At 50.4% G+C, this 276,366-nt stretch overlaps 7 protein-coding genes across 10 annotated transcripts; 6 read left to right on the top strand and 1 right to left on the bottom strand.

Annotated features, from left to right (window-relative positions):
• The first annotated feature begins 4,122 nt into the window (after positions 1-4,122).
• Positions 4,123-5,637, top strand: RABIF (RAB interacting factor). Its single transcript, XM_030233545.2, has 2 exons — positions 4,123-4,314; positions 4,389-5,637. The coding sequence occupies exons 1-2, from the start codon at positions 4,129-4,131 to the stop codon at positions 4,629-4,631; spliced, it is 429 nt and encodes a 142-aa protein (XP_030089405.1). The 5' UTR covers positions 4,123-4,128; the 3' UTR covers positions 4,632-5,637.
• Positions 5,638-20,250: 14,613 nt separating this feature from the next.
• LOC103822357 (tubulin alpha-8 chain) lies at positions 20,251-31,883 on the top strand. Its single transcript, XM_009097331.4, has 5 exons — positions 20,251-20,383; positions 25,104-25,326; positions 28,271-28,419; positions 29,737-30,417; positions 31,498-31,883. Exons 1-5 carry the CDS (start codon positions 20,381-20,383, stop codon positions 31,789-31,791), a joined length of 1,350 nt encoding a protein of 449 aa, XP_009095579.1. The 5' UTR covers positions 20,251-20,380; the 3' UTR covers positions 31,792-31,883.
• A 14,704-nt stretch (positions 31,884-46,587) lies between these two features.
• KDM5B (lysine demethylase 5B) lies at positions 46,588-103,513 on the top strand. Its single transcript, XM_009097334.4, has 27 exons — positions 46,588-46,815; positions 59,273-59,350; positions 60,646-60,768; positions 61,659-61,829; positions 67,753-67,887; positions 71,008-71,101; positions 72,208-72,311; positions 73,769-73,927; positions 74,474-74,593; positions 75,048-75,206; positions 75,642-75,823; positions 78,770-78,932; positions 79,911-80,030; positions 81,673-81,867; positions 82,410-82,591; positions 83,331-83,455; positions 83,781-83,931; positions 87,871-87,985; positions 90,242-90,597; positions 91,695-91,833; positions 93,624-93,803; positions 94,661-94,819; positions 97,164-97,649; positions 99,525-99,636; positions 100,978-101,132; positions 101,792-102,112; positions 102,644-103,513. The coding sequence occupies exons 1-27, from the start codon at positions 46,678-46,680 to the stop codon at positions 102,779-102,781; spliced, it is 4,560 nt and encodes a 1,519-aa protein (XP_009095582.2). The 5' UTR covers positions 46,588-46,677; the 3' UTR covers positions 102,782-103,513.
• Positions 103,514-111,052: 7,539 nt separating this feature from the next.
• Positions 111,053-150,556, top strand: IPO9 (importin 9). 2 transcript variants are annotated; one of them, XM_050985208.1, is made up of 25 exons: positions 111,053-111,234; positions 113,038-113,133; positions 121,430-121,491; positions 122,078-122,164; positions 123,099-123,300; positions 123,739-123,827; positions 124,111-124,197; positions 126,215-126,334; positions 130,426-130,526; positions 131,796-131,854; positions 132,338-132,489; positions 133,509-133,607; positions 133,744-133,850; positions 135,083-135,222; positions 136,853-137,012; positions 137,981-138,207; positions 138,390-138,538; positions 139,385-139,513; positions 141,192-141,467; positions 143,069-143,235; positions 145,235-145,368; positions 146,862-146,981; positions 147,811-147,912; positions 148,698-148,774; positions 149,446-150,556. In XM_050985208.1, the coding sequence occupies exons 1-25, from the start codon at positions 111,084-111,086 to the stop codon at positions 149,554-149,556; spliced, it is 3,204 nt and encodes a 1,067-aa protein (XP_050841165.1). In that variant the 5' UTR covers positions 111,053-111,083; the 3' UTR covers positions 149,557-150,556. The 2 variants fall into 2 exon arrangements, with proteins under 2 accessions (XP_050841165.1, XP_050841166.1); XM_050985209.1 differs by lacking the exon at positions 113,038-113,133.
• A 2,306-nt stretch (positions 150,557-152,862) lies between these two features.
• On the top strand, positions 152,863-187,954 carry LZTR1 (leucine zipper like transcription regulator 1). Of its 3 annotated transcripts, XM_050985215.1 has the most exons (22): positions 152,863-153,071; positions 153,144-153,206; positions 153,396-153,452; positions 154,065-154,144; positions 154,495-154,603; positions 156,261-156,344; positions 157,797-157,854; positions 158,396-158,535; positions 158,712-158,913; positions 163,236-163,248; positions 168,359-168,495; positions 173,110-173,220; positions 174,392-174,484; positions 175,392-175,487; positions 176,541-176,724; positions 178,543-178,712; positions 180,516-180,672; positions 181,959-182,085; positions 183,164-183,313; positions 183,520-183,625; positions 184,317-184,397; positions 187,150-187,954. In XM_050985215.1, the coding sequence occupies exons 1-22, from the start codon at positions 152,896-152,898 to the stop codon at positions 187,264-187,266; spliced, it is 2,511 nt and encodes an 836-aa protein (XP_050841172.1). In that variant the 5' UTR covers positions 152,863-152,895; the 3' UTR covers positions 187,267-187,954. The 3 variants fall into 3 exon arrangements, with proteins under 3 accessions (XP_050841172.1, XP_050841171.1, XP_009095660.1); XM_050985214.1 differs by lacking the exons at positions 163,236-163,248; positions 168,359-168,495 and adding an exon at positions 176,407-176,451; XM_009097412.4 differs by lacking the exons at positions 163,236-163,248; positions 168,359-168,495.
• A 1,846-nt stretch (positions 187,955-189,800) lies between these two features.
• On the bottom strand, positions 189,801-198,040 carry RNPEP (arginyl aminopeptidase). Its single transcript, XM_050985216.1, has 11 exons — positions 197,618-198,040; positions 197,059-197,199; positions 195,256-195,404; positions 194,595-194,711; positions 194,243-194,478; positions 193,365-193,478; positions 193,034-193,146; positions 192,596-192,704; positions 191,790-192,014; positions 191,044-191,186; positions 189,801-190,058 (listed from the first exon to the last, which is right to left on the bottom strand). The coding sequence occupies exons 1-11, from the start codon at positions 198,038-198,040 to the stop codon at positions 189,894-189,896; spliced, it is 1,935 nt and encodes a 644-aa protein (XP_050841173.1). The 3' UTR covers positions 189,801-189,893.
• Positions 198,041-199,581: 1,541 nt separating this feature from the next.
• NAV1 (neuron navigator 1) lies at positions 199,582-273,983 on the top strand. Its single transcript, XM_050985207.1, has 31 exons — positions 199,582-199,648; positions 212,909-213,511; positions 213,878-213,978; positions 215,859-216,575; positions 243,819-243,921; positions 247,593-247,958; positions 258,515-258,653; positions 258,863-259,160; positions 259,516-260,209; positions 260,312-260,767; positions 260,958-260,999; positions 261,154-261,302; positions 261,911-262,081; positions 262,588-262,640; positions 262,916-262,993; positions 263,187-263,270; positions 263,387-263,498; positions 264,068-264,189; positions 265,975-266,171; positions 266,258-266,420; positions 266,559-266,733; positions 266,943-267,040; positions 267,166-267,261; positions 267,413-267,572; positions 267,669-267,904; positions 267,997-268,151; positions 268,337-268,408; positions 268,662-268,858; positions 269,382-269,500; positions 269,715-269,912; positions 270,424-273,983. Exons 2-31 carry the CDS (start codon positions 212,934-212,936, stop codon positions 270,517-270,519), a joined length of 6,225 nt encoding a protein of 2,074 aa, XP_050841164.1. The 5' UTR covers positions 199,582-199,648; positions 212,909-212,933; the 3' UTR covers positions 270,520-273,983.
• Positions 273,984-276,366: the final 2,383 nt, after the last annotated feature.

Here is a 276,366-nt window from a genome sequence, read left to right as displayed (position 1 = left end):
AATTCCATAATTCTAATGTTACAGTAGAGCTGCAGCTGCAAAAAATTACAGCTCCTTTGCCCACCATGGGCATGTGGGATGAATGGAGCCCAGCATTAATTCATCTGTCCATGTGCAAAACACAGATTCTCTTGGTTTCAGGGCAAACTGCAGCATTCTGCCCCAGGAGCCTCTAATGGCTCCAAATCCTCCCCCTACTACCTGGTCCCCCCATAAACAGCTCAACTCCCATAAACAACTCACTCCAGATGTTCAGGAGCCTCTCCTGACACCTGTCCCCAAACTGCTCCATCATTCCTTAGCCAGCGAGGGGTGGGGAAGCAAAGAAGGGAACAGTCCCCGTTTGGGGAGTGCAACACTCACTGGTGCCATCCCTGGATCTGTCCCAGCTGTGCCCTCTGCCACCTGCAGGGTGCAGGCAGTGCAGGGGGAGTTGCCAGGCTCTGCTGCTGACCCTGGAGCTGTCAGTATCTGCTCTCCCTTCCCTCACAAGCCCTGCTCTCCTGCAGAGGGCTCAGGAGGATTCAGCTCCAAAAGTGCCGTGTCCAGTGTGTGGCTGGGCAGAAACTCAGCACTTGGGCAGGTTAAAGCAGCAGCAGCAGAACTGGGTCACAGCAGGATGTGAACAGCACACCCATCCCTGCCTTTCCACTACAGGATGTACTGAAGGGTTTGAAGAGGAACTTCAAGGTGTTTCCAGGGAGGTCATGCACAATATAAATCTTCAAAATGCTCCATGTTAGTACAGGAGATGAGAAAATGTCCAGGCTCCTGCTGAAAGCAAAACAAAGGGACAAAATGCTCTGCTTGGGAGAAGGCTGATATGGATTCTCCCAGGCCAGCAAGAGCGAAGCTTTGCTTCATGAATGATCCAGCAGAAAACGCTAAAAGGCAGAATTAAGAGTGTTTTCAACAGAGAAAGCTCCCATCCAAGACTTAAGAATTGGCTAAAGATCCTTTTAGTGGGTTTTTATTTACGTCCTGAACTGTCCACAAGGACTGTAACAATGAGAGACACCACTGGAGCCCCCCACCCTGACCAGCCCAGCAGCAGCCTGGGGCCACAAGCTGGAGACATCAGCACGGTGTGGAGCACTCGGGGTTTATGGGCTGGGCCCTCAGGAGTGCCCATCTCACATCAGTGTGACCAGGTGAGGACAGGCAGATGCAGCCCTGGCAGTGTGGGTTTGCATCCTGCACCAGCCTCCCCAGGGCAGGCAGAGGGCTCCCCTCCCACCTCTGGCTGGGATCTCACCCCTCACAGCCTGGGTCACCCCAAAATGAGGATGTGCACACCTGGTACAACCAGGCAGAACCCTACAAACATGTCACTGCCTGTTCTGCTCCAGACTGGGAGGGAAAGGCCTCCCCCACTGACCCCCCTGCAAGGCAGATGCATGGGCAGGAGCAGAGCTTTCCTGGCTGCTCTGGGGCAGGAGTGACCATGGGGAGGCTCTGAAGCTCTGGAGAGAGAGAAGTAACACTGGAGTGGACTGTCCCTGCTCAGGTGCCTCTGGGGCAGCCAGAGTCTGTTCCCAGGGCAGGGATGGATTTGAACTCCCAGGAATGTTCTGGGGTGTTTTTCTCAATCTGGTGTTGACGCCTACATGAGCAGGAAGGAACTCACAGAACCCAAGGACAATTGTACTTGGGAAGGGCAATCTGGGGGTCTGTAACCCTGATCCACTTTGGATCAGGCTCTGTTGAGTCCAGAGCATCTCCAGGCATGGGGGTTCTGTGACTTCCCTGAGCCCCAGGACAGGTGGCTCTGGCTGTGGGACAGGACTGGACCCTGTCCCCTTCCTGTGGCTGTGGGACAGTACTGGACCTTGTCCCCTTCCCTGGTTTGTGCCTGGCTCAGAGCAGCTCCAGGGCTGCTCAGTGGCACTGCTGAGCTCACCTCCCCCTGCTCTGCTCCCCACATACCCCCAGACAGGGCTCAGGAGCTCAAATGCCCCCAAACACTGCTCCAGCCTCAGAAACACCTGCCCAGGTGCCAGGAGCGTGGGGTGATGTCTCCCAGCCACACTCACACCCCAGCTCATTGCCCCGGGCTGGAGCCTGAGGTGAGCAGCTGGACTTGCTGCTGAAGTCCTACACCTTTATTTAGGGAACATCAGTGAGTATTTAGTGAATATTTACCTGGAATATCAGTTCCCATTCCTGGCTTCTCCTGAGGGCTCTTGCCAGCAGACAGTCAGGAGTGAGACAGTGGGAGGATGGGGCATATTTACACCAAACCAGGACTCTTCTGGGATCTGGCCTACCCTCTAAAGAAGCAGTGGCTCAATCAAAAGGCCGCTTTCAATCTTTTCAACACCAACAGAGGGGTGGCAGCAGCAGTCCAGAGCCGCACACAGCCAGAGGGGCTCAGAGGTGCTCAGTGAGGAGCAGCAGAGTACCCTGGGCCCCAGGACCTTGCCCCTCATTGCTGCCTGTGAGCCCTGGCACTGCCTCCTGCTCTGCCCAGGCTCTGGGGGGGCACACATTGCTGCCAATGTGCCCTTGCCTCTTTCAGAGCCTCTGCCCTCCCCATCGGGGGGGTTCTCCCTGTGCCAAGCAGCCACAGAGCTGCTGTTAGAGCAGCCTGGGTGCTCCCAAATCCTGATGCAATCATTGCTGCAGCTTCACAGGATCCCAGAATGGGTCAGAGAAGGGATCCCAGTGGCTCATCTGGTCCCACCTCCCTGCCCAGGCAGGGCCATCCCAGAGCCCACAGCCCAGGATTGCTTCCAGATGGTTCTGGAATATCTCCATTGATGGAGGCTTTTAAGGGAGACAATTTCACTTTGTCCAGCATCAACTGAGCTCCTTCTCGAACCACGAATTCAAGCATCTCCAGACTCCCATGCCTGGGAAGTGACTGTCTCTGATGGTCCCTGAGGGCAGGCCACAACAGACATGATTCTGTGTCCAGGATCCCTGAGGGACCAGAAAATCCCAGACTGGTTTGGGTGGGAAAGACCTTAGAACCCATCTCACCCCCCCTGCGATGGGCAGGGACACCTTCCACCATCCCAGGGGCTCCAAGCCCCTCCAGCCTGGCCTTGGGCACTGCCAGGGAGCCAGGGGCAGCCACAGCTGGGATCTCAGCCCACTCCCAGTGTAGGATCCCCAGGACAGGATCCCTGGGGAAGGATTCCCAGTACAGCATTCCCAGTGCAGGAATCCAGGGCAGGAATCCAGTGCAGCATTCCCAGTGCAGAACTCCCAGTACAGCATTCCCAGTGCAGCATTCCCAGTGTAGCATTCCCAGTGCAGTATTCCCATACAGAATTCCCAGTGCAGCATTCCCATACAGAATTCCCAGTGCAGCATACCCAGTACAGCATTCCCAGTGCAGCATTCCCAGTGCAGCATTCCCATACAGAATTCCCAGTGCAGCATTCCCATACAGAATTCCCAGTGCAGCATTCCCAGTGCAGCATTCCCAGTGCAGTATTCCCATACAGAATTCCCAGTGCAGCATTCCCAGTGCAGCATTCCCATACCCAGTGCAGCATTCCCATGCAGCATTCCCAGTGCAGCATTCCCAGTGCAGCATTCCCAGTGCAGCATTCCCATACAGAATTCCCAGTGCAGCATTCCCAGTGCAGCATTCCCAGTGCAGCATTCCCATACAGAATTCCCAGTGCAGCATTCCCAGTGCAGCATTCCCATACAGAATTCCCAGTGCAGCATTCCCAGTGCAGCATTCCCAGTGCAGCATTCCCATACAGAATTCCCAGTGCAGCATTCCCAGTGCAGCATTCCCAGTGCAGCATTCCCATACAGAATTCCCAGTGCAGCATTCCCAGTGCAGCATACCCAGTGCAGCATTCCCATACAGAATTCCCAGTGCAGCATTCCCAGTGCAGCATTCCCAGTGCAGCATTCCCATACAGAATTCCCAGTGCAGCATTCCCAGTGCAGCATTCCCAGTGCAGCATTCCCATACAGCATTCCCAGTGCAGCATTCCCATACAGAATTCCCAGTGCAGCATACCCAGTGCAGCATTCCCAGCCCGGAGCTCGCGGACACTCCCGGGGATGGGGAGCGGGGCGGGGCCACCACCGCGGGGCGGGGCCACAGCAATGGCGTCACCGTGGCGTCCCGCAGACGTCACTCTGCCGGCCCCGCCCCTCACCATGGCGGCCCCCTGCGCGGAGATGGAGCCGGTGGCGCCTCCAGCCTCTCCCCCCGCTGCTCCTGCGGCCGCGCCGGGCTCGGCCGGGCTCGTGTGCCCGCAGGGCCGCAACCTGCGGGCCGTGCTGTGCCAGCGCTGCGGCTCCCGGGTGCTGCTGCCCGGCGCCGCCACCTTCGCCCGCCGTGAGGTACCGGGGGGTTCGGGGGCGGGGGGGGGGGCGGGCGGTGCCGGCCGGGCGGTGACGGCCCCGTCTCTCCGCAGCTCCTCCTGCCCGCCATGAGGAAGAAGGCGGCGACAGCGGCGGCGGGAGGCAGCGGGGACGTGCTGCGGGAGCACTGGCTGGTGCGCGACATGTTCTCCTTCGAGAACGTGGGATTCACCCGCGACGTGGGCAACGTCAAGTTCCTGGTGTGCGCCGACTGCGAGGCGGGGCCCATCGGCTGGCACTGCCTCGACGACAAGGACAGCTTCTACGTGGCGCTGGAGCGCGTGGCCCACGAGTGACGCCGGCCCCGGGCTGGGAGCCGGGCCCGGCCGCCGGGAGCCCCGAGTGCTCCGCGGCCGGGCAGCCCTGCGGAATGACCGCGGTCGGGCACCCCGAGCCCGACCGAGCACGGCCCGCCTGCCCCGCGGCCTGGCTGGCCACAGCTTGCCTACTCCCCGGTGTGACTGAACCATGGCTCCACTGGTCACCCCGTTTCCCAGATCCACAGGCTGAGCAGCATCGGGAATTGCAGCCCTGGCACAGCCAGCTCCTCACCTGCACCCACACGGGAAGAGTGTTGGTGGTGGGAGGGTCCCTGTACCCTGCAGGGACAGCTCACCCTGACAGCTTTGCCTGGTAGCCCAATCTGCCCCAGTCTGGCTGCTCTACACTTCCCTGGTGGCTGCTGTTGCTCCAGGGGGCTGATTGGTGGTGGCCATGTGACACCATGTGAATGGGGGCACTGGGACTGGGCACTGCACTGACAGGACTGCTGCACTGAGTTGTTGTGGCAGCTGAAACTGTCTGACCTGCAGCCACAGCAGTTCCAGGGCTTAAGGCTGAATCTTCTGTTGATTTTCAGAAGGAATGTTTGCTGCCTCAAGCTCTAACATTTATGTTCTCCAAAATCTCATCCCACCTGGCAGCTGTGGCACCTGAAGTGAGTGTAAGGCATTCCAACTAACGTGTGCAGTCCTATTAACTGAGTACTTGGGAACAAAACACAGGTAGAATGTGCAGACAGCATAAGCTGATAGAGCAGCAAACAAAGAAAATGTGCCAGACCATAGAGCTTCCAGGCAACAAGAGTGAAGAGACTCCAGCCTGAAAAGCATCTGAATCATTGGACAGGTAGTGCTGAAGCATGTCAACATATGTGTGTGTGTTAAACAGCGATGTCAGGAAGGAATTTAACTTCTGTAAAAGCTGGTGGTAAGAGTAATCTGGGATATTGTGACCAGTTTAGGTTTCTGCCTTTTAAAAGATGGGCACAGAGCTGAATAAAGATGGAAGGAGGCTGCAGCAGCCGTGGTTCTCCCTGCATTTATCACTGCTGGTAATCGTGGCCCAGCTGATTCTCTATTGTGAGTGACAGAAGAGCTCTCCAGAGATGCTTTGGGCTCCCTGGTGCTGGGCTTCTCTGTGGGACACATCCCTGTCCTCTGCTCCTAAGCACTTGGGTACTAACCCAGCTGGGAAGGCATGGCTGTCACTGTGCTGGGTGATGGACTTGTTTGTGCCACCAAACTCAATGTGGCGGGTAGGGGGCTGCCCCAAGGCTGTGGGAAGAACCTTTCTCTTGCCCCTCTAAAGAATAAATTTTGCTGGCAGGGCTCTGTAGGGCAGGCAGAGCCTCAGATGAGTCTCCCAGAAGAGGCATCCTGACTGCAGGAGGGGCAGAAACAAGTCCCTTCTTCCTGCAGTGCTTGAGGACTTCTATGATTTGGAGACACTGCCTCAATGTGTGGCCTGTTCTGGGGCTGCCCTATCAGAAACCTCTGCTGTCTGTGGGCAGTCAGGATTTATCAGGACAGGGAGAGAGGCAGGACTAGGGTCTAGGGCCTGAGGGCCTCACTGGGGCAGGAGGCAAATCCTGTGCTGTGTCCTTGCTAAATGTGTCAGATGGACATTTGTCATGGAAACTGCTTCTTCCCTCCTGCCCTTCCTGTCTCTTAGCCCTAAGCCCAAGGACTGCACAGGTTCACCAAGGAGATGTGCCTCAAAGGACAGGAGAGCTTCACTTGGGTTCTGCACAAACATGGCAAAATGGTGGGATCACATCACTAATTTCACACTTCCATTTGGATTGTTGTCTCTTAGGATATATGTTCTGACCTGTAATACCCCAGTCACAGTTCATGTTACTTAAATATGCTGCACTGCTCACACTTCATTTTGAAGGAGATGCTGTGCAGAACAAACTGTGGAAATCAGCTTAACTAACACTGAGTAAATGACCTCCAAGAAATGGCACCTGTGGATTCCTGAGTAGTGGGTGGCACCGGGAAGAGCTGGGGTGGTGGCAGCCTTCCCAGTCAGTAGAACACCCCTAGAGGGATGGGAGAGCTCAGGTCAAAGCCTTCACGTTGGAATGGCAGCAGCTGAAATCCACCTCAGCACAGCCCTCAGAGTGCTGGGAGCTCCTGCTTCTCTTCATTGGGAGAGGGGAGCTGAGTCCTCCACAGATCCAGGTGTGCTTTCTTCTGGCTCTTAAATACTAAATAGGATCACGTAGGCTTGAAATGCTAAGAAGAAATTAACAGTGTGATGGGAATTCTTGGGAAGAAGCTTTTGTACCATGAGATCTTGGATGTCATTCAGCCTCAGGTAGGGTCCTGGGTTCCTGCAGCTTGGAGTGACCATGAGAAACACCCCTGCAGTGCTGGTGGCACAGGCAGAGACCTGGGGCAGGTGATGGGACAGCTATGCAGCCCAGCTCTCAGTCAGCACCTGGCTAATTCATGTTGCCAGAGGTGACAGAATTTCAGGGGGATGGGCAGGAGGTGGAGAAAAGGCAGCTCAAAAGTCACTGTGTGGAATTTGACCTCAGGCAGCTGCACTGTGCTGTTAGTGGAGCTTTGAGGAGGAGTGTCCCAGTCAGCAGACATGGCCTGGGGGACGAGCAGCTGCTGCTCCACTGGACACATCACCAGGTTTGGGATCTGCTGAAGCTGCACCGTTCCTGTGTCAATGAGAGCTAATAAAAATTCACATAGATTCACAAATATTTTCATTGCTTTTTATCCAGCATGTTGAAAAACTGTTTTCCAGTTGCCCGTGGTAACTCCTAGAAAATAAAGGTAGACAACTCTCAGGCATGGGAAGCACTTACTTACTTCCTACCTAGGAAGGTTCATCTTACAGCCCATCTTTCTCTGTCAACACCAAGACAGTGCAGAAACCTTTATTTCCACATTTAGATCACTTTAAATTAATTTGAAACTGGATTCTTCTATTTAATGTCTACATAGATTTGACTCCTGCGACCATCCTGTGTTGAGATGTAGCAGTGCCTCGAGAGGGAACAGTAACAAACCTGCCCCCTTTGCTCCAGCCAATCCCTCCAGCAAAGTTCAAGGGGGCAAATAATAACAATTTTGTCTAATTGCTTCCCGGCGTGGATTTGGCAGGATCTCTAGTGCCTGCCTGCCTGGTTTGTTATGGGTCAGGTGTTTATATGCCCTAAATGTGCTTAGGATGGTTAAAAGCAGACCTTGCTCCAGTCTGGCCCTGATATTGGGATGGGTTCACACCCAGAGCCGTGGTCTGGGTCTGGCTGACATTGCACCTTCTGTAGCTTCACCTCTCTGCTCCCATTCCCACCCAAACCTCCCAGTCAAGCAGCAGCTGAACCCTTTGTATATCCAATTTGATAACCTAGGCTAAAGTTTCCTTTCTTGATTGCTGGGTTGACACATGCAGCCTGTGAAATGCTCCAGGGGCAATGGCAGGATTGAGGCCATTCCTCCTTTTTGGCAGCTGCAGGCTGTGACATCAGCTGAGCTGTCCTGGGGAACTGCCACAACTCATGCCTTGCAGAGGTCCCAATCACACTCTTCCTTCCCCAAATGAGTTACATTTCACTCCATCAGGTAAGTGGTGCATGGAGCAGGGGCTGGGATTCAAGGCTCCCTCTCTCCCAAGCTCTGCAAGTCAGCAAAAGGCCTGCCAGGACCTGAGGCCTCTCCTCTCCGTGAGTCCTCACCTCTGAAGGAATCTTCAGCAGGGCAGTGGTGACAGTGTGGACTTTGAAGCAGTAGCTTGGAGAACCTTGCTGTTTGCTCCCTGCTGTGTCCTAGGGCTCTCTCACCCAACTGAGGCCTCACAGAGGAACCAGCAGGGATGAAAGTGGGATCACTGCAGCACCTGCACAGTGTGTCTGTGGGACCTGCTGTCTTCAGGTGTGGAGGGGAATGGCTCAGCAGAGTTCAGAGAAGAGCTGTGGCTGGTGAAAGCAGGGCCAGCTTGGCCAGGGAGGTGGTTGTGGTGTTCCCTGTCCTGCACAGCTCACCTTGCTGCATTCCCTAAACCTCTGTGTGAGCAGGGACTGTCCCATCAGCACAGGCAGTTCTGCAGGGAGCTGTTTGGGGGAACAGGGATTTCTGAAATGTGTTATGAATTTCCCTGAAGGTAATTTTATAGAGCTGACGTTACACTCCCTGGCAGGAACATAAGTAGGAGGAAAGGAAACAATTGAGATGAAATAGCTTCAGGGTCCTTGGACAACTGGTACAGGGAAAGCGTCCCTGCCTCCCACGGAGTCAGGTTAATACAGGCCAAACTCCAAAATCAAAGAAACACTAAACCACCAAGTATTTTGCCCAAAAACCCACCAAGTATTTTGAAGCTGTCTGGGGACACAAAAGGAAACCAGAGCAGATGAGTGGAACTGGCCATAAAAATGCAGAAAGCATGAGGGCTTTTATCAAAGCCAGCTTTGTTCTCTTTCTACCAATGCTTCTATGCATTTCAGCATAAATACTTGAGTGCTGAATTGTGAGGCAGCCAGGTCCCTCCAGTGCAGCTTTGGTATGAGCACAGCTGGGCCCCTCAGTGACAGAGGGAAGTGGCAGCTCAGCAATTCAGGTGAGCCTGTGGGGCTGGATGGGGGAGAGAAGGCAGTTTTCACAGGAGTGTGCTTTGGGGTGAGTGCCCCTGCACCTGAAAATGACCCAATCTTCACAGAGTGAAAATCGACTGCTTGACTCCCTTCATGCGACCCTTGAAGAAGAGTGAGCAGGTTCCAGGGTTGCTGAGATCCTTCCAGGGTTCTGGAGAACACTTCCATCCTCTGAGAGGGGGAAGCAGCTCTGGGAAAAGTCAAAAATTCTTTCTTGCATCTTTCCTAGGACTGAATGGAGCGTGGCACAGTCCATCCCAGTGGTTGCTGCAGTTTGGCTTTTGAAGCTGCACATCGAACTCCGGGAGAGCTGCAGGGGTGGGAGCACCTGGGGGGAGGATCTGTCCCTTGAGCATCCCAGGGCCATTTTCTGAGGGCTTAAGACATGAACAGAGACATGAACTAGTCAGATACAGCTTCTGCCTGGAGAAAACCCTGCCAGGGAGTGAAGGGCACCTGCCTCTCAGGCACCGTGTGGGCTGAGCTGGGCGGGACAGCCCGGGGCAGGTTTGAAGCCCAGGAATGCAGCCGGACAGAAATGCAGAGCCCAGGAATGCCGTGGGGCATGTGCTGCCACAGGAGGCCGAAGCAGAGAGCCAGAGCAGCGTGTTTCCAGCAGCCCCGGCTGTGTGTGAAAGGACAGGCAGAGCTGCCGGCGGGGTCTGTCCTTCCCAAGTCTTTCCGGGTAATTTGAGTGTTGGTGGGATCCGAGTGTCCCTGGGGCAGAGCTGCGCTGGGAGGATTCCCTCGTGGGTGTCCCCGCCTCTCCTCGCTGAGGGAGCAGCAGGGTGTGTGTATGCTCAGCTGGGCTTCTGCTCCCCCTTTCATGTTCTTTATCTTCCAGAGGCTCTCGGTTCCCTGCGGGAAGCTGACAGTTGCTGTAATCGCTGTGCGTGCCGAGGCAGAGCGCTCCATCTGCTTGCTGCCCGGAGTACCCTGTGCCATTGTTCCAACCCAGCTGGAAGAGATGCCCTGAGAGCAAGGGAAAATGAGCAAAGCCGTGTCAGCACAGGTATCCTTCCCCTCCCGAAGCAGCTGGCTCTGCACGCTGCCTGGAATGCTGTCCATGGCAAACATCCAGAGCACAGCTCCTTGCAGAATCGCTGGGTAATTTGGAATAACTGGCAGTGGAACATGAGGACACGGCTTCAGGAACTTGTTGCTTCGTTCTTTCCTGTTCTCTTGGAGGACTTGGTTCTCTCTGCCAGGCCATAGCAGGTCCAAGGGGCTGGCACCAAAAAAGGCCAGTACTTGGCACATAGAAGCCAACTGCTGAAGAGAAAGGGTGCTTGGAGAAAGGAGCAGCTTCAGACTCCAGAGGGAGGGATCTCCCTTGATGAGGAACACCGAAGTGTGAGGGCTGTAGCTGTGCCTCAGCAGCGATCTGGGGGCTCTGTGCCCTCATCAGCTCAATCCCTGCTGCAGCCACAGGTGTCCCAGCCTGGCTCTGGTGCCAGCGCTCCACGAGCCCTCATGATGCCAGTACTTCTCAGGGGGATGTGGTTCCATCCCTTTCCTCAAGGCTCCTGCTAGGATATGAGGATTTCTGTTGGAAGCCCAGTGTGCTGGCACCAAAAGGGGATATCTTGTGTGTAGCTGGATGGTAGCCAAGACACAGCTCCTGATTTTGGGAGAGGTGATGCCACAGTGCCCAGTGCTGCACGTACTCAGGGCAGCACAACAAAAAGTGCAGTTTACTGGGATCCTCTGGCTCATTCCTTGGCACCCCTCCCTGCTTTCACAGACATCTAGTTTGTGCTGCTGATCCAGCTAAACTGATGTGAAATTGGTCTTGGCACAGAGGTCAGTGAAAAGAGGCTGTTCCATGTGCAGGACTGGGTGCACTGGTTGCAGTGCAGTGCACCTGCAGAGCACCTGTGCCTTGTCCATGCACCGCTGGGCAGGACATTTGACCACCTGGACCTCTCCAGCCAGGTCAGTACCTACAGAGCTTCAGCTCCTCAGGGCTAATGGGAGCATGAATGCTCAGCTTTGTCCTGGTGTCCTGCTCTAATCCATCAGTGTCACTATGAATTCCCAGAGGGTCTCAAATCTGAGCCAGTGGATCGAGCAGTTTCTGTTCCTACCTGCTTTACTGCTCAGTAATCCAGAGGATTCTCAGTACAGCCACCCTGTGTGCACTTGGGTTGCAAGAACCAACTCAGGTCTGTGACATTTCCCTCTGCCTCTGCTGCCTGGCCATCACAGATGGAGGAGTCTGGACTGTGGATGTGTCATGGTTTAACCCCAGCTGGCAGCTAAGCACCAACACAGCCCCTCGTTTGTAATGGCAGGAGAAGCAGAAGGTGAAAGTGAGAAAACTGGTGGGTTGGCATGAAGACAGGTAAATAATGAAAAATATATTTTTTTAAATGTAAGGGGAGAAAACCAACAAAGAGAGGAAAATAGAAACCAATAAAAACAAGTGATACAAGAAAGCAATTGCTCATCACCAACTGCCCTAAGCCTGGCCACACCCCACCATCCCCCCACCCTCTGTTTCAAGGCTGAGCATGGCATCGCATGGTCTGGGATATCCCTGTGGTCTGTGAGGGGCAGCTGTCCTGGCTGTGTCCCCCCAGCTCCTTGTGCACCCCTGGCCCAACACTGGTGGGTCAGGGTGAGGGGTAGAACAGCTCCTGACTCAGCAGGAGCTAAATCATCCCTGTAGGATCAGTGCTGTTCTCAGCACAGATCCCAAACAGCACCACAAGGTGCTGTGGAGAGCTGTAACTCTGCCCCAGCCCAAAGCCCTACAGGATGTGACCTGCTTGCCACACTCACTCACTGCACCTCTGCCAGGTGCCATGGTCAGAAGGACCCTGTGACACAGTACAGATGGGAACATCCCAGCTCTGGGAACAGGAATGAGCTGGTCCCTGGTGCTGCTGCCTGAGCAGCAGGGAGGGGAACCTGCACAGCAAGAGAGAGCTGGCTCAATGGGTGATTTTGGTTACCCACACTAGAAGAATCACAAAATGGTTTGGGTTGGAAAGGACCTTAAAGCTGATCTTGTTTTCACCCCTGTCATGGGCAGGGATACTTTCCCCTATCCCAGGCTGCTCCAAGGCTCATCCAGCCTGGCCTTGGACACTTCCAGGCATGGGGCAGCTACAGCTTCTCTGGGCAACCTGTGCCAGGGCCCCCCCACCTTCACAGGAAGGAATTTCTCCCCAATATCTCACCCATCCCTGCCCTCTGGCAGTGGGAAGCCATTCCCCCTCATCATGGCACTCCAGCCTAAAGTCCCTCTCCAGCTCTCCTGGAGCCCCTTTAGGCACTGGAAGGAACTCTAAGGTCTCCCTGGAGCCTTCTCTTCTCCAGGTGAATACCTCTCAAAAAAAGCCAATCAATTGCCCTAAAAGAGAGACCAATTCCTCTAGCAGGGCAAGACAAGATACATTTTCAGTATCTAAACCAAAAGTTAGTGTGGAGAAGACAAAATGTGTAGGCTAGGGACAGTTTACTCCCAGGTAACAAACTGAACTGGGTACAGGTTCAGGTACCAAAGTCTGGGATCATTTGAGACAGGGGCACTATCCAGCACAGACACAGCACCCCAAAACAGAGAGGCCACGTCCCAGTCGGTGAGGTCCTCAGGAGGACTTTGAATTCTTAATTAAAAACAACAGTACTTGCTAGAGAAGGTGTTTCAGCTTTGACAAATGGCAGGTGGAGGTATGGTACCACAGAGCAGCAAGGAAAGGCAGGAAAGCAGCACTGAAAGAGTCTGGGCTGAAGCAATATTTAAAGTGAGCAGGGTTGGGAGCAGCCCCTGCAATGTGGGCTTGCAGAGAACAAAAAAGTAGGGCAGGTAGTGAAGTCCAGGCTTGCAGGAGCAGGATTAAAATGGCTGGATGAACAAATAATCTAAGATTTAAAAGCAGAGAATGTATTTAAGGTCATTAAACCAGGCACTTATTTAAGGATTACCTCCAAGAAGCCAGGCTAATAGCATGGTGAGGTTACAAAGCCAAGTGAACAAGGGAGAGAATGTTGATATTAATCTTTCTCATGAAATGTTAATCTGTGGGCAGACACTGCTGCACTGAAAGAACCTCACAAACAAAAACAGAGCCCAGCCCTTTGGGGTTCCACTCTGGCAACTCAGGCACATCCTGCCACTTAATTGGACATTCCTTGAGGGGGCAGGATCAGGTACAAACAGGGTTTAATCACATAATTAGAGATACACCTACTGCACACGGTCAGGGTTCTGGAGGCCTTCCCTACAAACCACTCTGGCTATGCCTTCTGCCTTGTAGTTCCTGTGTTTAAGGATTCCCAGCCCATCTGGATCAGGACTGTTTAGAACAGGAATTATTGCTGAGTGGGGCGTGTCTGGGCTTGTCCGGCCCTAGTGCTCAAAGGCAGCAGCTGTGGTTTTCACTTCAGAGACACCCTTGGCTGGTGGGGAGTTGCAGTCAGGCACTCAGAATGAGTCCAAGCAAAGTAGAAACTCAGTTTACCTCGAGTGGAAAAGTTCAGGCGATGGTGAAGAGAAAAGAGCGGATTCTGCCGAAGGGTTAAATCCAGAGCTTATTCCAAGGTGACAGACCTCTGAATACCAGTAACAGCTCCAACAGACCCGACTGCATGGTTCCAGTACCTTTTAAACCCACAGGGAGAGGGGAGGGAGAGGATAGGTGAGCCACCAACCAGGTGGGAGGGGGAGGGTCTCAGGGGACAGTGACACCTGGACAGGCCAATGACCCCAGGTCTGAGGAGCATCTTTTGAACTTCTGCCAATCACACAATGCCCTTACTGGAATGTGGAACTTGACAGACAGCAGTTAGAAGGAAGACAAGGGGGCAAGGGAGGGGAAGTAAGTTGGCACACCTGAGAGACAGGATCACACCGCAACAAGGAATGAATTCAGTGCTGTCTAGTTATGAAGAGTTTTCAGATTTAAATGAAAGATTTATCTTGGCACCCAGCAAACAATCCCAAAACTCTTATGGAGAATCAATATCCTCCCATCAAGGTTTGGCCTGAGGTCAGTGGATTAAGCATTCTCCCAGAATTTTTCTCTGTTTGTTGAAATGCAGCACTTGAGATAAAATGTGCAGGTCTGTATGATGACAAAGAAGGTTGTTGTGGTTTACAAATTATATTCCCCAATTCAGTGTCTCCACAAAGACTCCCCCAAACCAGGTGCCTCTCACTGCCCCCTTCCCCTCCACCTTCCTGCTTTGGGGAGGGGATGGGATTTAGAATTGGAGGCACAAAATGTGCAAATCATGAGTTGAGATAAGAAGAATTAACTGGAAACAGCTAGGAGATAAGAAAATGACCAGTAATAGCAACAATATTAATAACACAAGGTATAAGGCATTATTTATTTACATGGAGAGTCACAATACCCAACAGCTCTTCCCGACCACACCACACTTTCCCCCACCAAAAGGGAATGTCTTTCTCCCCCAGGAAGGGGGAATCCCTCACTGCCACCTTCCCACCCTGGCTGCGAAGTGCAGGGTATGGAATAACAACCCGGACCCACCCACACGGCTCCAGGCTCCGCCCCTCATGCCTGCTGGGAAAAAATTTCACCTGGTCCTGGCTGAAACCCGGGCGAATGTGCAGGTCTGTGTGGCGAGATGAACATCCTGCTCTGCAGCCAAAGCCCAGCAATGTGCACTGGGCTGTTGCTACTCTCTGGTGCATCCTAGGAGCACCTCCACCTGCACATCCCTGTCCTTCCCAGGGCCCTGCCCACACCACGCTGAGGCACATCAGAGGATCTGTCCCCACCCACCTGAGTTAAGCAGTTCTCCTTATGAGAAAGTGAAATCCATGTTAAGGAACTGGCTGCTGGATTGTGCTCCTTCCTGCTGCTGGAACAGGACACATCCCTTCACCTGATCCCGGCTGATGTCCAGGTTCTCACATCTAAAATTTAAAATAATTCATAAAATCAAATCTGTTAGAGACAGAAAGGGTCTTTCAGAGCCAGAGAATAAAACCTGTCACTAAGGAGCAGGGTCCCCACACTGCTGAGGTACCCCCTGATCCAGCCTGCAATGGTACGGTGTAAGGCTGGTGGCTGTGGGATACAGCTTAAACCAGAGCAGGAAATCCCACAAACTCACTGCCAGTCCCCCCTTCCCCATCTGCCATGCTCCTGTGTAGGAATTGTCCACACAGGCATCTGGGCTGGCTTTGGCCTCCACAAAGGAGGCACTTGGGAGGGAGTGTCTCTTCCTGCTGATCCAATCAGAGGGGCCTTGCACTTCTGGAAGCAGCCAGGTCTAAAAGAGTGAGTGCACAGGACTGAGGATGGATGTGTGAAACAGCATGGATTTGCACTTGGAGAGGAGGAGACAAACCTGAGCTCTGAAACAATGGAGCTGTGGTGAAGAACTGTCCCCTGACTGGTGCAGTTTGATGGCTTCACTCTCACCATACACGTGCCCTCAGCAATCCCCCACCTGGATGGGTGTGCTGTGAGCTGGGGATGAGGAGGAGCTGGTGCCTCAGTCAGTACCTGGCTGAAATGCAGGCAGCAGGCTGCCCTTGTCCATCTGAGTGCTGGGAAATGTGCAAGGAAATCCCCAGTTCATCCCAGGTACTCAGAGCAGGCAGGTACAGGGCTAAGGCTGTTGTGGTTTTGGGAATTCAGTGGTAGAAGTGAATATGCACACATTATTTATCCAATTCTTCTGAGAGAGAACAGAAAGCAAGAGCTGCAGAGCTGTACATTCAAAGAAGTTTCATGCAAACTGCTGGAGAAGCCCCAGGCCCACAGCGCAGCCACAGAGACTGTATCACAGATACACAGCTAGTCCAGAATTTTTGGAAGGTGTCATACTCACTGAATACATGGGTTTCAGCCAAAGTCGGTGCCTGGAGCCGTTATAGTATTGCCAGGGTCAGGAAAATCCTGACAAAACAAAAAAACTTCTGCTGCTCACAGAACTGGTCTCCAGCAGGAAAAAAAAATGTGTTCAAGAAACCCCCAGCAGCCCCTTGGACTTGACATGACTGCTTAGTCAAACTAAATCAAAAGCATTTCAGGTCCCAAGGAATGGGTTTTGGGTGTGCAGCAGCACCAGCTTCTGTAGGACTGGGGGACTTCTTGATATTGCAGCAGCTGTGGGAGGGCACACTGAGGGAAATTGAGGCACACTCAGCTGCAAGTGCCAAACGTGTGGAATCACTGCTGTGCTGTCCTTTTCACAGAATCACAGAATCATTGAGCTGGAAAAGACCTCAAAATCCATCAAGTCCAAGTTGTGACCAAGCCCCATCTTGTCAACCAGCCCAGAGCACTGAGTGTCCTTCCTTGGACACTTCCAGGGATGGGGACTCCAAACCTCCCTGGGAAGCCCCTTACAGTGTTTAACCACCCTTTCAGAGAGGAAAATCCTTCCTGATGTCCATCTGAACCTGCCCTTGATGCCACATGAGACGCCAAACACAGCCTGGGAAGTGGGGCTGAGGCAATGCCAGCACAGGTTGCAGGTGCCCAAGTCAGAGCAGGCACTGAATACAGGAATTAAACATGTCAAAACCCCAGCTGAAGCTGGACCAGGGCACCTTTAACACCACAGCCCAGCCCAAACTGATTTTGTCAGCTAAGCTGGTAAGAATGCTCACTGCACTCAGAGCAATACCATCTGAATTTTCTGCTTTGGCAGGGGTCTGACCCATCTCATGTTGTGGTGCTGCAATGTTCTTAACAGAGAATAAAATGGGATAAATAAAATTCCCTCTGAGTGGGTGACTGTACTACTGGCAGTCCAGGCCCTGCCCCACTGCTCAACTGCACTGGCAGAGCTGGAGGACAGTTGGAGCAGTGGGAGTGTTATTTCAGGTCAGAGCATTTGAAAAACATAAATCAAATCTTTAAAGTTTTACAACTAGTTTAAAAATTATGATGTTTTATTTAATTAGTGTGGGCACTTATTTTCCATACATTGTAGAGTTTAGATTAAACTTTGCTCATAAATTGAAAATTTCCTTAGTAATTTGGAACAACAGAACCAAATGTATTGCTTTGAATGAGCAGATGAAATTCTCACAGTGTACCTGGTGTCTAAAATGGGAGGCTTTGAGAAGGGAAAAAAAGAGAACACAGAAATATTTGTAATACAATAGCAATAAGTGGAAGAATTAAATCTGATTTGACCTATTTTCTCTTTTAACCTACAGAAAAAGTATTCCCAAATCTGGGCTTGCAAAGGTCCCACTGGACGTGTAGTGCTGGTATTTTTTTCCAACTGAGAAAAGCACAACAGATGATTTAAAAAATAATAATAATAAAAAAGAACATCTAACTGGGATTTTTTTCTTAAATATAAAAAAAAAAAAAAAAAAAAAAAACTAAAATATTGTAACTGTTTTTCTCTTTCATCTTCCAATAGCTCATGGCAACTGCAGGTAGGAGCCTGGGATCCCTCCTATCTGATCATGAGCATCTACAGCTTCAAAGGTTTTCAGGGGCAGAGAGTGACAGGACTAGGCAGGGGATGGCTTTAAACTAAAACAGGAGAGATTTATACTACATGTTGGGAAGAAATTCTGCCCTGTGAGGGTGGGCAGGCCCTGGCACAGGGTGCCCAGAGCAGCTATAGCTGACCCTGGATCCCTGGCAGTGTCCAAGGCCAGACAGGACAGGGCTTGGAGCAGCCTGGGACAGGGGGTGGAATGAGATTAGTTTTAAGGTCCCTTCCAACCCAAACCATTCCATCGTTCTGTCATTTCAGTTCTTCCTGTCTCAGACTACCAGGACTATCCTGGTCTTCTTTACCAAATAACTTCACTAAGGAGATGGTCACAGCTAAAAGCACTTTGCAGCCAAGGCCATGCCTCAGTGAGGTTAGGCCAAGCAATTAGGATAAAACAAATGAGAAAAAAGAACAGGAAGAGAAGTTCTTTCAGGTCTCTTGGAGCACAGGTTGGGAGTTATTAGAAGTTTAATATTGACTGGATTCTTCAAATATATACCAGCTTGAAAGCACTAAGCAAAGAATTTGGGCTTGCTGAGGATCAAACCATGAAAGAGAAGACTTATCTTTAAAAAACACATTGCACACCTTGGTGTATGTTTTCCTTTGGTGTCCATCACCCAGCTCACAAGTACTCATTTGTGTGATCACTCCCCACTCTGGTGTGGGGATGGCCATGATGCCTTGAGAGGCTACCTAGAACAGAGCTAGACAGTGTTAAAGGAATAAAGTAAAGGCCTTTTATTAAAAAGGCATTCAAAGGACACACCTTGGGCAGTACAAGAGTCTGGCCAAGGCTACACCCAAGATGGACCCTGAGTCATGAGTTCTCACACTTTTATAATTTTTGGTCCATTTCCACATTGGGGTTCATTGCCCAATTACAGCTCCAGGTTATGCAGTCCCATCCTCCCAGTTTGCTCTCCTCAACTCCCTGTTGTTTACACTTTTAGGGCCTGAAGCTGAAATGGTGTCCTTGGTTCTAGGGCTGGAAAAGGATTGTTTTGTCTAACTAAACTGTGAGGAGAACTTGCTAACACTCTATATAAGAGTGTTATATAAGTTTAGAGCTATATACTAATGCAGTACAGAATCTGGAAAATATGAAAGCTAAAACTTAAGTTATCAGCCAAATTCCCTAAACACAGTTTAGTGCTTTCTTATATCTCACCTGTTTTTCAGTCACACATTACACTTGGCATCATTCTTTGGAAAAACAATTATATCAATGTTATTTGTGGGTTTTTCCCCTTCTTTCACTTCTGACCCTCTCTCAGTCCTCTGGTCCTTGCTTTCCAGAGTGCTTTTGCCCTTCTTTATTTTCAGGGTACACCCACACAGGTTTCATTCCATGTCTTGGGCTCAGATGATCACAATGGGGTTGATAACAGCAGGAGCAGCATCCTCAGCAGGTGTCAGTTCCCTGCCCTGGCGATCAGTTTATCCCTTCCCTCCATGTACAGATTCAGCCGGGCACAACTCCACCACACTCCCTTCAAAAGCACCACCTTTATCCAGGCTGCTTGCAGGGCTGGAGATCTATACAGGAAGAGGAAAATCACCTACTTTGTTATTGTTCAAAATTGTTTCACATCCTTCTCCTGCTGCAAAAACTCAGCTCAGTGCAGGAAGAAGGAATTTCCTGAAACCGATGCTGGTGCTGAGGCCCTGAAGGATGGATGGAACTCCAGGTATCAAATATCAGACCTGCACACACAGCAGCTGCTTTTACCCAGGGAGTGAGTTTGGCAGGAATATTTCTGTTGATATAACCCTTAGGACATACCACAGGGTTTTTATGCTTCCCACTTAATACCCAACTTCAGCTGGGGCATTTAAACATCAGATCTACAAATTCCAGTAGAACCTATGTGGGTCTCCAGATCTAGCCCTTTAGCTTTGAGTCCTTTCCATTTTGTGACTCTTCGCCCCACTAGTGGCACTTGCACAAACGCTGCTGTCCCTGGTCACCGCAGTGGAGCTGCCCCCAGCCTCCTGGGACAAGGATTTGTCCACACCCCACTCTATCAGCCCAGCGACAGCACCCAGAGCGCCTGGAGGATCGAGGCCCACCGGGCAGAGGTGAGGCTCTCGGGCTGTTTCCCAGCAGATCCCAGGGTGCCATGCCTTGGTCCCAGCTTTGCCCGGGTGTTTCACACGTGGCTTTCCCCGGACTCAGTGAGCGGAGCCGGGACAGGGAGAGGTCTCACCCTGACACCCTGCGTGGGAGGCCACTGAGCAGCCCAGTCCCTCGGGACTCCTTCCCAGGGCAGCAGCCGCCGACTCTGGGCTCCCCAGGCTGAGCTCGGAAGCCCTTGGCCAACACCCGGGGATGGATAGTGGTGAGCCCCTGCCCTTCAGCCGCTGACTCCGGACAGAAAGATACCCGGCCCAGGGCGCAGCGATCCCAACCAGAAGCTAACCCCGAAGAGGAAGATGCCGGTCTTCGTTGGCGGGAAGATTAAACCCCGCCCCCTCTCCGCCCTTTGTTACGAATCAGCCAATAGTTCGCGCAGGATGGTGACAGACATTTCTGTTATCCAATAGCCCACAGGTGAGCGCAAGATACGCCAATGAGCACAGCACAGGGAGCCGAGCGCCCCGCCCCTCACTTTATATAATGTGAGCCCGGAAAAAGCCGCGGCTGTTGCGGTGCTGCCCAGACACGTTGCGCGTCTGTCCCAGCGCTCCCGAGCCATGGTGAGTGGAGTGAGGGCCCGGTGGGGCAGGGGTAGACCGGCGCCGCTCCGCGAGCTGCAGCGGTAAAGGGGGAGATGGGATGGGCGGCGGGACGGCCCCGCCGGGCCGTGGGGGGCAGTGGGTCTCGCTGCCCCGAGCCGTGTCTCGTCCCGCGCCCTGTCGCTCTTGCCATCTCATCCCAAAATGGTGGCGGGCTCGCTGAGAACATGGCGGCCCCCGGGACCCTCAGTCCCGGCCGGCTCAAGGACTGCAGCTCCGTCCCGGGCACCGTCAGCCCCCGGGGCCGTCTGTCCGTGCGGCCCGGGGGCGCCCTGCCTGCACAGCGCGGCAGAGCCGCCGGGTGCCTGCGGCGGGTAAGGCCTGGGCAGCTCCGCGCGGTGTGCGCGACCCGCGGGGCCGGAGGGAGGGAGGGAGGAGCCCGGCCCACCGCCCTGGGTGTTGCCCAGGTGCCGCTCCCCCGCTCCTACCCCGCGGCTGTCCGAGGTGAGAGCGCGGGGGCTGGGCTGATGGGGAGAGCTCCTGAAGGACTTTGTGAGGCTGGCTGGCGAGAGTGAGCTGGTAAATTGAGTCACCTTGAAGGGTAATCTGAAAGGTGTTACGGGGCTGGGATGTTCCACAGGACAGGGTTCAGGTGCTGAGCTGGGCAGCACAGCTGGAGGCTGGGATGGGCGTTCGGCTCTTCCCCGTGGAGGTGTTGACTTCCTACATCTTTGAAAAGAGATTGTCAGAAGGTTACATGGATTTACAAATGTAGTAAGACTGTAGGCTTGTGAATGTGTGGGAAATACTTGTTGAGCTGAAAATGAAAGTTAGAGTGTTGGTGGGATGTGTTGAGGTTCTTGCTCTTACCCTTCCCTTGGGGGCTGTTTATTGTCACAGTTTTCAAATAAAGTCAAATCAAGAGTATGAATGCAGCCCATGGTCTCTGCAAAGGATGTAGGTTCCTTGGAGTCCCATCCCAGGGAAGCAGTGTTCCTCCATATGGTGTGCTGAAAAGTTTGGTCTGAGCTGGCACAGCCATTCTCAAGAAGCTTGGCTTTCCATCAGCCTCACACAGGTGCAGCTGGACCTTGAGCACCGTGCTGGGGAGAGTAGAGGACCTAGAGCCTGATCCAGCAGTGCCATGGAGGAGCTGGGGTGCTGCAGTCCTGCAGTGAGTGCAGCAAGGGGCTGAGACTGCAACTGATGGAAGGACAGTGATAGAACAGGCCAGTGCCTTTCAGCTGGAGCACATCCTGCAGGGAAAGGCAACAGAGACTGGGCTGGAGAAATTCTGCCTGAAGCTTTGTGTGCTTGCAAATAATATATATAACTGTGGGGAAAGCATTAAGCATTTAGCGTCAGGTAAATAAGTGGATTCTGTAGTGGCTTGAATACAGCATTTACCACCACTGTCTGTATACATTTAATCCTTATTCTGAAGCTCATCAGTGATGTGTGAAGGCCTATGAGCTGTAATGTGTGTGGCAGATCTCTTGCCTGTCATTCCAGCTTGGAGCTGGTGCTTTTGGAATAAAAATCTGAGCCTTGTTCTTCAGTATTCTTGGTGCTGTGAAAAGGCCATGCAGCACAAAATGGGCAGAGAATCTGTTTGTGTCTGACAAAGGTTTGTGCTTCATTGAATAGCCGCATACGACTTGAAAGTCCTTAGCAGAGTTGTAGGGAAGCAGTTGAAAGAACTCTGAAAGCAGGACTCGCAGTAGCACTAGGCCAGGCTTTGTAACTGACCTTGTCTAGCCAAGTTTTGAAAAGCTCCAAGGATGGAGATCCCCTCCCACTTCTGTAGTGGCCATTTCCAGGGCCACACCATTCCACTGGGGAGGCTTCTCCTACCACCAGCCTGAGCCTTGCAGCAGCCTCTGAGAATCTGACCTGGAGCCACCTGCAGAGCAGAGGGAGCCTTCTTCTGTGCTGCCCACATGTCTCCTTTTGTTCCCTGACACCTGGCTTGTCCTGCTGAGGACAAGAGCACCCCATGGGACATTCAGGCTATTTTCTGTGGGAACCTCCAGGATCTTTGCAGCAGGGCTCCCTCTCAGTTAGTGCTGTTTGTACTGGTGCAGGGAGTCATTGCCCAATGTGTTGAACTTTGTATTTTGTCCAAGTAAACATGCCATGTTTAATGTGGCACCTGCAGCACCTGCTCTGTGGCTGTGTTGCCAAACTGTACATTCAGAGTTGGAAGGGACTCACGAGGGCCATTGAGTCCAGCTCCTGGCTCTGCACAGGACACCCCCAGGAATCCCACTCTTTGCCTGTGAGTGTTGAGTTCTGTCAGCCCCGGGCTTGTGACCACTGCCCTGGGGAGCCTGTTGCATTGTCTGGTCACCCTCTGGGGGAATGATGTTTCCTCATATCCAGGCAAACCTCCCTTGACACAGCTTCCCTTGGGTCCTGTCACTGGTCACCAAAGGGCCTCCTCTCCTGAGGAAGCTCTAGAGCATGACCAAATCTCCCCTCTTCTCCTGACTAAGCAAACCAACGGCTTAGCAGCTCCACATACCCTTCTTCTTTACACCCTTCATCTCTGGGGTGTGATGTAGTCCTTACCCTTTCAGTGACCTTTCCCAGCTGATTGGGGGTTTCTAGCCAGGCTTAGGTCACTGGTAGGAGGACCTCAGTCAGGTGAGGATCCAGGCTGACGTGGTGGTCTGTGTTGTTTTCCTGTCCCTGCAGAAAAGTTTCAGGCTGTCCTGCTCTCCCAAAGGGATGTTCCCTGAATTGTTGCCATGGTCTGGTCTCCGTGGCACTGCAGCTGGCTTTCCTGTCACCTCTTTCACGCTGTGCTGGTTGGCTGTGTGTTCTCTGCCATGGCAGCACTGGCCAAGCTCAGTGCCTCAGCCTGGAGTGTGATGGTGTAATGGCTTTGGAGAGGAGAAGGGTGGCAGCATCTCTGAGTGATGCTGCTTGCAAAGAGGATGTGTGCTGGACACCTGAAAATTCACCTTGGATGGATGGGAGCTTAAAAACAGCTCAGTGCTGTGCTTGAAAACAGGTGATTCTTTTTTATTTTTTGACAAATACAAATTTTAATTGCATGGGGTTCGCAATGAGTTTGAAAGGACTGTGCTCCTTCTTTTCTGCATTGACTATGGATGTGGACTAGGCAGTTCCAGGTCATAGAATCCCAGAATGGTTTGTGTTGGAAGGGACCTTGAAGACCATCCAGTTTCATCTCTTCCACCAGACCAGGTTGCTTCAAGCCTCCTCCAACTTGGTCTTGGACACTTCCAGGGTTGGGGCAGCCACAGTTTCTCTGGGCAGCCTGTGCCACCCTCACAGGGAAGGATTTCATCCTAATGTCTAATCTAACCCTATAATCCTGCATTTTAAGGCCATTTCCATTTGTCCAAAGTCCCTCTCCAGCTTTCCCGGAGCCCCTTTAAGCACTGGAAGGGGCTTTAAAGTCTCCCTGGAACCTTCTCCAGGTGAACACTCCCAGCTCTCCCAGAGAGGTTCCAGGCCTCAGAGCAGCTCTGTGGCTTCCTCTGGGCTCGCTCCAGCAGCTCCAGGTCCTTCCTGTGCTGGAAGCCCAGGGCTGGGGCAGCTCTGCAGGTGGCACAGGAGCAGAATCCCTCCCTGCCCTGCTGCCCCCCTGGGGGATCAGCCCAGCACAGGGGGGTTCTGGGCTGCCAGAGCAGGGAGCCAGGGCATGCTGAGTGTCTCATCCACCAACACCCCCATGTCCTTCTCCCCAGGGCTGCTCTCTCTGCCCATTCTCTGCCTGGCCTGTACTTGTGCCTGAAAGTACTCCTGCTTATCCTGAAATTCCAGGGAACCAAATTGTCCCATCCAGTCATAGGATCTGAACATAGTTTTGGGTAACAGTCACATTAAACTGAAGTCTATGTAGGCTCTTCTAGAATGTGCTTTACTGACATTCAAAACTAGAAGTTGAATATAAAATGCCACAGATGGACCAGGAGTTTGGAGATGTTTCTATTATGGTTTGGCTTTTACCACTTGAAGTCCTGTGCTGCAATATTAAAGAAACTTGGTTTATACTCTGGACATCAGAGGGAACTTGAGAATCCATAAATGGGTAGGAACAGATAATTTTGCTGCTATGAACTATTTTCTACATGGCTTTCACGAGGTAGTTTTATCTGGTGTTGAGGAGTTCAGTACCTTGTGTACAGCAGTGGGGTTTGAGGCCTGATGGGTCTGTATTTATGGAGGGTTATGAAGACGTTTGTAAGGCAAAGCCTTTCCTACTAAGTGACAAAGTTTCCTCAAGGGATCCAAAGAATATTTGTTTTTGTTTTGTGTACATTACATTAAATGAAATGCTTACAGATCCTGGGAGGATTTTGCTGCCTCTGTGGCTGGGGTCTGGGTGTTGCTGTTCTGTACACTTAGGCCAATGAGAGGTGTGATCATCAGCTTTTCTAAATATTTCGTTTGGTTTGAAGAGAGAAATTGGCTGAAGAACTTGAAAGAGTTGATCAGACTCTTCCTGTCTGATTGAAGAATAACAAAGAGGAATGAGTTTGTAAAAATGATAATGTCTGAAAGGCTTTTTCTGGGTGGAGCTGATGATGTCTCAAAGGGGCTTTTGTGTCCTGTTGTGTTTTGTGCCAAATGCCCCCAACACCGAGACAATAAGGCCAATGTTTTAATGGCTCTGCGGGCTGGCAGTCCCCCTGGGTGTGCCGAGCCTTTGCTGAACAAGGGCAGTTGTGTTTGTGCTGAGCGATGGTTCTGTCCTTCTGTCCCGCAGCGCGAGTGCATCTCCATCCACGTGGGGCAGGCTGGCCTGCAGATCGGCAATGCCTGCTGGGAGCTCTACTGCCTGGAGCACGGCATCCAGCCCGACGGCACCATGCCCAGCGACAAGAGCATCGGCGGCGGGGACGACTCCTTCAACACCTTCTTCAGCGAGACGGGGGCGGGGAAGCACGTCCCACGTGCTGTCTTTGTGGACCTGGAACCTGCAGTCATAGGTGACAGTAACAGTGCGGGGCACTGGAGAACATTGCCACATGTTATCGCCACAGAAATACTTTAGACTATTGGTTTTGGCTAAGGGATCCATTCCTCTAGTCCTGAAAAATGCTTTGGGGCTTTAAATTTTTAGTGCATAAAGCTTGCCTGCACCTTCCTAGTGATGGAAAATACTTTGCTTTATTTTCATTGAGACTGGCAAATGTGCTCTGTGGAGCTTTCAAGAATTTCAGCTTTACCTTCTGCCAGGCTGTGGAGGTAAATGGGTCTCATGAACATGCTTCATGCTTTTGCTATGCAAGGAGCAGTTACAGCCCTTTGGAACAGTATGGCATAATGTGTGCTGCAGTCAGTAGAACTCTTTAAGAAACACAATATATATCATTAGGAAGCTTCCTTATTGTACACGGGAATGATTGCTGTAGTTTCCCAGAGCAATCTGTGGAAGCTGAACAGTGCCTGCAGAAATGAGTCCCCATAGCTGGCCTAAATTCAGGGACTTCTGAACATGTACTTCAGCTTTCTGGTGCCTTATCTTTGAGAAACAGTCTACTCCTGAAAATGTGTTCCAGGCTCTGGCAACACTGGCTCCTGGTGTTCATGTGTTCATGATCCCATGCATCAGCTACTGACAGTCCTTCATCCTGGGGGAGTAGATGCACTGTAAGCTCAATGTGAGCTCCTGGTTTCACATGACCTTCATCCCTTTTGTCAGGAATCCTGGTTTTCCTCTCACCAGTGTGTGCCAAAAGTAATTCTTCTGGAGCTGGTTTTTGGCTATCTTGCCTCAAGTAGTGACTTAGGGCTGTTATAGCAGAGGTCTGTGTTGCCTGTGCTTATGCAGTTGTTGTGGTTTATCTTTCTGCAATACAGAGTTGGGGAAATGTGTGACTGTGGCCACTCCTCTGTGCCCAAACCATGTCTGTTCTGTAACTTCTGTTCAGTGTAACACATCAGACCCCTTCTTGTGGCTAACACAGCAAATGAACCTCTCAGGGAGAGCAGAAGGCTGTGTGGCTGTTTAAGGGTGTTGGGCTATAACTTTGAAATGAGCCCAGGCACCCTTGGCCTTACACTGATATTCCCAGGAGCTCTTGCAGGTCTGGCTTTGTGCTTTTTTGAGCCCTGTTGCTGTTGCCTCCTCTGCACTGGCCAGGTGGTGGCTCTGAGCTACCAGGAACGGCTCAAAAATGAGATGAGACAGGTGGCAAAACAGAGCAGAGGAGCTGGTGAGTCTTGGAACAAATGCCAAAAAGTAGTGAGTGTTCCAGTGCTTGTTAGTGATGCAGGTGTAGTGTGGGGAGATGGGCAAGATTGGAATAGTCAACGTTAGGGCTTTTTGTTAAAGGCTGCATCATGTGTCTTTCTGGGAAATAGCTGTTATTCCTCCCTGGCTAGTGTGAAAATTACTGCAGCAGTTTCCTGGGCAGGGCTCATGAGTCTCCCCATTTATGCAGCAAGACTCTGTGCACTGAATTTATGAAAAACCCATCTTTGTGCATGCAACAGCTGTGCAGCTGCCACTTGTGTGCACATGGGTTTCTGTCCTTCCAGATCAGTTGTGCAGAAAGCAGCAGGATGGTGGATATGCACCACCTCTGTGAATGTGGTAGGAAAATACCATCAAACTTTCCACCACAAAATAGGGCAGTGACATCTGAGAATCCAACACAACTGTCTTTAACAGTCTACCCCAGCTAGACTTGAAAACGTGAAGGATAGCATGTCTGGGGCCAGCTGGTTTAGCTGTCCCCTCACCCAAGCCCTTTGTTCCAGGCACACTTTTGTAGTCCAGGTACTGATCCTCTGAACAAGTTTTGTTACTTCCCAAGGACCATCCTGGCTCATGCTGCCTCTGTCTGCATAGGATAAAGAACCGTTTTATTTTGGTTCTGTATTTTATTACCTTTATTTGTCCCTTGTCATGTGGAGTGGTATTGTAGGAAGTTTTAGACACATGGGTATTTGAAATGGTAAACTTTTCCAAATTGTTTTTATTTTGATGCAGTCTTAGAAATACTTTCGACTGTTGGATTGCAGACTGGAGTGGGAGCTGCTCAGCCTAAACTGGTTTGAATGCTGACTATATTTTTCTGTCTTAAAAAGTTTTACTTTTCTTTGTCTTGCTTGTTCTATTTCAGATTAATGAATACATGCAAGCAGGCAACTTCAGCTGTAGTTAATAAAGCTCTCTGCTGTCCACCTGACTTAAATTAAAGAATGCAATATTGCAATAGCACACAAGAGTGGTGTGAGCTAAACCTGAGACAAAGCTCTGCTGCCTGTCTTTGTACCTTTCTGGTAGGACACAGCTTTAGCCTGCTGGGTGTAAGTGCATATTTCTGGGAAATAGTGGCTCTAATCAGTCTCCAAATGTGTAACTACTGGGGGATGTGTACAGCTCACAGCTCAGGGTTTAGATAATTGCTCTAAGAGCAATCCTGTTCCTTTTGAACTCTTCTCTACTTCTTTCTACTTTGGCAGAAAGTAGAGTGAAGAGAAAGGGAGATGTAAGCAGAGTTGGCTTGCTTGCCTACAGAAGCTGGGGTCAAGCAGAATCCTGGAGGTATTGGGAAGTGAAGGGGAAATATGGGATTTCAGCTACTGGGCTGCAAAATGGGCCTAAAGTTGTCTTAAACTGGAAAAATGGTTCTGCTATAGTCCAATTTTTAATTGCTCTGACAAGTAAAATTCTAAATAAAAAAAATAGAGCAGTAAAATAGTAAAATAGAGCAGTTTCCTAAGCAATAACTTAATTTTTCTTAGTTATTCAGCATTTAGGCTGTAGGAAGGCACCTACTGATTGATATTTGATTTTTATCTCTAAAGGTTTAAATACATTATTCTGGACACCCCTAGAAGTTTGAAAAAGCTGGTCTACATAGAAAATTTACTTAAAATATTTCTGTATTATATAATAATATGTAACTTGTCTCTCCCCAGATGAAGTTAGGAATGGGACATACCGTCAGCTCTTTCATCCTGAGCAGCTGATATCTGGTAAAGAAGATGCTGCAAACAACTATGCTCGAGGTCACTACACAGTGGGGAAGGAGATCATTGATCTTGTTCTAGAGCGCATCAGGAAGCTGGTAAGACTCCTCTTCCCTGGAGGCTCTGAAACATCTGTTTTACAGGATTTGGAAATGAGGTTATCAAATACATAAACTGTGCTTTAATTTGTTTGTGGTATGAGAATCTGTGGACTTAGTCTGCTTTTATTCTTAGTGCTTTTATTCTTAGCCAGCTGAGAATGGCTGGATTTCTCCTGTCAGATATGGCTTTCAAGTGGCCTAAAATGCTGATGAGGCACCTAAAACTTAATGTAAAGTTTCATGTTTAGAAAGTCAAAACCAAAAATTATGATTTGCATAGTTCCTGCTACAGAAGGATTGGTGTCTGGCTGTGGCAATTTCAAGGAATTTTAAATAAGAGTACTTGCTTCTGTGGTTTGGACTATTGTTTGCATTTCCTGCTATTATGATTTCTGGATTTATTTTATGGTAATAACAGTAGAAAAGGAATAAATCTCAGTAAGCTGGGATGTTTCAGCTTCTCCAGTTCTTCAGTCATGTGGCAAACTTATGAAGGGGGCAGTTTAGGAGGTTTAGATTCCCTATGTAGGGCTGCTAATCGTGTCCATTGCCCACAGTCACAAAGGTAGGAATTCTTATTGCACAAAACCCAGGTGCTTTGATATGGAATGCTAAGTGAGTCTTAGTGTAAAGTTCACCATTTGCAGATTACAACTGCAATTATTCTTAACTCTTGACTGCCACAGTCTCTAATTAAAGCAGTGATAAGTTTGCAGCAGGCTTTACTTTGACCTGAAAAACAGTCATGTTTCTTTGTACAAGCTGTTGGCAGTCCCTGTTAGTCCTGGGAGCTGAGCATCATGTGGCACCTCTTTGTGAGGACAGGGCTGTCTAGTTTTGTCTCCTGAGTGGAATGAATGGGACTGGCACTGTAATAGGCTGTGACAGCTCACTTCCCCAAGCGGAGATACACACTTGGCACTCCTGCAGTATTGCAACAGTAGCTCTGGGATGGGGGATTGCTCCATTTTTGTGCAGATAGAGAATACCAAGTAACTGTTAGGGATAGACAGTGTGTAGGTCTTTGACTATTCCTGTTTTTCTTGCTCATTGTTAATGGCCTCAGCTGAGAAGTGGGGATAGAAGGAGTTTTAAGCTAGTGATTTGAAGTGGTCGCCATGCAATATGTAGGGGTTTAAACCAGCCAAGAATACTGCTTTTCCTGGGACACCTCATTGACTCTTGGTGGATAAATTCTGTATTTCTGAGGCTTGAGCAGTTGGTATGTGTCAGAATTCAGAGCTGTCTTTCTTGAGCTTGATTGTGGATTTTTAATGCACACAATGTCTTGAACACCTGTATTTTCTCTTTCAGTCAGATCAGTGCACTGGCTTGCAGGGCTTCCTGATTTTCCACAGCTTTGGGGGAGGAACTGGATCTGGTTTCACCTCTCTGCTGATGGAGCGCCTCTCAGTTGACTATGGGAAAAAATCCAAGCTGGAATTTGCCATCTACCCTGCACCTCAGGTCTCAACAGCTGTTGTGGAGCCCTACAACTCCATCCTGACCACCCACACCACGCTGGAGCACTCTGACTGTGCCTTCATGGTTGACAATGAGGCCATTTATGACATTTGCCATAGGAACTTGGACATTGAACGCCCAACCTACACTAACCTGAATCGCCTCATCGGTCAGATAGTGTCTTCCATTACTGCTTCCCTTAGGTTCGATGGTGCCTTAAACGTGGATCTTACCGAGTTCCAGACTAACCTGGTGCCTTACCCTCGCATCCACTTCCCTCTGGTGACGTACTCCCCGATCATTTCTGCGGAGAAGGCATACCACGAGCAGCTCTCGGTGGCCGAGATCACCAACGCCTGCTTCGAGCCCTCCAACCAGATGGTGAAGTGCGACCCGCGGCACGGCAAGTACATGGCGTGCTGCATGCTGTACCGTGGGGACGTGGTGCCCAAGGACGTCAACGCTGCCATCGCTGCCATCAAGACCAAGCGCACCATCCAGTTTGTGGACTGGTGTCCTACTGGATTTAAGGCAAGTCTCAGTTCCACCATGATTTCTTAGGTTTCTCATTCACTGTTGTGGGTGGTGGCTTATTTCAGTGGTTTTCTGAGGTCCCAGGAGGAGGGAATTGACAAGACAGTTGACTCCATGCATCAGAAGGCTTGATTTATTATGATATGATATATAAGATATAAAAACTATACTAACAGAATAAAGAGAAGGATTTCACTACAAGGCTAAGCTAAGAATAGACAAGACTGTGTAAACTGAAGTCTTCTCAGCCCGAGACCGGCCAAACAGGTGAATTGTGATAGGCTCTTAATTGCAAACAGTCTGACGGGGCCAATCACAGATTTCTCCCCGTTGCATTCCACAGCAGCAGATAAGAATTGTTTACAGTCCATTTCTGAGGCTTCTCAGCTCTCAGGAGAGGAAAATTCTTAAGTAAAGGATTTTTCATAAACTATGTCGGTGACAGTGGGTGCCATTTGTTGCATTGTGGCAGGGTAGTAGAAATGCTGCAGCCTTCCTCACAACATCTCCTTTGAAAGCTGCTCAGAGTAAGGCCATGAGAACAGTCATTTCAAGTCCATGCACACAAACACTCCCACAGATAGCTCAGCAGAGGAAACACAGGAAGGGTCTTTGTATGATGTATTCCAGTGAAGGTTTATGGCATCCACCAGGCCAAAGGGATCAGGGACAAAGACAAGACCATGGGCTGTGCACAGGCTTAGCTGTGGGGTCAGTGGCCAATGACCCATGGGCACAGGGCAGGGCAAAGAGCAGCAGCCTGTAGGGGGGATGAGGGATGAACAGTTGGGGTGGGCCAATGGGGGAAGCAATCTAATACAGATTGGCAATAGTGCTGCACAGTCTTCTAGTTCAGCCTAGGTGGGGAAAGCTCTGGTATGTTCCCACAATGGAGTGTGTTTGCTCTGAGCTGTTCTGTAGGTACCTGGTTTGTATTCTGAGATGTGCATATTCAGGTTCTCATGCAGGGCTGTTTTGTGAGTGACACATTTTAATCAACTCCTGTTGTCTGACTTTGATTATTGTTATTGTCAAACACCACAAGGAAACTCATGGTCTCTTCCGCATCTCCTGTAGGTTGGCATCAATTACCAGCCCCCCACAGTGGTTCCTGGGGGTGACCTGGCCAAAGTCCAGCGGGCAGTCTGCATGCTGAGCAATACCACAGCCATTGCTGAGGCCTGGGCTCGCCTGGACCACAAGTTTGACCTGATGTATGCCAAACGTGCCTTTGTTCACTGGTATGTTGGAGAAGGGATGGAGGAGGGGGAGTTCTCAGAGGCTCGGGAAGATTTGGCTGCACTTGAGAAAGATTATGAAGAAGTGGGCACAGACTCGATGGATGGAGAAGATGAAGGAGAAGAATATTAAATCCAACAGTGAATTGCAAGTCTTTGCCATTTTACTGCCTCTTTAGTAGCAATGTAAATCAACTGATTGGAATAAACTTCTTTAATCAAGAACTTTGGTAGTGTCCAAACACTATGTATGCTCATTAACTCCATGCAGTCAGCAGTACAAGAGATCAAATTCCTTTTTGAAGGAGGTAGATGAATAAAGTAACCATGCTATGGTTCAGTCAGCTCTTGTCCTTTAGGCATTGCTATTTGAAGAGCTATTAGTGCCCAGAATATGAGACTAGAATGAGCTGGAGCTTTTTCTGGAAGGTGTTAGGTATATTTTTTCCAAGACTCTAGTGCTGGTGTCACAAGAGGTAAAAGGAACTGTGTTGCCCACAAAAGATGCAAGACCTTCAAAACTGAAGATGGTTTGGGTTAGTTGTCTCCCATTCTTAGACTTAGAGAGGGCCAGTAACTTAGAGAAGCATTATCTTCCCCTGGATGGGGAAGAGATGTCCAGGAAGGGTGTGCATAGCATGATGGACCTGCCACTGTAGCCAGAGCCTGAGCAGTTGTTGCCTTTGTGCTGCTGTGCTCTCCCACAGAAGGAACTGCAGTCCCTGTCTGCAGCTCTCTATAGTCAGACTTCTGAAGCTGTCTGGAGAAAATCTCTGGGTTAACTGGCCACAGTTAAACATCTTAGTTTTCCCTAAAACTAAGTATTTTGCAGAAGTAATTATTCCACGGGTTCAGATATGAATGCTGCCATCCTTCTGTGTAAGCTGATGAAACAGGAGAGGATTTGGCTAATCAGGTTTATCTTCAGATGTGAACAGCCTCTGTCTGAAACCTTCTGCATCAACTGAGTGGGGGCCTGGGCACACAGTGAACCACAAACCAGATAACTTCATTGTTGTAGAGTTGGATGACTGAGCAATCTCCCCCGCAGCAATGCCAAAGGTGGAATAGTTAAATCTTAAGATGATGATTGAATACTGAATGTGATTACAGGATACCAAAGCCTGACTCAAAGATGAGATTTGGGCTGGAGAATTTTCCCCATCCAATTTCAAACTCACTCATATTCCTTCTGATTTAATAGCAGAGCATGATTCAGGCCAAGCCTTGAAATCTGTTAGCTGCAGATGTGCACTTCTGCTTGGCAGGAGTCTCAGCTGGAGTATGCAAGATTCCTGAACTCCTTTCTGCATGGAAGCTTCAGTGCTCAGGTAATGCTGCAGTATCTGACATCCCCTCACAAAGTGGGGCCCTTTTCCTGGTCCCAGTTGGCTAGACTGGTTATAGGTGGAGGTGTCACCTGTAATTTAGAGTAACAGGCTGCTGTTGATGGAAGGTCCCAGAACAACCTGGTCTGTGAGAGCTGACCAGGAATTGCTTTGGCTCCTCTTGTCCTGGATCACTCTGTTTTTTAGCCGTTGTGTTGAATCAGTCTGATTTGGAGCTGGAAGTTACCAATTTTAGAAAGATGGGGAGAAGAGTCTTAGTGCTTTACCACCTCCATGGTTGTCTCAGTCAGTCAGCCCTGCTGCTGTGCAGGATATGTGGCAATCACACCTCCTGCCATTCAGCACAGCTAAGTGTGGCCAGTGTTTCAGTGAGTTTCTCATTTGTTTTTCCTTGTAGTTTTATGTTCCAGAGTAGACATAACTGTCATGAATTTAAAGTCCTGTTTGTTAACATATTTTCCTGCTTACTGGTTGATTAAGCAAATGTGCTTGGTGGGGCCTAGGGATGGACACATTCATTCCAGTCAGAAGGACTCCATGTTGGCAATCATTCAGGTTTTAATGGGATGGCAGTTCCCAGAGAGAAACATGCCGTTCGGTGCCATGCAAGTGTCAGGTTTTCACCCTGAACATCCTGTATTGCCAGCAGATCATGGAGAGTGCTCTGTGCCACAAGTGCAGCACCATGAGTTCCTTTGGAAGTTAATTGTGTTGGAGTTGTGGGTTTCTGAACTGGCCTTTAGTGGCATCTTTTTAGCAGTGATTTGGCTTTTCTGTGAGGAATTTGGTTTCACTGAAGCCTAGCCTAGCTCTCTCCTGCAAAGAGTGTCTGGTTTTTACTGCACTGGTGGATTTCTTGTGTAGAGGCCACTTCCTCTGCAGTGGGAATTGGCTCATGGTGTGTCTGTTTGATCCAGGTGTGTACAGCTGAGGCTGTGCAGTGCACTCAGCAGCCATGTAAGATCCTGGTGCATATGGAATGCTGAGCTCTGAAAGCCTGGGAATCTCATTCTGTGAGGGCATTAGATGAGAAGCATTATGCTTTTAATTTTTAAAAGTAACATGTAATGTTACTTAGAGAAGATGTAATCTGCAACATGATGGGTGGAAGGTTTCACAAGAGATACTCTGTCACCTGGTAGCCAGGGTCTGCTGCTGAAAACACATTATACATTTTCAGCCTACATCATACTTGAAACTTCATCATATTAGTATTAAGAAACCCTGTTGCTTTAGCTAGTGGGCAGCTGCTCTCTGTGTAGGCATGTGCATGCTGAGCTAAGATAAGATAGAGTTTTTCTCAGATATGAAGCCAATTACAGCAGGAAAATCCTGCTAAAACTGCTCTTGCTTCAGTGAGCTGCAGAAATCTTTAAACATGTTCTAATTACTGACTCTATGGTTGGATTAGCAAATGTGTGGATCATCTGCTTCCTGAAATGTAGAGGAGACCTTGCACGAAATTAAAATTTGAGTGTAAGAATGTGAAGTTCTGAAACTTGCAGAGGTTGATGTGAGCTGTTTCTTTAGGGAAATTGCTTGCTTGGCACTCTGAAAGCCTTTCTCTAATTCTGCACTTTAATTGTTTTGTTTGATAAGAAATGCCCATACTTGTGCTTTGCACAGTCATGTGCCTGTTTGCACTGGCAGAAGTGCAGGCATTATCTAGTGGTAACTAAATATATCTTTACCTGTGTGGTGACACAGCTTTCTCCAGTATTGAGATTGGCAATTATTAGCTCTCACCTGACAGAAAAATTTGTGTGAGTCATGAGGTGGAGGAGGAGGAGGAAATGAGTTGGAGCCATGGCGGTCACTGTGAACTTTGTGGTAAATTCTGGTGTTATCTGTAAGATCTGTTCTAGGATAGTTCTGGTGCTGTTCCAGGAGAATGCAATGCAGCAGAATTTGATTTCCACCCACTCTCCCCTCTGAAAAAGCAATCTGAATCCCCTTTAATGTGCTAATATCTATATTATATATATAATTATGTACATTTCTAATTTCTATAGTAAGTATGTCACAGTGTAATTGTATGATGAAAGAGTTAACATAAGCCCACAGCTACACATGCCTCTACCTCCTTACTACAGATAAAGTGATCTCAAGTAATATCACAAAGAAGTTTTGTGCCTCAGATACTTAGAATTCTGTCAAAAAGGCAAGGTTCACCCATTCATTCATTCCATTACTTTATGCCCATTTACAGGAGCAACTTTGCACAATTTTTTGTTGTTTTGTCCCAGGCCTTCAGCCTTGCTAGGCCTGCTGGCATTCCTGTTGGCATCCTGCTCCACTCTGGCAAATTCCCCAAGAGAAGCCAGGCTGGCATGGTTCTGTACTGCCTTTGCTTTGCAGTGCAGTCCCTCTGAGCTCTATAAGAGCAGAGAGCTTGAGAGCTGCAGCAGTGCTGCTGCTGTGCTGCCCTGTGCCCAGTGCCTCTGTTCTGCCAGATAAACCTGCCTGCCTTTGCAGCAGCCCATGGTTTCCTGTGTGTAGGAGATGCTGCACGGAAACAAAGCTGCCATGGTCACTATTTATAGAGCAGAGCTATTTCAGTGCAGGGGGTGGGCTTTTCACTGGCCCTGCTGAAGTTTTGTGGCAACAAAAAGGAAGGGACTTAAAGCTTATCTCATTCCTCCCTCTGCCATGGGCAGGGACACCTTTCACTATCCCAGGTTGCTCCAAGCCCCATCCAGCCTGGCCTTGGACACTTCAGGGATGGGGCAGCCACAGCTGCTCTGGGCACCCTGTGCCAGGGCCTCATAACCCTCACAGCAGTACCTTTGAAGTCCCATTTCTTTTATAACTCCAAAAAATTAAGGAAGAAAAATGAGTCTGGTACTAAATGTGGAGATGCCATATCCTGGATAGGAGCTGTGAGCTGCTATGGCTGGGAAAACACAGAGTCTTCTGTCAGGAAAAAGATCCTGAATTAGGTGGCTCCTGATCTTGCCTGTTTAGTCATGTTTATAAGGAATTACTTCAAATAAAAAAGTGTTTTCTTCTGAACTCCAAAAACAAGGACTGGGCTTATAAGTAAATTCAGCAGTAAAGAGCTGAAGAGCAATTTTCCATCTTATTGCAGGACTCCCTGGAAGGGCTGTAGGGGTTTCTCTGTGTGTTTGGGAGGTGGGAGGTGATAATGATTAATCCCTTGGCTCTATCTGGTTTTGAACTAGGAGGAGGACTAACAGTGTAACTTCAGGCTGTGCAGATTTCTCCTAAAAGTTGGGCAAGTAGATTAAAGATGTGGAGCCTCAATTGGCTGTTAATGGGGAGAGGAATGAGAGCATGATGAAATGGGAAAAATTACATTGCTCTGAAGGTTTTGTAAGTGTTGGCCGACAAGATGCTGAGAATACCAGGATACTAAAATTAAAAAAAAAGGGGGGGGGCAAGAGTCACATGAGGAGTGGTGCTGTCTGTGGAGCTTTTTAGTGAATTGAGTCAGTTAAACTTTGGTCTCCATCTTTCTATTGTCATGTCCCTGTTCCTTGGCTTTCTGCAGACCGTCCTTTGCATGGCCAGCTTCATGTGATATAAAGTATGTTGAGCTGTCTAAAGATATTCTTAGATCTTGAGATACTACTCTGTTTTCTCAACCTTCCAGCCAACTTTCAGGAGCAGGTTGCCCACTTTTTCTGCAGCATTATTTTGTTTTCCCTGGTCTGTGTCAGGAGCTTTGGGCACTTAATTTCTTCTTTTCAAATTTTTGCTGGAAAACAATAAGCTGTAAATACTAAGTTTGAAGATCCAGAAAAAATTCTGGAAACATTTAGGAATTACTTTTTTCTAATGCTGAACAGTTAATTCGAAATTCAGAGAGACTTGGGAAGTTTTAAGTGAATTACTCTTTATGAGAAAAAATGAAGGTGGATCTGAGTCCCTTTAAAATGAAGCATTGCAGCCCACTGGATGTGCTCATCTTGACTTTAAGAACTATTCCAGGCTTCTGTGTGACACAAGTAAGTGTGTGAATGGTCTCTCAATTTTGGCTCAATATGTGCAGCTGTGATTTTGATATGTCAGTGCAAAGCAGAGGGAGGAACAAGGGTTTAAAAAAAGTGGCAAGCACATCCTGATCACAGGCAGGAATATTGAAATTCATTTTATAGGATTGGGACTGGAGATCAGATGTTGAGAGAAGTTGAAAAGAATGTTCAAATGACTTAGGTTTGTATCCATGTGGGTCTGATCAGGGCTCCAGAAAGGCTGCCCCAGACATGTTGCCTTAGGCATTTCTGCCCCTTCAGCTCTGCTCCCCTCGGGAGGTGCTGGGTGATGTTGAGCTGCCATCACCCTGTGCTGAGGGCCTGTTTTGTGGCTTCCTCCTAAGCTGCAGTTCTTTCATCTCTAAATACTTTTGGATTGAAGTGGTGAGAGGCTATGCTGGGCTCTATCTGCAGACCTGTGTCTGCTCCTTACACACCAGGCAGCAAGTGCCTGTTGTTGTCAAGTCCAGAACTTGTGTTTGACTTCAGAAGGCTTAAACTGGGACAAATTCCTGTTTGAAATGGCTCAAACTTCCTGAGACTGAGCTCAGAAGCAGCTGAAGGAGCTGGGAAAAGGGCTCAGCGTGGAGAAAGGAGGCTCAGGGGTGACCTTCTGGCTCTGCACAACTCCCTGACAGGAGGGGACAGCCAGGGTGGGGTCAGGCTCTGCTCTCAGGAGACAAGGCACAGGACAAGAGGAAACAGCCTTGAGTGTCACTGGGGAGATTTGGATGAAATGTTAGGGAAAATGTCTTCCCAAAAGGGAGGTCAAGCACTGGCAGAGCCTGCCCAGGACAGTGGTGCAGCCATCATCCCTGGAAGTGATCGTGACCCCACCACATCATTTTTGAAAAGTTTTTTTCAAAAAGCTTGTGAATGTGTCACTTGGGACATGGCTTAGTGGTGAACATGACAGTGCTGGGGGAATAGTTGGACTCTGTTTTTGTCCAGTTTCAATGTTTCTGTGATTTTTACCCTGAAGTTTTTATCTGCCCTTTCTCCTAGACAAGAACCCCTGAGGTTGCTGGCTGTCAGTGTTCCTGTTTCAGAGGTGGCTGATCTGAAGGACTTGTTACAGAACTTCAAATTAGGGAGGAATTCCAAGCAATGTTCTTCAAGAAGGCTGCAAAGACCTTCAGTATCTTTGTGTTGCTTTTCCTTTTGTTAGAGCTCTGTGGCTGCAACTGTCAAATGCATTTCATGCTCTTACCTCACCACCACTTGCAAAAGCTGCACTTCACTTGTTCTGCTGAGAGTGTGGGGATCTTTGTGGCTTTTCATTTATTTCCAAACCCTGTTGAGGAACCTGCCTTGGGTGGCTGCTGCTGATGTTCAGTGTTCTTAAGAGATTATGTCCCACCCTGTGCCTGGTGCTGTCTTCCAGCAGTTCAGGACTTTATTCTGTGCAATTCTGCCCACGTTGCCACAGCAATGCCCTATGCTGAGTTACTTTTTTTAATATGTGTATATATTTTATACATATATATATATATACACACACACATATATATATATATTTATTTTTATCTTACCTGCTGGCTATCACTGTCCCTGTTGTCTCACACATGCAATCATGTTTTCACTCTTACACAGCCCTTGGCACTGAGCTTTGTGTTAAATTGGAAAAAAAGAATCCCTTCCTGCAAGAAGGGCCCAGTTTTCTTTTGCTCCCCCAAAATCAGTGTAAGACCATCTGGGTGTTGTAGCAGGGAGCTGGGGTACCAGGGCTTAGCTACAGCTGCTGTGGAACCACAGACTCCTCTGCTCCCTGCTGAGTGGGACAGAATGGTTTCTGCCTTTTTTCTTCACAACTCCTGTGATGTGTTTATGTGGAAGGCAGAGCCCATGCGTGCATGGAAGTGTCCCAGTCACGTCTCAGTATGCTATAGAACAGTTTCTGCCATTGTCCACAAATGCTTTTGAATCTGGTGTTAATGCCTTGCTGTGATCATATGAACATATGGCACCCAGAGATGGGGGTTCCTTTTCCTTACTTCCCTCATCATTCCAGCAAGTTACTGGCACTTCCATGCAGAGTACTCCTGTTTCTTGTTTTACTTGTTGCTGTGTTTAGTGTTTATCTTCCTCTCTGTGTTTTCAAATTCTGTGCCTGTTTCTTTGCTTGTTCACTGCTGTTGCAGATCCTGGCAGAGTGTTTTGGCTCCAGCTCTGCCTATTAGAGCATATGTGCACTGGCTTCCTTACTGTCACTGCCTGCAAGTACTTCATGTCTGCTAAGTGTCTGCACGTGTTGGATCTGCCTGATGAGGCTAAGGGGGGCAGCTTGATCCCATACTGGTTTAGGCTGTGTTTACTTTGGGCTAGTTGTATTAAACATTCATACATGATCAGTGCAGGCACTTCTCTGAAGCACCTGTGTGCTGATACACCTCTTTTTTTCTTGCTAATTGTAGTTGCTGGCAGATGAAGAGTAACCCTTACTGTTGTACTTGTGGTCACTAAAGGCTTTTCTTGTTTAGTCTTGTACTTCCTTGTGGAAGGTGCTCTGAGGTATGTTGGAGACCTTGAATTTTTTACATCTTTCTCAGATGTGTGTGGTTCCAGGTATGAAGACGTAAGCTAAGATTCCTTTGTGAAGCTCCCTCAGAACTCTGCATTTGGAGGCCTAATTTTTTTACTGTAAAGCTCTTAAATTCTTTCCATTGCCAGGTTGTTTAATGCCACTCTTTCCCCTTTGAATGCCTGCTGGCTCCCCAGCTGCTTTGAACCTGTGTGCAATCTCCCATACTCATTATCAGTCTTCCTTGGCATGATTCATGTGGGTTTTTGCCACCTTTTCTTCGCTGACATTGTCACCTTTGCCATCGGCACTGACTGAAATGTCTTCTCTGCTTTAATTCATGTAGCTCTTGCACATTTTCCATTGTGCTCAAGTGATCTGCATCTATTTCTGCACCTTTAAATCCCTTTTAGGAGCAGTTTTTCCATGGCTTTTTGAGTGGTCAATGAGTGGTTTTAACCCAGGTTTTAACTTGGGTTTTAACAGACAACTCCTTGTCTGTTCAACCTTGGACTGGACATTTTTAGTGCATTTTAAGTGATCCACAGTGCTTAGATGGCTTTGTGTGTACTTGCTGATTGAAACCTGGCTAGTAGCTTGGTGGGAGAGTTTGAGAGTGTAAATCCCTCTGAAATGCAGGTACCTGAGTACAAGGATCCCTGAATCCTGTGCCGTTGCCCAAGCTAATGAAGTATCCTCACTGCTTTGGTAATGCCACCCTGGTGTGTCTGAAAGCGAGTCCTGGAGCATGTCTGGGTAACCGAGGGGGATTTTAGCTGTAGCAGAGGCAGGAAGCCTGACTAGGAACAAGATTTGCTAATTAAACATTTTCTGCAGAACCAGCTTCTCTCCTTGCCTCGGCCTGGGGGTGTCACAGCACTGTGGGAGGGACAGGGGTTCATTTGAGGTGGCACACACAGTGACAGAGGGCTGTGTAGAGCTGGCACAGGGCACACTCTACTGAGCTGTGGGGGATTTCTGCTGTTTTTTCTTGCCCTGGCAGAAGCCACAGCTGAGTCCAGATCCTCCTAGGGGATCAGTGGTGATGGTACTTTGTTTCACTGCAGTCAAGGGGCTGGGGCAGAGGAGCTGCATTTTCATGTCTCAGTGTTTTTTCTAAGAAAAAAGATAGGCTTTTGTGGTTTTATACATTGTGGCAAATTGTGTTTCCCAAGTTGCTCTGTTGTTGCCAGGGCTTCACTTTCTCAAGCATTGAGGCCTGGGGCTGAGCAGTCACCCCAGGCTCCCTGAGCAGTCGGTGCAGAGCAGCAGGGGGGGTTGGGTGAGGTTACTTTGACCTATTTTAGGCACCTGCCTTAAGATAATGAACTTCAAAGCCTCACCCTCACTGCCAGTCAGTACTACACAGGTGCCAGGTCCCTTGCCAGCCTCCACACCATGAGAATCCCACCTGCTGCACGTCCTGCCTGGAAGCAGGCTGTGTCCCACTGCTGTCACTTGCATGCTGAAGCACAGGAAGGTACAGCCCAAATTCTTGAGTGTGAGTCAGTGACTGCCTGAGAGCAAGGTGAGGCGTGTGAAACAGCACCTCAGCTCTGCCTTTCCAGCACTTCCAACAGCTGTGGTTTGCTTATCCTTGTTCTTAGGGTAGTCTGAGCAAGGATTTGGAGTAAGGCTTTACTCAGCTTTAATAGCAGCTAATGATAGGGTAAGGGACTTAGAGAATTTTATTAATAAAAGTAGTGCTGAAGACAGTTGCACAACTAGGGGGGAGCTTCCATATTGGCTCCACATGTTCACCAGCTGTTCTTACCTGGCTGTTGACAGTCCCCACTGGACCTGTGTGCAGCTGGGGGACTTCTGTCCTCGGCCACTCTGTTCCAGCCCACAGCTGAGGCTCAGGTTTCCTGCCTGCCCCCTCTGCAGGCCCCTCAGCAGGGTTTCCTGTACTCACAGCTCCAGCCTGAGGAGTTCAGAGCTGCTGGGGCTCTTTGGCTCCCCCGGAGTGCAGAAGGGATCACAGGGAGCAGTGCAGAGAGGGACAGGGGCACGGAGGGGAAGCTTCTGTAGGAAAGGCAGGGACATACCAGGCCATCTCTAGATTAAAACCAATGGTTCTGTTGTAGCAAATGTTGCCAGCAAAGTCCCTAATTCCCCATCTGAGTGCTGCTGCTGAGCCTCACCCAGGGCACAGTGTGAGACGGATGATCTGGCCTGGCATCAGAGCAAGATCCAGTGCAGTGCCTGAGCTGGGAGCTATGCTGTAAATGCAAGAGCCCAGTGTATTCAGAATACTCCATAATTTTGACCAGGATCCCAAAATCACAGTACCTTGTCACTAACAGCCCTGTTTCTCAAGGTCTGATGTGCATCACCATCTCTGGGAGCAGCTGGAAAATGTAAACCCCTTCTCTAGCCTTGATGATGACACTTGGACTGTGTTGCAAGTTTGTGCAGGCTGTTGGTTTGCCCAGGAAAACTGGTTTGGTTTGATCTGTCAGAGATTCTGCTTACTAAATCTGTTTGTTCCCAGGAACCTATTTTCTTAAAGAGTGGAGAAGCTCAGCACATCTCTTCCTGCCCTGTACTCCTCTAAACATGTAGAGCTTTAATTAGGCCAGACTGTGCTGATGAAATGAGGGCTTTGGCTTCAGTGGAGTTTCAGCTCCCAAGTGGTGCTCATGGTCCCTGGACATGGCGGTGCACCTCCTGGGCAGGATCTCCAGCTCACTTCTGGGTTATTCTGCAGTGGAGCTTGTGGAATGTTACCATATTTCCCTGAGTATTGTTCATTGCAGAGCTGCTGGCAGCTGTTGCCTTGGCTCTTCCAGTGTCCCAAGAGCAGATATCTTCTGTCTGCTCAAAAGTCCAGGGTATAGTGTTTCCTAAAGCTGCTCTTCTCAGTGTTCCTGTTGTGCCAGGCCAATGGCACCAGGGTTGGAGCAGGTGGCTGCAGTGGCAGCTCTTGCTGTGACACAGAATTCAACCAAACAGACCCAGACTGGGATGGAGGGTGTTGTGTCAAGGGACTGGTAGGCAACCTTTGTCTGAAGAGGAGAACTGGTCTAGAATGGCAAGGGCAGGTACACAGAAGGGGGAAAGATTAACCTGATTATCCTTACTCTGCTCTCATGAGACACCAGCTGCAGAGTTGCATCTAGTTCTGGTCCCCTGCACAGGAAGGATGTGATGCTGCTGGAGTGAGTCCAGAGGAGCCCATGAAGCTGATCAGAGGGATGGAGCAGTTCTCCTGTGAGGAAAGGCTGAGAAAATTGGGATTGTTCAGCATGGGGAAGAGCATCTTTGAAGTGACCTAATTGGAGCCTTCCAGCACCTGAAGAGAGCCTACAGGAAGGATGAAGAAAGACCATTTACAAGGGAATGGCTTCACACTGCCAAAGGGCAGGGTTAGATGGAATATTGGGAAGGAATTCATTCCTGTGAGGGTGCTGAGGCCCTGACCCAGAGCAGCTGTGGCTGCCCCATTCCTGAAGTGTCCAAGGCCAGTTAGGACAGGGCTTGGAGCAACCTGAGAATAGTGGAAGGTGTCCCTGCCCATGGCAGAGTGTGGAAGAAGATAAGCTTTGAAGTGCCTCCCAGCCCAAACCAGTCTGGGATTCTGTGATCTTCCTTGCAGTGTCTGAGTCAGATACATAAATGCAAACAAATCAGCATAGGCTGTGTGGTGAACAGAGTGCTCCAGGCAGGTGACAGCTGGTGCAGGAGAATGAAGGGGAGGTTTGCCCTAGTAGGAAAGTTCAGGGTATGGTGTCCATCCAAGAAAACACAAAAGATTTGCTAAATGTTCCTCCAGACTGATGGGACTCCTGTAGTCAGATGGTGAGTGAGGAGAGCTGTGCTGCAGCAGCCTGGAAAGGGACACTCAGATGTGAATGTTCTGGACAGATACTCTGGAGCTCACAGCTGGGTGAGGATGATGGAGCTGCCAAGAACAAATCCCTGATGTGGTGAAGAACGCTTGGCTTCTGTTGGAAGCCTTGGCACTCCTCACCTTGGGCTAACCCCTTTGGATGGCCTTTGCACTGTGTGTTGGAGTCCTGCTTCCTTATTTCTCACTGTCCCTGCTTGGTCCCTGCCAGCCCTGCAGCTGCTCCTGGGTTAACACTGAGCTGCAGCAAATGGGGGAATTCTGCTCACAGGGCACAAATGGAACAGGCTGGGAGAAAGCCCATCTAATAAAAGGTTAATTAATGGCAGTCAACTGAACCATGAAGAAGGAATGTCTGTACTCATTCCAGCCGAGGGAAATGAGCTTTTCTTCTGCAGCTTGTGCTTCTTACACTTGGGGAATTGGGTTTCTAAGCCAGACAGTGCTGTGCCACACTAATCCCCTGAACAGAGCAAATACTGCAGATGTCACAGCAGAGGGAAGATGCAGAGAAAGCAACGTGCAAAAGTACACATTTGTGGTGATGAAGTGTTTTCATTAGCAGTAGCAAGGTTAGCAGGAAAGACAAGATGCTTGATGGGATGCACAGACCCTCCAGGGCTTCCTGCTTACCTTAAATCTCCATCTTATCTACCTCTGAGCCCCTTTACCTTCCCTTCAAGGCACCTGTTTTTTATCCCTAGGTCATCCCTTGATCTCCCTGCTCTGCCCATCTTCACATCTTTGAAGCGAGTGCTTTCTCTTCTCCATCAGAACTACCCAAGTAAAACTCCTCTGTCTGAGTGTTTTTTTCATCACGGCCCCATGGGAGGCCTTTAGATGTGACAGAAGTAGCAGAAACAGTCCTGCTGAATGTGGTCCTTCAGCTCTGATGAAAGGAGTCCTCAGGGAATCATTGCAGAAATGGATTTATTTGTGGAACACCATAATTCACTGTTGTCCAACCATCCCTGCCCCTCACGGACACTCAGACCTAAAGTTTCAAAGGTAGTGTTCTGCTCCCTGCCAGAGCCCCTCAAGTTTGGGATGTGCTACAGACCAGCTGTTGGAAGGTGATCAACCAGCTTAGTTTTCTCTCCAGATGGTGATATTTGGTGATTTGTACCGTGGGGTCTCTTGGTGTAAATGGAAGTACAAACAGATATGGTGCATTTCACATCTATGGTTAAAGCTCCCTGACTAAACCTGATCTTGCTTTAGTACAAGGAGAGGGGTATAGTGACTTCTATCAGATGTAGGTCAAACTCGGGGAAGGAAAGGACAGGAGCCTCCTCGAAATTGGAGATGCTCCTGCTGGCTGAAGGCCCTCTGGGGCTCCCCGAAGCTGAGTCTGCCTGGTCTCCTGGAGCTGCATCTGGGTGTGACTCCGGGCCCACCCCTTCCCTGCAGAGGTGGGACTATCCGAGCTCAGCCCGGCGCTGCTGCCGGTGCTGTGCTTCCTGGGGCTGGGTGCTGACTCAGAGCTCGGCTTAGCACCGGCGCTGGCCCAGCACAGCCCGTGAGCCCAGGGTGGGATGGAGAGCAGCCTGGGCTGCCAGGCTCGGAGGTGGTGCCTTGTCCTGCGGCAGGGACAGCCCCCGGGGTGTGGGTCCTGCTCCTCTGCATCCCCCCAGGGAGGCTCCAGCAGGCGCAGCTCAGAGGGGAGGATTTCTCCCTTTGACACCGCCTGCGAAAATGCTTTACAAAAGCTGTGTCCGCTTGCTTTTTTTCCTCCATTTTTAAGGGAGGAGAATAATTTGGTTTGTCTTAAACTGGCCCTGAGCACTTTGTACAAATTTTTGAGTCACTGTAACCGTGAGCAGCAGCATGGAGAGCTGACAGCTTCCTCCTCATCCCATCTGGGGAAGGTGTTCTGGGCGGTGGGAGCGTCTGTGTGACATGGGGCCGATTCCATGAGCATCCCTGCTGCGGCAGCGGGGTGAGCTGGGGGCCTCGCTGCCCGAACCCCTGCCAGCTCTGCAACTCGGTGTTACTTCTCCAGCCGCGGCAGGTAACAGGGTTTTACTGTTAACTTTTCTGAGTTTTAGTGGAAATTTGAAGCCGGTAAGTGAAGTTTTACAAGAAATTACACCCTGAGCATTGTATGCACGTCTCAAAAGTTGCAATTATTTGTTTCGTTGTCGGATGTGACAGCAGCGCGTTGGCTCCGCTCTGGACCGGTGATTTGAAGTACCGAGGGTGACTTGGTGCCTTCAGGAGCCGCGGAAGCCCCGGCTCCGGCGCTGCGGGGCTCCGTGCCGGGGGTCCCTCGGGCCCGGGGGCGGTGCCGGGGCGGGGGGCCGGTCCGGGGGCGGGAGCGTGGCCGCCCCCCCGCGCACGTGCGCTACGTGCGGCGCCTGCTGCGGCGGGGCCGCCCCTCCCCCGCCAGGCACCGCCCCCCAGCCCCACTACTGGGGCCGGGACCGCCCAGTGTGGGACCCCTGGCGGGGGGAGCCCCGGTAACCGCCAGGGCGCGAGGGGGCACATCGCTGCGCTCCCTCGGGAACAGGAGTGCTCCTTACCCCCGCGCTGCCCGGGGCCGGCGGGCAGGACAATGGCCCGGCTCCCCCCGAACAAAGGGGCCGGGCCGGGGCCGCGGGGGCTCCCCGGCCGGGGCAAACAATGCGGCCGCGCGGAGGCGGACGGCCCCGCCCCGCGCGTGACGTGACCCGTGCTCAGCCAATGGCGGCACGTGGAGAGGCTCTTTAAAAAAAGAAGCGCCGGCTGCGGTCCGCTGTCAGCTGTGCGGATCCCTCCGCGCATGTAAACACAGCGCCGGCGGCCCCGCGCGGGGGGGCGGGACGGACTGGCCGGGCCTTGGGGGACACGGTGGACGGGGAGCGCGGCCCGGGGGCCTCCCCGAACCAGCGGTGCTGGGGGGAGCGGCCGCAGCGCGCCCGGGCCGAGGGGCCGCGCACAAAGGCAGCGGGGGGGTGCGAGGCTGCGGTCCGGCGGGGCGGGGGGCACGGGGAGGGACCCTCAGCGGCCGCAGTGAGCGGCGCTCTCTGGGCCTCGCTCTACTGCCGGGGCCCGGGTAGCGGACGAAAGATCGGCGCCGCGCGGGCCAGGCCGCGCTCCAGAGGAGCCGCCGCTGCCTATTCCCCCCGCCCCCAACGGGCCCTCCCCGGTCCGGCCCCGGGCCCCCGCACAAAGGCGCGGGCGGGGCGGGGCAGCCGCGCCCCCTCCCCTGCCCGGGCCGGGCGGACTCTTTTCCCAGCCCCGGCCCCCCCGCGGACGCGCACGGAGCGCGGCGGCTCCGGAGATTGTTCGGAGCGCGGAGCGGAGCGGCCGCCTCGGCCGGGCCATGGCCGAGTTCCTGCCCCCGCCCGAGTGCCCCGTCTTCGAGCCTAGCTGGGAGGAGTTCGCCGACCCCTTCGCCTTCATCCACAAGATCCGGCCCATCGCCGAGCAGACCGGCATCTGCAAGGTGCGGCCGCCGCCGGTGAGTGCCCGCATGGCGCCGCCGGGAGCGGCCTTTGTGTGGGGCCCGGCCCGGCTCCCCCCGTCCCGCAGCCGCGCAGGTGACCCCGGGCAGGCGAGGCCGCCCCTCAGAAGTTTCACTGGGCTGGGGCTGAGGGGACCGAAGGAAGCGGCCGCTTCCCCCGCGAAGTGGCTCCTAAGTATCGGAGCTCCCCGTGGGGGAGTCGCCAGAGCGGCCGTGAAGGGAGCGGGGGCGGGGAGCAGCTGCCCCGGCCGGGCCCGGCCTCTCCCCGGCTCCCGGGGTTGGCCGGGCCTCGCGCCCGGAGCGGCCCCGCCGAGCCCCGGAGGAGGTCCCGGGGTGCTGCCCTCCATGTTGGCATTGTGGCGGTGTGGGGCCGGGGAGACCCGCTCTCCGCAGCCCCTGGCGCCGCTGCGGCCTCCCCGGCCTCGGCACACTTTTAGCGCAGGGAACTGTTTCTCAAGTTGGACAAGACCAAACTCCGCAGCCGTGAGTTTGGCTGGTGGCTGTTCGAGCTGAAGCCTAGACAGACATGGCCACCATTTTAGAATGCAATCCACAGTGGGAAGAAGTAGTAAGCCTTCATCTTCATCATCATCATCTCAACCGATGGTGTAGTAAGCTACAAATTAGGGTATGAATTCTGATTTCCCCTTGTTCGTCGACTCAATTTACTAAGAAATGCTGTGACGATCTTAGAACCACAGTTTTGGGGAGTCAGAATTGTTAGTTTGTTTAAAGGTAGGAACACCCACACTGGTGTGGAGAGGGGCTTCTGGAAGTAAAAATCTAATTAAACAACGTGTGAATCATCTTTATTTTGAGTGGATTGCTCTTCCCCTAAGTGGAACATGTCTTGGGGTGGTGCAGCCAGGAACGTGACGGCAACAACTAGAATGTTATACAGGCACTGAGCTTACATCTCCTCCAGCAAGGGGAGAAGCTGACTGAACAGTTTTTAGGCTGAAGTTTTGCGAGTGAAACTTTGACTTCAAAGAAATAATGTTCAGAAACACACACTCCTCACTTTTGTGTTTTGGTTGTTGCTGGGATTCCTGTTGTGTCCATTCTTTTCCTTCTGAATTAAAATTGTAGTAACTTGCTGAGTTAGTGTCTGAGGTGGCAAAAATGTTTGTAGGAGAGTGAATAATGTGAATCTTGCTGGAGAGGAAAGAAGGTGTTCCAGCTCTCTGGAGGAATAATCCTCGATTGCTGCTCTTGAATTTGTGTCCTGGTAGAATATGGCAGGGCTTCTTTTCATGCACAGCAGCCAGATGCTCAGAGTTAAGGGGGTAAGATGGTTTTCGTTACAGAGTCACCACTGAAGTTCTTTAGTACTTTTTAGTAGATGTTTTGGGGTTTTAAGTTTCCAAGTTGCCAACAATGTTTTAGCAACTGCGACCAGAACTGCTTTTTTTGTTTGGTTGGGTTTCTGGGGGGGTGGGTGTATTTTTTATTTGTTTGGGTGTTTTTGAGGGGAGTGTCTTTTTGTTTTAGAAACATCTCATCTAAAAAATCCCATGTTTCTTGGTTGCTTGTGTAAAAAGCCAAAACCTTGTCAGAAAGCTACTTGTAGGAGGTTATCCCTTGGAGATCATAAATCAACAGCCTTCAAAAGGACTGAATTACTCACTGCAACTGCGTTTTCAGCCGCTCTCCTCTATGGCTTTTTGAAGGGGCAGGTATTGCACTAGATATTATACCAGGTGTTGTGCCTGCCTGGCCATGTGACCAGCTCTTTGAGCGTATTTAGAAGCAGGATGAAAATAGTTGGAGCTGCTGAGGGCTGAGCACAGGTAGTTCTGTGGAACCTGGCTTTGGGAGAGCTGAGCTCCCATGGCTTTATCTTCCCTGCATAATGCCTGGGATGACTTGTGAAGTGCGTGGTTGGTTCAGAGGCCTGGAGCATAGAGGGAGCTCTTCCAAAGCAACCAGAAAACCCTTTAAGTTGACGTAGTTCCTGGCCTTCCCCCTGTGATCAGGAGCTGCAGTGAATATTCAGTTATTGTTCTTTGTGGTGTAATCGAGGGGTCTGTAGTTCTGTGAGCTAGAGACTGCACTGCCCTTTGCACAGCAGTGTGTGTGTTCCAGCTGGATGCCTTGTTTGGTGATGGCTGGGGTTTGGAATCTTCCTGCATCCGAGGGAATCTCTTGCCGGCGTGCGCAGTCTGGTTACGTGCCGGGAAGCAGGTAGGCAGCACCATGAACTGTTAGAATCTGTGCCGAGAGAGGAATTGAAAATTTCATGTTGGGCTGGCATTGTTTTAGCTTAAACTCTGCTGTATAGTTATCAGCAGATGCATTTGTGTTTCTGTATATGAGTAGCAGTATGGAGTAATGTTGTGTGAGGCTGGTGGTGCCCAGCTGTAGCTTCCCCACTTATTTACGACCAAGTCCTTGCTCCAGAGCTGGCTTTGATGCTCCAGCACCTGAGCATGCACAGGAGAGCTGCCTGGGCCTTGAAGGACCAGCAGCAGGGCTTTCTCTTGTCCCTTTCTGCTGGCATTAGCTGGGAACCAGGTGGGCCCAGAGAAAATCACACCTGCAGTGGCTTCTTGTGTAGCAGCTTTGGAGGACAGTGACCTGTTTAGATAGGGAGGTAGCTGACATGCAGAAGACATCTGGGTGGAAGACAGAGGATTCTGGGTGATCGCTGCATGTTCACAAGATGAATGTCCAGGAATGTAACAGGAGGTGCAATTTCTGCATGGCAGTTTCCAGCTGAGCACTCAAAAGGAGTTTTCTTCCCTTTATTCTAGTTCAGTTTGTTCCAGCCATCACTAATGACTGAGTTTTGCTCTCATTTGAGGATTTCAGGATGCTGCCGTGACTGGTGGAAGGTGCAGCAATAACCAGCTCACTGGCACTGTTCTCTGTGGCTTTTTGTCAGCAGTGTGGAGCATGAATAGAGAGTCCCACTGGCAGCAGAGTGCTCGAATGGGGGTTGTTCCTGGTAGTTAATAAGCTGCATAAAGTATAGATTTAAATTTTTGTCTTGTGGATCTGCAGGGGAAGGGGCAGCAGGAAAGTCAGTGGGGTACAACTTGCTTGCAGTCCATCATGTGCCATTTTGTAGTTAGAATTTTCTTCTATGAACCAAAACCGTCTTTTGTTAGCATTTCTTCATTTAAACAGTATCTGATAGTTTGGAATAAACTAAGTTTACTCCAAAACTTGGCATGTCAAGTGGTGGACTTACATTCTAGAAGCTTGTGATAGCTCTGCAGATCAGTGGGGGCATATAGGGGGTCAGATGAAGAACTGCTTGAGAATGGAGTTGTTCTTCAAGGTAGGTAGTTAATAGTAATTAATAGAAGCAAACAAAAATGTGAAGCTTAGCTTCAAGAGTTAACGGTGACATGTGGAGCAGGAGTGGTATCAAGTGCTCCAAGCCTTTTTTGAAGATGGACTCTTCCTTCACTTCATTGCATTGTTGCTTTGCTGCTGTGAAGAAATAATGAGTAATAATGACTTAAGCCTTACTTAACATATAAATGCTTTTCAAAATACACAGTATTGTACAGTGTACTAGAAACATCATAAGTTTCCCAAGGCCAAGCATGAAAATTTAGAACATCCAGGCTAAATGTCATTGCTTTAAATAATGTGAATATGGAGAAGTACTGTTAAGGCTTCCAAGTAACTTAAATCAAGCACTTAAAGACTAGAAAGTTTTTATTAGCAGAGCTGGAATTTTGAAGGAATTGACACTGGAGTTATCAAAATTTTTGACTGTCAGTTTTCAATAAATCCTGGAATACTAATGAACTTGAGAATGGGGAAAATTAATTTCCTTAGTAGTTTAAGTTCTTTGTGGGTGCAAGAGTTGACTCCCTCTAGCTCCAGAATGGAAGAATGTCTGGAATAGTCCTGGATAGGAACTTGGAAGGTGATAGTGTGGAATACAATTGTATGGACACTGATGTGGTCAAATTAGTTTATTCTTTTTTCATGATTCCATGTATTTGTGTGTTATTGTTGTCTGAGATCTAGCAATTCTGTTCAATATTCTAATTGCAGAAATTACTATTGTGCAAAATTAATACACCAAATCACAAATTATTTCAGCTACTAATGATTGTTTGTAATGAAGGATCCCTTTCTAATGGTGTCTCATAATGTCAAGCCAAGGGTATGTAATTTTCTTTACAAGTCTAGAAGAGCAAAAGCTGTGATTCTGAATGGAGTTATGGCAGTGGCTTGTTGCTTTAGAGGGATCCCAGTTGCCCAATAAACAATCCATATTATGAAACAGTAATCACATAAGTAGGACTCAATGAGGAGGTTCACCTTTGGAACAAAGGAGCATAGAGCATCTTAGAGGAGGCAGGAGTGCAGAAAAATAACTGTGGATCCCTGTGGAAAGCAGTGTAATGGTGGAATGGGAGCTCTGGATAAGCCAGTGCATGCAGCTCTGGAGTTTCTCAGTGAGGAATGGGAGGATTTTACCTCTGTGGCAGCACGAGAGTAGAAAATTTTGCATTCAGGATCTCACACTTGTTGGAGGATTTTTAAAAGATTTGGCAACTGGAGAGGACACAAGCATCAGAAAAGTTTTGCACATGAAATAATGAATTTTGAAATATTCAACCTTAGGAGAGCCTGAGTAGTGAAACCTAAAGGGTTAGGGCTTGGGAGAAATGGACCTGCTCCTCCAGGGACATATTTTGAGGAGCAACATTGATTTAAATGTTGTTTAGACCTCTTAAGGTCTGTTTAGACTTCTCATTCAGCTGGTTGCTTGATTTATTTTCAATTTTATGGAGAAAAAGAAAACACAGAACAAAAAAACTGTTCCGTTTAGGAGCAGCTTGACTGAGGGTTCTGGCAATCTAGTCCTGGAGCTGTGAAACAAAGTACCACTAAAACAGCAATTAATGCAGAGAATTGTGATACTTTGCCTGAAACAGGAAGTTGGTGGTGATGATCCTTCAGATTTGATGATACACAGAGGCTCAGTCAGTTGATTTTATCAAAAAGAAAACACAGAGGTAACTCAATTACAACATGTAAGTGAGCTTCAGTGGGAAAAACCAGAGGTGCTGCCATGTCAGTCAGTTCTGGCGAGCTGAGCCTGAGCCCCTGGTCCAGCTGAGCTCAGGTGAGCCAGGAAACAGGGCATTTCTGACTGAGAGAGGATCAGCTGTAAGGGGACAGTGGAGGGTGGAAAGTGGTGGATCTGCCGCTTTTGGGAATTTTGGGATCAAGAATGAATGAGGTTTTGGGCAGGCAAGAGATATTTTAGTGCTGAGGTTCCTGTTCCGTTTCTGTCAATTCATGTGAAGAAAAATAGATCCGCTACCAAAGGTCATTAGGAAATGTTGGCTTTAAATGAGGAACTTGTCGTATTCATCACAGAGGTTGTGCTGTGGAATCAGGTAAATTCAGAGTAAGTTATTTACTGATCTCTAATTAGCAAGAAAATATGCAAAAGAATAATTCTTTTTAGTTTATTATTTATTTTACTAGTGGCAGTGGCCATGCACCAGGATGCTGTGGTCACCATGAGTGGTTTCTGCTCTTCAGAAACGCTGAAACATTGGGGTAGGTTAAAAAACAATGAGGATTTCCTTTCCTTGCCTCAGTTTCTTTCTGTGAGGGATTTTCAACACACACTCTTCAGTTCATTGAAAATTTAAGATGAAACAATTTAGTCCTGAACTTTCCATATGGGGCTAGAATAACATAGATAGAATTCCTGTCATTGTTTAACTTAAGGTAGCTAATAGCTGAAAATGGATTTTAAAACTAAACATGGCTCCCTTGTCCAGCAATGAACCAGAAGCTGCCAGTGGATGGAAGCAAACTATGCCATGTATCCATTAGGATGTGCTTCCTCTCAAACTAAAGTGACTGGGTTGTGTCTGAGATGTGCTGGGCGAGAATGCTGTGTCCATGTCCAGGAGACCAGGTTGAATGTTTTTAGAAGTCAAGAAGAGCCTATGGGATCTTCCAGCCTGCTGCCCTTAGCAGTGCCTGAGTGAAAGATCTTCCTGGAATCAGGTGCTTTACCTGGGTGGTGAATCTGAGCAGCTGGAAAGGGAGGATGTTGTGGAGAGCCATGGCAGTGAATTCCACAGGGAATCCCTGGGTAGCCGACACTCTGCAGCTGCTCGTGTTTGAGGCTGGTGGAGTTGTCCATAGCTGTTCTGGGTGGCTGTGAAATTCAGGTCTTTTCCTAGTCTGAGTTACACTGGCAGTGAAATCGAGGTTTGAAAGCTGCCAGTTAGAGCTCTGAAGAGGGTATGGGCTCATTGCAAGGGCTGTGATGGGACAGCCCGAGGAGCAGAGTGTGCCGTCCGTGCTGGTTACACACTCTGGGAACGTACTGGGGATCAGAGCAAAGGTGTGCCCATGTGAGGGGAGATGGCAGCAGCTCTTGGGGTCTGGTGCCCTCACACACCCACAGCTGGGTCTGGCCCCAGCCTGACGGATCCTCTGTTTCAGGGTCTTGGTCAGTGCTCTGAAGTGAATAAGGGGTCTGGGATTTGCTGATAGACCCCGTTCATCCCCAGGTGTACCTGCAGTGCTGCTGGTACACTGGTGGTGTATCTGTTCCTTGCATGCAGGTGCCTCCATGGAGAGGAGCCTGGCATCTCCTGTGCATGAGTCTGGTTCCCTGTTGTGTTTAGAGGTTCAAACTCTGTATGTATTTTCTGTCCTTTTGGCCTTTGGGTCCCAAGGAGCTGCTGGCCCTGACACTTGAGAATTATTTCCAGCTTACCTGAGCCTTTATTTCTCTCCAGGTGTGGAGCTGGCACAGAAACACTGGGATCTAGAGGGGTGATTCCTACTGTACACTCATTTTCATTGGCTGTGGTTCTCAGATGAGAAGGATCTGTGGTTGGGTCTGTTCTCCCTTGCTAGTCTGCAATACATAGCAGAGCCCAGTTTTGTCTCAAATAAGAAATACTCTACCAGGCTCCTTTTTGGAGAGTTCTGCACATGAGGTGGGTTAGTGCACCCAGGGTCCCTTACTGGCAAGGAGGAATTCAGGGAGTTTGATGAAAAAATCTGCACCATTCAAAATGACCAAGGAAGGACTGTTCATCACAAATTGGGTTAGCTGATGATTGGAGTTTCCAACTGATGTTAGCCTTTAACAGGGTCACAGAGGGATTAGTTCCCGTTAGGCAGGAGCTTTGTGGCTGACCCACTACTGGGTGATAATGGGTTTGTGTGGATTCTGCCATCTGAGCTCCAAGTGTGTTTTTAATGTAGGCATAAAACCAGGAGGCTGAAAAGGACCTCCTGAGTCACCAAGTGTGCTCCTTTCCTCTCAGAGGCAGCAATCATGGAACACCTTTGCCAAGGCAAGATCATAGATGTGGGAACAAAGAATGTAGGTCAGGCTCACAGGGTGGGCATCCCAGGAAGGGGGGAATTGCTGCAGTTTATTGAATGAATGTGTTTCTCTATCAAGAATTGCTAAGATATTCCTTTGGATCTTACTATGAGCTGCTGTCTAGCAAAATAATGAAAGAGCTGTCTTTTTTGTGTGTGTGTCTGACATGGGAGAGACTGCAAGTAAAATGCTACTTGCAGTTTTCAAAAGATGTTGAAAAAATATAAGAGACTTATAAGAGAAAAAAGAGAAAATATAAGAGACTTAAGAGAAAAAAGCCCAAGGGAAAAAAACCCTTTTATTTGCAGGACTGAAAAGCTGGTTCTGTAAAGAGAAGGAAAAAAGTATTTGTTTATTGAAAAATGTCTTGAAACATTTCTTCCGGGAAGGATTCAGGAATAGCTGCTTTGGCAGCCAGCAGACAAGGGATTTGGTTATAAAGGACATGAGGATAAGGGAGGAGGAAAAGCTGAAGCCAACCAACTTGTAGAACAGCTTAGCAGGGAGGTTGGTAATTTCTTGTTCACTTGAATTCATAGGGGTGGGGGTGGTTAAATTTTAATTAGTGAGTTTGGGTGAGGTGCAGGTTTGCCAGCTGAAATGCAGTGCTCTGAAGCCTGACATCCCTGAACAGCTCAGTTGGGAGCTGGAATATGGAAATCACAGAAATAATTCTGCTGACCATTTGTAGTTCACATTACTGCTTGAAATATTAATGTGATCCTTAGAGCATGCCTTCTGCATGGCTGCACTTGACCCTTAAGTTTATAGAAGAGTTTGGAATTTTGAAGTCAGTCTCATTTTTGCATGGATTTGACGACAGGTTTATAACAGTTGCAGGCTAAGGTGGGCACAGGATTTTGTTTGTCCCTTGTAAGCTTATAACAGTCAGGGATGAACAAGAGCACACAATAGAGTAATTTCAAATGTAGAGTCCTGGTGGAGTAAGAACTGATTTTTTTTTTAGGAAATTGATTCCAAATTGTCTTCTTGCTCTCTGTATATACTTAATGCTCAGCATGGCTGTTGGAAGACATTTCAAACTGAACTTCTTACACTTTTAAAGTTCATTTTTTAAAACAGGAAAATCCAAACCAGTTCCTTTTAGGAGCTGGATAGAAAGGACAAGTCTTACTGATTCCCAGGCAGGAGCTTTAGGGAAGAGGGCCTGAAGAGTTGGGGGTGGGGGCTGGTCTCTTCCCCAGCAAAGCTGCTCATGTGGCTCAGCAGCTTGGCAAGTGAATCCTGCACAATAAAGCTCCCTCTCGTGGTGCTGCTGCCTTTCCAAGTGCATAAAGGCATTTCTGTCTCACAGAAATGTCTTTTCATGGGCCTGCAAGCAAGCATTGCATTTGGCTTGGTAACTTGTGCTTCAAAATGTGTCCAAGGTTTTTGTTGAGTAAATAATACACTTATTAAAGAAGAGTTGAAAGTATCTTGTTTAGGACTTAAGGAGCTTACCATACTGTGGAATAGAGAAAGATAAATATTAGCCTTATTTGTTATATCAACTTTGAGTAATTTGGATGCTCCAAAATAAACTTGTTGTGACTTTAAATGACTCAGTGACAGTCAGGATGGGCTGTCTGCTATACCTGCTGTCATTTCTCCAGATGGTGAATGGCTGTGGGTCTGCAGCAATGTCATCTGACACAGTTTGTGTTCAGTGGGATGTGCTGTAATGTGTCGGTAAAGCCAGGCGTGGATTTATAATAATCTAATGAGATATATTATGTATGCCATTCTTTCTCTCAGTTCTGCCTGCACTACTGTGGCCTCACCTCAAGTCCTTGGTGCAGTTTTGAGCAGCACAATGTAAAAAAGACATTAAGCCATTGGAGAGCATCCTAAGGAGGGCCATGAGAATGGTGAAGGGTCTGGAGGAGAAGCCTCATGAGGGGCAGCTGAGGTCACTTTCTTTGTTCAGCCTAGAGGAGACCAGGGAGACCTCACTGGGGTCTTCAACATCCTCCTGAGGGGCCGCAGAGGGACAGGTACTGATCTCTTCCCTCTCATGACAAGTGACAGGACTCACAGGAATGACTGGAGCTCAGCTGTGAGATGTTTAGGTTGGATGTCAGGAAAAGGTTCTTCCCCCAGAGGGTGCTGGGGCACTGAACAGACTCCCCAGGAAGTGGGCACAGCTCTGAGCCTGTCTGAGTTCCAGAAGTGTTTGGACAGTGCTCCCAGACACTGGGTAGGATTGTTGGGGTGTCTGTGCAGGGTCAGGAATTGGATGTGATGATGCTGATGGACTTGGTGGTCACTTGCAACTCAGCATATTCTATGGTACCTGCTTAAAAACCTCAGAAGCTGGAACTAATCCAGTGTTGCCTCTCATTAAGCCAAATTACCATCACCCAACAGAAGCTTTTGCAATGACTTTCTCCTTGCTGAAAATAAAACTCTTTTAAGGCTGTTAAATGTTTGATTCTGGCTGATGAACCCATCTGCCTGATAGGCTGAGAAGTCACCTTTTGAAAGTGCTGTTGTATAAATGGAGTTCCCAAAGCTTGTCTTTGAGAAACAGCTGGCGTGCCATCAGGGCGTCTTGGTGTGTGCGTTGGTCATTCAGTCATTGGTAAACTTCAGAACTGCAGAAGTAGGAAATGCCTGTTGTGACAGCTTGTGTTGTCTGGAGTCATGTTACTCTTCCAACGCAGTAGGTGACTGGTGCTTTGCCAGAGCCAGTGTCTTTGGCCAAACAGGAAAGACTGTCCCCAAACATGCATCAGTCAGTAATAAATAGACACATGGAGATCATGGAGATAATCAGCTAATTCTGGAGCAGGATGTTTCGGGTGCCAAGCTGTGAACGAGGTGTTTCTGTAAGATCATGCACGTAAACTTCCTCCTTTGCTTCCATAAGCAGAGGGGACTAGCCTGCTCTGTGCTGTCTGACATGGATTGGATCTGTGTCTGCCCTAGGCACCTTTGGAGCTGAATTTCTTTAGTCTGAGCATGAGCCAGAGCCTGTAGGAGCAGGTAATCCTGTTCCTCCTGTTGTGCCCAGTGGCATGCAGGCTTTCCTCTGGGCTCTGCCCAGAGCAGCAGCTGTGCCTGCAGACGTGGCCCGACCAGAAGTCTCCTGTGCTGTGCCCTCCCTTCCTTGGCTTCCCTGACGTGTTACCAGTTCAGTAACTTCAGGTGGTGGCCCTGAAGTGCAGCCAAGACTGGTGACAATTTCAGACGTGGTATTGCCTGCATGAACTGAATTCTTGCCCCTGTTCATCTTATTCCTGGTTCTTGTCCTCTGCAGATCCTTGTTAGAGGGTCTGGTTTGGGGTAATGCAGAGTCCACCTGGGAACAACCTTGACTTACTGCTTAGCAAAGCCAGAGGCAGCACAGCCCTCTTGGTTTCATTTACTCTCAGCTTAAGCGAAGCTCCCTACAGTTCTCCCCTGGGCAGTTCAATTCAGTTCTTAGTGTCTCAAGGGTCCTGTGTGTCATTGCCACCGTGTCCCCTCTGGTCTTGGTGCCTGTCTCCTGTTTCCCTGGTTTTGGTACAGAGCAGACTCTGGAGTTGTGACTCATGATGTAACCAGTTGGTTCAGCTTGAGAGTCAGATTTGTCCTGTTGAAGTACAATACTTCAAATCCTGCCCAGTTGTTCCCAGTTGTACTTCTCATCTTATAGCTTGAGGGCCCTAATGACTCGTCAGACAACAGGATATTAGAAAAGAATGTCAGTTCTCTTCCTCAGACTTGGTGGTGTCATTACATTTGGTTTTCTGGCATAGAGAATCGGCAGTCAAAGAAGGGTTAGTGTTATCGAGTTTCTCAGGAACACGTCTTAGGGCACCAGGCAGTCTTGTGGTTAAAAGCAGGAAAATAATCGAGAAATGTCCCACTGGTCAAGGATTGAGTATTCTTTGGATAATTTGTCATCCTGACCCCCTACCAACTGTCTAATTTCCAATTCAAATGTTAATTCCAATTGTCAAGTTGTGCTGTGCTGCAAGTGCCTTGCAGGATCAGAAAACTTCTATTAGCGATTTTGAGGTCTGGATTAATCAATGCAAGCTTGGTAAAATGTATGGATTGGTGGCCCTCTTGGCTCTTCAGCTTCTCCACACTCTTGGTGAATCTTGCTCCTTGTTCGTTTGTATGATAATTGCTTTGGAAATCATGTATGATTGGTTTTAACTCCAGTTTTCATGTTCTCTGTGAATCTAAAATAAAAAATACTGTGTTTATGATGCTGGTCTTACTTCAGTTGCCTCAGTCACCCAATGTTGAGGAAAGGTTTTCGTTTTCCTGTCTTATTTCATTGTGTGTAGCTCACTTCTGCATTATCTTCATTCTGTAATTAGTGATAATAAGATAACTTTATATGTAATAAATTTCTGCCAAGTTTAAATCAAATCTAATTTGGTTTTGTGAAGTTTTGTATTGCCAAACCAAGTGTGTGCAGTAGTTGTCAGAGATCTAAAAGATAAAACAGCTTTATAGTTGTGTTTATAAATAACACTTCAGTTGCAGGTACTTCATCAAAGTGATAATAATCTTTTCTTGAATTGGTCATATTCCAGCTCGTCCTGAATGGTTGCAGCCAAGGAAATTGTCAAGCTTTGGCACAGGTTGCCCAGGGCAGTGGTGGAGTCACCATCCCTGGAAATGTTCAAAAGATGTGTGGATGTGGCACTTGGGGACATGGGTTGGGGATGATTGTGGTGGTGGTGCTGGGTTAAAAGTTGGACTCAATGATCTTAAAGGGCTTTTCCAGCCTTAATGATTCCATGGTGCGGTGGAGGCTTACAATGCAGGACAGGTCTTCAGTTCCAAATGTAACTGATTTTGTGGTTCCATTATCTGTTTTTGAGGCACAGTGGAGTGTTCTAAGGGGTAGACAGTGGCACTCACTCCAGGTATCTCCCCATTGCTGCTGACTTGTTCCTGGTGAGGGGATTTGGGTGTCAGCACAGCCCTGGCTCCCTGACAGGTCAGGCTGGGACTGCTGAGCCCCCTCTGCACCAAGTTCCGTGTTCTGGTGGGGCTGAGGAGGCTCTGGAGGCCACTGGACACTCTTCATGCTTCAGGCTCTTCTCGCTTTTGACTGTTGCAGAAACTCCTTTCCTTTTCCTGCTCTTTTGATGGAACCCTTCTGTTTTCCAGGACTGGCAGCCTCCATTTGCGTGCGATGTTGACAAGCTTCACTTCACACCAAGGATCCAGAGGCTCAATGAACTGGAGGTAAACTGGAAAGCTGAGCAGTACTTCTGCTCCCAAATGTGTCTATGTGTTTTTGGGAGGTGATGTTTGCCAGAGTTGGCCATGAGCTGACAGCACTTTGGACCACAAACAGCAATTTTTAATTAGCACAGAAATTCATCTGTTTCAGAACCTGGTTAGAAACATTCCAGGCATAAAAGTAATATTAATGCTCATTAAAGGAACATAATACAGGCCTTTTCCACACAGGTGCTTCAAAGTAGTTAAACTGTCCAGGGCCATAGATCTGTGTCTGTATTTTGTACTCATACAGCATTTTTCAAAAGGAAAAGAGATGAAACACTTGGAGTGCTTTAAAAATAGCCAGCCTTTTGGAAGAAAAAAATTGCAAAATCTGGATTCAGTTTGTGGAAATTTGCTGTTCACAAGCACTTTCATTCACTGCTTCAATGAATTGACACTAAAGGGGAGTGTGAGGAGTCCTGGTTGGCTCCGTGCTGGTACCATTTGGGATGAGGGTGACTCTATGCCTGATTATTCTCCTGATTCTTGGTTTTTAAAGCCCTGACGTGGTCGTGTGAAGTGCTGGGGAAGGGCTCAGCTGCTGGCTTGGAATGCTAAGGGGGTGATTTGTGTGACTACAAGCTGTTCAGAGCTCCCTGGAGTTTGCAGACAAGCTAATCTGTACAGACATAGCCAGGTTTTACCTTAAGATTAGAGAATGTGCTGAAAATAAAATATGTCAAAATTTAAGTTACTGCTCTTACATAGCAGCAGTGCAGTGATCTAACTGTGGCAATTGCTGTGCAACCAGCCAGACATTCCCTGCCCTGACCCATTTGTGTCCTTGAAAGTGAAATAAATGCAGTTGAGAGTGAGAAGGGATAACAGAAAAAAAACTTCAAAAATAAAAAAAAAAAAAAAACCACACCTGGATTTATTTTTGGCTTATTGCAAATAAACCAAATACTAATAAACTATTGCAATAATTAATGTAGTAAATGCAATAAATCCTGACAATGCAGTTGGTTTATGGAGCTTTTAGCAGTAATAACTTACTGTTTGGCTGTTCTCCTAAAGTACTTTTCTCAATGCAGTAAAAGGTAACAAAAAGTGACTCGAGGAAAGATACAGATACCATCAATGGTATCTGCTTGGAATTTATTTTTCTTCAAATGATGAGAGGGAAAAATGCAAAATGACTCTTGCAGAGGGCAAAGCTGGGCAAGGAGCTCCAGCTGCAGTGCTGTAAACCTTATACAATAGCTACATCTGCTTTTAGCATGCAGTTCACTTGTTTGGTTGGTTGGTTTCAGGCCCAAACTCGTGTAAAGCTGAATTTTCTGGACCAGATTGCAAAGTTTTGGGAGCTTCAAGGATGCACACTGAAAATTCCACATGTGGAGAGGAAGATCTTGGATTTATTTCAACTTAACAGAGTAAGAGCATTATGGAAAAACTATCCTGAAGAGCTGCTGTGTTACTTCAATTCCTGGGATGAAATCACAGTGGGTCAGGGGACATTTTGGGGTATATCTAAACTGAAAAAAGTATTCTTTTGTTTAAAGCTAACATAGCTAATAGGACAATAAGATTAAAAATACATTATCAGGGAAAGACTGTAAGAAATACATTATCATGGAAGTTTGTCTGTGAGCTAGGAGATCACCTTAAATTTACAGCTCTTCTTTAAAACTGAGAATGGTATACTGGTCAAGTATACCATTCAACTTAGGCTTAATTGGATAAAGTTCCTGAACAATGACAAAAGTGAGAGAAAAAAAAATTCCATTAGAAATATGGAAGAAAAAAAATCAAAATACTTTTAGGATGGAACTTGTTAAACTTGTGGAGAAGTTCATGTATACTGATAGTAAGAGATGGGATTCTCCAATAGGATGCATTCTTTCTCTTTTTTTTTATGTTTAGGGCAGTTTTTATTGGGAATTTTTGATCTTATTTTATGGCACTTGTTGCAGTGAAAAGAACTGAGTGTCCTGTGCTAGAAAGTTGTGCTGGGATACAAAGTGACAAATTGTAGCCAAATAAGTTCTCAGAGTAGGTCGAGTGCTCATGGAACACAGGTGCTGACGACTTTGTAAATTCAACAGGTTTGTAATTCCTGAATTACAGGAATATGTTACAGGATTTACAGGTTATATGTTACATATTCCAGTTATTGCCTTAAAACAATTTAGATGTCGACTGTGGTTTTTTAAATCTCAGTTTTAGTGGTTTAAAATGTCAATTGGGATGTTGTCCTGCCTTTTTCCTTGAACACCGGTAGTTTTGCCATTAAATATGTGACTATTTTATTTTCACTTTTTAGCTAGTTGCAGAACAAGGAGGATTTGATGTCGTTTGCAAGGAGAGAAAATGGACCAAAATAGCCACGAGGATGGGCTTTGCTCCTGGCAAAGCCGTGGGCTCGCACATCCGCGCGCATTACGAGCGGATTCTCTACCCCTACAACTTGTTCCAGTCAGGGGCGAGTCTCTTGGTAAGCTGTGCTGAAACCAACTGCTCAGTTCATGTAGCAGCCACTCTGGGAGGGTTCTCTTGGTTTCTGGAATGTTTGTGAAGCTGCATTTTGTGCCTGGTGTCATGCAGGTGACCAGATGCCGTGCTCAGCAGTTCAGAAAGCCGTGGGCAAACTTTTCATTAGAAGTGAAGTTTTTAGCATTAGTCCTCCCAGGTAACCTCTGACTCCTGTTTCCAGCAGTATCTGTTGGCATTCTCTCTTTGCAGTTTACCAAAGCCTCATGAGAAGGGACGCTCCTGTAATGATTTCTGTAAGGCCAAGTACTGCTACATTCAGGGAACATTCCAGGTCCATCTTTGTGCCGCAAGTGCTGTGGCCCTGAGTGGGCACATGTCTAGAGTGACTGAGGGACTGTGCCAAGTCATGGCAGGGTTGTGCACGTTCACTAAGGGGGACAAGTTGCAGAAAGCTTCCTGGCTGCTGTAGTGATGTTAACAGCGTGACTTGGGATATTTTTCAAGCTTTAATCTTCATCCTTCTTAGTCATCAATCTTTGATTTGGCCATTAAACCGAAATTCAGGGTTGATTGAGAGTGGAGGCCACATAATCTCTAATGAGGAATAGGTCTGATCTTTTAGAGCAGCAGTCATTTATTTGGAAAACCAAAATTGGTTGCAGTTGCCAACATCCGTTTTTATTTCTTTGAAATGCTCTTTCCGTGATGATCTTTCAAAGACAGGAGTTCTGACCTTTTTTAAGCAATAAATGCCCTAATCCTGTTACAAGCAATATCTCTGTGTACAGAAATCAACGCAGGCCTTTACACAAAGCTACCAAAATGAGGAAGGGATTTGATGTAAGTCCAGAGAGGTTAGAATTAGGATTTTTCTGTAGGTAGTGACAATCACTTCTCAGTGAAGAACAGCTAAATTTTGCTGGCTCTTCAGAAAAAAGGGTCTTTTGCAAACAGGATAAGAACAAAATAGAGTTGAAGATAAAAATTTTCATGCTAATGAAACTGCTGGATCAAAAATAATTTGGCTTCCCTCAAACATTCATGTTAAGAAATGGAAAGCAACACCATTTTCTAAAGGCATTTAATTGAAAACTTGGCATTTGTATTAGGTCTGAAAACTGTGATTTCTTTGGGGGTTTTTATTGAGCTTACGTGTTTGTTACCTGTCTTTGCTGCCATATTTTTGAGGTGCCATTGCACAGGGAAAGATCTAATTTAAATTGTAAAACAATGAATATGGTACCATAGTATCCTGGGAATAGAAATTTCCTGAGAGTGTCTGTCACACAGTTAACACTCACTTCATGGTTTGCTCAGTATTTAACTCTTTTAGAAGAGGAAAACCACCTTAAATGAAGACGTGCTTCATTTTATATGACTTTTCAAGCTCTGCCTTGCAATGAGCACTTGACATCTGTCCAAACCCATGTGGAGGTAGTTCTAGACAAGTGATGCATGTAAGGTTAACTTATTTTTTTAGTTCCTCCCCTCCCCAGGCATTTAAAATATTCTCCTCCTATATGTGGCAGACACAGATTTTTTTAATGACCTGAGAGAATTCACAGAAATAAGTTGGGTTTAGCTCACTTTTCACTCTGATTTGTTGGGGTTTTTTTCCCTGACAGTGTTGTCTTTCAAGTGAGTTTGTTTTACAATACGTTTTTTGAGCATCATGTCAAATGAGATTCTTTTTCGCTTCCTTTCACATGTTCTTATTAAGTGGTGCTTACCCCGATGCTTCTTGTGTAGGTGTCTGTTACTGTGTGTCTGTTCAGTGTTTTCCTGGTAATCTAAGCACCTGAGCTGTGTTTTTGGAGAAGCTGTGGCTGTTCAGTGTGACAGCTGTCAGTTGGAGATGTGCTTCCTCCTTCAACAGCCTGTTGAGAGAAGCTCTTCACACAGCTCTGGTGCTCATACAGACAAGATTACTGCTTGTATTCACTGAGTCTTTTTTTTTTCTTTATTTGGTAATACTTGAAATAGTCATTGCCTTTTCCTGCAAAAGTCAAAAATATGAAATTATGTAGTTTCCACTAATGACTGTGCCATTACTTTAATCTCATCTAGATCTGTGTATAGCATTATCTGTTTGTATGGCTTCAATACATGTTAAACTGGCTTCAGGAGTTATTTTGACAGATATTCCAGCTGGAGATATTTCTATCTACATGCTGAAATAATGAAACTCTCTGGGAGCTGTTCAGAGGGGAATAGACCGGAATAGCATGTTTTCATTAAAGCTCATGTTCAGCCCAACAGCAAAAATTCCTTAAACCAGCCAGTTTGTAATACCCAAAGCAGCTCTCCACAGGGGGTATTTGTTTTCCTCTTATTTTGAAATTGGACTAGACAGGCCTTGGGTGTCTCCAGAGTAGTTGCAGTGAACCTGTGGGTACTGTCTCCTGCCACCTGTACCTCTCATTCCCAGCTGTAGTCACTGTGTGTCATCCCAGAGAGTCACACTGAATCCCTAGAGGGACAAGTGTCCCCTACTTGAACTGAGGTGTCCAGGATCTTCTGTCAGTGCATCTTCTGTGGTGCATTGCCCAGATGTTTCATGATTTAAAGTGCAGCTACATTCTGGGGGCCTCGAGGTGGTCTTACTTCTGTTTTTCAGTGAATCCAGCTGACTCAGTCATTGTGCATCTGGTCTCTTTTCCAAGCTAAGGCTTTAGTGACTTTAGTGAGATTCATATTTCCAAAGATTTATATGTGTGTGCCTCTGATAAAGATATTTCAGTGTAAGGCATTTTGTCACTATAGGACACGAAATAAAATGACTTGGACATGCAATTCTCTAAGGTAAAAAAGAGGGAAGTTTAATTTCTGACTCTGACATTTATAGATTTCTAAAAGTGACCATAGGTTAGAGGATGACTAACCTCTCCAATGTGCTGAACAAACTAAACAATTTATTTTATTTTAAAAATTTATTTTAATTTATTTTATAGTGCTACCTCTCCAATGACACTGAACAAACTTAACAGTTTATTAAATTTCTTCTCCTCCATAAAAATATACAAAACAATAAGTTATTTACATAAAGTGTGTGAGAAAGTTTGTTACAAGAATATAAACATTAAAAAGTTTAGAAAAACTTAAACAAAACAATAGACATTTCTCTGGCATCTTCATAGTTCCTGGAGAGCAATGAGCACCTCGGGAGTATGATGGGGTTTACCTTCCCTGGATGTGTAACAGGGGTAAACCAGTTGTGTCCTGCAATTACAGGGAGCCTGACTGACTGGCTTTTGTGTAGATTACTACCAGTGTAATTACTGCTGATAAATGTCTAAACCTGGAGGAGATTAATTGTATCCCTTTCCCCCCCCTCAGTCTTTTGACTTCCTGAAGGCCTTGTGACCATTCCTGCATTGTCCTTTGCTCTGCTAAAGGAGCTGCTCCCTTGTGGCTTCAGCTGAGGGGTTTTCACTTGTTTTCACTTGCTCTCTGTCACTGCTGAGGGTTCAAGGATCATGTGTGCAACCACCTTGTTGGAATATAAGGAGATCATGGTCAGAATGTGTGGGATGAGCTGCTGGGAAATGGTTGATAGAAGCACAACCTCACCAAAGCCTGATGGGGGGAGAGGGAAGGACTGGAGAGATGGCAGCTGTGTCCTTGATTGGAGCCAGTTGATCGTCAGTGTAGGAGTAAAGGAGCGACAGAGGAGTTCTCATCCTTATAACTGAATTGCAGGTGTTCTCTTGGTACAGCTGATGCTGTGAATTAACAGCCATTCCATACCACTGCCTTTGCCTCGGGTTAGAGAGGCACTGGGAAGTGTTTGTGCTTAAATAGGTGGTAAAAGATCATTATTTAGGAAATGTCTTGTGGTATTTTTCAAGGAACAGTGAATGCTCTTTTTTTTTGTGGGGTTTGGGTGTTTTTTTGGGGTTTTTGTTTGTTTGTTTGTTTGGGTTTCTTTATTTTTTCAGGGCTTTGTGGGTGGGTTTTTTGTTGGTTTTTTTGGGTTTTTTGGTTTTTTTTTTGTTGTTGTTGCTGGCGTTTGGGGTTTTTTTAGTTTGGATTTTTGGGGGTTGTTTTGGTTTTTTTGGGCAATTTTTTGTTTGTGTGTGGTTTTCTTTGGTTGGTTTTGGTTTTGGGGTTTTTTTTTTGGGTTTGTTTGGGCACTGCACTGAAGTGAGGCACAATCTGTTGGTTTTCAAGGTTTTCTTACACTTTTGTTTAGGAAAAGCTGTTTGCCTTCTAGATCTTTGTTTTCAGGGACCATATGTCCTCTATTATCAGAAGCAGTAGAAACTCTTTTTTTCTGATAATTTTGGTTTTCACATGAGGAAATAAATGATTCAAGGACCCAGATTTTATAGAAGTTCTTTTTTGTTCTCTCATTTTCAACCTTTTCCCACTCACTTGCTCTTTCTGCTTGTCCATTTTCTGTTCTGAGAAATTGTTATTTTTTGCTATCTTCCGCTGATAGTGATGTCACATCATCTTCTTTCATCTTTGGTAGATGCCTCATTCATGGAAGCATTTAAGGCCAGGTTGGATGGGTCTCAACCTTGTCTAGTGGAAGGTGTCCCTGCCATGGGACAAGGTGATATTTAGGGTTCCTTCCAACCCAAATTCTTCTGCAATCCTGTGGTTCTGGTTCCAGTGGGAGCTTTGAGGCTCTTGTCAAGAGGCAGCTGCAGTGCTCTGGGGCTCCAGACCCAACCTTTGAGCATCAGCCAGGACTCACTGGTCATGTGCATGAGCTGCGAAGTTGAGTGGTAATGTGCATTTAATGCTGAAATTAAGTCAGCCATTTGCTTTCAGAATATAAATCTTGAGTTTACAAAGTCTAAGACTGGAGGCAGTCTGAAACAAACAGCAGTTCTGGAGGTTTCTTTGACCAGTATCACAGGCTGTCTGTGGGTGATGGTTAATGACATCCTGCCACACTTGACTACTGATACTGCTTTTTTGTTAAATACATAGTTTTTTATCATAGACTTCTAAATTAACACTTTTTCCTCCTTTTCCCTGCCCTCTTCTGGCTGTCATTTGTTTCTGAAAGTCTGTTTTCTGTGCTGTGTATCAAGCATCATCATCCTCACACCACTGCAGTGGTTCTTTCTGTCCTTTACTTCTCTCTCTTGCTGAGAAAATGCTTGTGTTGGGAATAGACTAACAGAACTGGGGAAATGTGGATCCAGCAATTTCATGAATTACTTCCTGGCAACATGAGATTTTTTTTCTGTCTGTAGGATTTGTTGTTTACTCATTAAAAACTGTTACATTTTGTCTGCAGTTACTGAGTGATGCGTGGCTTGACAAATGGGGAATTGTCACTAATTATTCTGTTTCTTGCCAGAGGTATGCACAGTTTTCAGCAATTAAGTGTGTTCATTCAGCAGCTTGAAAGAACTAAAACTGTTCTTGCATATTTTCCCTTCTGCCCTTAATTTAAGCAGCAGTTGTCCTCTCCAAAACATGGAAAGAAGGGAGCTCCTACAATGTGTGTAGTACAGAGCTGTATTTCAGTTAGGACAGTGATGTTTGATAGGTTGTTATTTGCTTTTATAGTGCTCTGTATGTTGGCATGACAGCCACCCAACCTTAGGACACTTCAGCAGTTCCAGAGTACTGGTGACCCAGTCTGCAAAGCCCCATCTGCCAGAAGAGTTGGGCATGGTATTCCACACAGAGAAATGTTTGGTGCTCATTAACACTTAAAGGATTACTTCAGCTTTATTTCAGATCCATTATTATGGCTATTGCAGCCATTAAACTGATAAGAAAAAGTGATGTTGTGTCTTGCTCAGATCAGTAATGTTACCATTGTCATACATGCTGTTCATTAACCCAGCAAAGGAATTATTAAGGCCCTGTCTATGTTCTTTCCATGAGCCAGGAAATTGTTCTACACGGTTTGTATTGCAAGGAGAGGCAGAAACAAAGTAATCAAATTGTCTCTTTAGTGCTTGCAGAAGCCAGATCTGAGCAGTGACACAAAGGACAAGGAGTACAAGCCCCACGACATCCCACAGCGGCAGTCGGTGCTGCCGTCTGAGAGCTGCCCGCCCGCCCGGCGCGCCAAGCGCCTGACACCCGAGGTGAGCTGGGGGCAGAGGGCACTCTGTGTGTGTGTGTGTGTGTGTGTGTGTGTGTGTGTGTGTGTGTGCCTAGGAACAGCTGCTTCACTGTCTCAGGGCTACCTAGACCTTTAGAACTCGTACATAATGGGTGAGAATTGTCTGATACTTTACCCAGCGTGATACTGAGGTTTGACGTTCTGGGAGGCTCTGCTGCAGGGACTGTTGGTGAGGCTGTACAGTAGGGTTATGCTTTCAGCATGATGTAGATACTGTGGGGCTCTTAGATTAAAATACAGGTGACAGATCCTGGAAATGAAGCACATTTGAGCTGTTGTTCCTCCTCTTTGTTCTCTAATTGTACCAGGAGGTTTCTGTACATCTCTCATGAGTTGAAGCCAGCTATTTGAGTGGGGAAGATTTTGGTTTTAACATCAACATTGTTGTAATTCATTTTCCACTCTTGAGTTCTACCAGTTTGTGTTAATTTACCCTTGCAATATAAGGAAAAAATGTATGCCATCAAGTCAGCATGGTTTTATACAACCTTACACATCTCTAAGAAGCAATATTTATTTGGATAAGCATGAAATGTATTGGTTATATCTCTGTATCTTCTGTGAAGACATATTTTAGGAGATCATGTGTCTCCTTTGTTGCTGGAAAACAGCAATGCTTTGGCTCCAGCCTTTCCAGCCTGATGATCCTATCTCCAGAGAGTTCCTATTTCTTTTGTTTGAGCAGATGAAGAGTAGGGGAGGATATTCCCAGGAGAGGGTCTGATTAGTGGTGACATCATGAGTTAGGAAGGTCACAGTTTGTTTCAGACTCGTATTAACTCCCATTGTTCTGGTCTTGGTCTTTATTAGTACTAATAATACAGCTTAGCTGTTGCAAATTCTGCCTGTAATTATGCTTGGTTAATGAGATACAATTAAGGGTTTCTAAAGCTTTTCCACTCAAATACCTGGTTACAAGTGGATTTATAATTCTAAGCAAACTTCAGTAGTTCGGGCTGAAACTTTCCATTTGAAGTATCTGCCTGTGGTTGAAGGATTCTTGTTCTCATGGATCCCTTAAGAATTGACAGCAGGAAAAATATACACTAAAATTCCAGCTGTTTCGCTGGCAGTGGTCTCAGATGGCACTGACAGAGAGCATATTTTTGTCATTTTGTGGGAAACCAACTGCACATTCTAAGCCAAAAGGCAAGGCTGCCCTCTCAGCTCTTGCCCCAAGCACCACTGATGTTGTGTACCTCATTTTTGTGGAAAGAAAATCCATAATTAAGAACATAACTGGAACACACAGTGCTAAGGCTGAATTGAGCAACAGGGACTGGCTGGCTTAGCCAGGAGCTGTAGTGTTTTAAGACAGTAATTTCCTAAAGTTAAGATTTGTTAATGTGAATTTTGCTGTTCCATATCAATAGAGTCAGAGAAGGTGATTAAATCCATTTTATTCAACGTTGAAGCTCCAAGCAGTTTGCATTTGCAGTGATCTCTGAAAAGAGAAATGTTTGGTTCACATTTCAGTTTTTTGCTCAAGTGAGATACACAACGATTTGTCAATGCCTTAAATGATGAGTCTTAAATTCATTCTCATGTTTGCCAGTTTGATGTTTCCTGCTTTTCAAAGGATGACCATAAACATTTAGAAGAAGTGAGCCACAGGGAAGTACTGTAAGTTATTGTGGCCTGTAGGATAAGCATTAGTTTGCAGTTGTGAGACACACACAGTTTTTCCTTGCTCTTTCCTACCTGGTGAGTAAACAGTCAGGAGAAAATGTTCATAATGAGAAAGGAAAAGGGCAATGACTGTCTAGGCTGGTTTTGAAATGCAAAGGCTTTAGGTGCTTGATGTAGAGCAGTTCAGTGTGAAAGACCACAACAATGAAGGGGAGGTGAAAGTGAGATGACCTGATGTGATAAAAGGCTCAGGCCAAACCAAGAGCTGCTCTTGTGAAGATCAGTATCAGCTGAAGCACAAAGGCACAGCTCAGAGGAGCTGAAGATGCAGAAACTGGGTGTCTGTCCCTGCACTTGAGGTTCAGGGCATGCTGGCCCTGAGGCAGAACTGCTGCACACAATGAACAACTTCTCTTGGTGCATTTCTTAAGCAGCGGGACCTCTGAGTGGTCTGATGAAGACATTTGGGCAAAGAGACCATGAAAAGTGATCAGGAAATAATGTCAAAACCAGCTCTGTAAAAATCAAAATCAAACAACCAAAAACCCTAGACTGAACAACCCAGTTCCCACCCCGTGGAGTACATGGGGCTGTGTCAGTCCTGCCTTAGACCTGATCTACATCCCATCTTCTGGGCTTCAGAGAATGGCTGAGAGTGACTGACTTGTCGCATAACCTCATTTCCTTAGAGTGTTGCAGAAACCTCTTGTAACACTGAGGGATTTGAGAATTGTTCTCCCACCATCTCGAAATTTCAGGGAAGAAATGTAACAATTAAATGGAAGAGCTTTATTCTGTGTTGAAAGTTCCAAGATGTACCAACAAAGGTCCTGCTTTGAAGACTGGAGCATGTTCTGCTCCTCAGGAGTACAAGAAAATCTGTGAAAGCACCAAGTTCCGTGTTCTTTGCTTCTTAATGGGTCCCACTGAAAGCAAACCCGAATCCTGGTATCATTATTGGCATGGACATTTTGGAGGATTTGCTTTCCAATCTTCCTTGTTGTTCCCTGCATCATTTTTCTCTGAACTACTTGTAAATAATTGAAGACAAGTATTTCAGAACTCCAGGTGTCTGTTTAGATTTAGTGGTTTGTAAGTATCAAATGGTTCTGAGTTTAGTTGAAGTCCTCTGAGTGTCTCTGACTTTCCCCTGTCTGCCTTTTTCCTGGAATGAGGCAGGTTACAAGTCTTGAACCTTCGTGGTACCTCAGAGAGGTGTTTGTGTCTCACGCCAAGGAATCCTGAAATGGTTCGAATTGGAAGGGACTTTGAGATATGTTTCATTGGGACTCACAGAGCCAGCCTTTCCCACAGCCAGCTGGAGATTCTAAACTCATCTCTCTGTGCTTGGGCAAGCAGCCAGATCAGCTGGCAGTGAGCATCTTCCCAGACATCTTCCAGCTAAGGATGTTACTGAGGGGTTTTTCCTTGTTTTGTTTTTCCTTTTTTAAAGGCAACCAATGTTAAAAGTGAGACTGACCCTCCAGAAGCCAGAACTCACAATCTGAGACGCAGAATGGGCTGTGCCCCTCCAAAGAGTGAAGGTGGTGAGTGAAACACAGCAAAAATGCAGTTACTTTGCACAAGTGTGTTTTAAGATCAGAACTAAAATTAGCATTTGGAACTATTCAAAGTATTTTATAAAAAAACCCAACTTTCAGTTAATTTTAAAATTGGATTTTTTGGTAAAAAGTTCTTTTATGAGTTTTAAGTATTTTTGTGGGGGGGTCTTCGCACACTTCTTCGCACTTGGGTGTCTCTTCTGGAACAATCAGAAATAAGATTGGAGCAATGTTTTTATTTTATATTTTAAATAAAATCAGTCCATGAGCTTTAAATAGAAGGAACTCTTTTAAGAATGTATCAGATATCAGACACTTTTAGGAAGGAATTTGGACTTTAAAAGCTGGAAATTTGACTAATGAAAGCAAAAGACAGTCTGTTTTGAGCTTAATGATAAAGTTCCCATAATATGATTAAATTGTTGCTATCAGCAGTCCTGAGTCTCTTCTCTCCTTAAGAAGTAATTATTTGAGACTGAGAAACAATATTTAATGCCATCAAACAGAAGAATAAGCTTGTTGATAAATAATTTAGCCAAATAAATACAGGAACCATTTACAACTACTCAATAATTGAAATTTCCTGAGCAATCTGTCAGTCTCATTTGTTCCTTCAGAATATTTTTTTCAATAATTTGTTTAGATTATGGTGTTTTGTAATTTGATTTTTTTTTCATCGAGTCCCTTGAGCACTAGCCTCCCTCCCCCAAGAGCAGAAGGAAAAAGCTCTTGACAACGTTCTTTAACACCATGTGGAAAGAAAACCTTAGCTGATAAGCCTGCTCATAATTCAATTAAAATGAATTGAAATGGCATATAAAGTACTGGAAAACTGTGGGCTGTGATAGCCAGTTCTGGCTTGTGGGGCTGTGCTGGGGTTTTTGGCTAACACTGGCTTCTGGAGGCATTGCAGGAGCTCAAGTCTTGTCCTACACTGACTGAACCAAGCGTAGTGGGGATAACAATTCAGCAAATACCTTGATATCATGTAGTCTAACAAGCAATAAGTAAAACAAATCATAACAAAGAATGCTAAGCACTGAAACATTTTGCAATCCTCTCTTTTTTTTGTTTTTTTTTCCTTTGCCCAGACAAGGAAATGCGCAATGTGGTGAAACTCCCTGAGAAGAAAGAACTTTCTGGGGAGCCAGAAAAGGACAAATCCAAAGTCAGATCTAAAAAGCCCACCAATGCTGTAAGTACCCCCTGCCTTCCTGCAGCTGCATGTTTTGCAGGCATTTCTGGATTTCTCTAGGGTTTGTAGTAAAACCTGCTGTCACTTTGTCACATGGAGGAGTCCTGTCATCTTCCTGGAGCCCCAGGCTGAAGCACAGCAGTGTTTGTGCCTGCTGGAATATCAACACTGCCAAAGCTTCCTGCTTTACAGAGCTGGAAATAGCAGGATGGTTAAGTTTCATTATCTATAACTAAAGTAACTTGTTTTCTGTCTCCAAAGTACAGTCCCAAAATAAGCATTTGGAAAGCACAGTCCAGTGGAAGTGGATCTTGTGTGAGCTGATCCCTCCCCACTGCTCTGCAACCTCAGGGGAGCTCTGTGCAGGCTGTGGCTCATGGCACTTCACAGACCTGCCCCTAACTCCATAATTTCAGCACTAAATTGGAAGCTTTGTTGTTCAAATGTATCTTTAAAAATCCAACCCTGTTCCTGCTCCAGCTCTCCACATGCCACCAACTATCCCCCAGAACCCCCACCTGAAGGCAATGGTAGTTGTCTCACTTTTGAGAAGATAATGCTGAGATTCTTTCTGCCCATGCCACATGGGCATGGTCATGAAGTTTTTGGGTCTCTCCTAAAACCAAACGTGTTCCCTTTCAATCCACACCTGTAGCTGGTCCCTGAGAATGAAGGGTGCAAACACCAGGAGCCTGACACCCTCACCCCCCACATGAAAAAACCTTGTGGGGAGGAACAGGAGATGCTGCTTTTTAACAACATGAGGCAAGAGGTTCTGCCTGTCCTCTTGACTCTGTTCTGTGTTTGGCAAGAGCCTTCTAGGCTGCTGCTGGTGAGAGTTGGGTGTAGGACAGGCAGCAGAAAGCCCATCCCAGGCTGGAATGCCTGTGCCTCTTCCTGGGGCTTGGGAGCTGCTCTGTCAGAATTAAGAGCTGCCTCCCTACCCAAAGCTCCTTTGGGTGGTTGGAGCTTTCTCTGGGGAAAATAAGGCACACCCCCAGCAACAGGAACTCCTTTCTCCAGATTTCTGTTTTCCAAGGCAATTGGTCTCAGAGGGAGACTAAACACCTGAGGCTGTACATGGGAAAAGCCCATGCTGGGTTTGTGAGCCCCCAGCAGGTGTGGGGTTATTCCTGCCCAGCCCCAGGTGTTGGGCTGTACCTGCCAAGGCCACAGTGCTGCTGATGTGAGCTGCCCTGGCACTTGGTGAAGTCTTCTGGCATTTGGGGAAAAAAAAATGCATGGAAGGGCTTGCAGCTCTTGTGGTCTTTTCTTAAATTACAGAGGGAGGTATTTAAACTTCTAAAAGAATATTCAGGGTGTGTTAGTCTCATTTCCATTGCAGAGATAAAGTAAGAATGAGCTTTGGGAAGTGTCACAGATGGGAGTTACCAAACTGCTTTCACCCTGAGTTACCTTCAGCTCTCCCATTGTTCCTGTGGGATTTTGTGTTGCAGGTGGATCTGTATGTGTGTCTCCTGTGTGGCAGTGGGAATGATGAGGACCGACTCCTGCTGTGTGATGGCTGTGATGACAGTTACCACACCTTCTGTTTAATTCCACCCCTCCATGATGTTCCCAAGGGGGACTGGAGGTGTCCCCAGTGTCTAGCTCAGGTAATCTGACAAATCACTGCAGTAAGGCCAAAGGCTAAATTTGTATTTTTTAAACTGATCACAGGAATAGAAAATACAGTTTGTTGTTATTTAAGGTTGTGCAAATAAGGTGGTAAAGTTAAAATGAAGACTGGGAATGCTTCAGTATTGCAAAGCTGACAATTACTGTTTTGAGCCAAAAATTGGTGTGTGCTTGAAGAACATTTTGGATTTTAACTGACACCTTTTCTCTGTACTTAAAGTTGGAGTCTCACTGGGTGCTTCAGTGTGATCATTTATGAATCTTATCCTGCTTAGCTCTACTGGAGTAAGGAGGAATTAGGCATATTAATTCATTAATGTTTATGCAGATTTATAAATAAATTTTGTATTTTGGTGAATCAAGCAGAGTTTCTTCTTCTGACTCTGCCCTTTAGGAAAGTGTTTTCATTTCAGTGTTGTCCTTCCTTCTTACTGCTCAGAAGCTGTTACAGGAGCCCATTTGGGTAAATCTGAGCACAGTGCTGTGTTAATGGGTTATAGAAACAATTACCTTTTCATTTGCAGGAGTGTAACAAGCCTCAAGAGGCCTTTGGGTTTGAACAAGCAGCACGAGACTACACCCTGCGCACCTTCGGGGAAATGGCCGATGCCTTCAAGTCAGACTATTTTAACATGCCAGTACACGTATGTTCCTGCTTTATCCTCGTGTTGTGTACAGTTCATTTTGTGTGGTTAGCTAAAATAGGTAACTCTAGGGAGGGAGGAAGGAAGGGATTCTGGTTTTGAATGGAATGAAATCCCAAATCAGAGGTTTTAATTTACATCAGCAAATCCTGGTTCTTGCTGGTGTCGTGGTTTCTTGTTCCACTAGCTGCTTGTGTTTTTATTTGGTTTTTTCCCACTTTACAGGAAATGTCTGTTGGGTAGAGAACGGTGACTGTCAGGCCCCCTTGGGAGAACAGGGTAGCAGCATCTCCTGAAGCCACATTTCTGCTGCAGTTGTTTTTCTCTTGTTGAAACATTTCTAAAATGGGGAAAAGCTTCAAACTAATGGAGGTTCCTCCCCGAGACAGCTTTTATGAGCATGCTTCTCATCTACTGATTCCTCATACATACTCCCTTTTCTTCTCATATCTAGATGGTCCCCACTGAGCTGGTTGAAAAAGAATTTTGGAGACTTGTCAGTACCATAGAAGAGGATGTGACTGTGGAGTACGGAGCTGACATTGCTTCAAAGGAGTTTGGCAGTGGCTTCCCTGTTAGAGGTGGGAAGTTTAAAGTTAGACCAGAAGAAGAGGTAGGTCTGTGGATGTTTTTATTGCAGTTTTTCATGGAATAGCTCTCCTTGGTTTAAAGCACAATAATTGAATTGGGTTGCAAAGAGTTTGCTTTGTGTCTGGCAGAGTATTTGGAGAGCTACATTGGGATTTTGAATAAATAAAATTTGTTGTGATCAGACATTCAAAGCCATAGGTTTATTCTAGTATTTAATAAATAACTTCCAAACCAGATAAAACCAAATAAAAAAGGTGTCATTTTAACAAAGCAGGTCAGGTCAGGGTTGTGAAAGAGGCAAAGGCAATGGAGGCTTTAGTCTTTGAGTCATTGACCTGTTTCTTATATTCCTCAGTTGGAAATAGTGCTACTCTTCTATTTCTCTTGAGCAGTTTTATCTTCTTGGGTTTTTCCCTTCCTGTTGTATAAACCTGTGATTGTTCTGTTTCATTTTCAGGAATACCTTGATAGTGGCTGGAATTTAAACAACATGCCTGTGATGGAGCAGTCTGTGCTTGCTCACATCACTGCGGACATCTGTGGGATGAAATTGCCCTGGCTGTACGTAGGAATGTGCTTTTCCTCATTTTGTTGGCATATAGAAGACCATTGGAGCTATTCCATTAACTATCTGCATTGGTGAGTTTGAGGAATAAACCCAGTCTAGGAAACAATCTCCCTTTCCTTCCCTATTCTCCTTAATTAGTGGACTAAAAGCAGATTTACAGAGCTCAGCCAGTGTAACCTGCTGTCCCGTTGCAGCAGGGTCAAATCTGACAGTGGAATTCCTACATTGATTTACTTTTGGACAAGAGGTCGTGTTTTGGAAAGAGACATCCATTCCCAGTTTTAAGAAATCCATGAAAGATGCAGCAGATACTCCATCAAATGTTTTATTATACTCAATGTAAACTAAAAACCATGCGAGTTTTCTTTTAAAAATCATCCAATTTCAGCTAGCAACTCAGTTCCGGCATGTTTTGTCTGTTGGATGGATCATGCTGTCATAAATCCTCTCATCAAGCCAACACTTGTCAACTGTAATCAGGAGAGATCTTTGCCATCTCTTTGATATTCTAAATAGACTGAACTCCTTGAACTTCTCACCTTAGAACAGCTTTTCTAGAGTCTGGATTATGGTTGTCACTCTTCCTGAAACCTGTCAAGCTCTTTCTCTTTCCTAGTTCATAAGAGTATTCAAGCAGAATGGTAAAACCCAGCTGCTGTTCAGTGGGTCCTTTTTGGTTGGTTATTCTGTTGCTGCTCCTTGAAATAGCAGCTTCTGCAATGCAGCCCAAGAGCCAGTGACTTAATTCACTTGCTTTCATAGTGCTTACTGTTTAAAAAACAAATGTTTGAGTGAGAGTGAGCAAACGAGTGACAGTATTACACGGTAAAAACGATCTTTCTTGTCATGTGTTACTGCTTTTTCTTTCTCTTTGAGTCTTCAGTCAAACTGAAAACTGTGGGTGGCAGAGGAGATTGCAGCACAGATTTCATTTCTTCTAGGAGAGTTTCCCTCACTGTTCAAGAATGGCTTTCTGTCCTCCATAGTGTGCCCCCAATTGCGTTATTGTTTGCAGATGGCCAGAAAGGTGTGTCAGTGCATTTGTGTACTTGTGCATACATGAGATACATCCAGACATAAAAAGTTGCTTGACCTGCTTTCAATTTATATATCCTCCATCCAGAAAGTCCTTGATGTCCTTTCATTTGCAGATATTCTTCTTTATTTCCCTTCAATGCAGAGGTTTAAGTCTGCATTGGAGGGCAATGTGTGGTTGAGGGTAAAGCTGTTCTTGGCCAGAGCAGTTTGAACAACCTGCTTCTGTAGAGACAGTGCTCTAAACTCTGAATCAAAGACTCCAAAAAGCAGGGCTGGTTCCTGGGAGAGTCCTAGGGATGGCATGTCCATCTTCAGCATTCCCACGTGCCTTGGAGGAGCCTGTGTGCAGTGTTGTGAGCAGCTAATCCCAAGTGACCCAGGCTGCAGCAGCAGAGCTTTCCTAGGATTGAAGACAATAGTCCTCCTACAGAGCTCTGAATTCTGTGTTGGTTCTAGAGATGGTAAAAGGAGAAAAAAAACCCAAACCTTTGCTCTAAAGATGCTTGGAAATAAATAAGATGTCAGTCCTGGACAGAGGAAGAATTGCCATCAATGCTTCTAGTATTTGTACAGGCAGGGGTGTGGAGCAGTCAGGAAGCAGATCAAAAAGACCTGTGACCTCCACTGCTGCTCCCTCAGGGTGCTGGCACCTCAACACCTGCATTAGAACTGTCTGTTACTTGTTCCCCAGAGTCCACAGACCCCCAGTTCCAATATCCTGCTTCAAGTTTAGCACAGTTCATATCTGTTATGTTACCCATTCCTCAGTGCTGGCATCTATCAGGGAGCAGAACTCTTGACTAGCCCAGTCCAGACACAGAATGGTTTTTAGTTGCATCTATGGCTGGTCTTCCTGAATTCCTAGAGTTGTCCCAGAATGATGGCCAGGTCCAAGGCTGCAGAGTTGTCCCAGAAGGATGGCCAGGCCCAAGGCTGCAGAGTTGTCCCAGAAGGATGGCCAGGCCCAAGGCTGCAGAGTTGTCCCAGAAGGATGGCCAGGCCCAAGGCTGCAGAGTTGTCCCAGAAGGATGGCCAGGCCCAAGGCTGCAGAGTTGTCCCAGAATGATGGCCAGGCCCAAGGGTGCAAAGTCATTTAATACTCTGTAACAACTCCTTGTGTGTAACTGCCCCTCCACAGTCCATCCTGCTGGCTGTCCTCTTCCCCTGACACAGGGGCTGTGTAAGTACAGGAATGAGCTCCTAGGGATGAGAGATAGACTTCTGGATTCACACTTCACTTTTATCTTTTGGAATCCTCCCAATTGCTTCATGATTGATGGAAGAAAAGAACACTGTTGGGTCAGTTTTAGTCTGCCAACTCTTCAGAACTCTTGGAATAATACTTCTAAATACCTTTCTAAGTACCTTTTCTAAGTTCATTCTTTCTAAGGCCCTGGAGGCATTTTTGTCTCAGTGCTGCAATGAGCCAGTGTCAGTGTAAGCTTGTAACAGTATCTGCTGGAACACATCTGCATCCTCTTATTTCTCTCAGCTGGCTTGCATAGAATGCTGAAAGTTCTTTGTTCCTACTCTGGATATGGATTTTTTTTCCCTTGAAGTCTTGCATAATTTGGAAGTTTGATTTCTGCTTCCTATGTGTTGCTTTTATGGCAGTTATGCACAAGACAGGAAGAACTGGCTTTGGTTGTTGGACCCAAGAGGGAGTTTGTGTCCATGGGAAAAGGCAGGCGGATTATGTTTTGAAGTTGTGCTGGTATCAGCAGAACTTCACTGAGGACTTCTTCAGACTTTTCTCCCTCCCCCACAGTATTTGAAGTACCTGCCTAGAGGTGTAGGCAGTTAACAACAGGTCTGGAGAAGAGGGACCTGTGTAAAATGTAAAGATTCAGGAATGTACAGAACCTTTGCATTCCTTCCTGGTGATGCGCCCTTCCTTTGACATGGTGTATTTTAAAGCACAAGACTAAAAATGTAACTTAAAGTTTGCTTATATTTAACTTTTTTTAATAATCTTGCAGGGGGGAGCCTAAAACGTGGTATGGAGCCCCAGGGTACGCAGCTGAGCAGCTGGAGGATGTAATGAAGAAACTTGCTCCAGAGCTATTTGAGTCCCAGCCAGATCTCTTGCACCAACTTGTCACCATAATGAACCCGAACACTTTGATGGCCCACGGGGTGCCTGTATGTGTTGGACTCCTGTGCTACTCCCCCAACCAACCCTCTTTGATTGGAACGCTACTTAAAGCTGATAATTGAGGCCACTTTTATTACAGTGGTGGTGTGGTGGTTTCCATGTGTGTTGCATCTTCCTTATCCACTAAAATGTGCCAGTGTGAACAGATGGGCAATGGAATTGTTGCCTTTGGAATCAACTGGCAGACTCTTCTCTGGAGATCTATCTTGGATATTTCTATTTCTGTGTCTCAGGTGAAAGGTTTAGGCTTTACCTTTGGAACAATGGCAGGATCTCTTGTATGTCTGTTCAATCAGACACTGGTTTTTTGGCATAGAGTTTCTGTCAAGGCCCCAAACCTCATTCTTCCTTTATTTCATCATCCACATTCTCTTTTTTTTCCTGGATAAGTCCTTAGGTATTTAAAAAACATTTTTTCATCAGATTTCATCTTATTCCATACTAGGTTATTCATGGGAATTATGTCCCTTTACAACTTAATTGGCTTTTGATGAGCTGACCTTGGGACTTAAAGAAAAATCTGAAAATAGTAGCAAAATTGTTTGTCTCCTATGGTAGCCTCCAAAATGGAAGGATGCAGGAAGCCTTGCCTGTTTTCATGATGGCTGTATGGCCCCAACAGTCTTAGATGAACAATAATATGAATGTTAAGGTTCCCGATTTCTCTTCCCCTTCAGCTGCACATTGGAGAGAGCTGGATCTGTGTTGACCCTAACCCTGAGGTGTGAGGAGCACAAAGCCCAGGCAGCCAACTTGAAACTGTTCAGAGAGGGGTGGTGCTGAGTGGAACCCTTGGCTTTCCAGGGTTTTATGTGACACTTTATCAGCTGCCAGTTGTAATTCTTGGGCTTGTGGTTTAAAACTCTCTGAAGTCCTCACAGAGGTTTACTGTGAGTTGGAAATTCATGTTCTCTTCGCCAGCTGTGTTTGGGTGTGAGCTGACCCTGGCCTGTCTGTCCCCCCAGGTGTACAGAACCAACCAGTGTGCAGGGGAGTTTGTTATCACCTTTCCCAGAGCTTACCACAGCGGCTTCAACCAGGGCTTCAACTTTGCTGAAGCTGTGAACTTCTGCACCGTGGACTGGGTATGTCCAAACCAGTTTTTTCGCTAAGTGAGCAGTTCCAAAGCAGTTCCTAGCTGGTGTATAGCTCTGATTTATTGCTGGTGCACAGATCTAGGCCACAGATCAGGAGTCTGTTACTCTGTTTGCTGAAGGTTTGTCATGCACTGAACTGCACGCTGCCTCTGGTTCTGAAGATTTGATTTGGAATTATGTGTCAGGGCTGATGTAACTTTTGCAGTGGGAGGGAGGCACAGTTCCGTGCATGCCTGGAGTATGAGATGCACCAGTGTTGCTAATTTTTGTGTCCCCAAATTCCATCTCAAATCAAAAGCTGGAATGATAAAATTTCCTAGCTTATTGCACTGGGATTTCTCTAAGAAGTGCTTTCTGCAGCTGGAAACCAAATCCAACTTGAATCTCTTTTCTGCTTTAGCTTTTGTGATAAAGTTAGATAATACATGTAGCACATTACTAACACTTAGACATTGATAGTCCTCTTGTGGGGGGAAAAAAATAGGACTTGCATCTCATATGAGAGCATCCTCTTAGGTAGCAGAGGTGTTCTAGGTTTTTGGGAAAGAACACCTTAATTAGAAGAGAGCAGAAAGTTCTCAAGTTCAAAAGGAAGTTTTACAGAGCAGTGCATCATTCCCAGTAAACTTCACTCAGCTCACTGAACCAGCAGAGATGGGCACATTACAGTTATTAGGTTAGAGTTATTCAATAAGATATTTGTCTTTTTAAAAATAAACACAAATGGAGGACAGTTGCTCCCAAGTTACAAGTTATTTTACCTTCAGAGAATGATTCAGATACACAGTGCTGTCTGATTTCACAAAGGTTCTAAGCTTTTGATATTTCAAATTACTTCTCTTGTGATATTTTTTTTTTTCCCCCAACAAGGTCTTGGCTATTTGTAAGTGTAGCCCAACTAAACATTGCTGGATGTAAAAAACATTACTTGGAAGAGGGAGATGACTAATATTGCATGAATGCTTTCTGCCCTTGACTGTGCTCACATGTCAGTTGGTTTGGTTTGGTTTTTCCTCTTGTCCTTCCATGAGTTTCACACTGTACCCAGCACATAACCTAGTTGTACTCTGAGGATCCCTGTCTGCCTGCTCTTAAACCAGAGCTGACTGACCTGCCCAGCTCAGGATGAGCTGTGTGCAGCACTGCTCCCTGCCAGTTAGGGACATCAGTGCTCCCTGAGCCAGCAGTTTCTCGTGCTGCAGCACGGTTCATGTCAGCAGGGAAAAGGCCCAGGATGCCCTGCACCTGTGTGGGATGGGGCATCCCTCGAGTGGTGGGTACAGGCCAGCTTCTGTACTTGTCCTTTTGATGCTTCCATGGCCTCAGTGCATTTTTATCTTGGATCTTCCTGAGCCCACTGTGGTTTAGTGATTTAGTAGCCTTCAATTACAACCTCTGCAAGAGAAGGCACCTCCCTCAGCTCACACCCATAGAGTCCACTGGGAAAGAGTCATAAGCATTCCTGGTGTTCACGGCTTGGCATCTTGATTTCTCTAGTTTTACACTCTAAAGTATGAATATTGTTGCTGGAGGGATTTGTCTGGGGGCAGTTTCTGGGTAGGAGCAATCAGAGGGATTCCCTTGATGTGCTTTCCCAAGTGCACCCTGTGATGCCGTGTCTGCCCCGCAGCTGCCCCTGGGCCGGCAGTGCGTGGAGCATTACCGGCTGCTCAACCGCTACTGCGTCTTCTCCCACGACGAGATGATCTGTAAAATGGCTTCCAAAGCAGATGTCCTGGATGTTGTGGTGGCATCTACAGTCCAGAAAGACATGGCTATTATGATTGAAGAGGAGAAGAGGTTGCGTGAGAAGGTTGATAAACTGGTGAGTTGTAGGAAATGGTGGTTTGGGTGGGAAGGGACTTCACTGGTTATCACGTTCTATCCCCTGCCATGGGCAGGGACACTTTCCACTAGACCAGGTTGTTTCCAGCCCTATCCAACCTGAGCTTGAGCACTTGGAGGGATGGAATTCATTATAATTAATGCAGTAACAGTTGAAACAGGGATGTGAGAACATGCTAGTTCTTGTACTGGGGTGTAAGAGGCTTAGAGGTACTTAGTCCCTTCCTAAGTTGTGGATTTCAAAGGAGTACTTGGGTAAAGAATCATTGATCATGCACCTTATTTTAGTACCTTTAGTGTTGTTCAGAATGTTACTTTAAAGTTAATATTTGTACTTCCAGTCATTTGGTCAGAAAAGCTGATTTTTTCATTAACCAAGATTCCTGTCTACCTGGGTTGAATATCTTATGTCTAAAGTTCATTATTCTTTTGATAAATTCACTTTTTGATGTTTTAGCTTGGACTAGCCTCCTCTTTGGAACAGTCACTTCTTCATTAGGCTTTGATGTGACACTCTTGCAGGGAGTGAGTGACTCGGAGAGGGTGACGTTTGAGCTGTTCCCTGACGATGAACGACAGTGCCTGAAGTGTAAAACCACCTGCTTCATGTCAGCAGTTTATTGTCCCTGCAAACCTGGGTTGTTGGTGTGCTTGTACCACGTTGAGGACCTCTGCTCCTGTCCCACCTACAAATACAAACTGGGGTAAGCTTGAGGTAGTAACTAACACCATGATCTGGAGATAGTATTGTCTGTGTAGGTACTGTGATTTGGTAATCTCTGCTGCCAGTGGGGCTGCTCTCTCTCTTTTTGTTTCAGTCCTTTGCAAATCCAGTGCCCCCACAACAATGGGACTGTTTTGTGCTCACACACAAAGCCTCTTCAGCATTCAGCTCTTCTTGCTCTATAATGGCAAAAATTGCTGGCTCAGTTAGTTTGCATTTTTATTTATAGCACCCAGGTCATTGTCCCTTAGATCCAGTCCTTGCCAAGGAGTATTGTTTTGCTTTTCGGATCTTTCCTTCCTTTCTGTTAACTTTGCTGTGCTCTTTAGTACATCTTCTGTCCTACATGAATGTAGCTTGCTCTAAGACAGTGTCCAAATTCCTTAATTGTCCCATAGAAATTGCTTTTTGAAGCAATTACAACATTGAAATTATCTCAAAAGGAACTTGATGTGGTTGTAAGGTCTTAATTGTTTAACCTTGAGTGCACAGAAGCTTATTTCTCTGTACAAGCCAACACACCTTAGAATTACCAAATGGTTTGGTCTGGAAAGGACCTTAAAGCTCATCTCATTCCATCCATGCCATGGGCAGGGACACCTTCCAGCAGTCCAGGATGCTCTGAGCCCCATCCAGCCTGGGTCCTCATGCTGGTGCCCTCATTGCACCCTCCTGTAGCCGCAGTGTTGCTGGAGGTTTGAGTCATGTGCTGCCCGCAGGTACCGCTACACCCTGGAGGAGCTGTACCCAATGATGAACGCTCTCAAGATGCGCGCCGAGTCCTACAACGAGTGGGCTTCCAACGTCAACGAGGCCCTGGAGGCAAAGATCAACAACAAAAAAAGTGAGGATTTTACCTACTGCCTATAGCACATCATTTAAAAGGACTATTTTTTCTGTGTTTAGTTTTCAAACTGTAGTAACTTTTTTCTTATGTGATAATCAAAAGAAATGATTTATCACTTCATGTTTTTAAGTAAATATTTTAGCTGTTGCAGTCCCAGAAATGATGCTAAGCTGTCTCTGTGTGACAAGACCGTAAATCATTTTGACAGAAAAGTGTAACTGAAGTAGCAATAGAAATACATTTAATGTGTTGTGTTTCTAAGCCTTACCATGGAAAATCCATCATAAAGGGAGACTTTTTAACTTAATGTCTTTCCCAACAGGTCTCATCAGTTTCAAGGCTTTGATAGAAGAATCAGAAATGAAAAAGTTCCCAGACAATGACCTGCTGCGACACCTCCGGCTGGTGACGCAGGACGCTGACAAATGTGCCTCGGTGGCCCAGCAGCTGTTGAATGGCAAGAGACAGACCAGGTAAGTGCCACTCTATGTCTGCAGCAAAATTGGGCCGCCAGAGATGGATGTCTGTGGCCAGTGATGGGTGCTACTGCTCTGCAAGACCTAAAAATCAAAAGAATCTTTGTCTCCTCAGCAGAGCCATCTTTGACAGGGAGATTCAGCTTTACTATATGTTATAAGTTAAACATCCTGAGTTTTCAAATCTTTTCTTCCTCTGTGTTTGACATTTAGTCTGTAAATTCATTCCAGTGTTCCTTGAAAACAAAGAATGGTGTGGTATGTCTGACAAAGTAACACTCAGCAAGATACAGTCCTCTTGTCTTTATGCTGTGGGCACTGTAAATCTGTCCATAGTGCAGGTGTTGTTGTATTCATTACCCTCTGTGCTATGGAAAAACAAAGTACCTTAACTCCCTGAGCTGCTGCTGGTGTAAATGTTGTATGAGAGCTCAGAAAAAGTACCTGCTCTTTACATTGAATCTTTCAGACAGGTTATTTGCTCAAGGGATTTGAAGTAAGGCAGTGTTCTTTGTGAACTGCCTACCTGGTCCTGCTGGCACTCCATGTCTGAAATTAGCTGAAAAGAGCCAGAACAGAAGACTAAGGCCAGTTCTCTTCATTGCACAAATCTAGTTGTGCCTGTATTGATGTAAGAGCCTTTCTCTCAGGATTCACTAATTACCATCTCTTGTTGTGTCATTCTTCACCCATAGATCCCAGACTGCTGTGGGTTGGAAGGGACCTTAAAGCTCATCTCATTCCAGCCCCCCCTGCCATGGCCAGGGACATCTTCCACTATCCCAGGTTCCTCCAAACCCTGTCCAATCTGGTCTTGGCCACTTCCAGGGGTGGGGCAGCTGCAGTTTCTCTGGGCAACCTGGTGCCAGGGCTTCACCACCCTCACAGGAAACAATTCCTTCCCAATATCTCATCTATCCCTGCCCTCCTTCACCTTAAAGCCATTGATCAGGGCACTCAGACTCACCATAGGTACAGCTGAGCCTTGCAGAATGGTGACTTCTAAGAAAATGTTTGGTTTATGTATGTGGAGAACAGTATGGCTCATGTCCACCAATCTTAAATGGGATGTACTTCAGAAAAAATTGATTGTCATTTGTCCCATTTGGAGAATTTTCACCCATTTCTGCTGCTTTGAGCAACGTGGTGTTTATTGGAGCAGTTGCCTTTTGTGCTGGTGGAAGTGCACATGTGGTTCCTGCATGTCACCTGCCTCAGCAGGGGTCAGAGCTCCTCACTCCTGTGCTCTTGCACATGTTGAAGACTGGCTTGGAAGGACTTTGGGGGCAGAATGTTCTGTCACACTGTCTGTAGCTGAATATTGCTGTCACACTTACATATGATTCTTGTCTTCCTTCCTGGTGTTCCCTCTGTAAGCCTTTGTAGTAGCAACTTGATAAAACTTTTGCTGTCCTGCACACACAGGAGGATGAAGCCTCTGTCGCCGCAACATAAAAATACTACAACAGGGAATGAGAAATTCAGCACTTCCCACAGGCATGACTTCTGCCAGATAGGGGACTTACAACCTAGAGATTTTAGGCACCATCATCAAAGGACTTGTCCACATCTGATCTCCTTCATTTGGTGTTGAACCATCTGGCATCCCCAGTCTGTGTTCTCCCATCCCTGGTGCTTGTTCAGGTCTCCCAGTGCTGAACTGGGAGCAGCAGCCAGGCCCTTCCCACCTCCTTTCTGCCAGACGGGTCCTTCCTGCACTGAATGTGTCCCTGACTTTCTTTGGCCTGGGAAGAGCTGGGAGCAATTTTTATCTGCATCTCCTTGACTAGATCTGTTCTTTTTTCACTGTGAGAGGCTCTCAGCCTTCCTCACAGCTGGGCCTGGCAGCTCCTGCAGCATCCCAGACTGTGACAAGTAATTGACCCTGTGCTGCTGCTGTACACAGTGTTGAGGCAGCGCTTGTATTGAGATTCTTATTTGCTCTAGAAGAGGTTTTAGTCCTTCTTTCACAATTTCTTCTTGAATCTTTTTTGTCATGTTTCTGGGAAAAGTCCAGTTTCATGTCCTTATAATTTTTAGTTGTTTTAAAACCCATGTTACTTGATTATTTTTTTTCTTACAAGATTGAAGTGAGGAATGCTCGCAACTTTTGAAGGAAAATACAAAAAAGATAATTACCTGCTTAAAATCTTAATACATGTTACATCACATGCAGATTCATATGCCTGGAGCTCACATCTGCAGGATGCTTGACAACTTCCATCACACCCAGTGCCAGGTGTTGGTTAGGAAGGATTCTGGGATCTGCCTAAAAATTTGTGCTTTTGGCAAACTTTCTATTGTGGACTGAGCATTTTGGTCTGATCCTGAGTTTGGAAGAGTCATGCAGGAGACTTGTCTCCTGTAGGAAGGTTGTCCCTGTCAGTGACACTGGGGGATCTTCTCCAGTGCAGTAAACACAGCAGTTCATGGGGAGAAGACCAGGACAGAAGGTAATAAATCATAGTAAATCCTGTGAATCCTGCTCACCAGCTCCTCTGCAGTACCTGAAGAGATGCAAATGGGCTGTACATCCCTGTTTCCTGTGGTTCTCTTGTTGCTGGGGGATTAAACACTCACAGATGCAGGCTTGGAGATGTTCTGTGAGCATCTGAATGGGGCTGGAGCGCAGTGTGGCCCTTATTCTCCTGGCACTGGAAGGCAACAGTGTTCTTGCCCAGCTGCCATGTTTTTCCTGTCTATCCCCTTCCTTCTCTAGGTCTCCTGAAGCCTGTTCTGTTCCTTAGAGTCTCTGAGAATTTGTGCTTGGAGACCCTTGTAATTATTAACCCTGGATGGACATGGGTTTGGCTTCTGTTGATGGTTTTTCTTAGGCTCATGTAACTTCTGGTTTTCAAAATCATCTTGTGACAGCTTTGCCATTTAGATATGTGTATGTATATGTATATAAATATTTATGTATTTAAAAACTTGTATGACACTGGAGCTTACTCAAAAAACAGTAGAACAAAGCAGCCTGTAAAGAAACCTGTGTTGTACCTGAGGCTTTGAATTCATTTTATTGTTCAGCTGACTGTGATGTTTGAAACTCTCAATGTGATCCTGTGTATCTGTTAAAAATACCTATTTTTAACACAGAATGGTAAATTAAAATTTATTTTATAGTGTTCACATTCCAGTCATGCTGGCATGTCCTGCTGGGCTGTTCTCCTCTTTTGTATAAATAACCCACTGTTATTCAATTGGAGCCAGCATTGTAAGGGATCTCTTTCCTTTTCTGTTCAGGGTTCTCAGACCTCATTAATACTGGCTTGAGTTTAGAGAGGCTTTTAATATTGGGCAGTTTGTTAACACTTATAAGCCACTCATTTGCTACAAAGCTTTTAGATAAAAATAAAAATGCTGATTTCAGTGTAGAGAGGATTTTTCAGAAGTGCCTACACAAACTGTCAGTATAAAACCCATTCAGAATTGGGATTTGTTCTCTTTTGGTGTGGACACGGGCAGAACTGACTACAATAGCTACTGCAACATAACTGAATAGTTTATCCTCAGTTGCTTTGTGTTCTGGAAAAAAAAGCTTAATTTTATTCCATAATAACCAGTGCCCTTCCAAGGCTGAGTAGTTGTTCCAGAATCCTGTTTAATATGAGTGTTTCAACAATAGCTCGTTCTGCAGTGGCAGAGTGAGGTTTCCCACGTATGTGAGCCCTGGGCTGTTTGGATGCTTGTGAATATTCTGCTATTCCTGAGGATGGCCTGGCTGACATGAAATCATAAGCAGATGTCAGGGAATCAATAAATCACAGGATGGTTTGTGTGGGAAGGGACCTTAAGGCTCATCTTGTTCCACTCCCTGCAGGGACACCTTCCACTATCCCAGGTTGCTCCAAGCCCTGTCCAGCCTGGCCTCAGAGCTGAGTGTTGTGATTATTTTCTCTTCAGTGCTAACCAGAAGGGATTGTGTCTTTGCAGGTACCGCTCCGGGGGAGGGAAGTGTCAGAACCAGCTGACAGTGAACGAGCTGCGGCTCTTTGTGAGGCAGCTCTATGCCCTGCCCTGTGTCCTCAGCCAGACACCACTGCTGAAGGTAACTGGGGAAGCCTTGGGAAGGGAGCAGGAGCATTTACAGAGTGATGGCTTTGCACTGCCTTAATCTCCCATCTCGCTGTTTGCTCCAAGTGTTAATACCTGGGCACTGGCAGGCTGGGGTGACTTGTGCACATGGGATGCTGAAGAAAAGATCTCTGACCAGCTGCTGTTTGTGGTCACCAGAGTTTTATACTGCACAGGCAAATCAAACCTTTCATATTGTATGAAGGATTGTAGGAGAAGGAGCAGGATGACTGAGGTAACTACAAGTTAAAAGTTTGGGGTCAGTTAACTGGTCTGCTCTTATGAGTAAAGTCAGGTTGATCTGAGAACATTCAAACTCCCCAGTGCTCTGAGGGACAGCTCTCTTGTCCTTACCACTTTCCTTCTGTGTTAATCCAGAATCAGCTTTCTCAGTCTTGTAATTAGATCCCTCTTTGTGCTCTCTAACCACATTCCAGGAAACCCCACAGATAACTCCAGCCAAACCCAGCCCAGGCTGGCCAAATCCTATCTCTAGCAGAGAATCTGCTGCTGGCTGGAGTCAGATCACTTTGAATCTCACCATCACCAGCTGTGCTGGTTCTGTGCTCCCCGCATGGTGAGCCTTCAGGCAAACTGAAAGTAATTTAAGACCTTGTTTCAGAATTTGCCAAAATTTTCCATATCACACTGAGGAGTAATTAAAAAAAAATTCCGTGCAGCTGCAATTCCTGTCTTAAAGGAGAAGGGCTTTGCATATTCGTAACACTTGAAACCAGGAGATGCCATGTCCAGCTCTTGAACCGTCCCCCAAGTATCCACCCAACACTGAGACACCAGATGGTGCCATGGAATGAATGGGAATAAACCAGTTCTACTCAGCTTTGACTGCTTTGGAAGTTTTATCTGCCCGGCAGTGTGTGGATCAGATTTGATGCAGTCCTATTTACTGTTATTTGTTTATAGTACTGAAGCTGTGAAGTTTTCTTGCTGGTTGAAAAGCAGAAATTTGGAAATGCCAGACATGCAAACAGTTCCTCTCCATCTGGCATTCCTGAACCGGGGAATAACAAACACATATGGTCAGAGTGTTCCTTTGTGTCATCCTCAACAAGCCTCAATTATATGTCATTGTGCAAATTAGGCTGTTAATATAAATGACCAACATTACTGGAGATGGGTTCACAATTCAGACTATCTCTAAAAAATGTTTTATTCTATACTGGGGGAGGTTACCCACCATGGGAAACAGCCTCACTGGCAAAATGCCAAGGTGTCAGCTGTGAGGGAAGAGCTTCCTGCAGGAACAGCATTTCAGGCAGCACTGGTAGTACTGGGCAGGTTGCTTCATACAGAATAGTCCCAGCCTTCACTGTGGGAGTGCTGTGGATGACTGTCCTTTATCCTAGGGAAAGTGCAAACAGCCCCAGAAATACCTTTTGGGGTAGTGAGCTGCTGAGTGCATGGAAAGAGAGAAGGTGTTGCCCTGCATGAGGGAGTAAAATGTCTGTGGCTCACTGGGACTCTGGAGTGCAGCTCAAAAGCCTTAGCAGTGCAGCATAAATGAACTTCAGAATTTCTGTGCCCTTCCCAGTGTTTTGCAAAGTCTTCATATTTCTCACCTTGCTGTTCCTCACCTGCCTGAACCATTCCAAAACAAAGCCGGGCAGCAACACCCATGGAACGCTCAATTTCCCTTTCCATCCTTTTTGTTCTTCAGAGCCCTCTTTCTGACACCTGGCCCTGGGATTGCCTTGTTCGGGCATACCCAAGCTTGTGGCCATGCTACATATGAGGAGGTGCTGGCAGCACTGTGTGTTGAAGACACAATTGTAGTGTTTCAGCACTCAGGATAATTTGCCATGTGCCATTTACAAAAAGCTCCTGGTACTTTTTCTAGTGTTTCCACACCTCCTTTCTCTGGCACATATGGTTTAATACAAGTTATTCACCTTGTGCCAAAAAAAAAAAAAAAAAAAGCAGCAAAACTATAACATTAGACTATCACAATTAAAACTCTTAAATCCTTCATAATTAAGGGAAGTTCCAGGAGCAGAAAACTTATACAGCTTGGGAGGGGAAATAAAGGAAATAGGAGACATAGATCTGGATAATTTGCCATGTGCACTGTGTGCATTGCAGCAGGGGTTTGCCAGGAGCCTGTGCTCCTGTTGTTAACCCTGCGCTTCCATGGTTAACTTTGCTGCTCCCTTGGACAAGTGACTTGGCGGAGCACTTTCATCTGCTTAATTGTTGCATTTGTGTATTTCAGGATCTTCTTGACCGTGTGGAAGCTTTCCAACAGCAAAGCCAAAAGCTGCTTTCTGAAGAGATGCCCAGCGCTGCGGAGCTGCAGGAGCTGCTGGACGTCAGCTTTGACTTCGACGTGGACCTGCCGCAGCTGCCGGAGCTGCGGGCGCGGCTGGAGCAGGCGCGCTGGCTGGAGGACGTGCAGCTGGCCTGCTCCGAGCACGGCTCCCTCACCCTGGACGACATGAGGCGCCTCATCGACTCCGGCGTGGGGCTCGCGCCCTACCCGGCGGTCGAGAAGGCCATGGCCAAGCTGCAGGAGCTCCTCACTGTGTCTGAGCACTGGGATGACAAAGCCAGGAACCTGATAAAGGCCAGGTAGAGCTAAATCTCAGTGTTTCGTTTTGTAGTTCCATGAGTTATTTCAGATGGAAGTGCCCTGGCTCCTGGAGGGGCTCACCTTTGTTCATCCAGCACAAAGGCAAAGTTTGTGCCAGCTGGAAGGGACGGGGCTGGAGGAGGGGGGTGAGGGATGGAGCAGTTTCAGGTGTTGGGGTTGCCTTGCAGTGTTTGTGTTGCTCAACCATCTTGTGTAAATTCTCCTTGTGCCACAGGAAAGGGGTTTAGGATGCCTCTTCCTTCTTTTCCACCTTCTCCCCTCCCCAGTTTCAGGCTGGAGGACACGTGTTCAGATCAAGCTCAGATAGGTACCACCAGCAGGTAAAACTTCATAGTCCGTAGAGGTCCATGCAGGACTATTTCTCACTAACAAGGAGGAGATTTTTCCAGATTAATTGGTGCAGGGAAAAAGGAAATAAGCCAAATACATCCTTACTAAGAAAAATTTTCTTGTGGTTTTTACTTCCTGATTCATAAAGTAAAACGAGGAGAGCACAGTGTACTTAAAATTAGGAACATGGCACAAACTTATGTGCCAGGTTTCTCCCTCAAAATTCCTTTTTTTTTCTTTATTTTGTCATACTTGAAATATTGGAACATATCTTACCCACTACTAACCACAGTGTTTTAAGACAACTTCATATAGCATGTTACTGACTAAGCTTTGGGTTCAACATTTGATAGGGAGCTGTGTTGTGTTTTTACCTCTCTAAAACCTCAGAATCAAACTGGGAAATACAGAAAAGCACATTTCAGGGTTTTAACCTTCTAATGCAGAATCTCTCAGCTGGTGCTGGTCTGGGGTTTGGTGGGTGTTTGTCATCCAAAAGTTAATAAAAGGTATGTCTTCTTTAAGTCCAAACATGAGAATATTTCTAGTAGAAGGCTAGAGTAAGCAAACAGACATTTCTAAACCTCCCCTGCTCCTGACACCCCAGCTCTGCTGTGTGCAGCCAGTACTGAACATCATCAGTTACATCATCAATTGGTGTGGCCCTCTGATTTTAACAACCCAGGTGAGTGGAAGAGACCCCCTGTAAGCAGCATTTCCCATCTGGGCTGTTGTGCTCCCCCAGGCCCCGGCAGTCCCTGAGCAGCCTGGCAGCAGCAGTGAAGGAGCTGGAGGAGATCCCAGCCTACCTCGCGAATGGAGCAGCACTGAAGGATGCAGTGCAGAAGGCCAAGGACTGGCTGCAGGAGGTAGAGTCTCTGCAGGTACGTGAGCCTGGCTGCTGGGTAGGTATGGTGACCCTGCTCATGTCACCAGAGCCACCCCACACCCAGTGTGTGCTCCTGGGCTCTGGTGTGCCTCTGACTCTGAGCACCCAGTCCAGGACATTGGTTACCTCAGCCATGGAGCAGCTACACCCACTGCCCTGACTATTGCTTCTGTTTCTGGTCTGTATTCCTTCACCTTTGCAACTAACTGCCTGCAATAAAATCTATAAAGCAGCTATTAGCAAAAATCTAAAGTTAAAAAGTTACTGCATTATGGAACTTCACCTTAAGGTCACTTTTTCTGAGTAGCTCAGATTAACTCCCTGTTAATCACATTTTTGTGTAGTACACTGAGGTACAAAGTGAAGATACAGAAGTAGTTCCTGGTTCAGCCTCGCAAAGTGCTCAAGCCAGGGGTCAGACTGCCCAGATCAGACCAGGGTGGCACTGGGATAGCCCTGATTTCACATTTTGGTGTAAATTGCCAAATATTTTCATTTGTCCTCATTTTTTTTCCTATAAAGTGAGGTCTGATCTAACTTAGGGATATTTGCAGGCCTGTCTGGCCTAAATTCAGCTTTCAATAAAAATTTGAGTTCTTATTTTAAAAATAAATTTTCTTGGATTTAAATATTTTTAAAGAATAAAATTCATGTAATACTAACTGTCATTTGAGGGCTGTCTTGAAAGAATTTGAGTGATTTTTTTTTTTTTCTTGGCATTTGCTTATCTCTTGATCTGGACTCTGAAATTCTGCCTCCTGAATATGGAAAACTATTTCTGTCTGTGCCAAGAATTTCTGCTTTGTTTCTGTGAAGGTTTTGTTAACTGCCTGCAGTCACTGAGACTTTCAGGAAGTTCTTGGCATTAGGACTTTGAAGTTGCTAGAGTTGTTGGGGTTGTTTTGGTGAATAGTTCTCCATCCCACATCAACTGCCTGTTCTAAAGATTACGTCTGGAATTACTCTTGTGCTGCTTTACCTCTGGGTGTGTGCTGCCTGCATTGCCTGAGGTCTGGGGTGCCAAGGGAATGGCCAGAGCTTGCTCCCAAGTGGCACATGGGAGACTGGGGGTTGTTCTCCCTCTTGGCCTGGCTCAGCCTGGGTTAAACTTGCCTTCTGGTGCTGGAGCTCCCTGCAGTACCTGAAAGGAGGCTGGGGCCAGGGGAATCAAGAGTTTCCTCCCAGGGAACAAGGGACAGGATGAGAGGAAACTGCCTCACATTGCACCTGGGGAGGTTAAGGTTGGATGTTGGGGAAAATTTCTTCACTAAAAGGAGTAATCAGGCCCTGGCACAGCCTGCCCAGGGTAGAGTCACCATCCCTGGAGGGATTTAAAAGATATGTGGGTGTGACACTTGGGGACAAGTGGTGGCTTTGGCAATGCTGGGTTAACTGCTGAAATTGATCTTTGAGACTTTTTCTCAACGGCAATATAACTCTATAATTTTACAATTTCAGAATTATTTTGATTTTCTGCTGTGAATACAGTGTGAGACTGGAAGACTGCTTATATTGTTGGCAGTCTGATTTTGTTCTATTTTCTTTTTAAAGGGTCACTTGGCAAGTGTGTTCTTGCTTCCCAGCCCCCAGATGTGTTGTTAGTTTTGTCTGATAGTCAATGACTAAGTGCACAAGCAGCACAAATGTTGGACTGATAGTGCAGGTCACGGGGCTGTCTGAGGATTAAATTAATTTTTACAAGCTCTGCCCTGAATTCCTTGAGTGACTGCTGTGACTTGGGCAGTGCTGGGTGCATCCAGCATCTCCTCATTTCCCACCTGGCAGGCTGGGGGCCGTGTGCCTGTGCTGGACACTCTGGTGGAGCTCGTCACGAGGGGTCGGTCCCTCCCAGTGCACCTGGATTACCTGCCCAGGCTGGAGGCCCTGGTGGCTGAAGTGCAGGCGTGGAAGGAGTGTGCAGCAAACACGTTCCTGTGTGAGAACTCTCCATATTCCCTTCTGGAGGTGAGAGCCTGGGTGGGGATCAGCTCAGTCATTCATGATGCAGGGACTCAGTGTGTGCCCAGGAGGGAGCAGTAAATATTAAATATATTTGCAGAATTGCTTTAGGATTACACTAACTATTTTAATAAGAACTTTTGTTAGTGACCTATACCTCTAATAATAGTTTTAAACTTCTAAAATGCTTAAGATTTAGCTGTGTTTTCCCTATTCTTCTTAATCAGTGCTAACAAGAGCAAGCAGTGCCAGTGTATAACATTTTCTATATGAATATGGGAACACTGACAAATCTGTGGCACTGGATTAACTCCAGTGCATCAGGCTGGGCTGCAGGTGAGCACGTTCCTACCTGCTCCATCCTCCTCAGGTTCAGGTGTACCAGGGTGAGGCTGGGGCTGTTTGCTGCCCCTCTGGAGCTGTGGCTGTGTCACACCTGCAGTCCATGAGCAATGTACACTCTGCCCAGCACTGAGGCCCTCTGAGCCCCCTCCTAGTGGGACAGGCAGGAATGTAGAGTAGCCTCTGGAATCTCTGCTCTTCCCCAGGGTTTGCAGTTTCAGTCCCATGGAGGCTGTTCAGCATTTCGGCTCTCTCGCTCTCCCCCCCACTCTCTCCCAGCAGCCTGGGTGAAACACAAGGGTTGTTTGGGTCTGGACATTTTACAAAACTGAAGTTCCAACTTCCCAGCTCTCCCTGCCTTCCAGATAACCTCATCCTAATCCCTCAGATCTTTGATGGAATAACTGCAGGAACCGTAGTTCTCACCAGTTGCCTGTGGCTGCATCCAGACAGGAAGGTCTGTTAGGAACAGTGCAGGTGTAACACTGTTGCATGTGGGACACTGCTGTTCTGTCCCTCAGGTGTTGTGTCCCTGGTGTGACATCGGGATGCTCAGTCTGAAGAGGAAGCAGAAGAAGCTGAAGGAGCCAGTGCCAAGTGGCAAGAAGAAAAGCACTAAGCTGGAGACGCTGAGCGACCTGGAGCGGGCGCTCTCTGAAAGCAAAGACACTGCATCTGCGGTATGTGCTCAGAGCTCTCCTAACTGGAAGGTCTTCTGAGTTCCTTGAATCCTTGTTTCTGTTTGCCTCCTGTGCAGGAGTGTGGCTTCCACCCTGTTTTTGCTGTGTTGCTCTGCAGGATTTCTGGAACTGCACTTGGCTGTGTTTGCTTCAGACTTCCCAAAATTTCTTTCAGTGGAAACAACATGTGTTGCTTTGTGCATTAAGCGGCCTCACAGTTTGCTAGGCAGTGCCTGTAGCTGAGCAAAACACAGGAAAACAAAAAATGGAGACCTGTTTTCCCCCACCATACCCAAACCTTATTAAAAATGGGATAGGGTTTGGCCAAGTCTGATCCTTTCAAAGAACACAATAATCCATCACCATTTATAATTAAAACAAACATTCTAAATAATTAAAGAAAACCTCATGCATTATGGAGTCACTGAAACACTGCTCTGGGTGGACCAGACTCAGTTGCTCGTGGGCAAGGGCTTCATTCCAGCAGACCTAGTGCAGAGCCTCTGCCTGGGCCAGGTGGTGATGTCCTGTGGCTCATGAGATGCAGTAGGGGGCTCATTGGGTGGGGTTTGAATGTCATTTAATGTGAGACATTTAAGTTTTAACCTATGCTACTACTTGAAACTCATACTTTCACTGGCCTCTCTTGTCTGACCCCCAGAGCCAGAGCAGTGTCCCTGCTGTGACACTGTGGGGACAGGCTGGGCCCTGTGTCACACTCAGCCATCGGTGACTCCTGCACCCCTGGTCAAGGAGACCCAGGGCACTGCCAGAGGCTGCACCCAGGAGAGGGAGGTCATTCAGTGTGGGAGGGTTTGCTTCTGACACACCAGGGGAACCAGAACCTTCCTCCCAATCCAGCTCAGCACCTGTGTGCACATCAGAATGTGCTGTGCCCCAGTCCCATGTGTGCCCAGGATAGGCACAGCTGTCCAGTTTTTCCAGAGTCGATTTTAGTCCAGGAATTATGCTTGAAAGCTATGGTGTGAGAAATAACCACTTTGTATATATTTAAAAGCCCTCCTCAGTGTGTTTATATACATTATAAAATGCATAGAATTAATTAGTTGCAGCTGGCTTGCACAGCCTTTATGGAACTGAAATATACAGGATCTGTCTTTATAGGAGCTAGTGCTAAAGATTCCTGAAAAAAGGATCATGAACATCTGCAGAGAAGATAAACAGCACATCCAGGGTACACCTGAACTTTGTCTGCTCTTCACAATCCCCAGAGCAAGTTCATAGGTGAGGGCATGGCCCTGAGCACTGGGCAGCATGTACAAAGTGAGGGTGAGAGGTACATTTGCATTTGTGAAAACTGCCCAGGAAGCTTTTCTGAGTATCCAGAGTCAGACAGTTGAGAGGCACATTCCCAGAGCAGTGTCTGTGTGCAATCCAAACTTGCACTTCTTCAGGATTTGAGCTGCTTGAAAGCAGACCTTGTTTTTGTATTACAAAACACAAAAGCTTGATAGAGAGAAGGGGTTAGGAGCTATTTTTTTATGAAGGGTTAAGCTTTTTCTCTCAGGGCCTCACAAGAAAATGGAAGGGAATTGAAGTCACACCACAGCACATCCCCAGTGCTGTCCCTCCACTCCAATTTGCTGCCCCACTGCATATTTCCATCCTTACTTCTTTCTGACATTTAAAGCCCTGGAGACTGGTGAGTCTGTGGGGTGACAGAGCAGGGGGCAGCCTTTTTGTAACAAGCAGTGCTCCCTTGGAGATGCCATCTGTGGGGGTACCAGCTGCTGGGGTATTGGTCATCAGTTTCTCTGGGTCTGGGCTGAAGGCACTTGAGATGATAGTTCATGTTCAGACTCAGGTGTTCATTATTTCTTATCAGTAAAACAGCTTCACTACTCTGAGTTCAGCAGCTTTTCATTAGAAAGCACAAAATGGCCAACAATCTCTTGTTCCAAGGTCTTTTAAACTATCCAGTTAAGAACTGACACCTGGATTATTTTCCCTTTTAACCCAATAACTGATCCCACAAGCCCCCAGTGGCTACTTTTCTGCCTAATTACAAAATGCCACCCAAACCCATGGAGAAGAAGGAAGAAGAAGCATGAAGAAGAAGTCAGGATGACACCCTGTGCCCTCCATCCACAACACGCTAAAAATCCCCAAACCCTCCATTTCTCACCCAGTGACACACCTACACTGCTCTCTAGAATCTGTTTCACACTTTTGTGGATTCCAGTCTATCTTGAAGTTTAGGAAACTTTCTCCATGAATGAGAGTCAAAGTCAGAGCTCCCCTGGGGGTCAGGGCACCCCAGAGCAGACAGAGAAATGTTCACTGTGCCCTGGGTTTGCAGAGCCATCCTTTGCCTCCCTTTCAGATGGCCACGCTGGGAGAGGCGCGGCTCCGGGAGATGGAGGCGCTGCGTGCCCTGCGAGCAGCCAACGAGCTGAAGGTGCTGTCGAGCGAGGAGGACGCCGAGCTCAAGGTGTGTCTGTGCCAGAAGGAGCCGGCTGCTCCCATGATCCAGTGTGAGCTCTGCAGGGGCTTCTTCCACACGGGCTGCGTGCCCGTGCCCGGCGCCGCGCCGGGGCCACGCGTGTGGCTGTGCCCGCAGTGCCGGCGCTCCGAGAAGCCGCCCCTGGAGAAGATCCTGCCGCTGCTGGCGTCCCTGCAGCGCATCCGCGTGCGGCTGCCCGAGGGGGACGCCCTGCGCTACATGATCGAGAGAACTGTGAACTGGCAGCACAGAGCACAACAAATGTTGTATTCAGGGAATCTAAAACGCATCCAGGACAAAGTTGGCTCAGGATTACTGTACAGCAGGTGGCAAGCCTCGGCAGGACAGCTGCCAGAGACAAACAAGGTGAGGCTGGGCCGGGGATGGGCTTCTGGCCCTGGGAGCGCGGGGTCGGTGAGGACAGGGGGTGGCGCTGCTCTGGGTTTGGGTCTGCTGTAGCTCCCTGCAAGTTCCCACAAGGCAGGGTTTGTTCCTGCTTTACAGCTGGCGGGAGCTGGGTCCTGCTGTGCCCCTCAGCCAGGATGTGTGTGTGCCCCAGCAGCTTTGTGTTCTTTTCTGCTCCTCTGCCAGGAGCAACTCCTCCCAAAGAGCCTGGTTTTCCCTCTCCTCTTCCAGCTCCTGTATTCTGCTGTGACACCACTAATGACAGAGCTGCTGAGTTATTGTTTCTGGAGTGCTTGCTATTCAGTTGGTCTTTATATTCTGCTCCTACAAGTTTTATTCAAATAAGTGTGGAGAATTACTCACAGAGGCACAAACTGTCCTGTGCATTACCAGCTTAGCTCTCAGGCAAGGTTGTTTTCAACAAAGTGTCTTCATCCTTTGCTGCCTCTCCTCACTTCCTCTAGACCTCCCAGGCTGAATATCCTGCTCATATTGCTGGGTTTAGCCACAGCAGCTATTTCAGGTGGGGTAGTGAGGGAGTTTGTCTTTTTTTCAGTGAAGATCTTTCAGCAAAAAAGTACACATGAAGAAGGAAAGGAGGTAAAGAAATTTCCTGAGACTAAAAAATGCAGAACAATAACAGAAATCAAAGTTTTGTGCTGTATGAAGAACATGAAACACCCCAAAAATGGAATGTGCTCTGTTGGTTTTACATTTTGAAACACCTTAGTTTTGCTAGTCCAGTCCAGCTACAGTTAGGCTGTGTTTCTGTTTTCACATTCACTTATGTTAAAACACAAACCATGCCACACCTGACAAGGGTGTTTCAGCTGCTTCTCATTCACCCAGCTGTGCCAGTGGCTAGTGGACCAAATTTTTCAAACAGGCAAATCAAGATACAGAAATTAAAATATCTTTCTTTACGTATTTAAGAGATTTTTTTTTCTGGTCGTTTAGGTGTGAAAGTATCATATTGCTGGGTCAGCTAGTGTAGCTGAAAAGAACTGGCCAAGATTTTGGAAACTGAAGTTGATGTTTCAGCCATAAATTGAAACAGTTTCATTTTATTTGCCTGATGGTGCTAGCTCTGCATGGAGCTGTGAGGTTCCTGCCACCCAGAGCAGTGTAACCATTTTTGAGGGGTCTGGACCTTAAGTCAGTAAACCTTCCAAATCAGGGTGTTTCTGGCTGAGCTTGTCCTGGTCCTTGTGACTACATTTCCCCAAGTCAGAGGTCCCTGGGAAGTTCAGTGGAACAGCCTCTGACCAGGTCCCTCTGCCTGGGTCCCTCAGTGTGCCTGAGCCAGGGACCCTCCTGAGCCAGGCCCCCAGTGCACCTCGGGGCAGGTGTGAGCTGAAACTTCAGTCTCCGTGGATTGGAGGTGGTTTTTTGGTCAATCTGGTATCTCACCATGGCTGTCCTGTCCTGTCCCAGTTCTGTTCTCCCTGTCATCTGGGCTAATTCAGCACTCACTTCCCCACAAGAAGCTCTTCAGCAACCACTGGAGTTGGGCTGCTTTGACACTGGCCAAAGTGAGGAATATGGGTGAGTTTGAAAAATTCTCTTGAGAGCAGCAGAGGGAATTGAGGAGAGCCTTATTCTGCAAGGGGCTCAGGCACTTGGGTTAGTGAGGCAGGGAGTGTTGTGGAAGGTTCCTGGTGAGATGCCCCTGGCAGTGTCAGGAGGTGCAGGGTTTGCTCTTGGTGTGTCTCTGCAATCTTTTGGACCAGATACAAGATTTCAGTAGCTGTAAGAGAAACAAGTGTTGATCCTATCACGGTTTTTCTGCATTTCAAACTCCATGCTTAGTGAAACTATCTGTGTTTTGTTTTCTAGGTGTCACAGACAATTGGGGCAATGTCATTCTCCATGCCTCATGACTGGGATAACAGAACCATGTATTTGCATTCTCCATTCTCTACAGGACAGCACTGCATCCCACTTCATGGTTTGTAATCTTCACTTTGGTTTGGGAGGTTTCCCCCTGCCCCTTCCTTTTTTCTCCCATGTTTGGTGAGGCAGGGAGGATGTCCTGGTCCCCAGGAAGTGGCTGAGCAGGCCTGTGACTGCATGGCCCTGGTGGTTGTTTCTCCATCTCCTCAGCAACTTTGGAGCTCTGTGTCCAGCTTTGGCAGAGGGGTGCATTGCTCAAGGATAGACATTTCCGATGTGTAATGAAAAAGAGTGGCACAATGGGATGAGGAATCAGGAGAGCTGGCCCCTTCCCACAAGAACAGCTCCCCCAGGCTGTGCCCCAGCCAAGCTGCAGAAAGGGGAAGGAAAGAGGAGGGGCCACTGGAAGTGTAGGAGGTGGATGGGAACAGCAGGGATGTGTTGCTGGAGGCCATGGGATACTGAATGCACAGAACATGAGTCCATGTGAGCTTTGCTGCAGCACAGCTGCCCAGCTGTCAGAGACTGGAGCTGCCCCAGCCGGGCAGCTCTGCTTTTCTGGGGTCACTCAGCACGGGCTCTGGACCATCCTCACCTCAGACTCGGTGGGTTGGACTAACAGACAAGCTGTGAATTGCATCATTTTATGACTGTGACAGAAATTATTTATAATTTCTTCCCTCCTCATGCATAATGCTCCAGGGACACAAGTCTAGACTTAACTTCATGTCTGTGCAGCTCAGTCCCTACCTGTGTTAGAAAAGCCATTTCAGTGGAATGTTACAGTTCACATCATACAAGGCAGTTCTTTGTGTCACCAGGTTTATTTTTCATATTTGAGTTGTAGTATATTAATAAGCTGTTATTTATACAAAGATTTTGGCCTCCCTAGCTAGGACTGCTTCAGAGCCCTGCATGAGCTTTGGAGCTTGGAACCAGTAGCAGCAGTGGGTAGTGACCATGGAGCAGGACCTTGTCATCAGGCTTATCCTCAGCCTTCCTTCCTGTCCTCTCATGGCTCCCTGTACTGGCATCAGTCACTTCGTTCATGTTATCCACTCCTTAGGTAGTGAGGGGATTGTCACACTCCTGCAGCTCCTGAAGCAGGAGAATTTGCCAGGAATGATGGCAATGCCTTATCCTTGAACCAGCAGGGAATGGGAGCATGGCAGGGTGCTGAGCCACACTGCACCAGCTTCTGTGCAAACCTTTATCTTTCCTTTTAACCCTGCTGTTAAAAATGAGCAGTCAAGAGGGAGCAGATAAGAACTAACTCATGCAGTTGCAGTTTTAAAGTCTTTCACCATTTTTTGTTGTGATACCAGATATTTTTCATTATCTGTGCTGTTGTTGTCACTGAAGAATTCCTGCTGTGTCTCCTTGTGTTTCACACTAGTGGTTAGCACCGAGCTGGACGAGCTGATGATGGAAGCCCAGCTACTGCAGGTTTCTCTGCCTGAGATCCAGGAGCTCTACCAGGCCCTGTTCACAAAGCAGAGACCAGCCCTGCAGCCAGAGCAGAGGTCACCCAGCACGGCCACAGGTGACAAGGCAAGTGTCCAACAGCAGCACTGAGCTCGGGCACCCTGGGGAAGGGCTCTGCCTCAGCTCTTGGGCTTTGCTGGGCTTTGTGTGTGTGGCTGCACTTCCATGAAAATACATTTTCCTTGTGCAAAAGGAGTCAAGAAGTCAGTAATAAATTAGTTGCAAAATATTGAATACAATCTGTGGCCTAATACATTTTTGAAATTTAGATATGTGTTTATGGTCAGACTCTGTACTTTACATACATCTGTCCTGATTGCATAGAATTGCAGAATCCCAGACTGGCTTGGGTTGGAAAGGACCTTAAAGCTCATTTTGTTCTACCCCTTGTCATGGGCAAGGACACCTTCCACTAGATCAGATTGTTCCAAGTCCCATCCTGGCCTTGAACACTTGCCTCTTGTCCTATGTTGAGGCTTTCCAAGGGAGCTGCTGTGGAAGCTGTGGGCTCAGAGGCAGGAAATGAGGATGGTTTTCTCTCTGAGTTCTGTCCCTGGTGCCTGACCCTGCCCTTGGCTCCTCTTACACATCTCATGCTACTGAAAATGCAGCACTGTCAAACACTGCACTTGTACTTAAACCTATTCCTAAAATCAGGGTATGAAATAACAGGGTAATGGGTGTTAGCTGCATGCTTCCAACCTTGTCAAATGTCTTTCCCATAGAACGAGTGTTGCCGAGGGAAGAAGGATGGGATTAGTTACATGGAGAGAAAACTGAAGCGGCGTTTCGAGAGAGAGACCTTCTGTGGGGAGAAGAGAGCAAGAGTAAAAAAGATGAGAACACCCAAAAAGAAGAAACTGAAACTGAGTCACTCAAAGGATCTGTGCAGTAACAAACTGGAGCGGGAGCGGCTCCTGGAGCTGCAGCGTTCCAGCGACAGCCACTTGCTGCCCTCAGACACGTCCTTCTCAGAGCAGGAGGACTCTGAGGATGAGGATGCCATCTGCCCAGCTGTGAACTGCCTCCAGCCCGAGGGGGATGAGGTCAGGAGGGGCCAACCCACCATGGTGTTCCCAGTGCTGGGGTCTGGGGCAGGGAGCTGCCCTGGGACTGTTTGGCTGCAGAAAAGCTGTTCATGAGGGGGGTGAGAGGCCCTGACAAACCCAGTGTCCGTGCAGCTGGGATGGGCATGACTGACCCCACCTGCCCTGGGGCAGCCGTGTGGCATCGAAACATCTGCACACCATGGGAGAGGGCAGGTGGGCAGGCTGTGTCCTGGCTGTGTCCTGGCTGCCCTTGGGATCCAGGTGTGGATGGGCTCTGTGCCTGGGGCTCTGCTCAGGCCCATCCACACTGGAAATGGAGAAGAGGGATGTTGAGTCTGTGATAGGTGGGAAAGCAGTGGGGAGATCAGGGAGGGTGTGCCCTGCCCACAGCCCAGGAGAGCAGGGAGCACAGTGAATATCCAGCACCAGCCAGCTGTAGATCAGATATTTCTCACAGACCAGGATGACCCAGGAGTGTGGGACACTTTGCCTGGCCCTGCTCTGACCCCTGTGTCTGCTCTTCACCAGGTTGACTGGGTCCAGTGTGACGGCAGCTGCAACCAGTGGTTCCACCAGGTGTGTGTGGGCATCTCCCCCGAGATGGCAGAGAAGGAGGATTACATCTGCGCCACCTGCGCCAGCAAGGACACCCAGGGCCGCAAGTGAAACTCCCAGAAACCCTTCAGGACTCGAGCAAAGAAGGTTCCCAGTTTTCCAGTTAAGCCACAGGGGCTGGTTTAAGAACCAGATTGCAAATGGTGCTACTTCTATCCTTATGGGATCATTTTCCAGAACTCAGAACAATTTTTGACACTTTTGTATTTTCCCTTGATCTGTTTGTGGTTGTTGAGGTTTGAGATGCTGACTGTTTGCAGGGGTTTCCACCGATTGGGAAGGCATTTGACAAATGCACCTTTTATTGTACAGCATTCAGTTACCTCTGGGATTTACCGACGTATTTAATTCAGCTTGGTTTGGGTGCAAAAACAAACAAACAAAAAAAACCCCTGCACCATGAATTTTCCAATAATCCTCTTTTGAGGAAATCCCTGTTTACTCTGTTAAATCTTTGGAGACTTTAGTTTTTTTCCACTTCGTTTTTCGTAGACTAGGTTTATTTATCTGAGCAATAACTTCTATGTCTGGTTTCAGTGACTGGAATGACAACTGAACAGCGTGTTGCTTCTAGCATTGGTTGATGTACAGACAGCAAATGTTAGATCCTAGTGTCACTGAGGGCCCTGTGATGTAGAAGACAGGAAAAAAAAAATCTGTAAAGTAATTGCCACAGCTGTATTTTGGCTTTCTCCTTTTTTGGGTAGCTTGTATCAAATGTTGCAGTTTATATTGTGGAATAAACCCCTGGTTATGTTATAAAATTAAATGTTGGTGTTTTTAGAGAGTTTGAAATGAAGTTTTATTTCCCTCTGAATCCACACTGCATCGCTGGGTTCTCTTAGCCAAGAAATAATCACCTTCCAAAGAAGCAATGCAGAAGCTGTGGTGATTCTTGTCTGTTCAGGTTTGGAAGGAGGAGGGAGGTCAAAATGTTACACCAAACAGAAAAAAAAATAGATTTTGCAAGATTTTTGCGAAGCTTTTCCAAAGCTGAAATTATTTTCAGCTTGAATGTGTGAAGAATTGAAGGTACAATTTGGGACTTGTCAGGGGCAGGAATGGAAGGTTCACACAGGAGGCAAAGGTGTAGGGCAGCTTCTCCTGCCAGCCCTGCCCAGCTGCATCAGAGCAGAGACCTTCCCTCACTGCCCAGGCTGGTGGCCACAGGAAGCTCTGCCTCTGTCTGGCTGGATCCCTTCAGCTGCTCCACCTGCATTTAGCCCAGAAGCCTGAGGAATAAGGAGATTTATGGTTCTCCCAAAGGCTGTTCAGGGGCTGTAGCTGGGGCACAGCAGGTGTGGCTGCCAGAGGAGACTGGAGCTCTGAGCAGCACAGCTTTGGGTGTTCAGGCCCACAGGACACCTCCCACACAGGGCTGCCCCCAAAATCCCCTGGAGAGCAACCACTGCTGCAGGACACAGCTGGAAGGGGCCTGCTGGCAGGGATGTGTCTCCAAGGCCTGCCAGAGGTGGAACTGCTGGAGCCCAGGGAGACAGGAGGGCAGGAGATGTTTGTCCCAGGCAGAACACTCTCCAGAACAGCTTCTCCTCAGCAGAACCGTGGTGGGCTTGGTGTTCCCTCCACTCATCACCAGGAGGAATTTGCTGGTAAGTTTTTTCCCTGCTGGTTTCACCTCTTTTCCTATGGGCAGAAGTGCACAGAGTCACTGGGGTAGGGCAGAACCTGATGGTGACAGGGAGGGTCTGTGGGTGGGATCAGAACTGTGCAGGAATTTGGTCCCACAGGGGTTTGTTTAGGTTTCTTTTTAAAAACGTTGATTTTTTACTATTAAAAGAATCTTTAGCCTGGCTCAAGTGATCTGTCTGAAAGTGCTGGGGTGAGGGAGAGCCTTGAGCCTCTGTACAGGAGTTTTGTCTATGCTTCCATGGTGTAACTGGTCCTTTTTATTTAAGTACCAAAAGGATGAGAAATGGGTTTTTTTTTTCCCTCTTTTTGCTTGGAAAAATCTTTGTGCAATGCTGGGGAAAAACACTGATCTGTAATAACTTCCTTTCAGAGGGGACAGACAGACAAACTGGAGCTGGAACTGGTGCTGGCACAGTGTCTGATGCAGCTGAATCATTACAGATGTTTCTCTTTGTCCTCTTTATTTTTTTCCATTGAAGAAATGGCTGTTTATCAAAAAGTGCCAGAGGAAATGGGATGCAGTTAAGTTCAGCATGGTGATTCCATATAGGACCGACCACTGCCCTTTTGGGGGCTTGGGGGTCAGAGGAGACTTCTGGAGTCCCAACAGCAGCATCTATTATCAGGATTATTGACTGAGTAGAATTGGAGTGCAACTTTTTGGAAATGACCACATTGTTGCTTGAAATTTTTCAAGAAATGGAGCCCCCAGTCCATGGGTGGCCTGTGCCTGCAGCCCAGGACTGCTGAAGGATTGGTGTCTTATTTCCTGCTGGAGCTCTGGCCCCTGGACAGTGGCTGGAGGCTGGAAGAGGTGGCAGTGCCTGCCATGCCACAGACCCTGCCCTTGGGTTTCATCCCCCTGTTGATGCTCAGACTTGATGAAATTGGGGTTTGACTTCTGTTAAACAAAACCAGAGAGATTTGTTCATTTTGGGGTGGGCTCTGCTGTGTGCCCTTTGCACGTTCCTCATCCTCAGGGAGGGTGATGAGGGCAGATCACACTCAGAGTCTGGGAGGATGAGCTGCCCCTTTCACCCCTCCTTTTGTGCACCCCAGATTGCCAAAGTCTAAGCCAGAAAAGGAAACAGGTCTCTCTCACCTCATTCTGCTGCTTTTCTTTATTTTATTTATTTTTCTAACATAGCAACCAAGTACATCAAACCTCCTTGGATTGCTCAGATCCTAATTCTTTATTAAATAAGAATAGTTTATAGCTTCTCATAAAACAGGACAAAAATGAAATTAGGTAACCCTACCTGTGAATTTCAGGCTGAAAACTTCAGGTTTAAATCCTGCCTGTGCCGTGTGCCCAGACCCTGAGATGGTACCTGGTGTGCCATCTTTAGTCCATGGGATGTTCCTGTGTTGTGTTCCAGGAGCATCAGAACAGCCCCGGGTGCTCACACAGCACCAGTGACTCACCCGAGGAAGGCTCAGGGCTTTGATTCCACCTATCCAGGTGCTACAAAGATGCTCCAAGGGGCCAGGCTGGGAGGGCTGAGGGTGTTCAGCCTGGAGAAGAGAAGGCTCTGAGGAGATCTTAGAGCCCCTTCCAGTGCCCAAAGGGGCTCCAGGAGAGCTGGAGAGGGACTTTGGACAAGGGGGAATGGCTTCCCATTGGCAGAGGGCAGGGATAGATGGGATGCTGGGAAGGAATTCTTGGCTGTGAGGGTGGGGAGATGCTGGCACAGGGCCCAGAACAGCTGTGGCTGCCCCTGGATCTCTGGAAGAGTCCAAGGCCACGTTGGACAGGGCTTGGAGCAGCCTGGGACAGTGGAAGGTGTCCCTGCTATGGCAGGGGGTGGAACTGGATGGGCTTTAAGATCCTTTCCAACCCAACCCAGCCTGAGCTTCTGTGATTCTATGAGTTTATCCTTACAGACACGGAATTCACTCGAAGACTCTCCATCATCCAGGCTTTATGGAAGATAAAACCAATATTGGGGAGCACTTGCTGGGTGCTTGGGCTGCTCAGGGTCAGTGCAGCTCAGGGATTTGGGGCTTCCAGCAGGAGTTCAGCTGCCAGGACCATGCCAGAGCACACAAAACACCAACAAACAGGAATGATGCAGGAGATATGTCTGTAGGACACAACTGCTCGTCACACAGGATTCAGGAAGGAACCCTCTCTAAAATGCCCACACACCTACATAAGGAGCTGAAACAGCTCTTCTGTGAATCCAGAAATGAGTGTGCTGTTCTAAGAGAGTGGCTGAAGTACAGCCGTGACAAATGGCAATACACTTCATTTAGAAGGGAACAAGTCTCATACTGAGAGCTCTCCTTGGGGATGTCAGCACCTCAGTCTGTGAAGAAACAGCTCCTCACCGAGAGCATCAATGGAGATAAAAGTCTGTCTGGAAGAGATGATAAAGCAGCCACAGGAGAAGAATGGAACTGCAGGTTCAACACTCAGCTGCTCTTAGAGCCAGACAAGATGGGGATCAGGGACCTCCTGCAAAAAAGGCCTTGGGTAGAAAGAACAAATATTTTATGACAAAAAGAAAAGCCCATGCAATCATATGATGGACTGCGAGGTCCAAAATTCCACCTGCTTAGAGGGAAGGATTTCTGCAAGGTGGTTGAAAAGAAATAGTGACATACCCTAAATTCAGAGGTGCAGCTTCACAAAGGCTCCTTGTGCACCTCAGTTTTTCAAGTTCTGAAAAACTGCTTACAGTGGTGTTTTAAAGGAATTTAGCTGTTTGTTTAATCATAATACTGGGCCATATATATATATATATATATATAACTTTATATATTTATATAGGTGTAAAATTGTGTGTGTGTGCGCTTGTTCATTGGCGTCTTTGAGAGCTGGGCTTCTAAACATGTAACAGTAAAAGCAACAGCCCCCTGTCTAAAGCACATGGAATTCACTTGAAGAGTCTCTCCATCATCCAGGCTTTATTGATGATAAAACCAATTTTGGAGAGTGTGGGTCAAGTGTTTGGGCTGCTTTGGTGTCTGTTGGGATTTTGGCTTTTCATTATTTTTTTACTGTCTGGAGTTAGATTTTAACCAAGCAGGGGACAGGCTGGGCTAGCACCTTCTAACCCAGGCCGATCCTTTCCCTGCTCCATGTGCTGCCCTGATATTTCTTGGGGTTTTTTTGCTGGTTCCAGTAGTCCCATGCCACCTTCCTGTGGGGCCTTGCTGGGGATGGGTCTGCAGGGGGAGCTCAGAGCTGTGCTTTGAGCTGAAACAGCAAAGGCAGAAACAGGGAATTCACCATAAAATACATTTGCGTGCCAAGAATGTATTTTGTGGTGAGGGAACTGTCCTCCTAAAGAAGGTCAGAAGAAGGGATGACAACACTGGGATTGGGCTTGGAGGCCAAGCTTGTATTTGAACAGCAAGCTCTGAGGCAGACTTTGCATGAGGGATCCCTGCAGAAACCTGTGAAGAGCCTGTGCAAACAGGTGGGAATTCAAACCTTGAAAAGCCTGAAGATTCAAATGAATGGAGTTTCTACCAATATAGAAGGATGAGTTGGCACATTCAGAGTGGTTAAGCATCACTTCAGCTAAAAGGAGCTCAGGCTAGGCTGGCATTGCTCTGGGATACCCCTCCTCTCCCTAAACCTCATCCTCTTTTTTTGCAATGTGTTTGTAAGGCTGAGGAAACAGTTGCCATTGTGATATTTTTTGTCCCTTCCTGACAGATACTTGCAGAGATGTGTCAGATCTGATGCTGGCACTGAGAGGCAGTGAGAGCCTGCTGTGATGGGATCAGAGAACCACAGACTCAACAGAGCTGGAAAAGCCCTCCAAGACCATTAAGTCCAACAGTTACCCCAGCTCTGCCATGTTCACCAATTAACCCTGTCCCCAGGTGCCACATCCACACATATTTTGAACACTGTGACTCCACCACTGGCCTGGGCAGCTGTGCCAGGGCCTGACCTCCCTTTTGGGAAGAAATTTTCCTTCATACCCAACCTGAACCTCCTCTGGAACAATTTGAGGCTGCTGCTTCTTGTTCTGTCCCTTGTTTCCTGGGAGAAGAGATCTGGAGCTCCTGCCTCACTGATTTTGGTGCAGCAGCAGCTCACTTATGTTTTCCATTAGGCTGAAATCCTGGGACAGTGCAAAGATGAGTGATAACCCTGAGCTTGCAGAAGTCACACATAAAAATAGGTATTTATTCCTCCAGCAGAGGAGGATGGGGAAGAACAAAAGAGAAAAATCAAATATTCCCCTTGCAGACCTCTCTGGGGTCAGCAATGACAGAGGAATGGCAGGAGCTCTCTAGTTGCTCAGGGCAGGGCCCAGTCTGGGTGGAGCAGTGTGGCTGAAATGTTCCCTTCTCTTCTACAGCAGTCCCAGCCGGTCGTGGTTGTGGCCGTGCCCCTGTTGGGAGTGGCCTCTCTGTGCAGTCTGGGCTGTGCCAGGGAGAGCAGGGCTCGCTTGGGGTGTGGGCAGTGCTGGCATGGCCTGGGCCCCTGCTCCTGTTTATTTGGTAGGAAAGATGGGGCCCACCAACCCAACTTCTGCAGAAGGAAATCTGACTTCATTCTTGGGAAGGTTGTGTAAGTGGGGTGGGAATTGATTGGTTTCACCACAGCTGCCCAGGCTGTGTCTCAGGTGAGCACAGAGGAGCTTCCAGAGGCACTTTGTGTCCCCTCTGCTGTTTTTGCTGATGTGAAGCTGCCCTTGCAGGAGCTGCCCAGGCCTGGGGACCAGGCAGGGAGGGTGAGGAGGGGACTCCAGTGGGGCTGGGGCTGGGGCTGGTGCTGGTGCTGGGCAGGTGGGCTCTGCCCTGTGGGTTCTGGTGCTGATGTGTGCTGGCAGAGGGGAAGGGCAGGAGCTGTGGGGCTGCAGGATGGGGGGCAGCAGGACACTGAGCCTGCAGGGAGCTGAACCCAGGCTTGGGTTTGTGTGGGATCCCAAGTTGCTCCTTCTGCTTCTACAGAAAATCTTCATTTCAGGTTGCAAAAGTTACATGGGTGGAATTGCGGAATCCCAGACTGGCTGGGGTTGGAAGGGACCTTGAAGCCCATCTTGTTCCACTCTGGGCTGTTGGAAGGGACACCTTCCACTAGACTAGGTGGCTCCAAGCCTTGCCCAGCCTGGCCTTGGACACTTGTTATTAGAGAGCACAAGAACAAGAGTGAGCCCCAAATACTGCTGGTGGCAGCACATCAGTGACCAGGTACTCACTTGATAAACGCCAGAGCTTTCAGGTGCTGTGGGCAAGGAGAGCATCCCTCAGCATGGACTGGGATGTTGATGGGCTCTCAGTGGAAAGAGGTGCTCCCCCTGGATGGGGATTGTCTGAGTGCAAAAGTGCATCTGCAGCAGCACAGGGCTTCTTGGACAGAGGCTGAGGAAACATCGCAACGGGCTCCTGTTGGAGTCCCTGTGCCTGGAGGTGTCCAAGGGGTGACTGGACACAGCACTCAGTGCTCTGGGCTGGTGACAAGGATGAGCCTGGGGGGCTTTTCCAATCTGAGTGATTCTCTGAACATGGCTGCCAGGCTCATCTCTGGCACTGGATGTGTCAGTGGACAAATTACTGTCATACTCCTGGGACTTAATGACCAAACCATTACAGGATACAGAAAACCTCATAGTATTTTTCCCAGTGTGTGGGAACTGCTATCCCCATTCCAAAACACAACTCCATCACCATTCCCAGGTAAGAAGCCCACTTTGTATGGGCAATACTGCTTTTTAATACTTGTAATGCTTTGTATAATTGCTTATACTTCCTAAATAAACAGCTGTAGAGAACACAGGTGGGCTCCTCAAGGCTCACACTGGGTGTTCACCACATCTGTGTGTTGGAAAAGAGGTTGTGAGGCTTTTCTTCCCTGTGCCTGGTCCCTGCACCCAGGGGCAGTCCCTGCTCTGGGGCTCCTTGGACTCTCTGGGGGCTCCACAGGACCCTGGCCACTGCCTCAGTCCCTGCTCCCCCTGTGGCATCCCACCCTTATGGGAGAGGGAGCACCCAAGAGCCCTGGATGCTCCTGCTGGAAAAGGACAAAAATCAGTCCACAAAAAATCAAAGCTTTATTAGTAAATCACACACTTGTCATAGAAATTGCTCTGTTATTCCCGGATCTACTCTATAAACCCAAGGCAGTGGAGTTTGAATAGGGGGGTAGGAGGAAAGGGAAGAGAGAAAGGAGGAGATTAATTAAAGAAAGATAAATCAATCATCATTCAATCAGCAGTCCTAGCTCCAGCACGTGTATCCTGCTGTCCGCTCCAGCCCATGGGTGTGCAGGGTTGTAACGCTGCCAGGGCGTTACATTTTCTGGGCAGGTTTCCACAGGTCTCTTGTTTCCATGCAATGAGTTCTCCTGCAATGAGCTCTCCTGCAGTGAGCTCTCTTGCCAGCCCCTTCGTTCGGGCCCTACTGAGCTGGCTCGGGGGCCGTGAGGGCTCTGAGTGTGCACAGCCCTTCTCGGCCCTGCGCTGGGGCCCCACTGGGCTGTGCTGGCCGCCGGGAGCCCAGCCGGGAGGTTTGTGCCCGAGGAGCGCTGCCCTGGCCCCGCAGGGTCCCTCGTCCCGCCCATCCTGCCTCTCCTGCCGGGTCAGGCATTCCCAGCCCTTCCCGAGCTCGGCGCCATTCCCTGACCCGATATGGCCGCGGTCCGCCGCGCCGCCAGGGGGCGCTGTGCGCGGGCGCCGGCCCGGCCCCTCCCCCCGGCGCGCGGTGCGTTTGGCGCGCGCGGCCCGCGGAGGGGGCGGCGATGGCGGGAGGTGGCGGCGGGCCCGGAGCCGGGCCGGTGGCGCAGGGGCTGAAGGAGGCGCTGGTGGAGACGCTGACGGGGATCCTGTGCCCGGTGCAGGCGGTGCGAGCCGCTGCTGAGGAGCAGGTGAAGGTGCTGGAGGTGACGGAGGGTGAGTGAGGGCCGCGCTGAGGGGATGGGGGGACCCCAGGCCGCCGCCACAGCCATTCCCGGTACCGGCGCCTCATGGCTGCGCCTTGGCCTCGGCCGACACTTCCAGCCCCGTCGCTCGAGCCGGCGGGAGCAGGCGGCTGCGGCTGGTTTCCTGCCGCCTGTCGGTGTGTGCCCGATGTCTCTCCCGGAATCACAGAATAGCTGGGGCTGAAAGGGACCTTTGGAGATCATTCAGGCCAAGCCCCTGCCCAGGCAGGGTCTCCTGGAGCAGGTGACACAGGGACACGTCCCGGTGGGTTTGGAATGTCGGCAGGGAGCGTCCTCCCTGGGGAGCCGTTCCAGTGCTCTGCCTCCCTCAATGTAAAGTTCTTCCTCATGTTAGGGTGAAACTTCTTGTGGTTTAGTTTACGGCCATTGCTCCTTGTCCTGTCGCTGGGCACTGCTGAGAAGAGTCTGGCACCAACCTCTTGGCACCCGCCGTGGAGGTACTTGTATGGATTGCTGAGATTTCCCTCTCAGTCTTCTCTAGACTAAACAAGCTCAGCTCCCAGAGGCTCTGTTCACCAGAGAGATGCTCCAGACCCCTCATCATCTTTGTGGCCTCACTAGACCCGCTCCAGTAGCTCCGTGTCTCTCTCCGCAGCAGCCCCTGCCCTGCCGCAGGGCTCGGTGCCGGAGGGACGGGCTGGACCCGCCTGCAGCGGGGCACGGCGGGGCTCTGCTCTGGGCAGGGGGGCAGGAGGGCTCTGCCCCTGGGCGAGTCTGGGGTGCTGTGTGAGAACTGGGCACCAAGGAGCACTCTGAGCTCACCAGGGTAGGCCCTGGAGGGGCCGGGGTGGTGAAGCAGCAGGGCTGTTGCTCTGGGTACCTTGGTCCACCTCAGCTGGAGTCCTCAGGATTGGTCACATGAGGGTCATGGAGAGCCCTTCCATCTGTAGACCCTGCCCTGCTCCCACAGGGATCTCCTTCACCTCCAGATGTGTGTTCTGGTGTGTGCCCATGTCCTGCAGGCTGTCATCTCTACATGTTGTATTTGAGGTTGAGGGTGGCCAGGATGTAGCTGTGCCCTCATCCAGTGTGAAACTCCAGTGACAGAGCTCCACTGTCTGTAATGGAAAGCTGAAGACAAGCAGGACAGTGGAGCTGGATGGCAACTGGCCTATGGCTTTGGAAAAAGAGATTTTAAATGAGCAAACACCCCAAGTTCAAGCAGTGTCTCTAATCGTTCCATTACTCTTTTGGCCTTTTTATGGTGGCACTAGGTTAGTTCATGCACTGGCTGCTTTTTCTGTGTGGAAGATGCATTTAAAAACCTATTAATGCTGACATTTTATTTTGCTTCAGCCCAAACCACTGGAGTTTGTAGAAACCATGGGAAGATTTGCAGATGATCTGCTGTGACAGGAGCTGGAGAATGCAGCACTGCAACCCCAGGCCTGAAGTTTTGCCTGTGGCCTGGCAGCCTGATGGGCTGGTTGTTTGTGGACCCTCCTGGAAATTTTTCCTTGCCTTCAGTCTGATTGCACTATTCTGAAGGTGTTTTGTGAAATGTTTTGTGAACTCTTTCTGCTCCTGAACTTCAGCTCAGAAGTGTTACCAGAGGCAGTTTGTGGTACAAAGAGGAAAGGTGTAAGGATGAGACCGGGTCAAGAGTGGTGTTGTGATTTTGCCACTCTGGGAGTGAAGGCAGGCAGATTGTTTGATAAAATGTTTGTTGTTGTGCATTCCCTTAAAGTGTTTGTACCACACTCAGCTTGGCTCTTCCTGGCATTACGAGGAATTCTGTGTGTTGCCCCCACAGCTCTTGGAGTTTCATGGAGTGGTTTGATGACATTGCAGCAGCACAAGTCTGGAAGTGCTGGGAGCTTCATTGACCATGGAGTCTTGGCCTTCACAGGTACCACTTCAGTGGCATCTTCTCTCCAAAGAGTCTGAACCTTTCCACAGTCTGTTTGGGTGATAGATTCCCAGAGAAGAATGTTTTCTGAGGGTTCTAGGCAATGGATGTCCCTGAGGTGCCTTTGAGAGCCCAGGATTGCAGAATTGCATTTAGGGGATGTTATGGTAAGAGGAATGGAGTCATCTACCCTTCTATTGCTTTTACAAATCTGCTGAAGTCCCTGATAGTTCTCTGTGGTTGTAGGGCCAGGACTCTGAGGTCTGATGCAGGATCTGCCCCTGTGACCTGAAGGAGGCTTCAGGACACCTGCACAATCAGCTTGCAGGTGACACCAAACTGGAGGGGAGGCAGTTGATGTCCTGAGGGCAGGGGTGCTCTCCAGAGAGCCTTGCAGGAACAGAGCCAGAGGAATTCAGCAAGGACAGACAGCATGTTCTGCTCCTGGGACAGGAGGAGCCACTGCTGGGATGTGGGTCAGGCACTGCCTGGCCAGGGAGAAGCCTTGGGACAAAGGGCCAGGAAATACCAATGCCTGGTGAGCTGGACAGGACCAGCAGTGTGCCCTGGAGGCCACGTGCACTCTGGGCTGTGTGAGCAGGGTCAGGGCAGTGATCAGCCCTCTCCAGTCAGTGCTCATTAGACCACACCTGGAATACCTGGGCGGTTTTGCTCCCACCCCCTGGGATGAGACACAGCAGCAGAGGGGAGTGAGTTCAGCAAAGGGTCATGGGATGCACGGGGGAATTGCAGCACTCACTGCATGAGGTGATGCTGGGGTTGAGGGGTTTTCCACTGGGGAAGCAAGAGGGTTTTGGGGGTGGGTCTGACAGCAGCTTCTGGTAACCATGAGGAGATTGTCAGGAACTGAGAGGTGGGAGAGGATGAGGGATAAATGGGCACAAACTCAAAACAAGAGATTCCAACTGGATATAAGGAGGTTTTAAGCAGATTGTCTGTAAAAGCTGTGTTGTTTCCATCCTTGAGTATCTCCAAGACCTGCCTAGAAAATCTGAGTGCCCTGATCTTATGCTGCAGATTCTGCTTTGATCATGGGGGTTTGTCTGTCTAGAAACCTCCTGAGATGTCTTTCAGGGAATTATTTTGCACACCTTTGATTCCTCCTCCCTTGTACTAGTCAAGCAGCATGGGAAGAATAAGCTATATTCCCCTTTCTGTGCTGTCTTTGGTATGGAGGGGCTTGCAAAAACCAAGAGGAGGAGCTACAGGAGTAGCCAGGAGGTGCCAGCACCATATTATTGAGGTAGAGAAATGTGGATCATGTGTCACAAGTACTTTAAAAGACAAAAAAATATATCATTAAGCAGCATGAAGATGCTGAAGTGAAGGAATAGGAAAGAATACAAGTGTTGGCACTTTTAATGCAAAACAAAGGAAAGCAGGGCAAAAAGAGATTGAGGAAGAACTAGTTAAAGTCATAAAAACTTTAAGTACTTTCAAATGTTGCAGAAGCAGAAAAGATTCCAGAAGTGTTTGAAGCCAGCGACTGACTTGGGAAGGTACATTCAGTACAGAAGGACTGCAGAGGAGCCAAATTCCTTGTGCTGATGTTGACTTGCAACATTGAGGAGCTTCTGCAGGAGACACATTGGGGAATCCATGTCAGATTGAAGCCTGAGTAGAAGCAGTTCCACTTACCAGTTTGCCATAAGCAGCAAGTGCTAAAGAATGGATCTCCCAGAGTTTAGAGGGACTCAAACATTCAATTACTGTGCAAAAGTTGGGCTGTAAAACTTGCCACGTAGGGACCAGCTTAATACTTAGCTGGTAAATGTGGGACAGCCTTTAGTGAGGGCTCCGAGGTGAAGAGCAGCAGGGGCTAGTACAGGGGAGTGGTGTGGGTTTTGCACTGCCTGTTATGGTTAAAATTCAGCAGTTGGAATGAGAAGAGACAGACACATGAAATTGTTGTGGCAGAAGAATTGTTTAAGGAGTCCTGGGACTCCCAGAAAGCTCTTAGAGTGTTCACTTGGTGAAATTTTTTTGCAGAAACTGAGCTCCTGACCATAGCTCCTGACTGGCAGGGTCAGGAGTCCCAGGTGAAGCTGAGCTGCTCAGCACATCTGTAAATGATGTGGAACAGAGTGAGTAGTGGTGGGACAAAGTTGCTGATAGTGCTGCTCAGACTGGCTAGAGTGGGAATTGGTGACACAACTTACAAGATGATTTCACAAGGTGTGTTGGGTGCAGACACAGAAGGTGTAGCTAGTCAGTGTTGGTCAGCAGAGTAGTGTTGGGGGAAGGGGAGCCAGTCCAGATAATGCTCTAAAAAGTTATGGGCGGTCCTAACTATTGTCCCTGGGAAAAGAAATCCCATTGTCTGTGTGGAGAGTTCCCTGAAAATACCCAGTCACTGCTCTGTCATGCTCCAATAAGCCAAACGTACCGTTAAGGAGGGAACAGAGAACAAAGCCGTCATAAATTCCTCATGCCAGTGCTGCATGCATTACTGCTCCCTGCTCCTGCAGGGATCAAGCAGGGCAGCAAAAAGGCAGCACAGACACTCACAGGAGTGTGGAAAAGCTTCTGTTTTCAAAGACATAATCCATTGGCTTTTCTGCCTGGGAAAGGGTTAGCAGAGATGGAGGCCCTGAAATAATAAGCTAGGTGAGTGAGGAGGGATTGTTTGTGACTTTTCATAAAGGTGAGATCACAGAATCATGGAATATCCTGGGCTGTCAGGGGTAATGAATCTGAAACAGGCAGAATTAGGCTGTTGCCCCAGTGTGCAAACTGTGGAATTCATTGCTGCTGGATGTTAAAAGTTGAAATAGTTTTAAAATGATTTAACATTTGTGGAGGAAAAAAATCCTCAAGATCCACTGAACACAGTGGTTGGATATAACATCCACTTCAGGAGGTTCCTAGTGCCAGCATTTCCTTGGGGGCTTTAGGGCAGCATTGCTCTGCACCCACCTCTTTTCCTAAGCTGCTCTTTGGTTGGGTTGTATAATGTGGTTAGGCCAATGCAGCTGTTGGCTCTCCTGTGTGGTGTGTGCTGCTCTCTCTTCCAGGCAGGTTTTAGCCAGGTTAGGATGGTTCAGGTGTCTGGAGGATGCAGCCAAGCCCCCTGCAGCAGCTTGGCAGTGGATCTGGCCGGTGCTTGTACAAGGAGATGAGTAGCAGTGCACAGTCAAAGCCTCTGCAACAGGCTGAACTGTTCAAGAGGAGTGTCCTGTCTGACTCCATACACATGCTCTGGAGGAATATGGGATGTATCCTCTGGATTAAGGACATGGTAGCAGTTTCCTCCTACTGTGTCACCCTTTGGCAACTGCCAGATGTCCTCAGCCACTCAGTCTCTCACCTGTTTCTGCATCTTCTGTCTGTGAGGAAACAGGAACCACATGGCAGCGTGGGGATGGGAGATGCATTACTGTCAGACTCTGGAAAGAGGAGAGTTCACCTGGTGACCTTTGTTGTCTCTAGATTTTAGTGGAACATAAATAAAAGCAATGCTGAGACTGCAGGGGGAAGGCAGAGAAATAAGAGCTGCAGCTGTAGAGTGGTACTGCTCTGAGTGTGTCTGACTTGGCTGACTATGGAATCAGTGTCTTGCTGGTGAAGTTGGGCTTCTGTTGTCTTTATCTGGCCCATCCAGGTAGCACCACCCCGATGGTGTGCACTACTGCCAGTGCCATATCACCTGAGGATAATTACCCAATGTGGAAAAATGGTGTCTTCCTCCAGGTCTTAACTGTACTGCAGAACATGTGTGGAGCCCAAGTCATCGCAGGGCAGTGGCACTCTGAGGAGTTCATGTCCAACAGGAGGGCTCAGACTGCTGGGAATCACAGACTTCTGAGTTGGAATGGGCCCACAAGGATCATCTAGTCCAACCCTGTTGAATGGCTTACATCCCCTCTAAATTATGTGGATAAGGAGGTTTAATGGCAGCTTCTCAGACAGTTGGAAAACACTGTTCCTTGCTTGCCAGGCTAGATTCCAAGTCTGATGCTTTATGGTGACAGTATTTAGTTTCTGAGCTGTCGGCTCTTGTGCTCTGGAACGTGGTGATGAGAGATGAATGGCTCCAGGCTGGATAATTGCCTTTCTTTTGCCTGTCTGTTTTATGTGTTTTTCTGTGTCCTTTTTGCAGGTAGAAAGGCATCATAAGGCCATCTTCAGCATGGCTTATGTTGTGACACCCATGTGTGAAAAGGCACCTTCAGCCTAGTCCTTTACAAGCTTGTTTGTTGCCAGAGGCTGAGATGTGTAGGTGGCTGTGAAGATGGTGCTGACTCTGGCAGATTGACTCCTGTGTCCCTCTGGGCATGCTGACCCTCTTGTCCATCTAGAGACTAGTCCTGTCGAGGAGACAGCCAGTGCTTTGATTTGAATATGATTTCAGAATGGAAGATTGGTTTTATTGGTCTTGTAAATGTTCTTTCTATCTCCTCTTCCAGAGCAGGTGGCTCAGCACGTTCAGTTTGATGCTTTAAAACTCATTGATTTTCTGATGGTATTTTCATGATGCAGTTTGCTATCTGTTTGTACCAGATCACCTACAGGTACCATAATGGCACAGAACATATTGCATCACTTGTGCTTCCCTGGTTCAGCATGTTCTTGCTTATGGTCAGCTCCTTCCCAATAGGACTGCTTTAATACTGCTTCAGGAGGGATTTCAGTGTTGCCTCAGGTACTCTGTGAGTCCATGATTTTATGCCATAAACCCAAGCATTGTTTGAAAGGAGAGATTCTGGAGAATATAAAGACATGACCACAGCATGTGGTTTTGTGGTGCTCTTTTGGCTGTCACTTGAATTGTAGTAGAGTGAGTGATAGGCAGAAATGAGTGGAAGTCCTGTGGGTGGCTTGAGCAGAATTCTTAACTTTAACATTGAACTGATTTGTAACAGGGAAGTTGAAACAAGAAAGGCCACATTGCAACAAATGAAACTGCCTGTTGGGAAGAAAGGTTATTCCCAGCAGCAAGCACTAGTGTTTGCTCTGTGAAAGGCTGCAGGTATGTTGAGTGTAGAGAGAAGTTGTGAAGAAGGGTTTCAGAGGAGATATTTAAAACCAGCACAGCTTCTGGAGAAGAGTGATGTCAATCTTTCTGTCTTTTGCTGGGAAATGAGGAAAATATGAATGCAGTTTTAGAGGTGGCTAACAAAAGGAGAGCTTTTGGGGCAGTTCTTGGGCATCATGGTAGAGGATGAAGAAGTTCCTCAAGGCAGCACGTGTGTAGAGTGTCAGAACTCTGGCTAAGCATTAGAGTCTTGCTTGGTGTTTCCTCCTAGTCTGTCTGCACATCCTCATTTCGTTCTGTGCTGGTCTGATCTCATGACTGGCCCTGCTTTGAGCAGGAGATTGGACTGGGTGACCTCCTGAGGTCCCTTTCAACCCAAGTTGCTTTATGATGATATTACTGAATGCCAGTCCTGTAGAAAACATCTGTGCCTGTGTGGCTGAGGACCACGATGCACAAAGGTGGGCAAGTACTGGTAAAGGGAACTCAGTTTCTGGTGCTGCTGTGGTGGTGGTGTGAGATCCAGCAGAACACGTGTTGCTTTAGTTTGGCATGTCAGTGGCCATGGTCCACCTTTATTCACCAGACTGCCACAGTCCTTTCTCCACCTCACCCTGTCTCTGCCCTCAGCAGAAACAACCAAAGGGATCTTTAGCAGCTCCTGAGCCAGCTCTGTGTGGATGTGCTGGGCAGGACTTGGTCAGTGCTGACACCTTTCATCTAGGCAGGTAGGTGCAAAGATTCAGTAGCAACTTCTGCTCATTTATTCCTTCCTGCTTGCTTACAAGTAATTTTTGGTTTCATGTGGCTTAGTTTTGCAAAAATGTTGGGGGTGAAGAGGTTGCATAAACTGGTTACATGGTAGATAGAGCTTGTTGTGAAGGAGGAGACTTTGATTTTATTAATATTAAAGTTAATGAGGAGGAGAAGCAGACATGGGAGAAAATGTGTTTGCTAAGTGCTGTCTATGCCAAAGCACTTTGGAAAAACCTTTATTAAAAGCTTCTAATCTTTGAGATTTACAGACTTTATCTTGGGGAAAAGACTTGGTATTTCTGATATCTCAAATTTACAAAATATAAGTGAAGGAATTGCCTATTAAAGTCCATTTGAACTGCATTTAGCCATGATATTTCCAGCCAACTGGGAAAGAACCCAATAGTAAACCATCCTTTGAGAAAAGAGGAGCCAGTGACCTGTACAAGGATCAGTGTAATACCAGTCCCTGGAAATATTCTTGGAGCAGCTCATAGTCTATAACAATAGGATAAATAGTTGCTACACAGCTAGTACTGTTTTATGTGATCTGTTCTTGATAAATCCATCTAATTTTGATTTGACAGGAGAGCTGGCTTATTCCTTAAACAAGTGCTGGGTGTGAGTGATCTGAATTCAGCAGGATTCCTGATAGGAATTTGCCACAATGGTAATTTATCAGTTAAAAAGATGCAGTTTTGTAATATTTTTGAGCAGGACATCAGGCTGAAAACCTGTGTGTGTGAGGGGGTTGTCAGTGGCTTATTGTCAGACCCAAGGGGTTTATAGGACAGATCTCTTGGTCACTGCAGCAGTGAGTAGGTCTGGTGTCCCAACAATGGCACTGCAGTCTGCCTGGGGAGAGGAACTAAGGTGTTGGAAAATGGAGGAACTAAATTTTGTAAATCACAGGCCATGATTAAACCTCCTCCTCCTGCCATTAAACCTCCTTATCCACATAACTTAGAGGACTGTGTGGCAGACACTGCTCCTCTCCATGGGGTGTAAGCCATTCAATAGAGTTGGACTGGGTGATCCTTGTGAGTCCATTCCAGCTTTCCAGTGTATGCAGAGAGAATACATCAAAAGCACATATATAAACAAATTAAGGATTGTGAGCTAGAATACTGGGTTGTAGCCGTGTAAAGCAGTTGCAGTTACTCTGGTTTCCTTTATACCTATTTCTCCCCTTTTTAGCATTCCATTTATACTCCTTATACCCTTCCAACTTACCCTTTAAAGATGGGGCTGAAATGCAATGCCACACTTGATCATGGAAATCACAGATAGCACATAAGAATAATGACTGCTTCAGTTAAGAGAGGTATTATGTTAAGTACATCTTGGAATGAGTCTCCCTGCTTTCACAGCTGGGATAAGAGGGTTATTTTCCTCTTTCTTAAATGCATGATCTATGAAGAAAGAGTAAAGGAACTGGGTATGTTCAGTGTGTGCTGTGGAAAGTGAGAGGCAATTATCTCCCAACCCAGAAAAGCCTCTTAGCAGTGAGGAGGGTATTAGGAGACACTCAGCCATTTGTGAAAGCACTCAGATGTGCCGCTGAGGGAAGTCACAGAATTCCTTTTGAGAAGAATTTTTAGTCTGTGTTTGTCAGGGATGCTGTCAGCACGTTTAGCCTGTCTGCAGGAGGCAGGGTGTGCTGACAGGACCCTAGGGCATAACTTCTGCTCCACAGCTTCTAAGAGCTAAAACATCACAAATGTGTTTCTTAAGCAGACTAGTGAAATTAGATGAAGTATTTAGGACAGTTATCAGCTGCCTGGAACTTAAAATTGCAATTTTACGCAAATTTATTGAGTTGCATGGATTTACCATACCAGAACAGCTGCTCTTCCAGGCTTTTATTTCCTGTGCTCAGCATCAACAGGATTGTTACAAGTGTTTGAATTTTGCCTTTGTCATGGAGCTTGCTTGGCAAGAAGCTACAAAAAGCTCTTGCTTTTTTCTAGACAGATTCTTCGCAGGAGAAGGTCCCACAGCCCCAAGGGTTGTTCAGGCAGTGCTGGTGTCACTGTGCTGGGCAGGCTTTGCTCAGGAGGGTGTTTGGTGTGTCCTGGGCAGTGGTGGAGTGAGGGCTGGGACAGCTGAAGTGATGTACATCCCTGTGGATGAGCCCAGGGTGTCCAAAAAGGGACTGCTGTCTGCCAGTCTACTGCTGTCTTACTCCATCCTGGATCTTTTCCATGCATCTCTCCTGTAGAAACTTGAGTAATGATTTTACGTTGTAGATAAGACTTTTATATATGTATTTAAATAATTTGCTTGTTATAAGCCTGCATTGCAAAATTTTTTGCCCATGAGAGAAGAAAATAAGATGCCAAGAAAAAAAAAGAAATTTTTGTGGAGAGCACAGGGGAGAATTAATGCTTATGATTTATTTGAATAGTTGTGCTTTGGAATTGCCTTCTCCTTCCTGCATATGAGTCACTCAATTGGTATGATGTCCTTCTCCAAAAATCTTGATGAATTTTGCTGTGTGGCAATAAAAGTTAGAATACAAATATTTGGTTTTTTCCCTTGCAGAATTTGGTGTTCATTTAGCAGAACTGACTGTGGATCCTCAGGGAGCTCTGGCCATCCGGCAGGTGAGTTTTCCTGGAACTACAGAAAGAATTTAGATGGAGATTTCCTTGCTTTTTAAAATATTCTTCCATGTTTTCAGGTGAAAAATTGGAAGTAGCTTTCTGAGTCTTTCTTTCATCTATACTCTAACATTTTTTGAATTTTTTTTTTTTTTTTTACTTAATAAACCTGGTGCTGAGACAATACTGTACTGGAAATGGACACAACTTAGGAGGTGGGTGGTAGACATCAGCAAGCAGGAGTGTGGCTTCTCTTTGTAGAAACTTTTTCTGTAGGTGTTTTCCTCCTTGAAAGAAAGTTTTGCTTCTGTATTTCTTTAGTTACTTTGTGACCTGAATCTTGTGCCTTTCTAGAGCTGCTGCCTTTGGTCTGTGCTATGCAGGCCATTGCTGCTCAGTGGATACCCAGCAGTTCTTTTTACCACAGTAACTTTGTGGTCCGTTTAATGGAATTTTAGCATTTTTGGCAAGTCCTGATGCCCCTCTAAAAGAAGCATGATGGGACAGGAGGCTGAGCAAATGGGTCAGAGGTGATCCTTGCAATGGTTCCAGGCTATGTCCCTGATTCCTGACCTCTCTCCTGATACAGCTGGCGTCCGTTATTCTCAAACAGTATGTGGAAACTCACTGGTGCTCTCAGTCTGAAAAGTTTAGACCTCCAGAGACCACAGAAAGGGTAAGAATTGGTTTCACATTATCTGGTTTGAAACACTTTATCCATGAAGAATATGAATTCTTTAGACAGTTAAAGAAATACCAGTGCTCATTTGTATTTTGAGGATTAATGGCTTCAGTTAAGGTTTTTCGACATTTTGCACTTCAAAAATCTGTTTTCAGTTGCTTAAAATGACACTGGGCTTGAGAAGCTTGGGCTGCTTCCTGTAGGGAAAGTTCAGCCACAATGCTCCTGTTTCTCTCAGAACAAGACTAGAAGAAAAGCTGCTTCCTAAGTTTCACAAATACTGATTCTGGCAGTCTTTTTCTGGAGATTTGCTAAATCTTATGTTATACATCTATTTTCCCATGACAAATTTTAGTTTAAAGCTGCTGGGTTTCATTGAGAATCTGTTCAGCACGAATATTTAACAGCTAAGATGGCCAGAGATTCCAGCCCTTTCCACTCTGACTGTTGACTGGAGCATCTTTCATATCTAGAATATGATTCATCCCATCCAGAGATAATTGCTTGAATTATGTCCCAGAAGTGGCTTTTGTTTTTTCCTGTCCCTTCAGGGCTGGGTGACTGTTCTTGTTTACTGAAATCTTCCAAAGTAAGCAAACATAGTCCCTGACACTGGAACTGGGATTTATCTCAGCTAATTCTGGATGTTTTCCATGTAGATCTGTACATCCTGTGTAGTTGCAGCTGTGTGCTCTTTACTCTGTGCTTGTCTGATGCTGTGTGTGAGATGATGCTATGTTAAAACACACCATGCAGTCTTCCCTAAAAAATTACAGGGTGTATGCAAGAGTGGTTTTGTCTCCCGGATGTTCATTTTATAAAACCAGCATTGAATCAATATCAGGATGCAGTCATAGGTCTAGTTTTTTTTTTTAGTTAGGTTGTGCTGTGGCTGTGGCTCTGTTCTGAATGCTGTTGTTTCCTACAGGCAAAAGTGGCTATCAGGGAGCTGCTGCCCAACGGGCTGCGGGAGTCCATCAGCAAGGTGCGCTCGAGCGTCGCCTACGCCGTGTCAGCCATCGCCCACTGGGACTGGCCCGAGGCCTGGCCCGAGCTCTTCAACCTGCTCATGGAGATGCTGGTCAGCGGCGATGTCAACGCAGTGCACGGAGCCATGAGGGTGCTCACAGGTCTGTGGGTGCCGTGCCTGGGCAAGGCTGCTCTAGGAAGCTGTTTAGTCTTTTCCTTGTGCCAGTATTTTGTCACATTCCATCCAAATTGAAGAAATCAGAATTTTCTTCCTCTCTTCCCATGATGCCTGTTGCTGGCTGTGGAATTGTGCTCAGCAGGTGTCATGAGAGCTGGGGAAGGAGGTGCTCTGCTGCAGGTTAGAGCTCAGCAAGGACTTTGGCTGTAACACACTGTTTTCCAGATACCTGCAGTTTTTAGTGTGATATTTTTCTGCTTGCCTTTGAGGATTGCCTCAGTTCGATCAGATGACCCTAGTCTAGTGAAGTGCAAATCAGCATGTTTCAATTCATTTAATGTTTCCCAATGGTTCTATTGTTGCTGTTCCTTACAAATTGGATTTCGTATAAGAACTTCTCTTCCTTTTTTCCATTTTTTAGAATTTACCCGAGAAGTGACAGACATCCAGATGCCGCTTGTAGCTCCAGTTATTCTTCCAGAGATGTACAAAATTTTCACAATGGCAGAGGTATGATCTTCACAGTGAGGTTGGTATTGGATGAAATTAGTGGGAATGTTTCTTGGAACAGAGAAACTGCAGATTTAATGTTTAAGTCATACTGTAAGTATGAGTTAGACTTAAGTAATTGATGGCAGCTAATGTTGATGGCAGCTAATGTTTCAACAGAAAAGTTGAAGCCAATGATAAGAGAATAAAGCTAAAGCAAAAATGAAACACAATTAAAAGATCATTAAAGGAAGTATCTTGTGTAAGAAGAATGTTGTGTTCCTGATGTTTAACTTCTGTCTAGGTCTATGGGATTCGCACGAGGTCACGCGCGGTGGAGATATTTACCACGTGTGCCCACATGATCTGTAACATGGAGGAGCTGGAAAAGGCAAGAATTTAACTCGACATACAATATGTTTTGAATTCAAACTGAGTGAGGTTCTAAATAATTGTTAATATGGAAATGAAACACTGGGGAATTACGTGCTGTGTCAGCTGGAATTCGGGGGAAGAGGCTGTAATTTATTGCATGTAAAGTAGCTGACTCCCTGCTTTACATGCATGCCTTGATAGTGGGACTTGGTTTCCATAATTAAGGTTAATTTATGGTTTATCAACAGACATGCTTGTAAGGGCTCAGGAAAGGGGGGAGTCAGCATGGGGAGGAGATGGAGTATTATCTCTTTGTTTATAAATCTGTAACTTAGCTTCCAGCCTTCAGCTGAGCCGTGTCCCAGTCACCTGCCAGGCCTTGGTTAATGGGGGGACCCTTGGGCAAGGCTTTGGTTCCCTCCTGGAGCTTCACCCCATGCTTCAGGAGGTGCCTGGGCCTTGTGTTCCTGAAGGAGTGGGGGAAGCCAAACCCAGCCCAGTTTTGGAAGAATAGCTGTGAAGAAACAAACACAGCAGTCAAGCAGCTTTAGACATGAGTCTGCTGTCTGCCTCTAACTGAGCACATCTGCATTGTAAATGGCCTTTGACAAGTGGCTTTTCCAGCACTCCCAGACAAGAAATGGTTATTTTAAACTTTTTGGGGTGTGAGGATAGGGAAGGGTGACTCTCGGTCTAGTGGCTGTTCCCTCCCTGTTTGCACAGGGAGCAATCCAGTGCAGACTTTTGGAAGTTCTGGTAATTACATTGTATCTGTACTGCCATGACAAGGTAATTCATGCACTGTATCATGCAGCTGATACCAGTATCTAAGAGATAGTAGTAACTCCCTACTCTTGTTCTGGAGAAGGGCTGAAAGTGTCCTTTACATTGAATACTAAACGTTTTCTATTGAAATTTTACTTTAAAAAAATAAAATAAAACGGGAATATTTTTATAAATGGCATTTCCTAATTGATTTAAACATAGGACTTTGCTGTCCTGGCTATGGATTATGAGGAATAATCTCAATAAAATTATTTTGGTCCTGTATTACTTGCTCTGCCAAGGACTGCTTATGGAGTGCTCTGACATCTGGAAAAATACTTGCTGCATTTTCCTAGGAAGAATCATCCTGTTAATTTTCAGGCCAGCTGTTGATACTCAGCTTGTTTGGTTTGGGAGATGGAGGCTCTGCAGGGAAATAAATGCCAGCCCTAAGGTTTAGGGTGATTGTGTGTGTGATGCAGCCACCCCAGGTTGGTTTTGAAGCCTGGGGGTGCTGGGGTGCAGGGCAGGATTCAGCTCATCAAATGAAATTATGGTGTGGGCACTGCTCCTGGGGCTCTCCAGACTGGATTGTCTGGATCTCTCTTGAGACTCCAAAGTGATAAGTTGCATGTAAGTGTGTGTTTTGTGGGAGCCTGTGCTGTGGGGTTCTGGGGAGTGGGATTCAGATGAGCTTAGTTCCTTCCTTACCTAAAGAGAGAGCCCAAGTGATGTCTGAAACAGCTTTAATGTGACTTTGCAATATTCTGCAGTTGCCATGAATTTCTCTATTTTGTAACAGAAAAGTGTAGCTATGATATTTTCTGAAAAATCCTTTCTTTAGGATTTTTTCTCTTGAGAAGCTGAGAGGCTTCAAGAACAAAATGTAAACAGTGATTATCTGCTGCTTTAGAATGCAAGGTAGATCTGTGATTGGTCTCATGTGGTTGTTTCTAATTAATGGCCAATCACAGTCCAGCTAGCTCAGACTGTCTCAGACACAAGCTTTTATTCTTTTTCTATTCTTAGCTAACCTTCTGATGAAATCTTTTCTTTTATTCTTTTAGTATAGATTTAATATAATATATATCATAAAATAATAAGCCTTCTAAAACATAGAGTCAACATTCTCATCTCTTCCCTCATCCTGAGACCCCTGTGAACGCCATCACAGAAAAGTGCATTTGCTGTTGCTTCTAGTGCTTTACCTGTCAGGTGTGGGGGTTCTGTATCTGGTATTCAGCTGTGCTTGCATTGTCTGTAACCAGGGTGCTGCCAAGGTCCTGATTTTTCCTGTGGTGCAGCAGTTCACAGAAGCCTTTGTCCAGGCCCTGCAGATGCCTGATGGACCAACATCGGACAGTGGGTTTAAGATGGAAGTTTTAAAGGTGAGTCACTTAGGGCTGGTTAAGTGGAGAAAGAACTGAATACCAACACACACTCAGATGTGCTGGAAAGCAAACTCAAGTGGCACATCTTGCAGTATGCTCATGGGATGAGCAGTGAAGGCTTTTGTCCCCAGCACCATCAACAGTGAAACAAGTTGTTCACTTGTACTAAAGATACCTATGATGAGATCCATGAGGATCTGTCTGTAAAATGAACCACTGGAATCTGGTCCGTAGGACCATCTGTCTCTATCATTTGTTGATCTAATGTTTCTTGGATATGCCTTGGACATCATAACCTATAGTTAAATACCAATCTTTTCTAAAGGTGCTGCAGAATTCTGCTGCAGTGAAGCTGTAAAAGCTTATTAAGTGCACGTGCTTTTCTGGAACTTGCCTGCTCTTCAATGCTAAATGATCTCTGGGAAAGAGAGATGGAAGGTCTTTGTACTGTGCTGCTTTCCTGTAGAAAGGAGATTGGATTGGAGAGCTCTGTGTGCATGGGGACGAGGGCCAGTGCAGACCCCTGTAACAGCTTGGAAAGCACTGAAGCTGTAGGGTGTGCTGCCTGCAGCATGGGAGAACAAAGAGCCAAAAGCATCAGTTGCAGGATCAAATCCAGATCTTTAATTTCCCTGCCTGTGTGCTGGCATGAGCAACACTCAGGTCAGTCTACAGGTTTCTGAGATTGGGCACTGAGGCCCATTCAGTTCCATGAAGAAAGCAATAAGGAAGTTATTGAAGACAAGTGTGAAAAGTCAGGATGACCAGCTTTGTGCTGAAGTGTCGGCAATGGAGAGAGACAGGGAGACTGACTCAGTGATCAGAATCCGATTTTATTGTGGGATACAAATGCTTATATGCTATTTTAGGGAGACTAGTAATATGTACTACAGTGATTAGGTTAAAATCACCTACACAAACTTATGCATATAACAACATCTCTTGCTTGCAGAGTTTAATGGGATTTTCTTTATCCAGTAAACCTGTTTGATTGAATCTTTTTGCAACACAAGTCTCATTTTCAAAGCTCCGTTTGCTTTTGCCAAGGCATCCTGTTATCAAATCTCTTATGTTAACCAGGTCCAAAGTCCATCATCTGTTTTGTGTCCCCCAATATTCCAGCCCTGAAGTAATGAAAATACATGCTGGGAGGGTGCAATTGTATTACACAAAGCAGCAGATCCTGAGCTCTGTCTTGTGGAACTTGTCTCAGTCCTGTTCAAGGCAGCAGTACTGGTCTGCATCTTGTGGCTTCTCAGTGAGGGGCTGCATGTCTCGTACTCTAGGAACGAGAGCAGTTCTAGCTGTGCAGCACTAATGGAAAGCAGTTTGGGGAAGGATGCTGGCAGTTTTTGTTGAGAGAATGTCTCTTGTGGGTTTTTTTTTCGTTTCTGTTGCCTGCGCACTGGGATTCCTGGGGCAGTGATTTATAGGAACAGCAACATGAAAGGAACACTGCAGAGTATCATCTCAATTTGAACAGGGTGCAGCTTAAGAATATTTGGATCTCTTACTCCAGATACTCACATTGGAATTGTTAATGAGTAGTGGTATTTTTCAGCCTCCACAGAAAGCAGTTGTAACTGATGGCTTCACTTTAAACCAGGCCAGGCCAGTTCTGTTCTCATTCCATCCATGCATTCTGCAGCCTTTTCTGTTATTTAAGTAAGTGCTTGCTGACATTGGGCTCTTTGCATGGGTATGTCAGCACTGGTCCCACCAGGAGGTTCTTGAACAATGTGACAGGCTGGGAAAGTCTCTTAGGAAATGTCACCTTGTTGTTGGTCTGCTCCTTAGCTGGGTGAGGGGCTCTGCCTTTGGCCTCTGCAGGGGAGGTGCAGCACAAGAGGGTTTGGATCTGAATACACTGGTGTGTATTGGGTGGCATCGATGGCAGCAGAGAAATTCAGGAGATCTGCTGACAAGTGGTTTGTAGGAGGCTCTTTTTGAAGATATGAGTGTTCTGGCTGTTGACTTAAGGCAATTCATGGTTTTGTAACTTAAGGTTTCTAAGCTGATGATAGTAATTTTCTGAGGAATAAAGGATTCAGGTGAATTGCCTTCACTTCCAGAGAAGTGGATTTTATAGTCATTGTAATGCAGAAGTAAGAAACCTTAGGGGATTATTTAAACCAGCTCTACAGATGAGGTCATTACAGGAACCCCTTGAAAAGCTGAAGCAATGGAAGAGGGAATTGAGACTTTTATAGCACATTTTCAACCAGATGCAAACTCAGTTCCATTTTCTTTTCCTTAATGAAGTGCTGTGCGGCAAATGATAGGAAGACTTTTTTTTTCCCTTACTGTCACTTGAGAGCTTTGTACTCCAAGGTTCATGGAGTTCTTGATGAAAGTCAGAGGCAGTCCTGACCTAAACTGTTGTGCTGTTCGTGTCAGAATGTTCTGCAGGACAGTGGCAGAAGCTTTAAGGAATGCTATTGCCCTGTGCACCTCTGCCTGATTTGCTGGGACAGTTATCTTGGTTAGGGGAGTGAATGGTTTGGATCACATCATGGGGAACCACTGATGGTGTCCCAAGTTGTTCCCAGAATGGTTACAAGTTTTTAAGCAGTTATCAGCAGAAAATCAGGGCCTTTTATTCTTGGAGGAGATAGGAGGTTTTGCCACAACAAAAATACCAAGTGTGAGGACTAGAAGGAAATACCCATGGGGTAGTTTACTGTTGTGTTTGATAGTTCAGCATGAATTAAATTGGTGTCTCTAAGGATAAATAAGCTGCAACTGTGCAATTCTTGAATCCTAATTCCAGTGTTGAACATGCTACTATTGATTGTTTTGAGAGAAACAGACTGATTAAACATGACAGGGGACAGATTTAAGGCAGATTTCACAATAGCGGCATACAAATTGGAATACAATGGTGTACTTAGTGTGCAGTAATATATCAGGAACACCAATTAGCCAACAATCAGAGTATCTTTCAGCCTTGCTGTTATGCTTCTTCATTTGTGTTATAAGCTGTTCAACACCTGTGGGCCAGAGAAGTTATGCTTACATTTTTCCTGACACCGAAACAAATAACTAGTTAGAAAAAATAATTAATCATAACCTCTTTGTTCTTGGATGGAAGGTAAGGTGGGATCTGTGTCTTGGGACAAACTTCCCAATTTTATGAACAAGGTACTTCACCTGCCACTGCTGAACTTTGACTGACAGTCAACTTTAGCGTGCTCTCTAGTGTGTATTTTAAGCTTTTCATCCAAAAATTTAGGGATTTTTTCTCTATTTAAAGATGCAGACAGGAAGAGAAGCAATAAAAGGCTTTGATAGAGTGACTTGAAGGAGCAGTGCTCTGAAGAGAGAAGGATAAGGGCTTTCTTGAAGGATTAACAGGTGGTAGAGCAATACGTGGGGATTGGCAGAGGATCTGTGAAGCAGTTCTTTGAGTTCAGACAAGCAGTGGGAATTGGCAGAATGAGGGGCCAGGGGTTGAAATACAACATCTGACAGGAGAGTGCTCTGTTTTTTAATGACTTGCTGTGCAGGACTGTGGTGACCTTGCAAATGCAGCTTCCTATTGTTACAACTGCAGAGCCATTGAGGAGCTCCCTTAGCACTCCAGCAGCTCTTCCTGCAGAGTTGGTTGGAAACATTTACCTAGGGCTCATATGGAGTGGCATATGGAACAAGTCTGTTTGGATGCTCCCATGGCCCTAGGCAGGGTGTTGAGTTTGCAGCAGTCCTGAAGATGAGATTCACATCCTTTGCCAGCACCTGCATAATCTTTTTTCCTGGAGACTTCAGCATTACTTTTCTGTAATGCTTCCTTCCAACACCTGCCAGACTCATTTCCAAACCCATGTAACTGGGTTATGGCATTGTCTTCACTCCAGAGTGACACATCTTGTGTTATCCCTTTGCTTCTCTGCCAAAGAAGAAACACGCAGAGAAGTGTGTTGGTGAGTGTTTGAGCAAGAGAGGGGATTGTGTGGTCAGGAGTGAGAGGTGAACTCAGCAACAGGGAGCCTTTGGATGATCTTAGTTGTTAATGAAACAGCAGCTTGTGATTTGAGTGTGTTGATGGCTTTCCCAGTTTCACTTTTGACTGATGCTCTTTTTGGTTCCAGGCTGTGACAGCACTTGTGAAAAACTACCCAAAGCACATGATTTCATCAATGCAGCAGATCCTGCCCATCGTCTGGAACACCCTTACGGAAAGTGCTGCTTTATATCCTTGGTAGTGAAGGTGTTTACCTGGAATCAAATGAGACAAACTCAGTCTCATACCCAGTAATGACCTGGCTGATGGAGAACCACAATTCATGGAGTGCTGTGCCCTGCCAGACAAAACAGGATCTTGCTGTTACTTCCGGAGGCTCCATTAAGTTTCTTTTTCCTTAAAATGTATGCTGATTGAGGCATGTGCTCTGTAGAACTGCCACGAGCTCTGTATTGCTTCTGGTACTTTTTGGTAAAAATAATCTTCTTAAAAAGGTGCTGGTCACAGTGTAAAACTTTAGGAGAAGGAGAACCAGCAGTACCCCTTGCTGCAGCAGAACTAATGTCTGACTGCACTTGCTGCAGAAGCTGATTTGTCATTTGAATTTTCAAACCAGCTGTGTCAGAGTGGTCTGTGGGTGCATTGTCCAGTACTTGAAAACTGACAATTCAAACCTCTCCTTATTGTTTTTCAGACCCCTGTTCAAATACAGTGAAAGGTGTCCCTGCCCATGGCAAGGAGATTGGAACTACATGATCTTTAAGATCCCTTCCAACCCAATCTGTTTTGTGAACCTATGAAAATACAAGGAGCTGTTTATTGGATTTTCAGTGGTGTATTTCTCCCTCTCCTGTCCTGACTCCCACTACAGTCTTTTGGTATGGGCAAACAAAATGGGCTTTTTTTTGCAAAAGGGGAGAGTCTTGTTCTTCCTTTTCTTGAGTTTGCTCTGGTACTTGTTGGATCTTCAGTTCACCATCTGCAAAGAAAACTCCTTCCTTCTTATCCCCAGGTTAGTTTTCTGTCATTTCCCAGGGCTGGTGCTTGTGGAGAAGCTTGGTAGGGAGCAGAGCCAATCCATGGTAGGATGTGGGAACATGGGATAGTTCCTCCCCCTTGGGCAGCAGTGAGGTGTTGAATTGGTTCACATCCCCTGAAAGAATGAGTCTGGGGGTTCTGTTCTTGCAAAGTTAACAAAAATGAAGTTTTGGGTTACCTTGGTGAGTTTGATCTAAGTTAATCAAATAATAAAAAAGATGTGCTGAAGTGATGTGTGAGTGGTCTGTGGAAAGTGGTCTTTGAACTTGGCCAGTGCACAAAGCCAGGAGCTCCTGGGGTTGTTGTCTCTATGTCCTGAAGCACAAGATTCTACACAAAATCAAAGGCTTTTTAAAGAATGAAACTTTCCCAAGTTACCAGAAATTTTAAGACAGGAACAGACTGCTTCCAAAATAGATGTTGTTCTTTAGAAAAAAGCATTTCCTTAACTCCATTCACTTATGTGAGAACAGAAGTAAATTACACAGAAGAGGTGGAGGATCCTGTGGATTCTGATGGTAAGAACTTGCACTTCACATTGCTATTTGAAGAGGAATGGATTTACCTAAATATTACTGTCAAAACAGTGACTGAAACACCATGGGAAATTGTGCTAAAGGTGCATTTACCATGTTAGAAGGGTGTCCATCACTTCTTTGCAAATTACTTGTGATTGTGTTGAATGAAGGCACACAATTTAAGTTTTCTAATGGCTCAAAGAGTGAGGTTGGCAACAATTTTGAGGTAAAAGTAGTGGGACAGAAGAAAATCAAATAGATTTTAGGTTGAGCTTGATAAATTTCAATGAGGGGTGTGTGGTGGGAAGAGAGCAGAAAGTGATGAAGTCTGAAATCCTCCTGGGGCTGCTGCTGCACTTGCTAGTCCAAGAGAATTAATAAATATCGGCTCAGAGAAGCTGACAGTTTATAATTATTTTCACATCCATTTTTGTATGTGGGCATATTCAGTCATGTTCTTTTTTGTTTTTTCCACTTTGTTAGGTGAAGTTCTGGGCTTTGAAAATCTGGTGTTCAGCATATTTGAATTTGTTCACGCCTTGTTGGAAAACAACAAATTTAAGAGCACTGTGAAGAAGGCTCTGCCAGACCTGATCTATTACATCCTACTTTACATGCAGATCACAGAGGAGCAGGTGAGCATCTTTGTGTTGTGTAGCAAACAAAGGAAATGAGAGATTTAAACCAGCAAGTGTCCTGGGAAGAGTTTCAGTGCGTGGAAGCTGCTGTAGTCTAGCAAGCTGTTCCATCACTTTGCTGTGGCAGCACTTAGAGGATCCAGAAAGGTACAAGGTGGACAGTAAATCACAGATCACAAAAGGGTTTGGTTCACAAGGGACTTTAAAGCCCATCCTGTTCCACTCCTTGCCCTGGGCAGGGATACCTTCCACTATCCCATGTTGCACCAAGCCCCATCCAGCCTGGCCTTGGACACTTTCAGTGATGGGATATTGACAACCTCCCTGGGCAATATATCCAGTGTCTCAGCATCCCTTAGTAAGGAATTTCTTCTGTAATCTAAACCTACCATCTCGCCCTTGTCCTGGGGTCCTGGTAAAAGGGCTTTATTTTAAAGTCAATTACAAGGTCCTCCTGGACTCTTCTCCAGACTGAACAGCCTCAGCTCTTTCAGGCTTTTTTCCTTCATTCTTCCATGTGCTGTGAAAATGAGGATTTTCATGCTGAAAGGAATAAACAGCTTTCTTTGAGAGCAAAAATGTTGTGCTAGTAGGGTGAAATATTTGTACTGAAATTCTGCATAGCTCCTGGCCTCTCAAGTGTGACAACCATCATCTTTTAGTTTAAGTAGACGTGCATAAAAACAAGCACTCTGTTAAAAGATTTATCTGCTTCCCCCATTCCTCATCTAAAAATAAAGATGCATAGCATTGATTCCAGGTCAGTCATTGGTTCTGTCAAAATGATCTCAAATGAGGGGAAGAAGAGCAAGATGAGCTCAGAACAAAGAGAGTTTCTTCTTTTCAAAGGTTTATCCAATGGAATAGAAGAAAAATCAGTTGAGGATGAAGACTTTTTATGGCAGAGAAAAATTCTGGAAGTTGTTTTCCAAAACAGGTTGCAGGGAACAGAAAAGCTGCCTTTCACTGATGGTGTCCTGAATTCTCAGCTGCCCTATCCTTTTTGTCTCCTCTAGATTAAGGTTTGGACTGCCAATCCACAGCAGTTTGTGGAAGATGAAGATGATGATACATTTTCCTACACAGTGAGAATTGCTGCTCAGGATCTCCTGCTGGTATGAAACATATTCCACATTTAGATACTGAAGTAGTAATAACAAGCATCAAACCTACCCTCAGGAGGGGCATTTAGAGAAAAGGACAACTTTTAACAGTCCATACAAATGAGTGTTACCATTTTCTTGTGCACAGGCTGTGGCTGCTGATTTCCAGAATGAGAGTGCAACTGCTCTGGCTGCAGCAGCTACGAGGCATTTGCAGGAAGCTGAGCAGGCTAAAAACAGCGGTGCTGAGCACTGGTGAGGGGCTGGGGCGGGGAGGGGAAGGGAAAGTGCTGGCTGGGGAGGGGGCAGTGCTGGCTGGGGAGGGGACAGTGCTGGGCCGGGGCAAGGACAGTGCTGGGATGGGTGTCGAGCCCATCTGCAGCACTGGCTGCACCATGATTTAATCACATTTCATTTGTGACAATGCTGCTGAAGAGCAAAGATGGAGCTGGAGAGCTCTGATTAGAAGAAGAAAAAGAAAGTATGGTAGTTCTTGAGCCAGATGGTGAAATCTTCATGTGGAATACTTTGGGTAGTTCCTAGCACAAGTTATCTGTGCCAAGGCTCCCTCCCTTTAGAGCTTGGTGTTCCTTAAAACATCTCATGGGAAATGATAATTACTTACAGAAAATCAGAAGAGAAATTTGCAATAACTAATGTTCAGTTAATTGGGATAAAGTTTTCAGGAATATATATATATGTGTATGTATGTATGTAAAAAAAAATTTTTTTTACTTGATGTCGAGTAGTGCTGTATGCAGATGTATGTGTTCAATTTTATAACTTCTGAGTTGCAGTTTTTAATGCTATTTGGGGATAGAAGAAGAAAACTGCACTGCAGGAGTACCTGGTTGCTGGTCCAGTGATTCTCTCCTGGTTTTACAGGGCATTGGTTCAGTGTTTGTGTTTATTTTGAATGTTAGTGTCAGAGGATCCCCTCTGATAATGAGCAGCAGTGGAATGGCTGCAAAATCAGACATTAGGTTCCCATCTGCCTCAGTTGTGAGAAACAGCAAAGTAGGTCTTGGCTTCACAAATAAAACTGAGGAGAAGTGTACTTGCACAGAGTTCTATATCATCATAATTAACAAAATGTTAATGCAAAATTAGATGTTCTTAAACCTTTAGTCTACTGGGTATCCCAGTGCTTCTGCACATAAATTATGAAGGCATGGCTGGAACACAAGCTTTCATGGAAGAGGTTCTTTTTTATTATGAGAACAAAATTGGTACAAGTAACAACTACTCCTCCAATATTTTAGGAAATTATTGAGAATGCTGCCCATCCTGAGGGAGTTTCCAAGCCCCCATCTTGCAGTTTGTGAATGTTAATCTCTTTAAGGGCTTTTTAAAATTCTCTTTTGGGATCAAGAAAATAGTTGTCATAGCTTAGACCAGAAAACTACTTGTGACTTCACTTCAGAATATGTATTTATTTCTTGAGTCATGACAGAGGAAAGTCTTAAAGCATCTGAACTGTTTTGCAGGTGGAAAATACATGAAGCCTGTATGTTGGCCCTGGGCTCAGTCAAGTCTATAATTACAGACAGTGTGAAGAATGGGAGAATACACTTTGATATGCATGGCTTCCTGACAAATGTGGTCCTGGCAGACCTCAACCTTTCAGGTATGTGGGACCCTGCATCCCTAGGAGTAACTGCTGAGAGTCTCTGATGAGTCAGTCAGGTGATGTGTGCATGAGGGATTGGGAAATGCACTTATGCACCTTGCTCATGTGAAAAAAATAAATCTTGAGAGTTCCCACATGCTCCCAGGTCTAGTGTAAGTCCTCCTGTGGGACTGTGCTTTCAGCTGGATCTCATTGTTGGCTGGATGCATGAGCCTGTAGGGCTGGAGGAGCTGGGTGGAAAATAGCTGTTCTGATGTCTTGTGTCTGTTCCTGGGAAAGTCATCAGCACTGTTTAACTGCCTTCAGAATTCTTGCTGCACCATGTCATCCCATTTGTTTTATGCTGAGGCTGACACTAGTTGTAGCACATGAATTCAAATAATGCTCCTGGCTAAATGGGATTCTTATTGGGAATTCAGCAGGATTTTGCTCTCTGTGTTATCTTACATCAGTGTGCAAGAAAATCAGAGGAATTATTGAAAGTCAGACCTCAAAAGTCTTTGCAAATTAAAATTTTAGAAGTTTATGGCATTAATGTGGGCGTCATTGATGAGTCTACATTGAGTTGTCAGTGTAGAAAAAACTGGTTCCCCAGTTTTTCATCAAAGAAACACCTATTTAGCCCTTTACAAAGAAGGGTTTTTTCTTTTCTTTGTGTTAATGTTGGGTGAAGAACTAGTGTGCAAAGTGCATAGTGTGCAATACATGTAAGAAACCGACCTCAGCAATTTACATATATTTACATTCATTTACATGTGTGGCATTGGGTTGTAAATGAGCTGCTGTGCTTTAGAAGGGCTCCCGGAGTCAGTGTGTTGATGGCTCTCCAAGGATATCCATTTAATGGTCAGTAATGGTACAGACAAAGAAATGTTGTGTTTTATGATACTGACTTAAGAAACAAAGCTCTTCTCTTGCTGTGCATCTTGCACAGAGTGTTTTATGTCCTCATCTTAAAATTAGTACTTGCAGGAGCATAAATAATGGCAGTAAAGATACTGAGGAACAGAGAGCATCATCACTTTGAGGCCAGACTAGATAGGTAAGGAGATTCATGGTCTGAAAAGGCAGCAGGATTTAGTGTGATAAAGATATATCATACCTTAGTGAGTACAAGCAGGTGAGTGTGGATAATGAATGTTCACTGCTTCTGTGGTGCTGGTGAACCACAGAAATTCATTCTGTAACTGCAGGGTGATGGCTGCAAACTAATAATGTAATCTGTGGAAGGTCCCTGGGTGTGAGCTCTGTTATTCTAATGCTTCTCCCTAAGATGCTGCTTTCTTCAGCTGGGGACAGAATATTGAGCTGGATAAATGGGAATTGGTGGCAAAGCCTCTGTTCTCTTCCTTTGCTTTTGTCCAGTCATGAACAAATTTAAGTGTAAATAGTTGAAGGGAGGAGTTTTTTTAATAAATGAGAAATTACTCTATGGAATAACTAAGAAAATAAACCAGATTCTGCCCAAGAACAAAAGTTCTTTATATGCTGGCACACTTGTCTTTTGTGTCACATTTCAGTGTTTTCCCGTTGGGATGACAGGATTTTCAATAATCGATGGAAGCAGCTGCGATTTTACACTCACAAAGCTTATTCTGAAACAACTGAGGTTTTTGTTTTGCTGCAGTGTCTCCTTTCCTCCTGGGCCGGGCCCTGTGGGCCGCCAGCCGTTTCACCGTGGCCATGTCACCAGAGCTCATCCAGCAGTTCCTGCAAGCCACTGTCAGTGGGTTGCATGAAACCCAGCCCCCCTCTGTCAGGATCTCTGCAGTCAGAGCCATCTGGGGGTAAGCAAACCCTGGGCTATTCCATAGCCCCAGGGACAGGGGTGTAAATCACACTGATAAACTGGTTTGTTAAAATGGCATTTCTGTCTGGGCTGTGGGAGGTTTTGCTTTGAATGAAATAGATGTCAGCTTAAAAAGTGTAAGCAAACAGGTTCAAAATAGAATAACTGTAATGAGGAATGTGGAATTGAGATTCAAGGTTGGCTACAGTAAAGTGTTGTGATGGATATGGTCACAGGGAGGAGCAGCACTAGGTACTGTTGGAAAGCATGAGGATGAAACCCAGATTATTCCTCTTTGGTCATTAAGGTGGCTGACATCATACAGGCCTATGGAGCCAATCACAGCAATAAGGAGTGTTTGGGGTTTGATTTTCTTACCCCATTTTTGTCAGAAGGAAGTTCTGCTGTACTTGATGAACATTAGTGTAATATCAAAAAAAACAGTCACAAAAAATCTGCTAAAACCTAACTGTTCACCACTTCCAAACAGAGCACATTGTCTTATTTGCACTGAAATGTTAATGAATAAATAAAATCAGAGATTTATGACTTAATTATTCCTGAAATTGCTTTATCACACACCAGCTCACTTGTAGAACATGGTAATGAAACACTTTGTAAGCAGTGTCTGTCCTGGACTTTTTTCATTTTCTCCTTCAATGGCCAGTTCTTAGGAGAGATCTGTCACTGAGGGGCAGTAGAAGCTTCTAACATCACTCAGCTCACCTCTGCTTTGTGTGGAATGCAGAGGGAAGATTTCTGGTGAGAGCTTTCCTCCTTCTTCCTGCTGAGCTGCTGGGAGGTCAAGCAGTAGTGGACTGAAGGAGAGAAGTCCTAGAGGAGTGAACTTAAGGAATAAGAATGGACAGGATGGAACAACCCCTTATGTATTATCCAGAATGGAATATATTTAAGTTAGTTCAATAAATTAGTTATATATTTTTGTATCACAAATTTCTCATCTAGCTACTGTGACCAGCTGAAGATCTCTGAGAGCACCCACGTGTTGCAGCCTTTCCTTCCCAGCATTCTGGATGGCCTGATCCACTTGGCAACTCAGTTCAGCTCCGAGGTGCTGAACCTGGTGATGGAGACACTGTGCATCGTGTGCACGGTGGATGCAGCATTTACAGCCAGCATGGAGAACAAGATCTGCCCCTTCACCATTGCAATATTCCTCAAGTACAGTAACGGTATGCATTCCACTTGCATCCCAAAGCACACTTGGTTTTGCTGTTGAATCCTGCTGCTGAAAACTTAATCAGTGGTCATTCCTGTAGTAGAGGGAAAATTACTGCCTTGCCCAGCCAAAATAGTGGTGGCAAAGATTGAGATGTGTGTGTGTGTTTTAGTAAATGATGCTTTCTCTCTCCAGATCCTGTTGTTGCTTCTCTTGCCCAGGATATTTTTAAGGAGCTAGCTCAAATAGAAGCCTGCCAGGGTCCAATGCAGATGAGGCTGATTCCAACCCTTGTCAGCATCATGCAGGCCCCAGCTGACAAGATCCCAGCAGGGCTGTGTGCAGTAAGTGCTTCAGTGGGGCATGGCCTGGGCTGGAGATGTTCCCCGTTCTGTAACACCTCGGGTGGCTGCTCTGCAAAGGGCAGAAAGGCTGCTGTGGACATGCTTTGGAGCAATGGCTTCAGTCACTGCGGGAGGTTTCTCTGTGGAGGAGGCAAACTGCAAGTGCAGGAAGATGCTTCCAAAGTTTGCTTTAAGCTGCTCCTGTGGCCTTCTTCTAGTCTCCACAGTGTCAGTCGTCCCCAGTCATTTTGCTGTGACATTCCCATCTTTCAGCAGGAACAGTCTTCTCCCTCCATAACTTTTCCTTGCATTTCTTCCTAAAGCTTTTTCTGATTTATGCATCACATATGTGTGCGTTGGAGATAAATTATACAGGTGCCCTAATAAAAGATGGAGCACTGACTGTGTAAAATAGTCGTATGGAATTAAATCCATAAACATCCATATCAATATGCATATAATCTGTTAATTGGTATGACTGTAACAATTGCTTATGGGTAATTAAAATAAATTTAAGTCAATATAGCCAAAATGGAACGAGTCAGCTGGAGCAGTTCTCTGGCTGTTCTGATTAGCATGCATCTGTTTGCCATGTTTGAGTGGTGACACTGCTCTTGATGTGGGAACTGTCTTGGGAACTTCTGCAGCTCACAGCAGTGATGCTTGGGTGTGTGACTCCAGGGTCCTTGCATTTAAAAATGATTCTAGACTGTGAGTTCAGGGTGGGGTTGCTGCAGTGGCCACATCCCTGCAGTTCACACCTTTCATGTTTGCAGCAGGGGCGGATAGTGCTGACTTCAAGTTCTGTGGCTGCTGCTGCTGTGACAGTTTGTGCTTTCCTTTCAGACTTCTATTGATATACTGACCACAGTTGTGAGGAATACAAAACCCCCTCTGTCCCAGCTCCTCATCTGCCAGGCGTTCCCTGCAGTGGCACAGTGCAGCCTGAACACAGATGACAATGCTACTATGCAGGTACTGCTCTGCGGAGGGGGAGGCTGGTAACACTGTGGGGAGGGAGAGGATTGCAGGGCTGTACCAGTCCAAGAGAGGTGACACAGCCTTTGAGGAAGCACAGGGTGTTCTTGCCAGTTGCTGGATCAGCAGCCCCTCAGAGCCTCTGCCACCTCCAGTTTACCATGAAAGTCCTGTTGTTCAGGGCCTGCAGTGACTTCTCCTGATAATTCCTGAATGTGGAGAACTACAGTGAGAAAGGCAGCGGCCTCGATGGTTTTTTCTGTTTTAGTGCACTGGAGCATGTTAAAAAACCTACCAACCAAAGCCCAACAACACCAAAAAAAAAACCTCCAAAACCAAACAATCAAGCAAACCTTTTCTGCCCTCATAACATTAATCATGCCTGGTAATGGCAGGGGCTATCTTCAGGAATTTTCACAGGCACAGGACAGCAAAAACCCTCCTAGCCCTCCTGCTCTAGCAGCTTTCCGCTGTACTTATTTATGAGGGAAGGGGAAGGCAAACTTCTTTTTGACTGAGCCAGGTGTGAGATGAAGGGAGATCAGGGAATCATCTCCAGCATCAGCACCGCCTGAGCTGTGCTGGCAGGCAGGCAGACTTGGCTATGGCCTGATGTCTTTGGAGTATCTAGCAAGAAGGAAAAAGCATCAGAGGCTAGCAGTGCAGGGAGCCTTTTCATTCCAGCTCCTAACTGGCATATGAATAGCAAGGGTGGTTTCATTCCTTATGTAAGGAGTTCCATAGTGGCAGATACGCTTTGCCATGTGGATACAGACCATGGCAATGTGGTCTTTGCCTAAACAACAAACCAGTGAGAATAGGTGAGAGACCAGCAGGGAGAAAATGTAGACCTGCACATTGATTGCTTTGATGGATCTTTGTGCTAAGAAGAATTCAAAAGGACTGCAGCTTAGCTGCTGAGTTCTGTTTTGTTCATGTCACAATTCTCTGTCTTCACCTCTCACTTGTTGAAAACTCTTTGAATTTCTTTGGGTACCAAGACTGGCACAAAACTGCAGCTACTTGAGGTTGTTGTTGTATTTATTGTTGTATTTATTAGTTATCTTGATTGCTGCTGATTGGGCAGTGAGGAGTGGTGTATGTGTGAATGAGCTGGAGTCTGTAGAACTTACCTGTAAATCTTTCACAGGTGCTACCAGTTTCCCCCTTATTTTCATTGTGGTTCAGGGTGGTTCTGACATGGTGAAGGGGATGTCTCCCATGCCTGCCCATATCAAATGCAGGGTGACCCCAGCATCTGGAAAGGACTCCATGATTCAGAAGGCTGAACAATTGCTTTATGAAAACTATACTATATTACATTAATACTATATTATAACTATACTAAAGGGATACTAAAAATATACTAAACAAAATACATTAAAGAATACTAAAGAAAAACCCATGACTGTCTGAGACAGCAAGGACACAGCTTTGACCCAGTTGGCCAAGGAAACAAAACAGTCCTCAGCAGAACCCAATTGACAAATCCCTTCAGGTAAACAGTCATCCTAACACATTCCACAGGTGCAAAAACAGGAGCAGCAAGTAGAGATAAGAATTGTTTTCTCTTCTTCTCTCTGTACTTCTCCAGGAAAAATCCTGGGAGAGAGAGTTATGTTCAAAGAGTGTGTGATGCCACATGCCTGCTCCCTTACCCGTTCTTGTCTCGTAGAACGGCGGCGAGTGCCTGCGCGCGTACGTGTCGGTGGCGCTGGAGCAGATCGCGCAGTGGCACGACGAGCAGGGCCACAACGGGCTCTGGTACGTCATGCAGGTGGTGAGCCAGCTCCTGGACCCACGGACCTCGGAGTTCACTGCTGCCTTTGTGGGCAGACTGGTCTCCACTTTAATTTCAAAAGCTGGGAGTGAGCTGGGAGAGAATCTGGACCAGATCCTGAGAGCCATCCTGAGTAAAATGCAGCAAGCAGAGACGCTAAGTGTGATGCAGGTGAGCAGGCTTGGCACCCAGGAGAATGAGGAGAAGCACCAGGAGAAGAAACTGTCACAATTTTCTTTCATTTCATGCCTGTTTATGTATGGCTCGTGCAATTGGAGGGTCTGTGTATCTTGTTGAAGTAGTGAGGAAAATGCCTACTCTGATCAGAGAATCATGGAGTCTCCTGAGTTAGAAGGGACCCAAAAGAATCATTAATTCTAACTCCTGGCCCTGCACAGGATAGTCCAACAATCTTACTCTGTCCTAACACTCCTTGAGCTCTGGTAGCCTTGGAGGCATGATCATTCCCTGGGGAGCCTGTTCAGTGCCTGACCACCCTCTGAGAGAAGAGCCTTTTTCTGATACCCATCCTGACCCTCCTGTGACACAGCTCCATGCTGTTCCTCAGGTCCAAAATTTTTTGTAAGATTAAAGGGTAAGGAAGATTCTTCTGGATAACCTGTAATGTACCTTCAGTAGTCCTTCATGCCCTTGTACTTGCAAGCCCTCTTTGGAGGGATAGGAGTTGCCTCACTAGGAATGTTATGGCAGAGGCAGCATTTGTTTTTGAGTGGATTTGTTCTGTATTCCAAGGATAAATGCCTGGAATGGTGGATGGGAGGGATAGTTGGCTTGAGTGAGGTGAGAGACCAGACAAAGAGCATCACCATCTCTTCTAGCCTTGACCTACTTGTAGTGACACAGTTTTCTGGAGTGATTTTTTTTCCCAGTGGTCTTCATTCTCTCTCCTGTCTTTTTTTGCCTATGCCCTCAATGTAGAACAGCTCATGCTGACTGCCCTGGTTCCTTGGTAGCAGCTGGGGGAAGATATTTTGCTGGCACTGCTGAGCAAGATCCCATCTCTGCCCCCAGTGCAGCACTCAGCTGAGCTTCACTCTGCTCTAAGCATTTTATTTCTCTGATTTTTGAAAGTGCATTTTTCAAGCCAGCATATGATGCCACAATTGCCATTTCATTGTCAGCAGATCTCACCTGCTTTAGGATTTTTTACCCCTTGATATAGTGATAATAATTGTTTGGAATGGCTCTCACTTTGCTTGGTTTTGGATTTAAAGGATACAGAAGTTTAAATGTGGAGCAGTCCCATGCAGCCCTTATAGCCAAGCATTTTGCAGTGCTGGATCTCTTCCCTGTGTTAGCCTGAAAGATGGTCCTCTGGAGATGAGCAGCTTTTTCTTGAGGAGGGCTACAGATATGCTCTCAGGCTGGGAAAGTGACATTTAGACATACACAGCAAATGAGTTCTGCCCTGGTCTTTAGGAGCCAGAGTGTAAAACTGCATGTTGTAATGAAACCTTTTCAGAAGTTGTAGTTCCTTCCCTAAAATCATGTTCAAAATGCATGCAGAATTGGGAAGGTGCTGCTGAGTGATGATGTCGTGGTGTTTATTTCCTGCATTTGGAAATCCACAGTGCTTTGGAGCTGGTTGTACTTTCTCTTCCTCCTGGGGTTGGTAAGCACAGCCTTCACTCCTGCAGGGAGCTTCAGCTTCCTTCAGCAAGCACAGCTGCACTCCAGCTCCTTAAATACATGATAAAACATTTCCAGCTATTAAATTATGTACAGCTAACACTGCCTTTCTCCTCCTGCAGTCCCTGATCATGGTGTTTGCTCACTTGGTTCACTCTCAACTGGAGCCCCTTCTGGAATTCCTGTGCAGCCTGCCCGGCCCCACTGGCAAGCCCGCCTTGGAGTTTGTGATGGCCGAGTGGATGAGCAGGCAGCACCTCTTCTATGGGCAGTATGAAGGCAAAGTCAGGTGGGACCCACAGACACCCCTGTTAGCTGCCCTCATCCCACTGCCTTTGAGTGCTGTGCTTTGAGGGAAGGGGAGCTGGCTCAGGTGGGAGCAGTGTGTGCCAGCATTGGGCAGAACTGCTGCTCCCTGCACTGTCAGTTCTGCTCAGGAGAGCTGTGGTAACTGGAGCAAGCTCTGATCTTCCTCATCAGTGCTCCTGCTGCCTGGTACTCCTGTGTTGGAGCAGAGACACGAGGGGGAAGGGGGTGTCTCCTGCAAATACAGGGCTGCTTTTGGGATTGAATTTCTGTGAATGAGATGAGAAGAGCTTCCACACATGGAATTGCCTCTGTAGACTACTGTAGAGTTCTGGGGTATTGTAGAGGGTTTCCTAAGAGAATGTGGTGATTTCTTGTGGATTTATTGATCTATTAAAGGTCAATCAAGAAATCAATTGCAACAGTGTTCTCTCCCTTTTGCTATGGGAGCGTGTTTGTGTTCTGTTGGAGGTTGAGTGCTGTATTCCAAAGCATGGGATGCTCTGTATTCATTTAAATTTTGTCACAGCTGCTGTATTAGATTTTTCTGGAATTGTGAGGCCTCACAGACTACTCTAAAGGGTCTCACCAGCTGTTAACTCACTTATTATGTGTGTTGTTATGTCATTGTTATGGGCTGTCAAATAGGCTGTGAAATAAATAATGAGAAAAAGCAGGTTTAAAATGGAAGTTAATGAATAATCCTGAAGGACAAGAAGCAGATTTTGGGATCCAGTGCTCTTTTTGGTCACATTTTGTTGGTTTCATCCCTAAACCTGGTGGTTTATCCCCATTTTGACAGTGCAGGCCTGTCTGCAGGATCTCTTGAGGCTTATGGCACAGGGAAAAGCCAAGGCTGACCAGGAGAACAAGGTTAAAGGTGATTGCTTAGAGCTGTGTTGTCCAAAATAAGAAATGTTTGTTGTACAGGTGATGTAACAGGGCTTCACATTGCATTGATATTAAACACTTGAATTTGGTTGGTTGTGGTGACATTTACCACATTAGTAAATGCTTGGAGTTTCTGTGTCCTGAGGAAAAGCAGGTCCTGCTCTGAGCCTCTTGTTCATGGTTAGTAGAAGCACCCTGAGGGTAGCTGACATCACCTGTGTGCACAGTCCCCAGCCACTGGGGCCAGGTTGAAGAAGTGGCTGTGGAGTCTTGGTGAAATGATGGGAAAATTTTGGGCAGCTTGTGGCAGCAGGTATGACCTGGGTCCAAATCAGCAGAAGTCAGAGCCATAGTGTGGGAGAGAGAGAGTGTGAGAAGTGAAAGCACAAAAAGAGTTCCACAGAGCTCCAAAACTTCAGTTTGAGATTTGTGGAGCCAGGAGAGAGAGCGATTTGGGGGTGCCAAGCATAAGATTGTCAACCTTGACCTGTAGTCAGCATCATCCTCAATGTGCTTGAAAACAGTGTGGAGCAGGAGAAGGTTTGAAGTGTGGAGTGGAAATGTGAGCATCAGAGATGGAAAGAAATGTAAAGGAGAGGAGCAAGCTGGAAGGTCTGAGTGTGGCAGAGCCATGAAGGACCAGAAGGGAAAATGATCATTCAGACTGGAGAAAGGGGGCAGATCATTGCTACAGATCAGCCAAATTACTGCTTTTCTCTTAATTCCACTGCTTTTCTCTTAATTCCATCCTCGTGGGCACATGGTGCTGCAGGGGCACGTTTAACCTGGCCCTTCTGACCTGGAGAAACCTTTAATGTATGTTGGGTGGATGTCTGTACCATTGGTGGTGCTAAATCCAGAGCTTGACCAGTGCCCAGCTTACTTTGCAGGTCAGGAGCTGAGTCCAGTTTCAGATGCTGACATAAAACAGGAGACATGGGAAAATTCTGTCATGCTTGTTTTGGCAAAGATGCAGAAGAAAGGGCATCGGGGTGTCTGCTCTGGGGTGTGTTCCCTGTTAGAGAGGGGCTGTGAAAGCCAGACAGTTCAGGGAAATTCTGATCTCTAATTCTCCTATTCTCTGCTCCCAGCTCTGTAGCACTGTGCAAACTCCTGCAGTATGGCATCAACACAGATGACAAGAGACTCCAGGACATTAGAGTGAAGGGAGAAGAAATATTTAATATGGACGAGGGAATTCGGACACGATCCAAGTCAGCCAAAAGTAAGTAATCATTCTGCTGTATTTAACAGGGCTTTTTTCTGTAAGTAGATGCTATGGAAGGCCTTAAATAGGTCTGGCAGATCACACAGAGCTGTGAGAGAGAGCTCCTGCAGAAGGCATGTGTTGGTTTTTAGAGCTAATTCATACATCATGTACTTAATATATCTGTTTACCTGTATCTACTTACCTTAATTCTGCCAGAGACTGCTTTGGAGGACTCCTGATGTCTGATTTACTGTAACTAGGTGAGGTAATTACGGGATGGGGAGTTCTTCACTGCTGTTTTGCATCATGAGACAGAATTGATATTTTTGGATGCCTGGTAGCTTCCCTGAGAGCAAAGTGTCTTTAGTGCATGCAAAGATTCAAAACAAAGTGGTGTCTTTTTCAATGCGACACTTTCACAAAAAGCAGTGATTCAACAAGTTAGAGATTTCTTTTAGGAAAGCTTGAACAGTCTCCTGCATAAGACTTGTCTTATTTTTAATAAGTTGAATCCAAGGTCTTTGACTGGAGGTTGCTGTTGAGATTAATCTTTTAAATTAGTGCAGAGCCCCTGGGCAGTTTTTCCTAAGGACTGAGCTCCAGGGGAGGACACTCAGGAGCTGCTGTCCTCAGTCATCAGTCAGACCTACCTTGGTTGTGCCACTTGCTGTGCTAGAGCTCCTGTGTGCCCAGTGGTGGGATGGGATGTGGAGGCTGTACAGATCCAAACTGGGAGCCTCTCCAGACAGTCAGTGCTCCTTGATCTGCCATGGGCTTGGGATCTGCAGTGAAGGACTAAGGTGACAGCTAAGGAGATTAATAGGGGCAAGCACTAGGGATTTTTATAGGTGAGTGGTGGTCACAAATCACTTGCTACCTGATTATTCTTGGCTTAAAAAAACCAAACCAACGAAGGTCAGAGAGAAAAATGGCAACTGCCAGCATTTGAGTTAAACAAAGATTAATACTAGCATTAGTAAGAGCTAAAACTAATGCTCCCAGATTTTTTATTTGATAGGATCTTTACTTTTGTAGTTAAGGGCAAATGCACTGTCTGGCTGTCCCTGTGGAATAGTTAAGCTCTGCAGGAACACCAGTAAGAAAAAGTTGGAGCTTACAGTGCCTCAGAAGGGGCAGAGCCATGCCTGAGAGCATGCACCGCTTATTACATGAAAGCATTGGTGGATGTGCAAATGGACTTCAGGAAAGAAAGGTTGACTCCAGCTGACTCTCTTCAGCAGCCTGCAGGAGTAGAGTCACGCGTTCATTCAGCTGTGAAGATCTTCCCCCTGCCTCCTGCTCACTCAGAATGTGCAAAGTTGATACTGCATTGAGATCTTTGGGAATGTAGCTCTGAGGGTGTATGGAAAGAAGCTTTGGGGATTTTATGTCAGTTGGTTTTCTCTCCCAACCTCCCTAACAAAAAAACCCCACCTCAACAAAAAAGGGCCTGTTTTATAACTTTTAATTAAAAGCAACATGAATATGTGTATTTTTTTCTCTTGCAGATCCTGAGCGCTGGACAAACATTCCTTTGTTAGTAAAAATCTTAAAATTAATAATAAATGAACTCTCTAATTCCATGGAAGCAAATGCCTCTAGACAGACAACTGCAGATTGGAGCCAAGGTAAAATACTGTGTTTGCTTTTTCTCTTTGCATGGCTTAAATCTACTTGATCTTCTCTTGAGAAGAATTTCTGGTGTAGGAACTTTGTGACAGTAAATCATGTATCCTACAAAGGCTTGAATAGTGATCCAGAGGGATAAGCTCATAGAATCACAGAATCCCAGGCTGGTTTGGGCTGGAAAGTACCTTGAAGCTCATCCTGTTCTCCCCCTGCCATGGGCAGGGACACCTTCTACTGTCCCAGGCTGCTCCAAGCCTGTCCAACCTGGCCTTGGACACTGCCAGGGATCCAAGGGTAGCCACAATTGCTCTGGGCACCCTGTGCCAGGGCCTGTCCACCCTCACAAGGAGAATTCCTTCCCAGTATCCCATCTAACCCTGCCCTCTCCAGATCTCTTGTTTTGTGGCACAGTTCATCATTAGGACAATATCTCTTCCTTCCCTGTGCTGTATTTAAGTGCTACCAATCTCTTCCAAGTAAAAATAAATAAAATGGGAGAATAAGATCAGTCAGTATTGTGTATCCTTAGACCTAAAAATTCTCTTGAGCTAGTTTGGAAGATAGGATCTGACCATGAGCAAATAAAATTCCCCTTTCATGGTGTATCTGGTTTGCCTTTCTTCCTACTTCAAGTATCCATTCTTGGTGTTGCCTTTTGCTTGGCTCCAGCTCTGGAATCATTCCTAAAGGATAAAGAGGATTGTAGGTCTTTTTCTTCATCCACCCACACAGGCAGAGATGTGTTTGCCTACAAACTCCAGTCCCCTATAGAGTGATCACAGACCTCTTGGGTTTGGATCATTTCTAGAATTTTCTTTTTCTAAACAGATGATTCAAATGATATGTGGGAGGATCAGGAAGAAGACGAGGATGAAGATGAAGGCTTAGCGGGACAGTTCTTGTCAGATATTCTTTCCACAAACAAGTATGGTGAGTAACAGCTTGAAAGTCCTTCTTCAAAGTTATAATCAAGTAGGTGACATCCTAGTCAAGGTTTTATTCCCTTGCCAGCAGCAAAACAAAGGCTGCAGGCATGGGGAAGGAATTCTGCTCTGGGATTGTGAATAAGGACTTTCTGGAGAAGCCATGGCTTTGAGCAACATGGTGATTAAATTGCTGCATTATAAATAACATCACCTGGGAGTTCACATACTGCACAGGCTTCACACCTGGGAGCTTCCTGCAGGTATTTCTTCTAAAGACAAAATTGCTGCTCAAGGTGTAGGTGTGGCCTCAGCATGACAGTGTCCTAGGGATGGGTGAGCTCATTTGTGGAGAGACCTTGAGAAGCAAGTGCTGCATAAAGAGATGAGTGGGTGCATCATCCCTGAGGTTTACGTAGCCTCAGAAGGGAGAACTTAACAGGGAAACAGTGAGGGATGCTGCTCACATTAGCTCAGAACTGGCAAAGTGTCACCCTTACATGGGATTAAGGTAGAAGATCCTGGTGCCTGGAATTCCCAAACCTGTCTGGGAATGTCCCATGTGTGCTTGGTTCACCTGCGTGTTCCTCGAGCCTCCACTGGCCCTGATTCTGGGCTTCTGTGGTTTCTATCACATCACCTAAAGGACAATATTCTGGATACAATTTTCTTTTTCCCAGCAGTGCTGAAACTATTTACTTTTGGATCCTTGGGTTTCAGCAGCTTGATAGAAAATTTCCTGAGATAGTCTGCTCTTTTTGATGTTAAAACCTGCTGATTTGCCTCTGACAGATGAAGATTACTATGAAGATGATGAAGAGGATGATCCAGATGCATTAAAGGACCCTCTTTACCAAATAGATCTCCAGGTGATGCTCTAGAATGAGGGGTTTTATCAGATTCCAATCATTCTCTATAAACTTTAATTTTTTTAATGACAAATATTTAACTGGAAACAAATATTTAAATATTTAAATATTAAATATCCAGTTAATATTTGTTAAATATTTAACAAATATTTAACTGGAAACACCAGTTATTGTGATCCAGAAGGCATTCTGTTAATTGAAATTACTTTGGAAAGGGCCAAGTTTTCCAAGAACTTCTGGAGCTCTTTTTCCTTATCATTAATATCTATAACATGGAAATATGAATAAACAAAACCCTTTGAACAGAGGGAGATGAGACTTTTCTACCTGTGAGATTCACAGCTACTGGCAGAAGTCAGAAGTAGGTTGGAGTGAACATGACAGAATTTGATATTCCACTTGGAAATGCTCTCACGCAGTCAGCCCCTGTGTTCGTTACCCTTTGCTCCTGCTTTTCTCACCACCTGCAGCTGTTGATGGGCCTTCCCTCTGCTCCCACCCTTTTCCTCTGCTCCAACCCTTCCCTCTGTTTCCACTCCTCCTCCTGCACCACTCCTTTCTGTTCCCTCCAGTCCTGGAGGGTTACTTGGTTGGGATATGTGTCCTGCCAGGTGGAAGCAGCAGGATTTCCCAGGAGGATGGTGCTGACAGGGTGTTTCTGTCCCTCCCAGGCCTATCTCACCGACTTCCTGTGCCAGTTTGCACAGCAGCCCTGCTATGCCATGTTCTCTGACCACCTCAACGACAACGAGAAACGAGTGCTGCAGGCCATCGGGATATAGAGCCACTCCAGAGACCACACTTGCCAGATCTGAACAATAGGTTATTTTTGGCTAATTCCACGTTTTATGATAGGACATAAAACATTTTCCAGTGTCTGCCTGCCTTGTTCCAGGTCGACAAGGGCCTCGATGTTTTGAGCCTCATCTTAACGCACATCTAAGGATGTTAAGGAAAGGAATCCTGAGAAAGCAGCAAGGACATTGCACATTGGTCTCGCCACAGGAGCACTTTCATTTTCCACAGTAACTTTCCAGGAAGTTCTTAAAGATAAAAAACAATGTGTCCTTAATATTTTTAAAAGGAAACTGTCTCTACCTGTGAAGAGGCACTTTTAGTTTCCCACAGCACAGTTCAACAGAGAAAGGACCCGGGTCACTTACGGATTGCTTGAGAAGTGGGAAGGTTGTTCCTCTTGGCTGTTGTTCCTCCTCATGTAACACAGGGTAAATATCTTGTTCCTACAACGTGGCTTCTTTTATAGAACCTCAGACTCTTTTCAGAGCTGTCTGGATGGGATGGAGCCAGTTCACAGGAGTTTGGAGGGGAAGCTGAGACAATGGACCTGAGTGCGTTTCTTCTTTCCTGGTGTGGATGGGGCTCTGTTGCTCACATCTCCCATGGGAGCAGTTCTTCACTAACACTTGTGTGTGCACATGCTCAGAGGAAGCCATCACTTACATTTCTGTTCCTGTGGCATGTGGCTATGAAAGACTGGTTTTCTGGAACACAAGGAGCCACAGTTTTTAGGGGGAAAAAAAGAATTGATTGTATTTAACAGATTTGTTCCATGACAGCCACTCTGAACTACTTTGCTTTTTTCACACTCCTGTGTGTATTTTTATAGAGTGGTAAAATAACACTTGCAAATTGATTTCCCCATGAGAACAGTGTGATGTATCTCACAACACCTCTCTGCCTTTGGTTCCCTTTCGGGGAAAATGAAATAAAACTATTAAAATGTACATTGGTATCCCTCTTATAAAACAGGTTTAAAAGGAATTTGTGCTTGTTTCCTGAAGTCACTTTTTAAAGACATATTTCTCCTTAGGACACATTCTGTACGTGCTGTCAGAGGATGTTTGGGTGTTTCATGGGAGCCACCTGGACAGAAAGGGAGTCCTGTGCTGTATGTATCTCCTGCTTAAAATGGGCTGAGCCATTACAGTTTCCTTTTAAGAAAGGCACTTGCTGTTCCTTTGTGGAATCATTTGTTTTGACAGTGTATCAAAATCTCCATAACCTGGACTCCTTCTGTCTCTCACTGGTCTCACCTTGTGCCTGAGAGTGGGCAGAGCCAGGGGGGAACCCCCCATCCCCTGCAGACTCCTCTGAGCCATTCTCAATTTTTTGAGTGCCTAACTAACTCTATGAGAAGCAGAGTTTGAAGCCTGATTTTTATGTGTCTAATAAGGTACAAGCTCTTCCCACACCATTGAGTCTCAGTGTCTTTCTTCCCTGGGGATTCTCTGGTCTACAAGAATACGTAAGAGAAGGGGTACCCTGACCCTCCTGTCATACAGTCCAGTAGGAGTTTTGTTCTGAGGCCTTTCCCTCTCAGCTTCCACTGAAAGGGCCAACAAGTTAAACCAAACAGTGCAGTTTTGAAAACCCACCAAGAAGCTGATGGCTACAGTGGTGTGTGCACGTGGCTGTTCCAAAAGGATCGGGAGTGTTCTTAGAGGAATTGGTCCCCGCTCTGGGGAGAGGCAGAACCAGCTTTTTTGCCATGTGCATCAGCAGCAAAGGCAGAAACCCAGCCATCCATACTTGGACAAAAGTGGATGCCAAATGTCTGGAAGCATCGAGGTGTGTTCAGGGTGTTAGGAGCAAACAGCACACTGAGGGCTGCTTAGCCTGGGCTCACAGAGGTGCTGCTGGGGTTTGTGTGTGCTCCAGTAGGATATGGAATCCTGTGCCTCAGGGGTGCTTTAGCCAGCTCAGAGGCTAGATTTAAACAAGTCCATGAAAAATGAGGCTGACATTAGTACTGACACTGAACTGAAACATCTAAAGGTGTCTGTTGTCATTGTAAGTTCCAAAAGATGGATGGGTCAGTGCCATGTTCCTGCTGTAGCTCATCCGTGTTTTGGGTAAAAACTGCTTTGATTTGCAGTTATCAGTGCTTTTTCAAGGAGTGTGAGAAGGGAAGGATGGGGGGATAAGTTGCATTGTCTCTACATGTAAAGATTCACTTACCTGAGTTTCCCACAGCAAAGATGGACAGAAAAAAGGCTCTGTGCCCCTTACAGATTGCTTGGGAAGTGGGAAGGTTGTTTCTCTTGGCCAAACTGCTGCTCTGCACTCTCCTCATCCTTAGCTCCGGTGCAGCCTGAGCTGGCTGGGCATGGTGCTGCTGCATGGCAGCTGAAGCTTGGGACCAGTCTGAGGGGCAGGACTGGCGCAGAGATGGTGTGGTTGTGCAGGAACTATTGCCAGTACCCTCACCGTGTGCAGGGTGGTCTGGACAAGAAATACTCTGACTCAAGCAATCCCTAGAAGAGGCTGGAGAGAATCTGAGAGTGCACGAGGAAGAAGGTTTGAGGCAAAGTCCTCGGCAAAGTCCTGCTGGTGCTCATGACTTCGTTGCTTTTCTGCTTAACCACTGTCATCTTTCCTAATAAAATTCTGAAGGCTTGCTCTGTGGTGTGTCTTTATACAAGGATTGTGTTTGCTGCAGGAATTGCTGAAAAACCTCTGACCAGTCACACAGCGATTGCTCAGGATGGAAACTGCTGGACTCTGTGAAGCTGCGAGAGGTCAGGTTTGAGAGGTGCAGCGCCACTTGTATTGTCTCCTGTTGTGAAGAAACTAAACTAATAGTCATAGAGGTGACTGACACCATGTTAGGAAACATTAACCAAGGAAAAGCAAATGACGGGCGGTGGGGGACTGCACAGCCGAGGGCACATGGCACTGCTGCCTTGGTGCCTGGTACACATCCTGCTCAGGTCCCTGTGGGGATGAACTGGCCGTGTTTATGCATATTCATCGGTATTGTTCTGTTTTTGAATGAACAAATAAACCCTAGTAATGTAGCCTCCCGCCTGGCCTCCCCGTCTACCCGGGCAGCGCCGGTCCCGGTTCAGCCCGGCGGGCTCGGTCCCCGCCCCGGCCTCGAAAGCGGCACTTCGAGCTTCACAGCGATGTTCGGGCCCCCTCCCCTCTGGCGGTGCATGCTGGGGGCTGTAGTCCGGGGGTTGGCCGCTGCCAGGCCGGCGCCTCGGGCACGATGCACGCCGGGAGTTGTGGTCTGACGTCTGGACCGCAGGCACGCCGGAAAGCGGCCGCTCCTGGCGGGGCACGCCGGGAGCTGTAGTCGCGGGAGGCAGGCGTGGGCCATGGCGGCGGCTGCGGCCCCGGCGGTCGGCGCGGGGCGCTCGAAGGTGGCCCCGAGCGTGGACTTCGACCACAGCTGCTCTGACAGCGTCGAGTACCTCACCCTCAACTTTGGGCCCTTCGAGACCGTGCACCGCTGGCGCCGCCTCCCACCCTGCGACGAGTTCGTGGGGGCCCGGTGAGCTGGGGAGCGGACGGGATGGTTGGAGGGGGGCTCCCGGCACCTCTGACCTGTCCGTGCCGCCCGCAGGCGCAGCAAACACACTGTCGTGGCTTATCGGGATGCGATCTACGTGTTCGGCGGGGACAACGGGTAAGGGGAGCCGGGAACGCCGGGGTTGAGGAGAGATGGGGTGAGGGGAGGTGGGTGTGAGGGGAGGTGGGTGTAAGGGGAGATGGCTGTGCGGGGAACGGGGTGTGAGGGGAGCAGGGCTGAGGGTCCGTGGCCGCCCCTGTCCGACCCCCGGCCTGGCTCAGCCGCTTCTCCCGTCCCTCCCCGCAGGAAGACGATGCTGAACGATCTTCTGCGCTTCGACGTGAAGGACTGCTCGTGGTGCAGGTGGGCAGCGTGGCCTCTCGCCATCCCTGGTCGCTGGCAGGACCGGGACACGCCGCTTCTCTCAGCACCTCGGGCTGGGTGTAGAAGTTTGTGGCACTACCTGAGTACCCGAGAGGAAGTGTCACCTCCGCCCAGCACTGTCACAGCTGCTTCCTGCCAGCCTGCTCTGCGCTGGGCCGTCGGGCTTATCGATCCTGCCCGAGGGGAGGCAGGGCAGCACAGCGAGGGAGAGGACCAGGGTCACCTCTGTTCCTGCAGCCTGTGGGAGGGCAGAGGGACCAGGTTTGCTGCACCCCTCAGGCCAGAGAAGGTGGCAGGGGTCCTCACAGCTTTCTTGGCTCCTTTGCTCTGCAGTAGGCACTCTGTCTTATCTCATCTGTGTCTCATTTTTCAGCTCTGCCAAATAGATTTCAGCAGCAGCATGTTTGTAACCATTTATACTATATTGCTGTTCCATAAAATCTTATTGCAATCAACTATCCAAAACCAGGGAAACACTCGAGAACAAAAGAATAATTTTTAACAGTTGTTTCTTTTCTGAGTCTGCACAGTAGCTCTGAGTGCCCAGAGCACAACCAGAGTGTTTGACTGCTGCTGCTGTAACCCGTGCAGGGCTTTCACGACGGGGACGCCGCCGGCACCGCGGTACCACCACTCCGCCGTGGTCTATGGGAGCAGCATGTTCGTTTTTGGTAAGGCAGCATCAGGTTGTACTTCAAGTGGTAGATGTGCTGCTTACTGGTTTGGAAAAAGAATGAGAGATCTTTAGGAGGTGTCAAAGATCTCATTCAGTCGCAAATCCAGTATTTTTCATGGCTGTGATTTTAACTTTAGTTTGAAAAGATGGCGCTGTTTTAAAGACAACTTGAAGCTCATTACCATAATGATTCTTTAGGAGAAGGAGTGGAAGAGAACTCTCCTTCTGTAGTACTCCATTAGCCAAACATTTTATGCAATCTAAAATTTCTCCTGATGCAACTCCTGGGATTGTGTGTGTGCTCCATTGCCTGGGAGTCTAATGGAATTCTTTTTTGTTTTCCAGGTGGTTATACTGGAGATATCTATTCCAATTCTAACCTGAAGAATAAAAATGACCTCTTTGAGTATAAGTTTGCAACCGGGCAGTGGACAGAGTGGAAGACTGAGGGAAGGTAAGAGCTGGTATCATTGCCTCATGCTTCGGGGGAGTGAGGGTAACTTGGCATCATTTCACATGGCACAGTCACACCTAGTTATAATGCTGATGTTAGCCTGCAGCATGACTGCTGCTCTGCTTTCTCAATTAATTTTTTTAGTTCTACAGGAGTTTTTTTGGAAGGCCTCCACTCCAGAATGCACTATAATGAAAATTTGTCCAAAATCCCTTCTTCATGTTTCAGGTCCATAACAGAAGGAATGGGAGCAAAGGAAGCTGGGTTTTTTTTCTGAATTGTTTAAGTTTCAATCATAGCTTGCAAATTGTGGATCCCTTATGAAGAAAAGGGCTCCTGAGATTCAGTGTTCAAGGAAAATGGAAATCACTAACACATTCTTAAAGTTGATAACACATTGCTAAAGTTGACTCTGTGCACGTTTCAGAATGCCATTTCTGGCAGGGATTGTGATCCAACTCTTAGTGTTTTTTACAAGTGCTTGAACAGGATAAGGGGGAACGGCCTCATACTGGCAGAGGGCAGGGTTAGATGGGATATTGGGAGGGAAGTCCTGTAGTCTGGGGGTTAGTGAGGTTAGTGAGGCCCTGGCACAGGGTGCCCAGAGCAGCTGTGGCTGCCCCATCCCTGGAAGTGTCCAAGACCAGGTTAGATGGGGCTTGGAGCACCCTGGGCAAGTGGATGGTGTCCCTGCCTATGGCAGGGTGTGTGACTAGATGGGCTTTAAGGTCTCTTTCTGCCCCAAACATTCCTGTGTTTACCATTCACCAGTAAGGGTTGTGTGGTATCTTTACCTGCAGTCCTATACAAAGCTGAAGTTTTTGGAATGCTGGCTTCAGTGGGGAGAGGGAAGGGAACATTTGTTATTGTGATTTGTGGAGAGGGATGAGGAATGTCCCATCCATTCTTGTGTTACTGTTGCTCACCTCTGATGAGCATGTTATATTTCAGAACAGAGACCGTATTAGAAATTTCTCTTTCTGGTTAATTCTGGTAACTTGGGACATTTTGGAGAGCATCTCTTACTCAGTTTACAAACTCACAGTTTGCTTGTTGCTCCCCAGAGTTAGTGACCTCAGACAAGCCAGTAGATGCCTTGTGGCATCACAGGTTTGTTCAACCTGGCTGATTTAGTTAAAAAAACAAAGAGAAGACAAATCATAGGTTTGATCTTTCATTGTGGGCACTATATCTTGGGAACAACTCTGAAGGATCCCAAAGAGCATCCTGAGCTCTGTCCTGGTCTCGTTTCTGTGTTTCTCGTGCCTAATTATTGGGAACACGTGTGAGATGTTCATAGCCAGAGTTGATTGCCACCTTGCTTTACCAGTGGTGCTGTGAATTTTCCCTTTATTTAACTACTTTATGCAAAATACTCTGAGAGTATTTGGGTCCTGACAAGGAATTAGTTGGGGTTTTTTTCCTTTTTTTTTTTCCTGTCTACATTAAGGTAGTTTCTCTCCATTGAAGACAGCAGAGTGCAAAACTAATACATGCCTTCAGAGGCTCACTTAGTGTTTGGAGGACACATGGCAGAAACAATTTTGTGTGGGGACTTTCTTCTTATTTTTACGTGTGCATTTTAGCTCTTAGATCCTTCTGCACTTCCTCTGCAGCTGCAGAGGGAAGACTGTTGTCTGCATTTTCTTCCTTGCAGGTTGCCAGTGGCCAGGTCAGCTCATGGTGCAACAGTGTACAGTGACAAGCTGTGGATCTTTGCTGGATACGATGGCAACGCACGGTATGGGGCACTACCACCCTCTCCTGCTTTTGTGAAATCCCAGCCCCTCAGTTTCCACTTTGTAGAGACATTTCCATATTCCAAGAGGTTTAAACACTCAGCTAGAGCTTTGCAAACCCAGTCTGTTGTCGAGTATTGCACTTTTGCAGTTCACTGGTTCATGTTCACATGAGTGTGTGCTTAAAGCCTAAAGATCTGGTTACTCAGTGGCTGTGCATGTGTAATTTGACAGCGTGCTTGGTTCTGAGGCTGCAAAATGATCTTTGGAATTTGGCAAATGCACATTTCTTGAAAGATCCCCAGTACAGGCCAGCTGATGTTGCTGAATACTTAGAGAGCAAAGTCTGGATTTGCTATGAAATCATCTGACAGAACTAAGAGCAACGTGTCATTTTTTTCTTAGAAATCTCTGGAAATATGTAGTATTTAGGTTGAAGGGAGGTGGGATTTTGTATGGGGAAAGGAGTATGTATGTAAAGGAATGGTGCTGAGATGTGAGAGGGAGCCTTGTGCTTTGTCTCACAGTGGCTCCCTGCATTTGCTGTTGGTCTGTCAGGGAACAGTCAATTCTGGACATGCCAATTTTTTTGTGTCATGATGAGCTTGAGGAGTAATTTATGTTGATGTACAATATTTGCATCATGAGAGCACGCAGAGATTTTCACAAATGAGGAGCTGGCTTGCCTCCTCTTTTGAGAAGAATCTTCAGAAACAGCTGAAGCTTTGTGTCCAGTTCTACAAAGTCTCCAGGAGAACTGCTGACAGTTGGGAATACAGATGGGATGTCTTTGTTATTTCTGGAGGAGGAATTGGTATAAGATGCATGACTCTGTGGGATTGTTCAGTGCCAGCTTAGGGAGTCCCCCCGGGCCTTGGGTAGCTGTAAGGAAGGAGTGGGTGAGAGGAGCTGTCTATGTTAAATATGTCGAATCACTTTAAAAAAATGTCTTTTTATGGAACTTGAGCCTCCAGGCAGATTTGAACAAAGGAAACATCTGTAGTTACTGTGAGTAACTTGTTCTGGGAACAGCACAGTCAGAGATGTGTCAGGTTACCTGCTTTGTCCTCCTTTCTGTATTTAAGGAAGGATTCAGCCATGTAAATAATTGTTGTGGTCAGTCTCAGTAGTTAACAGGGATGAGCAGAAGGATCAGGGTAAAAAGGGGTATTTTATAAAAATCCTGAAGATTAAATAGCTCAAATCCTTAAGCTCCAGACTGTAGCTGTTAACTGCAGTGTACTTGAAACTAGAAAGATGCTGAAGCAAGCTGGGGTGGGGCTGTAAAATTTAGGTATAGGACCAAGGGATTCTAATAATTGTTTTTCTGTCCATGCAAGTAGGAGATTCTTCTTGTGCAGAAGGAATGTTGATGAAATAGGATTTCTGCCCTTTCAACATTGTTACCAAAAATGAATTGTTTCAAATCAAGCATTTTTTGTGTTATGGCACAGATTAAATGATATGTGGACGATAGGCCTGCAGGACAGAGAGCTGACCTGCTGGGAAGAGGTAAGAAGCTTTAATTTTAACTAACACATAAAATTCTCTTTTTTGGTTTTCATGCAGAGTTATTTAAAATTTCCCATGCTAGACTGCACTGCTCTTTCTCCAGAATGTGTTTTTGATCCTCAGCGAAAAGAAGGAAATTTGATTTGGTTTGGGTATTTGGAAAACCAAGTGTGTATGAAAGGGTGATTTTTTTTTTTTTTGCTTGTGAATCTGTGAACTGGACTTGGACTTCCCATGGGGGATTTGCTGTGCTGGGACTGCATTCCTACTCAGACCACTGACAGAGAGGGGAGCTTTGCTGGCCAGATGACCAAAGTCCTGATCCTGGGAGCTTTAAAAACATGGCCTCTCAACCTTTTATCCAGGGAAAATCAGACAAGTAAGCACAGAAGGAGTCAATTACCTGTCACCAGCTTTAGAGGGCCCATGCCATGTGCTCGCCCTGGCTACACCTGTGTCCCGTGGCCCTGCAGTGTCCTCAGCATGTGGAGTTGTACACTGCAACAATACATTTCTGATTCTGAACCTAATTACCTTTCAGATTGAACAAAGCGGTGAAATTCCTCCTTCCTGCTGTAATTTTCCTGTGGCGGTTTGCAAGGATAAGATGTTTGTTTTCTCTGGCCAGAGTGGAGCAAAGATTACCAATAATCTCTTCCAGTTTGAATTCAAGGAAAAGATGTAAGTGTAGACAGTTAAGTCGTGTAAAATCCACATAATCCTTGACTGCCTGAGTTGCGAAATGTAATACTTCAGGGCATTGAGGCAGAGTGCCGTGTCTCCTGGTGATGAAGGATAGAGTTAGAAAATGTAAAAGCATTGTAAAAAAGCCCCGTGTTTCCTGTTTGCTGTCCCAGCTGGACACGGATCCCCACGGAGCACCTGCTGCGGGGCTCGCCGCCGCCTCCCCAGCGGCGCTACGGGCACACCATGGTGGCCTTCGACCGGCACCTCTACGTGTTCGGCGGCGCTGCCGACAACACGCTGCCCAACGAGCTGCACTGCTACGACGTGGACTCCCAGACCTGGGAGGTCATCCAGCCCAGCCCAGACAGTGAGGTAAAACCTTCAGCTTGTGGTTTTCCCTTTCTGCTCCTTCTTTTTTGACTCATCTTTGCCATGGACACTTTTTGACAGGAGCATTAGCTGAATAGTAACAACTCCTTCCCACTAATGGTTAATCAGCTCAAATATTGTGGGTAGCAGTCATTAAAAATTAGTCAGTGTTGACACATCTGAAACTTCTCTTAACACATTTTAAAGAAATACCATTAAACACTTTGATATGTGTTTCAATCATTTGTTCAGTCAAAAGCTGAACAATAATTCAGTGTGTACCAGTGGTTCTTTGATTGGCTGTGTGATCCTCTTGAAGCAGAATTCAAAACTAGACAAGGTTTGATTTGTGTCTGTAATGCCCATGTGCATAAAATCTTATAAATTCTGATTATACATAGAGGTGTGGCTGGCAAAGAGTAATATGGAGGCTCAGAAAGGGCTTTTTTAACATACTTTCATTAATAAGAGATACAAATTTTTAAATGTCTGTTTTTACATGGACATCAAAAGGCTGTGGAAGTGCCACCAAGTGCCAAGGAAACACTCCAAATGAGACAATATTTAAAAGAAAGAAAGATGAACATATCAATCTATTTCTTTTGCTACTTGCTACTCATGCAAGGCAGCAATTGTGTGATAAAATGTCTGGTTTTTTCTCAAAGTACACTCACAGATCCTGTCTGGGATCAGCTTGGATTCCAGGTGGAAGTGCCAAGGGCTCACCTGGTTTCAGTCCATATTTCAGGTCATGTAAGTGAGGATCATTTCATCCCAGAATGCACAAGCAGTTGATCCCTGAAGCCCATTCCAGTGTGTGTAATTCCTGGCTTTGGAACAGCAGCATTCTTTGTGTTTAATAATGTGAATAGATTTTCCCTTAAGCCATGTTAAGATACTGCAGCTAATGTCACAGTGGGTGTAGGGTATGAGCTGCTCTGCAGGAGGAGATGCTCTGTGTGTGTGTGCTGTGCATGCAACTGCATAGCCTGAGGTTACACCTCAGACAGCTGAGTGTTGCAGGAATTGGGATCAGGTGTAGAGTTACTGATTTAGCCTGCACACAGGTGTGCCAGGGCTCACCCCCAGAGCTGTGTGGGGTGTTTGGTGTGTTTGTGTTTGCAGACACAGCATTGGATGAACTGGAGAATCCCACACACACAGAGCTCGAAATTAACCATGCACATGGGCCTCCTTGGGACCTGTTACTTGACCAAAGTATTTCACAGCAGCCTATTTAATGATTTACAAAGCTGATTTATTGTCACATGAAATTAATAGAGCTGCTTCTTCAACTTTTTAAAGCCACAGTTGCCTTCAGGACTGTAGAACCTGTTCTGTTCCTGCCACTGTTACCATTTAACATGTGAGGCTTAAGCAGGCATTGGTTCTTTGGGACATGGATGCTTATTGCTTCAAGGAACAGAACTGCTCCTGGCAATGTTGTACACCAGCATTATTCCCTGAGTTATCTCCTGCTAAATTTCATTTCAGATTTCAAAGCTCTTTTCTTCATCTGTCTGTAATCCCAGGTTAGTTGCCCATGTTGTGTTTTGCAGTTTCTTTCTCTGGTATAGCATCTAAAAACTGATTTGGTAGAAATGGGAGGTGAAACTGGTGCTGTTGAAACATGTCATACTAAATTTTCCTAAAAGACTGATTAACTGCAGACTTGTGTTTCAAGTAAGTTTTAAATTGTTTTGTGTCTTCTGGAGTCATAACTAGGTAATTTCTCAGAATCATTTTCGTAAAGTTTCCATGAGCTTTTAGCAAAGACTTCTAAAGGTAGCAATGAATCTCTAATATAATCCTGTTCCCTGGACACTCTGAACTTGGATTTTCCTTTTTTATCCATCTCTGTAAACAAAATTACTCATGTTAATTTGAAACAAAATAGAAGTCAATAAGTGCAATGCTGTCTCAGCACTTGAGGGTTTCTGCTGTGTGTGAAGTGATAGTGGCCTCTGTTATTGTGCAGCAGAACTTTTAGAGTTGGGTTTTTTTTCTTTCCAATGGATGGAAGTTTCCTTTCCACTGTGGCGAGGTTACTTTCTTACTTATGGTCATGTGATGCATATCCCTAATTCTTTCTTCTTTTGGATGTTTAGCATGGAATGGGTAGAGCCTCTGGGGTCCAAAATAAGGTTTGGTGCTGATTGAGCTGTTAATTCAGAGGTGATTTTTACAGTGCTTGGCAAAAGATTACAAAAGAGATTGCTTACGCTAAAAGAGAGTCATTACTGCCATTCCCATCTTGTTCTCTGGACTTAGGCCAGCTTGAGGAGCTTCTCAAGGTGATCAGGGAGTGATTTGAACTTTTCAGACCTGTTCATGCCAGTAGCAGGAAAAGGTGTCAGGTGGAAATTGTATGTCCTCTGCTACCCTGTTATGGCTGACATAGAAGGTGACAAGTCACACAAGGCTGAAGAATCTTGGGGTTGTTACCTGGAAAAGGTGACACAGTTTGGGCATTAATTACAGCAAAGTGGAGTGAGTACTGGGAAGATCCTAGAGGCACCTCCTGAGCACAGACAGCTATAGGTGTGTCAGGTGCTGCAGGTGCCCTGGGACAGTCTGACATTTTCTGCACTTTGAGTAAACAGGTAGAACAAACCTGGGAATAGATCTGGCAATGGACCTGTTGTAGTTCTCTGCCCAGAGTGCTCAGAATTCTTGGTAGTGCCTCACTGTGGGATGGAGGATGGGAAATGGCTTATTGAGTAGAAGAGGGCAAACTGAGATGGAACAGGTCAGTACCTCAAAAATAAACCAGGAGCTCTCATTTTATGCTTTGGGATGTCTCCAGAATGAATAACAAGACATCCTTGCTGAGCTACACAATTGCAGTCTGTAGCTCCTCAAGCCTATATATAATACATGTACATATATATTGTACAGAGCTATTCCCCATCCTTGCTGTGAGATGATCTTCATAGCTGCAGGTTCTCCTTTTCTAAGGCAGCCACAGGAATATCTTGTCTGAGTCCTTGCCTGCCTGAATAGCACTGCCAAAGCTTCCTGGCCTGCTAGATTTTCTTTATACAGGGCTACTGAAGGATTTCAAAAACAATAGATTTCTGGGTCTGGCAGAGAGCACAGCCAGTTGTGGACACAGATCCACAGAACCCAAGGTGATGTTTGGAGCAGCCACTGCCTCATGGAGGCAGGGTGTTATGTCAGGAGGAAGAAAATTCTCCCTCCTCACAGTTCCCATCATCTTCCTGTAGCTGCAGGGACTGGCGAGTCATCCATCTCTCCTGAAGTTATGAGGGAAATCTCTAAAACTTGTTCTGGGAAACATTTCAGTCTCACAATTTGGGCTTTCAAAGCCAAGAGCAATCAAAATCTCCAGTTTTCAAAGCTCTTAATTTTTCTTTTAATAAGCCAAAAGGGAGGTTAATATGCTGGTAACCTTCTTGGGCTTACTTGGAGGCTCAGTTTTGGAGGTTGTTCAGACAGATTACAGTGACATGGTTTGTGGGCAGCTGAGGAAGATTAAAAGGACTTAGTCATCCTCCTGGGGATGAGTCTGTCCCAGTCCCCCTGTGCAGAGATTTGCTACACCCCTTGAGGTACCTTCAGACAAGAGAAACATGTTACTGTGTGCACAATGCCCCAAATTCCTGCAGTGAGCCCCTTAACAAGATCTGCCCTACACATGGGCAGGGTGGTTATCAAGATACCGTGTTCTGCTGGGAGAGATAAAACTGAGCATTTCACAATCCAGAGGGAAGACTGATAGTTTTGATGTTTATAAATAATGTGCAGTGCTAAGGCTTGCATCCTTTTTAAAAAACCTTTTTTAAAAATGTAGGAGCTCCATACCAGTGTCCTTGGCAGGTCTGTGCTCAGTGAACTATAGACAGACATCTTGAAAATGTTTGTGTTTATAAGAATCTGCACATCAGAGTACCTGTAGATAATACTATTGTACAGCTCCACTTCTGTTTGTGAATTCTATGTTCATATCCTTTCTGAGGGGTGTTCATTATTACATCCTTTTACAGTATTCTCCCAGAGAAAGCAAAATGCAAATGATGTGGATGATAGGCAGAAAGAATATTTCTGTAACTCACTCAGTGGTAAGGAATTGTAACACCGTGGAGTTAATGTGACCCACATTAAGGTGGTATGAAATTGAGTGATGGAAGGAGTTGAAATATGCTTTTTGATTGAGGAGCAGTTACTGTGGATAAATTTATTCCACCAACCTTAAAAGACAACAGAAAATCACAGCTTTCCTCCAATATTTACTAATTGTACAGAGTTTTGCCAATTACTGATTGCAATAACAGTTCACTCAGGGATTTTGATTTCTTCTTAAGGTGGGTGCAAACAGTTCGTGTTTCACTTTGGCTGTAGGATGCATTTATGAACAGAGTGTGTGGTCTGGGCTTCGTGGTTTCCCTTACAGCATCCCTGGAAACAATCACTTAAATTCCCAGTTCTTGTGGGGAGCTGAGAGAGCTCCTGGTGGTCTGAAATGGCTGGAAGTGCTGTGATATTCTTCATTCTATAAGCTGACATGGTGTGGTGTCATTAAGTAACATAAATATGTGATCCTTGTGTTTATTAGATAGATCTTCCAGTGTAATATCTCCCCATGTTGGATTGGCAAACCAGGGAGGTTGTTCAGAGAAGAGTGATTGCAGAGGGGAAGCCCAGTGACCAACTATGAAGGGAAGTCTATTTCAGGTGTAGGAAATTAAATCTTCCCTGGCTTACCTAGGGTACAGAGGGTTTTTAATCCATCAGTGTAAGATAAAACAAGATCCAGCCACTTCAAGTTGAAACTAGAAATATCCAGACTGAAAAAGAAAGAAAAACAAATGTTTACAAATTGTAAAGAATGAGAGTAATTATTTACTGGAACATTTTGTCTGGTTTTTTTTTTTTTTTTTTGGTAAGGTCTTCATTACACTTAAACCAGGAATTGATTTTTTTTAAAAAGAATGTTTTCCTCAAAACAAGTCTAAATTTCAGTACCTCTTCACAGAAGTTTGGTAGGTTGGTGTATTCAGGAAGTCAGATTAAGATCCCAAAAGTACTATTATGGTTATTGGATTTTTGAATGCACGCCACATGCCAAAGAGAAGCAAATGGCTGGTCACTGGATTTCTGTCAGCTGTTGTCAGATTTCTGTATATGATCTTTTGTGATGTGTTCATTGGATTTGGCTGGAGTTTGGCTTGTTCTTCAAACTGCCTCATCCTCTCTGATGAATTATACATTAACATTGCTCTTTAAATTTGCAACTGATATATACTAAAACAATTTTAAAGGAAATAACATTTACTATTGTTACAGCTGAAAATAAATTACAGACAGCCTCATACCCTGACCTTTATGCTGCCACGTGTTTGGATGTCGTTAATAGATTTACCTTCCTGTTTCCATTCTGTGTTGTCCAGAGAATGCCAAATGGAAAAATCTCATCCTCAGTGTAGAGCACATTTGCAAAGGATGTCTCTGTTGTATCCCCTGTCACTTATCATAAGCAGAGCTGATAATGCTACAAGCTTTTGTTGTTATGACTTTTCTTCTGTGTGTGGTGATTTAACCCAGAACCCCGCTGTGCTGGGCTGATCCCCCAGGGGGGCAGCAGGGCAAGGTGGGGGGGGATTCTGCCCCTGTGTCCTGCTCAGGTGAGACCCCACCTGCAGAGCTGCCTCCAGCCCTGGGCTTCCAGCACAGGAAGAACCTGGAGCTGCTGTAGCAAGCCCAGAGGAGGCCACAGAACTGCTCTGAGGCCTGGAGCTCCTCTGCTCTGGAGCGCCTCTGGGAGAGGCATGTCCAACCTGGAGAAGAGAAGGCTCTGGGAAGAACTTCGAGCCCCTTCCAGTGCCTAAAGGAGCACCAAGAGAGCTGAAGAAGGACTTTGGACAAAGGCCTGGAGGGACAGGACAAGAAGGAAATGGTTCCCCATTGCCAGAGAGGAGGGTTAGACGGGATATTGGAAAGGAATTCTTGGCTGTGGGGTAGTAATGCCCTAGCTCAGGTTGCTCAGAGCAGCTGTGGCTGCCCCATCCCTGGAAGTGTCCAAGGTCAGGTTGGATGTAACCTGGGCAAGTGGATGGTGTCCCTGCCATGCAGGAATTGGAACAAGATGAGCCTAAAGGTCCCTTCCCACCCAAACCATCCTGTGATTCTGTGCTTTATGCTAAGTTGTAGGTTTCTTTCTATCTTCTTTCTTCAATCCCTGACAGTCTTTTTCTGTATTAATGGCTCCATATTAGGAAGTGGTGCTTACAGAGGTGATCCTCTGCTTTTCATCATTGTTAAGCTGCAACAGATCCATTTTTGTTGACAATGTAGTTATGGCAATCTCAATAAATAAACTGCAGACAAAATATTTTTGGCTCTCTGACATTAGTGTAGTGTTGAAGGTTTCATGAGATGTCTTGAGAAGTCTACCAGAGGAAATCTCTAAGAACAGGCTGGAATTTTTTTCTCAGAAACAGAATAAGTGTTGTTGATCCTGCATGGGGCAAAGGAATGGAAATAGCCTTTGAAAAGGTTCATTCTGTGATAGAGCTTTTATTCTCTGTTTTCTTGTCTGTACCATGAGAGAGGAAAAGTAAAAGCTAAGTTTCCATCTTGGATGTAAATTAAATTTCTGTTGTAACAAGAACACACCTGAGCTCCCAGCCCTGCAACATGTTAAACAGCAGGAGGAAGTCTTAGAATCACAAAAGCAGGTGGATTGGAAGGACTTCCAAGGCTTTGAATCCAACCTCATGTTCAGAGCAGGTCTGGTTGAGGCAGGCTGCTCAGGGCATTGTCCTGTCCATTCCATTCCATTCCAGTGTATCTCCTGGGTTAAAGATCCAGCTGCTTCTCCTGGCTTCCATCTAGTGCATGTCCACTATCATGATCAAAGACATTTTCCTCTCACACTATGAAAGAACTTCCTGTGCTGACATGAGTCTGCTGGCTCCTCTCTTCCCCCCAGGCAATTCTCTGAAGAGCAGCTCTGACTTCCCTGCAGGAAGGTGCCTCCTTTGCCTTCTCTCCTGTCATGCATCCTGTGCTCCAGCCCTTGATCACAGCCTTGATGTTGGTGTCCCTCCCCTGGACTTATTTGGGTCAATGCATTTCTGTACTGGGGATCCCAGAGTGCTTCAGCTGGGGACTTAAAAAGTCTGAGTAGAGAAGGACAAGTCCCATCCCTGAGCCTGCTGGAACAGCTGAGGGGCTGCTGGCTGTGCTGCCAGAGGATGCTGCTGAACCCTCTGCAGCTCCCTGTCCACCACATCTGTGCTCTGGACAGCCAGTCCCCAGCCTGTATCATTGCAAGGAGTGACTGTCCTGGGGACAGGACTTGGCAGAACTTCCTGAGGCTCCCATCAGCCCATTTTCCAGCCTGGCTAAGTCCTTTGGAATGTCAGCCTCCAGCATTTCAGCTGCTCCAGACAATTTGCTATCCAGCATAGACTTGCTGAGAATGCACTGCCCTCCTATAACCCATGAAGCATTTTGAAGGGGGTGATCAGGTTAGTCGGGAAAAATATGCCCTTGATAAATCCTTGCTGACTGGTACCAGCCATCTCTTTCATGTGGTAGAAGTAGCTTCCAGGAAGATTTTCTCTATAACTTTCTTGGGACAGCAGTGCAGTTGCCTGGCTCATGGTTAGCTGTGTTCTCAAAGTTCATACCAGGCTAGATTTTAAAAATTAATAGGTACTGTTTGGCTTATAAACAGCACTATGGTTTCTCTTGAGTACCTGCAGTGATAAACTGGATGACTCCATTACCATAATCTGAAAGGAATGACAGCCTAAGGAAAGGCCCAATAAAGGAACAACAGCCTATGGAAAGGCTCAGTAAAATCCTTCAGCATTTGCCTGCTTCTCTTCATTTGTAGAGCTGCATGTCTTGAAGTTCACTCTAACTTGTGTCTGTTCCAATTTTGTCTGAAAGCAGAGATTGTCTGCACCCAGCATGGGAAAACATTTTAAATCCTTAAACCTCCTTGAACCTAAAGACTATCCAAAGCTCTGTCTGTCCATCTGTTTGAGTTTGATGCTGTTGCCTGGTGTAACAGTGTGGAAACATCTCATGTATCAGCAGCTCCCAGTCTCCCAGTAGTAACAGCTCATTTGGACCTTTTGTAGCTTATTGTTTTCTTCCAGTTCCAGAGAAAAATAGACACTTCTTTTGCGTCTTAGTTTATGTTGGTTCACCAGGTTGGTTTGTTGATGGCTTTAGGTCTTCTTATTTAATTTTGACTTTGAGCTTTTAAGGATACTGAATGATAGAGAGGCTCATTGATGCTCCTGGGTTGTGAAAGAAATCTGAGCACATCATTACTGGCTTTTGAGTTCAGTGCAACAATTTCCTTCCACAATACCTGCTCATTCATAGCTGAGTGTGAGGAAAATTAACATTTACACAGTTATAAATCTTTTCTGTAAATGTAAGAAGGCTTCTGAGGAGCTGAGAGTAAGAAAGGAGAACCTTTAAACAGCTGCAGAGGATTTGATTTTAGCAATGTCCTAGTATTGCCCATAATGTTGAAATTTCTATCACAAAAAGCTCTGAAACATACTAAAATGTTCTGAGAAAGGAGTCAGAGAGAGAAGATAAGCACTGCAACAGCACAAGTAGTCACAGCCTGCAATAATAGCCTAGTTAATGCATTCCTCACAGCCAAGAGAGTGAATTTCACTACAAGGAGGTTGAATTTTTGTCCCTGACCCAGTTCTGCCGGCCTCCAGAAGAGCTGGACAAGCCATGGCTCTGTGTGTGCTGCCAACCTGCCAGCTGAGAAAGGACTTTACTTCATCCTCATCCAGTGTGTCAGTCAGCTTTGACGTAAAACACAGGTTGTCACTTGGGGGTGATCCATCTGCCCTGTTTTTTCATGAAGACAAAATGTGGGAAGGATGTCTCAGACTTGGGAATAGCTGATGGATATTCCCTCTTCACCATCTTAGCTTGTGATCTGTTTTCCCTGCTTGCAGTGAGCAAACCCCTCAGCTTCTCATCCTCGTCCCTGGAAGTGTCCATGGCCAGGGTGGACAGAGCTTGGAGCAGCCTGGGTAGTGGAAAGTGTCCATGGCAGAGGGTGGAACAAGGTGAGCTTTAAGGTCCGTCCCAACCTGAGCCAGTCACAGATTCTGTGATTTGTGAAGAGCCATTGGGAGAAAGAGGGCAGACAAAAAGCAGCTAGTGCAAAAGATTTTGTTGCTGTGTGTCTCTGTCATTGCACAAACCTTGAGAAAACCACACAGCTAAAATGTTAGTGGTTCAATCACAGTGATGGGCTCCAAACAAGACCACAGAGCTTTCTCTGGACTGACCCTGAATGTTCTGGAGACACAGGGATGATCTTCTGGAGCTTCAGCTGCCTAGGACTGCTGCTTCATGTCCAGTCTCTCATGCTTCCCATCTATACTTTTACACACTTTTGTTTTTAAACCTTGTAACCAGGTCTCCTACCCAGCAGTGACTGAGAGGGTATCTACCCCAGAGGAAGCTCCCACTGTGCGCTTGAGAGAATGGGGTTTAAAAGAATCTTGGGATGTATTTGGTTTAGATTTCAGCATAGCAACAGTAAAACAAGGACCTACAGCAGACTCAGAGGTAAATAAAGAAACACTTGAAAGTGAAAAAGACTTTAAAAATGGAAATTTAACTTATTGTAGGAGAGAGAAATTCCACTTTCATATATGCCTTTTCTTCTCCGCTCCTTTTTTTCCTCCCTTGCAATTTCTCATGAGCTATTTAACTTAAGCTGTAATCCAAGAACCATTTAAGCCTTGGCTCTGCATGTGCAAGTTCTAAATTGCACAGAGCAGGCTACTATTGACCCCTGAGTGGAAATGAATCGTTTTACTTCTTTCACTATTTAATTTTACTTCACATTGCTTCAACTTAATTTATTAAGGACTTCAAGCTAAGCTGAATATATTCCTGGTGAGATCAAAATTTAAATCAATGAGTTTATGAAGGGGTTTGGACAGGTATTACTGAGTTTATTTTAAAGTATATGTGCCCAGGCCCAGAGGTGATGCTCAGGGCTGTAATCTCACCTATTTGAATGATTGCTGGGTGCTCTGGCACAGGGAGAGGCAACTTTAATGTACAGTTTTGGGAGTCAAATTAGAAGCCTGATAAGCAGCACAGAGCACTCAGACTCACACTGTAGCCTGTCCAGACTGCACAAATGGAGTTTGTGCAGTCTGGACAGGCTACAGTGTGAGTCTGAGTGCAAGAAATGAGATGAAAAAAAAAAGACTTGTGAAATACTTTTATTTTGAAAATGATGGCTTGAGTCATGCCAGCAGTGTAGAAGGGTGTAATGAAAGGGAAGCAAAGGTGACCGATGAGCTCTGCTTTTGAAAGCAAAGACTCCAGCTTGTAAAGATCCTCAGATGCAAATCTCATTAACCTTAAATAGAGAAACTACTCCAACGGATGAAACGGTGATGTAGCTCAGAGAGGGGATGCCAGCCCCCATCATTGGAAGTGTCAGGATTGAATCCAGAAGTTCTTCTGTCAGGCACTGTTAATAAAGTAAGGAGATCAGACTGATGGAGAGGTCAGTACAGGATCTAGAGCTGACAAATACATTCAGATTGGCAGTGCCTCTTTGTCTGCGATTTTTTGCATTCCTGTGTGTAACAGAAATGAGAAAGACAAATCCCTTTGGATTCACACAGGACTATCTGGAGTTCTGCCAGCAGATGAAATTAGAATCATAGAATTAGAGAACTGGTAGGGTTGGAAAAGACCTTCAAGATCATCAAGTCCAGTCATCCATCCAGCACTGCCACATTCACCTCTAATCCATATCCTCAAGTGCCATGCACCTTTTGAGCACTTCCAAGGATGGTAACTCTGTCACCGCCCTGAGCAGCCTGTGCCAATGCTTACAAGCCCTTTAACCAGAAAATGTTTCCTAATATCCAACCTAAACCTCCCTGCTGCAGTTTGAGCCATTTCCTCTCATCCTTTTTGACCATCTTGGCTAGCAAACTAGATGGTATTTTGTAGCTGTTTCTTATAAACTCTACCTGGGGTGAGTGTATTCAGCAGCTGGATTTGGGAGATCTCCCAGTGAAAAATGCAAGATAAGGGCAGGTTTTTGGTGTCTGGTATTGGTGGACAAGGAACATGAGGACCAGAATGTCTCAACAGCTGTTTGTGCTCCTGAGCTCTGTTAACCTTTCTTTCCTCCTGAATCTTTTCTTGAGGACCCAGCTTTCCTTCCTTGCACTGGAACAAAGTTGTGTGGCCAAATCCTTGGTCCTGGGAGGGCCAAGCATTGTTCCCCATGCAGGTGGCACCAAAATGTCACCACTTGCAGTGTTGTCATCTCCACGTGGGGGTTTGTGCTGGCCTGAATTCTGCTCTGATTCAGTAAAACAAACACCCTGAAACTCTCAGCTGCACAATGTTTTGAGAACTGGACATGGCCTTTTCTGTTCCATGGCTGTCATTCCATGTTTGACATTTCTGTCTTGAAAAATGTGGTCTGTATATTTAGAAAGTAAAGTTGTTTGATTACTTAAGCTATTAGGAACTGCAGAGCTCTGGTTCCTTGGCTGGTACCAACCATTACAAAAGAAAAATCATCATTACAGCATTCCATAGATATTGTTGGAGTTGAATATGATGTGGCTGGCAAGTACATCTTACTTGGTTAAATATTCAGGTGGTTCATGTTTGCTTTCTGGCACTGGTTTTTCCAAAGCTGTAAGGCTTTTTGATTGAAAAAAAAAATGGTTGTTAAGTTCAACGGCAGCTTTAAAAAACTAAATTCTAGAGAATTTTGAGAATTATTTTAATTAAAAGCAAAACTAAAATATTATTTATTTAGAAAAAGTGGAAAAATACCTGAATAATCTAAAGCAGGTGGGCTGTATTTGAGCTCTGTTAGAACAGTTTTTTTGTTTGGTTTTGGTTGCAGTTAGTTGTGAGAAAGATGTTACAGTACAGCTAACACCAGCCTGCCTAGCTGTGTGGGAATGGGTCTTGGCAAGCAAACTTCTTACTTTGCAATGAGGTTGGAGCTCCAGTTGATGAGGGTGACAGATGTATTTTTAACCCATTATAATATGGTTGATTATTTCAATCAGTACATCTTACTTAGGTAATGAGATTACTGCTAGGAACAAGCAGAGGCCATAGAAAATAGATTTTATTTGACAGTAATCTCATCCTCTTTCAGAGAGGTATGGAACTGGGTCCAGGCTGGAATGTACTGACACATCAGTGTTATTCCATACCCCATCACAGTATTTATTAGCGCTAACTCTGAAGTTTTCTTGATAAAGTATCCATGAAACATGCTGGATACAGAAGGCATCTTGTTTATCCACAGGAATCCAGAGGGTTTGTTAAACTGGCACAGGCAAATGTACCTTTTCAGGTGAGCAAGCCTGTGGTTTGTACATTTGAGAAAAATACCCATGTCCTAGTTACTGACTAGGGGATTGTCTCCTTAAAAACTGTAGTTTGAGGAGAAGAGCAAGTCATGGAAAGTGTGGTGAGTAACAGGCTAAATGAGGCTGTTGTGTGATACTGTGGTGAGAGGGATGAATTGGTGGGAATGGGAATTGCCAGTCAGCATGCTTTCCTGGAAAATCTGCCTCTCCAGATAAACATAATCTTGTTTCGTGTTTGACTTTACTTGAGTGGTGTCTATAAATATGTACAAGAAGCCAAGATTTCTTACACCAGAGGGCTTTTTATTTTGTAGGCAAAGATTTAATGAGATTTACTGCCTGGAAGACGGAAAGCCTGATCAAACTACAGGAAAAAAGAGAAGTTTCTCTCAGCACTTGAAGGCTTTCTGTGAGCTCTCAGTGAGATATGCTGATGTGTTCACACACCTTTGTGTAGCCTCAGAAGAAATGAGTAAAAATGGCTGCAGTCTGTGCTCTGCAGGAGGGTCATGGTAGCTTTGGCTTGTAGTGACTCTTCAAAAATCACCCGATGCTGCAGCTCCGAGGTGGGGTTTGTTGCAGGGATGGTGTGATCCCTCAGCCCTATAAATAGCTGCAGTGTGGGGGGCTTTTCTTTCTGTGGAGCTGGCAGGATAGAGACCAGAGCTGTGGCTCTGAGGTGCCAGCTCTGCCAACAGAGCTGGCACCTCAGAGCCATAGCTCTGGGCTCCTATTTAGCACTGGACATTCCCGGGGCCTTAGCCAGATGGTTCAGCCCTTCAAGCTGTGGGGGAGGTGGGTGCTCACAGGCCTGAGGCTCAGTCCTGCTGAGGTAGATGGTCATTCACCTTTCAAGTTCCTGACAGCTTTGGAATAAGTTGACAGCATTTGGAATAAGCACAGTGATCACATTTGCTTATTTCTAGAAGTATGTGTGGGGTTTATGTGGAAAATGACATTGGCTTTAATTTTGTAAATGATACATTTTGTAACTGCCATGATGGTTAGACCTGTGTAGGTACCACTGTGATTAGGAGGTGCAGTGAATGGGTGTTCTTAAATGTGACTGGACAATACGTTCTAGACACGCTAGGAAACAATCCTGAGGTACAGCAAATGTCAGTCGTAGGATGCAAGTGTGTGTGTGTGTGTGTGTGAGTGTGAGTGTGAGTGTTTGTGTGTGTTGTGGGTGGGTGTGTGAGTGTTTGTGTGTGTGTCTGTGTGTGTGTGGGTGGGTGTGTGAGTGTGCTTCTGTGTATGCATGTCTGAGTGTGTGTGTGAGAATGAGTATTTGTGTGAGGGTGAGTGTGTTAGTGTGTGTGAATGTGCATGTCAGTGTGTGTGTGAGTGAATGTGCAAGTGTGTCTGTGTGTGTTTGTGTGTGTGTGTCTGTGTTTGTGTCTGTGTTTGTGTCTGTGTGTCTGTGTCTGTGTGTCTGTGTGTGTGTCTGTGTGTGTCTGTGTGTGTGTGTGTGTGTTTGTGTCTGTGTGTGTGTCTGAGTGTGTCTGTGTGTCTGTGTCTGTGTGTGTGTCTGTGTGTGTGTTTGTGTGTGTAACTCCGGGCTGCATTGGTTTGCTCAGAGCTCAGTCCTCATACTGCCGAGGTTGGGGGTTTGATCCTCAGTCATGAACAGTTGGACTCAATGATCCCTGTGTGTTCCTTCCAATTCAGATATTCTGTGATTTTTCCCTTTTCATTATTGATGTGTTAATAGCAGGTCCTTTTTCTTGGCAGAAGAATGGGCTTTTATTTATTACCTTGCCTTTTTTGTCCTTTTCTTTCTGTTTATTCCCTGTTTTTTCCCCAGTTACCCAGTGGGAGGCTCTTCCATGCAGCAGCGGTTATCTCGGATGCTATGTACATCTTTGGTGGCACAGTGGACAATAACATCAGAAGTGGAGAGATGTACAGGTTCCAGGTAATTTGCTGATAAACATACTCACTTCCACACCAATTCCACATGAGTCCTCTTTGTGGAGTGTCTGGTTTAGCTCACCCTGAGCTCCACGGTGTTTGGTCCATGTCCTTCTTACAGGCAGCCTCTGTATTTCAGATTCAGCTTTCACAGGTCAATGTGTGTCTTTAAAATCTTTTGAGAAATGCTATTTGGACAGACATCTTGGTAAGGTCAAGCCCTCTAGTGCCTTCTGAAGTCCTACAGAGATCATGACAATTTTGACAAATCATTGGAAAGTGTAGCAGATGGGATTTGCTGTATTATTTCATCAAAACTGGCTGTTCCTCTTCGTGTGCTGTCCTGTTCAGGGCTCTGGGGCAGAGTGATTTGTATTGTGGTTTTATCTCCATGCAGCTCTCCCACTCCCATCCGACTGAACTATGGGAATTGAAAATTATAAAATCAGGATACTCACACTGGATTAAATCCCACATACATTCAAGTTTATTTTTATACCCTCAGACAAGTCCTGAGAGTAGGTGGACTCCCAGCCTCTGAATCCTCATATCTGGAAGTTGTGATGAGACACAATTCTTCCATGTTACACAGTGTTATCTGTCCTTAATCTCACCATGGGGGAAGCCCTGCGTGTGTTTGATTTGCTTGTGACATTCTACTTTATGTGCTACACTGAGGCTGAGTTAAAAACAAAATCCAGAGATAGTAGGTGTAACATTGGCACTTTTGATTATAGAATCACAGAATCAGGAATATCCTGGGCTGGAAGGACCCACAAGGACCGTCCAGTCCAGCCCCTGCCCTGCACAGACACCCCAACAATCCCACCCTGGGCATCCCTGGCAGTGCTGTCCAAACCCTCCTGGAGCTCTGGCAGCCTCGGGGCCATGCCCATTCCCAGGGGAGCCTGGGCAGTGCCAGCACCCTCTGGGGGAAGAACCTTTCCCTGATACCCAGCCTAAATCTCCTGTGACACAGCTCCAGCCCTTTCTTGTGACCTGTCCCTGCTCACAATGAGCAGAGATTGAAGCTGTCCCTCCATTGCCCCTTGTGAAGAAGCTGCAGACCCTGAGGGGATCTGACCTCAGCTCTTCTGCTTCAAAGTGGTGTGAGATTTGAAGTTTTTATAGCCACTGAAATTAATTCTGTCTTCTGTGGGGTTTTATTATTTTAGTTTTCTTGTTACCCTAAATGCACTCTCCATGAAGACTATGGAAGGCTGTGGGAAAACAGACAGTTCAGTGACTTGGAGTTTGTTTTGGGAGAGGTGAGTAGAATTTATTGGAGAGGTGCCAATGGGGGTGTTACTGTGTGTGTGGTGTGTTTGCTGGGAAAAAGCAAATTGTGCAGTGGTTTTGCCAGAAACCCTGGGAATGAATCACTGGTGAACTGTCTGCCTGGTTTAGTAAGTTTCACTGATCCAGATCAATTTTTAAAGCTGCAATGGAGAAGAAACTTTTAAACTGAGAAGATCTGTGGGTCCCTGACTTAACCTGAATTTATCAAAGCATCTTATACAGAGTTGCAATATGAAGATTTACCAATGACCTCTGTACTCCCAGGTCCCAGTTGCCTCCTAGGAAGGCAGGTCAGTGTTTTGCAAATCCATTATAATTTCAAGAGCCATTTTTAATTACTGAAATAAAATAGAATGAGAAAAAGCAGTACAGGGGAATGGTTCTCTAGTAATGCAAACAGTTAAAACATTTAACAGAGAACAGGTTTTCTTAATATAAACATGAGAAATTTGAATTTACCTGCATTCTTTTTGCAAAAATGAAAAGTCAGAAAAAGCTTTGCAAAGCTCAGAAAACAGATCCTCAACAACAGGTGAAATAAATTATGGCAAATAATAGCAAAAACCATTCTGTTATTTTGAAAAGGAAAAATTAAACAGAAAATCAGATACAAGAATAAAAAGCACTATATCTGACAACAGCTTTTACTCAGTGAATGTGACACAGGCTCTTTCCCAAATGGTGTTTGCCATTAGCCTTTGGGGAAATAGGTGTTGAATTTCATCTGTATGTGCAGAGCAGATATAAGGCTGCCTTTAACCTGAACTGTATCATAACCTGGGGTTCAGCCCGGGTTTCTGTGACTTCTGCCACCTGCCATGACCATGTGATTTGGGGATAGAAGCTGGATGTGATTTCTACCTTTGCCTTTGGCAGAAGGAGGAGCGAGTCCGAGGGCACACTGCAATCGTCACCGCTCGCTGCAAGTGGCTGAAAAAGAAAATCATGCAGGCCAGGGAGAGGGTGAAACAGGTGAGTCTTTTGGAAAAATTGCCTTGTAGCAAGGTAAGGCTTGTTCTGCCCAGGTTTGGGAATAAGGTTGTCAGGAGAAAAGTAGTATCTGTTGAGACAGCTGGAGGACAGGAGCAGTGTCTGATGCTAAGGTGTTCTTGAGCAAGTAAAATAAAGAAGATCATTAGTATTAACTAAGGCTACTGGATGTGTATCAGGAGTGTAACATGGAGGAGCCAGAGTTAATCCAGTTATCTGGATTTGTCAGTGTGGTTCTTGGAAGCTCTTGTAGCTGTCTGATGTCTAATCTTGTGGAATGCCCCAGAGAGGTTTGTATACTCTTCTCTGTGGGGGTGGTAAGAGCTGTGTCATGGGGATGGCCCACAAAATCAGATTAGAGGGAAGAAAGGCAATGCTAAGGGTTTCAGCTGCCTCTGTTCCCTTAACCTTTGTACTTTTTTACTTTTTCCAGAGGTGAAAGTCTGGTACCCTCTAATCATTGTCTGTTAATTTTGACTACTTCCATCTTTTCAGCAGCAAACATTTAATGGCTTTTGGGGAGGTAGTAGCACACAATCTACAGTAAGATGTGGATGCCTCACTGCCCCCCAGTTAATTGTTTTGCCACTGGAAAGGCTGTGGGAAAAGGCTGTCAAAGGGAAACTTGAAATAACAGAGTGCTTTAAAATACTTCTGTGCAGAAATTTGTGCTCTGCCTTTGCAAGGCAGGGTTTGTGGAATCTACTCCCACCTGTCCCTCCTTCATAGAGTGAGGCTGTCCTTGCTGTGGGTAGAAATGTGAGTTCAGTGCAGTTCATTCCTCCCTTGCTCTGATGTCCTGCTTCTGACCTGTATCCAGGAGCGTGCTTGTGTTCTTATCCATGTGTGTCCCAGGATATGGAACAGTAAGTCTAAGACATGAATTCCTTGTTATCTTCAGGATAATCCTGAAGCTAAAGTGATCCCAAGCCTTGAAGAATGTGGAGTAAGGAGAAGGATCCTCTGGTTTGGTGGTAACTTGTGTGAACTGGCACAGGCTTGTGCCATGTTTGGGTGGTTTTTCTGTTTCATTAGAAATCAAAGCAAGACATTGAAGAGGAGGGACATACCACATGCCAGAAGGATGGGATTAGTGGCAATGTCAAGCTGTGCCGACTGCAGCCACTGCTGGAAGTGCCCATCCGGGAGGCCGAGGCACAGCCCTTTGAGGTGCTCATGCAGTTCCTGTACACAGATAAGATAAAGTATCCCCGCAAAGGTAGGGCAGCAGGCTGAACTGACACTGGCACTAGGGAGGGGGGAGGGGGGCAAACGTGTTCAGAAACAGCAGGATCCAGCATTTGCAGGTGTCAGTCCTGTGCTGAGCACTTCATTACTAACCTGAGATTAAACAAAAAGCAGATTTTTATCAGAGAGTACTAACTATGCTTTTTTCCCCGCCTAATTTCCCTAATTCTTTTCAAATATCAAGGAAGAACAGGTTCTTGATCATTCCAAAAGGTGTAAAAAGCCCTAAACAAACAAAAATATTGTGGTATTTTGAACATCACTGCATCCTGCTTGGAAGGACCATGTATCTTATCCTGGCTTGGCTTATTTCCTCTTTCTGATATTGTTTTGATCCATTTTGAGCCCACACAGAGAGGTGTGCAAGCCAGTATTTATCACTGTTAAAAATCCAATCTGCAGGAATGCCTCAAAAAAGGAAAAATCCTTTTGGTGCATTCATTGAAGTTCTCTGAGTTAAAAAACACTTGTGGGTGGGGAAGTAACAGCCAGAGGTCTCACAGCTTCCACCCAGGGAATCCAGCTCCTGGCTGTGTGAGTGGTGAGGGCTGTGGGGCACTGGGAGGGAGGCTGGGTACTACTGGATACAGCGAGGAACTCCAGCTGCTGGGACTGGGGAAGCTGCAACCACAGGGCCTGGTGAAGTACAGTGAGGTACAACTGTCCTAGCACTGAATTGTGCTTCAGCTTCACTCCAAGAGCTTTGCTTTCTGCAGGAAAGAAAGTGATACTTGTCCATTTGTGCCAAGGCTCTCCCTGTGAGGAGGCCTGTCTGAGGATGGTCCCACTGGCTGGTGGTGAGGGAACTGCTCCCTGCATTCTGCTGGCATTGCCAAATCCTGCTCCCAGCCGTTCACTGATCTTCAGTACCCTCACCTTGGGACAGGCTCAGGCCAAGGGAAGGCTTGGACCCCTGAGCTCTTCCCATTGTTACAGGTTTCTCAGACAGCCTGCCCCTCTTCCCCAGCCCATGAGGGGTTCTCCCTGCTGCTCCCCCCTTCTGCTGGGATCCTCCATGGGCCCTACCCTGCCCATTTTTATTCCTAGTAGCTCCTCTCAGCTCATAGAGCAGCACCCTGGGGAGCCATCCAGAGGCTGAGCTAATGGAATTGGGCATGCTCTTCAAATGGGATTTTCCAGTTAGACACAGAGGAGGCACGTGACATGTGAGAGGGCTTTTCTCTATTAAAAAATAGTTAGAGCAGATGGGCAGAGGTCTCCTGTGAGGAAAGCAAAGGCCATGAGGGATTATTCCTTGAGTTGGTGTCCCAGTAGCCCCATTGCAGTGGCCTACAAGGGTTTCCTCTGCCCTCTCTCACTTTAGCCCCTATAGACCAGGCCTGTGCAGGCTGAAGCATGGAGTTAAACCACAGAGTACCTACAGCAGAATCAGAATCAGCGAGCTGGTTGTTAATACTGTGTAAAACCCAAGGACTCTGGCAGGGCTGTTGGCAGCTGGGCACTGTGAGTCACTGGGCTGCAAGCTCTGGGCCTTGTCAGGGATTTTAGAGAATCACTTCACTTTCTTTGGAGGGTTTAAAAAATTTGTGATCCATATTATCAAAAAATCTTTGTCTTTTGCATGTTTCAAATTTGAACCTCCTCTTCTAGATAAAATCTTGATTCAGATTTTATCTAATCAGGAATGGAATTCTTTTCTCTATAAAAATACTCCAGCCACTGCCTCTTCTACTATTCCAATTGCTCCAGTTGATATAAAAAATAATTTCAGAAGGTTCTTCTCTTTGTTCTGTGAGCTCTCCAGCAGTTCTCCCTCTTGCAATTTCAGGTCATGTGCAGGATGTGTTACTCATTATGGATGTGTACAAGCTGGCCTTAAACTTCAAACTCTCTCGGCTGGAACAGCTCTGCCTTCAGTATATCGAAGCATCTGTAGATCTGCAGAATGTGCTCATTGTGTGTGAGAATGCTAACAAGCTTCAGCTGGATCAGCTAAAGGTAATCACATTCTGCATACAAAGTAACTGATAAGAAAATTTAAAAAAGAAAATTATGTAATTAGCATTTGGCCAAAGGTATCAGCTTTTGCAAATTCATCATTCCTTTAATTACAGTTCCTTGAGTATATTTAGCATGGCTTGTCCTACAGTGGCTTGTGATATTATGTAGGCTTTTTCAATACATGCTCAATATTTTTGCATATCTGCTTTGTAGAATGTCAAGAGCAAAGCGACTTTGGCTCTTATCAGTTCACTCTTGCTACAGCAAGATGGAACCAGTGCATTTCCTGGTCTTGCTGTGTTATATATACTGACACTGCAGATAGGTTCTTTCATTTTCTAGACAGAAAAACTATACTCTGTTCTCAGGCCTTTGTGCTGAAAAACAAAATGTGCCAGTGGTTCTCTGTCTCTGTGGTGGGTGAGAGGCTTTTGGGTGTTGGGTGTCAGTCAGGGTAGAGTTGGCCCCTTAGCCAGAGCAGTGCCCAGAGCCAGTTCTGCTGAACCTGCAGGGAAGCAACTCCTGCCCCAGTCCCAGAGCCAGAGCAGGACTGTGCAGTGCTTTCTGAGGATGTTCAGCCTGTGCACACCAGTGACTGTATTGCTGGTGGCTGCAAGCACAGAGAGGCTGCAGAAAGCAGTGTGCACCAACCCTTCCTCAAGCACTGTGTGTGCACTAGATTTGGGAGAGGAAATGCCTCCAGGAGGAAGCAGCAGGGCCAGCAGCAAGTGTGTAAATGCTGACACAGCCTTTAGTGCATGGCATCATGGTGCCATCAGCTGCTCAGAAGCTCATTGGTGGATCTGGTGCCCCCACCTGCCCTGGCCACCTCTGGAGTGACAGGAGCTCTTGCACATGGCTCCAGTCAGGCAGGATCACCCTGAGGTGGCATCCTGTCTGCTCAAGTGCTCATTAGTTCTCATGGGTGGGTCCTCTGTAGAAAGCTGTCCTTTCTGGAATCCCAGTCATGACTTAAAATGTTTCACAGTTGAGTCCTGACAGATACCTTTGGATCCCAGGTGGAATAGACTGCCAGAAACAGACAGTAGTAATGATTCTTTGGGTGAACTTGTACCCACCTTATGGTGAGCTGGTGTAGATTGTATTTATTGCTTATAAAAGTGGAATAAGGGGAAGCCTTGGTTCATACTGGGAAATAAAGTGCCCTTTTTTTTCTCTAACTGTTTAGCATTAGGTCTGGTTCATTTATCACCTTTTCACCACATTGATATTTGTAAGGAGTTTATTAAAGAGCCTTCCGGAGCTCTTGAACTCTTTGCTGCTTTTATGGAAAAGATTCAGGCAAAGCCCACACAAGGAATCCTCTAAGCTCTTTGGACCCTTGATGGAGAGTGTCAAGAGTTAAGATCTTTTCACCCTTTTAATTAACTTTTGGCATCTAATTATGTTAAAAGTTACTATGAGGTAGCAACTAATCTTCATTATCTCCGTGAACTGGATTTGGGAGAGGAAATGCCTCAGTATCACCTGAGATCCCTGTTTTAGAAAGCTTTGGAGCAGCTCAATGGGCAGTTAATCTCTTCCTTGTTAATATTTCCAGTCAAATTTTTCTAGATGCTTAGAATTGTCCTGAAATTTCTGTTCAAGGAGGAGCCTAAAAGGTGTTCTAGGAAGGATGAGGATATCACTGTTGGATAGTTCCAGCTACAGGATGCCTGTGGAGGTTCAAAGGAAAAGATGGTTGATGGCAAATGCAACATATAAGATTTATGGGATGCTCTAAGATGACTTCAAACAATAAACCATCGATTTCTTAATTAATATTGGTGTATTTTTAAGGAACATTGCCTGAACTTTGTGGTGAAGGAATCCCATTTTAATCAAGTCATAATGATGAAGGAGTTTGAGCATCTTTCTTCATCCCTCATTGTGGAGATTGTCCGGAGAAAGCAGCAGCCTCCTGTCCGCACCCACTCTGACCAGCCGCTCGACATCGGTAACCTCCCTGCTTTATGGAGTCATTCCAGCTGCTGCTTTGGCTTTGCTAATGGCTTGTTTAGCCTGGGGAGGTGTGTGGGAAGCAGCCCCCTGCAGCCCAGCAGTTCCCAGTTGGGATAACTGCTCAGGCTCTCTCCTGAGAGCACAACAGTTCTGTTCCCAGTGAGGTTCAATCAGAACGGTGTCCCAGCAATGTACACGGGATCGTGTTCTTGCAATAAATCCTGATCCTGTTCAGAGACACGAGAGAAGGAGCAGAAGGGTGTAAAGAATGATCCAAAAAAAAGGCAGGGTCAGTCACTGTAAGTGGCCGAAGGGAAACAAAGCTAAGCAGGGAAACAGGCTGCTTGAAGGTGTTCACCAAGGAGGAGCAGGAGGAAGGATGAGGATCTTGTGAATGAGGCACTGCTCTGTGTGCCTGTGTAAAAGGAACAGGAGATGGAGAGGAGGAGAGAAAGATGTGATTTACAGCTTTATTGTGAAATTCATCAGGAGCTGATTTGGGACTAGTCTTACTCAACATTTTACCATCCTGACACACAACACAAGGAATGTAATAATGAAATTTTCTAAGGCCACAAAGTTCAGAGGCATTGGCAGTGTTGGTGTGGAGTGCTGCACAAAAATAATTGGGAACTGAAGAGAAAGAGAAGGAAGCTTGTCCTGGAAGGTGAAGTAGAAAGGCTTTGACTGGCATTTGTCCCAGGGGGGTGAGGTGCACTGGCTGGGAAGGTGACACAGCCAGTTCTGTATCCAGAGCTAGAATGGTGTGAGAGACCCAAACATTAAAAACTGAAAGATGCACTTTGAAAACATGAGTGAGTTTGGAGCAGACTTGGATGTGCACTATTTCTCAGTTGTGTATTTACAAAGGTTGATTAAAATTTTGGATAAAAGAAGCCTTTGATGCTGATGTGGGAAAGATTTTTTCATTAAGACACGAAATTTTGTATTCCTTATGGTTGGAAATAGTGCAAAGGGAGGGGAAAAATCAGCTTTCATATCTGTAGAGAGCACCTGTCAGTGTGGCCACAGCTGGAGTCTGTCAGTGGCAGAAAGCAGAGCTGACAGGTTTGGTTCTGGGAGGGGCAGTAGGGAATCAGCTGTGGTGGGGAAGGATGAAGCTCATTTTGCTCCAAGATTATGAGGGAGGACTTGACTCAAATTCACAGTGAGAATACCAAAGAAAAGAGGGGCTGGGGCTCTGGCTGGGCCATGTGTTAGTTGGATAGTACCTGGTCACCTGGAACTATCATATCTTTATTTCATTATGTTTAATTTCAGGAACATCTTTAATTCAGGACATGAAGGCTTACCTGGAAGGAGCTGGGACTGAATTCTGTGATATCATCCTGCTCCTGGACGGGCACCCACGGCCAGCCCACAAAGCCATCCTGGCAGCTCGCTCCAGGTGAGCCCTGCACCAAGGGTGTGTGTGAAGGACAGGGCAGGGCTGGGAAGCCTGTGCTCAGCTGGCTTGGTTCAGAAGACAGGGAGGAACTTAAATCTGCATGAAGTGTTAAGATGCAGCTTTGCTCAAAGAGTGTAATAAGCCTTTAAGCAGCAGTGATTAATTTTTTTTTCCATTTGATACCCAGCATGGAAAGATAGGAGGAAATTAGAACTGCAGAGATTCTGCAGAGGGTGTGTGAGAAGCTGCACTGCAAGACAAAGCATCTGTAAAATCACAGGAAGGGAATAGGGGTGGAAAGCATAAGGTGGTTTCAGTGAAGTGGAAAGCAACAGATGTCCACTGAGGTCAGAAGGAGCCTTCTGACAGTGAACATTTTGTATTTTATCATGTGGAACTTGAATTTCTTTCTCACTTTCTGATATTTAAGACTGGTTATGAATAAACATAACAAAAAATGGTGCATGACAGAGACTAGAATGTTCTTATGCTTTATGCAGAGAAAGGAGTCCACCCTGCTGATGGTGGGACTTTTCTCCCTCCTCAGGGCGTGGGTGAAGTGGATTTGTCCTGCACTTGTGTGTTCTGTGGACCTGCACATTATGTTCCACCAAACATTAAGCGTTCACATCAAATTTCTATTTCAAATACCGTCCCAATTTTTTCCCAGAAAAAGCCCTAACAATATTCAGTATTAGTTAGTGTGGTATTTTACCAGAAGCATTTCACAGCTCTTAAAACAGTCCTGATGATTGGCAGCCTGTAGATATCAAGGAAATTCATAATGCTTTAAGCTCTCTGCTGGGTCTTATGCAAATTAGAGAAAAAAATCAAAGCACCATGTGTCCTAATTTTCAAGAAACAGACAAATTTCAGGTAGTTCTGATGGTAATTAGGGGGATTATATTTGGAGTTTCACTGGCAGACATACATGAAAAAATAAATGAGCAGTCTTTCTGCCCAGGTTGTCACTTGAATTTTTTGCTTTGGAACAGTTCTGAATAGCAGCCTTTGAACAATACTGGGTTAAACCATCTGTCTGCAGATTGTGCTATATCAGTTTTATTTCCCTTTGCAGTTACTTTGAAGCCATGTTTCGTTCATTCATGCCAGAAGATGGGCAAGTGAACATTTCTATAGGGGAAATGGTTCCCAGCAAGCAAGCATTCGAGTCCATGCTTAGATACATCTATTATGGAGAAGTGAACATGCCTCCTGAGGACTCCCTGTATCCTTACGTTCCAAGGAATTGGAGGATTGAGTGCATGCCCAGCAGGTCACCTTCCTTTTTGCTTTGGGTTGCCTGGCACAGCCTGGGAGGGTGATCTGTTGGGGGGCACCAGCAGGCTCTGCACTCCCCCTCCTCACAGGGGTTTGTTTGCCATCAGTGCTCTCACCTTCTCTTTCTGGTTTATTCCTCAATGGAATGAACAGATACCTCTTTGCAGCACCTTACTATTATGGCTTCTCCAACAACAGGCTCCAGGCCTACTGTAAGCAGAACCTGGAAATGAATGTCACAGTGGAGAATGTGCTCCAGGTAATTGTCCCCAAGCACTTCAGTTAGTCACTTAGAGGAAAAAGGGGCTGGTCAAGTGGGTACCCCCAGTGCCAGGTCACTGAGACTGCCCAGACCCTTCCAGTGGCAGTGGCCCTTTGTGATGACATGTTCCGTGGGAACTCATCCTTCAGCAGCATTGTTCCTTACCTGATACTGTGTCACTTCTGTTCCTGTGCTGCAGGGTTCAGCAGGTGCTGCTCACCTGGCTTTTCCTGAGCTCTTATTCCCCGTTAAAGAACGGGGTTTCTAAAGGTCTTTTGAAGATGCCCACGTGCTCAGCACTCAACTGTAAACCCTTTTTGGCAGACATTTGTTCCAGGGCAAAATGTGGTGTGCAGGTGACAGACTTTAGTCTTGTTTTATCAGTGATACTGACAGGATCTTGCAGTGGAATTCGAGCTAACAAAAGATGTTTTGTGGTAAGAAGGCCAATGCTGGCTCCCGGGCAGGCAGCCTGAACCTCTGCAGCACAAGCAGGTCCTGCTGATTAGCTCTTGAGGACTCCATACATTTTAAACCCAAGGCTTATTTTTTAATAGTTCAGCAAATATTTAGTTTGTAATGGAAAGTGGAGAGTTCCCTAGCTAAGAGAAGCTACCTGCTCTGGGTCAAGACTGTTTGTGCATCTTAGCTGTGCAGAAAGGAAATTACATTTTTGCTCCTGCTCTAGATTTTAGAGGCAGCTGACAAGACCCAGGCCCTGGACATGAAGAGGCACTGCCTGCATATCATCGTTCACCAGTTCACCAAGGTTGGTTGCATCTTTTCTGTGGCTTTTGAGAGCTGCTGTCCTCTGTCACTGCCCTGGTTAAAGACATGCTCATATAGAAATCAGTTTAATTCTTCCTCATGTGAGACAGCTGAGAGCTGGCTGCATGTTGCTGACACTCGCTGACAGGACTGCTAGGCACGTTTCTCACTCCGAAGTAAATTAAAACTAGAACAAGCTAGTCTAGAAATGTGAAACCCTTCCAAGCAGAAGTTACCCAAAATTGCTTCCATTTCCAGTTGTTACAGCTGTTAATTTTGTGCCATGCCCTCCTTGGGTTGGTGTGTTTATAGCAGGGTAAGTTTGTTGTACATTGAAAGCACAAATCTCTCCCTCATTAGCAGTTATCAGTGTGCTCCTCATACTCCCCTTCTCTGTCATACATGTTTTATTGTCATGTGCTCTAAAACAAATTATCATGTCCTGGCTGGGCTCTCTGTGATTGCCATGTTCAACAGTTGGACTCTATGGTCTTAGAGGTCCTTTCCAATCTTAAAAATTCTGTGGGTCTGTTTTGATGGGATTATGCATTTGTGGCAGGAAAGGTCAAGAGCCCAATGTGCTGATACTTCTGCCCTCAGTTGAGAGAATAAGGATATTGTCATTTGATTGTTCCTATGAGATGTGATCCCTCCATGACAGTTCCCCAGCATGTCATCAGTTCATTTCTCAGCTTATTAGCATTGCTAAAATAGGTAGATAAATCATAGGAATTGGGATTTCTGGATGCTCCACACATACTGATAATAATTCCCTAGTTAATATTCAAGTAGCTCACTCTGCTTTGTATGTTTAAACTCACAATCCTCCTGGGGAAGAAGAGCACTGCTATGTCCCATTAGTGTCTGGAGAGGAGACAGGATGGTGTTCAGGCTCTTCATTAAATGCCAAAGTTGCTGGAGCATGACGCATTTTACATTCAGAAATAACTGAAATTGCATAAAAAGCATTGAGAGTGGAGCCAGCATCCAGAAATCAGTCCCAGAGGAGAGTTCACAGCGTGAGGTTGCAGCCCCTGCCTTCATTCATCCTGTCTGTTTTCTCTGGCCCCATGAGTCCTGTGGAGCAGCCCAGTTCAGCAGGGGTGGGGAGTGGTCCCACAGGACAGGACAGGACATGTACAGGACATTCCTGGGGTTGGGGTCAGTGCCTTGCAGCCACTGAGGGCTGAAATATCACAGTATCACTTCCCAGTGGAGGCCATGGGAAGACAAAGAGGTGTGATTGTCCCCAGAATGTACAGGGGGAAATGGACATTACAACACTGGGAGGCAGTTAGGGGAGCTGGAGGGCGTTCCTCAGCTGTACTTCCTCACCAGGATGTGGGGAAATGTTTTATATTTAAACTGTTGACTGGTAGAACAGTGTTCATCAAAACATGGCTGGAAGACTGTCAAGCAGATGTGCACGGAGAAATCTCAGTTATGCAATGTTTTCCCTTGGTCTGAGAGTCCTCAATGTGTGATTCTTGGCCTGGGCTGGGTGACTCAGTGTGGCTGGGCACGGACACTCTCTGCTCTGCTCCTGGGCCAGCCACGGGCTCTGAGGGGGATTTGTTCTCAGGCACAAGCCCTGTGGGTTGCCAGAGCTCAGGGAGGCTGGCTCCCTGGCTGTGGGATCTCCTGTTCTTCCAGTTACTTAACCCTGTTCTGGATTTGGACTGTTAAGTTTTCCCCACAGCAGGTACATTACTGAAGAGCTGTTTCCCAGAGGTTCACTGCTTTAGGCAATGTGTTTTCAGGCTCTTGTGTGTCAGTGTTGTGCAAAAGCCCTAATAAACCTGCTGTTGTGATGTGTTTGCAGCGACACCCTCATCTGTTCTGCAGAGTGTGCCTTGGGTGGGGGCAGATCCCACCAGTGCTAAGGGGTCTCTCTCCCTCCCAGTCCTGGCAGATCCTTAGACTGGGATATTGCTACAAGCACGTCCTGAGCTCTTCTGAAAGCATCCTCAGCCATTTCCCTCCTGGTCTTCAAAGGTTGCTCAGGAGATCTCTATTCTTTATCCCAGTGCAGCTCCCTAGAGCAGGGTGATAATGTCAGTTCAGGTCAGGAGGGTGAGTGAGTGCTTGGGCAGTCTGCCTGGAGGCTGGCTGTGTGTTAGTGCCTCTAGGCAGAGGGATTACTGCCTCGTTACCATGAGGGTGAGGAGAAGGAAGGAATGTGTAGAGCTCCTTTTTGCAAACAGTTCAGCTTCTGAACAGTCCAAAAGCATAAAATTTGCTGTAGATTCTCATCTATCTGATGTGGTGGAGGTGTTTGTTGGCAAGTGCTCCAGTGACCTGCTTTGACTGCAGGAAGAATGCCAGCAGAACCAGCATGGATACTGAGAAGAGCTTTTCCTCAGGAGCACAGTAGCAAAGGGATCAGGCCCTGAATCACATTTTCAGTGCAAAACCACAGATCTCAGAGCTCAGGCTGTGCTGGTCAGCACAGCTCTTAGGAGAGTCCTCAGTCAGTGTCTTGTAGCAGTGGGGCTGTCAGTACCCACAGGGGCAGCTCTGGGGCCAGGTTCCAGCTGCTCCCCACTCCCAGCAGTCTGAATTTGGGTCTAAGCCCAGACTGGAGCCCTGTGGTCTGTTCCCTGCAGCCCAGCCCCACAGCTGAGATCTCTTGCACCGTCTGTGCCCAGCTGGACTTGCTATGGGGTGCCAAGGGTAAAAGAGTAATAACATGAGCTGTGATTTGGGGAGGGTTTTAATTTCTTCCTGTTTTTTCTGTTTTGTTTTCCTTGAAGGTCTCCAAGTTGCCAAATCTCCGCTCGCTCAGTCAGCTCCTCCTCCTTGACATCATAGATTCCTTAGCTACCCACATCTCAGACAAGCAGTGTGCAGAGCTGAGTGCAGACATATGACATGCCTTGGGAAACCACCTTCTCATTTGTTCCTGAAAAACACTGGCACTTTAGAGTGGCTCTGGTTTACTGTTGTGTACAGAGTAGCTCAGTGTCTGCACTCTACAGCAGCCCTGGAAGAGCAGGGACAGCTGAGATGCTCTCTGGATTTGCTGGGTTCGTACCCTTGTGCAGCTCTTGGACTTTGTTACATTTGTTACCCAAATGTAGACTTGAAATCATTGCAGGCATGAATTAATTCCACATGGTTTGGGGAGTTACTAAGTTCATAATCAAGCCCATTATTACTTTCATACTGTAACATCAAGCAGTCATGAGTAAGAGTCACTAATCCTTTGAAACACAATATTTAAAGAATACTATTTAAAGAGCTTCAGCTGACCCAGCCCGAGGGCTGTAAGGGGAAGTCAGAACGAAGCTGGGAACAAGAGCACGTGGTGTTCACAGGGACACTGGCCCTCGGACCAGAATGTAGTGACTTTTCAGAGACTCCATGGTATGGATTAACAGATAAGCCCCTGTGCAGCTGCCTGGATTGGTGGGGCTGCAGGAGTCCAGACCTGTGCTCTGCAGCAGGTCAGACTGGAAGATTACAGCAGTCCTCTCTGACCACCAAATCCATTAATCCTGTCTTGCTAAGCCTTTCTAAATCTATTTATTAATAAAGAATTAACATCTTCTCCTGGCATTTCATGATTGACTTGGATTTCATTCTGGAAAAAAATTAGGCAAAAAAAGGTTCTGCACTTGATGAAGGTCACATTGTTAAAAATAAGTGTGTTACATCTTGTTACTAATTTTATATTGAAGTGTCTCTGTGAGCCCTTGCCTTTGCAGGAAGGTGAATGAAGGCAGAATGCCATTTCCAGCCTGTACAGGAGCAGCTGCTGTTCCCTTACCTTGCAGCCCCCAGCTCCGTGCTAGATGCTCCCCACCTTTCCTCATAGCTGGATGGTGTTGGTAGTGTCTGGTGGTGGAACTGTCCCAGCCCTGCCCAGAGCCCTTGGGGCTGCCCTAGGACAGAGTGACAAGCTGTGAATCAAAACCTTGTCCTGCTCCAGCTGCAGGGGTGCTCTCTGCTTGTCTGAAGCTGGAGTGGTGCAGGATCCCTGAGGAGACATGCAGCCCCCAGCCCTCACACTCCCACCCGCGCAGCCATGATTTTCATTCAGTGAAGTGTTTCTGGAGCAGCAGTTGTGACTTCCTCATCAACATCCCACAGCCTGGCACACCTGCACATGCCAAGAGGATTGCAGTCTGGGCAGTGGGGAGCTCATCACAGATTTAATCCAAGGAAACTGCTCTAGGGACCACCCTGTCTGTCTCCCTGGTGGCCTGCTCAGGTGAGTCAGACCAGAGGTGACAGGTGCTTCTGAGAGCCAAGGGCACCTTTTAATCCAGAGGGATTGTTTCCAGATGCCTCATAGATAGTGGAGTCTCTTACCAGAGGTCCTGATAATTGTACTGACAGGCTGTGTGTTGGCAGCTAGAGAAAGGTTCTACACTGCAACTTGTAACAACACTACAGTCTATTACAGTAATGCTGATCCACTAGAGGACACCCATTGCCCAGGGAAGCCTCATTCTCTCAGGCTGAACATGCCACAACCAGCCCTCTGTAAATCCTGAGCCCACTTGTGAGGAAATGTGCAACCTCCACACCCTCTGAGCAATGGGCACTGCGGGGTCTTGGCTTTGGGGGGCTTTGGGCTCAGTCATGGCTGTAGTCACCACAGTGCTGGGTCAGAGATTTACTGTGAACACTTGTAGCCCGTTGAGATTGGCCTCTGGGCTGCTGTTGTGCAAGTGCCAGGACCATGCAGCTCTCTGAGAGGACACCCTGAGTTTCCTCGGAGATTGCAGGATGGGAGGTGTTGTAGGGGCCATGCACACACTGTGGGGTACACACAAGCTTCCCAGGGCAGTTAGGTGCTCTTGTTATCACCACCTTGCTATCAGTATGGGCAGCAGGCTCTCAGGTTACTGATGCTCCTGCAACCTTGGGCAGTTCTGTACTGGAATATGTGCAGTCATATCCCTGCATTTGATAAGGAATAAAGAACATTGTGGCTGTCCAGCTTTGTCTTATTTACAGTCTCTGCCACATGCAGGCCCCACTGGCTCTTTAAAGCCCTTGGGACTGCTGGTGGGAGATCAGGAGTACCCCTTTCCCCCAACCCAGTGTGAGCCCCAGTGGTGCAAAAAGCAAGGCAGAGAAGCAATCCTCAACTCTTCTGGAGCAGCAGCTCAGGGCACTGAAGCCAGGAGGTCCCAGCTTTGCCAGACTGCACGATCTCCCCATGCCTCCATTGTCACACCTGTGTCAGCTGGGCAGGAGCCTAGCAAGGAGCAGTGTGGATCATGGCCAGGAACTGCTGCAGCCCTGCAGGCACTAAGGCCAAGCCCACCCCTCCAGTGCCAGCACCAGGAGAAGCCAGCTGCACCCCGAGTGCCCAGAGCAGGGCTGGCAATGGGGCAGGGAGTCGCTCTAAGGTGGCCCGTGGCTGACTGGGAACAGGAAGAACACTGAGAAAAAAAATCACAAATTTTAATAAGGAAATGTGAGAGGGAGGCACTGAGGTCCTGCCAGCAGGAGCACCGGCAGAAGGGGCAGAGCCCAGGCTGCCTCAGACCTCAGCCGCTGCCAAGCCCAGGATCTTCTTGACGTAGTTCTGCACGTTGACGTGGAGCTGCGGGGCCGTGGCAGAGAAGGTCTCCATGGCCAGGGCCCGCGTGGCCTCGGAGCCGCCCCACATAGCGCGGTAGAGCGGCAGCGTGTACTTCTGCTTGCCCTGCGGACACAGCGCGGTGACAGCCCCGGCTCCGCCCCGGCCCCGCGCTGCCGCCCTCCATTCCCCCCCCACCGTTCCCTGTCCTGCTCTTGGCGAGGCACAGAGCACATGGCAAATGGCACAGGGTGAGGAATGTTGCCGTGGGCAGCCCTTGGCACCTCATCTGGAGAAGGGGGAGCACCTGAACCTTGGAGAAGGAGCAGACCCTGAGAAGCTCATGAAGTTCAACAAGGCCAAGTGCAGGGTCCTGCACCTGGATCAGATAGCATGGATGGAGGGATGGAGAGCAGCTCTTCAGCGAAGGGCTTGGGTGTGACCTGGCCATGTGCTCTCCCAGACTGGAAAGCCAGCTGTGTCCTAGGCTCATCCCTAGCAGCAGGGGAGGGGGAAATTCTGCCCTCCCATAAGACCCCAGCACTGGAGTGCTGCATCCAGCTCTGGAGTCTCTAGCACAAGACACACATGGACAGAGCAGGTCCAGAGGAGTCCATGGAGGTGGAGCCCCTCTGCTCTGAGGGCTGGAGCTCATCTGCTCTGGGGCCAGGCTGGGAGAGCTGGGGGTGTTCACCTGCAGAAGAGAAGGCTCCAGGGAAACCTTAGAGCCCCTTCCAGTGCCAAGAGAGCTGGATAGGGACTTTGGAGTGACAGGACAAGGGGGAATGGCTTCCCACTGCCAGAGGGCAGGGATAGATGGGATATTGGGAAGGAATTCTTCCCTGTGAGGGTGGTGAGGCCCTGGCACAGCCCTGAAAGTATCCAAGGCCAGGCTGGATGGGGCTTGGAGCAACCTGGTCTAGTGGAAGGTGTCCCTGCCCATGGCACATGAGCTTTAAGGTCCCTTCCAACCCAAACCATCCTGTGGGACTATCAAAAGCAAAACCAAAAACAGTGCCCTGTCTCTCTGGCACTGAAGGCCTTGTGCCGCATGCCCATCTTTCCCCACTGGCATGCTGCTGGACACTGCCACCAGTGCCCTGAGACAAACCTGGCTGTGCAGGAAGTCCTTGACTTTGCTGTACTCAGCCTCCAGGTTGTTCTTGAGGACAATCTGGCACCAGCGCAGTCGCAGCTCAGCGTTCTGGGCCTTGGAGATCTTGGGGTAAATCTTGCTCAGCCTTTTCACATTTCCTGTGAGAGGGGAGCGGTCACCATCCCCTAGGGGGTTCTGACCCAGCTCCCAGCTCCTGCTCCCAGGGAACCCTGTGAGTCCATCCCAGCCGTGCTGCAAATTCTCTGGGATCCTCCCAGCCTCGGGTCAGCCCTGGCTCCTGCCCAAGTGCCCCCTACCCCCAGCTCTGGAGCACCCCAGGCACTTGCTGGTCCTGGCAGGACAGTGTCCTTGTTGGGCCTCCCAGGCTGGGCAGCCCTGCAGAACCATGTGCTGGTGCTTGGGGTGCCAGCACAAAGTGGAGGGAGATTCCTCAGCAAAGAGGGCAAGGAGAGTTGACATGGGGACACGGCAGCCCAGCAGAGCCAGCCTGGGGACAGAGGACTGCACATGACCCTATAAATCCAGGGACATGTTTCCCCTGGCTCTCCATCTTCCACCACACCAACCAAGGCTTCCCTGGAGCCAGGATCCACAGAGCAGTTGGAGAGGGGCTGATGGCCACACACCCCCCGAGTGTCCCCCTGATATGCCCTCACATCCCCGGCCAACTGGCTGGACTTGGGCACATCACCCTGCGTCTCCTCTGGGCAGCAGAGCCCTGGGAGTGCCCTGGCACTCACCTTCAGGCAGGGGGGACTTCTGCAGGACCTGATCCAGGAAATAGACCAGCTGGTACGTCCTCCAGCCCATGATGTCCACGGCTTCGATCGCCTCCATGTTCAAGCTATCAGCAGCCCAGAGCTCTGCCAGCTCCTCCGCCGGCCTCATCAGCTGCTGCCCCGGTGACAGGTCAGGCAGGTAGGGTGGCCAGCCTGGCGTGTTCAGCCAGCGGTCAAATTCAAACCCTGCAGCGAGGCAGGAGGGAGAGCTGGCAACAGAGCCCTGAGTCCCACACCCACTGCTGCTGCCCAGACCCCCCCATCTTCTCCCAGTGCCACCAAACCTGCCCGAGGATGGTGACCACCACAAACTAATGGAGTGAGGCCATCAGACACATGGGCTCAGGGTGTGCTTGTGGGTATCAGCCCCAGCACCACCAGCTCCAGCATGGAAAGTTCTTGCCAAGCCTGGATCACCAGCAAGGCTGGGCCAAGCCCAGAGTGCTAACTGGGCCCGATCCCAGTGCTCACCAGGCTGAGTCACAGACACCCCATGAAGCAGCACCCAAGTGCAGAGCAGGGACTGGGTCTGAATGGAAAAAAAATCAGGCTGAGCTGGCACATGCCCAAGCCTGGGCCTGATCCTAGCTGGCCAGTGCCACCCGTGCCTGCTCCAACAGAGCCGGGCTGGCAGCAACAGCATCTCCAGTAAAACACACAAAGCAACGTGCAAAGGCCCTGGGGAACATGGGCTGCTCTGACACCCGTGGGAGCGGGGCTGAGAAGTGGCAGCCCCTGTTCCCTGGCCAGGATGGTGCTGTGCTGACCTGGGATGGAGTCCACACCTTTCTCCTTCAGCTCTGGGAAGTACTCCAGGAAGAACCCGAGGGTGTCATCTGCAGTGATGCTCTGGAACTTGAACCGGTTCACGTAGGCCTGTGGGGACGGATGGGGCTGATGCCAGACACTCTCACCCCAGCACTACTGCCCAGTCCTCTGTGTGCTCCACCTCATGGGGGAACCCCTTCCGGCCCCTGTTCCCTCCAGGGGCTCCCAGCCCCTGCATCCCCAGGGATACCCTCAACATTCCCAGCACCTGCTGCAAACATGAGGAGAGGCTCTGCCTTCATCTTATTCCCCTATTCACATTCCCATTTCCCACCTCTTCTTCCTCTCCCCAGCCACCCTCTCAGCCTGTCTTTCCCAGGGTCCTGCTGTGCTCTGGCCTCCTGTCATGGCATTTTGACTTTGCAGGTCACACCCACCTGGAGGAAAGCATCAAACTTGCTCTGGTTGCCCACAAGATGGGCCAAGTAGCTAACGAAGCAGTACCCCTTCTCATAGGGTGTTTCATTGTATGTGTCATCTGGATTGACACCTAGAAAAAGGTAAAACTGTCAGAAATCCTCTGCCCAGCTGCAACACAGCCCTCACAGGCACCAAGATTCCCCCATCAGTGCTGGGTTCAGCCTATCCTACCCCTCTTACAGCCACCAGGTCCCATCACCCGTGCTGGTGTTACTGACAGCCCGACCCCCCAGCCCACCTGCCACTGTCCCACTCCCCTGGAGCCCAGGGACACCCAGGGACACAGACCTGGCTCAATCACCACCCGCAGCTTGTTGAGGGGATGGTCCTCCCCCGTGGCATCCATGTGCTGGCGCAGGAGGGCCCTTCCCGTGGCAGCCTCCAGGCAGGTGTAGGGCAAACCTGGGCAGAGACAAGCGGAGGCATTCGGGGAGCCCGGCCAGACCCCTGCGCACTGCGGGCACAGCGGGCGCTGCGGCGGGAGAGGAACACCATCAGTGCATGAGCTGGGAGAGCAGGAAACCCACACAAGAGGAGTTGGGATGGCAGAGCTGCAAGGGGGCATGGGGCAACCCAGCCCCAGGCAATGAGAGATTTTTTGAGCCACCTAAATTCATGTGGATACAGCAAATTGTGCTGGGAGAACACGAGCTTCTGGACAGGACTGTATGTCCAGGGAGGAGCTCAGGACAGCTGGTATCAGCTCCACATGGGAGCTGCAGGAGGATGAGGAAGGTGAGGCAAGGACACAGTGCCCACAGTCCTAGCAGGGGTTGCAAGGAACTGTCCATCTCAGAGCAAAAGCTACCAGAAATCACAGACATTAAAGATCATCTTGATCCACCCTCTGCTATGGGCAGGGACATCTTCCACTAGACCAAATGGCCCCAAGCCCCTTCCAACCTGGCCATGGACACTTCCAGGGATGGGGCAGCCAAAGCTTCTCTGGGCCACCTGTGCCTCCCCAAACTCACAATATCTAATCTAAACCTACTCTTTTTCAGTTTACAGAGCCCCACGGGGCCTTGCAGCTGCTGCCCTTCAGCTCTTCTGAGATGCAGCGTGGGCTCCATCCCCACTGGCACTCAGAGGAATGCCCTGAGCTGTGGAACAGAGCCCAGACCCAGCCAGGGCTCAGCACACCACAGCCAGGCAGGGCCACGCACCATAGACCTCGGTGGAGATGCGCCTCTGGGCGTACATGGTGAAGCCCTCGTTGAGCCAGAACTCGCCCCACGTGGCATTGGTGACCAAGTTGCCAAACCAGCTGTGGGAGATCTCGTGGATGATGACGTCCACCAAGGAGCGGTCCCCGGCCAGCAGGCACGGCGTGACGAAGGTGAGGCAGGGGTTCTCCATGCCACCAAAGGGGAAGGAGGGCGGCATGAACAGGATGTCGTACCTGCCAGGGAAGGCTGAGCTCAGACCCTGCTCCTCCTGAAGACAGGGCTGGGGACAGAAGGAAACTCTCTCCCTGTCCCTGAGGAACCAGATCCTTCAGGAACCTTCCAGCCATACCTGCCCCAAACATAAGGTCCAAAGAGTTTTTCTCCAACCACCAGGAACTCCTCAATCACCCCATCATACTCCTTCTTGGCAGCCTCAATCAGGCAGGGCTCGGCCCAGACACGGCTCCTGGCCAAGTGCAGAGAAGAGGAAGTTTAACCATTAGGGGACTTTCACCTTGTTGCTTCATCAGACAGAAATTGCACAGGTTTATTCCAAGGAAAAATAAAACCCTGCTGATAAAGGCATCTAGAGAGACCAATAGTGCAAATTGCTGTGATTTCTTTCCTTGTCTGAATGTCAAAGGACTTTTTTATGGCTGCAGTGGCAGCCAAGAACTCAAGAAAGCACCAGCCTGTGAGGAAATATGGGATCCTCCGTGAATGGGACCCACTGCCTTCATTCATGTGCAAGGTGGCATGAGCAGAGCCAGGGATCCTCTTGAAGGTGAGGGGACACAGCATCAAGGCTCCTTCTCATGCTCCAGTTTGAGAAGGACCCTCATCCCATGAGCCCACAATCTGGTGACACAGACAGGGACTGACTGTTCCATGTTTATGGCCAGTGTCTCTGCTCTCCAGAGCCCCACAGAGCACGGAGAAGCAGAAAGTGGCTGCCACAGGAGCTTCACTGTGCAGCTCCCACAGCTCTGGAGCCCTCCTAAGCCCCTTACCTTGGGCCAACATCAGCAGACACGATGTCCCCAACAACCAGAGCGATCAGGTAGGAGGGGATTGGCTGGGACATCTTGAATACAAAGGTGTTATCCTTCTGCTTCTCCCAGCTCGTGGCACTCATCACAGCTGTGAAGCCCTCGGGGACCTGACCATGTGGACAGAGCCATTAGCTTCACAGCACACACAGTGGCAGGCCAGCTAAGCCAGCTGGGACACCACAATGTCTGATGGCAAATGTGTCCCAGCCTGAAGGTGCTGGGGCCTGGGGCTCTGCAGGCTTTGGAGAGCAGAGCACAGCAGGGACACCCCGAGCTCCCACTCAGGATCCCATCTGCATCCCTGCAATGCTAAAGTACCTGGATCTGCCCCAGATGCCCCTGGAGCTACCAGGAGATAAGGAAATGCTGGAGCTGCAGGTGTGAAAGGGCAGAGGATGCAAATCCCTCAGCCACTGACTCCCCTCCCAATTCTTGCACAACAACTCATTTTTCCTGTTCCCAAGCCAGTGTAGAACCCATGGCAAATCCACCAGCCTGGGCTGAGTCCAGGGAGGCTGATCCAGTGTGCCCTAGCCCAAGCAGGGGGTGAGCTCCATGGTGCACAGGGAATAGAACTCACACCAGAGCACAGCAACAGCCCCATCCCACGCTCACCCTATGGCACCAGAGGGGCTCTGCCCTGGGAGAGCAAAATAAATCAATCCAGGCATCACCAGCCGATGCCACCACATGCCATTGGCACTGGATGGTGTCACACCATTAGGCATTCCCCTTGCCCACAGGAGGATGGCACACGTGGCGGCCCAGTGCCAGTGTCACCACATGCCCACACATCGACAAGGGGGGAATCTGGATTTAGTGCCATCTTTGGGGAACAGCAGCTGCTCCTTCCTGTAAGTCTGGCAGCCCCAGAACTGCCACCAGGGCCCAGCATGGCCCAGCACCACCACCTTCCTCCAGCTGTTTTCCCCCAAACTCAGCTCCTCCTGCTACAAATGCCAGGAGCTCTGGGCAGAACAGCCAGGCCAGCACATGCACCCACTCCTGACACTCCAGTACTGCAACTGGGGTGAGGCAGCAGCACGCTGGGGCTGCTTGTCTCCATCCAAAAGGGCATCTAAGAGAAAAACAGCCAAGTACAGGTGAGTGATTTCTCAGCTGGAGCCTGAGGAGGAGGGTTTGAAGCAGTGTCCTTGCTGTGATGCCCCAGTGCTTTGGCACATTCCCTGCAAGGGACCCAACAGCTCAGAGCAGTTTAAGCTGGAAGGGACATTAAAGATCATCTTGTCTCACTTCCTGCCATGGGCAGACACACCTTCCACTGGATCAGGCTGCCCCAAGCCCTGTCCAGCCTGGCCTTGGACACTTCCAGGGATCCAGGGGCAGCCACAGCTGCCCTGAGCACCCTGTGCCAGGGCCTCACCACTATCACAGCCAAGATTTCCTTCCCAATATCCCATCTAACCCTGCCCTCTGGCAGTGGGAAGCCATTCCCCCTTGTCCTGGCACTTAGATCCTTGTCCCAAGTCCCTCTCCAGCTCTCCTGGAGCCTCTTTAAGCACTGGAAGGGGCTCTTGGGTCTCCTCAGAGTCTTCTCTTCTGCAGGTGAACAGCCTGGCTGGCAGGAGGCTGAAATCCCAGCTCTCCCAGCCCGGCTCCACAGCAGAGGTGCTCCAGCCCTTGGATCATCTCCATGGCCTCCTTTGGACTTTCTTCCCCAGCAAACTTTGCACTCATGGAGGGTTTTACTGCTGCTGGGTGTCAGGGAACAGCCAGGGCAGCTCCTGGGGCTCTGCTTACCTTCACGGTGGCTGAATAGGTGAATTTGACTGAGGGGGTGTCGAAGCAGGGGAAGAAGGACCTGTTGAGCACAGCCTGGCCCTGGGTGTACATGTAGGGCTTCTGCTTCCCTGCCGTCTGCTCAGGGGACAGCCAGCACACCTGGGGAGGGACCAAGACCCCAGTGAGGGGCAGCTCGACCACAGCTGCTCCTTGTGGAGGGAGCTGGGAAGGGGGTCCTCATCCTCGGAGCTTTGCCCACTCGAGGCCTGGTGTCCCCTGAACCATCCCCCAGCTCCCTCCGGGTCTGGTAGCCCCCAGTCCACACCCAGTGTCCTCCCAGTCCTTGTGGGCCTGGGTGTCCCACTGGGCTTGGCGTCCCTTCCATCCACCCGGTCACCTATCGGGATCGGTATCTCCTCACCCCACTCTGCTCACCCCGGGCCCAGCGTTCCCCAGTGTCCCCCTGCTCTTTCTGGGCCCGGTGTTCCCCAGTGCCCCCCTGCTCATCCCGGGCGCGGTGTCTCCCGGTGTCCTCCCACCCCCCGGGCCCGGTGTCCCCCGGTGTCCCGGCGCTCACCCCGGGCCCCTCGCCCGCCTCGTAGTCGATGAGGAGGGTGAGCAGCTGCCCGGCACGGGGGGCCTGGGGCAGGGCGATGTGCAGGGCGCTGCCATAGCTGGCGAAGGGCCGGCTCTCCACGGGCAGCGCCCGCCCGGCCGCGTCCCCGGGCCCGCCCGGCGGCGGCAGGAGCGCGGCGCGGCTCACGGCCAACGAGGGGTGCGCGTCCAGCCGCAGCTCCGCGCCGCCCGCGCCGTCCCGCTCGCAGCGCAGCTCCAGCCGCGCCCGCCCCAGGAGCCGCCCCGCGCCCGCGGCCGCGAAGGACACGCGCAGGTCCAGGTGCAGGTGCCGCAGCGACCACGGGCCCGCGCTGCTGGCCGAGGCCGCGTCCCGCACCGGGGCCCTGGCCCGCACCGCGGCCACGTCCTCCACCGGGGCCGCCATCGCCGCGCCGGGGCCGGGCCGGGGGCGGGAACGCCCGGCGGGAGCGGAGGCGGGGCCGGGGGCGGGAACGGGGAGGGAACGGGGGCGGAGAATGGAGGGGCGGGGAATCCATGGAGGGAGGATGGAGGAAACCCAGGGGCGATCCATAGGTGGGGATGGAGGGGACCCATGGGGAGTTCCCTCGGGGTTCCACGGCTGAGAGATGGAGAGAAATCTATGGCTGGGATCCATCGGGGATCCATGGGTGGGAATGGAGGGACATCTATAGGGTGGATCCATGGGTGGGGGATCCATGATGGGGGATGGAGGAGACATGGGGTGAGAACCATGTTATGGGGATGTAGGGGGATCTGTGATGGACCTCTGGGGGTTCCAGAGAGAATTCAGGAAAAAGGGGGAATCTATGGATTGGGCAAAACCGAGAGATGTCTGGGGGAAATTGGATGGGAGGAATTCGTTGGGGCAAGATCCAGCAAGGGAATCAGGGAGGGACAGAGGGAAAATAAATCCATGGCAATCTAGGAATCTAGGAGGATCTATGGGTGGGGATCCATGGGGCGGGAGGGGGGGGGGCAGCAAAATTCAGAGGTTGGGAATCCATGGATCAAGGGAATTCATGTGGGGCACCCCTGGACAGGGGAGTCTGTAGGAATCCAAAATGGGATCCTTTACAGGGTTCGTGTCGGGCTCCAAGGAGAGAGGATGGGAAGGGGGGACCCAGGACAGGTGTCCGTAGGAAGATCCAGGGGGACCTCGAGGAAGGCTATAGATACAGATCAGGGGGAAGAGCAAGTGCAGGCAGGTGTGTCCAGGGGTCGGGGATCCATGTGTCCATGTGGGATCCGGGGAAATATAGGGGCATCCAGAGGGGGTCAAGATCCATGGGGAGGAGATCCAGAGCTGGGGGTCCGGTGGGGCAAGATCCAGCAAGGGAATCAGGGAGGGACAGAGGGAAAATCCATCGCAGGTGATCCGGCGAAGAGGGGGGTGGGGGTGGATGGGGCCGGGATCCATAAGAAATTCGCTGGGGGGGTCCATGGGGGATCTGGAGGGGTGTTTGGGGGGGCAATGTCAGGATCCATGGGGACGGGATGGAGGGATGACTCACGGGGGGGGCTCGTGGGAACATCCGGGGAGAGTCGAGGAGGGATACCGAGAGGGATCCGTGGGGGATCCACGGGGTCAGGGCAGCCATGTGGGATCCATGAGAAATCCGAGGAGGGGATGTCCCGGGGGGGACTGGGGGGGGTCCATGGGGTTTCCCTGGCTCAGGCTCTGTTGCCGCTTCCCGGCGCCGCGTCTCGGCAGCCGAGCGGCACCGGGGGCAGGGGGGAACGGACGGGACCGTCCTTGGGGACCGAGCGGGTCAGGGCGGCCCCGCACCTGCCCCTCCGGGCCGGCGGTCGGGGATCGGGGACCGGGAACCGGGGGCCGGAGGCCGGGGCGGGCACCCGGACGGCCGGAGCGGAGGGGCCGGGCACGGGCCTGCGCGACTCCTCCCCCGGCCGCCGGCCCGGCCCGCGCGGGTCCCCGGCCGCGCTGTCACTCCGCCACCGGCGGCGGCTCCGGGCGCTGCCAGCGGGGCCGGGCGGGACGGGGCAGCGAGCGGTGAGCGGGGCACCGGGGTGGGACGTGGGGCACTTCCCCGAGGGAGCGGGGAGACTCTGGAGACGCGCCGGTGGGAGCGGGGGTGATGGGGACATCCTGCGGGGCCCTGGAAGGCAGGGACACCCCGGTGGAGATCGGCTCTGGTGCGGAACACCCCGACAGGGACTGGCGGTGACGTTCGGGGACACACCGGCTGGGTCACCCTGCGGGGATCGGCGTTGACAGAGGCGACAGCGGGTGGTGATGGGGGACACCCCATCGGGGACTGGCTGGCCACGGTGAGGGCGGCAGATGATGGGGAACACCCTGTTGAGGACAGAGGTGGCGGGGTCATACTGCTGGGAACAGCGGTGACACGAGAGATGCTGGCAGGGACCGGGAAGCACAGGCAGCAGCTGTCGGGGCTGGCACAGCCTGACACTCGGGGCAGCCCCCGCGTCCCCTCTCCTGTGCCCCGCGATGTCCCCACCTTTCTGCAGAGACCCTGTTTCAGCAGCGGGAGCTGCAGCGTGACCGGGCTGGCAAATTCCCGTGTCCCACTGCCTTCGGTGTATCCTGGACACCCCCAATTCCTGTCCCCGACAGAGGGGGACTGCAGGAAGATGCTGTGGTGCCTCCCCAGTTCAGTCCTGAGGAGCACAAAATGGCCAGCAAAGGGTAACGGGGGAAACTGAAGCACGGGGACTGTCGAAAACGTGTGTCCTGCTGCCCCACATCTCCTTTCCACAGGCAGAGCCGGTCGGTACTGGCAGATCATGGTGTCTGCCCTCATTTTTGACATGGGAAGGTGCTTTTGAGCTGTAGGCATCCATGGGTGCTTCCCATGCGGATATTCCACTAGCTGGGATGAAGGAGCCATCCCCACACTGCTTGGAGCTGGGAGTGTTGCAGCCTAACCGGGATGGTACAGGACAGAGGGGAAACTTTGAGATGACTTCAACTCAGGCCGTGCCCCTTGAGACACAGAGGTGCCGTCACCCTGCGCGAGGGAAGCAGTGAAGACCCGCCGAGTGCCGGGACGACTCTTTTCCTGGATTTCACCTAGGAAAAAAACAACTGGGAGGGGAGCCAGGGAGTCTGGGTGTGCCGGGATGCCAGGCCCGCAGCCGGCCCTGCTGCATACCCGCGACTGCCCAGAGCGGGCGAAACCCCGTGCAGGCAGGGCTCGCCCGTGGGTTTTTGGGGCGCTGTCTGCGTTCCCCGAGGCTTTGTCATGGCTGTCGTGCCATTATCCCCGGCGCCAGAGAGGGTCCATGTGCTCCCAAGGGGGTGACAGGGATGGGGGATCTCCCTGCTCCCAGCAGCAGCATGTGTTGGTGTCTGTGCTGTTGGAAGGAGGGGCTGCACCCCCCCAGTTTCACAGCCGGGGGAGCTGAGTCAGGAAATCCCGGCTGGCCCGGCCGGATCCCGGCTGAGTCATTTCGCGGCGCTGAGTAAGTGCCCGTGCCGGGGGTGCGGGGCTCCAGTGCCCGGGGGGGCAGCGGCTGCCCGCACATGCCCCGGCACTGCCCCTGACCCTGGCCTCGGGTACTGCCAGCCCTGCCAGCCCCGTGCCTCAGTTTCCCCCCGACATTTTCCCAGGACTGGATGAGACCGAAGGCTCCTGGGATGTGGACATGTCACACATCCCAGCACGGGAGCTGGCTCTGAGAGGCCAGGGAGAGGGGAGACACGTTGGGATGGGGACTGTGGGACTGGGTGAGCTCTGATGCTCACTGGGAGGAGAATGGTATCCCCAAAGCAGGATTTGGGATCCTCCTCCCAGTAAAGGGGGTCTCCAGTCTCGGTGTGTTGGGAGGGATGTGGCATTGAGGAGGGAAATGCGGGGGAAGAAAGGATGGGGATAAGAACTGGGATGGGAAATACGATTAGAATGGGGACAGGGATGGGGATAGGGAAGGGGTGGGGATGAGATGAGATATGAGGTGAGATGATGAGATATGAGATGAGATGTGGTGGGGGTGGGATGAAGATAGGGATGGGCTGATGAGAGGTACAGGATGGGATGAGATGGGGGTGAGGACAAGAATAGGATGAGGACAGGGATGAGGCTGATAGGGCTGGAGCAGAGCTTGGGGTGCATGTGGGGACGTGGAGGGAATCAGGCTGGCACCACTGGAAGCAGGATGTAAATAACCTGCCAGGACACGAGGTTTTTTCCTGCCCCCCCCTCCATGCAGCCCCACGGACAGGAAAAAGGTGTTTCCGGCTGCGGATGGGAGCGGGGCCCAGGCCTGGAGCGGGATGTGGGGCCTGGGCCACGGAGAGGGGAATCAGGTGACCCCTTCGGGCTGGATTTTGGGGTGCAGCCACTGACCCCATGGCCGGTGGGACCCCTGACCTCAGTGGGGCCACTACAGCCCCCTGGACCCTGGCTGGGCTGGTGGCAGGAGCTTGGTGCAGGCTGGCACCACTGTGAGGATAGGACGTGGTTCCACCAGGCTGGGGCACCCTGTCCTGTCCCCAGTGCCACCAGCTGGGGCAGCCACCAGGTGAAAACCCTGGGGACATCTTCCTCCTTTCTGGCTGGAGCAGGATCTGTGTGCAGCTGGAGGGGGCACTGTGGGAGGAGAGTGACCCATGACCCGTGCAGAGCCACTCCTGCTCACTGACCAAGCAGGATGTCCCCTCACCTGCATGTGCTCCCTGGGGAGGTCTGAAATGCTCCACCAACAAAGTGCCTGGTCACCAGCCTGGGCTGGGGACATCAGTCTGGGATGGGGACACCAGTATGGGATTGGGACACCAGTATTGGATGGAAGTCTTCAGCATTTATTCCCACCACCCTGTGCCCCCCCTTCACTTTGCTGCTGGCAAATGGGTGACAGTCCCCCCTCACCCATCTGGGGTATCCATTTAGTGGCAGTCAGGGCAGGTACAGCACCCTCTGTCCTCCTACAGCCCTTTGTGCCCTGTGCAGTGGGAAAAACAGCAGTGACAGGGAAGGAGCAGCTGGGACCACACTGCCTCTGCCCTGTGTGTCCCCAGGATGTCTCATCTCATGTCACTGGCCTGTCCTGGCTGGGCAGAATTGGTCCCCAAGCCCTAACCAAGGAGTGTCAGTCCCAGGAGTGCTCTGCAGGGAGCCCGGACCTGCTGGGGCAGTCAGCGGCACTGGTGGTGACAAGGCTGGTGGCAGTGCATAGGAAAACTGAGGCACAGACTGCAGGCAGGTGGCACATTGCCAACACCTCAGGAATTCCTCGAATGCTCCAGGTGACAGATCAGCCACCAACCTGTCCCAGCAGGCTCTGGTGGCTTCCCTGGTGCATTTGCTGGCACAGCCTGAGTCTTGCTCATTAGCAAGTGACCTGTAATGAGCTTTGCTGAGTTGTGCTGCAGGGTCTGGGCAGTGCTATGGACACTGGACACTGCTGTGGATTGAGTGCCTGGATCAGGAGACGCTTGTTGGGAGAGGGGCTGGAGGTTGCTCTGGCATGTGGCACCCACGTCCACCATCACAGGAATTGACAATAATTGGGGGGAGCAAGTTTTTAATTAACCAGGGTGGGGGGGATGTTCTGGATGAGCGGCCCAGGGAGGGTTTGAAGCTCTGCTCTGTCCCCGGGGGTCCTGGTGGGGTAGGAGCTGGGGTGAGGCTGTCTCTGGCTGTGGGACTTGGTCCCCCTTCACTTCTCTGAGCTTGTCTGGTCAATGCCCCATCCCGACCCCAAACCACCTGTGGCACCATCGCTGCCCTCCGGACTTTTATGGGGGGGCTCGGGGTCACCCCATCTCGGTGCCGGGCTGCCGTGAGTTTCATTGTGGGATCACGTCCTGCAAGTTCCCTTCCACCAGGGCTCAGCAGCCGGTGTTGGTGCTGCTCTGCCCCCTGCTCTGCTGCCCCCCTGCCGTCACTGTGGAGTGGAGTGCCCCAAGGCATCGCTTGCGGAGGGAGCAGGCGGGGACAAGCCCCCCGTGCCCGGGGCCAGCTGGGGCACTGGCACTGCTGTCCTGGCATCCTCTTACCGCCCCCCGGAGTGGGGAAATGGGGCTCCGAAGGTCTCAGCTGAGCTGCGGGGAGCGGGTTTGGAGCGGGAGCCGGCGCTCGAGGTAACGCCTCCCACTGTTTGCCCGAGTTCCCTGGATCCCCTGCTCCCAGGGAGGAGCAGAGGTGGGAGCAGGGGGAACTGGGTTTGTGCTCGTTCTCCCTTCTCATCCGCAGATAGCATTCGAGGCCTGGGCGGATGCGGCCGGGCGGCGCCGCCTCCGGCAGCGGAAACTCCCCCTGGGCAGGGCAGGGCAGGGCTCGAAGTCACGGCTTCTTCTCCACCCCTGCTCCCCCGCCTTCTCTTGTCGCCCCTCTGGGCTCGGCAACTCTTCCTCGCTCCCTGCCTGGACGTCCGTACCCGGGGATGTGCAGGCGAGGGAAGTGCGACGGGCGAGGGAAGGCAGGAGTGCGGCCATCCTCTCATGGGGAGGCAGGATGCCAAGGGGATGATTGAGGGATACTGAAGGGATACTTGAGGGACGCTTGGGCTCCCCTCTGGGAAACTCAGGCAGTCTTTAGGTGGCCTCATGATGGCTTTGTTGGCTGCATCCTTTGGAGGGAGAAGGTTTAATTTTAGGTGTAAGAGGGTCGTGGAACTTGAGCTGTGCTGGGCTGGTGAGGAGTATTGGGGCCAGGCATTGCCAGCCCCTGCCAGCCTCTTCCAGCCACATCTATTAAGTGACAGTACTCAAGTCCCTTGGGATGTTGGCATCATGAACACACTTGGAGTTGTTCTGATAAACCCTGGGGATGTGAATCCCTCTGGAGTGGTGACTGTTGCAACTCACACATCATCCCCCCACCCCCCCGGCCCCGGAGCCAGCAGGGAGGTGTTTGCCAGCAGCCACTGTGGATTTACAGCTTACTGGAAAATCCACTCATCCCATTAAGGGCTCCCTGTGGCTTTTGCTTTCCAGTGCAAATACCTGGTAATCCTAGGGAAACCCCCTTTGGTGCCAGTGGGTGTGTGGGGCTCTCGGGACAAACCCAACAGAAGAGTCCAGGCTGCAAGAGCGGCTTTGTTTATTACAGGACGGATCAAGAGAGACCTGTCTTGCTTGGCCAGGTAAGACCAGACAGGGCAGTTTAGCTCATGATAGGAATGATCTGTGATGGGAATGGGACAGGGATTGAGGGGTTCAGTTTGGAATAAGATCCATGGGTTGACTTTCATTCACTCAGTTCTTCACCCAAAGTAGGTTCAGCATTTAAAACCACCCCATTCTGAAGCTTGTGTGTGATGATGGCACATCCTCAGCTCTGTGTCTCTGCTCTTGGGGCTTAATCTCCCACTTGGCTGGCACACCCTATTGCTGTGTCCCTAGAGGTAACTGTCCCATGTTCCAGTGGCATTTTTAAATCCTTAACCTGCTTTAGGGGGGAAAATGCTTTTTTGGTACCCCCATGACTCCGCTCTGCCTGCTGTATGTTGAGAGAGCTGAGTGCTGAAAGGAGCAGACATCCATTGAGGGTCTCAACAGGGAGCACTGGGGGTGCTGGGGATGCATTGCCAGTGCCAGGATGGGGGTGACAAGCCCAGCTGCCCCCTTGACCATCCTGACCACTCAGCGCTCACATATGCCTGCAAAGGTGACAGCATCTGCTGAGTTAATGTGTTTTGCAGCCCTGCTGTGCAGCTGCCTCTCCCCGCCAGCCCAGCAGCCAAGCAAAATCCATCAAGGCCTTCCAGGTTTCATGGGTCGAGGACCAGGGGGGGCCATTTCCGCACAGCGTCAGCGAACGCAGACACCGTGACATCTGGTCTTGCTCAAAATTCTCAGGAGCAAAGGCCAGGTGTGTGATGCTGCAGGAACACAGGGCTGAATAAATGATGCAACTGGTTCCGTGGAGTTTTGGCCCAGACAAGTGTCCAGCTGAATGTCACCCGAGGTGTGGGACGACTCCTGGCCCAGGGCTTGATCCGCCACTGGGAGGTCCTTGGCCCCGTGGCAGCATTGAGGTTCTGGAAGGTTTTGGAGTGATGTTGGGAAGGTTTTAAAGCCCTCAGGATGTGCAATAGGAGACGTTGTATTTTGGCTGTGGTACTGGATGCCGGAGGGACCCCAGGCTCTGTGGTGTCCAGTGGTGGCTCCTGTGCTGGAGGAGGCACCTGCAGGGCTACCAAACCTTTATGGCTGTTCTTGCCACACAGCACAGGAAGAGCAGGGGGCCCAGGAGAGTGGGAGACCTTCCCAAGTGACCCTTCACTGCAGGAGCACCTGGAGAGGGTTTGGTAAGGTGTTACCCCATGGAGAGACAGCCCAACCCTTTTCTCTATGGGTGTTGGGGACACCGGGACATAACAGGCAACGGTGCTGGGGACAGATGGCACCAGGCACCGGACAGATGGCTCCGTCACAGACAAGCAGCCGAGGGGCTGGGAGGCTGGGGCCCTCCGGCGCTGGGCTGGTCCCTGGGGACTCCTTCTGCCGGCCCGCGGCTGGCGGCTGTGGCCCGAGGGGGACAGTGACACCACCGCCAGTGGCTCGTGTGGCACCACCGGCCATAGGCGGTGCGAGCACTGCCGGCCCGGTGGGCACCGGGTTGGGGAGGGGACGGACACGGGCTCGAGGACGTGACGCTCGTCCTGTGGAGGCTGCGCCGGGTGGGGGAGGCGGTACCGGACCGAGGAGAGTGACATCGGTTCGGGGGAAAGGGTGACATCTGCTCAGGGGGTGGTACCCGGCAGAGGGAAAGGTGACACCGGCTGGGGATGCGATACCGGGTGGAGGTGACACCGGCCGGGACGGGGGGTGACACCGGCCCGGGAGGCGGTACGGGGGGGCGGTACCGGGGGGCGGTGCCGCAAGCGGAGCTGTCCAGCACCGGCGGTTCCTGAACGTCCGCAGCGCCGGGGCCCGGGGACGTCCCCGCTGCCCCCCGCTTCCGCCGGGCACCCCCCATACCCACCCGCCGGATATCCTGTCCCGGGCCCCGGCCCAGGAGGAGCCAGGGCTGGGGTGGGCACGGGCTGGGGGAACACCCAGGGGCCGTGGAGAACCGGGCACCGTGTGGCCGGGAGAAGCCTTGGGCATTGACGACCCTTGCCCAGCTCTTCACACCGTGGTTCCCCCTCCCCAGATCCTCCCACAGCCCCTTGAAAAGACCCCGCGCAGCCCCCAGGCTCTGTCCCAGCCCCAGCCCAGCCATCCAGGATTTGTGCCGGGCACAGCTCAGCCCGAGCAGAGCTCGGTCTCCTGGGCACCCGCGGGTCGGTGACAGCGGCTGCTTCAGCAGGTCCAGCCCAGAGCTCAACTTTGCTTAGAGCCGGTTTTATTGAAATGGGTTAAGTGGCTAATGGGATTGCTACAGAGGGGCTTAGGCAGGGATTAGTGCTGTGGCTATGGGCTGGGCATCTCTGAAAGTGTTCCAAAAACGTGTGGATGTGGCACTTGGGGATGTGGTTTAGTGATGGGTATGGCAGTGCTGTGTTAGCAGTTGGACTTGATCTGGAGGGCTTTTCCAACCTGACAATTCTGTGATTTCTCTATGATGTCTGCTTGGACAACAGCTGATTTCTGTCCTTCAGTGCCTGCCCCTGCCCATCTCCCAGCAGCTCACAGAGCTGCCAGCATCGTACTGGGTGGAACAGACATCCAGAACAGGCAGAGCTCGGTCTGGCTGCCCTCCACTTCCACCTGCCTGCCCATCCACTGCATGCACCCAGGAGAAGCACCTGCCTGCACCCAGCCCGACATTGCCCTCCGGAGGGATGGGAGAGGGGAGCAGTGGCACCTCCCTGGGGAAGGACCCAGCCTGGTGTCCCAGCGATGAGGGTGGTGGCAGCGTTCCAGACAATGACACCGGCTGGTGGGCAGGCCAGGTCCTGCCCAGGGCACGGGGGCTGGAGGGCTGGGCCTGGTGCCTGAATCGGCAGCTTGTTCTCCTCTGAAGGGCCCTTTCTGCCCCAGCTCCCTCTGTTTCTCTTTGGAAAGTTTTATGTTCCTTGTGTCACAAGGAGCCTTTTCTTTGTTGCCCTTCCCGAGCGTGCCAGGGAGAAGGCTGTGCTGGAGCATGGCCATCCCTGATGGCAGCTCAAGGTTGGATGCTGCACAGGGCTGCAAGGTGCAGGCAGCAGCCTTTGGGGGCAGCTGTTTCACAGCACCAGGACCTGTCCCTTGGCAGGGGCTCAGCTCCTTCTGTCTCACCCCTAGGCTGCCCCCTTCATCTTCACCCATAAAAAGGAAGGATGCTTTGCAGCCCCTGAGCATCTCTGTGGGGACACCTGGCACAGTGTTGCAGCCCCTGGTGTTCCTGTGCTGCCAGTCCCAAGGGTGTCTCAAGGATGATTCCAAATTTACAGAGCTGTTCTGCATCCCAGCACACCCAGGGAAGGATCCATCCTCCCTCTTTCCTATTTATCAGCCTGATTTCAGCTCTCTTACCCCTTCCAGAGGCTGTGTCAGGGTGGGGAAACAGGCACAGAACAGCAGCAAGGTGCCAGCAGAGGCTGAAGGGTTGAACACATTTTCTGTCACCCAGTGTCCATGCTCAGACTCCTGCCACATTTATCCTGGGACACAGGACAGCGTGTCATCCCTGACAGGGATCTAAGCTGTGATAGGAGAGAAACAAATTTTATCTCACTCATAAAAGTCACCCCAAAATGCTACAAAATAAAGAGCAAAATGCTAGCAGAGCCATTCACTGTTCTCTTGGAAACATGGGAGCCCTGTGCCTGGACCCCTCTAAGGCACAAAGGTGGAGCCAGGGGCTTCAGCCACTCATTGTAGCCCCCACAGGGCTGGAGGCTGTTCCCAGCTCGGCTCAGGTGATGGATGGCTCCAAAGCAGATCTGCTTCAGTGCTGGGAATGCTCCAGTAACCCCTCTAGGTCATGGAAATGGGGACATGAAAGGAGATCAGGCTCCAGGTCCCTGTTCATTTCTGGCTGCTAAAATCACACATGTGAGATGGATTTGGACACGAGGCTGAGGAAGTAGTTCAAGCACCGGGCACAACAGATGCCTCTATGAAGGAGATGCCTTCAGGGATGTGCTGGCTTGTGTCTTTCCTGGGATGAAGGACACAGCTCAGCCAAGGCTTTTCCTTCAATGTGAACACTCGAAACTCTGTGTATGGCATTGTCTGAAGGGATCAAATCCCACCTCACCTCTGGGGATAAAAACTGAAGTTCACCTCCAGACCTGAGCTCTGGAGGCACCTAAAATGAGTATCCTCTCCTTGTCTGGGAGACTAACACCTCCAGCTGCCCAGGAGGCTCTGCCCTGATGCCCAGGCACGGCTCTGCTGCCCACAGCACTGCTGTGGCTGCTCCAGAATATCCTTTTGTGCCAAAACACATCATGGGTACCTGCTGCTTTCCACTACCACAGGACCCAGTGATCCCAAGCTGGTACCCAGGGGAGCAATTGGGCCAAAAACTCACCCAGCAGCTGGAAGTCCCCAAATTAAATCAGGTGCACGTTCCCAGGGCTCATGTTACCCAGAGAGGGAGCAGCAGCCAGTTCCTGAGAGCTGTTCCTAGGCTGAAGGAGAACGTTTTTTCCCTTTTGAGCTAATTGCAAAGGAGCTGCTGAGTCTATCTGGGTCAAGCCATGACCTGCTTTAGCCAGGCAGAGGCAGCAGGATGCCGGGTGACACAGCATGACACAGGGTGACACAGCGTGACACAGCACGATGGGCACTTGTCTGCTCCCCTGCCATCATCACACATGGGGCACATGCCAGGGACACCCTGTCCTGGATAGGGTAAAATCAGTCTGGAGGCAAGGGAAGAATTCTTTGGGAACAAGGATGGACTGAATCTTTCCCAGGAATGGTTTTAGTTTGTGGTGGTTGATGCGGGATGTGAAGGGGACTTCTGGGCAAAGGAGTGGCTTCTCCTGGAGCTGCTGAGGGCAATAGGTACTTGGCAGGAGCTGCTTTGGTTTATCCCTTTGATGGCATCCCCAGGTGTGGGACCCCAGCATAAGGGTGCAGCTGGTGTCACAGGCTGAGCGAGCGGGGCCACATCCACATGATCCCTCGCCATCCCCCAGGAAGCCCATGGCATCCCTAGAGGAGGGTGAAGCCTGGGGAGGGGCCAGTAGTGCTGAACCAGGCACAGTGGGATCCTTGGAGGAACCTGAGGTGTGTGTGGTGGGAAAAGGACTGCTCTGAGCCTGGCTCCCAGCAGGCATTGGCATCTCCTGAGAAGCCTCAACCCTGTGAGCACAAGAGAAAGATTGATTTTCTTGAGGCCAGTGCGGCAGCTTTGGCTTCTGCTGCAGCTGTGACATCGCTGGTGGGCTCAGAGGGGGAGAAATGGAGGTTGTGTCCACAAGAGAGAAATCCAGAGTGGAAAAAAAACCTACAAAACCTGGTTACAGCCCTGATGCCACATGCCCAGGGAGCAGGCATGGCTGGAGAAATGCTGCATGCTGGTGGTGCTCAGTGGGTGCTGGGGAAGGTAAAGTCACAGCATAAGTCTAGATAAAGATTTTGCCTCTGAGTTGGCTGAGGATGAGCTTGGGACAGATTTTACGGAGTGAGGGGCAGCTGATCTCCCTCTGCATTAGGAGAAAACCCACCAGAGCCAGCTGCTGGAGCTGGAGGTGTTCGTGTGAGGGACCTCGGGGTGAAATAGGTGACTTTGAACCAGTCACAGGTCCTCCTTGCACCTATGGGAAGGAAGGTTCCCTTATTCTTGCCAAAGGATGTCCAAGGCTGGACAGGGCTTAGAACAGCCTGGGATAGTGGAAGGTGTCCCTGCCCTGGCATGGGGTTGGAATGAGATGATGGTCTGTAAGGTCCTTCCCAGCCCAAACTGTTCTGTAGTTCTGTGAAGGTCAACTTTGTTTGCACAAGGTGTTTTGCAGCTCAAGGCTGTGAACTGCTATCCCCATGCGCAGCACTCTTGGGGCAGGGACTTCCTTAAAGAGAGGGGGAAAAAGTGTAGAATTGGGTTTGTAGGTGTGGGTTTTGGGGCACAGATAGGGGGACAGATGGGAGCTGCTCTCTGCTAATATTCACAGCTGTTTTGGGAACATTAGGCCCCCAAAATGAGCTGGTATCCAGCTGGGTGCTGAGCCCTGGCCTCCACACTCCCAGGAGTGAGCTTTGTAGGTTTGGGAAATCCCACTGGCACAGAGACAGCCCTGCTTGGCTCCTGCTGCCACATTGCAGCACCCTTGGGTGCGGGCTGGTGCCAGCACAGGCCCCCACCCCCTGTGAGGTTGCCTCCTGAGCTGGATCTGTGTGCCCACATGGGAGGGGCATCCATGCTCCATCCCACCTCCCGCTCGAGGACACATCGATGGAGCTCCCCGTGCTCCATCCCACCTCCCGCTCGAGGACAGATCTGTTCCAGAGCCCCCTGTGCCTGTGCCAGCACTGCCTCCCCCACCTCTGCCGTGGCTCAGCCGTGACCATGGTGAGCAGAGACAGAGACAGCTCAGCTAGGATGTGGGGAGACATCCTCTGAAACATGCCAGTGTTACAGAGGCTTCAGGGAGAGCAAGCCCAGAGCTGTGTGTGTCAGTTTCCTCTGCCACTTAATCAAAATTGCCTTGGAAAGAGCTCTGTAGCTCCCAGCTGGCACTGGAATTGGCGCTGCGATTCCTTGATCTCATCTGCTGCATCAGCCCTTCTCCCTGTGACCCAGGGCTCCATGATCAAATGATCCAGCTCATGTGGGTCTGGAAAAAGGGAATTTCAGTGCTGCCTGTGGCAGGGCATGGGCATCCCAGGGTGTGGAGAATGTGGGGCATAGTTTGGTCCTTGCAGACCCCCAAAAGCCTGGGAGGAGCAGGGCTTAGGGCACCACAGGATGGGGAAGAGGCAAAACAGGACAGTTTGGGACATTTTTGGACTCTGTTCATGTAATACCCTCTGCTAAGGAATGCAGTGGATGCAGGGCTGAGGCTGGGCTGCTGTTCCCATCGGGGTGAAGGAGCCATCTCCCTGCACCCCCAGCTTCTCTCCAGCTTTGGAGAAGCTCTGTCTTGGCCGGGTGGTTTGAAAGAGGAGGTGTGTGTGGGGAGTGGTACCTGGAAGGCTGCCTTCCCCAGCCCACCAGGAACAGCCTCAGTGGGCTCCAGCACACCCTCCAATGCACTCACTGCACCCATTCAACACTAAGCCAGCACCGGGTAGAGGAACCCTTACCATGGGTGGCCAGTCTGGAGCTGATGGTTCCCACAGAATGCTCTGGGACCCCAAAAAGCTTCTTTTCCTCAGAGGTTTCTCTTCAAGGAGGCTGAGTGCAACCATGCTGGAGCAACCTGTGGAATGTGTGTCCTGGGAGATTTGTGGCACCTGGTGCCTGTGCGACCACAGCTCCACATCTTTCTAGAGATCATTTCTTCCTCTGGAGAAAACCTTTTTCTTTGAGTTTTGAGATTTTTTTCCTGAAGAGCTGCAGGTGAGATGGAGCTTTGTTCCATGGCTGGTTTCCTTGCTGAGGTCTGCTCTGCCTGCCCAAATCCTGTGGGCACGAGGAGTGAGCTTCTCCCCTCACTGGGACTGTGCTGACATCCCTGTCACTGGTGGTGGCAAGGACCACCCTGCTTGTGGGTATTTTGGGTGGCATGAGACCACACCCTTATGACATGGAGAAAAACACCAAGGCAAGGAGGGTGAGGACACAGGGCACTGTCTGAGGAATGACATGAAAGTCACCATGGGGCAAGCAAAATGAGAGCAGGAGCATGGAGAGATGTGGCAGGTGGCACCATGTGGGGGGACATTGGGGATGAGGAGGACACTCCAGTGTGGGGGTGGGACTCAAACATGAGTAGATGGGGTCACACAGCTGGTCCTCCTGCCACTAGAAGGTGCTCTTGGGTGACAGGAGATTGTTTCAGGTGACAAGGAGTTGGTCTTAGATGAGGAGATGGTTTTAGGTAGCCAGGAGATGGCCTCAGGTGTCTGGGAGGTAGTTGATCAGGAGGTGGTTTTGGGGACCAAGAAAAAGTTTTGAGTGGCCAAGAGGGCTCCAACCTGCCTGTGGTGCAGCCCCAACTGGTGAGGGTCTGTGCCCAAATGTCCTTGCTGCAGGGACCTGCTGTAGGGACCTGGGGACACAGGGGTGGGACTGCACAGGCTCTCTAGAGGGAGAATGTCACATAGGCCCTGGTCCTGTGGATCCCTGTCAGGGGACATCGTGTGTGTCCTCACTCTGGGTGTGGGGTGCAGTGGCCTTCTCCCAGGATGGGGACATTGAGCACCCATGGCCAGTGGGAACAAAGACTGGGGTCTGGTGCAGCTAAGGGGCTGTGGGTGCTCTCTCTGAGCTGGGCTGTAACGAATCCTCCTCTTCCTCCACAGCCTTGCCAGCACTTGCCTCACCAGGATGAAGGGGACAGCCAATGTCAACTCCCCTGGACGCAGCCACTACCAGTCTGCCATCCCAGTGCCCCGTGCCATAGCCCATGGCAAACTGTACTCCACAGCCACCCTGAGCACTCCGGGGTCCCCTGTCCTCCACAGGGCTCCGTCCCCTCAGCCAGGGAAGGTGCCAGGCCCTGGTCCCAAGACTCTCAAGCCCAAAGTCACTGGCAAAGCTGCTGGCCATGAGGGCAGGGAGGGAAGCCCCAGTGTCCCCGCTCAGGGTGGGCAGAAAGTCCCATCAAGACCCCTGGTGTCCCCTGGGAAATGGCCAGAGGCAGCGGGCAGTGGGAGGAGAGGGGCAGGCAGGGTGGGGGAGCTCACTGAGTTGTGCAAAGCTCCCCTAGCACAGGGCAGGGGTGGGGGGCAGCTGGGAGGGTCCCCTGGGAAGGGCAGGGGAACAGCCACAGCAGGGACAGAGGATGAGTCTCAGGGTGGCTCACAGGGGAGGGGCCCTGTTTTTGGGTCAGGGGCCATCACTTTCTCCTCAGGGCCCCCACACAGCCACCCCATCACTGCCACTGTGGCACCCTTCCAGTACCGGTGAGTCCCTGGGGATGGGGGGGAATGGGATGGGGGTGCCTTGGGACATGGGGCTGTGGGGGGCATGGGGACAGGAGGAGGCAGGCAGGCCCAGCAGGGGTGGCCATGGGAAATGGTGGGGTTGGGTCAGGGGGCTCTGTACCAAAAGGAAGGTTCCCACTAGATTTGGGGTGCTGGGGCTTCTAAGTCACCCATGGGAGCTTCATGCAGGGGATGGACTCAATGGGTCATAGGGTGCCTTGGGACCCCTTGCCATGAGATCAGTGTTCCCAGACCATGGCAGAGCCTATGGCTCCACATTCTCATCTCCTGGGGGTCCCCAGCCAGTTGCCCTTGATCACCCACCCTTACCTCCTTTGACTGCAGGCTGCAGGAGGATCGGGAGCATGAGAGGGCCATGTCCCCAGGTGATGAGTGCTCCGGTCCTGAGAAGGGATCTGACCCTGACCCCAAGCCCAGAGGCCTGAGTGAGTCCAGAGGGGTTGGTCAGCAGTGGGGGTGTCCTGCAGGGGGCTGCTGTGACAGGGCCAGGGGACAGAGGCTTGTGCTGGAATGGGAGCCAGGGTTGGAGGACAGTGGGGCATGGGGGAACCCCGTTCTCGAGGGCTGAATACAAGCTCCTCGCTGCAATGCTAAGGCCACCCCAGTCCCCTCAGGCGCTTGTTTTAGGGGGAGATTCTGGGGAGGCGGGTCCAGGGAGGATGCTGGGGCGGCGGTTGCCAGGGCAGCGGCAGCGGAGGATGGCGGGATGCTCCAGAGATGTGCAGAGAAGGGGGAAAAGAGAGCCGGGAGCTTCTCCGGATGATTTGAAGGGACAGAAGTCGGTCAGATCTACGGTGGCTCCTGGCAGAGCCCGACTTTGATCTGAGGTCCCAGCACCTCAGTGAGAGAATAATCAGCGCTGAGCCCCGATTTGGAAAGTGCTGAAGCCAGTGGCAAGTGGGAGAGTGTTCCAGGAGGAAGCAGGAGGGAGCGAGCGGGTCTGGCATGCGCTCAGCGCAGCTGCCCTGCTCCTTGGGGAGCTTTTGGGACAAAGCCGAGCGGGTTCGACACCGGGGAAGGGGCCGGCTCCTTTCCCTCCCTCCGTGCCTGCTCCAGCTTCCCCTGCCCACGGCACCTCCCCACGGCTCCGCTGGGCCCAGACAGAGGGAGCAGGGGACATTGGGAGAGCCCAAGAATCAACTCAGCAGCCCCAAAACGACACAACACCCGCAGATTTGCCCCCGACACCCAGCCAACAACCCTCCCCCGAACCCCGAGTGGCTTTGGGATGCAGCGTGTGCACCCATCCTGACCCAGCAGCACCTCTTAGCGCAAATCATCCTTTTTTGGGGCAACCTTTTTTGGGGCATCCCACCCAGCTGGAGTTATTTTGGGACTCTTCAGCACCACTACGGACTGAACCCGGGATCACCAGCCCGGGGGTGGGCTGGGGGGCTCGCACCACCCCCGCTGCTCCCGTCCTTATCTCGGCAGCAGTGATGGGGTCTAATGCAATATTTCCCGGCGGTTGCCATGGCAGCCCGCGTGAGGTCACCAAATAGACTTAATTCACCCCTCCCAAGGGACGGGTAATTAATGAAAAATGATGATAACCAGATCCCACTCCCCTCCTGCCCGCCCCCCCCCCCCCCGCCTTTAATTCCCTAGGATCAGTGGAGAGGCCCTGCTGGGTTTGAGGGCCACAGCGTCCCTCCCGGGATTCCTGATGCCACCCTGGGATTTTGTTGCACAATCTGGGGAGAAACGGGGATGTTTTGGCCCCCCTGGGAATGGGTGCGCAGTGTCTTGGTGGGTGTGGGGGTCCATGGCGGGCGGGACGGGGTGCTTCAGCGCAGGGCGCTGGGGCGTGGGGCCCCCGCGCTGGCTTCATCCACCTCCCACCCAGCCCGCAGCACGTCCCTGCCTGCGAGGGGCTGTGGTCGCGGGGGCCATGGCTGGCCCCGTGCTCCCGGCTCCGCGCTCGCCCCTCATGCCGCACCAAGCGCGCTCCCGGATTCCGCTCGCTCCCTCCACCCCGAGCCCCGCCGCGCGCGCCCCCGCCCGGCCCCGCCCCGCCGCGCGCGCCCCCTCCCCTCCCTGCCCCCCGCGGGCGCGCGCTCCGCGCCCCGCCCCCTGCCCGCACCAGTGGAGGGCGGGCCCTTTTTGTTCGCCCCTGACATTCCGCTGGTTCGCAGTGTCCTGCCGGCGGCGGAGCCGCTAGGTGGGGCCGTGCCGCTCACCCCCCCCTCTCCCCCACCCCAACTCCCCGCCCGCGCCATCCCCTCCCCGCTCCGCCCCGGCCGGTGGGACGGGCGCTGACGGCGCCTCTCCCTCTGTCTCGCCCGGTGTGTCCTCGGTGCCGCAGCAACAGCAGCAGCGCCTGGCGGATTAAATGGTTGCAGCGCGGGGATGCTGGGGAGCAACCTCAAGAGCCTTCCCGACGTGGAGCTGGGCGAGGAGGAGCGCGGTTTTCGGCGGGGCCCCGACGGCAGCACCGTGATGCCGAAGCGGGCGAAGGCGGCGGCGGCGGCGCCCGCGGGGCCGCGGGGCGCGGAGCTGCGCGTCTTCAAGGCGAGCAGCGCGGAGGGGCGGCTGCCGGCCGGCTCCAACCTGCGCAAGCAGAAGTCGCTCACCAACCTCGCCTTCCTCACCGACGCTGAGAAGAAGCGGCAGCTCTATGAGCCTCGCTGGAGCGACGACATGGCCAAAGCGGCAGCGCCGGGGGCGGCGGCGGCGGGGGGCGGCGGGCGCGGCGGTCCCCGCGGGCGGGACGCGCCCGCCATGTCGCGGAGCCTGTCCCGCTCCGAGCACTCGCTGCTGTCGCCGCGCCCCGCCGGCCCGGCGAAGCCGCCGCCCGCCGGGAAGCCGAGCCGCATCCCCCGCGGGCCCTACGCCGAGGTGAAGCCCCTCAGCAAGGCCCCCGAGGCGGGCGGCGGCGGCAAGTGCGACGACGAGTTGCTGGGCGGCAAGGGGCCGGCGGTGGCGGCGGGCACCGAGGAGAAGCCGTACCTGAAGGTGGACCCCGAGCTGGTGGTGACGGTGCTGGGCGACCTGGAGCAGCTGCTCTTCAGCCAAATGCTGGGTGAGTGGGGCCGGCGCGATCGCCGGGCTCGACGTCGAGATGGGAATGGCCAGAGGTGGCATCTGGGCTCCTGACACTCCGTGAGGACCCGCTGGTGGCGACCTCAGTGTCTTGAAGTGAAGGGAGGCTGAGGGGAAAGGAGTCAACAGCCTCGGTGTCCCCAGTCACTTAGAATCACAGAATGGTTTGGGTTGGAAGAGACATCAAAGCTCATCCTGTTCCATTCCCTGCCATGGGCAAGGACACCTTCCACTAGCCCTGGTTGTTCCCAGCCCTATCCAACCTGGCCCCGGCCACTGCCGGGGATGTGGCAGCCACAGCTTCTTTGGGCAACCTGTGTCAGAGTCTTCCCACCCTTACAGGGAGAATTTCAGTATCCCATTTGCCCCTGCCCTCTGTCAGTGGAAAGCCATTCCCCCTTGTCCTAAAGTCCTGCTCCAGCTCTCTTGGAGCCCCTTTGGGCACTGAAAGAGGCTTTAAGGTCTCTCCAGGGCTTTCTCCAGGCTGAGCACCCCCACGTCTCCCAGCCTGGCTCCAGAACAGAGGGGCTCCAGCCCTCAGTGCATCTCCAAGGCATGCTTGAGGAAAGGTACTGTCAGCTGCCTCTTGCCTTGGAGGAGAGGCAGTTCCTCCTCACAAGGAGCAGTGGCAGGTGGTGATGGAGCTTGTCCTCCCCCACGTGTCTTGTCGGCCATCCCTTGTCTCAACAACCACCAAACACGATGGAGGCTGCACAGCCGGGTGCCACAGCTGCTCCCCACCCATCAGCGTGGCTCGATCTGGGGGTGACCTTGGGAAGCTGCTGGTGGAGGTGCCGTGTGAGGGGTTCATGCTGCTACTACATTTTGGGCAGATCCTGAGCTCCGCTGAGGTCTGGGTCTCTGGCAGAGGAGGGTCTCCAAGGATGCTGCTGCAGGGTTTGCATGAGCTGATTTCAGGCTGTGGCTGCCTGAAACCTGCTTTGCTATCCCTGTGGGTTTGATCCCCGAGCTTGCTGTGTGCATTGTGTGCAGAGTGGGTTTCCATGAGAGCAATGAGCACTGGCTCAGTCCCCCAGACTTCAGAACCCAGTGCCCCATCACGGGCCCCAGCGTTGGGTCTCCGTGCAGGTGAGCCCAGCCCTTGCCATTCTCTTGTGCTGCATGCTGATCTCTAGGAATTGTGGCTGCCTCGGCAGCCCTCTGTTTCCTGCTGACACCCTGTCTTCCTGGCATCCCCCAGCAGTGCCTGGGGTCTTGGCTGGGCAGTGACTGTGGGGGCTTGTGGCTCTGAAGAGCTGTGTTTGGTCTGGCAAACTGGCATGAGAAGGTGGCAAGGGAGCCGTGCACAGCCATTGCGGTGCTCATGCTGGCAGGCTGTAAAGCCCTGGTGTTTGTTGGTGATGGGGGAACAGCAGTACAGGCAGGACTGGTGTGTCCAATCCCTTCAAGTTCCCTACCTGGACCTCTTTTTAGGGGGCCAGGAGCTTCTCTGGTGCTTGAGCTGGCTTGAGATGCCTTGTCCTTGCTGTGTGATGAAGAGAAAGGGGAGAGATTTGCTGTGGCTGGGGCCTGAGGGAGGTGGTTTGGAGATGTGGAGTAAGCTGGAGTGTGTGCTGGAGCCCGGCACCCGGGAAGCGACTCCACCTGGAGTCCACTTCCCTGAGTACCCCTGGCTGCTTCAGGAACCTTCTGGGTGTCACAGCCCCAGCTCCAGCAGGGCTCTGGCACAGCATGCACTATTGTGTGCTGGCACACAGGCATGGAGCCTCCCAGACCATTGGGTCCGACTGGGGCCCTTGGTCCCCAGTCGGGCCCAGCTGCGGGGGCAGCAGCAGTGCCCTCCTTGGCAGGGTCTGCCCTGATGCTGGGGCATCCCAGGGCTCTCAAAGGGAAGCCACAGAGTGAGCTCGAGGCCTGGGCAGGCAGACTGTGGGGATGGGCAGCTGGAGGTCAGCCTGGCTGTGGGGGCTCAGGCTGCCCTGGTGGTCCCACAGCTGGGTTTACAGACATCCATCCTCAGGCCTAATGCTGCGGTAGCACCAGATGCCATGGGAGCAGGGCAGGATTGCAGGAGGATTTGTCACTTATGGGACTAACAGACTGCCACTCATGGATGTTGGGATGCCTGGGGGAATCTCAGTGTCCCCCCATGATGCTCTGCTCTTAGGTGGGAGTTTCCTCAGCATCCCCAAGAGAAATCCTTGAGGGACTGGCCCATGTGGGAGTGACTCCCATTTGGTGGTACTCTGGAGTACGAGATCCAAGAAGGATCTTGTGCACACTCTGAGGAAGATCATCATTGTGGAAGTGCCCCCAGCAACTGATTTGGTTTCTGGGGTGTTGCCAAACCTCCACCTGCATCAGTCAGGGCTGACTTTGACCTTGGGAGGTGTTGTACATCCTTTTGGACTGCACTTAGCATCTGAAGTCTTGGTCAGCTGGTCCGTGAGGCCCAAACTCTGCCAGATCTGTCCTCTGTGTATTGTCAATAATTTTCCAACACATATGGACAGGCAGGCTTCCTGCAGGGGGGATCGAGGGCTGTGTTCAAAGTTGGATGGGGAGAGCGTCTGGAGTGGACAGAGCAGGAGCTTCACCCTGCTGAAACTCCCCTTCCATGGGGTTGTACTTTCCACATTCGTGGGAGTTGTGGTGTTGAATCACACCTACTTAGCCAAGCCAGCCATGACCTGGCATATTCATGACAGCCTGTGTGGTGGGGATGCCACCAGGAGCCCGGGATGTGTAGAGGAGGGAGCTGTGTGACAGTGGTGCTGGCACAACCACAACTTGAGGTTGTGTGGACACACGCTGAGCCTCCAGACCCCTTTGCTTGCGATCCAGGCAGATGAAGTCTTCCCCAATGGTGATGGTACCTTCCACAACCTGACTTCCCCAGGAAAAGTGGTTCCCATGGTGGAGATGGAACCAGAAGGAATGGAATCCCAGGAGACCTGGATTCAGGAGAGTGAGCTTCACACCCTGCTAGGGTTGGTGAGGAAGGGGACTTTCCCCTGGTTGCTACAGGAGATGCTTAGGAGGGAGGGAAGGAAGGTCTTTGCTGTTTTCATCAGTCCCTTTGGCAAACGAAACATCAGCCTGAGCTGTTTGGCAATGTCTGCTGAAGGACACCCTATCCAGAGTGGCATGGAAAGAGCCACAAGCTTGGTTTGTGCTGGGAGGAGTGAGGAAATTGCGGGGACTTCCAGCCTCTGCAGATATAGTTGTCCTTGAACTGCTGACCTGTGTTGAGAAGCCTGTGCAGCTTCTGAGCTCCTGGTGCTGCCAGCCACAGTGGCTTCCAGAGACCTTGTGTGTCTTCAGGTGCCACACCTGAATTCTCATCTCTACCTCACACTTCTCCTGCCAGAAGCATTCCCAAGCCTTTCAGCCAAAAATACAGTTTATTCAGTCATGGCCAAATGTTACCTCTTATTCGGTCACTGCTGCTGCCTCATCTGTTTGATGCCACTGAAGCCTTTGTAGCTGAACCATGTTTAAAGAGCAGCCTGCACAAGCCAGGAGAGGTCATGGACATGCAGCAGCCATATGTGCTTTGTAGAGGCTATTTCCATCATCCAAATTATACGTTTCACATCAACCAAAGACTGAGGCTTCTCATCAAAACTGCCTGGCAGCTGGGGCTGCTAATTACACCAGTGCCCAGCCGCAGGATGAAGGGAATGGAGGGCACATGGCCAGTGTGGTGGAAGAGCTGGCTGTGCAGAGCTCACCCAGCTCATGTCCATGTGTGATGGACAGGGCTGATCAGGTGCAGGAGCTTTTTTGTACAGGCTGTGCCTAAGGTGCTCACTGTGATGGTTGCACTTACCTAGAGCTCCCCAGGGCACCTCCGAGATCCTGCAGCTGCTTTCTGCAGCCATTTCCTCATCCATCTCTTGCTGGATGTGGTGCCTCTTAAGCGGCTGCTAATTCGCATCAACAAATAAGTGGTCATTGTTGTGTGGGCCAGAACCCAGGTGGACACACATGAGGTCCCAGTGGAGATGGTGTTCCCCGAAATGCTCTCTGCAGGAGTCTGCAGCCCTGCCAAGCTCTTCAGTTGCAGCTATAACCCATCTCAGTCCTGCAGCCCTGGAGTGGGCCATGCTACCCTTCCCAGGCGGCCCAGCAGGGATGTCCTTGCTGGGCAGTACGTAGCCATGGGGAGTCAGTAGCCTTGTGGTACCAACATGCAGGCAGGGCAGAGCCCGCTGTGCTCAGGCTGGCGCTGGGTGGGCAGTGGGTGCCAGCAACCCCTCAGTGGTGGGAGGAGAGCCAAGGGCTGGAATGGGCAGATGGGTTATGTGAGAGGCAGGAGCTGCACGTTGCATCTGACTCTGGTTTAAAAAGTGAACCACAGTGCAGAAAGGACTGGCATCTGACATGTCCCATGCAAGGACATTCCTGACCCTGGTGGAGATGAGAGCCAAGTTACTCCTTTTTGTTTGCCATCCTTGCTGGGAAACACACGGGGTGGGATCAAAGAAGCACTTCTGCCCCATGGCATTCCTCCCTCTGCCCCATGTTGTTCCTACTGGTTTAATTAAGCACTAACATGCCCGTGGCAGCACTGGGCAGCAGTAGCCAGATTCCCTGGCAGGAGACCATGAGGAGGTCAGAGACCAAGTAGCTCTTCACAGTGATGAGAGCGGATTATTGCCTCGTAAAGTGCTGTGGCTGTCCTGATACCACTAATGATACTCCTCTCTTAAGGTCCCTGTGTGACAGCATCTGTGTGACGAGGTCATTGGGATGGGGATTTATTTCCCTTTGCCCACAGAGCTGGATTCCTGCCTTTGGGGTAATAGTGAGGAGAAAGGGGAGCAGTACACAGTTGTACTTCCAGCCTGCTCTCAGGAGCTGACAGCAAGTAGTAGATGTCTACTTTCTCCATCTGAGATAGCTGCAGTGACTGGGGAGAAGATCTAGAAATGGGATCCAAAGGCCGTCCCAGAGCTTCTGCTGAAGCTGTTTGAGATGTGCTCTGTTCCCAGTGATTATGGCAGTGTGGAAAAGGGGCTGAGAAAAAAATAAATCAAGATTTGTCTTTCAAAATTTCCTATGGAAAGGTAGCAGAGCAAACACTTGAAAACAAACATATTTGTGGATGCACTTCTGAAACAAAGTTCTCCCTAAAGAGCCTGCAAATCCTTGATCAAATGGGGCTTTCACAGTGACTGCCTATATCTCGCCCCCAAATAAAACATGTCTAAAAAGAAAATATGTAAATGAATAGAAAATTATGGAAATTCTGGGAGTGCCATTTGGAACCCATCCCTGCTGATGGGATGTGACCACAGTGGGACCTGGGTGATGCCTCCTCAAGGCTTTACAGTCCCAGGGGTGTGACTGTGAGTGCTGCTGGGATGGACCCAGCCCACCCATGGCTCCTGCCTGGTCCTGGTGCCTCATGAGCAGCATGCTTCCATGTGGGTAGCACTTGGAGAATCATTGGCAGTTCTGGGTCCTTCTAGAGAGCATCTTCCACATGCTCCTGTTCCCAACTTTTTGTGTTTGGCTTCTCATGCTGTGACATGTATCTCTGTGCCAACAGCACTCCCTTGTCACTAGTTCCCCCACCATCAATGTCCATTTAGGTCTTTGTCTTTCTGTGCAGCTTCCCATGGTGCCAGATAACAATGTCCCTTCTACCTGCAGACCCCCCTGCCTGCTCTCACTTCAGCGTCTGAGGACAGCCCTTGGCTGATGCTTGTGCCATTGCGTGGGGGAGGATTTGTTCTAGCTCAGCACAGAATCAGAGCCTGCACCCTCTGGGGTGTGTAACCTGTGAGTGATGCCAGTGCCAGCCTGTTTGCCATGGCCAGCATGTGCCTCCTGGCTTCCCTGGCTCAGCTGTGGGTGTGACCAGGCAGTTTGCTGTGGGGCTGCAGTCTTGGGATCAAGATTGCCTGGCTGTGTGCTGTCAGGTGGACCCACTGGCACATCCTATGAATCAGTCACTTGTCTGGTCCAGAGTGTCTTTTGTTGCACTGTGCTTGTGGCTTTTGGTGCCCTGCACATACAATCAGCATCCTACACACAATGGGCTTATGTGGTGTTTCTAGTACTGGTGACCACAGTGTCCTGGGCCCATGTGTGTGTGGTGTTCCTGGTACCTGTGACAGTGGTGTCCTGGACTGTTTCAGTGACAGCTGTGCAGTGAGCTCTAGGTGTGTGGTGTTGCTGGTACCTGTGACAGCAGTGTCCCAGGCCATATGTGTGGTGTTCCCGGTACCGGTGACAGTGGTGTCCTGGGCTGTGTGTGTGCAGTGTTCCTGGTACTGGTGGAAATGGTGAAGCTGCTGAGCCTGGAACAACTCCCTGGGTGGAGTGGGGATGGCCGTATCCCTCTGTGGTATCTGAGTCCTTGTCCTTTCCAGGCTTCACACCTTGGCTGTGTCTCCTGCAGAGCTGTGGGGACACAGGGGATCAGATAATGGTGCCGTTCTGCCATATCCCCCACCCTGCAAAGTCACGTCCTCTGCCAGACACGTGAAGCAGCTCTCCCGGGGGAGCCAGGGAAGGGGTTGCCAGTTCTCTGGCTGGAAAGCAGTGAGCTTGGGAGGGTAGAGGATGTGTGAGGCTCACAGCTCGGCTGGGAGGCTCAGTGTTGCCTCGTGGAGGGGCAAAAGGGAGAGCAGGGCTTGCCCAGGCTGCTGCATTGCAGCTCGGAGCAGGGAGCTGAGCAGGAGGGGAGCTGGGAAGGCAGGGATGCTGCAGCCGTGAAGCTGGGAAGTCAGGGGATGCTGCATTGCAGAGCTGAGATTAGAAGCTGTGCAAATGGAGATGTGCTTGTGTCAGGGTGGGTGTGACACTGAGGTGCCCAGTGCCCACTGATTTGCTGGTCCTTCCTCTAATCCAGTTCTTCCACATTTTGTTTCGTGCCAGCATTTCTCTCATTCCTTGTGCTGGTATTTGTCTTGTTCAATTGAGGGCATAATGTATTTTTTATTACTTCAGGAGGAGGACTGAGATTCATCTCCCACTGAAGGACCTGCTGGAATCCACAGAGGGAAGCTGAGCAGAAGCTCAGCACGTTGTGGCAGGACATTTTCCTTGCTCCTGGGAGCAGCCAGGGATCAGAGAGGTGGCTCCAGAGCCTTGTGGCCCTGGCACAGCATGGCATGTGAGCTTCCTGGAGGGGAGACCTGAGCAGACCTTGGGCACCACACACGTGCTCCCGTGCTGCCCAGTGAAATGCAGATGTGTCCTGCAGCTGGACATGTGCCTCCACTTCTGTGAACATGTGAGCATGCCAGCGCGTTGGGAGCACAAGATTTTCCACCTGGCATAGGTATCAGTGATTCTTAATCGCTCCACATTGCACTGGTGTTGTGTCAGCCTTCTTGTCTCTCTTCTTAGCTGTCCTGTTCATCCAGAGGTGGGCACTTTGCAGTCCTCCTCTGTATCTGTGAGGGTCTGGCCTCAAGCATCCCCGTGAAATTACAGAAAGATTTTATGGCAAATCAGAAATTAGTTTCTGAAGATGTAAAGGTAGGGCTGCTCTGCCTTCCCCTCAGGCTGGATCTTGCCCAGTGGGTAGGGAGGGGATGATGAGCTGGCTAGGAGGGACCCAGGAGGTGCCTTTTAATGGGGAACTGAAATTGAAGGTTTGAGCTGCACTCGCAAAGCCGGCGGTTCCCCCGGCAGGTTGTGAGCCTGACTCACAGCCACAGGTGATGCAGCGGGAGGGCTGGGCGCTGTGCCAGCTCGTTGGCTCACCAGCCACTAGGCTGGCTTTGGGTGTGGGATCACAACCTCTCCTGCTTGGTGAGCTGGAAGGATGGCATGAGGTCCTTGTTGAAGCTTCTGGAGGTTCTGGTTGTTTTCATGTAGCCCAGAAAAACGGGCAGAGCTGTGCTGTGGGTGCTGCAGCCTGTGCTGTGTGAGCTGGAGGGGAAATTACAGAACTATAGAATGGTTTGGGTTAAACCATTAGAGATTATCTTGCACCAATCCCTGCCACGGGCCAGGGCACCTTCCACTAGCCCAGGTTGCTCTAAGTCCCATCGAATGTGACCTTGAACATTTCCAGGGATGGGGCAGCCCTAGTTGCTTCTCTGGGCAACCTGTGCCAGGGTCTCACCACCTCACAGGGAAGAATTTCTTCCTAATCTCTAGTCCATCTCTAGTCTCCATTCAGTATAAAACTGTTCCCCCTAACTGCAGCATGGCTGATGGGTAGCATCATACCTTTAGCATTGGAGAAATGTAGAACCACATTTATTTCTCATGCCAGCCCTGCTGGCTGCCAGCCTGCATGCTTGGTGTCTGGAGAAGCTGCATAGCCCACCTCTGTTCATCTTATGTAGGGTTGTGTCATCAAGAGTGACAAAGCTGGCAGTGAGACCCTGTTACCAGATAAGCTTTTTCAAGAGCACCCAGTCGTGGCCAAACCTAGCCCATACTGGTTCTGTTGGGAGCCCAGACTGCCTGCAGCTTACACCTCTGCTTTGTCGTGGGCCTCAGGCGTCCCTGGCACTGGCTCTGCCCCAGCCTGGCATTCCCAATTCCACGGGCTGGCTTGAAGCATGTTCTGAGCTGTGGCACAGGTACAACTCTGTTGCTGGCTATTTATAGTGTGTGAGCTTCAGCACTGCTGTGCACTGAGAATAACTCACTGAGGAGACACTTCTCCAAATCACACGTTCGTCGCCCATGCACAGCGTCATCATCTCAGCTTCCCACATGTCAGCTTGGGGCCTGTCTTGGTCCTGTGCCAACCTGGTTTGATACTAAAAGGGGTTTACCCTGATGTTTTTTCTGGCCTGGAGATTCAGCTGGTTAGTAATGGCAGGGTTTTCTTGTCAGGACATCATCAGCTTTTGCAGGGAGTGTGGTGAGGAGCAGTTTGGGCTCTGTAAAACCCACCTCACAGAGAGCAGCCCTTTCATAGCCCAGCATGTGAGATGCAGGCACTGGCAGGGAGGGATGTGAATGGGGAGTGCAGGAACCTGCTCTTCGGGCTGGAACCTGTGATGATGAAACTCATGAGCTGAATGAACCCCTCAGGCTGGAAGTGTTAGGCCTGCCAGGGTATTTCCAGTTCACTTTATCTCTGGCCTGGTGTTAAATTTCTATGCTGATGCAAACAAGTGGAAGAACAGATAGCGGCTAATTCACATTGATCATTGTGATGCTGGAGGTCCCCGAGGTGAGCTGGGGCTGGCAGGAAATGTGCTGTGGGCCATTCGATGGGGCCAGCACGTCCCTCCCCAGCTGTTTCCCGGTGTGGTGCCTCAGGGGACACGTGTTCAGCCCCGTGGATGCTTGCTCCCACATCCTGAGGTTTCTCTCAGCTTTGGTGGTTCAGAGGCCTGAGGCAGCATTGCCAGGGTGGGTACAGAGTCATGGGCTAACCTGGCAGTGGTGAAATCAGGTAAGGCAGGGTTGTTTTGGCAAGCTCCAAAGTGGGAGCACTGCTTTGTGGGAAGGGAGACAACAAAGGTCCCCTCATCTTAAAAGCAGGAGGAAAGGCATTTGACAGATTCTGGCTGGAACCTGGGACTGTCCAGCCCTGGCTGGGGCAGGACCGATGTGGAGCCAAGCATGCTGAGGCCACCATTGGCGCAGGACCCCCTGCCACCCAGCTGTGGCCTTTCACAGCCACCTTGCATTTAGCCTCCAGACCTTCAGTGCATCAAGGGAGTGATGAGAAGATGGCTCCAAACTCCCAACAGGCAGTGCAGAAGCAAGGGAAATAATGAAGTTCAGCTTCCTCCCATCTCAGCAGGGAGGAAGGACAGATGATGTCCTGCAAACTTCTGCTGCCATGAGCCCAGAAGAGCATGTGCTGAATCCTGAGGAGCTGGACTCGCACTGCAGCTGAACTGTGCAGGGCTTGAGGTTTCTGCAGACTAAAGGGTGGGAGGAAATTGAGTCTGGCTCTGTTGGTGCTTGGCATGGTGCTTTCTGTCCTGCTGGATCAAGGCAGGGCTGCTGGAGGGAGACAGCTGTGGGGAGTCAATGTGCACAGCCCGGGGGCTTTTCTCTGGGGTTGCCCTATCCACTGGGCATGATGAAAGGTGGCTGCCCTGCACTCCTGCCTCTCCTGGACCCCAGATTCATTAAAAAATGTAACAAAACCCCTCCAGGGAATTGGAGTCACCCCGGACAGGCTGTGCAATGCACGTCAGGGTGGGCAATGAAGAGAGGACCTGGGGGCAGAGGTGCCAGCTGGCACTTGTTTGCTCCTGGTAGTGGTGGTTTCTCTCCCAGATAATGTGTACATAGGCTCAGTGGGGTTTAAATCTATCCTGGCCTAGAGAACTGTGTGATTGCTGGCCAAAGGGAAGTAACAGCATTTGCCTCACTCTGAGCAGGCCTGAGTCTTCTCTGCCTCGGGCTGTACATTGCCTAGAGCTCACAGATCATCAGTTTAAGGTCCTTTGGTAAATTCCATTTTGGTGTCTCACCCAGGGTTGTGTGAGGCTGGATTTATCACTGTCTGGACCTCCTGTCTCTTACTGTTGGTGGTTGAATGCATCAAAAGCTGGCTGTATCCTGACCCTGTGGGGAGGAGCAGTGCCCAGGACCTACTCCAGGCCTCTTGCTCCTCAGCTCTGTGCTAGCAGTGCCATGGGTATGGCTGGGATGGGGCAGTGAGGGGCCCTTTCTTGCATGGTCCCTCACCTTTCTCCCCAGTAGCAGGGATTGCTGTAAGGCCAAAGCTGGTGTCCTTCAACACTCCAGGCTGGGTACAGCAGCTGTTTGGGGGCTGATTCACCACCAGACCGAGATCCTCTCTCCTGACAGGCTGGATCATCTGGAGGAGAGCAGACACTCCAGCAGCAGCACCTCCAGCCATCTCATTTCCATTTCCCTGAGCCCTTTTAGCTGTTCTTTTGCTGTGCTGTGCCAAACAGCGTCCCGGGACTGCTGAAGCACTAATATCCATCTGGCTGTGGTCTGTAGAGCACTCAGAAATTTGGTGATATTTTCAGTGAAGTTTTCCAAGTTGAGCTTATTGGCTCATGGGCATCTGCTCCCAGATGGAGAACATGTGGCTGATTCCTGCAAGGGGAGGGGAATGGCCCCACTCATAAAGCAGCATGGGGGATGAGTGAGGGAATCTCATCCTGGAGCCTGTGAGATGCTTTCAGAACTGTGCAGAGTGGGGCCTGGAGGTTGGGCTTTTAAAGCAGCTCCTCTGAAAGCAGAATGTGCAATGAGAGGTCACTTGTCAGATATTATGGTGGGGAAAGTACAGTAACCTGGAGGCAGGATTTGATCTCAGCTCAGCTGCTGTTTGTACCACTGGGCACTTCCCACCCTGTTCACTCTCAAAAATAAACAGCAGGTGACTGATGCAAACAGTCTCTGTGCTAAAATTAAAATGGGTGAAACTCTGGGGGTTCCTGAAAACCTCCCTGCCTGGAACTGAGAAAGGAGCACTGGCTAAATGTAATGGCACATGAACCCTGAGCTCCAAATCAAAAGTAAATTTACAAAGCAGCTTTTCCTGCCTCACATTCCCAGGTGGAGCAGGGTAATGCGTTTCCAAGCCCAGCTGCTCTGTGCTGCAGCAGTGACCAGTAGAGCCCTCTTTGCTCTGCTCCCCAATTGTCCATTGCTGCCTTCTGGGGGCAGAGGTGCAGGTTTATTTTGTGGCTGAGATTCTCATTCCCTTTGTGGGAATAAAGCAAATTGTGTTTGGTTGACATTCTCTGTAACTTCAAAGTCAAATAAAATCTGGGTTGCCAGCTTCTTTTTGTGTTTCAGGAGATGCCTGTTTTCCATCCCAAACCTTACATGTTTTGCAGCTCAATAGCACATCCCAGACAATGGCTTTAGAAATCAGACGCCTGGATTTTGGACCCACAGTGCTGAGGAAGTGCCAAGTGGTGCATGGGGTGCCAGAATTTGTGCACATGGGGAGAGAGAAGGAGGAGGACAAAAAACTTGCTCTGATGGGATGTTTCTACAGAGATCATGGTAATGATCTTCCATTTCCATATAGCTTTTCATCTGCTGGCAGAGTGTGCTCACTCGTAAGCCGATGCTACACACATCCTGTGTGGAGAGTGCAGCAGCTGTCCTCAAAAATCATGTTGTAAGAGGGAAGCTCTGAAACAGCAGAGAGGGAACTGCCTAGGGTGAGAGTGACCCCTGAGACTGCAGGGATGCAGGAAGGGATATTAGAAAGAAATTCATTACTATAAGTGTGGTCAGGCCCTGGCACAGGTTGCCCAGAGAAGCTGTGGCTGTGCCATTCCTGGAAGTGTTCAGGGCCAGGGTGGATGGGGCTTGGAGCAGCCTGGCCAGGTAGGAGGTGTTAGGTCAAGATGGACTTTAAAGTCCCTTCCAACCCAAACTGTTCTGTGGTGATTCTGTGTCCCTGCACCACTGGGTAGGGGAGTGACCTTGCTGCTGTGCAAACACCTCTTAGCCCTTCCCCAAATCAGTGTTGCCTGTGGGTTGTGCCTCACATCAGCCAGTGTCCAGCTCAGAGCTGTGCCATGGCCAGACATGAGCTGGCACTTGTCTTTGTGGAGTAAGAGCCCTCTCATGAGCTGGTAGCAGCAGTCAGGGTTTATGGTCATTGCTGGAGCAGGCTGCATCCCACACCGACACCCAGGGTTCTTTTCCTGCCTCATCCATCCCTTTTTCCCCTGGTTGCCATGCTAGAGGATCTGTTAGGCCATAGAGGATCACAGAACTCTGAGGAGGGTCAGTGAGGCCGCATCTGCTGCTGGAGCATGCAGGAGGTTGGTTAATATTCAATATTCCCTTGTCCTTCCAAGTGTCTCTTGCTTTCCAAGAGCAGAGAGGTGAGTTTGGAAGCTCTTCTCCCTTGTGCTGAGATGGGTTTGCAAAAGCTACAGTTTCTTCTGCTTTCCCCGCCCTCCCCCCCCCCCCCCCCCCCCGCCTTTTCCTGCCCAGGCATTTTCCCTGACCTGATGAATTTTTAAACTCATGAGGAGAGGAGAGAACAGGAGAGAGGGGAGAAAACCCAGGAGAGGATATGAGGAAAAAACTCTGTTTTCCAAATCAGAGTGATTGCAAGTGGAAGTGAAAGTTTAGGTTGTGTTTTTAATTTGAAAGTTCCAACTAATTTTAAGTCACTTTATTGACAGAAGAAAATACCTTTCCTAATACTCTTTTTAATAAACTCCAGTTTTACAAGTAGAAGAAGTAGTAGTAGTTGGTTGAAAAATAACCATGGAATTATGGAAGTAAAAGGCAGCTGCTGTGCTCTGTAATTCCCCCTGGCTGTGCCGGGGGTCAGTGCTCCCTGGAGGTGGGGGACTGAGGCTGGAGGAGTGGGTGAGATAGACCCCCCTGCAGATGCCTCTGGATGTTTGTCCGCCTGTTCACAGGGATTGCAGGGTTGATCACCCACTTTACACAGGGCTGAATGTGGACAGATGTGGTTCCTTGCCTGGTGATGCAGGGCAGTGAGCAGATGCGGGACTTTGGGTGCAATGGGTCAGAATTTGGTTCAAATTGGAGCCTTCCAGCTGAAGAACTGGCTGGTTAGTGCTGGAGAAGGTGGAAGAAGGCAAGAGGGAGCACAAGGATGGAGGGGGGAGGTGGAGATAGGAGGAGGGGCTCATTGAGCTATGCATCACCAGGGAGCCCAAATCCCATCACGAGGAGGGCTTGTCCCAGCTCTGACCTGCGAAAGTCATCCGGAGAGCTTGAATCACCAATGAAGTTGTGAGATATCATGGACACCTTTTTGTGCCATGCCTTGTCCCTCCAGAAACATCCCTCCACCATGTCCCACTGACACCAGAACTGGGACCAGCCACTCTTGCTGCCTCTATCAGGCCGGGCTGGTTTCTCACAACTTTCACTTTGGCAGGTAGATTGAGTGTTGTTGGAAAACCAGCTGGTGGTTGGAAATCCACTGCTGTCACACTGTGCAGTGTAGAGAGGGCTCCTTGCAGATCTCATTGTATTTCAGGCTGGAAAAGAAAAAGAAACACTTTGTGGTAATTTTTTCAATGACTTTCCAATTTTTTTTTCTTGGTAAGCTCTCTGCAATCACTTACAGTGTTCCTGAAGGGATTAATTACTCACTGGAGCTCATTGTGCGTATTTCATATTCTGAACTGTTGGATATGGTGTCTGCCTTGGATCGAGCGAGGGTTCACATGGCATTTCTTTTTCCATCCTTTTTCCCCTATTCTGTTCTGTCTGTCAGACTCCTGGTGTGAACGCTCCCCATTGCTGCTGCGGTGGGTGCTCGGTCAGCGCGCCGCACGTGATCCTGATTTCCCTGCTCCGCAATGCTTTTTCAAGGGAGTGGAGCCAAAATAAGACAAATTGCTTCCTTGTTTGAGTGACTTTTGGCTGATGCTTTCCCCCCAAGCTGTAGTGTTGGCTCGGTTCTCTTGCAGCAGTTGTGGCTCTGGGCTGTGCATCATCAGTGCTTGGACAGGCCCCTGGAGCACATTTGGGGAGAAGAGCTCAAAGCACATTGTAGAGCTGCTTCCCACGGTGAAGAGGGCTTGTGCTGTGCAGGCAGCCATTGCACAGAGCTGAGATATTCTTAGAGAAGATAAATCCCAGCTGCAGGGCTGCCAGGGACCCCCTGCGCCATCCTTGAAGCGTGGCACTCCCAGGAGGGTCTGCCTGTGGGACGGTGTGTGCTGGCGCTCTGACAGCTCAGGGAATGGCATTGTCTCGAGCTTGGCTGGGGATCCCAGCTGTCCAAGTTGGGGCTGTAACTCAGTGTGGTCTCAGCATGCTTAAAGGGATCCTGCAGCCTGCAGGGGATGGGGCTTGTCTGTGTGTGGGGTCCAGAGGTGAGTGGCTGCTCTCCCATTGTACCCAGAGGCTCATGGCTGCTGTCATCACATGTCACCCAGCCCTTGGTGTTGGCAGGTGCATAGTGAGGGCAGCCACAGGAACTGCACAGGGGAAATTCCAGAGGCTACACTGAAATCCCTCTGATTGGCACTGGTGCCTGATTGGGAGCATTTTCCACCCTGTCCATTCCACATACTGCCAGGCCCCCAGTAAAATTTGGAGTTGTGGAACAGCAGCTCTTTGCATAGAATAGTAGAGTGTGTCAGCATCCCTTCACTCACTAATGCAGGTGGTGGGGGTAAAGCACACTTCCTCCATGCCAGCTCCTAGCCCCTGGGTAAGGACCAAGGGGTGGCTCCCACAAAGCTTTCTGGTCCCAAGCATGCCCTTCCCTCCTATGACACAAATAGATTTCCTGAAGGAGACAGGACCTTCCTTCTCTGCAAATCACCTTTAGTGGGAAAAGCACAACTGCTCCTCAAGAAAACCTTTCCCTGGTGGTGGAGACTCTCCGAGTGCGCTTTGAGAGAGGGAGCAGGTCTGGAAGCATTTGGAGGGTGATGTGGGCCGGCACCAGGAGTGGGGAACCATCAGTGCTAAGAATAGACAGTTTGATCTGCATCCCTCCCCCTGTGCAGGATGCTCGAGGCACTGTGCAGCAATTAACACAAGTTTGTAATAACACTGCTGGCAGATTGGCAGTGCAGCCTTTGGAGCTGGTGTCGAATTTGGCTGGGTATGGATGCGGGAGACTGCTGCTGCTGCTGAGCTCCCCAGCACACACCCAGCATGTCCCTGGCACAGGGATGTGAGGCACTGTTGTGGGGCAGCAGGATGGAGTCCTGGGTGCTGGGTGTGGAGCCCCAGGGTGTGGAGAGATGTGGGGCTGGTGCTGCTCCTGGCCCCAGTGGGTTAGGTACCTTTCCCAGGGAAGTTTGGAGGAGCAGGTAGCAAGGCCAGCAGAGGTAATGGCAGTGTTGGTGGGGAGGGGAGCAAGCTGAGGGCTGTGGCAGGGCATGATGCTTTGTACCCCCTGACTGCTGTGAGGGTGGCCCTGGGGAGCTGGCACAGCAGGCAGGGGAGATCATCTGCAGTGATCAGGATCACCCCATGCTCTCCACTGAGTTAGCAGGATGCCTCATCCCGCTTCTGGGCAGGGGGCATGGGAGACCTGGGGAGTGCAGGAGGTCATTGTGTTGCTGTAAGAGCCATGGCACTCTCTTCAAGCAATCCTTCTGCCACTCACCATGCACAGCTCTGTCTTTGGGAGAATATGGGGGGTTTGCTTTGGGGTGAACATCACCTGAGCAGCTGATGCTGCAGACTGAAGGGACCCCAAAATCTGTGGTATGCATATTGGTCTGCAGCCCTGCCTGGGCTGCTATTGCAGATGCTGCTACGATTTTCAGGGTGAACCTTGCCCAGTGCCTGGTACAACCAGCAGCCCTGGGCACCCCAGCAGTGCTCACTCACCCCACTGCCGGGGGACCGCAGGTGCAGGGAGAGCCCGAGCCTTGCGGGATCCTGGTGATCATATGTGTAGCAGACTTGTTTCCGGCTCCCTGCAGGCTGCTGCTTCTGGTGCCAGAGTGAATTTGGCACCTGGCCCTCCTGCGAGGCTGGGGAGGGGGAGAAGAAAGGCCAAGCCCTCTTCGCCGCAGGCTGGAGATTCAATTCTCCCTGGGTGTGCATAAAGACCATTTATCTCCAGAGCAAAGCCCTGGTAACCACGGGGCAGAGCATGAAGGGCTGATTAGGGGCTGTTCGAGGAGGGGTGCTGGGGTCGCGTGCAGGCACTTCCCTTCCCATTTCCAGGGCTTTCCATGGTAATGGCTCCTATTCTCCTCTGTTGTTAGGACGTCACTCACACGCAGCTCCAACGACATCTGTCAAAACACGTCTCCCCTGTCCTTGGCGCTCCCAGGGAAGAGAGATCCGTTGGCCCCATAATGAGCCTGACATCAATTAATCATCAGCCTTAAAAATTAGCATCGTGGCAGTACTTGTTGGAGGAAAACGATTCCCCAGATGGAAGCAAAAATAGCCTGTGTTATCTCCCTCCTCCTGCGGGATGTGGTAACAATAGATTTACTAATAGAGCCTGGAACTCGTTAAGCTGGGTTTGCCCCCCGAGGTGCTCTGCCTCCTGCCCAGTCTCTTCTCTTGACGGGGCTATTGAGGGACCCCCTCGTGCAAGGGCTGATGACCTACCCCGGGGTCTGGCCCTGCTGTCAGCTGGACCCTCATGATGCACATCCCCCAGGCTTTGCAGAGAGCCCAGGATGTGCTTGCAATGCTGAGCCCCTTCCTGAAGCTGAATGTTTGTAGGGGAGCAGCTGTTCCAGGATCTCCCTCTTCTGGAGTGAAGGATGCTCATCCCTGAGTGGTGCTGCTGGGCTGAGATGGGGGTTCAGCTGGTGCCTCAAGGACATGTCCCGCTCTGGGAGAACAGTCCCTTGTCCCCTCTCCAGGGTGAGAGCTCTGAGGACTGCTGGTGCTCACAGCTTAGTGAGTGCCAGCTCTGATATTCAGGAGCTCGTCAGTGGGCTGGAGGTTTCCAGAGATGCCTTCTCTGGGACGTGGCTGGGGCACCTTCTCTGGAGGTTCACAATGAGCTGCTCTTTGTGCCTGTGCAGTGCTGGGATTTTCCATGCTTGGAGCTGCTCCTCTTTGCATCTAGGCGAGCTGTAGCCCCAGAGAGCAGCTCTGCTGCCTGTAGCTGCCTGCCACTCTGTAGTTGCCCACCCCAGGTACTTGGGAGATGAAGAGCCCCCATCACCAGTTGTGTTTTGGGTCCATTTGAGTGTCTCTGATATTTCAGTGTGGAGCAGCTCCACAGGCTGCCAGGGAAGCTGGGGAGGACGTTTTGCATTCCTGCTGGAGACACATGAGGACTCTTTGGCTGATCTGGTGACGGACAGACAGACCAAGTGTCTACCAGAGCCCAGCTGAGGCCGGGGAGAATTATGTTTGCAACGCATTGCTCTACACAAAGCTCTCAGTCACAAGGCAAGGGGGACAAAAGGCTCCCTGTTCGCTCTGTCCCAGTGGATGCAATTCCAGCAGTTAAAAAGCAAATGTGAGTTGTTTGTCTCTGTGAATATAAAGCTTCCCCAAGCACGGCCGTATTCTGGCTGGGAATGGGAAATTTGGCTCTGCTAATGACTGTTCTCCTACAAAACAGAGCCAACTTGAGCTAAGAGCTGCCCAGTTGGGCCCTTCTCTGCTGGCCCTAGTGCAGGGATGCAGGCTGGGGAGGGCAGAGGCTCTGGGGCCTGATAAATGCCCTTTCAGCCAGACCTGGGCACCCAGTGGGGAGGGATGAGTGTGGGGACCTTGGCCTCTTGTACACAGGGGTGACTGCCACCCATGAGCACCCTGCCAGTGCCTGGAACCTTCTCCTGTGCCAAAGGGATTCATTATCATCGACAGCAGGGAGTCCCAGGCAGGGGGACATCAGATCTACTCATTTGGGGCATCTGACTGAGAGTCCAAGGGCCACTGTGACAGGGGCCTGGGGTGAGGATGGGTCTGGGAGGAATGACTGAATCACGTGCTGCACCTGGGATTAGGGTGTGGACGCATCCCCATCCATGGATGATCCCCAGCAGTGATGGGGCTGTTGGGATGGCTTTGGTGCTGATGAGGAAGATACCCTGTGTCTGCCTGCATGTGGCTGCCCTGGGGGCCTGTGGTGCTTGACCCTATGTCCACGACAGCCAAGCCGTGCTGAGCACAGCCCATGGGCATCTCCTCCTCCCTAACTGCTCCTGGATTTCCCCATTCTCTCCTTGGCTCTTTGGGTCACAGGGCTTTTGGAGAAGGGCTGTACACGGTGAGGGAGGGTCATTATGGGGTTAGGACATGTCACCTGCACAGGCCGAGTGCCCTCCCTTTCCTGCAGGGAACCCAGATTGGTCCTTGATACACTGTAAGCAGTGGGTGCAGGATTCCCCATGCACCCACATCCCCCCTCCTCCACCAGGCAAAGCTTGGAGTGAGAGCTGGCGACATCCCCAGATGCAGTGCACATCTGGAGGGCACCAAAGCAGTTACGTGAAGGGCTGATTTGTGCTATAGAAACCCGCAGTTCCTTCCTTTGATCCTCTGAATCAGCCCATTGCCTTCCTCATATAAAGCCCCATTTATCTCTGCTCTTCCCAGTAAGTTTGAAGGCGGTCGTGGCTCGTGGCTTCTTGGCAGCAGCAAGGAGCCCGGCTTTCTCTTCCGCTGAAGCGGAATCAGGTGAAATCTCTATGGCAACTGGCAGATGACAGTGAGTCTTGTTGCCTTGGAAATGAGGCAAGGCAAAAAAAAAAAAAAACCACCCCAAAAGAGCCATCTGGAATTTTGAATTTCTACAATGTCCAACCTGTGTCTGGTGATGCGTGGGGAGTGTGAACCCGCTGCTGCCGGCTGCTCCAGGGCCTCTGTGCTGGGGCCTGGCTGTGCTGTTCTGCCTCACTCTGGGGAATTAGGGTTTGTTTTTTTTTTATTTCTTGCCCACTTTTTTTTTTTGCACAGGGTCTGCAGCATTGCCCTGACCATCTGCTGGTGTCTGTGGGAAGGGTGTTGTGCTTGGGGTGCTGAAACCAGGCTGGACTCAGCTGTGCTGCGTTGGGGGCCAGCATGGCACTAGCACACCTTGGTAATGCCGAACCGTGAGGAGAATTGCAGGTTCCAGGGCAAACTGAGGCATGGAGTGCTGCGTGACCAGTCTGACCCTCCTCTGTCAGCTTAGCACAAATCCCAGGTGCAGTGACCACTGGTGACACTGTCTCCGTGTTCCCAAGGCCTTGGGGCTGTCAGCAGGGAGTTAGCGTCACCGTGTGTGACTGCTGCTGTGTGTGCCAGTGGCCAGAGGCTCGGGGCATCCCTTGGAGCATGGATTTGGCCTGTTAACCCACCATCCCAAGCTGCATAAGTGTTTGAATGGATTATTTTGGAGACCCGTGGTGCTGGGGACGGGGGTGTTGGGATGCTCCCGTCTCCTCTGATGCTTTCAGGAGCAGCTTCCCAGAGCAGGTGTGGCTCTGGGATGAGTAGTGCCTTGTGCAGAAGCAGGGTCTGTCCCAGAACAGGGGATTTTGGGCTCCTCCAGCTCATTAGCACAGAGGAGCAGAGGGCAGCACAGAGGTGGAATGCCTGGACATGGAGCAGCTAGAGGCTCTGGACCTGGAAAAGGAACTGTGGTTTGGATGTGCAGGTGGGGTGGTTTGGGGCCAAGCACAGCATCCATTGAAAGAATAACCCACAAATGGGCTGGAGGCCCAGTCTGGATCTCTCCAGTGGATTCACTTGGAAACTTGTGTATGGGAGAGACCCAATTACGTAGATTTATGGCTGCTCTAGCCTGAGAAAGTCTGAATCCCTTTTAAAAGCTTGGCTCACTGGAGCCAGACGGGGTCCAGGCTCCAGGTCTCTCAGCCCTGCCCTTGTTATGAGCAGTGATTCGCAGGCTTAGCAGCCACGATCGCCCCTAAAGTGCTGATTCGGCTCAAGTCCCAGCCTGTCATTGCTGCACAGCTGCTTATTGTCTGCTCTCACCTGCCAGCAGGGAGATGGTGGCCCCCTCCCACAGTGTGGGGCTGCCCCCACCTGCACTAGTGGCAGTGGTGGGGATGTTGGCAGTGGTGGGGATGGTGGTGGTGATGATGCCTGCAGTGGTGGGGATGGTGGTGATGATGATGGCTGAGATGATGACTACAGTGGTGGGGTGCAATGATAGAGTCAGTGAGTGCAGGTAGGGAATTGGCTTCCTCCCCCTCTGCAGCCGCCATTGGAGCCTCCCACAGAGCCATGTCATTTTGAAGAAGGGTCCACCACCATGTGAGACGTGGGGTGGCTGTGCTCTGGCTCCGCTGGTGCTCCTTGGGGGACTTGGGCTCTGCAGGACATATGCTGCCCCTCCGAGTGCTACCTGGTGTAACCCCATTCTCTCCCCCAAGACTTGCTGCTGGCCTCTCTTCCCTCAGCCAAGGGCAAGTGCAGAACGTGCTGGGCCGTGTCCAATCTCCTCCCACAGCCTTGCAGGGCTACGTGCAGAGCAGCACCATGTGCAGAGGCCAGCCTGCCTTGGTGAAGTCACAGGTGGGGCCCTCAGGTATCTGCAGCTTCCCCTGCACATCACCATCACCAATGGCAGGAGGCTGTGCATCCATGTCCATGGGGAATAGCACCTCCAGCTCCACCAGCTAAGGAGCTGCTGCTTTCAGGGAATGGTGGCCAGGCTTTCCCCATCCATCTACCTGGGAGCAGCAGAACACCAGTCAGCTGTCCAGGTACCCCGGTACCCCATTACCAGGGTGCTGGGTGGCCCTGTCCTTGCCTGTCAGGGAGCAGGACCCTCTCCTGACACTGCTGCAGAGGATGCAGGGCTGGCAGCCAGCTCTCTGTTCACACCAATGAAAGTAATAAAACCAGGAGTGCTAATGTACCTGCTGCCTTCTGGGTGGGGCAACAGGTTTGCAGGAAAGAGTGTGGTGCTTTCCCAGGGCACTGAGCAAGTGTGGAAGATATGCTCTTCCCAACTTGGGTGCCCTGGGAAATCTCCAGAAAGAGAGGGGTGATTTGGGGCTACTGGTACATCCTTGGTGAGAGCACATAGGAATTACAGGGATGGGGCTTGAGCTGGAAAACAAGGCCAACACTCCAGAATGGCAGTCACCCCACAGAGCCCTGTTAGCCATCTCCCCTGCTCATTCTGCCTGTTTGGGAGCTGTTGGGGGAAAAGACAGTTAAGCCCCAAAGAGAAGGATTGCAGGTTGCGACCATCCCCCTGCCCAGCCATCCAGGAGTGGGAATCAGAGCTGGATGTAATAATGCAAGATAAAGCCATTTACTCTATTCAGGAAGACAGCTGGTGGCGCACCCAGATGCTGGTGAGAGTTGCAGGCTGCAGGGTGTGACTGAGGAGCCCACAGGGATCAGTGAGGTTCACACTGGGCTCAGGCTGTTGGGTTTCCCCTTGGGTGGTCTCTGAGTGCCAGAGTGGAAGGTTTTCAAGAAAAATACCAACAAAACAGTGCCTGTGCTGATTCATTCATAAACAGGACTGGGAGCAGGGGCTGGGGCAGATGGAGGGAGCAGTGTGAGTCTGCTTGAGGATTCGTGAAGCCAGGGAGTGCAGCAGGGCCAGAGGAGGCTCACAGCCCCATGAGAATGGGTTTTATTGCAGAGTTTATTAGTGGATTTTTCAATGCACTGGAAGGAATTGAGCAAGCAGTTAGAAATGTTTTCCACCCTGGGGAAATTCGTTACAGCTACTGTGTAATAGGGGCCCACCGGAATGACTCAGGAACACCATACAGCCTTTCCTGGTGAATTCCTGCTTGCTGTTGAAATCTTTACTGGGCCAACAGGAGTCCTTTACCAGTTGGATTCTCTGAAATGAGACCATCTGGGTCACAGGGCACAAGAAAACACAGGTGTGAGTGCCATGCTCATGCTGAGTGCAGACAGTGCACCCATGCAAGCCTAGCACCCTTGTGCCAGTGTTGGTATCATGTCCTGATGTCCCACTGCCTGCATATGGACACGTGGGCACATGTGCAAGATCACAGGCGTAGGTGATACTCCTGCAGACATGCATCTTTCTGCAGGCTTTTGCTGCCATGTGGCCCCCACATCAATGATGCAAACAGACAGACACACTCGCACACATGCACACACAAGTTTCTGTGCTAAGGCACATGGGGCACACGTGTCCCACGCATGCAGCCCTGCCTCGCCCCAGCGGGAGCTGGTGGCCACATGCTTCTTTGAAATGAGCTGCCAGAGCCATTTGGAGTTGATTATTTCCTCATTCCTTGACGTACTTGGCCACGTCGGCAGCACCCGGCTGCGGGGCCGGGACTGCACCCCAACATACGGACAAAGGAACTGCTGCTGCTTGCTCTTGGAGGTGGCAGGGAGAGCTGGACATGAGCACAGCCTGGAGCTCCCTGGCCTTGTCCAGCCATGGTTCTGTGCTGTCCATCAGTCAGACTCACAGCAACAATGCTGTGCCCTGAGCCAGCCATTCCAGCACAGCTCTCTCCTTCTTTCTCCTCCTCTTCTTCCTCCTTGGCTGCCTCTGTCTCTCACCTTGCAGATGCTCCTTCTTGTGGTGATGGTACCTGCTGCTGCCCCAGCTTGGCCAGGCGGGAGATGGGGGCAATGGGCGCTGCGTGGGTCAGGGCCAGGTACTCACAGTGCCAGGTTGCTGAGTGTGTGTAGTGTAGTGGTCAGTGCTGGAAGCCATGCCAAGGAGTGCTGCAGGTCAGGGAGTGGTTGGGGCTGGGCTGAGGCTTCCTCCCTCAGTTTTCTTGAATGCCAAGTGGAGCTGTATCATATTTGCTGATGTTGAAGGGCTCAGTTGAGAAAGGAGTGTTGAGTGAGAGCTCTCAGCTGAGTGAGAGTTGCTCAAGCACAGCAGAGGGTATAGGCAAATGAGAGCCAACCTGTCACAGGGACAAGTGATTTGGACAATGGGCTTTGGTGACCTCCCAGAGCAGGGTCTGGGGACAGTGGCTGCATCTCATGGGTGCCCTGTGCATGATCAGAATGGGTGGCAAAGAGCCAGAGGCAGCACTCCCTTCCCTCTGTAACAGCAGGATGGCCAGAGGCTGTGAGAGCAGTGGGATCTGCTGAGGGGCTGCAGGCCAGCCTGGGGCTGGGGCAGGGAGACATCAGTCCCTGATCCTGCAGCTCCAGTGGAGTGGGGAGTGCTGCGGAGCACATCCCAGCCATAGCTGCTGGGAAACTGAGCTTGGCCTGCGCTGGGTGTCTGACTGACCCCGCCACGGCATGGGCTGAGCCTTCTCTGCTGCTCCAAGCTCCAGCAGCTGGAAACATCTGGCTGCACAAGCTTACTAAATCGATGTGGGGAGGAATCCAGTGCTCTCCTGCTGTTCCCACACTTCAGCCTCTCCCAGTGGCTCCAGTTTCGACTCAACTCTGGCATGCGGTGACTGGGTGAGCTCCAAGCCAACCCCTGGCCCCTTGCTGCCCCTGGGGAACAGGCTGCAGGAGTCCCTGTGTCACCACCAGGACAGCACTGTGGGGGCAGATGCTGGCACTTCAGTGCTAGCAGCAGGATGTGTGCCAGAGGTGGGTGAGTAGCTCTTCCAGTCCCAATTTGGCCCTTTCCAGGCTTAGAGCTGCTGCATTTCCTGGGTTCTTGAGTGACCTGGACTGTCACCCAAAAACTGGGGTGATCTCATCCAGGCATGGATGACGAATGGGACAATGAATGAAGCTGGGGATGTGGGTCGGTGTCATTGCCCAGGAGTTCCAGCTCCTGTCCCTGATGCTGCTTATTGCCATTGGTGGCCCAGCAGCAGAGAAGTGCAGGGGACATGGTGCCCCTGTGTCGGCCCCTCAGTCAGGGCAGCTGGGGACACAGCGCAGACTCGCCCCACTGCTCCTGGGATTGGGATGGCTGGAGCAGCCCTGCTGGCAGTGGCGCCCGGGGAGGAGGCAGCGCCAGCCCCGGGGCTGGCTCTGTGCCCAGGGGAGTGGCTGCGGGTGGCTGTGGGGGAGGCAGACGGGGCTTTGGGAGGTAGCCATGCCCAGGAGGAGCACACTGCCGAGCTGGCAGGGTGGGAGCCACTGCCGGCGCCAGGGGACAACAGTGACTCTTCATCCCGTCCTGCTCTGTCCTGGCCCAGCACGCAGGGATGTGGCACTGCTGGGGTGTGCGTGCCACCTTCTCTGGCTGCAGGGGCTGAGTGTGGGTGACAGCACCCACTGAATGGGGCCAGGGTGAAGGAGCTGAAGGTGCCAAGTCCTTTCCTGCATGGAGATCCGCCTGGGGACACTTGTGGATTTTGTATTGCTGTTCCCTGAGGTTCAAGGAGCCCAAATCTCCCACTGCCCTACACACTGCAGTGTGAGAGCTGGGGACCTGGCCACAGGTTCCTGGCCTGCTGTGTCAAGCCTGAAAATCCATCTCTTGCAGCTTTGAGGTGCCAACATGATCCTTTCTTGCCCCACTAGACAGGCATGGTATCCCCTTGTCCCTGGCTGCAGAGCAAGGTGGGTGCCACCCTTCAGCACTGAGGGCCTCTCGAGCCTCTCCTGCACCCTGGTTTCCTGTGTGCAGCCACCTCAGCTCCATCCCTCTCCTGTACTGCCTGTACATCCCCATCCTGTGGCTCTGGGGACCCCTTGGAGCTTCTGTGTCTTTGATTAACTCCTCCAATCTCCACAATGGAGATTTAATAATGAGTTAATAATGACTGGTATCCTGCTGAGCCAGATTCTGGAAGCTGGACTGGGGTGATTGGACACATGCAGGGATGAGTGCCCTTATGCTCTGATGTGGCTGGCCACGTTGGGTGCCCTGTGGGCTCACCAGCCCTTTTACCTCATCTACAACTGACTTTAACCTGCTTCATTGAACCTGTCTCATTGGGCTGTTCCTGCTTGTCACCCCCTCCATGCGTAAATCAGGTCTGCTTCACTGGTCTGAGGTGCTCCTGCCCTGGCAGGTGGACAAGGGGAGCCTGGGGATGGAGCAGCACCCATGGGTGCTGCCTGAGGCTTGGCCGGAGTGTTATGGGGACAAGGAACACACAAGGAGGCCTGCTCGAGCACTGCCATGTGGCTGTGCCTTGGTGGGGAGCTGCTGGGGTGTGTGCTGGCAGTGTCCCCCAGCCCCGTGTCCCTGCACTGGGGTGTGTGCTGGCAGTGTCCCCCAGCCCCGTGTCCCTGCACTGGGGTGTGTGCTGGCAGTGTCCCCCATGCCCCTGTCCCTGCACTGGGGTGTGTGCTGGCAGTGTCCCCCAGCCCCCTGTCCCTGCACCGGGGTTGGTGCTGGCAGTGTCCCCATTTGCCACTTGTCCCTGCACGGGGTGGTGTGCTGGCAGTGTCCCCCATGCCACTGTCCCTGCCCGGGGGTAGGCTGGCAGTGTCCCATGCCCGTGTCCCCTGCACTGGATGTGTGCTGCAGTGTCCCCCAGGCCCATGTCCCTGCACCGGGGGTGTGCTGGCAGTGTCCCCCATGACCCTTGTCCATGCACTGGGATTGTGTGCGGGCAGTGGTCACCCCATCCCCCTGTCCCTGCACTGGATGTGTGTGCCAGTTGTTTTGTCCCCCCCCCCACAGCCCACGTGTCCTGCACTGGGGGTGGCTGGGCAGGGGTCCCCATGCCCCTGTCCCTGCATGGGATGTGTGCTGGCAGTGTCCCCATCCCCCGTCCTGCATGGGTGTGTGCTGGCAGTGTCCACCAGCCCGTGTCCTGCATGGTGGTGTGTGCTTGGAAGTGTCCCCAATGCCCCTGTCCCTGCACTGGGATGTGTGCTGGGGGGGGGCGTGTCCCCCATCCCCCTGTCCCTGCACTGGGATGTGTGCTGGCAGTGTCCCCCATCCCCCTGTCCCTGCACTGGGATGTGTGCTGGCAGTGTCCCCCATGCCCCTGTCCCTGCACTGGGATGTGTGCTGGCAGTGTCCCCCATGCCCCTGTCCCCGCACTGGCGTGTTTGCTGGCAGTGTCCCACATCCCCTTGTCCCTGCACTGGGATGTGTGCTGGCAGTGTCCCCCATCCCCCTGTCCCTGCAGTTCACATGGTGCCAGTTCCATTGCAAATCCTGAAGCACTGGTTGCCACGTTACATTAGGAGGAGCCACATCCCATGTCCCTGACGCCTGCTGTCACTGCGGATCCATGGCAGGCTGCAGCTGAAAGGCCTGAAATCAGGGATCAAAGCCGCAGTGGCACAGCTGTTAATGCTCAGGGTGCATGTGAACAGGACAGGGACTTGGGGCTGGAGCCATGGCCCTGAGCCCACAGCACTGCTGGGGCTGGGCCTGGAGTGACCCCCTCCTCTGTGCAGGTGTTTGTGTTCTTACACATCTGTGCAAGTGTCTCTGGGCAGTGTGCATGCCTTTGTGTGTGCATGCTGTGGGTGTGTACACCTGGAGAAGTCCCAGGGCAGACAAAGCTTGGGGATCCTCAGATCTGGGCTGTGCCTGTGGGGGCTCAGTCCCACCAGCTGCTCCAGCCCTGCACAGAAGCAGCCACTCCTTCATGAGTGGGGCTCAGTGTCCACCCCCTGACATCCCCTCGGTCCCACTGCCTGCACACCAAGTGATGCTGCTCCAGCACCCATGTTACCAAGCTGGAGCACCCCTGGGGCCTGGGGAGTGCAGGGGCAGGTTTGGGGACATTCTTCCAGGACTGCTGGCTCCTGTCACCTGTGTGGGTCCTGTGGCCCCACTTGGTCTCTGCCAGCTCATCCTTTCTGGACTGGATATCACCATCCCAGCTGCATGCTTGGGAGTGGCATTTTAGGGTGGTGCAGCTCCAGCCTGGTACCAGACTTGCTCTGTCCCTTCCTGATAGGCAGAGCCAGGGCTGTTGGTCATGGCCACGGGCAGGGGCATGCTCCATCCATCCATCCATCCATCCATCCATCCATCCATCCATCCATCCATCCATCCATCCATCCATCCATCCATCCATCCATCCATCCATCCATCCATCCATCCCTTTAAAGCCATCACCTTGTCTCTCCACAGACCCCGAGTCCCAGAGGAAGAGGACAGTGCAGAATGTGCTGGACCTACGTCAGAACCTGGAGGAGACCATGTCCAGCCTAAGGGGCTCTCAGGTGTCTCACAGGTGAGGCCCCAGCACCAGACCTCCCCCAACCCCTTCCCCACAGTCAGTGTCCTTCCTGGGGCAGATGGGAAGCAGCTCTGCTCCTGGTGAGGGCCATGTGGGTGGGAGGGAATCAGTGGTGCTTTGTGACCTGGGGACCCTGTGCATGGAGGCTTGGAGAGAAGCCCCCAAATCTGTGGGGTGTCCTGTGGTGCTGCAGCAGAATCCTGTCCCCAAAAGTGCTCTGTGACAGTAAAGGCTGGGGAGTGGTGGCAGTGAAGGGAGCTGACAGAGCAGAGAGAGGGGGTAAGGTCTGTTCCCAGTGGTCAGGTGACCCTGAATGGACCACCAGAGGTGAATATATCACCTGTGCCCACTGCAGTTTGTACCAGAGGCTCCATCCCTATCTGTGGCTTAGTTTTTCTCTGTAGGGTGATGATGGAGGAACTCTCAGCCAGAGCCCAGGAGCATAGGTGGAGGTGCCCTGGGATGCCCTGCCCAGACTGGAGTGAGGGAATGGTGGGAATGGGGACAGGGTGAGCACTGCATGGACAACCAGGGCACAGTGTCTGTGTTTAGGGGGCTCTGACACACGACTGGGACTGCCTGTGTCCCCCTGGGTCACTCACTTGAGATCTTGCATGGTTTCTGCTTCACTCTGGATTTGCAAGGTTGTGTGGGTGTCAGCCGGTTGGGAAAGTGGGGATGCAGGAACGTTCTTCTCCTGGAGTGTGTTGCCACCTCGTGGTCTCCCTCGATCCTGTTTTTTCTCTTGGAAGGGACAAAAAGCAGTAGCTTCCTCCCACCTTTCACCCACCATTCACCATTACAGACCTTCTCGTGTCAGCCTTCAAGCAGCCTTGTCCATGATGGAGCAGCCCTTTGATCTCCCTTTTCATCGCCTGAAATTTCTAGACCTTGAAGACCCAGCTCACCCTTGCTGTGCTTCCTGGATGTTTTACGAGCCAGGAGCAGCAGAGAGCTGTGGCAGTGGGATTTGCATGGGGCCAAAACAATATTTTCTGAGCTGGCTCTTTCCTGAAATGATCCATTACAGCTCTGCCATCCCTTTGCTCAGTGCAGGAGCTGGGTCAGAGCCCAGCACTGCTCATGCCAAGCCAGGGCTGCGTTGTGTTCATTTCACTTTCATCAAATGTAAAGTGTCAAACTCCACCCCCCTCCTCACCCCAGCACTCAGCTCCTTCAGAAATCCTTCTCAGCTCAGGTCTTAGGAAAATAGGGCGAGGACATTAAGGGTGATTAAATTAGCATTGCTGGTGGGATTTGACTCTTCACTATCACTTCCTTTCCTTGATGAGCTATGAGTATATCACATGGTGGATGCCTCAGCTGCATTCCTGCCATGGAGAAAAATGGCTATGGATAGCCCAGGGATCCCTACCCCTGCTCTCTGTCCCTTTCAGCGGGACTTAAACATGTGAAGGTCTTCTCTCTTATCCCATGAGCTGAATTTATTTGGAAGCTTTTTTTATTCCAGTAGCCCACAGCAGCCTTGGGAGCTCCCTGCATCCCTCCAGGAGCTCCTCTGCAGCTGTGAGCCAGATTTTCCTTTCCCAAAGCTGTGTCAGCTCTTCCCTGGCACGTTGTAATTACACACGTACCCACTCATTCTGCTCTTGGGAACACTTCCTACAAGTCTGTCCAATGCAGATGTCATCTTCAAGTCCTCTGGATGTGCCTGCTTCACTGGTGTCCTGTAGCTGCTTTGGGCTCTCTTTATTCATTCCTCAAATTTCTCTTGTTACTCTCACTGTGTTCTTCCATCCAGTGGCTGAGGGCTCAGTCTTTGCTGTTGCCTTGTTAGAGCACAGTGTTATTCCTGAAAGATGTCACTATACTCCTGGCAGCAGAACTGCATGAATGTCCTTGGGGCTTAGAGAATCATGAAATCACAGAGTCACTGAGGAGACTCAGTGGACACTTGGAGAAAGTCTCTAAGATCATCAAGTCCAACCATTTCCCCAGCACTGCCATGTTCACCACTACACCGTGTTCCCGGGAGCCACATCCACACATTTTTTAAACACTTCCAAGGATGACTCCACCACTGCCCTGGGCAGCTTGTGCCAGTGCCTGACCACCCTTTCAGGAAAGAAATTTTCTCCAATATTCAACCTAAACCTCCTGTGGCACAACTTGAGGCCATTTTCTCTTTTCCTGTTCCTGTTCCCTGGGAGCAGAGCCCAACTCCTCCCCAGCCCCCCCCTCCTGTCAGAGAGTTGTGAGACCCAGAAATTGCCTCCTGAGCCTCTTTTTTTCCTGGCTGAACCCCTCAGCTACTCCTGGTGCTCCAGACATTTCCCTAGCTCTGTTGCCCTTCTCTGGACATGCTCCAGCTCTCAATGTCTTTCTTGTCATGAGGGGCCCAGAACTTAACCCATGATTTGAGGTGAAGCTTCTGTTCCTCCTGCTCAGAGACATGGTTGGCATCTGCTCTGAGCTGCCGGGAGCACATCCTCAAACAGCCTTTGTGCTGCCGACAAAAACAAAACCCTTTTAGCTGCCCTTTGAGTTCCGCTTTAACAAACTTCCTCGTTTTTTTAAATGTAGTTCCCTGTTTTAGATTCAATGCTGCAGCCTGGGTTTGGCTTTGGGTGCTCCTGCAGGAACCTTTAATCCAAGCTAGGGAATAATTTACTGATAGTAGAGTTTAGAGCCAATTTGAGGACTGTGGGTTCCCAAGGAGCTGCTCCAAGAAATAATAGTTTCTCGTAGCTAAATTTAGTTTTAGAATCACTGTTTGCCCAAAATACACCCCAGGAGGCACAGGGAGTGATGGAACTCCCCATTTCTGAAACGCTTGTGGGCTCTGGGCTGGCTGCAGGGCACTGTGCTTGTGAGCAGCCCTTGGGGCTGGGCAGCCCTCTCTTGGGGTTGTCTTTCCTGCCCAGATGTTGGGGATTCAGTGTGAGATACTGCTGCAGGGACTGGTCCCAGGTCTGTCCCTCAGCATCATTTCACTCACAGCCTCCACTCCCTGGCGTGGCCCACTGTCACATTCCCTGGGATTGGTGCCACCACCCCAGCTTGTCCTGTCCTGAGTCTGGTGTGATCTTGAGGTGCAGATGTTGAAGAGCTGGGGGAGAAGTGGCTGAGCAGAAGCAGCCCAGACACAAGGGAGCATGTTCAGGCTCTCCACTAAAGGTACCTATTAGATGAGTTCAGCACAGCTGGATTTCGGGGCTGGGGCCAGTCTCTAGAATGGTGCTGATCCCTTTCCCAGGTGTGTTTGCCACCAGTCCTGGTGGCACCCCTGGCCCTGCTCTGAGGTGGGTGGACAGGGCTTGGTAGAGTGTTGCTTTTGTAGATTGACTTGAGCACAGAGACCTCATCATATCCCATGTCCTATCCCACCATCCCTGGGGAGACAGGGGCATCACTGAGCACCGTGCTGTGCATGTCCCAGCGGGTCCTGGACCATGGGACACTGGGGTGACACCGGGCAGGGAAGGAGGAGACTGTCCCTTGCCACCTGAGATGGAAATGGTCCAGGATAGACAGCGTCCCTGCAGCCACAGTCCTGGGATCCTCTGGTCTTGCCTGGCTGCCTCAAAATGGGCAGTTTTGGTATCTGAGCATTTGCAGACCCAGTTCCGAGTGGGTGAGGCAGGGCACAGATTTCCACTGCCCCCTGCGACCTGTCCTAACTCCCTGACTGCCTGTCCTTGCAGCTCCCTGGAGATGACCTGCTATGACAGTGATGAAGCCAACCCACGGAGTGTCTCCAGCCTCTCCAACCGCTCCTCCCCTTTGTCCTGGCGCTACGGGCAGTCCAGCCCACGCCTGCAGGCCGGGGACGCGCCCTCTGTTGGGGGCACGTGCCGCTCCGAGGGCACCCCGAGCTGGTACATGCACGGGGAGCGAGCGCACTACTCGCACACCATGCCCATGCGCAGCCCCAGCAAGCTGAGCCACATCTCCCGCCTGGAGCTGGTCGAGGCCCTGGACAGTGATGATGTGGAGCTGAAGTCGGGGTACATGAGTGACAGTGATCTGATGGGCAAGACGCTGACGGAGGATGATGACATCACCACGGGGTACGTGCCCGTGTGAGGAGTCGCGCACAGACTGGGGCTCTCCAGGAATTTCACCCTCTCCTGTTCACCTGGCACAGTGGGGGTGGATGGAGTGGAACATAGGTTACAGCCAGTCTGGTTAGGATTGGTTCATGTCCCCATATCCCAGGAGATGCTTCCCTGCTAGCAGTGCTGGTGGTGCTGGGCCAGCTGGGTCTTCTTGGGGCTGATGGGCTCCAGAGCCAGAATGAGCTGCTCTCCCAGCATGTGGGAAGTGTCCAGCTTGATCTGGGTGTTCCTGGAGCAGGGAGCTGAGAAAAGTGCATGGTCTGTAGCTGCAGAAGCCCTGAGCCACAGTCCTGCTGCTTTCAGAATTGCTCTTCAGTTTACAACAGTCAGTCTGTGTGGCTTCCTGTGAGGATGTCCTGTGAGACTCCTGGTGGTCCATGGTAGGACAGTCTGGGTCAGATCTCAGCAGCCCAGTGAGAACTGGGCACCGAGGTGTCATTGCTGATGGATGACTCCACATGGAGCAGGGTGTGCTGCTGAGCAGAGTCCCTCCTGGGACCCCCATGAGCCTCCATCCTTCTACCCATGGAGCTGAGGGCATCTCCTGCTGGATGGGCACAACCCAGCACTCCCAGGGCTCATGTTTTCTTCCAGATGTGTCCAGCTCCTGCTGCACTGTTGAGGTGCCCCTGACTCTGGCAAGGGTCCAGGGTTTGAACACGTTGGAGGTTTCCTGTTTCAGCACAGCAGAAAATAAATAACTTGGGCGTTTGAGCTGTCCCAGAGCCTGATGAGGTATTTGGCCTCCTGACAGTGCTGCTTTGGCCCTCCTAGGGTGGCTGTAGTCACATCAGTTTGGTGCAGGATAGGGCACAGCCTGTGGCTTCACACCCATCCTGGGGCCAGTGCCCCCTAGATATGGCCTGTAGGTGCTTGTTGCAGTTGCAGGGGACACACCATTGGCTATCTGCTGGCTTCTGCCCCTGCCATGCTCCAGCTGTGGGCTGAGAGTGTCTGTGGCACCATGGGTGTCAGACCCATCCTCCCCATGGGCACGTGACCTTGGGGGCTGCCCTTTGCTTGTGAATGAGGGAGCCTTGTGCTGGTTCAACACAGACCCTCCTGTAGATCTTAACCTATTGCTTGGCAGCCAGAGGTCCCATGTCACCACTTGCTGCCCCTGGCCACTGGACTGTGATGTGTGACTGGCAGAGGGGTAGATTTGGGCTGCCCTGGATGTCTGAGGCTGCAGCAGGGCTGGCTGTGGGATGAAGGCTACACTGCTCCCCATCTCCCTCCTTGTCTCATCTTGGTGCTGCTCATGCAGGCAGATAACCTTGGGGTGCCCTTGGCTTCAGAGGCAGTGGAGCAACACTTTGTATTCATCAATCACAGAGCAGGGGGAGTGTGGGCAGGGTCAGATACCCAGGACAGCTCAGCCCTGCACTGCCACGGACAGGGTTTACTTCTCCTGCAGGAAAGTACAAGCTTTGGGGATGGATCCCTGCATGGCTGAGGCTCTGCGAGGCCCTGGCAGCACCACAGTCCCCTGGTGTGGGTGAGGCTGTCAGTGCTGTGGTGAGCTGGGCCATGGGCAGGTGCCACAGTCCCTGTTCCTGTGCAGAGTCCCCAGCACAGGGACTCCTGGATGTGCCTGGAGTTCTCTGCCATGCCAGAGATAGACTGGGTGCTCTGCACTGGGTACTCTCCCCAAGAAGGGGTGCAGGAGTGAGCTAGGGTAGCAGAAGACCCCCTTGTCTGCAGGGGCATCTCCTGGGGATCAGACATTTCACTGGGGTCGTTGAGGGTGCAGAGCCATGTAGTGACCTACACAGCTTCACAGCTTCGTCCTCCATGGCCCCACAGCAGGACTTGGTGGGGGGTCTTCCAGAGTGGGCAGCATGGCAGGCTGGGTGCTGGGGTACACTGAGGTGCCCTGTCCAGGATCCTGCACACTCTGGGTGCAGAGCCCGAGAAGCAGAGCAGCAGCATTCCCTCCAAAGAGACAGATAAGGCAAGGAGCTGGCCAGGAGCATTCATCCAGCACAGCCCCTCATGCAGACCCCACTCAGCCAGCCCATCCCTTCACCCAGTACAGCTCCTCATCCAGCCCAGCCCCTCACCCAGCACAGCCCCTCACCCAGCCCAGCCCCTCACCCAGCACAGCCCCTCATCCAGCCTCCCGTCATCCAGGACAGCCCCCTCACCCAGCCCAGCCCCTCACCCAGCACAGCCCCTCATCCAGCCTCCCGTCATCCAGCACAGCCCCTCACCCAGCCCAGCCCCTCACCCAGCACAGCCCCTCATCCAGCCTCCCGTCATCCAGGACAGCCCCCTCACCCAGCCCAGCCCCACACCCAGCACAGCCCCTCACCCAGCCCAGCCCCTCACCCAGCCTCCTCGCTGGCTCTGACCTAGAAAGCCAGCACTGCCGTAGGCCCCATCTCCCGGTGCTGCTAATGCACCGGGCAGGAGCGGCGTGCTGCAGATGGGGCCGGCAGCCCCAGCCCGGGCCGCGGGGCAGCGTCCCTTGCACCGCGCCGGCGCTAGCCCCGGCTTGTAGGGCAGTAGGTCAGAGACGGCTCAGAGGACGCGGTGACACATCCCTGTCCCTATCCCTGCTGGAGACGTGTGGGGCTGTGGGATGTGCCCCGGCATGCCCGTGGCTCGGCAGGGAAGCAGGCTGGAAGAAGCGAGGGCTGAGGTAGGTGAGATATGGCTGGAGCAAGGGGACTGCCCTCAAGGTATCGAGGCGGATTCAGCTGGGTGGAGGTTGGGGCGAGCCCAGCCAAGGAGGCTGTGGGGGACCTGAGGCCCAGGTCAGAGAGGGAGCGGGATGGTCAGGTCTGAGCAGGGATTGGCTGGGGACACTTGAGACCCCAGCAGCATTCCTGTGTTTGCCAAACGTACTGGCATCCTGGCTCCTCGCCCAGCCGTTCCTGCATCCATCGGCATGACGCTCGTCACTTCTCTCTACCTGCTGCTGATTTCAGGGTCTGGAAAGCTCTTGCTTTGGCCCCCTGTTTGGCAGCACATACCTTTTGTTCCCAGTGTCACTATATCCTCCTTGTGCACTGCATCAGGGCAGGGACCTGGCACAGGGAGCACCCACCAGGATGACTGAATGGATGGAAGCGATGCTGCTACTCTCCTGCCCTGTCCTGCCTGTCCTTGAGGCCTAGGCAGGGCATGTACAGAGATAGCACCCAGTCTTGGGCTGTTTCTCCAACACTAAAACATATTTACTCCCTTCCTTGGTCAGCTCTGGTTCCCATCTGCCACTATTCAGTGGCCACTTGCTGTTCCCTGCCCTGAGGCCAGTTCCAGGAAGGGTGCTGTGCCACCTGTGACACTTGCCCACTCATCCAGGCTGGGGTTGTTTCCTGACCACTGGAGGTCACCCCACCAAGGTCACTCCACTGGGAGCTTCCCCAGGGACATCTCTGCATAGCCGCAGGGTGGGTGCCTTTGTGTGCAGACCTGCACGTGAACCAGGCAGTGGTGAGGAGCATGGAGCAGGATGTGCAAACCAAGTTTGGCCTGGTTTTGTTCTGGCCATGTCCTGCATGGCTGAGCAGTGCCACCACAGTGTGGCCATGTGTTGGTGTGCCAGCCCTGTGCTGTGTGTGCCCAGAACCTGACCTGGTGTGGTGTGTCCTGAGTACTGGCTCAGCACCATCCCTGGGTGTTTCCTAGGGCCAGTTGGGTCACGGTGAGAGTGAGTGGGATGCTGCAAGGCTTTGCTGCAGTCAGGAGCTCATGGGGTGCAGAGGGAGCTAGTGGGGTGGCTGGCTGCTGAGTCAGCACCTTCTGCTGCAGTGGCTGCAGGAGCAGTGATGATGGTCTGTGTGTGCTGCAGTGCTATGGTGTGGGGGTGTAGCTCTGGAGCCAGTCCCTGGGGCTCTACATGTCCCTTGGGGCTTCCACAGCACTGGGGGAATGTTTGTGTGACCCTGGGACTGCTGTGATTTCAGGATGTCCTTTTGCACCTCATTTGTTGGAAGTAGAAAGGGAGGCAGCATTGCATCCCACCACAGCAGTGGCAGCATCTGCGCCCTCATGAGCTGGGTACTGCCCTGAGTCTGTTTGTGGGCATGAAATGGAGCTGAGGCAGCAGCTTTTGGAATTGGGAGCGCAGGGCACACTGCTAGCCCACCCCAGGCACCGTCTCAGGTCACTGTGATGGTGCTGCTGGCAGCCAAGCACTGCAGAGCCTGTGGTCCCCTCCAGCAGAGCTGGGGGCTGCCAGCAGCATCCTCCCAGGAGGGATGCTCTGGAGCTGACACCCGCTGCGCTCTGGCTGGCCTGGCTCTGGCTTCCTCACAGCTCCTTGGGCTCGGCACAGCCCGTAGGCGGGAGCAGATGTTTGGCTCAGCTCCCCAGGAACAGCCGGGGAGTGGCCGCCCTCCTCCTGCTCCGAGCAGGACTGGTGCTGGAGCCTGCTCCCTTCCCTCAAACGCCCCTTGCTCCACTTTGGCTAGTCCAAGATGACCCCATGTCCTGTCCCAGTGAGCCCATGAAGTCATTCCTCATCAGGGACATCCCGTGGGGCATGGCTGTGGCCCTGCACGTGGCCTAGCGTGTGTGTGGGACCCTGGCTGGCCAGGGAGAAATGTTGTATAAATATTTGCTGGGCTGTGCCACGTGCTGGGCTTGGTGAGTTCCTCCCGCCAGCTGGGTACAGGGGACACTCCCGGAAAGGGGCCCCAGGACCCCACTAGGCATCAGCCCCTTCCTGTGTGCTGATTTCTAGCAATTCCATCCTTTGGGGTTTGTGTTGAGGCACTCAGTGCTGATCCCTGGCCCCTGGGGATGTGACAGTGGCTGCATGAGGCATGTTTTGGGAAGGGAATCCTGGGGTTGTGAGGCTTGGGGGTACAGGGCACGTAGGGATCAGTACACGCCCAAGATGCAGGAAGCTGCTGGCCCCTGCGGCTTGTTGATGAGGCTGGATACGGACACAAGGCAGAGCCAAGTGCAGGGTTGGACCTCACACATCCATGTGCCCGGGGGAAAGCTGCTGGGGAGAATCTGACCCAAACCCACCTGCCTCTCTGCATGCCACCTGGGGACCTCAAGACCTGGCTTTACCATGTGCCATCCTGCCGCCTGTGGAGGAGCCTGGCCACTGTGGACTGAGGTGTCCGAGGTCACCAGCTCGTCCAGACAACAGAAAAAATAGGAATTTCACAACCCAGCTGAGTCACACTGCTCCCCACCCCAGCACTGCCCTGGGACTGAGCATTGCACGTGGCCTCTGCAGCCCCGGGTGCTGCCTTGGCCCGGGTGAGGCTCCACACGTCACCAAAACTGCCAGTGGAGATCCCCGCACCGGGACACATTTCCTCCAGAGTTTCCACCACTTGGGGGGGAGCAGAGGGGTGACCAGAGATGAGCTCTCAGCCAGGAGTGTGGCTGGGGTCTATGGCTGATGTCACTGCAGCAGGCAGTGAGTGCTGGCTGACCCCATCATGGCCTCGGCCTTGCTGCCATAGGGAAATCAGACCCTGATGTTACTGTGATTGATGGTGCAGGGCTGGGGTGGAAGCACAGCCTGGCCACGGGTCCCCCCTTGCAGGGACCATGCTCAGGGGTCCTGTGGCAGAGTCCTCTGCACCCCTCAGGGTTCTGGGGGGCCAGAGACCAGAGGCAGTGCTGCCTGGAGAATGGGATCTGAATCAATTGTGGGATGTGATGTTGATCCTCTTCTGCTGGGGAAGCTCAGGCAAGTCAGATCCCCCTTCCCTACCTCAGTTTCCCCATCTGCCAGATCTCTGCAGACCCGTTCCTCTGAGTGCATCTTCGCAGAAAGGTGCCAGATCACACTACCCAAAATCCAAGCGGGAGACACCTAGGGTCAAGGTAGCCTGATTCTCTGTAGGGGCTGGAGTTCTCTGAGGGGGTACCTGGTGGTCTGGGGGGCATCCTGAAAAGTACAGAGGGGTTTACAGGGCTGTAGGGATCAGGGAAGTCAAGGAGTGTTGTACAGAACACTCTGGTTCCTGATGTGGATGTAAGGGACATGCAGAACCCCGCCCTGCCCACATCCATGGGGAGCTCCCAACCCCCTCAATGGGATTTATGAAGCTAATTGTTTTTTCTGCCCCATTAAGTGGAGGAGAGGGGGAGGGTGTGAAGAGCCCCAGCTGTGCCTGTGCCTTCCTCACTGCTCCTATCTCAAGTCACAGAATGAGCTGGGACTGGGAGCACCAGTGCCGCAGAGCCCCCTCAACGCCAGTGATCTACTGATGTGGGGTGTGGGACCACGCAGTACATGCCCTGCATTTCCTCCCCTGCCACAGGAGGAAGGGGCCAGGGCAAACCAGGACTTGCTTCCATCCAGGGTGGGCTTCAGGATGGTAGTGGGGGTCTGGGTGGACCAGCCTGGCAGGGACATGAGTGTCCGGAGCCCTGGCTGGTGCCAGTGGGTCTGGGTGCTACATGGGCAGGTGTCTGTGCTGGTGTGAGACAGGTGAAGCAAGGAGAGTTCAAAACCGTCCAGCTCCAACAGGAGCCTCTGCTGAGAAATGTGCTGGGGGTACTCCTCTGTATGGGGCTCAGTGTCTGTGCTGATGCCCAAGGGTCTGCTGTGACCAGCAGCAGTTCTCTGCCATCATCTCATACCAGGCCCGTGGCTCTGGCAGGGTCAAAGCTGCCTTTCTGAGGGACTGCAGTGCCGGGCTGGCTCCCCTGCCACCCAGGGTGCCCAGATTTGCGCCCGGCAGAAGCTGCTCTGAGCACTGCCTGAGCCGGCCATGGTGGGGCTAAGGCAGGCAGCCAGGAGAAAAGAAGGGAAGGGACAGTGTCCGGCACCGTGCCAGGCCGGAGGGACCCGAGGGATGCAGTGCTGGACGGGCTGTGCCGCCGCACCCGTTGGCGCATGCAGCTGTGGGGCCATAACCGCACCGCGGGGCTGGCAGCACCACCAGCCCCTGGCCATGAGCTCCTGCCAGGGCTTGGTGGGTGTGGGCACGAGCTGATCGCTGGGGACAGGGATGGTCAGGTACCCCTGTCCTGCCATGCTATGCTGGTACAAGCCCTGTGTGGTGAGCGATAGGACAGTGGAGAAGGAGCCAAGAGGCGTCGCCGCCGTTGCTTCAAGGAAGGAATTACTTATTTCCCAGCCTGCAAGGTCTGGTCTGTCTTGCCAAGGCTGCAGTTAACTCTCTCTGCCCTACATGGCCGGGCTGGCAAAATTGTCCCTGGTGTTACCATCCCAATGAGGGCCCTACCCTGCAGCATGGCTTTTGATGTGAGGGAAGAGAGAGAGAAAAAAGGGACAAAAGTTGGGGTTTTGGTCAATGACAGGCAGAGTGGGGCAGGCATTGATGTCCTTTCTGGGGATGAGCGCCGAGGTTGCTGGGAGCAGCTGTCCCAGCACCCCACGGTGGGACCACATCGACGAGGTGGTTCCTTTAGAGACAGAGAATGGGGTGGTTTGGGGGGCACTTGGTTCAGGCCCAGTGCTGAGGAATGCCCTCTGGTATCACATTGTGGGCTTGACTGGGGGTTATTGGTGCTGTGTTTGGGGATGTGAATCGTGGTTTGGGGGCTCTGCGGGCATGGGGGGGGGACGCTGGGGGACACCAGGGACATGGGTCGGGGCCGTGGGCTGCGGGGCAGAATGCGGAGACATGATCGCGGGGCTGAGGCGGGCGAAGCTTGGACCCGGGACCTCGGTCCCGTCCCGGCGGAGACGGGGAGGGGCCGATGGACGGCGGCGGGGGTCCTGTGCCGCTGTCGCTTTAAGGCGCGGGCAGCGGGGCGGTCCCGCCGCCCCCCGCCCCTCTCGCCCGCCCGGCGGGGCTGCGCCGCGCCGCGGGCAGCACGATGCTGCGGGCGGGGAGGCCGCGTCGCGCCCCGCGCCTCGCCAGCAGGTACGGCACGGGCAGGGACCGGGCACCGCGGTGGGCGGGGGCGCGGTCGGAGCTCGGCCCCGGCAGACAAAGCCCCGCGCCCCGGGGCCGCTCCGCGGGCGGTGCTTTGTCTCGGCCGCGCTGGGGGGGGCGGGGGGGGGTTGAAAGGGGGGTCGGGGCAGCGCGGCCGCGCCCGGCATCAGGGCATCGGGGCGGCTCCCACGGGCCTTCCCATCCTCCGCCCCGGCACCCCCATCCTCCGCCCCGGCCCCCGCCCCGCACCTGCAATACTGCCAGGCCTATCCTCCGCGGGGCTCCCGAGGCTCTGGTGCCTCCGCAGGTCGGGTCTGACCCCGGGAGTGCCGAGCGCGGGGCTCCGAGTCGGGGTGCGGCCGGGGCGGGGCGGAGCATCCCCGCGCACCGCGCCGCGGACCCAATCCATCCTCCGCTCCCTACCGGTGCAGCCTCCTCCCCGCGCCGGGGCTGGGGCCGGGGTGCTCATCCCCGAGGCCGTGCGGGACTATCCCGCTTTCAGCGGGTCCCGTGCTCCCGCCGGCGCTGCGGAGCGCGGCAGGACGGACCCGTTGCCCTTGAGCATCCCCGTTCCTGGGAGCTGCCGCGGGGCTGCTGGCGGGTAGGTTCGGTGCGGGATCGTCTGCAGGAGCTGGGAATGGTTCTGGATAAGATGGAGGGGATGGAGCACAAAGCAGAGGGTCAGTTTCGCCCCGGAGTGACAGTCTGATGTGGCTGCCCCCTGTTTGAGGGTTCTGGGGGGCAGTCGAGGTGCCAGGGCTCAGCCATGCTCCGGGAGCTTATACTTGCTGAGGGGCCAGTGGTGCTGTGGTTGAGGCTTTCCTTGCTGTGCTGCATACACGTACCAGTTTTGGGGGGATCCTTCAGTGCACCAGCTGTGTGCCCCATAAGAGAGTCAGAGGCACCCTCACAGTGTGTAGCTGGCTCCCCAGCCTCATGCCTTGGTTTTAGTGATTTTGGGATGTGACCTTCCATGCTGTCTTTTCTTGGCACAGGGTTGTCAAGGAGGAGTTGGAGTCACCTCCTGCCTTGGCCTAATCTCTGACCCTCTGCCCCTTTCTCAGTGGCTCTCTGGATGCCCAGGGCAATGGAGGTGTCACATGCATGGCTGGAAGAGTGTTTGAGATTCCCTGCCTGGCCCCAAAAGCCAGACTGAGACACCCAGCACCACATGTGGCACCAACCATGTTGCCATAGGACACAATCCTACAAAGCCTGGCCTCACTCCTGGCACTGCCTGCTGCCAGGTGATGCCAGGCTGGGAGAGGGGCTTTGCTGGGGTGAGAATTTCCATCCCAGGGAACTCACTCTAGGCATGGGGCTGGTGGTGAGACATGGCTTGGAGCTGAGGAGCTCAGCAGCATATCCTGAGTGCATGATCCTATTGAAATCCCTTCCTGGGCAGCAGCACCTGCTGGCTCTCTCCCAGAAGCTGCTGTGGGGGCACAGGGGGCTGCGTCCATCCTGGCTTTGGTCCGTCTCTGATGAACTCCTCCCCCATGGAAAGAGCAGGACACGCAGTGCAGATCTTATGGTGCTGGAGCTGCCTTTGTTGCTCCTTCTTGAGCCTTGGGCATCTGACAGGGGGATGCTGGTGGCTGTTGCTTTTGCTCTGCCATTGCTCTTGGGGCTCTGCTGTTTGCTGGGCTTCACTTGCACCTCTGTGGCCCCGATGCAGATAAACAAGCATCTCTTGCAGGGACTGGGGTTGGCTGCAGCTCCCAGCTCTGCTCCTCACTCCTACGCCACAGCCTGTCACAGAGTCATGGCATGGTGTGGGTTGGAAGGGACCTTAAAATTCATCTGGTACCACTCCCTGCCATGGCCAGGGGCACCTTTCACTAGGTCAGGTTGCTCCAAGCCCCATCCAACCTGACCCTGACCTTGAACATTTCAGTGATGGGGCAGCCACAGCTTCTCTGGGCAGCCTGTGCCAGTGTTGTCTCCTCCAGCCCTTCACAGGCCCTGGGAGGCTGCGAGGCTTCACTGACCTACTCAGCTGCTGACCTGAAAGGTGCTGTGCTCATCCTGCTGGAAGGTGCTCTATGCCAGATGAACATGGGCACAGCCCAGTGCTGTGGAACCAGCTGTGCCCTTGGGGCACCCAGGCAGCTGCTGCCCCGGTGTGATGCTGATTGATGGCCCTGCAGATGGGCTTCTGCACACTTGGCTGAGCCCCAGCATGGAGTAGCCACCTCGCCACAGCAGCACATCTGAGACTAGCTGCCTCTGGCTGCTGGGGGCTGGAGAGGGGCAGTAGGGTGCAGCAGGATGGATACTACGGTGTGGTTGGTTTGTTTATTCCAGCAGTCCTGTCCTTTCTGACAATCCCAACCTGCCTCCATGGTCAGAGCAGGTTGCCAGGGGCTTGTTGCCAGCTGTGATGCTGCTAGCCCTGTGGTGTGGGTGCTGGCTTCCCTGTGCTGCGGATGTCCCTCCATCCCCACGAAAGCTCCACAGAGCCTGAATGGGGAGAAGCAGGGTCACTGAAGGAACCACAGGAACACGAGCCAATGCCAGGCTGGGCTGGAGCCAGACATGGGCCCTGCATGCCATGTCCTTGCCATGGGCACTACCAGGAGCTGGTTTTTGCCCCAACAGTCCCTGGAACAGGGAGATCCTTCCAGTGGTGGGACCCATTGGGCTGAGCAGGGGTCTGATGCTGTCTCTCCCTCACAGCTGGGATGAGAGCAGCTCCATCAGCAGTGGCCTCAGCGATGCCTCCGATAACCTCAGCTCAGAGGAGTTCAATGCCAGCTCCTCGCTCAACTCCCTGCCCTCCACCCCCACCGCCTCGCGCAGGAACTCAGCCATAGCGGTACGTACCAGTGACACCCAGATCCTTTCCAGCACCTATCCCACTTTCCTGCCACACATCGGTGGGAAAGAGGGCATGGAGGGTGCCAGTGTGAGGAAACAAGGATGGCATAGGGTGTCTGCTGCATTCTTCTCCCAGCTGGCTGACATTCTCTGGGGATGGGCTTGGGGTGGGTGCCAGGAGTGCCCCTGACTCTGCTCTGCCCCCAGCTGCGCACGGACTCGGAGAAGCGCTCACTGGCAGAGAGCGGACTGAGCTGGTACGGTGAGGGTGAGGAGAAGGCGCTGAAGAAGCTGGACTACGACAGCAGCAGCCTCAAGATGGAGCATGGCTCCTCCAAGTGGCGGCGGGAGCCCTCAGAGGGTGGAGAGGAGGGGCCCAAGGGTGGTGAGCTGAAGAAGCCTGTCAGCCTGGGCACCCCGGGCTCCCTCAAGAAGGGCAAGACTCCTCCAGTGGCAGTGACCTCCCCCATCACTCATATGGCCCAGAGCACCCTCAAAGTTGCAGGTAAAAACCAGTTTGGGCAGGGTTCAGCTCCTTTGATGGAGAGAAGGTTGGGTGCTATCTTTGTGTGCCTTCCCCAAGCATGTGGGCCTATGGCTGTGCTCAGACCCGGGAGCTGGGTGTGGGCTGGAAGGGGAGGCAGGGCTGTGTTGTGGGCTGCAAGCAGGCTGGTGGTCTGTGCCTGCCCCATGGTCTCCCACACACCAGGCTGGGGCACGGTTGAGTGCACCAAGGGTCTGGCATGTCCCTTCTCTGTCACATCCCTGCATCTCTGATGTCCATATCCTGCCGGGGCTTGTTCACTTCCAAATGTCCCCAAAGCCTCCAGGGACAGTAACCTGTCCATTCTTGCCACCAGGCAAGCCAGAGACCAAAGTCACCGACAAGAGCAAGCTGTCAGTGAAGAACACGGGCCTGCAGCGCTCTTCCTCTGATGCCGGCCGTGACCGCACCGCTGATGCCAAGAAGCCTCCATCAGGGCTTGCACGCCCCTCATCCTCCAGCTCCTTTGGCTACAAGAAACCAGCTCCTACCACTGGCACGGCCACTGTCATGCAGGCTGGGGGCTCGGCCACTCTCGGCAAGATCCAGAAGAGCTCTGGCATCCCTGTTAAGCCAGTCAGTGGGAGGAAGACAAGCCTCGATGTCTCCAATGCACCTGAGTCTGGGTTCCTGGCACCAGGGGCTCGCTCCAACATCCAGTACCGCAGCCTGCCCCGGCCGGCCAAGTCCAGCTCCATGAGCGTGACCGGGGGCCGCAGCGCAGCCCGGCCGGTCAGCAGCAGCATTGACCCCAGCCTGCTGAGCACCAAGCAGGGAAGCATCTCAGTGTCGCGGCTCAAGGAGCCATCCAAGGTTGGCACTGGCCGTGGCACACCAGCCCCTGTGAACCAGACAGACCGTGAGAAGGAGAAGGCCAAGGCCAAGGCAGTGGCACTTGACTCGGAATGCAGCACCCTGAAGAGTGCCAGCTCACCTGAGAGCACCCCAAAAGCCCAGGCCAACCTCCCGCCAGCAGCCAAGGTGGCTGAGCTGCCCCCTACACCTCTCAGGTATAGTCCTTCCACCTCCGAGGGCAGCAGGTACCTGGCATGGCTGTGCCCAGCACCAGTACCTGAGTCTCACCTGTTTCCTTGTCTATTTCCCCCCTCCAGAGCAGCTGCCAAGACCTATGTGAAGCCTCCCTCGCTGGCCAACTTGGACAAGGTCAACTCCAACAGCTTGGACTTGCCCTCCTCCAGCGAGCTGCACACCCCGCACACTGCCAAGCTCCAGGACCTGCACCCAGCTGGTGGGCACCTTGCGCCCTGCTTCAGCCCCAGCCCTGCCCCCATCCTCAACATCAACTCGGCGAGCTTCTCCCAGGGCCTGGAGCTCATGGGTGGCTTCAGTGTCCCCAAGGAGGGCAGGATGTACCCCAAGCTCTCTGGCCTTCACCGCAGCATGGAATCCCTGCAGATGCCCATGAGCCTGCCCAGTGCCTTTTCAGGGGGCAGCACCACCACCCCTGCCCCTGCTGCTGCACCGCCTGCCAGCACAGAGGAGGAAGAGGAAGAAGAGGCAGGAGAGCTGGGCTGGAGTGGGAGCCCCCGGCTCACACATCTGGACAGGTATGTCTGGAAGCAGGTTGGTGGGCTGCTGCAGCACCTTCATGGGCACTGTTCTGCCATGTCCTTTCCCTGCTTCAGAGTCTCTTCCTGCTACATTTCTAGGGAAAAGCTCTCTGTTCCTTCAACTCAATCCCCATGATTCCTTCCCTAGTCTGTGCAGGGATGTCACTGATCTTTCCTTCCCTTCCAGTGCCAACCGCGACAGGAACACACTGCCCAAGAAGGGGTTGAGGTAAAAGAGCCCAAATGACTTTGTGTGGTGCTGGGACGGGAAGGGGAGGCTTTCCAGGGCAGTGCCCCTGAGCCAGGGAAGCTGGGCTGCAGTGCAGTGGGCGGGAGCGGGACGGTGCTGGTCGATCTTACCATGCCTGTCTGCGGCTCCCCAGGTACCAGCTCCACTCCCAGGAGGAGGCCAAGGAGCGGCGCCACTCCCACGCAGTCAGCGGACTCCCCGAGTCGGACGAGCAGCAGGAGCTGCCCTCGCCCCCCGCCCTCCCCATGGCGCTGGTTGGGAAGGGTCCGCTCACCAGCATTGGTCAGTGCCCTCGCTGCTGGCCCCTTCCCTCCTGCTCCACGTGCTCCCTATGTGATGTGCTGTTGCTCCTCTGGGCGCTGCTCATCTACTTGACAGCACCAACACCAGCACCTGGTGCTTTGGGTGCTGGACTGGGACCAGGGATGTCCATCACCTCTGCTTCAGGGCATCTCATCCACCTTCGGGCCTCAGGCCATAACTGCTCCTCTGGGGGTGCCTGGCGGGGCAAGGGGTAGTAAGCCTTGCCCTGATCTGACCAGGACCTGAATGTTCCTGGAGTGTTTGGGGGGTCCAGGCAGACAAGTTGGGGCAGGAGGCTCCACTCCTGCACCTGCAGGTGTTGGGCCGTGGCATAGTGGTACCCACTTGGCCCTGGGGCAATGGATTTGTCTTTCAGCCCTGTGATTACCTTGATGCTGGTGTCTAGGTCTTCCCAGCATCAACCTGCCTTTTAGCTTTCCCCAGCCCCTCCCTGCTTTGGGACCACAATCCCTGCTTCCTCACTGCATCACAGCTCTCATGGATTGCTCCCAGTCCTGCTAACCCATCCTGATGGCAGGTCCTCAGTGTGACTCTGACCCTGCCTCCTCCCCGCTTTCTCCTTGCAGTGAGCCCCACTGCCACCACAGCCCCACGGATCACCCGCTCCAACAGCATCCCCACCCACGACTCCACCTTCGAGCTGTACAGCACCTCCCAGATGGGCAGCACCCTCTCCCTGGCCGACAAGTCCAAGGGCATGATCCGCTCGGGCTCTTTCCGGGACCCTGTGGACGATGGTGAGCATGTGCTGTGCTCCTGCCCAGGCAGAGGAGGCTGGAGAGGGTTGGTGGGGCTCCCTGCACCCTTGTTCCTTCCTACTGGTGCTGCCATGACATTGTTGGATGGGTGGCTGTGTCCCGTTCTTGGCATCAGAGCAGGGACAGCAGCACTGAGAGCTCTGTTGGACTCTGTGCTGGCATCAGCCCTGGGTCTGCCCTGACCCCCATGGGTACTCAGTGTCCTTGGGTTGCCCCCAGGGTGCTGTGACACTGGGGAGGAGGGGATCCAAGCAGACAGGGAGGGCAGCAGAGCCCCCAGGTTCCCCAGAGAGGAGGGTGCAGGTGGAGGGCACGCACTGAGAAACGGGCAGTGCTGAGCAGCTGCCATCCCACCCTGTACCTCTGCCAGGCTACCCCGGAGCCTACCACCCCTGAGAGCCCAGTCACTAGGTGTGTCCTGACCTATAGCCCCTGGGTGCTGCTCTCGAGGGCACCCTGACACCTCGGGTTTTCCTGTGTTGCAGTTCATGGATCGGTGCTGTCCCTGGCCTCCAGCGCATCCTCCACCTACTCCTCTGTAAGAGCCACCTCCGTGCTGCGCTGCTTTGTGCATGGCTGGGGGATCCGGGTGGGACGGGGTGGGGCTCTGTGCATGCCTCTGCCTGGTGCTGAGCCTGTCTGTGCCTATCTGCCCCCCTGACTGCCTGCCTCTGTCTGTCCCTCTGCTCTCATGCTGCCAGGCTGAGGAGAAGATGCAGTCTGAGGTGAGCCCACACCCTTTGCTCATGCCTGCTCCTGCCCCCAGTGAGGGCAGTGCCTGGCTCCTCTCATCTCTCCGTTCTCTCCCCATAGCAAATCCGCAAGCTACGCCGTGAGCTGGAGTCCTCGCAGGAGAAGGTGGCCACGCTGACGTCCCAGCTGTCTGCTAACGTGAGTCCCCATGGGACCCCCTGTGGGGCACCCCACTCCATCCATGCAGGGCATAGGGCTGGTGCTGGATGTGCCCACAGAAGCCCTGATTTCCTGTTCAGCCTTTTGCATCCCACACCTGGCAGTGGGTGCTCACCTGTCCATGGCGTTTTGCCCAGGTGTGGGGGCTCACCTGTTTCTCCCCTTTTCCCAGGCCAACCTGGTGGCGGCCTTTGAGCAGAGCCTGGTGAGCATGACATCCCGCCTGCGGCACCTGGCTGAGACTGCCGAGGAGAAGGTGGGTGTGTTGTGGGGCTCGTGGGTACTGGACTTGGGAGATTGCCCCAAGGGTGCTCTTGGGTGGGCTCTCCACCATTGGGATGCACTCCATGGCTCCCAACTCTGCTGCCCCAGGACACTGAGCTGCTGGACCTGCGAGAGACCATTGACTTCCTGAAGAAGAAGAACTCAGAGGCCCAGGCTGTGATCCAGGGTGCTCTAAATGGCACTGATGTCACCCCCAAAGGTAAGGCATGATGCTGCAGCCCTTCCTGATTTGGGATGCTCCTGCTGGGACTGGCACAGGGCCCCAGGGCACACCCTCCCATAGGGGAAGTTCATGTGGAGACAGGGTGCCCTGCGCAGCAGTTTTTCCCCACCTGGGATCCTTGAGTATCTGAAACCAGGAATGGACAGCCAGAGCTGTCACCATGGGAGGTCACAGTGCTGGCATGTAGGGGAATGGTTGTTTATCAGTCTTGGGAGACCTCCTTGCCAGGCCCCTTGCCAACAGCCAGTTTTGCCTGCTGCTATTGACTTTGTTCCCATAAGTGCTGTTTGTAGCCCCAAAACCCCAGTGGGAGTGCAAGGAGCTGTCAGGGTGCTATGTGCCCTGGGCATCTCTCTGGCAGTGCCCATGTGGTGTCTGAGTCCCATGTCATTGTTACAAGGTGGCACCAAGAGCTCATAAGGTGTTGGGTGGGAGGAGAAATGGGGTGTAGGGAGGGGGGACCATAGGGTGCTCTGGTTTTGAGACAGTTGCAGGTAGCTGATCCCTCCTTTCCCAATCTCTCCTGCTTCTCTGGTGGACCCCAGAGCTGCGCATCAAGCGGCAGAACTCCTCTGACAGCATCTCCAGCCTCAACAGCATCACCAGCCACTCCAGCATCGGCAGCAGCAAGGACGCTGACGCCAAGAAGAAGAAGAAGAAGAGCTGGGTGGGTTGGATGGGGCACTGGCAGGAGAAGTAGGGCTTGGGGAGCCACTGGCAAGGTCTGCTCAAAGTCAGCCCCACAAACCAACTGCTCTCGGTCTGCCTTGGCTTTAGAGTGTTGGTGCCCCCTGTCCTCTGGGGACAGCAGTGGTGAGGAGAGTGTAACTGCCATGGATTTGTGTCTTGAATTGTTGGCTGGGACTTCTCCAGCCCCTTCAGGAGTTTCCCAGACCTGGCCCTGCATGCCTGCTTCCTTGTGTATTCCCCCATGTCTCCTTCCTGCGCACGCAGGCTCTGACAGTGTGGAGGGCTGACACCTCAGCCGGGCAGCCCCTTCCCTGCACCAGGCAGCTCTGAGCTGGATGTGCAATTAAGTCTTGCTTTGTTTTGTTTCTCTTCCCCTATGCTGACCTCAACCCTTTTTTTCCAGGTGTACGAGGTAAGTCCCATGCTGTCCAATCCACCTGTGCCCAGCTAGGGCCCTTGCTCCATTTCATGGGACGGTGCTCATACACTCCCCATCCCATCCATCCCACTGGCACTAACCCCAGCACAGGCCATCCTGGGTCCCCAGCCAGGCTCTGCCCACCTTGGCTGCTTCCTTTGATGTTAAGGACAAATATACAGCCACAAGGAGGGGCTTGAACGGCCATAGATAGACAGCAGGAAAGACTCACGTGGACCTGCCCCATGGATGGGAACAGTCCCCTTCTTGCCTAGGGAAGGCAGGCACTCTCCTGACTTCCTGTAACTGAATCTTTTGGGATGGAGGTCTTAGTGCAGCCCTGCCAGTGTCACTGAGGACACTGGAGTGCACTGCCCATCTCTGCCTCTCCAGGGCTGCCTGATGTGGTCTCAAGTGGCTCTGTTTCTGCCAGCACCCACATAGGTCTCAGTGCTTTCCTGCTCCCACCATCAGCAGAGTTGGATACCTACTTTGTTTACACTGAAATGCAATGCTTTTGGTTTTGGGAACACCCTAGAACAGTCTGCTAGTGCCTGTGGGGATTGGGACAGATCCAGTATGCTCTCCATCCCTTCTTTGTCCCACCTTCCCTTGGAGCAGGCCCTGGCAGTCCAGGGCACATGTTGTGAACCCAGGGTGCTCGTCCTGCTGCTCTCCTACCAGCTGGTGGGACCCAGTTTGGGTCCAGTTTGGTCCCTGTGCAGTGTCCATCCCCCTCCCTGGCCCCAGCCCACTGCTCACCCACCACTGCTCTGTGTGTGCTGTGTGCATGCTGCATGCTCAGGTGAGACACCAGCATGCTCTGTGGAGGGCTGGCTGCCCCTCTGTGCTTCCAGCAGGATCCACGGGGCAGAGGGAGGTGTGGGGCAGGACCCTGGCTCTGCAGTGGCTGGAGCAAGGGACATCCCTGTGAATAAATGCTGAAATGGCTGTGGTGGGGTGAATGTGGGGATGGATTGGCCCTTCTTGATGGACCAGGGTGTTGGTGCCATGCCTGAACAGCTTGGTGTAGGTGCTGGTGGGGAGCAGGGCTGGGAGACATCCTGACCAGGACATGGGTCCCACTCTTTGGGGGTCTGGTGCCATCCAGGCTGGGGTGAGTGTTGCCCAAAGAGCTGTGCACCCCATCCATTTGCTGTACCAGCAGAGCGGGGTCAGGCTGCAGCCTTCCCAGTATGGTGGAGGTGCTGCCTTTGTGATGGGTGTGGTTGTACTGGTCCCAGCTCAGACTGTGTCCTGGACAGACAGGGCAGGACCAGGCCAGGTCTCTGCTTGTGAGGCTGCACTTTGGACTGTCTCTAACAAGTTTTCCTTCTCCTGTAGCTACGCAGCTCTTTCAATAAGGCCTTCAGCATCAAGAAAGGCCCCAAATCAGCTTCGTCCTACTCTGACATAGAGGAGATCGCCACGCCAGACTCGTCAGCCCCCTCCTCCCCCAAGCTACAGCATGGCTCCACAGAGACTGCCTCACCCTCCATCAAGTCCTCCACATCCTCCTCTGTGGGCATTGACACGGCTGAGTATGTGGGGCCAGGGAGGGCCAGTGGCAGGGGCTGCAGGCTCCTGCCTGAGACACATGTGAGACCTGGTCTCTCCCTTGGCCTAGGCTCTTCCAGGCCCACAGTGAGGGCCAGCCTGAGAAGAAGGAGGTGTCAGAGCTGCGGTCAGAGCTGTGGGAGAAGGAGATGAAGCTGACAGACATCCGCCTGGAGGCCCTTAACTCAGCCCACCAGCTGGAGCAGCTGCGGGAGACCATGCACAACATGCAGGTGAGGACCCCTGCCAGCAGCCTGGCTGCTCTCAGTACCAAGGTGCTCACAGTCCCTGCATTCTCACCACTGTGCTGCAACCCAGAGGGCTGCTGGCATACAGCTCCTTACCCTGTGCCCTGCCTTGTTGTGTCCCAGCTGGAGGTAGACCTCCTGAAGGCTGAGAATGACCGTCTCAAGGTGGCCCCTGGGCCTTCAGCAGTGCTAGGTGCTGTTCCCAGCCATATCACGAGCACATCAGCCTCCTCTTCACCACGGCGCTCCTTGGGTCTCACCCTTGGTCATGCCTTCAGCCCCAGCCCAGGGGATGCAGGTAGGGGTGATAGAGCTGCTGGCAGATGGGCAAGGGCTGGGATAGGGAGGAGTGTGCATGGTGGCAACATGCTGCTGCTCACCTGGAGTGAGCAGGGGATCTGTCATGCAGCTGGTGCTGCTGTTGGCCACAGCAGGATTTGCCTCTGGCTGGGCACAGCCAGGCCTGGTTTGCCTCTGGCCAGCATAGCCTCACTGCTCCATCCTCAGACATGTCCCCCATGGATGCTGTCAGTGCTGGCACCCAGAAGGATGAGCTGACGCTGCGGATTGTGGTGCGCATGCCACCCCAGCACATCATCAAGGGGGTAAGTGTGGGCTCTGTGGGGAGCCTGACCTGTCACCATGTCATGGCCTTGACAGAGGGGCAAAGGATGCCTCCTGGGGCTGGATGTCTTGCTGCAGCACTGCACACTTCTGCCTTGGCTCCTAGGACCTCAAGCAGCAGGAATTTTTCTTGGGCTGGACCAAGGTGAGCGGGAAGGTGGACTGGAAGATGCTGGATGAGGCTGTCTGCCAGGTCTTCAAGGTAGGAGCAAAAAGAGCACTCTTTAGAGAGCCATCCTTTGACACTGCTCCACCACACCTGCTATTCCTGGCCCAGGTCCTCCTCAGCTTTCTTGGAGCTGCTCTCTGCCATCCCTCAGGGGGCACTGACAGCCCTGTTCTTCTCCATGTAGGATTACATCACTAAGATGGATCCTGCATCCACGCTGGGGCTCAGCACCGAGTCCATCTATGGCTACAGCATCAGCCACATCAAGCGGGTGCTGGACACGGAGCCGCCGGAGCTGCCACTGTGCCGCCGCGGCCTGACCAGCGTTGTCGTGACACTCAAAGGTCAGTGTGGCAGAGGGGCTCCATGGCTGGGCCATGTCCCTGCTGTCTGGGGATATTACAGGGTGTGAGTGGACCCTCGCCCTCCCCTGCCCACAGGCTTGAAAGAGAAGTGCGTGGACAGCCTGGTGTTCGAAACACTCATCCCCAAGCCCATGATGCAGCACTACATCAGCCTCCTGCTGAAACACCGCCGCCTCATCCTCTCGGGGCCCAGTGGCACCGGCAAGACCTACCTGACCAACCGCCTGGCCGAGTACCTGGTGGAGCGCTCGGGTCGGGACGTCACCGAGGGCATCGTCAGCACCTTCAATATGCACCAGCAGTCCTGCAAGGTCTGGGCGGTGTCCCTGTGGGCACTGGTGCCGTGGTCCCCATGGCAGTCATGCCATGGCCCCACACGTGACACCCGACCTGTTTGTTCCAGGATCTTCAGCTGTACCTGTCCAACCTGGCCAACCAGATCGACCGAGAGACGGGCACGGCGGACGTGCCGCTGGTGATCCTCCTGGACGACCTCAGTGAGGCGGGCTCCATCAGCGAGCTCGTCAACGGGGCACTCACCTGCAAGTACCACAAATGGTGAGAGCCCCTCTGCACCCCTCCAGTGCAGCCCCATGGCACACATGTGCTCCCTGCTCTCACCGAGGTCGCTGGGCTGTGGGGATGAGGCCCCAATGTCTGCTGTGCCCAGATCAGCTCTGCCTTGGGCAGGGGAGACTCAGAGGCTTTCTCTCATGAATCTTGTCTCTCTGTCGCTCACTCAGTCCGTATATCATTGGCACTACCAACCAGCCTGTGAAGATGACCCCAAACCACGGCCTCCATCTCAGCTTCAGGTAGGAATCCCTGGGGATCATCTTTGGGGGGGACCCAGGGACTTGTACCTGGGTGTTTCTGTGGTCATATCCTATGGCTGGGGACCCTGAGTGGGATTGAGCCCCCAGGCCTCTCCCTGCTATCCCAGAAGGACCTGATATTCCCCAGCCTCAGGCAAATGCAGGGTGGGGATGCAAGGAGGACCTCAAGAGTGCTGGGGAACAGGGCAGCTTGTGTGGAGACCCAGCCCTGACCACTGGAGTCCTCCCCCAGGATGCTGACCTTCTCCAACAACGTGGAGCCGGCCAATGGCTTCCTGGTGCGCTACCTGCGGCGGAAGCTGCTGGAGTCGGACACGGACATCAACGCCAACAAGGAGGAGCTGCTGCGGGTGCTGGACTGGGTGCCCAAGCTCTGGTACCATTTGCACACCTTTCTGGAAAAACACAGCACATCCGACTTCCTCATCGGTACGGCCTTGCCTCACCTTCCTCCTCTGCCCCAGGCTGTGAGGAACCATGGGGACTGGGACCAAACCCTCCCAGAGGAGCTCAGGGGGCGCTGATGTGTTCCCTGTGTCTCCCAGTCCCACAAACCACAGCTGGTGGGTGATGCACACAAGCGTTGTTCTTCCCTGGGTGGTCTTTGTTCCTTTGGGAGCTGTCACTAGGGTTGTCAGCCAATGCTGCCAGTCCTCCCAGCACCCTTCCCTGGGCATGGAGGGGCTGTGTTTTCCCAGGTGAATCTCCCATGCCTCACCAGGCTTTTTGGGGGATAGATTGGACTTAGCAGCCCCCTTCCTTGCCTGGGAGATGCTGTATGTCTGCTGTGCAGGTGGATGGTGCCTAGTTACTGTTCCCAAGGGCCCCCTTCCAGCCACTGGTGGGCACACACAGTGAAGTGTGTGCCCACCTCATAGCTCTGAGCCTCAGGCCCAGTGACTGGAGGAGGGGCACCCAGCTCCCATTTCCACTGTCTGCCTTCCCCCCACAGGTCCCTGCTTCTTTCTGTCCTGCCCTATTGGAATTGAGGATTTTCGGACCTGGTTCATTGACCTGTGGAACAATTCCATCATCCCTTATCTGCAGGAGGGGGCAAAAGATGGGCTCAAGGTAGCCAGTGCTGCTGGCATGTTAGAATGCAAACCGGGACGGGGACACACTGATACAGCCGTCGGGGGGAGGCACTGGGATGATGGGTGCAGGTGACAGCTCTGTCAGTCCCTGTAACCTGTGGCACATGGCACTGTCCTGGGGGGCTCAGGGTGCCACATTGCTGGCTCTGGCATGTACTGAGGGGATGGCTGCCACTTGATCCCTGCCACAGGTCCACGGGCAGAAGGCAGCCTGGGAGGACCCTGTGGAGTGGGTGCGGGACACCCTGCCCTGGCCGTCAGCGCAGCAGGACCAGTCCAAGCTGTACCACCTGCCCCCGCCCACCATCGGGCCCCAGAGCACCGTGTCCCCCCCTGAGGAGCGCACCGTGAAGGACACCACGCCCAGCTCCCTGGACTCAGACCCGCTGGTAGGCTGGCCAGCAGGAGGGGCTGGGAGAGCAGGGCAGAGCTTTGCTTTCCCAGTTAATTCTCAGTGTAAAAAGCCTGGTTTGGGGTGCAGAAACACTTTGTGCTCCCGGGAGAAGCAGTGGGTGAGGTGGGCTGCACACCAGGACACATGGTGACATGCCAGTGAAAGGGCACGACATGACCCTCCACGAGGCATCATGTCCACATGCAGAGCCATAGGCACATGTGCTCCTACATGTCCTGATGTGTCACCTGGAGAGGCTGCTGGCTCCACAGCTGATGCCAGCTGATGCTGCTTTGGCACACTTGAGTCTTGAGCATTCCAGCTGTGCTCGAGGCTGTGTCTTGGTGCAAGGGAGGGATTCTGCAGCATCTCTGGGATTTGCTTTACCCTTTAAGGAGCTTTCCAGCAAGGCTGGTTTGGGAGGGCAAGAAGGGCCAAGTGGCCTCCCCAGTCACCTGTGGGCCTCCTGTACCCCTCAGGCTCCTGCCATGCTCCTGTCCCCACAGATGGCCATGCTGCTGAAGCTCCAGGAAGCTGCCAACTACATTGAGTCTCCAGACCGTGAGACCATGGTGGACCCCGACCTGCAGTCGACTCTGTGAGGCCCAGATGTGCCAGCCCAGGTGGAGGGGAGCTGCTGCTGGGCTGCTCTCCTTTTCCTTTGGTGCCCAGGAGCGTGGGGCTGGCGAGCAAGCGGAGAGGAGAAGAGCAGGGCTCTGGCATGTCCTGGTGGAGCCTGGGAAATTCGGCTCATCTGTGAAAGAGTTACCATCTCCCCTCCCAACCCTGGGGGTAGGAGAATCCTGGTTTCTCTTCTTGGTTTTTTTCCGTCTCTATTGCAAACTCTTGGGCTTTGGGACCAAGGTGACCCTGAGGTTGAGCCCTGGCTCCCAGGAGCTGCAGGAAGGCCCCTGCGTGGGGCAGGAACCCCGCGGGAGCCACCTGAGCCACAGCTGGGGGCACAGGAGGAGCTGGGGCTGCAGTATGAACACGTGGGCATGAGGGGCTCTGGCTCCCTCTGTGCCCACTGGGCAAAGCCACCAGAGCCTCCACTGTGGAGCTCCCACCCCATGTCAGCCAAGGGGAGCACGGCTCATGCTGCTCTCTGTGCATTTCCTGTTCCACCTGCACGGCAGCCGCTGTAACCAGGACAGCCCAAAACCCCTGCTTTTCTTATTTTATTTTGTTTCCCCTTTTCCTTTGGCCGAGTCCAGACTTTGCTTTGTCCTTTTTTTGTTCTGGTACTTCGCTCTCCTGGCCAGGAGGCTGTGGCCTGGTGCCTACTGCTTCCCTGGCAGTAGTGTCCTTCCCCTTTGGTTTTTTTTTGCAGCTGTTGGTTTCACCACTCAAACCACCTCTGTCACAAAACTGGTGCTCACTGGACAATCTCCAGTCCCTGAACCCACCTCCTGGGGCTGCACAGGTTGGCTGAGGTGGAATTTGGGGGCCAGTGTGGAGGCAGGTGGCAGCAGGAGGCTCCCAGAGCAGCCCCTCACATGGCATCACCCTCCTCCTCCAAGGCACAGGGCATTGGGGTGGTGTCTCCCACCAGGCTGGGATGCCACAGAGCATCCCCTCCCTGTGGTACTGGGGTATGGGGAGGCTGCTGCTGCTGTCCCATCCCTGAGCAGCTGGATGCCATCCCTGTCCTCTTGGTGGAGAGGGGGCCAACCAACCTCTCATCACCTTGGTGCTGCCAGGCCTGGGGCTGTAGGTCAGTGAGCCTGAGGTTTCTCCCCATGCTGCCTGCTCCCCCTGGCCTTGTGCCTTCCTGTAGCCTGGCAGGGTCTGTGTTGGTGCTCTGGGGGTACCTGAGGCTGCCCTGTGTCCTCCTGGCCTTATCCTGCATTGTCAAAAGGCCAGACTCCATGGAGAGGGTCGGCCCCGGTGCTGCCGTGGTGCCTTAATCTCTGGCCATGCAGGAAGGGGGCACGTGGGCCTTGGGACAGTGCTGTCACAGCCTGCTCCAGTATCCTCTGTCCCCAAAGCCAGCTTGGATGGGATGGAATGAAGGTGCTGGGACTGCTGCCTGCAGCACCCTCACTGGCCTGTCCCTAGCCATGGTTGTGGGGTGCCCTGCAGGTCTGCACTGCCATCCTGTGCCCTTGGGCTCTGGGGTCCCCTCCTCCCTGCTGCCCTCCAGCTCAGCCCCCACATTTTTCTGGGGCCCTGGAGAGACAAATGGAGAGCGGTGACCCCAGGGCCAGATCAACTGAGCCCACTCTGTCCCCAAACTCTGCCAGACTGGGGACTGGGCAGCCTCAGCCCCCTGTGCTGCAGCTGGTGTGGCCTTCGGGGAGGCCCCACACCCCTCTGGAACAGGCATTTCCCACAGTGCCCCCGGAGGCTGCCGCGCCCTCTGCCCTCGGTGCTCTTGGCCGGTGTGTCCCGCCTCGCCGCCCCATGGTGCTCACTTCTCCCACTTCTTCGTCTGTCCAACAGCCTCCTGCTGCCTTCGGGGCCAGCCAGCCCAGCCCCTCCCCACGGGGCTCTCCGGGATCTCTTCCCCATGCTGGCTTGGGCGTTAGGGCTTTCTCTTCGCCTTCTCTTGTGTCGAGGACTCACTGTACATAGATCTGTCGTGGAACGCCCTGTGTGGGTTGGGGGGGCCCGGCCCTGCGCCTTGTCCCTGGTTTTGGGTTTTTTTTGTACTCTGTGATGACTGTGCTGTGCTGACTTCTTTTCTGATTGTATGAGACTCCGGCCCAGCAGCCACTCGAGGTCTGCAATGGGAACTCAGCTGTTCCCTCCAGCCCCTCTCACCCTCCTTGGGACTCTGGTGCACAGGGAGGGAAGGGACTGATGCACCTTTGGTGGCTGCCCTGTGCCAAGGTGCCCTGAGGAGTCCTGTGGGAAGAGGGGCAGCTTTGCCTGAGCTTTCTTTTCTGACTCCTCCAGGGAGCCACCCAAACCTGGACCAAACTGTAGCTGTCCCCCACTGCTAAGCATCCCCTGGCCTGTGTCCTGCAGGTTTGCCGTCCCTTCCCAGGTCAGGGCTGCCCCTTGTGCCATCCCCTCAGCCCTGGCAGCTGGAGGTGAGTGGCCAGTGGGGTGTGATCCAGGAGAAATCTCCGGGGGAAGGAGAAGGGCCATGCCAGCAGCCCCTGGGATTAGCTGGGTGGGGGCTTGGCTGTGGTTACCTGTCTGGAGGGGCCAGGTCCTGGTGGATTCCTCCTGGCTTACACCAAGCACCTCACATCCCCAGGGCTGGCAGCTGTCTGGGGCAAAGCCCTGGCTGTGGGCTGAGCCTCTCTGTCCCCAGGGAAAGGGTCCAAGGATTGCTTTAACTCATCCTCCTGCCACCTCTAAGGGTGCGCACCACCCCCAAAGGTGCCTGTTGTCCACAAAGGTGCCTGCTGTCCCCAAAGGCATCTGCTACCTTCAGAGGTGCCAGTTGCCCCCAAAGGTGCCCATGGTCCCTGGGAGTCCCCCTGAGGGGCTGGATGTGGGTGATGGCAGTGCCTCACCCTCCTGCCCCCTCGAGCTGCTGCTGCCTGGTGGCCTGAACCTTACAATTTTAGCTTTTTTCTAATAAACACAAACAACCTTTTTTTAATTAAATAAAAGATGAAAGAGACAAATTCCTGTTCTAGATTATCTGTGTAATTGACTGGGTTTTGTGTTTCTTAACTGCATGGTATTCCTGACAAAGGGTTTTATAGCACTTTTTAAATTTCTCTTTAAGATTTTGGTCCAGATTTCTACTCACGCCTGTCTGTTTTTGCTTTTTCCTTGCACCCTCAACGTTTGTAAACTCGCTCCATTTTATACCTGATGTTGAGACCCAGCCCCACGTTGTATATAGCTGCGGGAACAATCATAGGGAACAAACAAACACCATCTGGACTCTTTCCACGATTAGTTGTTTTTACTTCAAAGAAATTTTAAAGGAAACATAAAAGGAAGCCAGGAAAAGGCTTGAGGATATTCTGAAAAGACAGAAACAAATCCAGCCCTGCACCAAGTCAGCTCCTGCTGCCCACACTGCCCGCACCAACTGGCATGTCTCTTCTCAGTCGTCTGTCTAACACCATTGGATTCAATAAAGTGATCTCCTGTACTGTTGGCTCCTGGTCCTGTGTCTGTGGCTCTGTCCCTGCATGGCAGAGGGGAGGGCAGTTGTAAACATCATAGAATCATGATGGTTTGGGAAAGGACCTTAAACCTCATCTCAGTGGAAGGAACACCTTGCACTATCCCAGGTTGCTCCAAGTCCCTGGCCTTGAGCATTTCCAGGGATAGGGTGGCCACAGCTGCTCTGGGCAGCCTGAGCCAGGGCCTCACCTCCCTCACAGCCAAGAATTCCTTCCCAATATTCCATCTAACCCTGCCCTCTGGCAGTTTGAAGCCATTCCCTCTTGTCTTGTCCCTCCAGGCCCTTGCCCAAAGTTCCTCTCCAGCTCTCTTGGAAGGGAGAGGGACTGGAAGGGGCTCTTAAGTTCTCCCCAGAGCCTTCTCTCCAGGCTCAGTATCCCCCATCTCTCCTAGCCTGTTTCCAGAGCAGAGGGGCTCAAGCCCTCAAAGTATCTACACCTGTCCTTGGTAGTTGCCTTCCCGCAAAGTATGGGAAGGGAGCCCAAGTAGGAACACTCCTGGGTTGAAATCTTGGCTGTTTTGCAGGATGCTGGGAGCAGTTTTAGGGATTAGGGACCTCTCTCCCGAGGTCACACTCCTGTAAAGTCTGGGGTGGGCAGAAATGCTCCGGATTTGGAATCTTGGCAGTTCAGGACATGGAAAGCAGAAGGTCCCTTTCCTGGTGCAGGAGAGACAGGTCCTTCCTGAGGTGAGCAGGGGGGGAGGAGGGCTTGGGGTGGGTGGGCATTCCCAGGGCTCTTTTTGCCTCACCAGGTCTGATCTGATCTCCTGAAAGGACATGGTGGTGGCAGACGCCACATCGGGACGGTGTCCTTTCTGCAAATCCCGTTGCTCTGCCTGCAACAGAGCACGGCTGGTGGCTGAAGCAGGCAGGGAGAGTCCGGTCTTTCCGCGGCGTCTCCAAATCTGTTTTCCCCTCCGGAGAGCGAGGCTGGAGCAGGGACAGATGCTTCAGGAGCCGTTAATTAATGACGGGATGGCGATGAGCTGTAAGAGGCTGCAGTGGCGGATCCAGGGCCAGGAGAGGGCTCTTCCCATCGGCTCCCGCTCCCCCCGCAGGGCGAGTTCACACGAGTTCGTTACGTTGGGTGCGGTCCCGGACACGGAGTGGGATCGCTTTTGGTGATGCCAGGCCCCTCGTCCGCAGAGATGTGCCCAGTGCGTGCACCCCGACCTGAGCAGGCAGCAGAGCAGGCGGGAGAGGAGGCAGGGGAGCGGCAGAAGGGTCCCACACATCGTGACTGCGGGAATTGCCACGGCGCAGAGCCAGAGGAATCGGTCCGAGCCATGGGGCGGGGGTGGGGGCGATGCAGAGGAACCACACGGGGCTGATGCTGACGCTTCAGAAGGATCCTGCGTTTGGGAACACTCAGCCGCCCTTTTCAAGAGTGATGGGCAGGGGAGGGTCCCCTGGGTGCTGCAGTGGGGTTATGGCCCCATGCAGGGCCCTTCCCCTGGGGTATAGGGTGGGAGATCGTGCCTGTCTCTGTGATGTTGTTGGGGGCATATGCAAGGCTGGGAGGGGGTTTTGCTGCAGCAAAACTAGGGTGTGCAGAGGTTTTGGGTGATGCAGCTCCCAGCTGGGCTGGGACCTCGGGATGCCCTCCCTGCTCCAGGCACCACCTCTCCAGAGTGGTGGAGCAACTGGAGCAGCTGGCCACCTCCCTGTGTAGTTCAGATGCTCTGGCTGCGACACTGGGACCAGGGGCTGCTGGAATGTAGGTGGCAGACCCTCAGCTGGGATGGTTTGGGGTGAACACACAGGGTCCCTTTCCCTGGCTCATATATGGGGAGTAAGGAGAGTCCAAGGGCTCCTTCCCCTCAACAGGGGTAAAACTGTCCTCCCACTGCCCTCTGCTCCCCACCCGGGCTCCTCACTTGTATCCCATCAGCTTTTTCCTGATGTTTTGGCTCTAAAACCAAACCTGGATTCCCAGGAGCCCTCTGGATGTGGGGGGAGGCACGGTGGAGATGCCACCACCACAGCTGCCTCCAGCGCCTCTCTCCTGGGGCCGCAGCAGGGACCTGGCAGGTCCGTGTGGCGGCGGCAGTGGTGGGTGACTGGCGGGTGGCGATCTGCGCAAGGTCACTGGTGAGAAGGGACCGGTGTGAGTGACCACTGCGAGGTGATGGACTTGGTGCTGGTACCCAGTATTAATGCCCGGTATGAGGAGCCTGATGGCAGTCCCTGGTGTCAGTGCCAGGTGCCAGTGTTGTGTGAGGTGACCTCGACGCAGGGTGCCTGTGCCCAGTGCCAGCGCTCGGTGCTGATGTGAAGAGCCAGGTGTGAGGTGACCCCAGTGGGGGTTTCCCGGCGCCCGGTGCCCAGTGTGAGGTGACCCCATGGGGTGCCC

This window comes from Serinus canaria, chromosome 26 (assembly GCF_022539315.1).
Source record: "Serinus canaria isolate serCan28SL12 chromosome 26, serCan2020, whole genome shotgun sequence".
In the NCBI taxonomy this organism is placed as follows: domain Eukaryota; kingdom Metazoa; phylum Chordata; class Aves; order Passeriformes; family Fringillidae; genus Serinus; species Serinus canaria.
The sequence above is the reverse complement of the archived record's forward strand: the minus strand, read 5'-3'. Positions and strand labels throughout refer to the sequence as shown.

Coding starts and splice junctions, on each gene's coding strand:
- RABIF (XM_030233545.2), top strand. CDS start 4,129: ATGGCGGCCCCCTGCGCGGAGATGGAGCCGGTGGCGCCTCCAGCCTCT. Junction 4,315..4,388: donor CCACCTTCGCCCGCCGTGAG/GTACCGGGGGGT, acceptor GTCTCTCCGCAG/CTCCTCCTGCCCGCCATGAG.
- LOC103822357 (XM_009097331.4), top strand. Junction 25,327..28,270: donor CCTGGAACCTGCAGTCATAG/GTGACAGTAACA, acceptor GTCTCTCCCCAG/ATGAAGTTAGGAATGGGACA. Junction 30,418..31,497: donor GGTGTCCTACTGGATTTAAG/GCAAGTCTCAGT, acceptor CATCTCCTGTAG/GTTGGCATCAATTACCAGCC.
- KDM5B (XM_009097334.4), top strand. CDS start 46,678: ATGGCCGAGTTCCTGCCCCCGCCCGAGTGCCCCGTCTTCGAGCCTAGC. Junction 46,816..59,272: donor GCAAGGTGCGGCCGCCGCCG/GTGAGTGCCCGC, acceptor TCTGTTTTCCAG/GACTGGCAGCCTCCATTTGC. Junction 99,637..100,977: donor GCACTGCATCCCACTTCATG/GTTTGTAATCTT, acceptor GTTTCACACTAG/TGGTTAGCACCGAGCTGGAC.
- IPO9 (XM_050985208.1), top strand. CDS start 111,084: ATGGCGGGAGGTGGCGGCGGGCCCGGAGCCGGGCCGGTGGCGCAGGGG. Junction 130,527..131,795: donor CTTACGGAAAGTGCTGCTTT/ATATCCTTGGTA, acceptor AACTCCATTCAC/TTATGTGAGAACAGAAGTAA. Junction 133,851..135,082: donor AACAGCGGTGCTGAGCACTG/GTGAGGGGCTGG, acceptor ACTGTTTTGCAG/GTGGAAAATACATGAAGCCT.
- LZTR1 (XM_050985215.1), top strand. CDS start 152,896: ATGGCGGCGGCTGCGGCCCCGGCGGTCGGCGCGGGGCGCTCGAAGGTG. Junction 156,345..157,796: donor GGATACGATGGCAACGCACG/GTATGGGGCACT, acceptor GTTATGGCACAG/ATTAAATGATATGTGGACGA. Junction 168,496..173,109: donor GACCTACAGCAGACTCAGAG/GTAAATAAAGAA, acceptor TTTTTTCCCCAG/TTACCCAGTGGGAGGCTCTT.
- RNPEP (XM_050985216.1), bottom strand. CDS start 198,040: ATGGCGGCCCCGGTGGAGGACGTGGCCGCGGTGCGGGCCAGGGCCCCG. Junction 194,712..195,255: donor TCTGCTGATGTTGGCCCAAG/GTAAGGGGCTTA, acceptor GCACTTGGCCAG/GAGCCGTGTCTGGGCCGAGC. Junction 191,187..191,789: donor GAAGTCCCCCCTGCCTGAAG/GTGAGTGCCAGG, acceptor CCCCTCTCACAG/GAAATGTGAAAAGGCTGAGC.
- NAV1 (XM_050985207.1), top strand. CDS start 212,934: ATGAAGGGGACAGCCAATGTCAACTCCCCTGGACGCAGCCACTACCAG. Junction 263,499..264,067: donor CACTGATGTCACCCCCAAAG/GTAAGGCATGAT, acceptor GGTGGACCCCAG/AGCTGCGCATCAAGCGGCAG. Junction 267,041..267,165: donor CCCAGCACATCATCAAGGGG/GTAAGTGTGGGC, acceptor CTTGGCTCCTAG/GACCTCAAGCAGCAGGAATT.